Below are 245,864 nucleotides of genomic sequence, written 5' to 3' on the forward strand. Positions count from 1 at the left end.
CACTTAAATAAAAAAACTCCCATTCCCAATCCATGCATCCCTTTTTGACCCCTGAACTAGCTGCCTTAAATCCACAGTCATGTTCGTACAATTTTACATTGTTTTGTTTGTATAAAAACGGTTAATACTGATGCCAAAAATAGATAAATACAACATTTTCTGTATTATTCAATTTAGCCATCCATTTCACAGCTCTAGGAATAACCACAATGGTGGAATGAGATTTGTGGTAGGGGAGATACAAAAAAACGAAAACTAAAAAAATCTTTAAAATATTCCTTGTTGTAGACAAAGTTCTCCAAAGTCTCATACCCTGGCACAACTCCATTGTACAACAGGGAAATATTCCTTGATTATCTGTTCTTTTTCTTGCCCTCTCGCTATCTCTCTCTCTCTCCCTCTCTCAGAGCACAGATTACTCTGTGGTAGGTTCTGCCTGGACCTCTGGACTGGGTTCTACCTCTTGTACATTGGGAACAGATTCCTCTGCTGCAGGTGCTTGACTCTGAGAGGTAGCGGGCTCTGGCACAGCTGCTGACTCCACTGGTTTCTCCTCCTCTTTGGGCTCTTCAGGGGCAGGACTGGCAGCCTTGGGCTCCTCTACAGGTTTCTCCTCTGGTTTGGTTTCTACAGGTGGCTCCTCTGCTGGTTTGTCATTTTCTTCTGACACACCTCCTTCAACAGCTTCAGCTCCCTCAGTTTTGGCTTCCTCGCTACCTGCCGCCACTGCCTCCTCACCACCATCTCCGGTCTCCTTCTTTGTTTTCTTAAACGAAAAGCCACTTAACTTGAAGGACTTCTTAAAAGAGAAGCGCTTCTTTTTCTTCTTCGGCGTCTCGTTGCTTGTGGAGGGAGTTGCTCCATCCTCAGCTTTCACAGCCTCCTCTTCAGCGGGTGCACTCACTTCTGCATTTGCCTCTTCTCCACCCGCAGCTTCCTTTTCAGCAGGAGCTGTCCCAGCCTTATCTCCATCCTCAGCCGCTGCACTGCCGTTTGCCTGAACCTCTTCCTTCTCCTCAGCAGCCGCTGGAGAGGCACCTCCATTCGCCTTCACATGGCCATTTTCCTGAAATAAAATAGAGTATCATTACACAACCAGCCTTAAGCCTGGCACACTGTTAACAAGCACTAGCAGAGACTAAGACGCTGTTGGTAAGGTGCACAAACAAAATTAAATAAACATTGTTCTGAGCACCACTGAAAGTAATTTGCCTTGATTTCATCCACAAGATATGATCAAAATACTTTCATTTACACACAAAACCTATGGCAAGACATTTTAACTTTTATTAATTCCAAAGATATGAATTCTCGATATGAACAATTAAATTTGCATTACTTAATTTTTTAATTAAAATGCTAGGCTAAATCTTCATATTAAGATCAATTCTTGTCAAATTGATATATCAAGAATGATCATTTTAACTTGAGGCGCATTGACTAACACAACCGCCAGAGGGCGTCGCTCCATCAACGCTTCTAAAGAACTGACGCGCCAAAAAAAAAGCTAACAAACCTGTACAAAACACAGTCTGTTATGAATGGCCATCATGACATAATATAATGTATTTAATGATTACTGCAGTTTAAATTGATCTGATGCAATTTCCCCGATGGATGAATCCCATTGTGAGACTGAAACGCATATCGAGCATCTGTGAAAAAGGCGTGGCGAGCCATTGTTACCCTAACAATCAACCCCCACATTTCCCCCTCATTTTCAAGATGGTAGAAACAGACATACTAAAACAGTAAATTAAATTATTCTCCACACAATCCCTTCGTTTATCGCGGATAAACGCAGCAACACCTCTTTAAATTCCCCACACAGGACGCTATTCGATTCCAAACAAAGGCGAACGAATCGAATTTTAAAAATGTAAGCATTTAAGCAACATTAAACGACCATATATTCACTACATGGATCTACATTTATAGAATACATAAAGAACTGACAAACCTCTGGTTATAAACATCGTATAATTTGTGTGGCTGTTGGATGCGGGTCTCAAGCAGACCTCCTATAATGAACACAACATAATTAACGTTAAACCATTTATCTTGTTAAATGGTCGGGTTTTTACCTGCCCGTTGGCTTTGGAGGGTGAAGCTGCAGCCTCTCCGGGGTTTTCTGCAGCTGTTTCTCCTTTTCCAGCTGTCTTAGAGACTTGCGCTCCCATGCTTTCACTCCAACAAAGAGCTCAACAGATCCCAACACAGAACAAAGAGCAACAAGCCTTTTCCTTAGTATAAAACACCTGGCCAACGAGCGCGCTAAATTGGACGTAGCAAGTAAATCCAGTCTTAGCGAAGCAAACTGTAGAAAGCCCCTGACAAGTGCAAGTTTTTATTTAAATTCTAGATTTGTGCCCGTAACACTCTAGACTGCACAGAAAATGGAGAAATTTTCCTGATTATACTAATAAGATGCGGAGTCCAACGCCCAACTGCACCGAGGAATGGGCTTTTCGCGCGATGACGTCACTCAGGACCGTCGTTGTCGTCCAATCAGAATAGACTATCAGCGAGAGGGCGATAACGTAAATCTGAACCAGCCAATATTAACCGATCTTCCGAATGTGGGCGCGTCTTAAAAGTCTGAAGCGAACAATAGAAACGGACATTGTTGTGAATATAAAATCAACAATAATTGTCCATACTATTTATACTATAGGCTACATCTGTTGTTTCCACCAAACCGCTTGTCCTATGTGTGTTGGAGCCTATAGCATTTTAGAAATGGGTAATCACGAGGTTATCATCAAAACTTTTTGTTAATTTGTACGCCAATAAATTAAGTATAAGGAAACTTGATAAAAAAGGTAATTGCGGCCCCACCCCCATTATTATATAATATATAGCCTATTATATATATTATATAAATGAACATGGATCTATATAGCCTATGAGATCCATATTGTTTTAAATGAAGAAAGAGAGTTAGAGCATCAGCAGGTTCCTCCAGCCACAGCACAACATTCATGTAAAATGGGCCAGTAGCCTAGCCTATAAAAAGCAAACAACAGTTTTAAACAGTTTAGTTTTAAAAGTGAAGTGACACTGCAAGTTAGAATTTCAATTTGAATTATTTTGATTTTATTTTTATGATTCATTTACCTCCTAAAGCTGCAATCTCAGGTCTCCAAATTTATTTGGGGTGGAAAAAACAACTCTTCGGCGGATGAAATCTTCTGGTGGTCAATCTGGCACTGCCCGACTTCAAATTGTATTATTTTCTTTTCAGGTCAACTTCTGACAACTGACAAAACCTCATATAGAATTGAAGATCTGTTATTTGCTGGACTTAAATTTAAATAAGCACATACATAATTTTGACCATATATAGGCAACTCCCTGCAGGTTTGGTCAGCTGCAGAGACATATGGGTTGCAATATTAAACTTTGTGATCACTCCTCCATCTGGCATAATTATACTGCAGAACTCTGGTCCATAATTCAGCACAAGCTGGGCCTCAACGGGAGTTTATACTTTGCAAGTTTTGTATGGTGAAAATGGTTTAGAGGTCAAACCTTAAAGCAAATTACTCCCTTTCCAGATTTTCCTGGTTTCTGTACAAACAGTGTTTGAACTATACCGTGGCCTTACAGGATTTATCCTATAGCTTTATTGACAAAAAATTGATTGGGCAAACTGCTACACACAAATAGTCTATAAACAATGCATCTCGCTCTCTTTGAGCAACAGGGAAACAGGCTACAGAAGAATACCATAATTCCTCTGTTCAATTAGGCTTAAGACATCAATAGTCACATGAACTCAGCCACAACACATATTGATGCTCATGACAAGAATAGCATAGCTATATTGAAGTGAATTAGGTTTGTATCACATCATGCATAAATTAATATTTTTTGCAATTTTACAAATAATGATGATCAAATTACACAAAACTGAAATTGCATGTCAAAATAACACATTGTCAATATTTTTTGAGACCCTCCAAAATTTCACAAATCATGTTTTCAGGGGCACCCATTTCTTTTTAACGGCAACCGAGGTCCCCCTTGCTGCTCCCCTATAGTTCTCACCTGCCTGTTCACCTGCTGAATCTATGATTAACAACTGTACCACTGAAATTGTATTTATTTGTTTTATTTATTTATCTTGTTTTCCTTCAAGGCTTTGGCAATCGTAGTTGTATATATTGTTCCAATCACTTCCATGAGCAGGTGTATAAAAGAAACCAAGCACCAGGTATGCAGACTGCTTCTACAAACATTTGTGAAAGAATGGGTCACTTTTAGGAGCTCAGTGAGTTCAAGTGTGGTACCGTGATAGGTTGGCACCTTTGCAATTCATAGTTTTCATTCACGAGCCTTGGAGGGCATAGAACTCTACCGAACTGCAGCGCAAGCCTTTTCTATTTCAAAACAAAATATGTGAACAAGATGCACATTTTGGGCACTTATGATCAGGGTTCTAACTTTCTAAAGTTACTAGCCAATCGGAATTTCCAAAAGTCAAAAAAAATTTCCGGTGAAAAAAAGAGAAATTATGACTGCCACTAAATGCATTTGGTCATTTTATTAACATTGTTGGCATATGTAAAGTACACAGAGGTAAATTAGAGTACTCAAGTAAATTACAGGGCTCAACATTAAGCCTTTTCACGTGTTTGTCCTTCGAACAAATAAATCTGTCATTCACTTGTCCGAGAATAAAAAATTAGCTTGTCTGGATTAAAAAAAAAAAAAAAAAGTGTTGTAAATATAATTTATTCTGAAACAATTTTCTCAGCAGTGTTCAATCAAATCTTCATAAGGGCATTTTTTCCATAATCTTATTAAATATAGGCTATGTTTTTGCTTTCATTTTATTTATTTTACTAGAAATGAAATTAGCATAAGGCACTATAGGGCTGTTACCAATCAAATTAAATAATTTACACAAACAAACAAAAATTACAACTGCATTAATTAATGATATACGATTGTTTTAAATATGTTTAAACATACAAATAAGAAATTTCGGAAAGATGAAACTAAACCAACAGTAGGTGGCAGCAATAACCGTCTTAATGAATGAGTCAAAAGGACGATTCATTCAAGAATGAGGCAGTCGTTTACGAATAGGTAATTGAATATTTGATTCAACCGATTCATTCAAACGCTGAATTGTTCAGTGAGACGCACTGTTGCTGTGAGATACGTTATGGTTCTGCATTTAATTTTTTGGAACTATTTTTGCAGCTAAAATCTAACAAAAACTAAAATAAGTGACTTAGGCCGTGTGTCCACCAAAGCCAAAAGAAAGCCTGTGTCTTTTCACCCACCCGTCCAATCACAGTGGAGGAGGGGTGGGACTAGGGTGACCAGATGTCCCGAAAAATTTGGGACAGTCCCGAAATCTACACTTTTGTGTTGTCCCGAATCCCGAATCTGGACCTAACTGTCCCGAAAAACTATACTAAAGCAAAATCTCGAGTAGTTATTTTCTGATAAACATTAAAAACTGTGCGGAGGTTGAGGCGTCCTGCAACCAACCCCCACCGGCTGGTTATTGGCTGCAGCATTTCTAAGTTCTTAAAAAAATACTGTAGGCGGCATGTGCTGACGTTGTGCCTTCACAACCTAGGCAGGCTATAGCTGTATAAAAAACAAGTTTTTGGGGGGCTTGTATTTTGTCTTGTTCACTCTAGCTGCTACAGTTTTCCATAGCAAACCAAAATATCCCCTTTCCTTCACCTCAAGAAAACGTTGTTAAAGGTAAGCAGGTAATTAAAAACAACTTACAATTTGACTATATCACACGATTCACAACGCTTACCAATCTTCCTCTCACAATTAGCATGTGTATCTTTGTATGTGGGTGGGAGGGTGCATAGCGAGTTCAGACCAAACTAAAGTTGCCGATGCAGGAGCCGCGCACGCTGATGTGCTTTCATATTTGCCGCGTTTGCAGTGCGCAACTGATCCGCGGCTTTATACCACAAACACTGCATTTATTCATTATTTTTTTTATTTCAAATTAAAAAGTTGTTATAGGCTATTGAACATGGCTTGTCCTCATTGCAATTCTCTTGTATAGGCCATGCCTACACTCTTTCATAGATGACACGTTTAAAAACACTATTATAACTGTGCGCTCACACCGCCGGCGGCGAGAGCGGCAAGGTGCATAGACAGTAAAAGAAATGGACAGAGCGTTCCCATAGACTTCAATGGTGGAAAGTGAGGTCAATCAGAGGCACTCACTTCCTGATGGCTGAGCGTACTGCGCAGGTTCAGACTGAGCTTGACGACGTAGATGTGATGTAAGCAACCTGTCTGACAGCTGTAGGTCTTCTAGTAGTTGTGGAAAGTGAAATCTAAATCACGTTGTTTAAATATTTTCTCCCGTTGCTTTTGGCTCACTAAGGGCTTCTCCCCATTCTTCCCCCTTGACTTTATCAGACTTTATGTTTCCACGTCCCCCCGACTGCCTCATTGACAGTAAAAGATTGTTTCTGAGCATCTCCTCCTGTCTATACGGTAATTTCTCAACAGAGTCGCGTTGGTTATGATGCAATCGTTAGCCTATTTTTACAAAAACAGCTTCTACGGGGCGATAGTGTAAGATACAAGGTAATGGAGCCTTTTATACATTGTCGTGCTTCTTTATAAATAAACAATGGACAAATGGAGTCTTTAAACGCCTCAGATGTAAAGTTATTCACTGTCAAAGTGACTCAAAAATGAATGAGTCAATAGATGCTAACAGCAGGTGATGGCTTGGTTAGCAATGGCCAGCAGCCATATCACCCTGTTGCCCAAGACTGGTTTCCCACTGAAGCTAAGCAGGGCTGAGCCTGGTCAGTACCTGGATGGGAGACCAACTGGGAAAACCAGGTAGTTGCTGGTAGAGGTGTTAGTGAGGCCAGCAGGGGGCGCTCACCCTGTGGTCTGTGTGGGTCCTAACACCCCAGTATAGTGATGGGGACACTGTACTGTCAAAGAGCACCGTCTTTCGGATGAGACGTTAAACTGAGGTCCCGACTCTCTGTGGTCGTTAAAAATCCCAGGATGTCCTTCGATATAGGGGTGTAACCCCCTGGCCAAATTTGCCCATTGGCCCCTGTCCATCATGGCCTCCTAATAATCCCCATATCCTGATTGGCTTCATCACTCGGTCTCCTCTCCACCAGTCAGCTGGTGTGTGGTGAGCGTTCTGGCGCAATATGGCTGCCATCGCATCATCCAGGTGGATGCTGCACATTGGTGGTGGTTGAAGAGATTCCCCCCTTCCATTTGTAAAGCGCTTTGGGTGTCTAGAAAAAGCGCTATATAAATGTAATGAATTATTATTATTAATTGCCACCCCTATGGGTGGAACGCTTTCCGAGTGCTAGATTACCCCCTTGGCAAGGTGGCCGGAAGTCATTCATTTTCAATGGGAGCTACGGCAAGAGCGGCACGGCGCGTCTTGGACAATTTGGGCATCGAGGAGAGTTGAAATCAGCTCAACTTTATGGTAATGAGTTATGACGCGGTTCGGGGGCAACCAATTGGAATGTAGAGGTGATGCACTTGAGAGAAATCCAGAGAACGCAGGCCTGTAACTTTGGTTCCGACCACATTAGTTCCCAAGCAAAATGTAAGAGAAGTTGATCATTGCTGTGCAGGTTTCCATATCATTTATGATGAGATCATTCATAGTGATGTGTAATTTGTTAAGAAGTCGTGGAACACTATTTTATAGGTGCTAGAAAGCTTGTTTTTCAACGGGAATGCAATTTATTCTTACTTTCACATTTAAACGATTTCATTAAGGTTAACTTATACCCTACTTGTCGTCAGTCTATCAATCAACATGCTTGTTTGATTTGCTGCCTCTTTAAATACAGTTTAAAAAAAGAATAAACATTCGATCTACGTCAGAGCGGCAGCGCGTCCACGAAGCTTTCTACAGCGTCGTTTGCAGGGCGACAAGAGCGAATATGCAAGTGGCATAACATTTTATATGTTAGAGGCCTAGTCAATGTTTAAAATCACACATTACAATAGACAAAAAATCTTGTCTTTTATTTCATAAATCTCTTGTCTTTTAAAAAGAAATCCAGCAGGTCAGTAATAAAGAACTTAGTTTTTCCACCTCCAAAAAGAAAAGAAAGGAGGAAGGATGAGTGCTATCCATTATGTCTTCTTATTTAGCTAAATGCCAGGTATGATGTTGTTTTCCTTGCTTTTGGCAAAAAGCCTCATGACTTTGAAACACCTATCAAGAAACGTGCATTACTCTGCTTTCCTGTATGCAGTATGCAACATCAATAAGATGTATATTGAATTTGGTATTTTAATATCAATGTCTTATTTATAGACTGTAAAAAATATGGATGACTTCATGCTGAGTTGAAGCTTTCAGACGCCCCACACGGCGCTGACATCTTGGGACCGGAGTCTGCGCAGTAGTGATTTTGGGACCAGAGTTGTGCATTAGAGAGCAGGAAGTAGAGCAGGAAGTACAGCTGCCCGCCCACACTCTCACATATGCAGAACAATTAATTATGTTGGTGTGAAATAAACAGTTATGGAAATGTAGAAATTAAATTGAAAGCTCCCATCTGCTCCCAAAAATCCCCAAAAAGTCCATTAGTGCCTCAGTGACAACGTCACTCAGAGAAGACGTCGATCTCAGCTGTCAACCATGATGTCACACCCCCTGTTTTTATAGCATTAAATAACTAACTAAAACTAAACTTATTTAAAAAATGATCACTTGAAATGAAATCATCGTGATGATAACTGCCTACAATGACAAACTTTGGGGGAAAAAAATATTTGAAGTGTAATTTTATTGTTTAGTTATACTGGGACCGGCCATCTGGGACGTGGCGGCTTCAGTTTTTGAGAGGATTGCTGCAGGCTTGAGCACTATTCGCATGGGATTAATATTATCTAGGGACCTCTGTGATTTAGAAATTACTCCCCCACATCTGAGTTTGGCGTGGTGCATTCGCACGGGATAAGAAAAGCCTGTGATTTTACTCGAATTTACTGACTTCTCCTGGATATGATGTCAAGACTTCGTTATAGATATTGAGAATGAGGACATACGTCATGGCAGCTTGCAGTCACGTGACAAATTGGGTGGTGTTTGGGCCTGTCCACCATTTTGGGATCCGACGCTATCGGTTGCCAGGGGCAACACTGTAAGAGCAATACAGAGATCGGAGCAGGAAAGATGGCTCGAGGAATTATCATGCCGTTTAAACGGAGAAATTTTAAAATGGAAAATAAAAAGAAATGGAGGTTAACTACAAGGAGAAATTGCTACCAGCGCCAGGCAGAGGTATTTAGAGGAGCTGGATGATATCAAAAATGTCGGGGGGGGGGGGGGGGTACCTATAGGGTAGTATTGCATCCTTCATGTCTCCGAAAAGTCTTTCGTTTTATTATATTTATAAAAGAAATATGGGCTGTACCGAGACTTTCTGGAAAAAACCGAGCGCCTGGAGGCGTATCGTGTGGGCGGAGCTAAAGAATGACGAGTGCGCAAAGTGGTGACGTCCTCAAGCGTGGAGAAACCCATGGCTATCGATCTCAGCTAATAGATATATGATCCAGAATCATTCAGAGGCTGAAATAAATTGAACAGGAGAAACAGCAACAGCAGGATGTCCGTCTCTGTTGTATGTACTGTATATAGTGGCCGGTCAACATTTGTGTGTATTTACTCGCAGTTTATGAGGACATGATTCAGTTTATGGACTATTGTATGCGACTAAACCTTAAGCCTAGTTCAGACTGCACGATTTTCAAATTCGTCGGGTCTCTGCTCTATTCACACTGCATGACTATCTGGGGTATCATTCAGTCACTGTTGCGTTCACACTGCACAATGGTTTGACGACTGAAGAGTTCACACTGCATGACTGAACAAGAGGAAGAATCGCCGTCAACTCTCTCTCTCCCATGCGCAAACTACGTTTCCCAAACTACACGTGCGATGTGACAAGTAAACAACACGAGATCACACGTGCGGCAGACCGGAGTTCTCGCGCGAGACTTTGAACTGTTAATAAAATGATAAACTGCACAAAGTTTGCTTCAAACTGTCTGTGCACTGATTTGTGGAGAAAAAGAAAAAAAAGATTATGGCGGAAGAAATTGTTGGAGAGACAGAGGGAGCTAGGATTGTGTTCTGCAAAGACAGTTTGAGTTAAATAAACAATTTTGTAATGTGCTGCTGCTGTGGCTGGATGTGCAAATGTTTGGCCTTTGTTTCTGTTTTATAGAATTGTAAATATATCTATTAAAATACTGATATTCTGCTCTATAACTCCTCCCTGAATGTCCTGCTGCCCTGTATCTCACTCTTTCATTGGCTGTCGGTCATCGCCGATGTAATTTTCAGTCAGAACGCGGTTCGCACAGCAGGAGTTTCAATCGCCAACAGGTCCAGATATTTAGCATGCCAAATATCTCACAGGCGTCAGCGACTCGTCGGCGACTCGTCTGCGATTCTTTCTGACCGCGTCTTTGATCATTTACACTGCGTGATTGTCACTCGCATGCACGAGCACCGATTTGCCTGTGATCTCGGGCATTTGTCAGCGATTTCGCAAAACCTGTCGGCGACTCAAAATCGGGGCAAAAATCGGGCAGTGTGAACTAGGCTTTAGCAGTAGCAAGCAAAACGGTTTTGCACGTCAGACTAGTGTAACGTTATACATAGAACAACACTGGAGTCCGTTAGCGCATTTTAATGACGATGCACGCGATCGTGTCGTTTACTGATGTTTACTCACGCGACGGTAGCCAACAGCATAGACATTGTAGAAGAAATTCATTTTCATTAGGCCTTAGTAGGCCTCACCAGGCCTTAGTTGCAGTATAAGCTGGCCTCAGCTGGGCACCAAGAAACCATGGTCTGCCGCTTGTAAGAAACATCAAAGTGTGAGAAACAGGAGTTGTTACATTAGTTGCAAGGGAGAATGGGTGAGAAGCGCTGGGAAACTGTCATGTACTGGGAAGGCGGGGAAGGCCCACAGACAAATATGATACATTGTATTTATATAATTGTGGAAAAACCATGAGTTGACTGGAAAAAGAATGGTGCCCAATGGATGAGAAAGAGAAACTAGTGGCAGTCGGCCACCATTACAAAGAAGACTAGATAAGTTTATGAATAGAACAACTGTAGCAAAAGTGTAGGGAGTAAAGGCACCTCCCATGAAATCTTGAGCTAGAACTGTATAAAAGTGTGAGCTGAGGATGAGATGGTCAGATGTTCAGCTGGCATCTCACTTTGTTGTTCATACAATAAAGTTAATTTCTTCTGAGACCTGGAACTTCGACTCTGATAGATTTTTCTTTAAAGAGTTAGAGACAAGTTAGAACTTAGAATTTGCCACGACAACATTTGAAGCAGTTTTACTCTCCGGCTGCTTCCAAAGCAGGACCAAACCTTTATCGCTGGGACCGCTCCGTCAAAAACACACTTCTTTGGTATGATTTGGTGAAGTCCTGACAGCAGTGACTGTGGAAATCCACTTTGCGACGTGACTGAAGCGATGTTGTGAAGCTTCCCCTCATTTCTGCATTCAAATCGGTTCAAATGCAGCGGTGCCTTCCCGGAATGCTGTGCTGAAGCGTTGAAGTCGCTTGATGTCACCCATAGGAATAAAGTGGAGCGCAGCGCGGAATGTTTATGGGCGTGCATTTCCTCTCTCACTCTAGTCACACGTGCGCGCGCACCCTACCGGGAGAAGAGCCCGTACGGCCCATACAAGGACCTTCCGCTCTATTAACGTCAAGCCGACCCATACTCGAAAAAAACTGACCCCAAAACCGAAACTTGTGAGAAACCGGAAGCAGTATTTTTGATACAGAAATACTCCATCAAACGTCCAACATTAGTTTTTGAAACGTTGTCTATGTTTAGGATGGGAATCCAAGTCTTTAAGAGTGTAAAAAGCTCAGTATGCATAAAACAGCATTTCCCACCCCCTTTAACACTACCTTGCACGTTCCTGAAATGTTTCTATATATTTCTTGTGCACTCTGAATAATAAATAAATATATCTCCCCACTATCCTGTAACTGTCTAGTGCTCGTCCTCTCATTAACAGTGTTTTTCTAATACTGACCATATTTTAAACCTGATGACAAGTTTACATTTTTAAATTAATTTAACTAATAAAAAGGAACGCTTGTGTGCGCTGGTGCTTTTAGTCCAGTCTTAAGTAGACTAAATGCTCAGTTAGAGGAAAATGACAGTCAACTATTTATAGGCCTAAGTTACTTTGAATATTAATAATTTTGGCATTAAAATGTAAATTACATAAAATAAAATGATTGACAATGAAAAATGACAGAATAGTTTTCAAAATGTTAAATACAAATGAATAAAGGATCGTGTTCATCAGGTGTCAACACACTCCAGCATCGCGGTCATTAGTAAGACGATGACTGACACCCTGTGGTGAAATAATGGTGTATGTTTACCAGCAGCTGCTTTCTCAGATCGGCTGGGGTGGATTAAAACTTCAAGTTCCATTGAGTTTGGAAAATTATGGTAATCATCAGAATATCTCTTCTCCAGTCTCTGTCCGAATCCAATACCTGGCGGACCATCCTCCCAAAATGGCGGAAGGCGGCAGGGCGCAAGTGTCGTGACGACATCTCCTCATTCTCAATAGCTATATGAAATCATAAACAGCATCAATATCGTTTTGATTATTTTATATTAATAAATAAATATAATTCCGTTCAGTTAGATAACGCCATGAACTGAGAACAGACCAGCGGCAGGAGTCAGATTTCATTTATCACGAGTGAGAAGCTGACACACGGCGGAGGATTCAGTTTCAAGGCTAAATGTAAAAGCGCCCTGTGGCAAGGGGGGCGTGGTTCAGTGAGGTCTGCAGCGGGAGAGAGAGCTGCGGAACGAGCGGTAAGTGAGTGGGTTGGACGCAGATTGATAACACCTGTATCTTGTTCCAGTAATGGGCGTGGGGAGAGGATAAAACGCCTGTGGAAGCGGAAGCCAGGGAGAGAGAGACGGACTGCTGACGCGCACCCCCAACGAGACTGAGTTGACCCGGAAGCCGGAAGTGCTGTTACCCGGAAGTGTTTCTGTAAAAGAGTATTGAAGAGAAGTCACACACCTGAGTGTGCTTGCTGTGTTTTGAGTTAAAGAAATAAAATAGCGTCAGCAGTCCAGCCGACCCCTTGTCCTCTTGCTTCCCACACACGAACCGGTCCACGTGCCCCTGCATAAGATGGGGCCACAGGATGATCCCGAGGCCTTCATCAATCTCTTTCAGAAGGCAGCAGAGGCCTGCGGGTGGCTATCCAGGGAGAATTTGTTACAAGCCCAGGACCGCCAGAGCCGGTCGTATAACAGGGGTACTAAACTACGTAAATTCACACCGGGAGAGAAAGTGCTCGTATTACTCCCTACGTCGAGCTCAAAATTAATGTCAAAGTGGCAGGGGCCGTTTGAGGTCGCACGACAGGTCGGGGATCTCGATTATGAAGTGATACGGTCCAATAGGAACGGGGCGCGTCAAATCTATAACCTCAATCTCCTAAAAAAATGGAATGAGGTCGAATCAGTGTTGTTGGCAACGGTGATCGGGGGGGAGGATGATCTCGGGCCAGAGGCGAGCATCAAGGCACAATCAGTCGCGCTGGCCCCTGGTGGAGATCACCTCTCACCGTCCCAACTCACTGATTTGTCAAAGTTACAGGCGGAGTTTGCCGACGTGTTCTCGCCCCTACCGGGACGCACCGACTTAATTCAGCACCATATTGAGACCGAGCCGGGCGTGGTAGTTCGCAGCCGGCCGTATCGTTGACCTGAACACAAAAAAAGGTGGTTTCAGGAAGAATTAGGGGCGATGCTGGACATGGGAGTAATAGAGGAGTCCAACAGTGACTGGGCGAGCCCGATAGTTTTGGTTCCTAAAACCGACGGCTCGGTCCGGTTCTGTGTGGACTATCGCAAGGTGAACGCTGTGTCGAAATTCGACGCTTATCCAATGCCGCGGGTTGACGAGTTGCTTGATCGGCTGGGCACGGCTCGATTTTATTCAACAATGGACTTAACAAAGGGCTATTGGCAGATCCCCTGGTCTCCATTGTCCAAAGAAAAGACAGCTTTCACCACGCCGTTTGGATTGCACCAATTTGTCACGCTTCCATTCGGTTTGTTCGGGGCTCAAGCCGGCTCCCCGGCCTGAGTCGGGCGGTGGGGGTATGTGGCAAGGGGGGCGTGGTTCAGCGAGGTCTGGAGCGGGAGAGAGAGCCGCGGGACGAGCGGTAAGTGAGTGGGTTGGACCCAGATTGATAACACCTGTATCTTGTTCGAGTAATGGGTGTGGGGAGAGGATAAAACGCCTGTGGAAGCGGAAGCCAGGGAGAGAGAGACGGACTGCTGACGCGCACCCCCAACGAGACTGAGTTGACCCGGAAGCCGGAAGTGCTGTTACTCGGAAGTGTTTCTGTAAAAGAGTATTGAAGAGAAGTCACACACCTGAGTGTGCTTGCTGTGTTTTGAGTTAAAGAAATAAAATAGCGTCAGCAGTCCAGCCGACCCCTTGTCCTCTTGCTTCCCACACACGAACATTATCACACTGGTGCCGAAACCCGGGAGAGAAAGTAGGACAACGCCGCCGCCATGCAGACGTCTTCCGCCACGCCATTTGAAGACATCATTACATCCCTCGCGGTCCTCCACCACGAACAACACCAAGCCCTGCTGGACCTTCGGATGGACCAGGAGCGCCGGTTCGCGGCGATCGTCCAAGGCCAGCAGGAGGACCGCGAGAGGTTCCAGAGCTGGCTTGACCGGGAGGCTCGCACCGAGGCCGCCGGGCAGACCGGCGCACCGGTCCACGTGCCCCTGCATAAGATGGGGCCACAGGATGATCCCGAGGCCTTCATCAATCTCTTTCAGAAGGCAGCAGAGGCCTGCGGGTGGCTATCCAGGGAGAATTTGTTACAAGCCCAGGACCGCCAGAGCCGGTCGTATAACAGGGGTACTAAACTACGTAAATTCACACCGGGAGAGAAAGTGCTCGTATTACTCCCTACGTCGAGCTCAAAATTAATGTCAAAGTGGCAGGGGCCGTTTGAGGTCGCACGACAGGTCGGGGATCTCGATTATGAAGTGATACGGTCCAATAGGAACGGGGCGCATCAAATCTATCACCTCAATCTCCTAAAAAAATAGAATGAGGTCGAATCAGTGTTGTTGGCAACGGTGATCGGGGGGGAGGATGATCTCGGGCCAGAGGCGAGCATCAAGGCACAATCAGTCGCGCTGGCCCCTGGTGGAGATCACCTCTCACCGTCCCAACTCACTGATTTGTCAAAGTTACAGGCGGAGTTTGCTGACGTGTTCTCGCCCCTACCGGGACGCACCGACTTAATTCAGCACCATATCGAGACCGAGCCGGGCGTGGAAGTTTGCAGCCGGCCGTATCGTTTACCTTAACACAAAAAAAGGTGGTTTCAGGAAGAATTAGGGGCGATGCTGGACATGGGAGTAATAGAGGAGTCCAACAGTGACTGGGCGAGCCCGATAGTTTTGGTTCCTAAAACCGACGGCTCGGTCCGGTTCTGTGTGGACTATCGCAAGGTGAACGCTGTGTTGAAATTCGACGCTTATCCAATGCCGCGGGTTGACGAGTTGCTTGATCGGCTGGGCACGGCTCGATTTTATTCAACAATGGACTTAACAAAGGGCTATTGGCAGATCCCCTGGTCTCCATTGTCCAAAGAAAAGACAGCTTTCACCACGCCGTTTGGATTGCACCAATTTGTCACGCTTCCATTCGGTTTGTTCGGGGCTCAAGCCGGCTCCCCGGCCTGAGTCGGGCGGTGGGGGTATGTGGCAAGGGGGGCGTGGTTCAGCGAGGTCTGGAGCGGGAGAGAGAGCCGCGGGACGAGCGGTAAGTGAGTGGGTTGGACGCAGATTGATAACACCTGTATCTTGTTCGAGTAATGGGCGTGGGGAGAGGATAAAACGCCTGTGGAAGCGGAAGCCAGGGAGAGAGAGACGGACTGCTGACGCACACCCCCAAAGAGACTGAGTTGACCCGGAAGTGCTGTTACCCGCCCCTCTGTTCTGTGGGGCGTTTTGACACTAACACGTGGAGAGTTTCTTTGACAACAGTTGCGGTATATTTTGGAGGAAGAATGGCAACGGGAGTCTCTAAGGCCACATCGTACCATTTTGAACCCGGAACATTTTGACAGATTGATGTTACAGCTAATGGTCATGAAAAACTTGTTTTTGGTAAATGTAGGCTTGTCAGTGATGCGTAACGCTATCTATGCAGTGTTAGGTACAACTGTCGGCTGAAACACTGACATTAGATCACAGGAAAGTAAGCTTAGTGTAGTGTTACCACTTTAACTTTATCACCAGCGTACACAGTTTGTAATAACACAATGACCATAACGTGTTATTCATTATTAACGTGGGATTATGAATTATATTGAGAACGTCACACATAGTGTCACAGTCACGCACACACACACACACACACACACACAGAGATGTCCGGCCTCGTTTGTACAAGGTACTAACCTGCTCTGCTTACCTTAAGGACTCCCTCGAAGAGAATTACCTGTCACCAAGTCTGCTTCCTAGTCTGCTTCCTCCAGCAATCTCCTGTGTCCAGCGTGTGTGTGTGTGTGTTCCGTGTTCTCCATCGTTCCCTCCTGAGTCTACCCAAGTCCATCCGAAGTTCACCTGAGAAGTCCAGTCACTGTCACTTCATTCACTCTGTCACTGTTTCACTCTACTGGTGTCCAAAAATAAAACCCGCTAACCATCTCTTGTCTCCGTCAGTCTGTACCCATAACAGAAGACCGGACCAGTACAGCGGGCACCAGTATGAATCACCCGGATCCCTTCCAAGAACTGGTGGATGCCGTGTGCCGTGAACTCACCTCCGACTCACCATCACCGGCACCGGCAGGCACTTCCGCATCCACCAGCACCACTTCCACATTCCCTGTTTTCGCCAGTCCCATGGCCAAGCCGGCGCCCTTCTCTGGATCGGCGGAGGACTGCAATGGATTCCTCCTGCAGTGCTCACTGGTCCTGGAGATGCAACCGCACTTATATCCAAAGGATCGTGCCCGTGTGGCGTTTATAATCTCCCAACTGAGCGGTAAGGCCCTGTGCTGGGCGGAAACATTGTATTCTCAAGATAATGCCATCGTGCAATCATTGTCAAGTTTCCTCTCTCACTTCAAAGATGTATTCAAAAAACCTGCCTGGGACGCTTCTGTGGGTGAGAAACTATATCATTTGAAACAAAATGACATGTCTGTTAATGAGTATGCTTTACAGTTCGGACCTTGGGCGCCGCCAGCGGGTGGAACGAACAGGCGCTTCTCACCACCTATCGCCAAGGATTGGATCCACGCGCGCGGTTGTATCTCGCTGCATACGAGGATACCATCGGGCTTGAACGCTTCATCCAACTCTCCATCCGCTTCGCCACTCGTATGCAGGCGTGTCTAGAAGAATACCAGGACCAGTTCCCGAGCCTGCCGTCCCTCTGCCGACCAGCATCCGTCAGCCCTCCAGAACCAGTTCACGAACCCATGCAACTCGAAAATGTGAGGCTAACCCCAGCGGAACGGAGGAGACGGATCGGGCAGGGGCTATGTTTATATTGTGCATAATCTGATCACTTCATCGCCAAATGTCCCACGCGTCCTCCTCGTCCTTTGGAGAGTGTGATCTACCCTTCCTCTTACAAGAGTCAACCGTTAACCACAGTTGTGAACCTTATTACTGCCGATGTCTCCCTGCCAGTCTATGCCCTCCTCGACTCCGGTTCGCTGGGAACTTCTTCTCCGGTGTCCTCTGCCGTCAGCTCCACCTCCAGACGACTTGCACTCTGTCCACCTACCAGGTTGAATCCATAACCGGCAAACCACTCAGTTGACGTAAAGTCGATCTCCTCGCCGGGCCCCTACAGCTTCAAACCAGCATTCTCCATGTGGAAGAGATACATCTACTGGTTCTGGAGGATTCCACCGCTGACTTGATCTTAGGGCGCCCATGGCTGGAGCAGCATAACCCTGTCATCTCCTGGAAGTCCGGTGAGATCCTAAAGTGGGGCGATCAATACTTCTCCAGCTGTCTGTCTGCACTGCCTGTTCCTTCCATGTCTTCTCCCAGGAAGATTCCCGACTGTGCTACTTCCATCGAGAGCCCCATCGAGCAGCGATCAGTCAAGATTCCATCCTGCTACGCCCCCTTTAGTGACGTGTTCTGCCCTCACCGGGCTTCCAAACTGCCTCCCCATCGGCTATGGGACTGCGGCATCGATCTGCTTCCAGGTTAGCCGGTGCCCAAGGGGAAAATCTATCTCCTATTCCTGCCGGAGGAGAAGGCCATGGAAGACTACATCCGGGAGGCACTCGACCAGAGCTATATCTGACCATCGATGTCCCATGCTGCATCTAGCTTCTTCTTTGTGGCCAAGAAGGACGGAGGCTTGCGGCCCTGCATAGATTACCGGGCACTCAATAAAATCACAGTTAAATTCCGTTATCCCCTTCCTCTCGTCCCAACAGCGCTGGAACATCTCCGTGGTGCCACTGTGTTCATCAAGTTGGACCTCCGCAGCGCTTATAACCTCATCCGGATACGTGAGGACGAGTGGAAGACGGCTTTCGTGACCCCTACTGGCCACTACGAGTATCTCGTCATGCCCTACGGACTCGCCAACATTCCTCCGTATTCCAGGATTCCATCCATAAGGTTCTCCGGGAGTTTCTCCACAAGTCGGTCTGATCTACTCCCGGAGCCTGGCCGAACATCGCCACCACGTTGTGGAGGTCCTGCAACGCCTGAGGGAATTCCATCTCTTCCTGAAAGCCGAGAAGTGTTCCTTCCACCAGCCCTCAGTGCAGTTCCTTGGCTATAACATCGACCGCAGTGGCATCCGGATGGACGAGGGGAAGGTGGAAGCCATCAGAACCTGGCCACTCCCCTCCACAATCAAGGAACTCCAACGCTTCCTAGGCTTTGCAAATTTCTACCGTTGTTTCATTCAGAACTACAGCATCACCTCCAGTCCACTTACCCACCTCCTGCGCAGCAAGCCCAAGTCTTTGTCCTGGACCCCTGCGGCCACACAAGCATTTGAAGACCTCAAGAATGCCTTCTGTACCGCTCCCCTCCTGGTGCATCCTGATCCCACTCAGCCCTTCATCATGGAAGTCGACGCCTCCACCACAGGAGCGGGAGCAGTCCTCTCCCAACAGCAGGGGACACCCAGTCACCTCCATCCATGAGCGTTCTTCTCCCGGAAGTTCAACCTGGCGGAGGTTAACTATGATATTGGCAACTGAGAGCTCCTCACCATCAAGCTCGCCCTGGAAGAGTGGAGGCATTGGCTGGAGGGAGCCAAACACCCGTTCCTGGTTCTAACAGACCACAAAAACCTCGAGTACCTGAGAGAATCCAAGAGATTAAACCCGTGCCTCACGAGGTTCAACTTTCAAATTTCCTATCGCCACGGGTCCAAAAATGTGAAGGCTGATGCCCTCTCCCGCCTTCATGCCCCTGAAGAGTCCCTTGAGAAATCCGAGCCGGTCCTATCAGACAAGATCTTCGTAAACCCCATCTCCTGGTCTGAAGAGACCCTTCCCTCCTCCAATGCCTTCACCGCCGCTCCGCCGGGTTGCCCATCAAGTCATCAGTACATCCCACGGGCACAGCACACACCCCTTATCCACTCCGTTCACTCGTCACTGGGCACTGGCCACCCAGGGATCAATGAAACCCTCTCGCTGCTACGAGACCGCTTCTGGTGTCACAGACACGCCAGGCTCCCATGTCACAGGCACCCCACGATCACTCTCACCGGAATACTTATCACGCACACCTGGAACCCATCACCACCCCAATCACCCACAGTATATGAGTCACGCACACACAGTTGTCCAGTCTCGTTTGCACAAGATACTAACCTGCTCTGCTTACCTTAAGGACTCCCTCGAAGAGAATTACCTGTCTCCAAGTCTGCTTCCTAGTCTCCAGCAATCTCCTGTGTCCAGCGTGTGTGTGTTCCGTGTTCTCCATCGTTCCCTCCTGAGTCTACCCAAGTCCATCCGAAGTTCACCTGAGAAGTCCAGTCACCGTCACTTCATTCATTCTGTCACTGTTTCACTCTACTGGTGTCCAAAAATAAAACCCGCTAACCATCTCTTGTCTCTGTCAGTCTGTACCCGTAACACATAGAAAGCATACCGTAATTGAACTTACCCTGTAAAACCCTGTATTCACAGTGAAGCGTTCAAACGTTAAACTCACTTCTGTAACACTATAGAATAATGGTCCGTTATTAATAGATAACTATGCAGGAAGTAATGCAGGACTAATAAGTAGCACTACATTAACACTTCAGCTACTACTATTAACTAATATAGAAACAAGCTGAACTAATCAGTAAGTAACATTGAATTCAGGATTAAGATAGTTCCTTAATAGGTAATTAATAGTAACTGAATGAGACTGGCGTCACTAATAACTAATAGGTTACAAGTAAAAAATTATAAAGAATTACTAATTAATTACTAATCACAACATTAGCATGTCTGTGATGTGAGAAATTGTCTTTTTTTACTCTCAATGCAGTCATAAAATGTAACACTACTTAAGTGATACCTAGTCATTATCCAGGAACTTCTAGTGATCTGGACCATTATTTTAAAGTGGAAAACATTTTTAGATCACTAGTAGTTCTTAAATAAAATTATCCTTTGTTACTCTGAATAAAGTAATAAAATGCATCACTAATTACTCAAGTACCCAGTAACTCTTCAAGGACTACTGGTGATCTGGACCATTATTTTAAAGTGAAAACCCATATTTTCCACTTTAAAATAATTTTCCAAATCACTATAGCTCCTGCATAATGACTATGTAACACTTAAGTAATAAGTGATGCATTTTATGAATATGTAAAGAATATGATTAATTACACCTCAGACACACAATAATGTTATAATTGGTCAGTTAGTTAAGTTATTAATGAGGCTAATCTCAGTCAGTAATTATTGATTACTTAATAAGGAACTATCTCTTAAATTCAATGTTACTTACTGATTACTATATTACTTAATAGTAGTAGCTGAAGTGTTAATGTACTGCTACTTATTAGTCCTGCATTACTTCCTGCATAGTTATCTATTAATAATGGACCATTATTATAAAGTGTTACCCTCACTTCTTCTGGAGGTGCAGCAGGAACACGAATAGTTGGTACCGATCTTTTTTTCAGGAGCATCTTCTTAGCAAAACCTGTTTTATACTAACCATTGTTTTTAAAGCAGTCTGGTGAGAAATGATTTGCATGGCACAAACATTGACGTTGATCAGGGGAATATTCCCTTCGAAAACAAAACTCAGCCACTGCGTCTTCAGCGGTTCAGATTTAGGAACATCAAAATGACTGCTGTGTTCGTTATTACACCCAAGAACAGAACACTACAATCGCTTAGACAACATTCTGCTCCAGCATATCAACAATGCCGGACTATGATAACAGCTCGCTCAGGACGGGTCTGTGTTGAAAAGCTGCTGTCAATCAACAATTGTGGGAGGGGTGTCCGACCGTGTGATGTCACACGGTTGAATGGCTTGAATTGAGATGGGAAAAACATATAAGGAGATAAAAAAATAAAATAAAAAAAAAACACTGGATGGATTTTTATCATTATAAGATGTTGTGTACAGGCACTGCCAACTCACATTTTCATACAATCAACTTGTAAAAGAGCAGGTACCATATATGACCTCTTTAATAAAATTTCTTGTAAACAAGTAACATAATATTGAGATACATTTTGACATTGCATTAAACATTGAATATTAAAAAAAAATTGTATTAAGAACAAATTCCTGTTTTATTCTACTTAAGCATGAGATAACCCTTCTTTAGGTTAAACAAAATGTCAATGAAAGTAAAAATTGCACATTTAGACTACACCACCATGGGTTTGTGGCTAAACTTGCTCTCATCAATGTGAACAAGGTCATTAACTTCACCAACTTTCTGTCTTTTTCACCCCTGGTGCTTTTCCAGGATTTTTACACAAATTCTTCCTAGTTTCTTTGACATCATGGAAAGTGTTGCTGTGCTCTTTTCAATGTCATCTTGAAGCATACTTGCCGTAGATGTAAACCCTGAGCAAATCTACAAAGATTAACAAAAATTATCATTAAATAAGAACACTGCATTTTCACAACTAAGATAATGTGCACTTTCTCTTTATTTGTACCTATAGTAGCCATTATTTTAAACACCATTTTTTTCTACTATTGACACTAGGCATTAGCATATAATTATATTCTGTCAAACATACATAGCTGACAAACAGTACAATATACTGTAACATAAAAAAAATAAATAAAAAAAATCAAAGTGAAAACATCTATAATCACCACCATAATCTTCTATTAGATGTTTTATAAGACATCCTATACAGGGAGTGCAGAATTATTAGGCAAATGAGTATTTTGACCACATCATCCTCGTTATGCATGTTGTCTTACTCCAAGCTGTATAGGCTGGAAAGCCTACTACCAATTAAGCATATTAGGTGATGTGCATCTCTGTAATGAGAAGGGGTGTGGTCTAATGACATCAACACCCTATATCAGGTGTGCATAATTATTAGGCAACTTCCTTTCCTTTGGCAAAATGGGTCAACAGAAGGACTTGACAGACTCAGAAAAGTCAAAAATAGTGAGATATATTGCAGAGGGATGCAGCAGTCTTAAAATAGCCAAGCTTCTGAAGCGTGATCATCGAACAATCAAGTGTTTCATTCAAAATAGTCAACAGGGTCACAAGAAGCGTGTGGAAAAACCAAGGTGCAAAATAACTGCCCGTGAAATTAGAAAAGTCAAGCGTGCAGCTGCCAAGATGCCACTTGCCACCAGTTTGGCCATATTTCAGAGCTGCAACATCACTGGAGTGCCCAAAAGCACAAGGTGTGCAATACTCAGAGACATGGCCAAGCTAAGAAAGGCAGAAAGTCGACCACCACTGAACAAGACACACAAGCTGAAACGTCAAGACTGGGCCAAGAAATATCTCAAGACTGATTTTTCTAAGGTTTTATGGACTGATGAAATGAGAGTGAGTCTTGATGGGCCAGATGGATGGGCCCGTGGCTGGATTGGTAAAGGGCAGAGAGCTCCAGTCCGACTCAGACGCCAGCAAGGTGGAGGCGGAGTACTGGTTTGGGCTGGTATCATCAAAGATGAGCTTGTGGGGCCTTTTCGGGTTGAGGATGGAGTCAAGCTCAACTCCCAGTCCTACTGCCAGTTTCTGGAAGACACCTTCTTCAAGCAGTGGTACAGGAAGAAGTCTGCATCCTTCAAGAAAAACATGATTTTCATGCAGGACAATCCTCCATCACACGCGTCCAAGTACTGGGCTGAGAGGTACCGGCAAGAATGGGTATAAAAGAAGAAAATCTAATGATATGGCCTCCTTGTTCACCTGATCTGAACCCCATTGAGAACCTGTGGTCCATCATATTTTGTTTGGTTTTTGAATGTCAGAAATGTATATTTGTGAATGTTGAGATGTTATATTAGTTTCACTGGTAAAAATAAATAATTGAAATGGGTATAAATTTGTTTTTTGTTAAGTTGCCTAATAATTATGCACAGTAATAGTCACCTGCACACACAGATATCCCCCTAAAATAGCTAAAACTAAAAACTAAAAACTAAAACTTCCAAAAATATTCAGCTTTGATATTAATGAGTTTTTTGTGTTCATTGAGAACATGGTTGTTGTTCAATAATAAAATGAATCCTCAAAAATACAACTTGCCTAATAATTCTGCACTCCCTGTATACTAATTCAATGTACAGCCAAAATATACTTAACTTGATACAATTTTAAAAAGAGTTTGTTTTTGGTTACTGTAAGAAAAAGTTCTGGTAAAGTATGGTGGGATATATTACAGGAATGCTTCTGCAATAGGATATGCTATGCTATTAGTGTCACAAACTTGGCCTCTGTGGCTCCCTCCGATCGCCACCAGAGGGCTCCTTCACCCGAGTATTAGGCTTTCCTGCACTACATTTCCCATAACTCCGTACCTGGACTGATTACACTCACACCTGCCTGTCATCACCCAGACTATTTAAGCCTCACATTCTCACGCAATCATTGCAAAATCTTTTTTTTTTTTTTTTTTTTGCGCCATGGCTGACATTTCTGAGCCATGTGTTTGACCTTGGACTGTTTTGTACCCTCCAGTTTGTCTTGCTGCCTGCCCTGACCCTTTGCCTGCTCTCGTTTACGACTCTTCTTTGCCTTGGATACTATTGTTGCTGTTGTTGACCCCTGCCTGTACAACTACGTTTGTTTATAATAAAGCTGTTAATGGATTCGACCGAGTCTGCTGCCTCGTTGTAATTAGACTGACCATCATATTTTTTTTATGCCACCATAAATTATGAGAACATGCTGTAATGCAGTTGTGCTCTGTGGACTCAAAATACACCATACAAATAGTGTAATATGTCAAACAATGTAGTTATGTAATATATTTGCATTGTTTACCTACATACTTCATCCATGTGAACAGACTGCCCACGGTTCTTGCATTTAATTTTGCGTTTCAACAAACCAATCATTTGCAGCCATATTATTAAAGCCATATTATTAATTTTAAAGACATTGTTGTTTTGGTTTCTTCAACATAAACTTTGTTCAAAATTTTTCTCTCCAGTGAATCCATCAAGTCAGCGGATCGAGCTTTCAACCAATACAACCCCAAAATAAAAATTTGGCACTTGATTTCAATTGATTGGCTTACGATGTTTTCAGAATCAGATGCAACTACCAGGGCAACAAACTCTGTGCGGACCCTCTCCGCATCCGTGGAATCAGGTATGTGTAACACAGCACACTCACTCCTCACTGCAGGCAGCCTCCACAAGACATTTGTCCTAGTCCGGTGCCTGCATTCCACCTTGCTGCCCCACGGTGGGTACGCAAGTGGTCCCGCTGAGAGTCTGGTTAGAGATCACCAGTCTGTCTCACTGGCTCATTCAGACCATCAGGCTCGGCTATGCAATTCAGTTCGCCCGGCATCCCCCCCAGGTTCAAGGGTGTCTGCTTCACCTCATTGAAAGCTGCAGATGCCCTCATCCTACTTGCGATAAAATCACAATCCTACCGGCAAAAGACGTGATAGAGCCGGTCCCTCCAGCCAATATGAAGACAGGCTTCTAAAGCCCATATTTCATTGTACCCAGGAAAACCGGTGGGTTACAGCCAATCTTGGACCTGCGAGTACTGAATCGGAACCTTCATAGGTTACCGTTCAAGATGCTCATGCAGAAACGCATATTTGAGTGCATTCACCCCAAGATTTGTTTGCAGCGATCGACCTGAAGGATGTGTGTACTTTCATGTCTTGATTCTCCCCTAACACAGGCTATTGCTGCGCTTTGTGTTCGAGGGGCAAGCATATCAGTACAAAGTCCTACCCTTCGGGCTGGCCCTGTCCACATGTGTCTTTACGAAGTTCACGGAGGGGGCCCTACTGCCCATGAGAAAACAGGGCGTTCGCATTCTCAACTATCTCGATGACTGGCTCATACTAGCACAGTCCCGGGAGAAGTTGTGCGAACACAGGATCCTGGTGCTCGGACACCTCAGCCAGTTGGGTCTTTGGGTCAACTGGGAAAAGAGCAAACTTGCTCCACCGTGCAGAGGATCTCTTTCCTCTGTATGGAGTAGGATTTGGTTGAGCGAACAGCCCGCCTCACAGAGGACCATGTCCAGTCTATGCTGAACTGCCTGAACACGCCCACGGAGGCAGGATGGCGGTTCCACTGAAACAATTTCAGAGGCTCCAGGGTCATATGGCGTCCACGGCGGCAGAAACACCACTCGGCTTGCTTCATATGAGATCGCTCCAGCACTGGCTTCACGGGCGAGTTCCGAGATGGGAGTGGCAACATGGCACTCACTGGGTGTGCATCGCACCAGCCTGCCACCAAACCTTCAGCCCGTGGTCGGACCTCTCGTTTCTTCGGGCCAGTAGAAAAGGTGTCCAGGCATGCTGTGGTCTTCACTGATGCCTTAGCCATGGGCTGGGTGTACAACGGGCATGCAGTGTCATGGGTTTGAACGGGGCCTCAAGTGCATTGGCACATCAATTGCCTTGAGTTGCTGGCAGTACATCGTTCGCTGAGGCACTTCAAAGGCTGGTTACGGGGCAGATGTATTGGTCCGTACGGACAACACTGTGACTGTTGCATACATCAACTGCCAAGGTGGTCTACGCTCCCGTTGCATGTCACAACTAACCTGCCATCTCCTCATCTGGAGTCAGAAGTGCCTGAGGTCGCTTATTCATGTCCCTGGTGTGCGCAACCGTGTGGCTGATGAGCTGTCACAAACTGTGCTCCCGGGAGAGTGGGGCTCCAGCTGATCTGGGTTCTGTTCGGAGTGGCACAGGTCGACCTGTTTGCTTCCCCAGAAACGTCCTACTGCCAGTGGTTTCATTCGCTGACCGAGGGCAAACTCGACATGGATGCACAGCTGGTCCCAGGGCCTGCGCAAATATGCATTGCCCCCGGTGAGCCTGCTTGTACAGATACTGTGCAGGGTCAGGGAAGACGATGAGGTCTTGTTGGTTGCACCATACTTGCCAAACCAGACCTGGTTCCTAGAACTAGTTCTCCTTGAGACAGCCCCTCCTTTGTCCATTCCTCTGAGGAAGGACCTTCTGACCCAGAGACGGGGCACCCTGTGAGACCTGTATCCAAACCTCTGGAAACTCTCTTGTCCCTGGATGGGCCGCAGAGGTTCTAGGTGGCCTACCACAGGATGTGATAGACACCATCACTTCGGCTAGAGCTCTCTCTATGCTTTGAAGTTTAACCTGTTCATCGATTGGTGCTCTTCATAATGAAAAGACACCCGAAGATGTTTGATCAGTTCTGTGTTTTCCTTTCTGCTCGATGGGTTGGAGCAAAGGCTGTCTCCCTCCGCTCTCAAAGTGTATGTTGTCGCCATTTCTGCACATCACAATTCGCAAAACGAACCATGCCTGGAGTTTGGGCCGGCTAACTCTCATGTAATCCTGAGACCCCGGACTGGATATGTGCCCAATTTTCCCACCACTCCCTTCCTGGACCAGGTGGTGAACCTGCAAGCGGTGCCCTTGAAGGAAGCAGACCTAGCCCTGGCTTTTCTCTGTCCAGCCTGCGCCTTGCGGGCTTACGTGGACAAAAACGCAAAGCTTTAGAACTTCAGAACAGTTCTTCATCTATATTGAAGACCAGCAGAAAGGGAGGGCTGTCTCCAAGCAGAGGATGGCCTACTGGACAGTTTATTTTTATATTTATTTGACAGGGACAATGCATAAAAACATTGCTCCAATTTCATGCTCACTATGCTCCACATATCGACTAAGAGCCAAAGGTTAATTTGCAGCCTCCAAGCAGGGCTACAAATCATACACCCCATAGGGTTTTAAATCATGAGTGGATGCCATTGCCTTGGTGTATGAGACCCAAGGCGTGCCTTGCCTGCTCGGGTTGAGGGCCCACTCCACTCGGAGTGTTGCCTCTTCCTGGGTGTTGGCACATGGCACCTCGCTGACAGATATATGTAGAGCTGTGGGCTGGGTGACACCTAACAAGTTCTCCAGATTCTATAGCCTCTCTGTAGAACTGGTTTCTTCCCGTGTGCTTGACGGTCAGAGACGTCAAGATTTTAGCCTAGGTTCAGAGGAATCTTTTAGGATTTGCTAAATTTGTCTCAGACGGCCAAATCATGGCCAAAATCGCACAGTGTGCACCCGGCTTTATCTGTGTTTGTTGATCGTTGCAGTTGTTCCCTGTGTGTCCTTGTGTACAGTTGTCTTCACTGGTGTCCTCAGTGAAGGTTCCCGCTTCCTGGAGTTCCTGTTGCCTGGTCCTTGCCCATTGCGTCCCTGTCATGGCATACTGGTCATGGTCTCCTTGATCTCCTGCTTGCTTAGGACATTTTTCACGACTCATTTGAGATGATTCTGTTAGCTTTTATGCTCGAGTCTTTGTCTTTTTTCACTCACTATTGGATCCTCATTTATTTCCTGCATTGTCTGCGTGACATGTTCATAATCAAATCCTTAGTCAATATTTATCCTCCTTTATTATTATGATGATTTTTAATTATTCTTTCCAGTTATGATTTTACTTATTTAATAGTCTTTCATTTAATTTATTATAATTTATTAATTTTCTTATTTCTTATTTTATATATTTTATTATTTCCTTTTACTGAAACTCTAAAGAGTCAAGATGAATATTGCCTGTATGATGAATATGGTCTATCATCATTATGTCTCTTATCAGTATGTTTTGGGTAAGTTTCTGGTCAGAACTTGAGCTTAATCAGCTCCAACCTTGGAGAGACTGTTTATCTTTGTATGTGCACAATATTCTGTGTTACAGATCAGTGTCGAGAATGGACATCCTAAGAGATGGGTGGACTGGTTGTTCTGGACAAGCTGGCCCCTGATCCAGACCTGGAAGGTCACTAAGTGCCTAATTCTGGGGTGAAAGCGTCAACAAGTGACACGTGTAGGGACATGTCCAACTGATTTACTGAGCCAATAAGAATCATCCACCTTGCAGTAATAACGAGGATAGATGTTGAAAACAGTATAAATGTTGGGACAATTGTATGTACGATAGGCCTGCAAAACGGGTAGAGAGGGAGCTTGGCCTACAAACTCCTTGTGAGACTTGAAGCTGGCTTCTGCTGACAAAACTGCAAATTATTATTCAATAAATCTTTCTTTTAATTAATTGCACTACTGAGTCTTAGTCTTCATTTTTCACCCCTAAGGTGAACTGTCTGCCCTATTGTTCTCCTTTTTAATCCACTTAGAAAAGCCCACGTTATTTTATGTCATCATACTTGATCGTTCAACTATTCGTGTAACTGTATTTAAATAGGGAAAATGTGGAGGTATTTGGTCGCGCCACTGAGACGAGAGAGGTATGTATCAACACGTTTTAGTTAAGGGAATTACATAGTCTAATATGAAAAAGCGGTGAACTATCCCTTTAAATGCAATACTATTTGTCTTGCATTACTTCCTGTATAGTTATTTATTGTTGACAGACAATTATTCTGAATTGTTACCAAATTAAGTACATTGTAATGCCATATCATAGATAAACTTTGGTGCCTAAACATCACACACTGTTTTATAAGATAAGCCTCTAAGACCAATAGCGAATTCTAAAACACAATTTAATATATCTGTGTCAGTTCAACCATAGGGTTAGAGCACAGGGGTCACATAGGGGAATGTTGGTGTCAGTATTATAATTCAAGGGCTTTTACAGAGTTCCTCACTATATTAGCCCATTTTATGTAATACAGACAATGTGTGTGACAGCAGCTTCATCGTCTGACCTTTGACATTGAATACTATTTGCTCCTCCAGATGAATGGACTCATTGACAGTGATAAAAGGCATTCTTCTGTCAGTCTGAAATACTGTCTGTTCTTTATTCCACTACTGTGGTCACACACAAATAAATGACTTACTGCTGTGTGTTAAGGTCTATTCTCTCTTTTCCCTGATCCCTCACATCTGATATTAATTAGAGCAGACATTTTAAATTCCTTTTCCAGTTTCAAGAGAAAAACAATTCCACAAGCCACAAGAGTGAGCAAAACAAGTCATTACTTCAGGTCAACAAATCTGAAAAACTTGAGCCAAATTGTAAACAGGATCCTGCCACTTAACTATACATACTTTTTTCCAGATTTGTTTCTAAATTTACCTAAATGTATGAGATTTAGCTTTATTGATTGGATCTCCACACAGACATCATACATTGAATAATAAATAATCGTTCACTCAAGAATCTAATTTTAGATTAATATTAATGGCCTTACAAAGGAACCCTTTTGAAAAAGAAGTGTGTATTACTATATTGAATGTTAAAGGTCCCGTTCTTCGCTTGTTTTCAAAGCTTTGATTATGTTTACAGTGTGCAATATAACATGAGTTCATCTTTCGCGTGTAAAAAAACACAGTATTTTTCACACAATACTTATCTGTACACTGCTGTTTTCTCTGTCCTAAAAACGGCCTGATGATTTCCTTGTTCTATGAAGTCCCTCCTTCAGAAACACATAACGAGTTCTGATTGGGCCAGCGCTTCCCGTGTTGGGATTGGACAGCAGATTAGCGTACTTTGCCCGGAAAGGTCCCGCCTCTTGCCATAACGGGGAGATGCAAGCGCTGAATGCGGGCTCTTCTCCACGTGGGAGAGCAACAAGACCACGTCCCCTATTTAGCTTGTAGTTGTGGGCGGAGGGTTAGTCAACAAACGGTTCTAGTGACGTCATTCAAGCAAGGAAGTGCAGGGGTGTAGTCCAAACCGGCCGTTCGTCCGTGTAGGCTTTGAAAGGGAACATCTGTTAAATAAAATATCTCGCTTGGCATTGAACTTTGAGCTTTATAATTTTACAGGTATTATTTATGCTCCAACAGCAACATTTCACACTAGCTAAAGTTTGAAAGATGGAATCGCGAAGAACAGGACCTTTAAACATGTGTTCACATTCATTAAATGTGTAAGAAGTACATTTAAATTTACAATTAATATTTGTCAGTGCAATCAGTAGCACACTTTAATCACACTTAAAGGGGTACTTCAGCGCTGGGAAGATGAATCTGTATTTAAACTGGGCCATTAATGTAGTAGAAATGTGAAATTATTTTTGAATTTGGTGCTTTCTAGACTGAGAAAAGATAGAAAATGTATTTTTGTCTCATGGGGATGAAAGACTACAATTCCCAGAATGCTTCGCTGCCCTGTGAGGCCATTCCCAAAGCCACCTACTGGATTACAGTGACTGAGTTCAGAAAGTACAATTAAATACTGAACGTGTGTTCAATATAACGATCGAGTTGCTGCGTGAGTCTCACAGCAGACTCAGATTAGGCTTCAGATTACATTTAACGTCATAAATGAGTTGATGAGCTCTCGTGATGAGAGCTGAGGTAATAGCGACCACATTCGCGGCATACATTCACAACGCGTTTTCAGTTCATGCCTTTGGAAGCTTAACTTTCATAGAAATTAATTTGAGAAGTTAAAACACTTACATTGCTTAGCATCCGTTTAAATTAATGCCTGTAGCTGAGCTGTGCTGTAAGTGTGATCTCCATTCCCCATGCACGAGTTGAAAACATGCGGAAATGGCTCCCTCTGCTGGCTGTAGTCTTTAGCCTCTGGGCAAACATTCCTCTCGTGACGCAACTATCGTCAATTTGCGTCACGAGAGGAATTTTTCCAGAAATAAAATGCATAAATCTCTCGTCTCAGGGGGATATAAGAGGGGGGAGCACGATCATTTGAATATACTCCAGGGTTTCTACTGATACAAAGCCATATGTTAATCGCCGAAGTAACCCTTTAATGGTGAAGTATTTAAATTACATCCCTGAAAGTACTACGTAAGTAAAGCAATTTTACAACATAACTTTCGATAAATATAGAGTAACTATAAAGTATATGTTGTAGGTATAAGGGAACAATATGTAATATTTGGGGAATAAAGGAGTTACTATCAGGAAAATAATTTATATATTATACTGTAAGTATTTCTTAATTAAAGGGTAATTATCCGTACATAAATATGTACTAAAAAATAAGTAAAAAATAAATAAAACATAAATAAAAAAACGTATAAAGTATCTTCAACCCTGTTCCTGGAGACCCACTGTGCTGCAAACTTTATTTCTTTACTTTATTTGTAAACCTGCTTCAGCATACAGCCTGAGATTTTTTAAAAGTGATCCTGGAAGCTTAAAGGGTTAATTCAGCGATTAGCATATGGCTTTGTTCAGTAGAAACCCTTGATTATATTCGACTGATTGTGCTCCCCCCCCCCCTCATGTCTCTTACATTATCATTACAATTATCAGTATTATTATCAGTATTATTAATACTACTACTACAACTATTGTCCATAGGCTACTAGCTATACTAATTGAATAATGCATTTACGATGGTATCTCTGACAACAAATCCAGCCCGTTGAAAATCTTGTTGATTTTCTTCATGAGCCTCTTCTGCTTCTGCTTTTTTTCCGGTCTTTATTTGAGAAATTACTGTATAACACTTTTTTTTAAGTAGTATTAGAAAATTAACATTTTACTATATTAGTTTGCAATGTCCTCCCAGATGTCTTGTTTTTCCTTATTTGTATGGTGTTCTTTAAATCTGTTAAAAATAACATTTGTTTCTGTATTTTTAAAAGGACATTTATTTCATCTTTTTGAAAGGTCTCTTTTCTTTCTTTTTTGCCTTTTTTGTCTGCCCGTGGGTGCTTTAGACTTGTCTTAGCTAATCCACAACATATGATGATTATTAGGTTAAACCTTCAGAAAACGATTCCATATAAGGTTATACAGCACTTCAGCACTTCGCAAATAACTCTAGCATGTTCTCGCGCTTTATTGTTAAGTGGATTTTTGGGAAACGCTTGTGAAATTGGTGAGCGTTCGTTAACTTGAGCGCTCTTAAGAGCTAAGATACATTTTCATCGGGAAACCTGGCCCACCTTAGTATATCTGGACCAAAAATACAGTAGGTTCACAAACAACACTGACTTTTCAATAAAGCACTTAAACGAAATTAACTTTAAAGAAAGGATTTGTGATTTCTGTTTCTATTTATAATGTTAACTTCCAATAGGGGTGTGTCGCGATTTAGGTTTCATATTGTTACAGCCCTAATTAATATAGACATTAAGAGAATACATTGTAATGGAAGTATAGGCTACTTTTAATACAATTCAAGTAGGCCTACATTTAAAATCAGTTATACTTTTTACTTTAAAAGGGTTTTCATTGTGGTAGGCCTATTTCTACTTATACTAAAGTAAATATGTCTGGTTATATTTTATTTTTACTTAGATTCAGTAGCATAATTCCTCCAGTATGTAGGTTATTTTTAATCAGCTCTTCCAATTGTGTTGAATAGGCCTACACACATACCTTTTCTTCCTTCAGAAGTGAAAGTATGTCCTCTGAAATACCGCTGCCTCGTAGAAATTCTGTGACAGTGATGATGGACATAATTGTGCAGTCTGCTCCCCGGGCCTTTCAAATTGATATTAAGTTAGAAAATGCTTGGTCATGTAAACGTGACTCCCTTAAACCAACCCGATCACACATAAATGCGTATAAATAGTACGAGTGTGCAATGTTGTGGAATGTATATGCCAAAACTCATTTTGGCGTGCATATGATACGCTGTTTTTCGCGTGCATATGATACGCACTTTATGGCGTATATATGACACGCTCTTGGGTAGGTTTAGGGTGGTGGGGCGTATATATGACACACGCTTGGGTAGGTTTAGGGTGGTGGGGTGGGGGGTTCGTATGTATAATACGCCATAAAATGCGTATCATATGCACGCGGAAAACAGCGTGCCATAGACACGCCAAAATGAGTTTTGGCGTATACATTCCTCGACATTGCACACTCGTACTATTTATACGCATTTTTGTGAGAATACCCTGCTTAAACATATAAATAATAAATGGGAGCGTTAAAGCTACAACAATCATTATAATGTGTGTGTGGGCTATACGAAGAAAGCAATGTGGAACTGTAAAGGGTTCGTTCTTGGACCATTTAGAATATTGATACGGTAGGCCTATATATATACTATTGCCGCGCACATATAAAGTCCCCAATTAACAAGATACATGCATGAAGTCAAAATTCACTCACTCGCTCGCGTGTTGATGGCTGAAACGCATGCAGTATGCTCGTTGTTAGGATAAACGTGGCCTCAAATCGATTTCAAAATTGAACCCGTTCATTCTCAAAATTTAATGAGTTTCTCACGATTATTTCAACTTTTTTTCTCGAAATTTAACAAGTTTTTTCTCGAAACACAACAACTTTATTCTCGATATTTAATGAGTTTATTCTCAAGATTTTATTTCAACTTTTTTTCTCGAAATATAACGAGTTTTTTTCTCGAAACACAATGACTTTATTCTCGATATTTAATGAGTTTATTCTCAAGATTTTATTTAGACTTTTTTCTCGAAATATAACAAGTTTTTTCTCGAAACAGAACGACTTTATTCTCGATATGTAATGAGTTTATTCTCGAGATTGTATCTCGACTTTTGTTCTCGAAATTTAACGAATTTAATCTTGCATTATAATGACTTTAATCTTGGGTTGCTTTTTTTTTTTTTTTTTTTTTTTTTTTTTAGCTTGGCCCTAATCCTCTTCCGTACTTTTCTCAGTCTATAAAGCACTAAATGAAAAAAATAATTTCACATTTCAACTAAATTAATGACCCAGTTTAAATACAGATACATAAAAACTTCACCCAGCGCTGAAGTACTCCTTTAAATAGCTGGTTCAAGTGTCTTTGATTAGGCCTTGAGCTAAACTATAATACAGTGCATGGGTTCAGGAGCAGGGCTGAAGACATTTGTTCTAAATTTTAGCTCATTGTATTTCTTCAGATTTTACGCGAAACAAACAAACAAACAAAAAAACATTATATTTGTTACTTTTTCACAAGGGGTGTATTATAGTAGTCATAATTAAATAGATAAATATTTAGAACTTGATGAAATATGTCTAAAAAGCCCTCCCATGCAGCTGCAGATTTATTAATACATTTCCTGTTTTTTCAGGTGTGCAGAGAAGCAGAGGGAAATACTCAAATGATCTATATATGGGATGTTACTTATCTAATGAGAGACAGGAAGTTCTCTTTGTGTGAACAGAAGGATACTATTTGTGTGCCACCCATATTGGAGGATTAGTCTTTTAAGATAAGAATGAAAGACCCTGCTGACTACAGAGCCGGAAACAACAAGACTCGACCAAATGTAAGTTGTGAGATTTAGCAGTCACCCGTCATAACCTCACTTAGGGTTAGAGTTAGTGTCTAGATTAAAGATAAAATAGTGATAACTCACTAAACCACTCAATTAGTCTTAACCTCAGACAGCACCCAATAAACCACCCACAGCATGGTTTCGCGTGGCATCAGTGGTTCTCACTGCCATGCTAGGCACTGGCACCAGCCCCAGTGAAGTATGAGCATATGAAGAGCGGTGGGTTCCAAGACTGGAATTGAGAACTGATTTAAAGATCCCGTTCTTCACGATTCCATCTTTCAAACTTTAGTTGGTGTGTAATGTTGCTGTTAGAGCAAAAATAATACCTGTAAAATTATAAAGCTCAAAGTTCAATGCCAAGCGAGATATTTTATTTAACAGAAGTTCCCTTTCAAAGCCTACAGCCAACGGCCGGTTTGGACTACAGCAGGAAGTGCAGGGATGTAATGACGTCACTAGAACCGTTTGTTGACTAACCCTCCGCCCACAAGAACACGCAAAAAGGGGGCGTGACCGTGGTACTCTCCCACGCTTGCATCTCCCCGTTATGGTAAGAGGCGTGACCTGCGCTGGCCCAATCAGAACTCGTTACGTATTTCTGAAGGAGGGACTTCATAGAACAAGGAAATCATCAGGCGTTTTTAGGACAGAGAAAACAGCGGTGTACAGATAAGTAAATTGTGTGAAAAATACTGTGTTTTTTACACGCGAAACATGAACTCATGTTATATTGCACACTGTAAACATAATCAAAGCTTCGAAAACATGCGAAGAACGGGACCTTTAAAGATATAAATTTAGCTGGATTACACAATTTTAATCTTCCAAAATGGCAAAATAACACAAACTGTGAGGTGTCCGATGACTGGTCTGAGAAGTTTCATCCAACCAGCATGCAATTGACTTTCAATGCTGAAATGTGATTTAAAAATATTAGTTTTTGTTTCAACATTGAAACAACATTTATTGTTGCAAAAAGGTACTTTTCAAAAACTTTTCAAAAATCAAGATCTGTACAATGAATTAACATATAATGTCTTCAACATTTTTTTATTTTTTTATAAATATATGCCTTTAAATAATTATGATCATTATAATGATTTCTTTCATCAATTGCAGTGGTTCTATTCCGTTCCTGGCAACCCACCAATCTGTAAAGTTTACCAGTAAAGTTTATTTATCCACTGAGCAGTACGGTTCAGTACATTACACTACCATAAACCCTGATGGGGCTTGCGTTTCCACCGCCAACAGTACCCTTCTGATAGGCGTGGTGTAGCAATCAAAGTAATTCTCACACGAAGAAGAAAGCACCACAGTATACAACAATGGAGGACACACAGCAGATCTTGTTCTTGCTCTTTGGCATGTGACTGTTTGTCAAGAAGAAGACATATTTTGTTTGAGCCATGGCTACAAGGAAAAACACAAGCACACACAAGCAGGGCCAGCTCTAGCTCTTTGGTTTCCCTAGGCGAGATGGAGTTTTTTTCTCACTTTTATCGTCTCTAATTCAGCACGTCTGTTTACCTACCCCTAACCGAGAAGCACTTATTATTAAACACATGTTAGACACTTTATTTTCACTTTTATAATATTTTCTCAATTTTTTGGAAATAAATGCCTTTCCGATCTGATATGTGATGGGAAAAGGGAATAAATAGAACGAGTGTGGCAGAAGGCGGATTCGAACCTCTGATCGAATTACGGCAAAACTTAAAGGGGGGGGTGAAACACTCAGTTTCAGTCAATCTCATGTCAATCTTGAGTACCTATAGAGTAGTATTGAGTAGTATTTTGAAAAAGTAATCTGATTACTTATTACTGATTACTCCTTTAAAAAGTAACTTAGTTACTTTACAGATTACTTGATTTTAAAAGTAACTAAGTTAGATTACAAGTTACTTTATTAGTTACATTCAGCAGTTGCCGACAACACCCCTGCCGCCTCAACATAGAAATGACAACCGTTTTTGGCAACACACTTTATTGGAAGTGCATTTTTAACAGTTACGTCAACAATGTATCCTGACTAGAGCCCTGCATTTATGCCCGAGCCTGATGGACCCTTTTTTTAGGCTTCTCCTTCGTTTTATATTTATTTTAATACTTAAAAGGAATAATGAGATGTGCTGTGCTAGTGGAAACAACATGAGACCATTATAGCTTACGCCACTGTCAAGATATGGCTCGCGCAGGGTTAAAGAGTCCGTTTCTTCAGTGCAGCTGCTAGAGTTATGGCCTTTTTACAACTGGTTCCTTCATTCATTTTCTCTGACTAGGTATCTATCTGATTGCGAAATGACCAGGAGTAGGCCCAAATGCCTTCCGAGAGTCTTTTGAGACGTATTTAATTCCGATCACTCAAACAAACCAATTCAGAAGGTGCATGAAAGCATTTCAGACGAAACCGGACAAATGTAAATGTACCTGGTTGTTTAAACCACATGTGTAAATTTTCATTTTCCTTCAGTACTACGTCTGGGACTGCTGTGTATTCTTCGGTTTTCTCAGAACAAATTTTTACCGGTCCAATCAGCGAACAGAGGGAGTGGCTGAGAACGATGACATTGATGTCGAGCGCTAGTTTGAGATGTAGTTCAGTAATGGCGGCGGAGAAAGATGCAAACTAAACCATTCATTGCATTGTGGCACCGCTGCCGAATTTCCAGAAGTTAAAGCCCCGTGCAATAACAGTCTTTGCTGGGGTTTGTTGGTGACCCTCCAACAGGGTAAATTCGGGAAAAGTTTGATTTTCCAGATCGCTTCGTTAGTGATGAAGGAGGCCGAAGCTATTCGGACGGTAACTGTTTCTCGTGGGGTTGGAAGGTATTGCCATCATTTAAGTTAAAATATACGTAAAAATCCCTGGCCGAGTTACCTACTGCTTTTGGACAAACGTAAGGTCGTGTTGATGTAATCGCTGTCTGAATCCACATCAACAATATATCACTTCAAAATTTACTGTTTGTAATCATTTTTGACCACTGCAGAACACCATACGGTTGCTTTGCTGTTATTAGGATGCATTTCGAGACTTGTATTTCATTAAAATGCTGGCAAGTATTTAGAAGAGCAATATATTTCATCACCGCTCAAACAAATTAAAATAAAAGCACTTAAACATTTGAATTGGTCCGTTATTTATTGCAGCATTTATTATCATACCAAGCATATGACATTTTATTTACAGCATACAATGATATTACGGACCAAGTAAGGGCCGCGTTTCCGATCACAAAACTCTCCTCTCCACCGTGGCGTGAATAAATCACAATCCGAATGCACAAGTTTTAGGTTTTATCCTATAGTTTTATTACTGAGGTGGCATGCACATGTGCACTTTTATTTTGTCGGATTTCCATGAGTGAAACAGGCGAAGGGCGCATGACATACGTCATGACCAAACGTTATAATTGGTTATGGCAGATCCAGAGTGGCTCAGGGCAGATCCAATAGTTTTAAACCTCAACAGGGTGGCCGCCTTCGCGGAAATAAACCCTTGTTAATGGAGAGTGGCCAGACTCTATGTACAAATGAAATGTACGAGAGTCTGGTAAAGCCAGGCTATAAGTTAACCGCATGTTTAATCAATTTAGTCTCTCAAACCAACTCTTGAATTGTCTTGCCTATATAAACTTTAATTTAACAAACAAAAAATTGCTCTGAACATTTTTCTAAATTAGGTTAATAAAGAAACGAAACGAAATATAACTACTTTGACATTAAAAACAAAACTGAACTATTTTAATGGCTGCAACAATGTACAAAAAAACAACAAAAAAACACGGGCTCCAGCCGAGAATTCGGCTGAGAATTTTGATAAGCTGTCGGTTTTTACTAAGGAAAATGACTAAAATAGTAACTCACAGTGACTTGGATAAGTAACTTTAATCTGATTACTGGTTTGGAAATAGTAACGCGTTAGATTACTCGTTACTGAAAAAAAGTAGTCAGATTAGAGTAACTGGCATCACTGTTCATATCTCCGAAAAGTCTTTAGTTTTATTATATTTATAAAAGAAATATGGGCTGTACCGAGTCTTTCCTGAAAAAACCGAGTGTCTGGAGGCGTATCGTGTGGGCGGAGCTAAAGAATGACGAGAGCGCAAAGCGGTGACGTCCTCAAGCGTGGAGAAGCCCATGGCTATCGATCTCAGCTAATAGATATATGATCCAGAATCATTCGGAGGCTGAAATAAATTGAACAGGAGAAACAGCAACAGCAGGACCATCCGTCTCTGTGGTATGTACTGTGTATTTAGTGGCCTGTCAACATTTGTGTGTCTTTACTCGCAGTTTACGAGGACATGATTCAGTTTATGGACAATTGTATGCGACTAAACCTTAGCAGTAGCAAGCAAAACGGTTTTGCACGTCAGACTAGTGTAACGTTATACATAGAACAACAATGGAGTCCGTTAGCGCATTTGAATGATGAAGCACGCGATCGTGTCGTTTACTGATGTTTACTCAGGCGACGATAGCCAACAGCATAGACATTTGAGGCAGTTTTACTCACCGGCTGCTTCCAAAGCAGCACCGAACCTTTAATCGCTGGGACCGCTCCGTCAAAAACACACTTCTTTGGTATGATTTGGTGAAGTCCTGACAGCAGTGACTGTAGAGATCCACTTCGCGACGCGACTGAAGCGATGTTGTGAAGCTTCCAGTCATTTATGCGTTCAAATCGGTTCAAATGCAGCGCTGCCTTCCCAGAATGCTGTGCTGAAGCGTTGAAGTTGCTTGATGTCACCCATAGGAATAAAGTGGAGCGCGGAATGTTTATAGGCGTGCATTTCCTCTCTCGCTCTAGTCACACGCGCGTGCACCCTTCCGGGAGAAGAGCCCGTATGGCCCATACAAGGACCTTTTGCTCTATTAACGTCAAGCCGAGCCATACTCGAAAAAAACTCTCCGAAAATTGTGAGAAACCGGAAGGAGTATTTTTGACACAGAAATACTCCATCAAACATCCAACATTAGTTTTTGAAACTTTGTCTATGTTTAGGATGGGATTCCAAGTCTTTAACAGTGTAAAAAGCTCAGTATGCATGAAACAGCATTTCACCCCCCTTTAATGACATGCGTCTTACCCCTACACTACAGCCATAGTAGAGAATTTGGCAATTTCCGATATTTTGTCTGGCTCAATCAATCTTGAAGTAAACGACATTATTGTAATGACTCAGAACTCAACATTGGATCCATGAGCAGGCTTTATTGAATGAACTCTTGGTCGTACGGGCAGGGGTCGGTAACAGCAGATACAACAATGTAGAACAGGCTGAAGAGTGGTCGGTGAACAAGCAAACAGGTCGGGATAACAGGAAAAGAATCACAGTCCAGTGGGCAGGCAAAAGGGTCAGTAGACAGGCAGCAAAGGTTCGTAGACGATAAACAAAGCACAACAGCAACAGGGAATTAGACAGGAAAATAACTCTCAGAAATGATGGCCGTGGCAGAATCAAGACTTCGTGTCTGCCTAGAGAACACAGTCTGTTAAATACATGGTCCCGATAAGCTGCAGCTGGGTGGTGATCAAAGTCCAAGGACGGGGTTTTTGGGAAATGTAGTGCAAGTCAGTGTAGATGGGTGAATGGGTGTGTGTATGTTAGTATTCCGGAGATGGGGCCCTCTGCTGGCCAGCAGAGGGAATCACGGGGTTCGTCTCCCTGACAGAGCCCCTCCCCTGCGAGCGACTCCTGGCGCGAGGAGGTAAACGACATCGGGGTCTTCCTGGTGGTTGGGGGGCCGGTCTTTCAGGGTGAGTTCGATGGAACTCTTCAATGAGGTTGGGGTCTAGAAAGTCCTCTGAGTTGACCCAGGATTGTTCCTCTGGACCGTACCCCTCCCAGTCGACCAGATACTGGAGGATACGTCCCCGACGTCTGGAGTCGAGCAGCTCTCGTACCTGGTAAGCCTCCTCGCCCTCTACTGTGATGGGTTGAGGGGCCTGTTCACGGGACCTCCCCTCTCCCTCCTCTCTGGGACCAGCAGCGGGCTTGAGCAGGGACACATGAAAAGTGGGATAAATGCGATAAGTATTAGGTAAAGCCAAACGGAATGAAACAGGTGTGATTTGACAGACAATTTGAAATGGACCCACGTACCTTGGACTTAATTTCTTGCAGGGAAGTCTGAGGCGAAGGTCTCGGGTGGATAGCCATACCCACTGACCGGGCTGATACTCAGGGCTGGAGCAACGCCTGCGATTCGCCTGTTCCCTCTATCATCGTACAGCCTGTTGTAGATGAACATGGGCCTGATTCCATGTCTCCTCACTCCTATTCATCCAGTCGTTAACTGCCAGTACATCAGTCGGTTCTCCTGACCACGGAAACATGGGTGGTTGGAAGCCCAGGATACACTTGAAAGGGGTTAGCCCAGTCGACGGCTTGATTAGGGAATTTTGAGCATATTCAGCCCACAGAAGGTAACGGGGCCAGTCATCCTGGCTCTGGTTGCAATATGACCGAAGGAAACGGTTGAGCTCCTGATTAAGCCTTTCCACTTGTACATTGGCCTGTGGGTGATAGCCGGAGGTAAGGGTGACGTTAATATTGAGGGCTTGACAGAAAGCTGACCATAGTCGGGAGGTGAATTGGGGATCCCGGTCTGAGACGATGTCCTCAGGTAATCCGTATAGCCGGAAAACCCAGTTACACAGGTGGTCGGCTGTCTGCATCTCATTCTGGGTGTTGTGCTGCTGAATAAGTGACATGAGATCCCACTGAATAGGAGCTACCACAATTTGAAATGGGAGGATGGTTTCGGGTGCGGTGGTTCCTCCTCAAACTGACGGGACAGGGCGTCGGCCTTGGTGTTCTTCGACCCGGGCCGGTAGGTAACTGAGAAGTCGAATCGTGTGAAGAACAATGACCATCTGGCTTGGTGTGGGTTCAGGCGTTTGGCGGTGCGGAGATACTCGAGATTCTTGTGGTCTGTGAGTACAGTGAAAGGATGATTGGAGCCCTCAAGCCAGTGCCTCCATTCCTCTAACCCCGCTTTCATGGCGAGAAGCTCACGGTCACCCATGTCATAGTTACGTTCAGCAGGATTGAGCTTGCGGGAGTAGAATGCACATGGATGTAACTTCAGCGAAGGACCCTGGCGTTGGGACAGTATGGCTCCTATTCCAGTATTGGAGGCATCTACTTCAACCGTGAATGGTTGTAAAGGATCAGGATGCCGAAGGATGGGAGACGTGACAAACCGATGCTTGTGGTTAAGGAATGCCTGACGAGCGAGATCGGACCAGTTAAGGTGATGAGCTCCCTTCTTGATCATGGAGGTCAAGGGGGCCACGACAGTGCTGAAGTTGCGAATGCATTTTTTAGCGCTGCATTTGATATTATCGATCACAATATTCTTCTGAATAGAATCGAAAATTATGTTGGCGTTAGTGGAACTGCTTTGGCATGGTTTAAATCGTACTTATCTGACCGTTATCAGTTTGTAGCAGTAAATGAAGAGATGTCACACCGATCACAAGTTCAGTATGGGGTACCGCAAGGCTCAGTGTTAGGACCGTTGCTTTTCACCCTGTATATGCTACCACTGGGAGATATCATTAGGAAACATGGCGTTAGTTTTCATTGTTATGCTGACGATACTCAGCTCTATATTTCCTCACGCCCGGATGAAACCTACCAATTCACAAGATTAACAGAATGCATAGCTGATATAAAAAATTGGATGAATAGTAATTTTCTGCAACTTAATTCAGATAAAACTGAATTTTTAATTATTGGACAGAAAAGCTCCACAAGTAGTAACCGAGAATACTGTCTAACACTTGATGACTGCTCTGTCAAGCCCTCGTCGTCAGTGAGGAACCTGGGTGTGCTCTTTGATACCAATCTTTCATTTGAAAGCCACGTTTCTAGCATCTGTAAAACCGCATTCTATCATCTTAAAAATATATCTAAATTACGGCACATGCTTTCAATGCAAAATGCTGAACAGTTAGTACATGCGTTCATGAGCTCAAGGCTAGATTATTGTAATGCTCTACTGGGTGGTTGCCCTGCTCGCTTAATAAACAAACTCCAGCTAGTCCAAAATGCAGCAGCTAGAGTTCTTACTAGAACCAGGAAGTATGATCATATTAGTCCAGTTCTGTCAACACTGCACTGGCTCCCTATTAAACATCGCATACATTTTAAAATCTTGCTTATTACTTACAAAGCACTAAATAGTTTAGCTCCCCGGTACTTAAGCGAGCTCTTAACGCATTATACCCCATCACGTCGATTGCGGTCTCAAAACTCTGGCCAGTTGATAATACCTAGAATATCTAAATCAACTGCAGGCGGTCGATCATTTTCCTATTTAGCTCCTAAATTGTGGAATAGTCTTCCTAGCATTGTTCGGGAAGCAGACACACTCTGTCAGTTTAAATCTAGACTAAAAACACATCTCTTTACTATGGCATACACATAGAACATTTTTAACTTTCATTATTCAATTCAATTGACTGATTGTTAGGCTGCATTAACTAGGTCAGCCGGAACCGGGAACACTTCCCATAACACCTGATGTATTCGTTACATCATAAAAAGAGTGACATCTACGCTAATGTTAGTCTCTCTGTTTATCCCGAGGTTTATCCCGGATCTGGGCCCTGTCCGGATCGGATGGTGGACCTGCCTGGACATGACCAACGCATCCTGGAGTGTCTGCTGAGCCGTGTCAAATGGTGTCTCCTCCGAATTTGCCTCACTGGCACGACATGCTCAAAACCCGTCTTCGGCGCAATAATTCCGATCTTTCATGTATTCATACTCTTGTGTAATTGACGCCCCATCCTAAATAAATCTGTCTCTTCCGTGATACCCTGAAAATTTTGAATAATCCGATCTAATATGATTTCCGACCTGTAAGGTTGCCAGAATAATAATCTTACACGGTGTGTTAATAGGCCAGAGGAGAACTGGCACCCCGACTGAGTCTGGTTTCTCCCAAGGTTTATTTTTCTCCATCATGCCCCGATGGAGTTTTGGTTCCTTGCCACTGTCGCCTTTGGCTTGGCTTGCTCAGTTGGGGACACTAAAAATATGATTAAAGTTATTCAACTTACTATACAAATAAAATATATGAATTAGGTCTTATTTAATTCTATAAACTATAATACTGATCTGCCAACATTGTCGCTATATGATAAATTAAAATAAGCTGATAACATCACTGTTTTCTCCAGAACGACTGTACAGCCAAATCTAATTTTGTCGCAATATTACCCTGTTTGACACTGTGAAGCTGCTTTGACACAATCGTGATTGTAAAAGCGCTATATAAATAAAGTTGATTGATTGATTGATTGAATGAACCTCCTCTAGAAGTTTGCAAATCCTAGGAAACGTTGCAGTTCCTTTAATGTCCTGAGTTCGGGCCATTTAAGAACAGCAGTCACCTTCCCCTCATCCATGGTGACCCCGTCAGGGCTGATGACATACACCAGGAATGTAGTGGAGGTGGTGTGAAACTTGCACTTCTTGGCCTTGGCGTAGAGCTGATGATCAATCAGGCGTTGGAGAACAGCCCTGACCTGTTGCACATGATCCTCAAGGGTGTTAGAATAAATAAGAATATCGTCTATGTATACGATCACTGACCTGTTGAGCATGTCTCTGAACACGTCGTTAATGAATGACTGGAACACTGAAGGACTATTGACCAGTCCGAATGGCATGACCCGGAATTCGTAGTGACCGGTGGAGAAAGCCATCTTCCATTCGTCCCCCTCCCTGATACGAATCAGGTTGTAGGCACATCTCAAGTCCAGCTTGGTATAGTATTGGGCTGTGCGTAGCTGTTCTAGGGCAGAAGGGACGAGTGGCAGTGGATACCGGAACTTTACTGTGATCTCATTAGGGCGCCGATAGTCGATGCACGGCCGTAATCCTCCATCTTTCTTGCGCATGAAAAAGAAGCCAGAGGAGGCCGGTGAAGTAGAGGGGGGGATGAATCCCTTCTCAAGTTCCTCCGTGATGTACTTCTTCATGGCTTCGGATTCAGGTTGTGACAAGGGAAAGATGCGACCTCTAGGGGGCGTGTGTCCTTGAATGAGATCAATGGCGCAGTCATAATTACGGTGAGGTGGTAAAGTGTTGGCTTGTTGCTTACTGAATGCTTCGGCCAGGTCGGCGTATTAATTAGGCAGGTTGGATATGGTGGAAACGGTAGTACTGATGGAAACGGTGCAGACAGACATGGGTGTGACTTTAGACAGACAGGTGTGTTGACAATGGGTACTCCATTTGAGAATTTGACCCTCTCTCCAGGAAATCTGAGGATCGTGCAGACGTAACCATGGTAACCCTAGAATGACCGGAGTGTGAGACACAGGCAGAATGTAGAATTGGATGCTTTCTTTATGAAGGAGGGCAGCAGACATAGATAGTTCTGTAGATAGATGGGTTATCAGACCCGAGTCCAGGGGCCGCCCATCTATCGTCTCAACTGAGAGAGAAGTGGAACAAGGGATTACTTTAACACGATGGGTCTTAGCAAAATCCTCTGATATAAAATTACCCGCTGCACCAGAATCCAGCAGAGCATCAGTAGAAACACGATTACCATTAATCCATAATATGACAGGAATCGTTGAAACACATTGAATGGTGCTGATAGACGTCAAAGAGGCACTCACCGATCGTTGGGACTCAGAGGAAGGGCGTGCAGGACATGAGGTACACTGGTGACCTGGTAATCCACAATACAAACATAGACGATTAGAGAGACGGCGGTCTCTCTCCTCCGCGGACAGGTGGTAGGCGTTGACTTGCATGGGTTCGGTGAATTCGTGTGCGGGAGCAGACATAGGTGGTATGACGCGGCGTGAACTTGAGCGTTGAGCCCGTTGTAGGTTGTCGATATTAATGGCCAACTCAATAAGGCTGTTGAGGTCCCTGCCCTCGTCTCGACATGCCAGTTCCGTCTGTAGCTCGTGATTTAACCCTTTGCGGAACAGAACCTTTAAAGTATCGCTCACCCAGGTGGTCTGCGCTGCCAGGGTCCGAAAGCTCAAAGCGTACTAGGCTGCAGTCCGTCTCCCCTGTGATTCCTCGAGGAGGCGATCACCCGCTCCTTTGCCCTCCATGGGGTGATCAAAAACTTCCCAAAATTGCCTCAGAAAATCTTGAAACGAGGAAAACGCTGTCCCATCGGGACGCCATATAGCAGTAATCCACTCCAAAGCTTTACCAGTCAATAGTGAACAAACGAAGGCGATCTTACCAGTGTCGTTGGTGTAAAGGGTTAGTTGTTGATCAACGAAGAGCGAACATTGCAACAGAAAGCCCTTACATCTGGTAGAATCGCCGTCAAACTTCTCAGGAAGCGCCAGACGAGGGTTAATATGAGACGGCGTTTCCATAGTGCGTGGAATGGTGGCTCCCGCCAGAGCAGGTGTAGCAGCTGCCGTAGCTGCTGTGTCATGGAGACTGCGAACTGCCTTAACGAGCTCCTTAGTGACCGTCGTTAACCAATTCAGCTGGTGCTGGTTTGCTGCGATCTGACTAGCTTGGGCCTCCATGTTAGCACACAGATGTTCATAGGCCGCTGGACCCTGTGGTGGCGAAGTCTTCTTTAATGACTCAGAACTCAACATCGGATCCATGAGCAGGCTTTATTGAATCGTACTTGGTCGTACGGGCAGGGGTCGGTAACAGCAGATACAACTATGTAGAACAGGCTGAAGAGTGGTCAGTGAACAAGCAAACAGGTCGGGATAACAGGCAAAGAATCAGGCAAGTGGGCAGGCAAAAGGGTCAGTAGACAGGCAGCAAAGGTTCGTAGACGATAAACAAAGCGCAACAGGGAATCAGACAGGAAAATAACGCTCAGAAATGATGGCCGTGGCAGAATCAAGACTTCGCGTCTGCCTAGAGAACACAGTCTGTTAAATACATGGTCCTGATAAGCTGCAGCTGGGCGGTGATCAAAGTCCAAGGACGGGGTTTATGGGAAATGTAGTGCAAGTCAGTGTAGATGGGTGAATGGGTGCATGTATGTTAGTTTTCCGGAGATGGGACCCTCTGCTGGCCAGCAGAGGGAATCACAGGGTTCATCTCTGTGATAATTATATTTGTCTTTAATGTAAATAATATGGCATCTATTGTTACTCCAGTAAAAAAACAAACAACAAAAAACACTTTTTATTTGCTTCGGATACCCATGTAGAGAGCATTTGTACTTTTCATAACTAGCATGAATAGGTTATCCACATTTAAAATGTACTGGACTTTTGATATTTAAATGACATCCATGTAGGTTATTGTAGATTATTGTCAGTGAAGTTATGTTTGCAATACTTAGAAAACTAGCAAGTGATAGCTTAGTGAAACTATTAATAATATTAATAAAATTTATATTAGTTGATTATATTGATACTAAGGAAATTTATTTAGTTTGACAACTTATTGGCGGAGATAAGAAGACTAACCTCTATACTGGGCTTTCTTTTGATCTTCCTTTCTTCCTTTCTCTTTTTCCGTCCCTGTGCATCCGCGGGTTTAGAGGCCACATTTTTGATGAATGCGCAAGGGATGAGCACTTGCCTGACCTAACGCCTGAACCACAAATAAATAATCACCATCAATTCAATCTAATAATCAAGTTGATAAGTAATTAAACGTGTGGCTGAGGGGGTGCCCTATGATGATCATGTTTAATAAAAATTATGTTGTATTTTGCTTGTTCTGATTCTATGCTTAATGGGAAGTAATGGGCATTGGGCGGCACTAGAGCGCGCTCGTGCCCCCAACACAATTGTGGCCCTAGGCAACCATCTAGCTCGGCTATAGCAAACGCCGGCCCTGCACACAAGTGACGGTTATCTGTCAACTAATCAATGTTCTGCAGTGAGTCTAACTCCTACTCTGCTAGGTACCCCAACAGAAGCGTGCCAAAAAAGTGGTACGGTATGGTTTGATATTAGGGTACCACTCACAACTTCTAATGAATGGAAACCTGAAAAATTGCTTACCATACTGAACTGTACTGAACTGTACCGCTCATGCCAAACTATTTTAAATATCAGGGATTATAGTCTTAACTGTTTAAGATATTTATTTGACAAAATTATTTGCCCTAAAAAAGCAATACTACAGCTAAAGGCATAAATAGGAAAAGTTATCACAAACAAAACAATTGGTGCAATATGGAATGCAAAATACAAATACAGTACATGCAAAATAAATATTTAAGGGAAACACTTTACAATAAGGTTTTATTAGTGAGCTGCATTAGTTAACATTAACTAAGTTTTATTCATTAGTTTCAACATTTATCAACACATTAAAGGTGCCCTAGAATGAGTTGAAACAATATGTTCTCTGATATCTACATAGAGGGTATGTGGTTTATTTAAGGGCAAAAATTGTCCAGATACAGTTTTACAGGTCCATTTACAACTCTACAAGAAATTGTCCCTGGGATGAAATGCTCGGTTTTTGCCTTATTTGGAAGAGTCGTTAATATTAATGTTGAGCTCTGCTCTAATTGGCTTATTTCAGCAGCTCACAGCTCACAGCAGTTCAGTTGTTCAGCGAGGCAGCTCGTGAGTCCTGACCATTCTGACAGAACACAGACTGACTGAATGACACTTTAAGCAGAACATCTCAAATGTAGAAGGATAAAATGCAGCCTACTTGTTTATTGGTGTTTATAGATCATCTGGATCAGATCATATGGCTGCCAGATTGTACATGCTTAGGTAAAACACCGGATAGTATACGTGTTCTTTTCACAGAAAAGCTCTGTTTGGGGATTTAAATTATTGAAATCTGGCAACATCACGAATGCTATTCATTCCGTCAGACAAAACCAAAACCAGTGATTTTAGACTAATCTTTTTTCGCCAACGATATTGCATGTTTATATAACGTTAGTCACAATGTAGCCTACGCAGTGTCTGTGATATACTCTGAAATACAAGCATGCAAAAACATCATACTTAAGTTCTCAAAAATATATTTTTACAAAATGAATAGCCTTGTCAAATGACTATCGTTTTAACTTATATGGTGTAAAAGTTGATGTTTGCTTGAAGGATCGAGTAAAGGACCTGTAAGCAACGTATCTACGGTTGTATTTTGTCATATTTTGTATTTTGTAATTTAACCTTTGTCATTAGACACACTATTTAGTTTTGTATGGTACTTTGTGTTTCCTATTGTTACTGTACTAGCACATTGTGTTATCTAGACAATGCTGTCTCTCTAAGAAACTTTTAATTTAATCAGAAATTGTTTAAACAGTCAATAAGTGGATAAAATCGCTACTTACTGCTTGCAGGAATACAGTCCCAGAGGAAAAACTATTTGCTCATTGGTTGCTTTTTCTAAGCTCAGGAGACATAGTTGTGATTCTCCTATGTTTCTTGATTAATTGTCAGCTGTTTATCAGATGTTTCTCCTAAAATTCCTTAATTCCTTATGTCTAAGAGAGTCAAAACTGAGATTGAGATGAGAGAATCTTGGAAAATCTCTTTATTGTCCTAAACTAGGTGTCAGCTTTGTCTTCTCATGTTTCTCCTAAAATCCATTAGGAGAAATAAGAGTAGACACAACTGAGAAAATCAATCTTAGTTTTCCAATTGAAATTAAATTACCTTTTTATGTAACTGATTTAAATAAGTTACCAGGCTTGGGGAAAAAATAATTATTGACTACCTTTTAAGGTTAGTCTAAGAAGTTTTTCAACCAACCCCGGATGTCTTAAATTTTTATTTTAGGATAAACTTACATTTTAAATTTTTACTTATATTTTAAATACTAAAACTATCATTCAAAAAGTATTATGTGTTTCAGATTATCAAGGGTTATTCATTAAAATTGTCTTCATCTTCAGTGCCCAGAAATTAATATGCAGTGCTTATTCCAAACAATGATCACACAAGTGTATGGTGTTTAGTCTGGATCAATTATTTCTTTATAACAAATGTAATAGTGAAATAATAATGTACCAGTAATAGTGTACCAGTGCTTCATGGTTGCTGCTTAACTTTTTTTTTTTAAACTTCATTTAACATTACAAAGTTTATATTGTACAACCATTTTGAATGCATGTAAACATTTTTTTTTTGTTCTTTGCATGTATTGTGCTTGATTGAAATGGCATGGATGCATCACATATAAGCTACCCAGACGAGGGGAAAAAACCTTTAACAATTCAAATGTTTCTGCGAGACATAAATGAGGATACATTAAAGGACAACTCCGGTGAAAAATGAACCTAGGTGTAATTAACAGATGGTTACCGAGTAGATCGTTCTCCGGGATGCGTTTTCTTGAAAATCGAATGTAAAGAATTTTATCTCTAAAAACAGATTAGCTTATAGCGCTTGTCTATGGGGCACAGGGTAGTAAAATTAAATCGCTAGTTAATACCACTAACAAGGCTCAAAATAGCCTCACACTAATACAGTAGCATAATGAGGGTCCCTACATGCAAACCGAAGCATTGAGAACGAACAAACTGTTTAACTAGAAGATACTTTATAATCACAGTGCATTACATGTTCACGGACAGGCACCATATTGGAAAACAGTCTCGACGAATTGATCCACGAGCGCTGTTCTACAACCCCAAATCAGAAAAAGTTGGGACAGTTTGGAAAACGCAAATAAAAAAAAGAAAGTAGTGATTTCTAAATTTACTTTGACTTGTATTTCATTGCAGCCAATATGAACACAAAATATTTCATGTTTTGTCTGGTCAACTTCATGTCATTTGTAAATATGCATCCTTTGCTGTCATTCAGACCTGCAACACATTTCAAAAAAAGTTGGGACAGGAGCAATTTAGGGCTAGTAATGAGGTAAAAGGGTTAAATAATGATGTGATTTGAAACAGGTGATGTCAACAGGTGATTGAAATTATGATTTGGTACAAAAGCAGCTTTTCAAGAAAAGTCTAATCCTTTAGGAGCAAAGATGGGCCAAAGATCGCCAGTTTGCCAACAAATACGTGAGAAAATTATTGAAATGTTTAAAAACAATGTTCCTCAAAGAAAGATAGGAAGAGATTTGGATATTTCACATTCAACAGTGCATAACATAATTACAAGATTCAAGGAATCTGGAGGAATTTCAGTGCGTAAAGGACAAGGCCGCAAGCCTAAGCTGAACAACCGTGATCTCTGATCCCTCAGGCGGCACTGCATCAAGAATCGTCATTCATCTATAAGCGATATCACCACATGGGCTCAGGACTACTTTGGCAAACCTTTGTCAAGTACCACAATACGTAGTTACATCCACAAATGCCAGTTAAAACTGTACTGTGCCAAAAGAAAGCCTTATGTTAACAGTGTCCAGAAGCGCCGTCGACTTCTCTGGGCTCGGAGGCATCTGGGATGGACCATCACACAGTGGAAATGTGTACTGTGGTCAGATGAATCAGTATTTCAGGTATTTTTTTGGGAGGAATGGACGCCATGTGCTCCGGACCAAAGAAGAAAAGGATCATCCAGACTGTTACCAGCAACAAATCCAAAAGCCAGGGTCTGTCATGGTATGGGGTTGTGTCAGTGCCCTTGGCAAAGGTAACTTGCACTTCTGTGAAGGCACCATTAATGCTGAAAAGTAAATAGAGATTTTGGAGCATAATATGCTGCCTTCAAGAAGATATCTTTTCCAGGGACGTCCATGCATCTCAACAAGACAATGCAAAACCACATTCTGCACACATTACAAAGTCCTGGCTGCGGAGGAAGAGGGTACGGGTACTTGACTGGCATGCCTGCAGTCCCGACCTGTCTCCAATAGAGAATGTGTGGCGCATTTTGAAGCGCAAAATGCGACAACGAAGACCCCGTACTGTTGCCCACCTTAAGACTTGTTTGCAGGAAGAATGGGACAAAATTACACCTGAAACACCTCATCACTTGGTGTCTTCAGTCCCTAAACGTCTTTTAAGTTGTGAAAAGGAATGGCAACATTACAAAGTGGTAAATGCTTTACTGTCCCAACTTTTTTTGAAATGTGTTGCAGGTCTGAATGACAGGAAAGGATGCATATTTACAAATGACATGAAGTTGACCAGACAAAACATGAAATATTTTGTGTTCATATTGTCTGCAATGAAATACAAGTCAAAGTAATTTTAGAAATCACTTCTTTTTTTTTCTTTTTTTTGCACTTTCCATACTGTCCCAACTTTTTCTGATTTGGGGTTGTAAGTGAGCTGGTCGATAGGAATTAAGTTTGTGAAATGTAATAACATGGACATTTTTATTTTCGAAACTCTTCCGAAAACAATGGACCATATGATATTCCAAGTCACAGTTCATCACTTAGAACAGCGCTCGTGGCTCGACGAGTCGAGACTGTTTTCCAAGATGGCGCCTGTCCGTGAACGCGCACTGTGTTTATAAAGTATCTTCTTATTAAACTGTTTGTACATTTACAAAGTACTCAATGCTTCGGTTTGCATGTAGGGACCCTCATTATGCTGCCGTGTTAGTGTGAGGCTTTTAGCCTTGTTAGTGTTATTAACTTGCGATTTAATTTTACTACCCTGTGCCCCATAGACTAGTGTTATGAGCTAATCTGTTTTTAGAGATAAAACACTTTACTTTCCATGAAAACGCATCCCAGAGAACGATCTACTCGCTAACCATCTGTTAATTACCCCTAGGTTCATTTCTCACCGGAGTTGTCCTTTAACATTAAATGGAGACTTTTGCTTAAGTCTACTGTTTCTCACACTTGTCTCCTGAGACAAAAACTCTAACATTCTCATATTTGTCTCCTTAAAGATTTAGAAGAGATCCCAACAACATCCCACACTGTGCTCAGACTTTTCTCCTTAGTGAGAAGCACTGGAGCTCTCACACCTGTCTTCTCTGAAGATTCATAAAGGATCTCAACATCATAACATATTGTGCTCAGACTTTTCTCCTTTGGCGAGAAACACTGGAGCTCTCAGACATGTCTTCTCTGAAGATTCAGAAGAGATCTTAACATCATCACATACTGTGTTCAGAGTTCCCTTTATCGAGGGAACTTCCCACTGCGTCGGAACGACGAAATGGGGATGCTCCCTAAGCATCAGCGACTCTGAAGTCTGAATAGAAACTAGACCAATCCGATTGGCGTGCGTGATGACGTCATTGTGACGGCATACCCGGAAGTATAAAAGGGGAGCCGGCGCATAATGGCGGCAGTCTTTGCTCTTCAGCAGGCGCTCTGTGTTACATTGTCTGTCTATTTACTGTTGTTCTGTCCAGTTGCGATTGAGTGTGTGATTGAGTAGTTTAAAAAGAGTGAAAGTATGGAAAGAGAGTTTAAGCAGTGTGTGCATCCTTGCCCTCGTTACATCTCGGGCTCGGATACACACATGCTTTGTGTGCAGTGTCTGGGTGTTCAGCACGCTCGGGCGGCTCTCGAGGGAGCCGCCTGTGAACATTGCGAGTGGCTGACACTCAGACTGCTCCGCTCTCGGCTAGCCGTGTTGGATGAGACCGGTCAGCCTCGTGAGCCCTGTGGTTCTGGACCCGCGGTCGCTGAGGCGGCTTGGCGTCGCAGATCATGGGGCTCACAGCGGGACTTGTCAGAGGGTTTTGGGACTGCTGCGGCACTTTCCCAATCCTCCGCTGACAGTTCTGATGATCTTCCTCCCCACGTGGAAGCCCGCTCTGCGGCATCTTCCCCCGGGGTGGAGGGTCAGATGCTCGTTCTCTCCGGTTCTGAGGAGCCGGAGGGCGCGGGCATCGAGGCGGGGGATGAAGCAGGAAATTGTACGTTTCATCCGCCCGCCCATGAGGAGCTGGTTGAGGTGTTGACTCGGGCGGTGGCCAAATTAAAGATCGAGTGGCCACAAGAAACGCAGGAAGTCCAGCTACCCAGCAGGCTGGACGACCAGTTTCTTTCGCACCGGGTCCAAACACCGCGCCGGGGCTTACCTTTCTTCCCGGATCTGCACACTGAGGTGTGCAGATCGTGGAAGAAGCCCTACTCCTCGCATGTTTCCAATCCCCCAGTGTTGGATTATTTCGGTGTCCTGGGGGCACGCAAGGCGGGCTATGGGGTGATGCCGCGGGTGGAAGATGCTCTCGCGAGCTATCTTTCGCCCGAATCGGCATCGTCCCTGAAAGCTCCGGTGCTGCCCACCAAGCCATGTCGTGACACCTCAGCTTTGGTGGGCAAGGCTTATATGGCGGCTGGGCGGGCTGGTAGTTCCCTGCACACCCTTTCCATTCTGCAGGCCTACCAGGCCGACCTCCTGAAAGAGTTGGACGAGGGGGAAGGTCCCTCTCCGGAGGACATTTTAGAGCTGCGGAAGGCCGCAGATTTGTCTCTCCGCCTTACCACGGAGACGGCCCGTGCCATCGGCTCCTTAGCTGGTATGGTAGCTGTGGAGAGGCATCTCTGGGTGAATTTGTCGGGGATAAAGGAGAAAGATAGATCTTTTCTCCTTGACTCCCCGATCTCGCCTTCTGGTTTGTTTGGGGATGCGGTTAACGCCGTGGTCTCCAGACACCAGGAGGCGAAGAAACAGTCAGCGGCCTTCCAGCAATTCCTCCCTCGCTGCTCTAAACCAGGGAAGGCTGGCCCTAGCGGGCAGCCTCAGCCGTCTGCCAGCTCCTCGCATCGGCAGATGCAAAAGGAGAGCGTCGCCTCTAGAGCCCCTCCTCCGGGAGCCTGGCAACAGAGGCGGCTCTCTCACCAGCAGCCATCCGCTCCTAAAGGCGATCTACGGAACGTCATTGAGGCGCGGAAGGCTGCCGGGAAGAAGTCCTAGCCACGGCAGGGCTTATAAGGGCGGTCCCTCCCACGAAGAGACAACCGAGGTTGTTTTCTTCGTGGCGCCCTGGGGAAATCAATGTGGTAATCCCGGCGTCTATGACGCTTCGGGCCACATCGATTCCCTCGAACGCATGCTGCCCCAACCGCCTCTGGAAAGACCTGCGGTGGGACAGCTCGCGCGTCCGCACACAGAGACTCATTCCCAGCTTCTCCGTGCCGGTCAGCCGCTTCAGGGGGTTGGGGACGAGCCTCGTGTAACACCCAACGCCAGCCTCGAGAGGCTGGTTCCCTTAGTAGATTATCTCGGCGCATGGAAATGCCTTCCGAGTATTTTTACTTGGGTCCTGCGTACTGTAGAGACAGGTTACAGACTGCAGTTCAGTCACCCTCCTCCGAAATTCAGGGGGTTGAACTGGACTGCAGTGGTACCAGAGCAGGCTCGGGTAATGGAGCTAGAAGTAAATCATTACTGGCGAAGGAAGCCATAGAACAGGTTTCTCCGCTGGAAAGGGAGTCCGGGTTCTACAGCCGGTACTTTATAGTTCCCAAAAAGGATGGGGGGTTACGTCCAATTCTAGATCTGCAGCATTTGAATCGGTCTCTAAGGAGGTTCAGATTCAAAATGCTCACGATCCCCACCATCGTGAGTCAGATCCAGTCCGAGGACTGGTTCGTCACGATAGATCTGAAGGACGCATATTTTCATATCCCCATCTTTCCGTGTCACAGGAAGTACCTGAGGTTCGCTTTCGGGGGCGAAGCATACCAATATCGACTACTTCCCTTCGGCCTAGCCCTCTCCCCACACACATTCACGAAATGCATGGATGCAGCTCTAGCTCAAATGAGGCTTCTGGGCATCCGTGTATTGAATTACATCGACGACTGGCTCATATTGGCCCAGTCGTACGATATGGCAGTTCGGCATCGAGATGTCGTTCTGGCCCATATAAAGTGCTTGGGGCTGAGACTCAACACGAAGAAGAGCGTGTTGACGCCATCCCAGAGGATTACGTTCCTAGGGATAGTATGGGATTCGACTACGATGCGGGCACAATTGTCTCCCGTGCGAGTCAAGACCGTACGGGCGATGGTCTTGGGAATAAGGCTAGGCCACAGCATCACTGTGAAGCACTTTCAGAGAGTGCTGGGGCACATGGCGGCAGCGTCCAACGTGATACCGTTCGGCCTGCTGCACATGAGACCCCTCCAGTGGTGGCTGAAAACCAAGGGGTTTTCCCCCAGAGGGAATCCGTTCCGTATGATCAGGGTAACGCGCAGATGCCTTCGTTGCGTAGTCATATGGAAGAAACCTTGGTTTCTGTCCCAGGGGCCAGTGTTGGGAGCGTCCTGTTGCCGGAGATCCGTTTCAACAGATGCCTCCCTCACTGGTTGGGGCGCGGTCATGGACGGCCGCTTTGCGAGGGGCCCGTGGGAGGGCCGTCATTCCTCCTGGCACATCAACTGCCTGGAGATGATGACGGTCTACAAAGCTCTCAGGAGCTTTTTCCCGGACCACCGCGGCCAACATGTCCTGGTACGGACATACAATACGGCTGTCGTAGCGTACCTCAATCAACAGGGAGGGTTGAGATTGCGCCCTCTATGCAGATTGGCGCATCTGATTCTCCTGTGGTCCCAAGGGAAACTGTTGTCCATCAGGGCAATGTATGTCCCAGGGGTTCAAAATCAGGGAGCAGACATCCTGTCAAGGCAGGGGCAGAGGCCTGGGGAGTGGCGGCTCCACCCACAGGTGGTGGAGGCCATATGCGAGAGGTTCGGCCCAGTGGAAGTGGACCTGTTTGCGTCTCGAGAGACGTCCCACTGTCCACTGTGGTTTTCCCTCACGCATCCAGCCCCGCTGGGGTTGGATGCCATGGTGCAGACGTGGCCGAGGCCACGCATTTCCCCCGCATTTGTACGCATTTCCCCCGATCGCTCTGCTCCCGGGAGTCCTGGAGAGGGTTCGTCAACAGGGGGTCAGCCTACTTCTGGTGGCGCCCCGTTGGCCGACCCGAGTTTGGTTCTCAGACATCATAGGTCTGCTGGCAGGTCACCCGTGGCAGATTCCTCTGAGGAGGGATCTCCTGTCTCAGGCGGCGGGCACAATATTTCACCCCCGACCAGAGATTTGGAACCCTTGGGTCTGGCCCCTGAAGGGGTACCTAGAGGTACCTAATGTCTTTTCCACTTGGTGCGGAGAACGTGAGGTGGACCCAGTTAACTGCCCGGTGGCTTCAGTGCTGGAGTTCCTCCAAGATCGTTTCTCTGCGGGTCTGACCCCGTCCACACTCAAGGTGTACGTGGCTGCCATTGCGGCTTTCCACACACCTCTGGGTGATGGGCCTTTGGGTAGGTACCAGCTGGTTGTACAGTTCCTCCGTGGGGCTCGGAGGATGAGGCCTGTGGCTCAGTCCAGAGTTCCTACATGGGACTTGGCAGTGGTTCTCGGAGGGTTGGCTGAGGCCCCCTTCGAGCCACTGGAGCTGGCAGAACCAAAACACCTGACTTTTAAAGTAGCTTTTCTCCTTGCTATTACCTCTCTTAGGAGAGTGGGAGATCTCCAGTCCTTGGCGGTAACGCCAACTTGCCTGGAGTTTGCCCCGGGTGGAGTAAAGGCTATTTTAAATCCTAGGCCGGGTTACGTGCCTAAGGTCCCATCAAGGGTGGTCAGGTCACTGGTTCTGCAGGCATTTCATCCTCCGCCTCACGTGACGGCGGAAGAAGGGAGACTTCACCTACTCTGCCCGGTTAGGGCACTTAGAGTCTATTTGGAGAAGTCTGCACAATGGAGGAGATCTCAGCAGCTGTTAGTGTGTTTTGGTTCACCTAAGAAAGGGTTGCCTGCTTCTACTCAGACAATCAGTAATTGGATTGTCCAGGCAATAACCATGGCCTATCGGGTGCGCAGTTTGCCTTCACCCTTGGCCGTGAGGGCTCATTCCACCAGAGGCATGGCCTCTTCAGTGGCCCTCCTTTCTGGGGTTCCCCTGCAGGATATCTGTGAGGCGGATGGGTGGGCCACCCTGCACACCTTTATCAGATTTTACAGCCTGGATCTCCCTGCGAAGCCTGGCACTAGGGTGCTCCAGTCCTAGTTGTGCCCGGTCTCCGGCTTCACACTAGGGCAGGCGCTACCCTCGGTGTGGCCTAGTGGGTACTCATCCCCATTTCGTCGTTCCGACGCAGTGGGAAGTTCCCTCGATAAAGGGAACGGCTCGGGTTATGTATATTACCCTCGTTCCCTGAGAGGGAACGAGCACTGCGTCGCGCCGCCACACCTCGGCACGCCTGGTGCTTCAGAGCAAAAAACTGCCGCCATTATGCGCCGGCTCCCCTTTTATACTTCCGGGTACGCCGTCACAATGACGTCATCACGCACGCCAATCGGATTGGTCTAGTTTCTATTCAGACTTCAGAGTCGCTGATGCTTAGGGAGCATCCCCATTTCGTCGTTCCGACGCAGTGCTCGTTCCCTCTCAGTGAACAAGGGTTATATACATAACCCGAGCCGTTTTCTCCTTAGCGAGAAACACTGGAGCTCTCACACCTGTCTTCTCTGAAGATTCATAAAAGATCTCAACATCATCACATACTGTGCTTAGATGTTTTTCCCCTCAGTAAGACTCTGAAACTCTCACATTTGTCTCCTCTAAAGTTTAGAAGAGCTCTCAACAACACACTGTGCTCTGACTTTTCTCCTAAACTCTAAACCTCTCACATTTATCTCCTCTATAGTTTTAGAAGAGACCTCAGTAAATGAGGGTAATTGTTGATACAATAAGAAAGCTGTACAGTTAAGTGCATAGGGCACATCATTTGTTTGACAAATGTGAGAGTGCCAGAGTCTTTAACTAAGCAGAATATTCTGAGCACAATGTGTGATGTTATTGAGATCTTTTATGAAACTTTAGAGGTGACAAAAGTGCGAGTTCCAGAGTAGCTAGCTGAGGAGAAAAGTCTGAGCATGATCTCTTCTGAAACTTTAAAGGAGACAGATATGAGCAATCCAGTCTCTCTAGCCAAGGAGACAAATCTGAGCACAGTGTGTGATGTTGTCGAGATCTCTTATGAAACTTTAGAGGAGACAAATATGAGCCATCCAGTCTCTCTAGCCAAGGAGACAAATCTGAGCACAATGTGTGATGTTTTTGAGATATCTTCTGAAACTTTAGAGGAGACAAATATGAGCCATCCAGTCTTTATAGCCAAGGAGACAAATCCAAGCACAGTGTGTGATGTGGTTGAGATCTCTTCTGAAACTTTAGAGGATACAAATATGAGCCATTCAGTCTCTCTAGCCAAGGAGAACAATCTGAGCACAGTGAGTGATGATACTGAGATCTCTTATGAAGCTTTAGAGCAGATAAATGTGAGAGTGTAAGCGTCTTTGGTTAAGGAGAATAATCTGAACGCAGTGAGTGATGTTACTGAGCTCTCTTATGAAGCTTTAGAGCAGATAAATGTGAGAGTGTAAGCGTCTTTGGTTAAGGAGAATAATCTGAGCGCAGTGAGTGATGTTACTGAGCTCTCTTATGAAGTTTTAGAGGAGATAAATGTGAGAGTGTAAGCGTCTTTGGTTAAGGAGAATAATCTGAGCGCAGTGAGTGATGTTAATCTCTTTTGAAGCTTTAGAGGAGATAAATGTGAGAGTGTGAGTGTCTCTGGCTAAGGAGAATAATCTGAGCACAGTGCGAAATGTTACCGAGGAGACAAACATGAGAGAATGTCATTTTTGTAAGAAGAAACATGTAAGAAGCAGGAGACTTGGCCTTATGTCTCAATTTGATGTTCACTTGATCTCATTTCTGTCTAGGAGAAATATATGAGTTGAAAAGGAGATCTAATGTTTGATTTTCCTTTCCTCTAGGAGGCTTCTTTGATTTTATTTTCCTCTAAACCATTACCTAAGCACTTTCCAAAACATCCACTTTTCAAAATGCACGTGGAAATTTCTCTGATCTTTGACGCGATTACAGGCAGTAGTGCAAAGTTGATTCTGCGCTTATCTGATCTAATATTTTATGTTTTTAAAAATGTTGTAGATTTAAGTAGCAAATACAAATTGCAACAATTTTTGAAGATGTTTTAAAATAAAGCACTTTTTAGTGTTTGTCAGTTTTAAACTGCACTGGCTGCCCGTGTCATCACATATCACTTACAAAATTCTTCTGCTTACTTTTAAGTCACTCAATGGTCTTGCTCCTGCCTATCTCTCTGACTTACTTTCTCCTTATACTCCCCCTCGAGATCTCTGATCTTCTGGCTGTGACTTCCTCTGTGAGCGGAGATTTCGTTTATCTTCTATGGGTGGCAGGTCTTTCTTTGTTACAGCCCCTAAGCTATGGAACTCTCTACCCCTGCCTCTCAGGACAACAACCATGTTACATGAGTTTAAAAGTAAACTCAAAACACATTTGTTTAGTCAGTATTATCAGTCATAAAATTGTTAACTTGACATAACACAATCAATATGTTAACTCACTATCTATAATCTGTTTCAGCTCTACTCTAATTGCCCACCATGCCGTCTGTAATTAATTGTTACTTATGTCTTTCATGTTGTATTATAAATGTAGTGCGATTTGCAACTGCAATCATTCAATTACTTGGACTGGGCAAATGTCCACTTGTTCGTTTATGTTTAAACTGCTGTTATTTGCTGTTATTGTAAAACGTCCTTGAGCTTAGGAAAGGCGCTATACAATTTAAACCTAAACAAGTAGCACACTCACACCTCACTGCGGGCCACCTCCACGAGACATCGTGCTTTGAGCCACCTCAAAGGCTGGTTACAGGGCAAAGATGTATTTGTCCATATGGACAACACTGCAACAGTTGCATACATCAACCGTCAGGGTGGTCTACGCTCGTGTCACATGTTGCAACTCGCCCCCATCTCCTCCTCTGGAGTCAGAAGTGTTTGAGGTTGCTTCGGGCCATTCATGTCCCTCTGGAAACTTCATGTCTGGTCCCTGGATGGGACATGGAGGTTCTAGGTAACTTACCCCAAGAGGTAGTTAACATCATCACTTCAGCTAGAGCACCGTCTATAAGACAGAACTATGGTTGGGAGTGGACCCTTTTCGTCGATTAGTGTTCTCCTCGCTGAGAAGACCCCCGAAGATATTTTGAGCCTTTGCAGTCAGCAGAGCTTAAGATTCTGTCCCTGAACATTTTTGCTGTTGGCTGCATTGGTCTCCCTCAAGAGGGTAGGGGACCTGCAGGCATTTTTCGTTGAGAAATAGTGCTTGGAGTTTAATCCCTGGCTACGTGCCCAAAGTTATAGATGGTTAACCTTCAAGCGCTGCCCCTGGAGGAGGCAGACCCAGCCCTAGCTTCGCTCTATCCAGTCCACGCTCTGTGGGATCTACATGGATAGAACTCTAAGCTTCAGGACCTCAGATCAGCTCTTTGTCTGTCATGGAGGCCAGCAGAAGGGAAAGGCTGTCTCCAACCAGAGGATGGCCCACTGGATAGTGGATCAACTTGGCTTACCAAGCCCAAGGTGTGCCCTGTCGACTAGAAGTAGACTGGCTCTTTGACGTGGCGTCTCCGTTCCCTCTTTCACGAAAATCACTATATTTATAATGAAATCATCATATTTAAAAATTTGATAGTATATCATATAATAAAATATAAGTTATTGTAACTACTGTACATTTATATTAAATTATTATGGGATCTTCTTCAATGCTTTCAGAATGTTTACTTTTTTTAATAATTTTGTTTCTATATTTTTCATATATATTTCTATATTAACATATTTTAATGACAGCATATTTATTGATCAAAAAATATTATTTTATTTATTAAAGTAAACAGAAAATTGTTAAAACTTTGCTAAAGTGATTGTTTTTAACAAGTATTAACTTAGACATTATTAAAAACATAATTTTTTGCAAAAGTATTTGTATCAATACTGTGTGCCTTTTGCCCCTTGCTGCTGAGCCTTTTACCCCATGTGTGGGTTAAAAAGCCCTCTCGTCACCTCATACATTTTGAAGATTTTTAAATAAAATAAACCACTTTTATGATTTATTTTCACACAAAATATTTTGCTCCATAGATCTTCAATACAAACATATATATTTTTATGTATATCACATTATAGGAGTAGTGAAAAGCAATTTTTTCTTAAGGTGTGGAGATCATTTTTTTGTGATACATAAATGTATGTAAAAAGAAAAAAGAAAGAGTTTTCCCCCTAAAGCCCTATTCGGAAGTGATTAGTTTAACATGGGGAGATAAGGGTAAAGTAATTATTACCAGAGGTTCTCTGTGATTTTGGTCTTGTCCGAATGTGCCATCTCTGTAAATATTTCGGATAATGTCACACTGTAAAAAAAATTAGGTGTACAATCGAACATTTTCAAGTAACTAATCACATCTAAAGAGTAAGATAGTTGGCCGAATTGAATTAGTGAACTAGTGAATTAGTATTGAATCTAGTGACTGATCACATCGAAATCTTTCAGTTGAAATTCTGTGAATTGATGCAATTTAATTCACAGAATTTCAACTGAAAAATTTCGATGTGATCAGCCACTAGAAATTTTCAATTGGAGACTGTAACAACGTTCTTAGCTGGGAAGGAAGGAGGCGGGAACCAGCGAACGTTTAACCAACTTTAATTCAAAATAAATAAACAAAACTAAAGTAAACCGCGGGCAGCCCCCCACAGACAACTGCCTGCACACACATTACAAAACAAACCTCAACGTAAAATCCAGGCCTGGTCCTCTCTTGTCTTTCGCTGTCTTTGCTCCTCCTTTTATGCTCCCGCCACTCGGCCGCGAAACGAGACCGGTGTGTCGCGCAGCTGGCACTCATTACCACTTGTCACCGGCCCGCTCTCGCGGTCCCTCACCCCGCTGCTTGCCACTGCTTGCCACATCGGGACGTCTCCCGATTCGTCAAGGGATGTTCAATCTGAGCCATTGCCAACACCCCTAGGAGACTCCCCGAGGGCAAGCTGGTCCCTCTTCCGATCCCCGAGCGACCCTGGAGCCATCTGGGGGTCGACTTCATGACCGACCTACTACCATCCCAAAGTTTCACCTGTATCCTATTCGTTGTCGACCGATTTTCAAAATCAAATTCACTCCAGCAGTCCACCATAGGGCTCACCCCGTTCCAATGTGTCCTCGGCTACCAACCACCGCTCTTCCCCTGGACGGGTGAGCCCCCGGAGGTCCCAGCGGTGGATTACTGGTTCCGCCAGAGTGAGAGGGTCTCGGACTCAGCGTACGTGCAACTCCAGCAGGCAGTACGGAGACATAAGCACCACGCTGACACCAAACGCAGACCCACGCCGCGGTACCAGCCAGGCCAGAAGGTCTGGCTATCGACGAGGGCCGTCCGTCTCCAGCTGCCTTGCCGTAAGCTGAGTCCTTGATACATCGGACCATTTACGGTAGATAGGCAGCTGAACAGAGTCACCTACCGCCTTCCCCTTCCACCCACCTACAAAAAAAAAATCACCATCCTTTCATGTATCCCTACTTAAGCCCTTCACTGAACCTGTCCCTTCTTCACCCACAGATCCTGGTGATGGTGCCGTACCTCCTTCTCCTACCATCGACGAGGACCCATCAGTCTACCGGGTGAGAGCCATCCTCGACTCGGCCCATTCTCCTCTGACCTCTAGCATCAATAAGGCATTTTCGCCCACAGGACTGCCGCATACTGGATGTTTTTCCCTCTTCACACCATTCTTTGTAAACCCTAGAAATGGTTGTGCGTGAAAATCCCAGTAACTGAGCAGATTGTGAAATATTTAGACCGGCCCGTCTGGCACCAACAACCATGCCACGCTCAAAATTGCTTAAATCCCCTTTCTTTCCCATTCTGACATTCAGTTTGGAGTTCAGGAGATTGTCTTGACCAGGACCACACCCCTAAATGCATTGAAGCAACTGCCATGTGATTGGTTGATTAGATAATTGCATTAATGAGAAATTGAACAGGTTTTCCTAATAATCCTTTAGGTGAGTGTATAGTTTCATCATGACAATAACCATGCCATTTTTCACCCAGTGGATATTGTTTTGCATATTCTTCTTAAAGCTCTTTTACACACATAGTGATTATGTTTGTCAAGCACCAAAAAAGTACCACAATAGACTGCTGCTGTGCAATTAAAATGTGAAATAATTTGTTCAATATTTCTTTTCTTTTTTTTCTTTATTTTTTAAAAAATTGGAGTATTTCTTAAAGGGTTTATTCATTTAAAAATGAAAATTCTATCACCATTCACCCTCATGTCTTTACAAACCAGTAAGACTTTCGCTCATCTTTGAAACACATATGAAGATATATATTTTTTGCAATCTGAGAGATTTCTGTACTTCAATGACAGTCCATGATACTACCAATTAGATCAAATCAAAAATTGTATTAAAAAGATCATAAAACTAATCTATATAAATTGAGAGGTTTAGTCCAAATTTTCAGAAGAGACACAGTTGATTTATGATGACAGATTTAATGTAGGCTTTTATTCACATATAAACATGTAACGCACACATCAGATATGGTAAGCAGGTAAGTATGCTCAACAGGGGCGGAGCGGGGGGTGGGGGGGGGGTGGGTGGGGTGGGTATGTCTAATTGGGCTTAAGCCCCGAATGTTTTGTCAAAAGCCCCGAATCTTTTAGTAAAAAAAAAAAAAAAAAAAAAAAAAATTACATTTTGTTTAATTTCCTCTCAGTCTTTCAGACTGGAGCGGCAACAAATGAAACAAAAGCTCTATTAACGTGTGTGTGGCGGTCGGCAATGCATCGCACATCACTCAGCTTGTTTGCCAATGCCAACTGCCAATAAAAACTAACAAAGAAGAATATACATCTTCTTCTTCTTCGTTGTCATCAGGGATTGGCGGGCTTTTGTATTTAACCGGCGTCGTAGTTAACTATAGTTAACATGGACACTACATATTTTTTAAAAGGAACTAAACCTCACCGGCCAGAGAGAGATTCTGCGTCAGACGAAAGTGTAACAGGTTTGTGAATCCGCTGTTGTAACACTTGAGTTACATGACTGCATTGGTGGACAGCAAGTTAACGTTAGGTGTTACTTATTAAGGCGAGACACGACGGGTGAAAACATAGTCAATTTTGAGATTTTGGGCCGGTTTACTCCCTTAACATGTAAGCTTTCATGTCACAAAAAAAAAGAAAAAAAGGCAACGTTACACATTTAAGGTGGTTATTTCATTATATTTTGTCACCGTGCGCCTTTAGATTTCTACCTGAAATCATCCAAAGTTACTCTAACGCGAGCTCCCGTGCCGTCTCCATTCACAGAAACATGTCATGCCTGGTATCATTATAAAGGTCTCACACACAGCACTGTCTAATCCAAATATGGGCATTTCCTTTGTAGAACTAACCAACCGTGAAAGTTTGCAGCCAAAAACAACATCTGATTGGTCATGGATTCTGATATAGCAAGTTTGTCAGCTAAGCACAAAGTAAACCAAATAGAACGGATGTTTACACCAAATTCCAATTTTACCTATGCAGGCTAACTTAAAAATAGTCAAAGGATTGCCTTTTTTATTTGCCAGGGGTGAAAATGAGTCATCCTTAACATTTTTGGTGTTTTGGATTCACAGCTGGAGAACAGTTAGATACAACACTCTACTAATGTAGGCTCTACTGGGTGAATTTAAAAAAAAAAAAAAAAAAAAAAAAAATTCCCAGATAGTATATAGATTTTTAGGCATTCTATTATCTCAAACAGCCTGAAAAGTGCATTTAGCTGATGTAAATGGGAAAAAAATCTCCCCGGGGGGAGTATGCCCCCGGACATAGGCTTGGGCTAGGTTTGGGCTAAGCCCCGAATGTTTACATCGTCTGGCTCCACTCCTGCTCAAGTATGCTTGCTTGATTTTTGGGAACTAATGAGGTTCATGCTTGTGTGTTTACACAGCACATTTGAGAAAGAATCAACGTGGATTTTTCTTGTGCATTAAAGTAGGCACAGTTAAGATTCTGTTTATGTTCGCTGATCAATGTTTATATGTGAATAAAAGTTTACATTCAATCTGTTCATCATATTAAGCGATCAAGTCTCCAGAAAATGTGGAAAAACTGCTTGATCCATGCAGATTAGTTTTACATTCTTTTTGTGAACATTTTTAAGCAATGCGAGTGGTAGCTGGTAGAAACTACAAACTATAAATCACAGATTTTACACTTTTCATAAGTGACTAGTGTTTCTCAATTCCATTCTTGGTGCCCCACTGCTCTGCATCTTTTGTATGCCTCTCTTATCTAACAGACCTAATTCAGATCATCAGGTTATTAGGGGAGTGTCAGATAGGAGAAACATTTAAAATGTGAAGAGTAGCGAATCACCAGGAACTGAGAGGAATCCATACCCTAAGAATCACTGGACAAACAACCAAAACACACAAGAGCAGAAAACTGCCTCTGTTTTGTGTACCTAATATGTTGTCATGCATTTCATCTGAATGTGTGTGTTGTAGGAGAGGGTATTTCCAATGGGTTAGAGAGGTTAAGAGACATCCACGGGGAGGGGGAGGGCCACAGCCAAGGTCAAAGGGTAGTGTAAGCTAACAATTACTTTCTCTTTGCCAATCTGGCAACATTATATTCACATTTAGGGTAACAACAGCAGAAGTTAAAGTGCAATATATAAAGATGACCCCCCCCCACTCCTCCCTTCAGTTTGGATTCTTTAAACAAAATTTTCTCTCAGCTGCATGTGATTTCCATTTAAGATCTTGAGAGGGAAATGTGTGTGTGAGGAAGAGGGGGGCCAGGGGTGTACAGGGGAGGAAGTCCAGCTTGGCAGGGCAGGGCGTAAGCGAGAGAAGAAGAGAACAGCAGTGCAACCTACATAAACTTGAGTTAGGACAAAAATTTGCCTCGGAAGAAGTAGATGTGAGAAGGACTCTACAGCAGGGAACATAACCACACATACTGCCTGGGCTTTTGGAGTTGTTGCAGGGGGAATCATGGCCTCTCTGCTGTTGGGATCTATCTGTGTTCTCTACATTTTGTCAGCACTCCCGCATACAGATTCCTCACAACAGTTTAACACAGTCTATAGGGTAAGTTCTCTCTTTATGGCTGAGGAAAAAAAAAGAAATGTCTGATTTAATGTTTAAATTTTAGTTGTACCGGTATGTTTATTTTGAAACCTTCGGCATGTTTCTTTATTACATTATACTTGTTTGCAGATGCTCGAACCAGAGCAATTTCCTTATTAGTGTTGCATTCTTTTTAGCTCCGTCTGTGCTCAGAATGATCCGATACTAAATATAGTAATCAAAACATTTCAATATTCTCTAATAGTTTTTATCTTTTCTGAAAAAAATTATGAAAAATATCAGAGCTGCTTTGAACTAATGTTTATAATGAAAAGCACTGGGCTATATCAGTAAATTGAATTTTTCTATGGACTGATCTTACTAGAGAAATTGAAAGCCGTCAAAAGTTGTTTATCTGTAGAAAATGTTTTACTTGGCTGTTTGGGCTTGTGTTAAATTTAATGCTACATAAAACATCAGGTTTTTGGTTAAATAGGCTATAAAAACAAACAGTTTAAAATGGTCTATATGGAGTAAAGGGTTTATATGTCTTATGCTCTGTAAATTTGCTCCCACCCCCACCTAAACCCCAACCAGCAGCTGTTGAGAGTCTAGGTCTAATAGTCACTCCCAACCGGAAATGCAACAGAGAGCGAATGGAGGCCATCTGTTGGGGTGGGGGGACATAATGCTCTAGTGGGTACCCAAGAGAGTGGGAAAACTTCCTTACTGATACATTCCCTGTGGATCAGAACAAATTCAAGTTGTGCTCCAAAGCCTAGTAAGCTAGACCATTGTATGGAATTATAGACATGTTTCCAAAACAAAGGTCGTCTCTCAAAGTAGGCAGCAAAATGATGCCTTCTAAGTAACCTTGATCAGACACCATTCTAAGAAAGCTGTTTGTTGTATTTCATAGAATACCTAATGTTTAATTACAACTGAATACAGTAATCAACTTTATCCAATATCAGCGGGCTATGTATGTTATACTTTTTAGGCTGTTAGCTTAGCAGCATAACATTGTAAAAAAAAAAAAGGCACATACTGTTATAAATGGGCTATTACAGGCCAAAATGCCAATGTATTAACTGGTTTAGAGAGTGGCATTGTTACCAACATACACATTGTTTTGTGAAGCTAGACAATATAATGGAGATGTGATACTATGTAAACTATGAGGGCTTTCACAAAGGCAGTTTAGTTTGAAATGTTTGCATTAAAAATTGGTAATATGACTGCTGTTGTGGAGACCGTGAAGCGCACTGCAAACCCAAGGCTAATTGTAGGATGCTGTCTGAGTTTGGTCGGCATTGGGCTGCAGCAGGGATGAAATAAGGCTGGATTTAGTCACATCAATAATTTGATTTATTAACAAACTCAAAATGTTGTGAACACTCAGAAATCTCAAAAACATGAACGAAACATTGTAAGATGAGAACGGGCAAAGACTGAATCAAAACTAAGGCAGACGGGCAGGCAGGTAAAACTAAACCTAGAAAAACACATCTGAGTTATATAAAAAGTATTCTGGCACTTCTTAGCTTTATAATGGTAGTGAATGGCGGACCTGAATTTGAAGTCCAAAAAAGTGAATCCATCCACCATAAAAGTAATACATATGGCTCCAGGGTGTTAATAAAGGCCTTAAAATGAAGCGTCGTTAACACATAACACATCGTTAAGGTAAAAAAAAAAATCCATATTAATAAAACTTTATAAATTAAAAGAACTAGCTTCCGACAGATTGCATTGATTTATGGCAAAAGAGTAAACCCTGACCTGATGCATGAAGTAATGATGGAAGCACAGAGGTTAGAGCAAAACAAAATATTGGTCACAAATTAGATGTAAAAAAACCCTTATTTTAAGGACAAATGTCAGAGGAGCCCCATTTGTTTGAACTGTGAGAGGCGTCAAAGCTTTCGCTACTCCTACATCCAACATGCGACATCATACATCGCATCAGGGGTTACTCTTTTGGCGTAAATCATCCGTCAATGCATCAACGTTCTGACAGAAGCTAGTAAGTTTTAAATATGCCTATGTTTCCCACAAAAATCCATTGCTTTGCTTAGAAGGCCTTTACTATGGCTTAGGATAGATGCACTTTTTGGACTTAAAAATCAGGTCCACCATTCACTCCCATTAAATGTTTGGAAGAGCCTGGATATTTTTTTAATATAATATAGATTCTGTTTATCTGAAAGAAGATGGTCATAGATACCCAGGATGGCTTGAGGGTGAGTAAATCATGGGATCATTTAATTGCGGGTGAACTATCTCTTTAAGAGTGATTTAAAGGGTGGTAAAACACATTCTTTCGAAGGCTTGATTGTTTGTGGGGTGCACTGTAACGTGTTCATGCTTCGTTTTTAAAAAAATGCATTATTTTTCATACATTTTACCTTTATTGTACACTGCTCTGTCCCTCCTTCTAAAAACGGTCTGATGGTTTCCTGGTATGAAGCCAGTCCCTCAAACATACGCAGTGGGCTCAGATTGTTTAGCTGGCCCAGCTGTGTTGTGATTCGTTAACCGCCTAGCACACTCCAGCCTACTCTTCTCCACAGCAATAAAAAAATGGCCTCGCCCCCCTTATTTAATATTCTTGGAGGAGGGGTTTATGTAAATATATATATATATATATATCCCCCAATGCTGCGGCAAAAAATAGTGGAGCAATATCTAAAGGAGTTTCTCAGAATTGCAAAGAGTTTGAAGTTATCATCATCATCATCTACAGTGCATAATATCAACCAAAGATTCAGAGAATCTGGAACAATCTCTGTGCGTAAGGATCAAGGCCAGAAAACCATACTGGATGCCCGTGATCTTTGGCCCTTTAGACGTCACTGCATCGTATACAGCAATGCTACTTGTCAGTGAACACAATCCACCGTGCCATTCACAGTTGCCAGCTAAAAGATAAGCCATAGATGCAAAGGATGCAGCAGCAAACATTAATAGTGAAAGAAAAAGTATAACATTAACATTACTATTCTGAAACAAATGCAGTTATAGCCTACATTATCTACCATATTTTCTGTTTAACTTTTATTGGACTCCAGGTCGAAAGAAAAGTGCATTTTTAAACTGAGCACATTCTCTGCAGTCCAAGCGATGTGCAAATACACTGCAAGTTCACTTGCACTCATATCCGAGGTAAATCATTAACACCATCATCACTTACAGTATGTGGTTTACTGAGCTAAATACATAATAATAATAATAATAATAATAATAATAATAATAATAATAATAATAATAATAATATATTTTATTTATAGCGCACTTCATTCCAAAGAATCTCAAAGTGCAATAATGAAAAAGGGGAAGAAAAAACAAAAATTTACAAGTAAAAATATAGAAAAATACAAACAATACAAACAATACATAACATTTAAAAGCTTTTCTGAACAGAAAAAAGAGCTGATGGCGGAAGTCTCTGTAAGCTTCACAGTACATTGTGGTCCACTCCATGTTTTACATTTCTCCCACCACTAGAGGCTCTGTTGCTACATATTCCCAATTCGGCAGTGTCCTGATGACGTCGTCGAGGCATGACAGCTGAAGACCAGATGGAGGGGAATGCCGCAGCACAACGCAGAAGGCAAACCAAGTTCTCCGGGCACCTCTCTGGACACACCGGGGTTGGCGCAGAAGTCCAAGCCGTTCCACGGCTGCAACGCAAGACGGAACAGCCACGCAGCCGAGACGCGGAACATCCCAACATCATGCCAGACGCCGATGACGCCTAGCCAGTGCAAACGCCGCCAATCAATTGGCAACCTCAGCCAACGCACAGTACAAGCCTGAGGGAGACCACCAGCGAGCAGCCGCAGCGAGCAACACGAAACGTCTTTCAAACCAGAAGCAACCGCAACAATCCAAACAAAAACAGCAGAGAAGTGGTGGAAAAGGAGAACGACGAACAACGTCCTCTCAGCGGCTGCCAGCAATGACTATTTGACTAGTCACAGCCACAAGAAAACAAAACAAAATCCAAATCTAACTGTACAGTTAACATGATTTGTGGGTGGAGAACATAGACAGTAAAAGAAATGGACACACTGACCCCATAGAATTCAATGGCGAAAACTGAAGTCAGTTAGAGGCACTCACTTCCTGATGGCTGAGCATACTGCGCAGGCTCAGACTGAGCTTGACAACGTAGATGTGACGTAAGCAACTGTCTGACAGTTGGAAGTCTTCTAGTAGTTGTGGAAAGTGAAATCTGAAATCACGTTGTTTAAATGTTTTGTCCCGTTGCTTTTGGCTCACTATGGGCTTCTTCCTTGACTTTATGTCTACACGGCCCCCCGACTGCCTCATAGACAGTAAAAGATTGCCTGCGAGCGTCTCCTCCTGTCTATATGGTAATTTTCTACTGTGCGACAGAGTCGCGTTGGTTATGACACAATCGTTAGCCTATTTTTACAAAATCAGCTTCTACGGGCCGATAGTGTAAGAGAAAAGGTAATGGAGCCTTTTATACATTGTCGTGTTTCTTTAGAATTAAACAATGGACAAATGGAGTCTTTAAAACGCCTCAGATGGAAAGTTTTTTACTGTCAAAGTGACGCAAAAATGAATGGGAGTCAATGGGATGCTAACAGCAGGTGATGGCTTGATTAGCAATGGCCGCCCTATGGGTGGTACACTTTCCGAGTGCTATAGATTACCCCCTTGGTGGAGAAGTGGTGAACAGACAACGCCGATGTCCTCTCCCCCACATTGCTAGGCAACGTAATCATAGCAACAGTTGGAATAGCTGAGTCATTCTATATTTAGGGGTACATTTCAGGTCAGCCAAAAAGTCAGGAAATCAGTATTCTTTTTTTTGAAAAATAAACGAGGTGGTTAAATAATATATGCCCTTAATGTGCTAAATTAATTATTTGGCAAACTTAAGCTTCATTGACTTAAAAAAAAAAAAAATGTTAATGAAAATCAACATTTGATTAATTATTTTGTCAACTATGTTACGGACAAATGCTGTGTCATAAATCCACAGTATGCTGAATTTAGTATTATTTACCATCCTTGCCAATATTTCTATCTCAAGAGGTATCCCTATCTATTTTTCTGATGGTTTAGTTCATATTTGCGTTACTCAGCCAGTGTTCGTGGGTCTGGTGGACCCGCTGCATTTTTGGGTTTTTAATTCAACTCAATCTAAAATGTTATGTTAAAATACTCAACAGATGTTTACTTCATCCCAATTACAAGCAATATAAATGGCATATATGGTTAATATTTTCTCTTTACCTTTGTTAGATCACATATAAGAATTGCAACCTTGTGTGGGAAAAGCAGGGGTAGAAACAAAACTCACGCTTGTAGCTCCTCTCTCACTCACTCGCACACACACACTCCTGCGCACACATATGCACACACACACACACCAATAACACACTCACACACCAATAAATAACACACACACACACACACACACACACACACACACACACACACACACACACACACACACACACACACACACACACACACACACACACACACACACACACACACACACACACACACACACACACACACACACACACACACACACACTTGGATATGCGGTGTATGGTTCCTCTCCGTAGGCATAATGTTTTTTCTAATGTACAAACTGTATAATCTATCCCCCAACACTAAACCTACCCCTAAACCTACCCATCACAGAAAACTTTTGGCATTTTTTGAATTTCAAAAAACACCATTTAGTATGTTTTATTACGAGGACACAGATATCGTCATAAACCATGTTTACGTTGTAATACCCATGTCATTATACACATTTGTGTCCTCATAAACCATGTACATGAACACACACAGACACTAACAGCAGGCCCTGACAGGAGGAGGACAGAGTGAAGGTACACAGGACCTACAATTTCCACACTTTTATTAGCCAGTGGACCCGAACATCCTGTGTGTGATATAAATGTGTAAGGGGGGGGGGGGGGGGGGGGGTACAGTGTGTGGTCATTGAAAATGTGTTCTGATATATATTCCTCATAGAAAATGAGCCAAGGCCAATGAGTCTCAGTTTGAAAAAATAATGAATCGTATCATTTTTCTTTCGATAAAAAATGAACCCAAGTTGGGATGAAAATGGACAAACCCAGTTTTAACTTTTTAATGTTTTAACCCAGCAACTGGGTTGTTTTAAGTGAACATTTAACCCAACTGCTTTGGTTCGTTGCCACTGTCACCTTTGGCTTGGCTTGCTCAGTTGGGGACACAAACATTTCAATCTAAGTTTTCAACTAAATAGTCAAATAAAATTAAAATTAACTACATCAACTATATCACTGATTTGCCCACATTGTCGCTATATGATAATTTAAATGAGCTGATGACATCACCGTTTTCAAAAGCGCTATATAAATAAAGTTGACTTGGCTTGTTGTGGACCTAGCTGATTCTAGCATGATGAGTTGTGTGGTGTGATCTATAATAATGTTACATGCTTGGGCAATAGGGGGCAGTAGAAAGCCTTTCTAACAAGATAGCGGGGCAGTTCGTTAATGAATAAATGAGTGTTAAGCCATGTAAACATACGCTGCTGCGTCTTTATTAAAAATAATAAGAACCCAACACGACATGGTGTCGGTAGTGGCGCTGCATAGAGTAAATAGATAACATACATTATATGAGAAGAGAGAGAAAGTAACAAAAAAATAAATAAGTGGAGAAGCTCCAAAAAATGCAAGCATGTCACAAGCACACCGAGAACAGCAAGCTGAACAGAACGACCCTCCACAGCTTCCTGCTTAAGCATCTGCAATGTTCTCAATAATCTGCCGGACGCCCTCTGTCAAGCATTAACACTGATGCACCGTGTGAATGCAGTGTTAGAGACACTGTGCTTTCACAGAAAATGCAGATGGAGAGCAGGCTGGATCTGGCAAAGGACATTAATATGGTCACACAAGCTGAGAACATTAAACGGCAACAAGCTGATCTGAGAGGAGATGCTGCACATGATAAAACGACAGTAAATGCAGTACACACTAAGAAAGCAAAACCGCTAACTTGGAAAAATAAAAGACAGCCAGTGAAACAGCACAAAGACCAACACGAATCACAATCAGGAGCAGAGCATAAATCATGCTCTAAATGTGGTAAGTCACATGCTAAATTCCAGTGTCCAGCAAAGAATGCAGATGGACTGTAGATTTACAAGTGAGGCGTGCTAATGTGAGATTCAAGATTGATACAGGGGCAGATGTTTCTGTCATACCAGAGCAGATGTATAGACAGATATGCAGTAGCACCGCATAAAATCTTACTCCTGGCAAAAAAACAACAATGTTTGGGCCAGGCTGTGTCTCTCTCTTTGTAGCGAATGTAGCCAGAGAAATTCTGAAATGTGGTGATAAATGCATCACAGAGGACATTTTTGTTGTGAAACACTTGAACACAGCTCTGCTGAGGAGACCCGCCTCAATTAGCCTCAGACTTGTCGCCAGAGTAGATAGCATTAGATTCTGTAAAACAACAATATCCAAAGTGCTGCGGGTTAGGTTTAGTACAGCATCAATACACATTCAAGCTCAGACCAGATGCCAAGCCTGTGTCCTTGAAAGTGCCTTGCTGTGTCCCACTGCCCTTAATGGGAAAAGTAAAGCAGGAACTCCAGTGCATGGAGCAGCTGGGAGTCGTCAGCCGGATTGGCATGGTGGTCGCACAAAAGAAATACAAGGTTGAAATCCAGATCTGTGTAGATATCTCTCCCCTCAATGAAGCGGTGTGCACGGAAAAGTTTATCCTCCCATCTGTGGACCAGACGTTAGGCATTCTGTCTGCCGCAAAGTTATTCACAAACTGGATGCCAATATGGGGTTTTTGCAAAACCCATTATCAAAAGACTGTGCCCCTTACACCACTTTTATCACCCCATTTGGGCGCTACTTCTTCAATCGTCTATCATTTGGACAAATAGACCTCATACACAGGGCACAGGCGGCTGGCATCACTGGGATAGATACCCTCAAAGCAACGGAGAGGCCAAGCATGCCGTCCAAACCATCAAAAACGTGCTGAAGAAAGCAAATAACCCTTACCATGCACTGCTTGCTTACAGGAACATCTCCTCCAATAGCAGTGAATAAGTGTAATACTGTAGTAGATGCCTGCATGTTTATTTATTTATTTTTTCCTAATATTATCAATCTTACTAGTAAAGAAGTTGATAAAGTCATTACTGCTGTGCTGTTTACAAAGGGGCCGTATTCACAAAACATTTTATCTTAGCACTAAGATTTCTCCTTACTTACAGTAAAAAGTTCTTAGCTAAGAGTTTCTCTTAAAACCTAATCACAAAGGTATTGAGAGCAACTTTTATTAAGGAACAGAAAAAAGTCTTAAGCTAAGAGTAAGGGCGAGGTTGACCTTGCTATGGGTGATGTCATCACGCTTACTAACCAAGTGGCAACCTCCCTCAGTTTCTCTTGAAGCCAATACAGAAGTATATACTGCAATACTGCTGGCCATACATCGACTGGCCACTAGAGACTCTCATTAAGCCTCATATTAAAATGCCCAACTTTACAGCTGAAAAAAGCATATTTATAGCCTGGTACAAATTGTGTTTATATATACAGGTCCTTCTCAAAAATGTGATTCATTCATTCAAAAGTTCATTATTTTCCATAATGTAATGATAAAAATTAAACTATATATATATTTTAGAATCATTGCACACCAACTGAAATATTTGAGGTCTTTTATTGTTTTAATACTAATGATTTTGGCATACAGCTCATGAAAACCCAAAATTCCTATCTCAAAAATTTAGCATATCATGAAAAGGTTCTCTAAATGAGCTATTAACCTAGTCATCTAATTAATGATTCATCAACGATCGAATCAACTAATTAACTCTAAACACCTGCAAAAGATTCCTGAGGCTTTTAAAAACTCCCAGCCTGGTTCATTACTCAAAACCGCAATCATGGGTAACACTGCCGACCCAAACCTGTCCAGAAGGCCATCATTGACACCCTCAAGCGAGAGGGTAAGACACAGAAAGAAATTTCTGAACGAATAGGCTGTTCCCAGAGAGCTGTATTAAGGCATCTCAGTGGGAAGTCTGTGGGAAGGAAAAAGTGTGGCAAAAAACGCTGCACAACCAGAAGAGGTGACCGGACCCTGAGGAAGATTGTGGAGAAGGACCGATTCCAGACCTTGGGGGACCTGCGGAAGTAGTGGACTGAATCTGGAGTAGAAACATCCAGAGCCACCGTGCACAGGCGTGTGCAGGAAATGGGCTACAGGTGCCGCAGATGAAGATTTTGTTTTTCAGCACAACCTGGCACCTGCTCACTGTGCCAAAACCACTGGTAAATGGTTTACTGAGCATGGTATTACTGCCCTCAATTGGCCTGCCAACTCTCCTGACCTGAACCCCATAGAGAATCTGTGGGATATTGTGAAGAGAAAGTTGAGAGACGCAAGACCCAACACTCTGGATGAGCTTAAGGCCGCTATCGAAGCATTCTGGGCCTCCATAACACCTCACCAGTGCCATAGGCTGATGGCCTCCATGCCACGCCGTATTGAAGCAGTCATTTCTGCAAAAGGATTCCAGACCAAGTATTGAGTGCATAACTGAACATAATTATTTAAAGGTTTACTTTTTTTGTATTAAAAACACTTTTCTTTTATTGGTCGGATGAAATATGATAATTTTTTGAGATTTTGGGTTTTCATGAGCTGTATGCCAAAATCATCAGTATTAAAACAATAAAAGACCTGAAATATTTCAGTTGGTGTGCAATGAATCGAAAATATATAAAAGTTTAAGTTTTATCATTACATTATGGAAAATAATGAACTTTTATCACATATGCTAATTTATTTGAGAAGGACCTGTATATCTCAGGCTTGTGCACAATTCAGAATTGAATTGAATAACTCCTAAATTGAATTGATGTCAAAAACAGAATATAGAATTACAATTCGAATTTGAATTAAAGAAAGTAGAATTTAAATTCAAGAAAAATTCAAAGAAATTCATATACACTCACTTAAAGGATTATTAGGAACACCTGTTCAATTTCTCAATAATGCAATTATATAATCAACCAATCACATGGCAGTTGCTTCAATGCATTTAGGGGTTTGGTCCTGGTCAAGACAATCTCCTGAACTCCAAACTAAATGTCAGAATGGGAAAGAAAGGTGATTTAAGCAATTTTGAGTGTGGCATGGTTTTTGGTGCCAGACGGGCCAGTCTGAGTATTTCACAATCTGCTCAGTTACTGGGATTTTCATGCACAACCATTTCTACGGTTTACAAAGAACAGTGTGAAAAGGGAAAAAATTCCAGTATGCGGCAGTCCTGTGAGCGAAAATGCCTTTTTGATGCTAGAGGTCGGAGGAGAATGGGCCGACTGATTCAAGCTGATAGAAGAGCAACTTTGACTCGTTACAACCGAGGTATGCAGCAAAGCATTTGTGAAGCCACAACACACACAACCTTGAGGCGGATGGGCTACAACAGCTGAAGACCCCACCGGGTACCACTCATCTCCACTACAAATAGGAAAAAGAGGCTACAATTTGCACAAGCTCACAAAAATTGGACAGTTGAAGATGAGCCTGATGAGTCTCGATTTCTGTTGAAACATTCAGATGGTAGAGTCAGAATTTGGTGTTAACAGAATGAGAACATGGATCCATCCTGCCTTGATACCACTGTGCAGGCTGCTTCTGGTGGTGTAATGGTGTGGGGGATGTTTTCTTGGCACACTTTAGGCCCCTTAGTGCCAATTGGGCATCGTTTAAATGTCACGGCCTACCTGAGCATTGTTTCTGACCATGTCCATCCCTTTATGACCACCATGTACCCATCCTCTGATGGCTAATTCCAGCAGGATAATGCACCATGTCACAAAGCTCAAATCATTTCATATTGGTTTCTTGAACATGACAATGAGTTCACTGTACTAAAATGGCCCCCACAGTCACCAGATCTCAACCCAATAGAGCTTCTTTGTGATGTGGTGGAACGGGAGCTTCATGCTCTGGATGTGCATCCCACAAATCTCCATCAACTGCAAGATGGATGCCATCCTATCAATATCGGCCAACATTTCTAAAGAATGCTTTCAACACCTTGTTGAATCAATGCCACGTAAAATTAAGGCAGTTCTGAAGGCAAAAGGGGGTTAAACACAGTATTAGTATGGTGTTCCTAATAATCCTTTCGGTGAGTGTGTGTGTGTATATATATATATATATGTGTGTGTGTGTGTGTGTGTATATATATATATATATATATATATATATATATATATATATAAAACCCTAACAACATAAACATCACAAACACACACAAAGAAGAGGTCTGGTTTCTTCCACTGTTCCTCTTAAGTAGAAATAATGACTCAAACAGGAAGCTTCAGTTTCCCACGATCCTTTGCCCTGAGAGTCCCATGTGTGCAACCACTGTACACTGTAATTCATGTAAATCCAGCACACTTTTTTCAGTGATATGTCTTTATAATAAATAAATCCTTTTCATTTGTATGAAAATATTTTTGATACATTGATTTTAGAAAAGAAAAAAAAATCTCACTGTTACAGATTAGAATTGGTTCAAAGCAATTTTTATCCACTTAACATCTGGTACCATTTTTAGGATTTCCGTCTGGATTTGGCCAACCCAAATTGAAAAGCTTCCCATACACACATACAGTGGTCTAAGTTCAAAATGTTGGTGTCATTTTACAGGATATCCCAGTGTCATTAAATTTATTTAATATGCTGGAAACAGCCAACACTGTCTGAAGGGTGCTAAAGCTAAAGCAGAGCCTGCTTTACACACTTTCAAAAAGGAATTTATAACCAAAAAAAAAAATCATAGATTTGAAAGCATTTCAAAATGCTCTCCATCCACACTAGCGTTTTCCAAAAAGTTTCTCATCCACACTTAAGTCAGAAGCCTAGACACCAAATGCAACTTACTGTGCATGTGTAAAATTGCATAAAAACTCACTGATGACATAATAAAGTTATCACACAATTGGCAGGATAATTTCATTAAGCAAAGTATCTCATTCTACCATTCACTGATGCGTCCAGGTCTCATTCGGTCAACCATTATGTTTGGTCTAAAATGCAACTCCACTCGAGTTTTGCTGCAGGACAGCAAATGCAAGCAAATTTTATGTCATCATTGCAGGACTGTGATATTAAGTGTGCAAAGTAGTTATTTAGGAACTGTGTGAAAGTGACTAGCACATAACTCTGGCACAAGCACATAACCACATGGTACAATATGTGTCACATGACCAAACATGCACCATTGTTTTCAAATACTTCTTCGCAGTCCACTACGGCGTGAAGACACGTTTTAAAATGTATCCACTTTGGGGAGTGTTTTCTTAAAACTACATTTTCATTGAGGAAAAAGGTGCTTTTTTAAACAAAAACTTAGTTTTCTTTCTTAGTGTGGACATGCAGTGTGCTTTCAGAAGTTAATTGAAGTTTGACCAGGTTGATTTGAAGGTATACAGCAGGAATCAAACAGCTCTGCCCTATAGATAATCTATGTAGAGAATGGTGTGATTGCAAGCAGGTTGAGTTAAGTACCTATTTGCCATCGCCATCTAGAGTTTCATGACAGAACTTTTTATATATTTTATTTATAAACTAATGTTGATGCTAATTTCATGTTAATTTTCATGCCAATCTTAGCCTGATTGAGGTACTCTCAAATGACCTTTACTCCCCCAAACTCAGCCATGAGGTTGTTATAGAACTCAGTGGCCTAAAGGGAGGCAAGCGAAAGAGAGTAGCTCCAGAATGACTCTCGAATTTAGGGTGCTATAAATTTGTGATGATTTACCAATCATAATTAAAAAAAAAAAATATCTCAAAGAAATCTAGCACACTAATGTAAAAAAGTGAGAACCCTGAGGTGCGGTGGTTTAAAAACACTTAATCTATTCTGTGTCTTTAATTTGTACAAATTAAATAAAACATTATCCTAAAAATCTTAACTGAAATAAGTTAAATAAACATTTAAGACATAATTATTTTCATATTTTTTGTTATATGGCTGTAAGCGAATAGCCAAACCAACTGAAAAACAAAACAAAAAAAAAACTAAATCATTCATATAATCAAAGGTAATGTTTTATCACACATTTCGTCTGTATGTCCGTTTAATTTTTTTTCAGTAAATTATCTCATCCACTGTATAATCTAGTTAGAAAGAGACATCTGACTGAAATGAAAAGCAAGCTGTACGTTTTTAAAGAACCGATACCAAGAAACAGTCTTGATCCGTACAGCCATTTATTTATGTTCAAACACTTGCGCCCCACAGCCCTTGTTCACCGGACACTCTCTTTCCTATGTCATATACCCGGGGGCTGGCACTTAAAGGGGAATACCACCTAACTCTTCATCCCCCCCTGTAGTGGAAGACAAAATAAATCGCAAAACCAAAATAAACCAATAACCTACCATATATATATAAAAAAACAATAAATAAAAAAAACTGGTTAAATAACTGGAGAACAAATGACAGCACGAAATAACACATAAAGAACTATAAAGGTACAAAGCGTCTTTCAATCAAATCATAACAGTCTTTGCAACATTGGTTAGGGTGGCTGACTCTTCCAGAACGAGTCACCACTAAATGTTTATCATCTGTGTCAGTATAACAATCCAACTTAGGGGACTGTGTTTGCTGCATGGGCCCCTCAGTATCGGATGGTGTTGCAAGTGTCCCAGCATTAGTCACTGTTGGGAGATCATCCTCAACGTCTGCCGGAAGGGATTCTGCAACGTGGAGGAGATGCCATCTGTTCCTGCTGTACGTGGCACCTTGAGAGGTTACAACGTAACTATTTGGTTGCTGGGCAGGGAATTTCACATCTGCTAGTCTGTTAAAACCACGTGCTGTCTGCCCCAGCTTCAGTGCTAGTAGCTGATGAGCATTTCTATCATAATAGTATTTTCCCCTCAGTCTTTGTTTTGTGATAGTGTCCTTTACAGTTGTTTGAAGAACAAGCGGAAGCATTGCCTTGATCACTGGAAGGAAGGTCCTTGTTTGCCTGGAAAGAAGGTGTTGCACACAGAATGGCAAGCCATCTCATGGAAGATTACGGAGATGGAGAAGTGCAGCACGGATGTCAGTATGGTCACGGTAGCATTTTTCAAGAAGATGCTTAGCAGATCTGACCGCACGCTCGCTCAGCCAGTCCATTGGATTGAGGATAGTCAGGGCTGCTGCGAATATGCTTAAAGTCCCATGTGCGTGCAAAATCTGCAAACTCCTTGCACACAAACTGAGTAGCATTAACAGTCATTAAAGTATGCTGGATACATTGTGCCGCGGGATGTCTTTTCAGCTTTGCGATAACTGTGATGCCTCTCATGTCAGGAAGGTAGTCCAGCTCAAACCAGCTAGAGAACGAATCCACAACGACTAAATGTGTTTTTCCATGCCAATCAAACAGGTCAGCTGCCGTGAAAGACCAAGGAAGATCCGGGATCTCATGCCGCTGCAGTAGTTCTTTCGTCTGATGAGGTTTGAGTGCGGTGCAGGGTGCGCAGCGAGAGATTTTAGTGTCAATATCACTGTACATAGATGGCCAGTACATAATTTTTCTTAGCCCTGTGCTTTGTTGCCGCAATACGAGGATGGCCCTGATATAACTGGCCAACATAACATTTCTGCAGTGCGGGTGGGATAATACATCTCTCTCCATGAAACAGCAAGTCATCCTGAATGGTCAGCTCATCTCTCATTGAAAGGAAGGGACGCAAGAAATGCGGAAGTTCTTTTATGGTGGATGACAAACCATCTCTAATCATATCAGAAAGCTGTTGGCATGTGACATCCTTTTGTACAGCAGCCCTAAGTTTATCTGTTCGACGGGAAGATAGTACCTGGACGGTCATGACCTCAAGCAGGTCATCAGTGAGTTGTGGGTCAGACATGGGGAGGTGGGCTCGGGACAGAGCATAAGCCACAAATAGCTCCTTGCCACGTTTGAAGATCACATCAAGGTGATAACAGTGCAGTTTCATCATCATATACCCTGTAAGCGGGATGAGGTCATGTGGAGTGGCTTTTTAATATGGTTATCAAGGGCTGATGACCTATTTCTACTGTGTCATTGATAAAATCATGGAATTTTTTTGTTGCAAACACGAGTGCTTGCATTTCTTTTTCAATTTCAGCGTACCTGTCAAAAATACTGCAAAACTGGGGGATTTGTCAGGGTTTGTTTTTAGTCTCGCAAAGGCCTCATCATGCGTCTGATGCAAGCACCACTCTAAATCCTGATGAAGCAATTGTCTTATAATTGTCTTAGTCATTGTCTTGGACCAGTGATGTCACTGTACTGGGGAATGAATTTGGATAAGTAGTTTGTCATACCTAAGAACTGCTGCAGAGCTTGTTTTTCCTCAGGTGTTGGCATGTCACATACCACTTTGGTTTTTTCAGGGTCAGGTTTGACAACCTCAGCAGTTAGCAGGTGACCCACATACTGGACCGAATTGACTCTGAACTTGCCCCAGATGAGAATATCGTCAACTACTATTTCACAAGGCTGTCCAGCAAACAATAGCTCCATTCATCTCTGAAAGACCTCACTGCCTGTTGAGATTCCATATGGCATACTCAAGAACCTGTAACGACTAAATGGGGACATAAATGTGATTAATTTGGATAAAGCTTCATCAAGGGGAATTTGCCAGAACCCACATTTAGCATCCAGAATGCTAAAACACTTTAGCACCAGGCATATCTGCAATGATCTGTTCAGTTGTTTTTAGGGGATGCCGTGGTCTGAGAAGAGCTTTGTTAAGATGAACTGGATCTATGCAAATCCTCACTGATCCATCTTTTTTTATTGCTGCAACCATGGCTGATACCCACTCTGTTAACTCAGTCACAGGTGTTATCACACCCAGCTCAGTCATGCGATTCAGTTCAACTTTGACTTTTTCTTTCATGGCTATTGGTATTTTACGTGGTGCACAACCGGGGTCACTGTGCTGTCCAGTCTCATATGATATACAACTGGCAAGTTGCCAGTAACGGCACAATCAAACAGATCTCTGTATTCACGTACATTACATACATTTATGTACATCAAGTCCTAGTTGGATGAGTCCCATAACGATGCTGTCCTGGAGACCGAGAAGTGGTTTCACATCACGGTCCACCACATGGAGTTTGAATTCCCCGCGGACGCACTGCAACACTTTTGCTCACTCAGTGTCAATTGTCTCTCCTCCATAAGCCACTAGATTGAATTTTTCAGCTGTGTTGATGGGGATGGTATGATCCAGATTAGTCAGCATTCGTTTTGATAATACATTGCATTTGGCACCCCTATCAAACTTTACGTTCAGTTGGCCCTTTCCGTTTTTCAATTTTAGAGTTGTGAAGATCTCACCCTTCTGACTGGTGAGCTCAACAGGGTCACAGAAGAAAGTGTCTTGCATGTTATCATCAAGTTGTGCATCCAGCTCATGTAGTCTATCCCTCTGCTGGGTCCTGGGCTTGTAAAATGTTTTAGCACCACCTAACATCACTTGCTGTGTTGGTGAGACCTGCAGCGTCTCACAAAGTGGTTCAGTTTACAACAGTTGTTGCAGCGTTTGTTGTATACATAGCACTTGCTCTTTTCTGAAGAATGTTGCCCATTACAGTTTGAGCAAAGATGTTTGCCAGGTGAAAGATGTTCAAATGCAAGTTAAAAATGACTTAAACTAACAGGGCTTGCAGATTTATGGTAAATGGTAAATGGACTGCATTTATATAGCGCTTTTATCCAAAGCGCTTTACATTTTGCCTCACATTCACCCATTCATACACCGACAGCGATGTCAGCCATGTAAGGCGCCATCCAGCTCGTCGGGAGCAGCTGGGGTTAGGTGTCTTGCTCATGGACACTTCGACACTTGGTCAGGTGGAACCGGGGATCGAACCACCAACCTTCTGGTTTGTAGACAACCTACATGAACCACTGAGCCACTGCCGCCCCCAACTTTACTGCAAATTTAAAATTTACTGCAATTTACTGCAAACCGAACAATCCACTCTAAACACAGTGCTGTGCTCCACCATGAAACACCCTGCACATGCTGTATACCATGAAATTCTATAATCGCACTAAGCCCAGTCACAATTTCAATTAATAATGAGGCCAAAGACTTCACAAACAAAATGGGATTTTTCATCTTATTTTGAGCCAAATTCTGACTCGTGCAACTCTTTTTTTGAGTCTGGCTGAATTTCAGCTTTGTCAATAGTCATTTTTCTGCAGGCTACAGGGGGAAATGAACGAGATAACGAGAGATAAATCTACTTCAACATATGCTGAAAGGTTATTTTACATTTAAATAATATTTTGCAATATTACTGTTTTTGTGGTTGTTGTATTTTTTAAAAATAAAATGAAATTGCAGCCTTGGTGAGCATAAGACTCTTGTAAAAACATAAAAAAATCTTACCGATCAAAATGTTTGAACAACAGTGTAACTTATATTTATTGTCTTAAAGACCCCCTTTAAGTTTTTAAAAATAGGTTTAATTAAAATAAGTTTTTAAAGAGATAGTTCACCCAAAAATTAGAATGCGATGTTTATCTGCTTTTCCCCAGGGCATCCTGTCACGTCAACACACAAGAAAATAGTGCGAGGACTCAAGTGCAGAGAAACGATAATTCATTATAAAATAAAACATAAACACAAAACAAAAACCCATGAGGGGGAAAAACACATAATTAGAACTGTAACATAACTCCAAAACATACCAAACAGATTTCACGGGAAACCTAGGAGACGTAGACAATACAATGATCCGACAGAGACTGACAAACACAAAGAGCTTATAAAAGGGAACAAATGAGGCAGGGACCGAAGGAACATAGGTGGGGCAAATTAAACCAATAATGAGATAACAAGGGGGAGGGATCAAACAAAGACAGAAGCACATGGCCACACTAACAAAACCCACCTGTGCACACAAGACAGGACAGGCATGTGACACATCCAAGATGTAGGTGTGTAAACATTATTTTAACACTTCAGTAGGGATTATTTTTACACATTAAAATGGCAAAATAAATGTTTTGGTGTGTTTAAAAACAATTGATATCTAAAGTAAATCATAAATCCCCCCCCCCCCCCAAAAAAAAAAATGTATATATATTTTTTTATATCAGTATTTACAAAAATGGACAAATGAACGTGAAATGAACTTGAATAGGCTTGATTTCTATTTTTTTAAATAGAAATTTAAAAAGAAATGTTTAGGTAAGGACATTTTGAAAGAAGAGGAGGAGAAAACTATAAAAATAAGTATGTTTCTGATTAAAACCTCAATGACTATATTCAATTTTGTGTGCATTTTTTTTATATGTATAACAGATTGTGATTGTTAAAATAAAGAAAAAATCATAGCGGTTGATTTATTTTTTAAAAATTTAATAAAAATTGGGAGAGTCAAAAATGCCTGTACACTGTAAAGAATTATTTAGAAAAAAAGTTACCTGGTTGCCTTAAAATTTTAATTTCAATGAACTCAAAATTTTGAGTTAATACAATGAACATTTTTGGAGATTCGACAACCTTTATTAAAATATTATTAAAACATTTTGTAAGCATATTGGGTAATTGTGTGTGTTTTATTTCTGATGACGCAGTGAAACATGCCAAATAGTGCTATTTTAATGATTTATCACATTTTTTATGAGGTTCAGATACCAAAATATTTTGAGTTTCTATTTATTGAACAAATTTCCTTCATTGTATCAACTCAAATTTTTAAGTTCAACAAACACAAAATTTTAAGGCAACCAGGTTACTTACTTTTTTAAGTTAAACCAACAAGAATCAACAAAAAATGTTTACAGTGTAGTTGCAGAAACACCCATATAGTGTGAGCAGTAATAGTATAGCTAGTACAGTATTGCTATTTAAGAAAAACCTTCTCGCATGTGCTGCTGTTTAAATGTAATCATCAAAATATCATACCGATATTTGTTTCATAGCATGTGTGACATTTACTGTATGTTGCACTGTACAGCCTGACGTGGTAAAAAAGTTTACAGGACAGTTGATAGTTTATGTTCATGTTTGGCCATGACTTCATTGCAGGTATGTGCTCGAGGATTGTTTCTAAGTGAACAGGAAACCTGTCTCCCCTGTAACTGTAAAGGCCATGCTGATAGCTGTGAGGATATCACTGGGATATGCATAGTAAGTATTAGTTTTAGAACTCTTTAAATTATGAACATTTTAAATGATTTAATATAAGTGCTTTAACAAAAACACAAGTTAAACAGAAACTGAAATGTGGTAGGAGTGTAATAGCATTTGTATTTAAACTTTTTTTTTTTTTTTTGCTGAAATGTACCTCACTTCTTTTTTGCATCCTGTGTTTCAGGAATGTCAGGATCACACTGTTGGAGATTTCTGTGAGTACTGTGAAGATGGATTTTTACCTGTGCCTCTTCCTGATGGCACCTTCATGTGTAGACCATGTGCCTGTCCGCTCTCACTGGAGTCTAACAAGTAAGTCCAGACTTCAGCTCAGACATTTATACCAAAATCATGCCGACACAAACCATAACAGCAACATGAAAAAACAACAACTCATTATTCATTATTTAAACTGTTCTTATTTCAAGATAACGAGTCCCTTTAATCCAGTTTTGTGCTGTTATTATGGATTTTTGAAAATTACCTTTCGTGTAGTGTGTAACATAGTTCTAAGTAAATGAAAACATCATTTCAAAGTCAACATTTTATTTTATGCCTTTAAATATTATCCACTGTTGTCCACAAGTTAAAGCAAAATTAGCGCCTGTCTTTGAGTATAAACACAGTGCTCACATTTATTTGTGCATTAAAAAAATCATGCTTTAGATTACAGAAATACGATTTTGCATGTCCGTCGTAGTTTCTTTTGCGCGCCACATGTTTGCGTGATATTCAAGAGTGCACGCGCTGTGAGCACAGTAGGCCTATAACAGCTGACACTGAGGACAGGACATTTAGTTTTTCTAGGTTTTACTGACATATAGACTGATAACATCTCATCTGACTGCAGATACTGAATTAGGACAACACGCTTCTCTCGGAATCTAACAAGTGTCACCACACACGTCTCTCAAAACAAAGATGGCATCGAAAAAACTGAGAATTATGTTTATTATTGTTTCTTTGACCACACAATGTATGTGACTCACTAAAAACAGTCTTGCAACCCACCAGTTGAGAAGTCTATAGTATTCACTGTTTATCTAACAAGTATAATGTTTTTTTTGTGGTATTAAAGAGATGGTTCTGCGTTTAAATAAATAAAAATTCCTGTCATTTATATATATATATATATATATATATATATATATATATATATATATATATACACAGCAGTTGCGGGGTGGTCAAAGGGGTGGCCAAGCTTAGGCCACTCCTGGCCACCCCCTAGCTCCGCCACTGACTTGAGTACTGTACTTCAGTACACTGTGGTGTGACAGGCAGCGGGGCGAGGGACCGCGAGAGCGGGCCGGTGATTAGTGTTGACGAGTGCCAGCTGCATGTCTCGCCTTCCGCAGCTCTTGCTCCTCCTTTTATGCTCCCGTCACATGGCCGCGAGACGAGACCGGTCTGCCATGCAGCTGGCACTCGTCAACACTAATCACCGGCCCGCTCTCGCGGTCCCTCGCCCCGCTGCCTGTCACACCACATACACGTTTGAGTATTTGTACTTAACTTGAATATTATTTTTTCTAGAAACTTATGACTTTAACTTCACTACATTTGAAAGACAAATATCTTTTTACTCCACTACATTTCTATAAAAGTCCTCAAAGTCGAAAGTGGAGCATCACTGACTGGCTTAAACCATGATGGCATAATGTGCATTTATATAACAATTATAAAATAATGCTTTGACATAAAAAAGGAAATTGACTTTTGATACTTAAGTACTTTTGAAAACAAATATTTATGTACTTAAGTAAAAATCAGTTTTTACAACTTTAATTTATAACTGAGTAATATTTGACCAATAGTACTTTTACTTTTACTTAAGTAATGAAGTTGTGTACTTTGTTCACCTTTGTGCACCATATATTAAGTTATGGTCTCTCAACTCTGAGCCAATTAAAGAAATCGTTTTTCAAACTAATCAACTTCAAGACAAAACATTAACATATTGCCCATCCACTTTGACGACCCTAACCCTAACCCATCCACGACACCAGGGGACACTTGAACCACCTCAAACACTGCAGCGCATACTGGATAGCATCATGTCGAGAAGATGCTGTGCTCTGTGTTTATTGTGTTTCATGTTTTGTAGCTATACTTAAAACAGTGTCTATTTATGCAGATTGTCTGTTATTCTTTGAGTAAAGATTTGTTTTGCAAACTTTAATGTTACATCAGTCATTCATGTATGTCCCCATCACTATTCTGGGGTTTTAGGACCAGTAGCAACTTAATTTTCCCAGTTAGTGTAACAAACTGCTCTGAGACAGAAGGTAGGATCCAAACATAGTATTTATTCAGTGAAAGGGTAATCCACAAACGTAGTCCAATAACATGCAAGAGGTCATAACAGGTAAACAGTCCAATAAAGCAACCAAAACAGAAGGGACAGGCAAAAGGGTAATCCACCGAGAAGGCAAGAAATCTAAGACCAAGAAACATGCACTCTAAAAAATGCTGGGTTGTTTTAACCAAATGTTGGGTCACATATGGACTAACCCAGCAATTGGGTTGTTTTAATCCTGCGGTTGGGTTAAATATTTGCTTAAGACAACCCAATCGCTGAGTTAAAACAACCCAACTGCTGGGTTAGTCCATATTTGACCCAACATTGGGTTGTTTTTTACTCAGAATTTCTTAGAGTGTGAAACCAGGAAAACGCTCAGAAATGCAATATTGACACTAAACAAGACTTTGCAAGGAATGACAGAGATAAACAGGCTTATATAGGGTGAGGAAAACAGGATAATGAGACACAGGCGTAAACAGAGAGTGTAAATGAGTCCGGACAAAGGATTATGGGTAATCCTTATAATAATAATTATGATAGAGTGACAGTCCGGGGTGGAGTGCCATCCCATGGTAATCATGGGCACTCACACATATGACCAATCAGAGCAGAGTAGGCTCATGGAAAGGAGGGATTTAGAGAGACTGATCCATCCACCAAGTCGTTTGAGAATCACTGAACATTATGGTGATGTGCAATGAAAAGATCAATGAAAAGAATGATCTTTGATGCATGTAAACCTGTTGTTGGAGACCTCCAAAACTAAATTAGGAAACTTTAAAATAGTATTATTGGGGCACTTTAATATTACATGCAGCAACAAAGTTGTCTTCATTACTAGTATTGCTATTTGTATGTTATTATATTTTCAGCATGAGCACATATCCATGGCCTGGATTTCATAATGTAAAAAGGTTATTTTTACCTTTAGCCTTATCTCTCATTAGGGCTGGACTGAGACTAAAAATTGTCTCTGTAAAAAAAAAGTTCATTTTGCACGTTCCCTATAGTAAACATCTTAAGAGCCATTACATTGAAAAATAAATAAAATAATGGACAGAAATCAATAATAGATATTGGTGAAATTGCAAATGCAGTTTACAATATTAATGTTGCATTATTGGTCACAAAAAATTGCACAATTAACAGTAAACAATTAATTGTGAGTTAGGATGCAGTTGTCACATATTCTGTGCTTGTTTCCCACATTCCTAATTTGAAGCTTCATTTGGTTTCTATTGTTTCGGTTTTCACTTCAGCTCTGTTGTAATTCTCAGATATTGTCGTAATGTATTTGTGTTAAGCTGTTTTACTTAACACTTTACTTTACTAGTCTATATATCACACAATAGTTGCTTCAACCCGCGGACATCGAAAACAACCCACGGAAAAAACGCGGACTTGGCAACACAGTGCAGTTGAGCTCTGTTGACGTCGGTTCGTTGCTCTGATTGGTTGTAGGTCTATCCAATTGAGGTCTTTCCTGGTTCGGTTGAAACACGGCCCATAATTACAGCCCAATGGAGCAGATTCAGACTCGTATTCTGACTAGAATTGAGTATGACCACGTCAGGCTACTACTTGTTAGTATTGCCTTATATAATTTTTGTGAATCATTTTTGTCCTGGAACTCATGGAACTCATGGAAATACAAAAAAAAAAAAAAAAAAAAAAAAAAGACACCAAAAAAACCATGGAATTTTCAAGAATTTACTGATATTGCTCTTTTGTGTGAGTGCTGAGATGTTCAAAAGTTGTGGAAATCCTGTAATGGTGTCCTGAAGGATGTCGAATGTTTTTTTTCCCCCTCAGCTTTGCAACTCACTGTGATAAGAGGGGTACTTTTCTGAGATGTATGTGCCAGGAGGGATATGCTGGACACTACTGTGAGAGGTTGGTTCATCATCGATAAATAACATGATATATAAAGTTTTAAGTTGGATTTTTTTATTTTTACTACTTAATTACATTTTTCTTCTCTTACCAACAAGATGTGCTCCAGGTTATTATGGCAATCCCATGGAGGTGGGCAATTCCTGCATAAAGTGTGATTGTAATGGCAACTCAGACCCGAACTTTATCTTCAACGAGTGCAATAATGTGACGGGCCAGTGCCTGAACTGCTGGGCTCACACCTCTGGTGACAACTGTGAAAGATGTGCTCCAGGTTTCTATGGTGATGCCATCAGTGCTAAGGATTGTCGGGGTAGGTGCTAACAATAGTAAAATATGTTGCTGACAATGTTAAAAGTTATCTGGATTATCTAGACAATAGCACAAATACATACCTCAATATGACTCGATATAACACTAAACTGCCAAAAGTATTGAGACACCCCTCAACGGTGGCAAGAAACTAGACCAAAACTCCTTCAGGGGCAAGAATGGAGAAAACAAAACTTGGGAGAAACCAGGCTCAGTCGGGGTGCCAGTTGTCCTCTGGCCAATGAACAAACAATGTATAATTATGATTCTGGCAACATTACAGGAAAGAAGTCATATTAGATTGAAAGATATATAAAAGATTATTCGAAAGATCGGAGTCATAAAGCCGGAAACGGGTTTAATGAGAATGTTGTGTCGATGCCGTATTTATAGGGGGGAGTTTAATTGACACAGTCTCTGCAGACATTCCAGAGATGCGTTGGTCATGTCTGGGCGTAGTTCCACCATCCGATCCGGACACGGCCTGAATCCAGCCGACTGCAGTAAACATTAGGATAAAGAGAGAGACTAACATTAGTGTAGATGCCACTCATTTTATGATCTAACGAGTACATCAAGTGTTATGGGGAATGTTCCCGGTTCCAGCTGACCTATGCAGCCTAACAATCAGTTAATTGATTTGAATAATCAAATTTGAATAATCATTTAAGTTAAAAATGTGTATGCCATAGTATGCTATGTATGCTATGTGTATGCCATAGTAAAGAGATGCGTTTTTAGTCTAGATTTAAACTGACAAAGTGTGTCTGCTTCCCGAACAATGCTAGGAATGTTCCAGAGTTTATTCCAGAATGTTCCAGAGTTTAGGTGCTAAATAGGAAAAGGATTGACCGCCTGCAGTTGATTTAGGTATTCTAGGTATTATCAACAGAATTTTGAGACCGCAATAGACGTGATGGAGTATAATGTGTAAAGAGTTGCTTAAGTACCGGGGAGCTAAACCATTTAGTGCTTTGTAAGTAATAAGTCAGATTTTTAAATGTAAGCAATGTTTAATAGGGAGCCAGTGCAGTGTTGACAGAACTGGGCTAGTATGATCATACTGCTGCGTTTTGAACCAGTTGGAGTTTGTTTATTAAGCGAGCAGGTTAACCACTCAGTAGAGCATTACAATAATCTAGCCTTGAGCTCATGAAAAATATTTGCATAAAAGCTTGCATAAAAGCATGTGCCGTAATTTAGATATATTTTTAAGATGGTAGAATGCAGTTTTACAGATGCTAGAAATGGCTTTCAAATGAAAGATTGGTATCAAAGAGCACACCCAGGTTCCTCCAAGTTCCTGTCCAAGTGTTAGACAGTATTCTAGGTTACTACTTGTGGAGCTTTTCTGTCCAATAATTAAAAAAATGAGTTGAAATGAGTTGCAGGAAATTACTATTCATCCAATTTTTTATATCAGCTTTGCATTGCGTTAATCTTGTGAACTGGTAAGTTTAGTCAGGGCGTGAAGAAATATAGACCTGAGTATCTTCAGCATAACAATAAACTAATGCCATGCTTCCTAATGATATCTTCCAGTGGTAGCATATACAGGGTGAAAAGCAACGGTCCTAACACTGAGCCTTGCGGTACTCCATACTGAACTTGTGATCAGTGTGACATCTCTTAATTTACTGCTACAAACTGATAACGGTCAGATAAGTACGATTTATCCATGACAATGCAATTCCACTAATGCCAACATAATTTTCGAATCAAAGAATGTTGTGATCGATAGTATCGAATGCATCGCTAAGATCGAGTAACACTAATAAATACAACCATCATATGAGAGTAAGTCATTTGTAACTCTGCAAGAGCAGTCTTAGTACTATGATATGGTCTAAATCTTGACTGAAAATCCTCACATATACCATTTCTTTCTAAAAAGGAACATTGCCTTGACATTGGAAAATTGACACTGCCTTTTCTAGTCTTTTTGATAGAAACAGTAGATTTGAAATTGCCCTGTAATTGACTATTTAGGAATTATTTGGGATCAAGTTGCATAGCCTTAGGGTTCAGAGGGTCAAGAAGAGAGAAGATCTATAACCTCTGGAAGCATCTCTTTTAGTAGCTTAGTCAGTATAGGGTCAAGCATACATGTTGTTGATTATGATGATTTAACAAGTTTAGTCAATTCTCATATAGCAGTGAATGAGTGGAAGCTTTCCTCAGTGACACTGCAATTCACAGTTTGAAGTGATACTGAAGTAGTTGTATAATTATATTTCTTCCCCAATATTACCAATCTTGCATGTAAAGAAGTTCATAAAGGTTCATAAAATATAATAATTGGTTATTCAAATATATATAATATCTGTGTTAATTAATTGATTTTATATATATATATATATATATATATATATATATATATATATATATATATATATATATATATATATATATATATATATATATATATATATATATATATATATATATATATATATATATATAGTTACATATCTACCCTTCTTGATAGTTACAATTAAAAGGTAAACATTAAATTACTTTTTCTTTTTTTTTTACTGTTGGATTTTTTATTTTATTTTTGAGATTTTATTAAGTTAATGAAGTTAATTATTACTGTGATATTTACTATGCCACTGATTTTTTTTCCAGTGGTATAGTGTAGATAAGACATGTCCAAAGTAATGTCAATGGTTTATTCAATATTGTCATTTAAATTGTTACAATTATGTTTCCTATATTTCATGTATGTTTTTGGCTCAAGTGCATTACAGCATTTCTTGTTTAAAGGGTTGTTATGATGTAACTCTCTCTTTTCATTTCAGAGTGTCAGTGCAATAAGTGTGGTACTGCATCATGTGATGACAGGACAGGTGTGTGTCACTGTAAGCCTGGGGTCACAGGTCACCTCTGTGACAGGTGTGAGGTATGGACAGTTACATTTTTCCTAATCAACCTAATATTATTAATTCATCAAGTGCCCTAAAGTGCTAGTTTTTCCCCCTCAAAATTGAGTGTAAAATGGTGTGAAACATAGAGACAGTAAAGATTGTGTTTTATGTCCCTCTGTAAGGATTATTTCAAGGTATACAGTTGTTATACACAACATGTGTGATTTATAGAAACTATAATAGTAAAACAATAGAGCTTGGTTTATTCTTTTTGAGTCTTTTCTAATGATATATGATACATATCAAATAAGTATTTGTCGTACTCGTAATATATATAATTTAAGAATTGTAAAGTCTATGCTTAAAAATGACACAATGTATCAAGTGTCTGTTTTTTAAAATTATTAACACTGCCAGTTGAAAGGTTTAAAACACAAAAGTAAAATGTGTTTTTCTTTTCTTTTTTTTATCGGCCTAAAAAAGTGGTTGCTTATTTTTTTATTGGTCCACAAATTCCTGATTCAATCTTAAAATGCATAAACTCAAATACACGCATATGCACATTGAGCACATTTAATCTGCAATATTCCTTGAGAATCTTCACATTTTTTATGTGCAGGAGGGTTATTCTGGATTTGGCAGTTGTATAGGTTGCCGTCGGTGTGAATGTGCCTCTGCTGCTCTGCGTGCCACCTGTCACCCTCTTACACACAGCTGCCAGTGCCACTCGGGGGCTGGAGGTCGGTACTGCGAGCGCTGCCTGCCAGGATTCTGGGATTATAGCCCATCTGGCTGCAAGAGTGAGTCTTTTTCACTGCATATGCCTTGATTTACGGGCTGGATGGGGTTCAGCTCATTTCATAATAATTAGTCAATTCGAGTCACCTTTATTTATATAGCACTTTTTACAAGTCCAATTGTTTCAAAGCAGCTTCACTGTGTTAACAGGAAAATAAGGCAACAGAATTTGATTCGGCTGTACAGACGCTCTGGGGAAAACGGTGATGTAATTCAGCTTTAAGTGTCAATGGGGGCAGATCGATAATATAGTTGAAATTTAAGTGTCCCCAACTGAGCAAGCCAAAAGACAAAGGAAGGAAGGGGGCAAGGAACCAAAACTCCTTCAGGGTCAGAATGGAGAAAAAACCTTGGGAGAAACCTACGTATTGTCTTTTGCAAAAAAAAAATCCATATAGGCCAGTGCATACTGAAAGAAGTGTGTGAAATATTTTGTTTCATTACTAACATACATCACATTATCAATACAATATTAACAAGATTCTGTAGTTATTCTATGTAAATTACATATATTAGGCTGTGACACTGGGGTTCATAATTATTTTAACAGCCATATTTCAAGTTTAAAAAAACAAATCGTTCATCAAACCAAACTCCATACCAAAACCTGTAGAATGAAAGAAGCCAACAGCCAAGAACCATCAATAAAATCTTCACTTAGCAACAGTTTTAAGTAATTTAAACAGCACTGTCATGACTGTTTTCTGTAGATTGCAACACCCCTTCCATCTGGCCTGCGAATCTGGTGGGAGAATGCAAATGGTCAGTGTTCATGGACCTAGTCCTGAACAGAACAGCTGTTCTCACAACCCGTCAGTAATTAAGGGATCTGCACACCCACACAGCCACTTGGCCACCTGCACATAAGAACAGGGATTTATATTATTTCCTATGACATCATCACCTCCGTCTTAACATACCAGCACCTCATTTTGGCGTGTCTATGGCACGCTGTTTTTCGCGTGCATATGACACGCATTTTATGGTGTATTATACATACGAACCCCCCACCCCACCACCCTAAACCTACCCAAGCGTGTGTCATATATATGCCCCACAACCCTAAACCTACCCAAGAGCGTGTCATATATACGCCATAAAGTGCGTATCATATGCACGCGAAAAACAGCGTATCCTATGCACGCCAAAATGAGTTTTGCCGTATACGTTCCACGACATTGCACACTCCTACTATTTATACACATTTATGTGTTATCGGGTGGCAGATGGAAGTTTTGAGTTTGTGTCAGTGTGTCTAAACAGTGTGTCAAATAGGAAACGAGAGAGAAATTAAACCATCTGAAGTAAATTTAGTCAATTTGTTCTGATTGACTTCAGAAATAATTTAGTTTAACCCCAGTTGCCAGTGTATTTGTGACTACTGTTTTAGATTGTGTCTCTTTCTTTGAATTAAGACTGTAAATCAATTGGTAACATGCTTACCCAGATGTGTAATATACTTTAGAGCTTAAGAAACGATTCTTCACAATTTGGAAGATCTGTCGCTACTTCAGTTTTGTCACAACTTTAACAGTTTCAAGTATGAAAAGCCCTTTTGTTTGTGATCAGGGTTGTGTAGTTTTTTTAGGATGTGTGTTCTATTGTGTGTTTTAATATATAGCCTAATAGACTAAATGTGTACTGTGTGTGTGTTTTTCAACCACAGAATGTGATTGTCCAGAGGAGAATTGTGACATGCACACAGGAGAGTGTCTTCCTGAGGCCTCGCAAATCAGCGAGTGTAATATCGGTGAGTTCAATGACATGAAAATTCAAATAATTCAAACAATATGCAGTGGGATCCAAAACGCCAAGACCACATTTAAAGCCTGGGATTATATTTCCATTGAAAGAGGGACATTTTAATTTGTTAGTTTGTTCACTTATAATGTTAGTAAAGTTTTTTATATTAGAAAAAAAACTACAGTATTTGAAAAACAAGATTATTTTCCAGAGGGACCAAAACTTAGGAAGACTTAGGAATGATCTCTTTTGACTTGGCTAGTGAGCCCAGTGTGGGGCCCTAACATTTTCACAAACAAGCACCATTTATCTATTTTTTTAAAGCAAGTAAAAATCTAGATAAAACAAATAATTGACAATTGCTCAGAAAATCTTATAAACATAAAAAATACAATAACCATTACCATTATAATTACCATTATAATAATTATAACCATTACCACCTCCTAGATTGTGATGCGTGCATTTGGAATCTGATCGGAGATATTCGTCAGTCCAACAAAACTCTGGACCAAGTGAGGAACAGTGTGCTGAACATTTCTACAGGAGCTGCTGCCAATGACCGATTAAAGTACTACAACTACACTGCACACAAACTACAGGTAACACTCAAACTGTATATTACTTATGATGCATTCACATGGGGCGTCAGCGTTAATGCTTCTCATTTACTTTGAATGGATGTTATGAATTGCCGAAACTCAATTGTGGGTTCCATTGCGTCGCGTCACTGGTGTTGGTTGCAGCAGAAGTTGAAAACTTTTCAACTTTTCAAGCATCAACACAGGTGTCAGCCAATCAGATTAATCATGCAAATGCCCTAGTGCAGCTGCTAGCCAATTGCGTTCATGCAACACAGGAAAAGTAATGTGATTGGCTGTTGTCACAATGACGGTCGCATCAGTACCATGCTTCAGACACGCCCTCCGTCAAGCGTCAACTCAGATGCTGGGTTAGAGAAACATATTCCCAGAGGATGTGGTGTTTCAACAAGGGTGTATGTTGTTGTCGCTTTGTTTTAACAGGCCCAGTTTGTAGGTTGGAGAAATAAGTATGCAGTGATGAGAGCAGATACGGGGCACCTGGAAAAAGAAACACAAAAACTGCTTACTGACATGGAACTGCTCGCTGGAGAGGTGATGCTCATTCTAGTCTTTATTGATTGCATGTATTTAAATATCGCTTAAAGGTGTGAATTGTGTAATTTTTTGTGCCACTTGCCTCACCATACTAAATTGCAAAAAGAATTGTTTCCTAAACATGCCCATATCAAACTGATATCAATGGTGGAATCAGGATTGCTATGTCAATGTTGAGTCCTGTACCATTAAGCAAGCTGAACAGACTCAGTGATACTGGACATTAGATTTGGTTTGATAAAAAAAACAAAAACTTCCAACTTAGTTTAAGTGGTATCACAACCATACCTGTCAACACTCTTGCTTTTGCCGGGAGTCTCCCATATTTCACACTCATCTCCCACCCCCCTCCTGTTTTGTATTTTCTCTCGGAAATCTCCCGTAATTTGTATGGCCCAAACCTTGTTCTTTGAACAATCACAAATATGTTATTAAAGGTTGTTCAGTTGCCAGATCTTGTATGAAACGCCGACCAATCAACACATAATACAAATTTCAAACCATTTGTGGACCCGTCCGGGCAACCTAGTTGCGCTGTTGATATCTGCGCAGGGCGTGGGAAGTTGTATCAAGCATCATTAGTAGAAACTGGACTCAGCTGGTAAATATTTATTTTCTGCAATCCACTGACTAGTGTTATAGTATATGATCACGAGTTTATTCATGCAAATGCTTTTAAACCATTTAAGAGTGACAAGACAAAGAGAACGTGCTGCATGAAAAACTCCAACAACGCCAAATTCAAGTTCTCTTTCGCGCTTAAATGAACAATAACACACAATTATGCCAAGATGCCAGTTTGGTTAAGTTTCTTCATAAGAGCAGCCTTAAAAAAGTTAAATAACGTCTTAAATGAGTTTAAAGTGTGAGAAAACGAGACGTGTCTGAGATATGTCATGATATGTGTCGTGTGCAACAGACATCGGAAGAAAAAAAAAATTGTGTACTGTGCTAATTAACTGAGACTTCTTACAGCTCTTACAGGTTGTTGGCCTTGTTTGTTTCATTGCTTCTATTGCTCTCCCCTTTTTTGTAAGTCGCTTTGGATAAAAGCGTCTGCTAAATGATTAAATGGAAAATGGAAAATGGAAGATCTTTTAAAGTGACAGTAACCACTTATAATGACAATGAAAAGAACAAAAGTAATTGCTCACTAAATATGCTCTGCTCTTGACTAAATAACTTTAGTACCTTTAATAAGGATTAATCTATATATAATTAATAACTTATGCAGTGCAAACAGATAACAATTTATATTTCCTAATTGTTAAAAAAATAAAAATAAAGTGTTTTTAATGGCAATTAATTAAAGGTGCCCTAGAATGAAAATTGAATTAATCTTGCCATAGTTAAATAATATGAGTTCAGTACATGGATATCACATACTGTGAGTCTCAAACACCATTTCCCCCTCCTTCATATGTATATCTCGTGAATCAAAAACACCACGGAAAAATAAGAGCTTCTCAACATAAACCCAACCGTGACGCAAGCGTTGGGGATCATTTATATGCACGCCCCCAACATTTGCATCTGTCCAAACATGTTCATAGTCAGGTGGAACTGACGGTAACTGGGACTGCAGGTAAACAAGACACTGGAGGATAGCAAAAACGTCTCTCATGACACACGTCATGTTCAGGCTGTGCAAGGGATGTCTGGACTTTTCATATGTCAACAGTCATAGTTGAGGTTTATTATAATTGGATACCACAACAATTTATTTCAAAATCATTCGTTTGTTCGGCCCATTTCAAGCAAGCTTCGCTCAGCGTCTTAAACTGAAGAAAGGGGCAACTGTATTCCTGCAAGCAGTAAGTAGTGATTTATCCACTTATTGACTAGCTGTTTTAACAGCTAGCATAATTAAATTGAAAGTTTCTTAGAGAGACTGCATTGTCTAGATGGCGCAAGATGCTAGTACAGTAACAATAGGAAACTCCAAGTACCATACAAAACTAAATAGTGTGTCTAATGACAAAGGTTAATATTATTTTGTATTACAAAATACAACCGTAGATACGTTGCATCGTTCACGCGATCCTTCTAGCAAACGTCACCTTTTACCATATAAGTTAAAATGACAGTCATTTGACAGACCCTAGACCTTTGGGGGCCCTAAGCCAAATTTGGTTGGAGGACCCTTTTGACCTTTTTAAGTAAGGCCTAAAGAAAAGCAATGACTACCTTATAACTATACTGTACATTATATATATATTATATATCTACTATGATACTTTTACATTTTGTAGTCTATTAAATTATGTTTTAATTATTCTATGTATAGCCTACTGTATGATAATTATCTTTTTTACGCTGCTGGTCCTGAGTACGTATTTCATTCTTATGTGGTAACATGTACAGAACGACAATAAAGGACCTTGAGTTCTTGAGTTGAGTTCCATGTTTGATGTCTTACAGGAAAATTATTATACACTGAGCTGATGAACAAAGAAAACACACAGATGAACTTGCTAAATAAAAAGACTGATAAAGTGATTTTCGCTGACCATCAAAGAAACATTTTTAATTGACACCAGATTTTAAAAGGCAAAAACAGCACACAATAACAAATTTTGCTGGACAAGAAATTGGCCAAGAAATTATTGCGATAATATGCGATAAATTATAATATTTTTCGTTCTAAAACCATTTTCATCTAAAATAATGATAATGGCATAATAATAGAGGTTCACCTTTTTTAAAGATCAATAAACTTTTATTTCTAAAGACTATTTAACACTGAAAACGGAAAACATTTTAAAAATCCACAATAAATGAACAAAACAACCAAAAAACAATAAAAGCAATGGACTCTCAGTCTGTTAACAAAAAATGCACTTGAATAAATACCAAAAACAATAAATAAAATGGATGAAAACTGCTTTAGGTACACATTAGGGGTGGCACAGTTCACAAAAGCCACGGTTAGGTTCGTATCACGGCTTTAGGGTCACGGTTTTCGGATCTGTACGGTTGTTGTTGTTGTTTTTTCTTTTACTCGTTAACACTCCAGAAATTTACTTCAGCATATGATATATAGCTTACTTATCCACAATTCAGGATCCAGTATTAACACAATTGTTATATCATGTAATCATGCACAAACAACTTGACTTGCCATCTCTGATTTTGATATTTTGATACATTTATTTGGCAAAAAAAGGAGAATGTGTATTGCTATCTCTACAGGAACTTGCAACCGAAGAAGCTCGAGGCGAATCTGGTCAGCAAAACTCCGACACATCTTCCCTTTTTAAGAATGACTTCAGTGCAGTTTTTTGTTCTTTTCTCAGAGAAAAGCTTAACTCCAAGTCTTCCAGAGTCGCGGTCAAAGCTGATTCGAAAGACCGCCGTTCGCCAGTTTCTGTGTTTACTAGAAGCACGCAAACGCATCTCGGCCATCGTCATTATGGCGCCGCCCACCGACTCTATACACTATGTGATTGGCCCGGCAAGAGTTAGGGGAATACAGCTCAGAAGGATATTGAGAGTTGCTAGACGACACTCGCGGGCAGATTAAATTTGCTGCTGCTAGGGTGCGTCTAGATTTCTGGCCGAGCATGACGTCTAATCATGCCTGCACCCAGTCTGCGCGTTTAGTATAAACACCTCCCCAAACAGACGTGGCGAGGCGCGTGCCTAGGGGGCCCTCTGCTGGCCACGGGGCTCTTTGCAATTGAAAGGGTAGCTTAGTTGCTTGGCCGGCTCTGGACAAGGCTATTCATTTTGTAAAAATATAAGTTATATATTTATATTTTTGAGAACTGAAGTAGGGCTATGATGTTTTTGCATGGTTGTATTTCAGATTAGGCTACATAACAGTCACTGCGTAGCCTACATTGTGACTAATGTTATATAAACATGCAATATCGTTGATGAAAAAAGATAAGTCTAAAATGTAGACTGAATGACACTTTAAGCAGAAAATCTCAAATGGAGATTGCTAAAATGCAGCTTACTTGTTTATTGGTGTTTTCAAATCATCCATGCGAGAGAGAGAGAGAGAGAGCTCTCGTGCATATGGTTGCCAGATTGGACGTGTTTAGGTAAAACACCGGATAGTACGTGTTCTTTTCACTTAAAGGGGTACTTCAGCGCTGGGAAGATGAATGTGTATTTAAACTGGGTCATCAATGTAGTAGAAATGTGAAATTATTTTTGAATTTGGTGCCTTCTAGACTGAGAAAAGACAGAAAATGTTTTTTTGTCTAATGGGGATGAAAGAATACAATTCCCAGAATGCTTCACTGCCTTGTGAGGCCATTCCCAAAGCCACCAACTGGATTACTGTGACTGAGTTGGAGAAGACACTACAATTAAAAACTGAACGTGTCTGTTAAATATAATGACTGAGTCACCGCGCGAGTATCACAGCACTGAACACTAACTGCAGGAGTCTGATAAACGAGCTGATGAGCTCTCGTGATGAGAGCTGAGGTAATCGCGACTACACTCGCGGCATACATTCACAACGCAAGTTCAGTCTGGCGCGTTTCAGTTCATGCCTTTGCAAGCTTAACTTTCATAGAAATTAATTTGAAAAGTTAAAAGACTTACATTGCTCACCAAAGCTCCATTTAAATGAGTGCCTGTAGCTGCGAGCTGAGCTCTGAGTGTGATCTCCTATCCACCATGCACGGGTTCAAAACATGCGGAAATGGCTCCCTCTGCTGGCTGTAGTCTTTAGCCTTTGGCCAAACATTCCTCTTATGATGCAAATATCGTCAATTTGCATCATAGGAGGGATTTTTCCAGAAATAAAATGCATAAATCTCTTGTCTCAGGGGGATATGAGGGGGGAAAGCACATTTATTTGAATATACTCCAGGGTTTCTACTGATACAAAGCCATATGCTAATCGCTGAAGTAACCCTTTAAAGCTCTGTTTGGGGGATTTTAAATTACTGATATCTGGCAATCGGAAGCACGCAAGCTCTTTCTCACGCAGATGATCTGAAAACACCAATAAACAAGAAGGCTGCATTTTATCAATCTCCATTTGAGATGTTCTGCTTAAAGTGTCATTCAGTTGGTCTATGTTCTATCAGGACAGTCAGGACTCATGAGCCGCTTCACTGAACAACTGAACTGCTGTGAGCTGCTGAAATAAGCCAATCAGAGCAGAGCTCAACATTAATATTCAAAATTAAAAAATATGTATTCATTTTAGATTTAGGATGGAACCAAAACTCCACCAGGGCCTATTAACAAACAGTGTATGATTATTATTCTGGCAACCTTACAGGTCACAAATCGAATTTGATCAGAATATTCAAAATTTCTGGGTATCACGCAAGAGACAAGTTTATTTAGGATGGCGCATCGAAGAGTATGAATAATTGAAAGATCGGAGTTGTTGCGCCGGAGACGTAGCCTGACAAGCCAGACCCACATCAAGATGTTTGGTCTGGAAACTCACCATTGACTGGGCTCAATTCAAGGGTCGGGATAAACGGTTGTCTTTCAAACTCCCTCTGCACGCGATAGGATAGCGCTACCACCAACCAGAGCAACGAATGTGAAACAGAGCTTGTTGATAGATTAAACATTCGCCGTATCCGGCCAGCAAAACTCCGACACATCTTCCCTTTTTAAGAATGACTTCAGTGCCGTTCTTTGTTCTTTTCTCAGAGAAAAGCTTAACTCCAAGTCTTCCAGAGTCGCGGTCAAAGCTGATTCGAAAGACCGCCGTTCGCCAGTTTCTGTGTTTACTAGATGCACGCAAACGCATCTCGGCCGTCGTCATTATGGCGCCGCCCACCGACTCTATACACTATGTGATTGGCCCGGCAAGAGTTAGGGGAATACAGCTCAGAAGGGTATTGAGAGTTGCTAGACGACACTCGTGGGCAGATTAAATTTGCTGCTGCTAGGGTGCGTCTAGATTTCTAGGCTTAAAGTGCATAAAGTTGAAAAAGAGTCACAGGAATATCATTTTTCTGAGCAGAAAAGTGCCCGACATCATCGCGTTTATTTTCTTTTGTCCAATCGAATGAATGGAGAGGCGGGCCTTCCGTGGTGTTGACCGTTACATTGATTTGACTGACAGAACAGGTGATTCGGGGGTTGCCTAGAAACATAAAGAAAAAAAAAAACGCCTCGCGTTTTCAAACCTTAAAAACACGTTCTGTGTGATCAGGCCCTTAGTCTAGATTTAAACTGACAGAGTGTTTCTGCTTCCCGAACAATGCTAGGAAGACTGTTACAGAGTTTAGGTGCTAAATAGGAAAAGGATCGACTGCCTGCAGTTGATATAGATATTCTAGGTTTTTCAACTGGCCAGAGTTTTGAGACCGCAATAGACGTCATGAATTATAATATGTTAAGAGCTTGCTCAAGTACTGGGGAACTCAACCATTAAGTGCTTTGTAAGTAATAAGTCAGATTTTAAAATGTATGCGATGTTTAACAGGGAGCCAGTGCAGTGTTGACAGAATTAGACTAATATGATCGTACTTTCTGGTTCAAGTAATAACTCGAGCTGCTTTGTTTTGGACTATTTGGAGTTTATTTATTAAGCGAGCAGGGCAACCACCCAGTAGAGCATTACAATAATCTAGCCTTGAGCTCATGAACGCATGTACTAACTGTTCAGCATTTTGCATTGAAAGCATGTGCCGTATTTTAGATATATTTTAAAGACAGTAGAATGCAGTTTTACAGATGCTAGAAATGTGGCTTTCAAATGAAAGATTGGAGCACGACCAGGATCCTCAATGATGACGAGGGCTTGACAGAGCATTCATCAAGTGTTAGACAGTATTCTAGGTTACTACTTTAGGAGCTTTTCTGTCCAATAATAAAAAATTCAGTTTTATTCGAATTAAGTTGCAGAAAATGACTATTCATCCATTTTTTTATATCAGCTTTGCATTCCATTAATCTTGTGAATTGGTAAGTTTTGTCAGGGCGTGAAGAAATATAGAGCTGAGTATCGTCAGCATAACAATGAAAACTAACGCCATAATTCCTAATGATATCTCCCAGTGGTAGCATATAAAGGGTGAAAAGCAATGGTCCTAACACTGAGAAGTGCGGAACTCCATACTGAACTTGTGATCGGTGTGACATCTCTTCATTTACTTCTACAAACTGATAACGGTCAGATATCAGATTTAAACCATGCAAATGTAATTCCACTAATGCCAACATAATTTCCGAGTCTATTCAAAGAATGTTGTGATCGATAGTATCGAATGCTGCGCTAAAATCGAGTAACACTAATAGAGAGATACAACCATCAGATGATAAGAGTAAGTCATTTATAACTCTGTAAGAGCAGTCTCAGGACTATGATACGGTCTAAATCCTGACTGGAAATCCTCTCATATACCATTTCTTTCTAAAAAGGAACATCATTGACTAATTATGGGAGCAGGACACATGAGCAAAACTATAAACTAAAGGCCTTATCCAGATTTACTAACAGCTGAAATGACGTAAATGCATATGCATTTTTTGGATTTTCCCTTTCAGACACAAAACTTATGGAAGGAGAGCATTAAATAAATGCAAGGTGATTTACCGTGGTTTGCGGCATTATTTACAGCCCCCAAAAGCATGTCTTAAACCAGGCGTTTATTTGCGCTACTCTTGGTAGATTGTATTGGTCATTAGGGGATTATCCTGCTGGCTCTGTGTTCTTCAATCGTCAGTAGATCACTCAGGGAACTTTCCAGTCCCATCGGCGCTTTTATGGATTTGCGCTCTCACGCTTATTTGCCCTGTTTAGTACATCTGGCCCTAAAAGTCCACATACAAGACAAAGGCACAAGGACAGGCATTACATTACTGATTGTCCCCAAATCTGTTCATGATCTACATATCTAGAATACAAGTAAACCATGCAGTGGTTATAATCTAGTGATTTATTGTCTGATGGAAATTTGTTTGTGGGACCGAAAATCCAGGTTTGGCTAAAATCTAAATCAAACCTACATTTTGTGGTACAGGCCTCTAGTGGACAGTGGGGTAAAATTGCTTAATGACACCCTTCATCTGTATCTTTATATTCAATGTCATCTTGTAACTGACAAAATTTCTTATAAATGTAATATTTCTCTTGGTGTTTTTTTAATGGAATGCATTTTAGCAACCTTGCACGCTCTTTGTCTTTTCCCTCATTTTTTTTTCTGTCTTCACATCATGCTGTAATTACTGTAATTACAAGATGACAAGCTGAGCTGTTCAAGTAATTATTTGTTTCTATGGCAATGCCCTTTAAAAGAGGAGGAAAGGCAACACAAAATCTAAATACATTTCTTTAATTTCTTAAAATCTGACAAGATAACATCCTTTTTGTCATTCTATCTATCTATCCCTCTCTCCTTCATGCTCTACTGTTTACAACAGGGTACACACTGTTTATAATAGGTACCTTCTCTTCCTAGTGAAACTGAGGTGGTGTTTGTTTTATTTTGTCAGGAGAAAGCAGTGCAGTCATTGGGAGAGCGGGTGGATCAAGAGACACTTGACAGCTCCACGCTGGGAAATACACTTATTGCTAACCTCTCATCACTCAATGTTCTCATAGAAGGTAAAATGAGACCTTTTGAGACCCAATCTGTATTTTTATGATTATACTGTGCTTGTCAATATAAAGCAATTATATAACACCTGGAGAAAGCGGGCTGTTATCCTTCACAATCTCAGTGGTATTTACTTGGCTGGAGCAGATTCCCCTCAGGAAATTGCCAAATTTTCTGTTTTCGAAAGGGCTTCATTTGACTCAAATCACTTGTATGCAGTATATGTCTGATCATCAAAGTAGAATCTGTATGCACATGCAATGTACTGCTAAATTTACTAGTTAACCACTGCATCTACAGTATTGTCTACCATATTATACACCATTCAACCACTAATGCATATTATCACAAAATGATGTTTCTTAAAAAACTAAGTTCGGGAGAAGCACGTTCAAATGATCTACCTAATCATGATGTCATTCCAACCAGCTGTCAACAATCAGTAATCAACATGTCTACCAATCAGCTCAAGTGGAGGATCACATAAATACCCAGTCAACTCACCAACGTTCCTTGACAAAGTTTGCAGCATTCTGGCAGGTCACTTTTTCTACCCACGCTGTCAACATGACTCCACACGCTGCTCAAAGCTATGCTACAATGCTAAAAAAACTTTCCTTACAAATTCCTAAGCTACCTAAAGCCCCTTTTGGCCGCTTTTCATCAGCATTATTTCAAACCAATGGCTCCTCAACATCACGGTAAAAGAATTCCTGTTTTTTTTTTTTTTTTTCCAAAGTGTAATGTGGTCTTTGCCACAATTCAATCAATGAGGAGTCAATTGTTTGAGCAGCGCTCAGACACTGTAAAGAGTGCACACTGCACAGACTTGCAGCAGGACAGCTACAACAGCTCCTGTCCCAAGAAATATAAATGTATCTTAAATAACATAGTTCCGGCACGCATCAAGCTTTGTTGTGATCTTGCTGCCTCTGTGTACAACAGACAGAAACTTGTCACACACAAAGTGCATTTGCCGTGGTGAAGAACAATAAATTTACTCGCTCGCAAAGCGAATGAATGTATCGTGAGGCTAAGTAACTTAAATGTTGACAATACAGCATAATGATTATTTAAGCCATCTTATATTTTGGAGTCAGAAACATACATCACATCTTCCTAATTGTGATTAAACTTTTGAATGTGGCACCGTGTTGCGTTCAGAATATTACAGTTTCAGAGCATTTACAATCAATGTATGGCGCCAAGTTCTTATGAACCAGGACTGTTTTCTTTATTGTGATTATATTGTAATGTTGTATGCTAAATTTAATAAGAGTTGGACCCAAATGGGTCTCTTTCAAAATAAGAGTCCCATTATGGTTTTACAAACATGCTTTTCCATTTTGTTCCATCTAACTTTTTCTCCACCACAGAAGCAGTGATGTTCCATCTTCTCCCACAGGAGCTCAGTTTCTCTGGCTAATTTCTCCTCTGCCATAACAGTGCTATTCTCTCTTCTCCCACAGGAGCTCAGTTTTCTGGCTAATTTTCTTTCTCCTCTGCGCCACAGCAGCGCTGTTATCTCTGCTCCCGCAGGAGCTCAGTTTCTCCGGCTATTTTTCTCCTGTGCCACAGCAGTGCTGTTCTTTCTGCTCCCACAGGAGCTCAGTTTCTCTAGCTAATTCCTCCAGTGTCCATAACAGTGTGTTTCCTTTTGCTCCCACAGGAGCTCAGTTTCTCTGGCTAATTCCTCCAGTGTCCATAACAGTGTGTTTCCTTTTGCTCCCACAGGAGCTCAGTTTTTCGGGCTAATCTCTTCTCCACTGCTGTAGCAGTGCTGTTCCCTCTGCTCCCGCAGGAGCTCAGTTTCTCTGGCAAATTTCTCCACCGCCAAAGCAGTTGTTGTTCCCTCTGCTCCCACAGGAGCTCGGTTTCTCTGGCTAACCGTTTCTCCACTGCTACAGCAGTGCTGTTCCCTCTGCTCCCACAGGAGCTCAGTTTCTCTGGCTAACCGTTTTTCCACTGCTCCCACAGGAGCTCAGTTTTTCTGGCTAACCGTTTCTCCACTGCTGCAGCAGTGCTGTTCCCTCTGCTCCCACAGGAGCTCAGTTTCTCTGGCTTACCGTTTCTCTACTGCCAAAGCAGTGTTGTTCTTTATGCTTCCGCAGGAGCTGAAGAAAATCAGCATTTGGTCCTACCCATTGCAATGTTTGAGAATGAAATTTATCCATCTGACGAAGATCCTCTACAGCATCCCACAGCTGCAAGGAGCACCACAACCCAACAAGACACCGTGACTGAATCTCCAGCAACACAGCGTGGCCATCGGCCCAGCCGAGCCACATCCCGTACACCGAGACGCAGAGGCTTGCCATCGCCTCCACCTTCAAGACATCCACCATCTCCAGCTTCCTCCTACTCCTCAGTACAACCTACGATTCCAGCAATAGAGAAATGGACCGTACTAGGGTTAAGACAAGTGCTAATCAGTGTCGATGATAATTTTTCCAGAAGAATTAATAAAGCCAAATTATACAACCTGTACGTGTCACTTCAAGCAGCTTCTCCATCTCCAAAATCCACTCCACCTTCCAAAACTACAAACAGGTCAAGGAAACATAAGGATCCGAACTCACGCTCTCAAAAGACCCCTTCTCCCACAGAACTGGTTCTTCCTCGAGCACCAGGCCACTGCAGCAGGCCCTCAGCTAGCCCGGGCCGCGCCCCAGTTCCAGCCACCGCTGCCATCGTCGCCACCACCCAGCCCAACTCATCTCTCTGCTCCGCCGAGCCAGAGACCGTGGGTGTTTCCAGCATTGCACCTCCGGTTACAATACCAGTTTCCTCTGCCCCAGGCAATCCTTTAAGCGTAAGTACGCTTCCGCCAGCAGCTCAAGCTTTGTATCACAGCCTTTTCCTGTCACTTTTTCTAACCCCTTCCCTTGGCCTGCAGCCCCACCATCAAACTCTAGCGCGAGGCTGCCTCCGCTAGCGGTGCAGGCCCAGCTGCTTTTTGTCCTCCTTAGCTTTCCTCTTTCCCCTTTTTTCCCATTCCTCCTTTGTTGGGGACCGACCGAAACGAGAGGTTGCCTCCGCAAGCGGTTTTCGGCCCCTGGTTTCTATCCGCCTAACACTTTTTCCCAAACTAGTGCTCCATTCACTCTGTTTTCTGCAACACAGATGCCTTTCCCGCCGAATGCTACAGCCTTGGAACTGCCCCCTGTCGCCAGCAACATTAGAGCACAGATCCTCACAGAAATTCAGGCTGTTGGCTCCAGAGGCGGACCCATTCCCATTCCCAACCCCAGTACCAAAGTATTGAGAGCTAATATTCCCATAAACCACCCATTGAGACCCCTCATTGACGCTTTTCTCAATTCCATCCTTCAAGCTGTTTCCCCCAGAACCCTCCAACCTAACTGCATGGAAGTGTTTCAAGTCTTTTCACTCCATATACAAGCTGAATTTTCCAGATTATTCTTTGCTTACCATCACTTCATTCATATCTTATTTCAACAGCATCAAGAACCTCCAAGTCAGCTCCATCAAGGGTCATCTAAGCTGAATTCAACAAACTTGTGTTTGGTCTGCCCTCTCCAGAAATAACCAATTCACAAACATCCATGCTCATCAAAGGCATCCAAAAAACTCAACCCACCCACGCAGACAACCAATAACTCTAGACATACTTACCAAATGTATCTCCACCCTCCGCCAAGGCTACCACTCCACCAATACTGCCCGCACTCTGGATGCAATGTTTATATTGGCTTGCTCCGGTTTTCTCAGAAGCTCAGAAATTACCATCACGTCCACCTTCAACCCAAAGCTTCATCCTATAATTTCAGACCTAGCAGTGCTAGATGACGAAACAATCTCTTACTTCATCAAACAAAGCAAGACGGATCAAATGAAAAAAGGGCAATCCATTTACATTTTCAACCTTCCATCACCAATCCAGCCGTATCAATCCATTTTAGCCAACCTACATTTCAGAAGTTTGCAGACTAAACTTTTATCTGAACCACTCTTCACAGACGATGCTAACCGCCCTGTCACACGTTTCTGGTTCCAAAAACACCTCAAGTCTATACTGATTCTATCCGGCATCTCGGCAGACAACTTTTCTAGCCATTCATTCCGCATAGGTGCAGCAACCACAACTGCTCAAAAAGGTCTCTCCCAGCACCAGATCCAAAAACTTGGTCGCTGGTCGTCAGAGGCTTTCAAGAGCTACATCCGCTCCAATCGCTCCCACATCAAAGAAGCCCAACAGACCCTCATCAGCTAAAATTGTTTCAGCTTCAGCTTGTTTCCATACACTCAATCCTACAGGATCACCACATCCACTCCAATTCAACATCACCAAATTCACTAAATGAATCAATAATATTCACTGCCGTAGCAGCATCTCTCCAGTCACTCCCACAGGAACCCACCTCAAATTTTTCACTGCAGCAGTGTTATCTCCTCCGCTCTAATAGAAGCTCAGGATTCTCCATCCAGCTGGCTCTCACTGCCGCAGCAGTGTTATCTCCTCCGCTCTAACAGAAGCTCAAGATTCTCCATCCAGCTGGCTCTCACTGCCACAGCAGTGTTATCTCCTCCGCTCTAACAGAAGCTCAGGATTCTCCATCCAGCTGGCTCTCACTGCCGCAGCAGTGTTATCTCCTCCGCTCTAACAGAAGCTCAGGATTCTCCATCCAGCTGGCTCTCACTGCCGCAGCAGTGTTATCTCCTCCGCTCTAACAGAAGCTCAAGATCCTCCATCCAGCTGGCTGTCACTGCCGCAGCAGTATCTCCCCCGCTCTAACAGAAGCTCAGGATTCTCCATCCAGCTGGGTCTCACTGCCGCAGCAGTGTTATCTCCTCCGCTCTAACAAAAGTTCAGGATTCTCCATCCAGCTGGCTGTCACTGCCGCAGCAGTTATCTCCTCCGCTCTAACAGAAGCTCAGGATTCTCCATCCAGCTGGCTCTCACTGCCGCAGCAGTGTTATCTCCTCCGCTCTAACAAAAGCTCAGGATTCTCCATCCAGCTGGCTCTCACTGCCGCAGCAGTTATCTCCTCTGTTCTAACAGAAGCTCAGTATTCCCCATCCAGCTGGCTTTCACTGCCGCAGCAGTGTTATCTCCTCCGCTCTAACAAAAGTTCAGGATTCTCCATCCAGCCGGCTCTCACTGCCGCAGCAGTGTTATCTCCTCCGCTCTAACAAAAGTTCAGGATTCTCCATCCAGCCGGCTCTCACTGCCGCAGCAGTGTTATCTCCTCCGCTCTAACAAAAGTTCAGAATTCTCCATCCAGCTGGCTCTCACTGCCGCAGCAGTGTTATCTCCTCCGCTCTAACAAAAGCTCTGGATTCTCCATCCAGCTGGCTCTCACTGCCGCAGCAGTATCTCCTCTGCTCTAACAGAAGTTCAGGATTCTCCATCCAGCTGGCTCTCACTGCCGCAGCAGTGTTATCTCCTCCGCTCTAACAAAAGCTCTGGATTCTCCATCCAGCTGGCTCTCACTGCCGCAGCAGTGTTATCTCCTCCGCTCCAATAGAAGCTCATTATTCCCCATCCAGCTGGCTCTCACTGCCGCAGCAGTGTTATCTCCTTCGCTCCAATAGAAGCTCAGTATTCCCCATCCAGCTGGATCTCACTGCCGCAGCAGTGTTATCTCCTTCGCTCCAATAGAAGCTCAGCATTCCCCATCCAGCTGGCTCTCACTGCCGCAGCAGTATCTCCTCCGTTCTTACAGAAGCTAAGCTTTTCCATCCAGCTGGTTTTCACTGCCGCAGCAGTGTTATCTCCTCCACTCCAATAGAAGCTCAGCATTCCCCATCCAGCTGGCTCTCACTGCCGCAGCAGTATCTCCTCCGTTCTAACAGAAGCTAAGCTTTTCCATCCAGCTAGTTCTCACTGCCGCAGCAGTGTTATCTCATTCGCTCCAGCAGAAGCCCAGTTTCTCCAACCGACTTTACTGCAAAACAGTGTCATCTCCTCCGCTCCAACAGAAGCCAGTTCCTCCACCCAAAGGCCTCCACTGCCACAGCAGTGATACCGCCTCAGCTCTCGCAAGAGTTCCGTTTTTTCCATTCAACTTGCTTGTACTGCCGCAGCAGTGATTTCTCCATATTTCCGCAGGAGTGTCAGTTCTACGTCCAACCCGGCTCACTGGTTTCGAAAAACAAGTTAAAATGGCTCGTCTCCACGGCTGCAGCAGTATCGACAACTCTGCTCTCGCAAAGCCCGATACTCCATTGAAACTCGTTTCAATACCACAGCAATGTCGTCATCTCCATTCCCACAGGAGCCCAATCATCCGTGCAAATTGTTCGTTTGGATAGTTGGAAAGCAAGTTGAAACGTCTCGTATCCTCTGCCGCAGCAGTTATAGTCAATTTCGCTCCCGCAGGAGCTCTGATACGTCTTTTCAAAACCTGTTTCACTGTCTCAGCAGTCTCACCTTCTCCACCCCACAGGAGCCCAATTCTCTGTACAACTGGGTCTTCGGATAGTTTGGAAAGCAGATTTAAAAGGGCTCATCTCCACTGCCACAGCAGTATCACCAACCTCACTCCCGCAGGAGTTCTGTTCCTCCATCCAAACTTGTCCCACCCCCACAGCAGTGTCATCTTCTCAACTCCTACAGGAGCCTAATTCTTTGTACAGCCAGCTCATTGGATACGTTTGAAAGTATGCTGAAACAGCTCGTCTCCACTGCCACAGCACTTCTATCTCCTCTCGCCTACACGCAACCACCCCAGCTGACTACCAACGAGGTTCACCTTTCTGATATCACGACCATACAAACCTCAGACAATAATGAACAAGATCTCCCAATCCAGTGACTATCCCCCCCTTCGATTGGCACAGCACCAGTTCATGCTCTGCAACTTTTGGGGGGCATCAACATCATTTACTGGCTGCTGTCCTATGCTAGTAGCAATTTTTTGGGGGAGTACTCTGGGTTCGGGCCAAATACCGAGCTCGGAGCCCTCTCCTCGGACAGCACGCCAAATACGCATACCATTTATTCTATCTGAATTATTTGTAAGTGTGAACTCGTGAAATGATGTTTCTTAAAAAACTAAGTTCGGGAGAAGCACGTTCAAATGATCTACCTAATCATGATGTCATTCCAACCAGCTGTCAACAATCAGTAATCAACATGTCTACCAATCAGCTCAAGTGGAGGATCACATAAATACCCAGTCAACTCACCAACGTTCCTTGACAAAGTTTGCAGCATCCCTCCACCACCCCTTCTACCTCACACGCACCTGGTTAACTTTCCTAACCAGAAATACGGGGGGAGTACTCTGGGTTCGGGCCAAATACCGAGCTCGGAGCCCTCTCCTCGGACAGCACGCCAAATACGCATACCATTTATTCTATCTGAATTATTTGTAAGTGTGAACTCGTGAAATAATAATTTTATGCATGCACACTGGCTCAGGTAAAAATGTTTGAATAACATACTTTTACAGTGAAATAAACATGAGTAGCGCAAGTGGATATAACAAGCAATAGAAAGAATAATCTGTCATTGCATTATTTCACTGAGATGCACAAAAGGGCAATGCTTACAAAAGTACAATTCTTTGTGAATTGCTTACTAATAAAATGGCTGAAATAGAACAATTGAAAGAAAGTATGAGATCCAAAGTGTTCTGAGTATACTCTCTTATCTTGCTTTGATTATACAAACAGTGAACATAATACGTTTGTATGTGCATGTGTTTCAGATATGATTAGAGATTGGGAATTATATGGTGTCCATCAGGAGTTAGATCCTCAGGTAAAGTTGCAGAAAATAGCAGAAGCCGAACGGATCTTAGGCTGGATGAGAAATCTGGACCTTTCTCCCAAAGAGCCGCTTGCTACTGATGAATCCTCTGAGGCCCATGAATGTGAGAATATTTGTATTAGTTTCTAACTGAATTCTGCATGTGTTTGTGCTCTCGTTCAAACTCTACCTTCATGTCTGATTGTAGTGCTCCGGCGTGTGCGCCATTTTGAGAAAACTCTGATGACTACGCAGGGGCGTCTGTTGCCTATGCGGGAAGTGCTGGGTCGATTCACTGCCAGACTCTTTCAAGCTCAGGATCTCCTCAACAAAGCTGAAGATACACTGCAGCAGACATTTGAAAAATATAAGACCAACCAGCACAAACTACAGAGGAGAGAGGTGCCTTCTTACACATTTCCTGTTATGAGAATATACATTTTACAGCTCAAAGTATGCATCAGTTTTGTCGTGGGTGCTTCTGTTTTTCAGGAGTTAAGACCAAGTGTTTAAACTTCCCTGCAAATTATATATATATATATATATATATAAATTAGGGATGCAACAATACAATTAGTCCATGGTTCAATACATACCTCGGTTTTTAACCACAGTTTTTGAGCAAATGGCTGACTTTATTGAATTGGGCTGTGTTTCTTTCCAAATTTGTATGCCCTTCACTCGCTAACTTCCTCTATCTTGTTTACTCGGATATACGTCATTGCTTATGTTGCATGAGTGCTGACTACTGGCGGAACTTGTACACACAAGGTTCAAATTAATTGTGTAATAAAATTACACAAAATAAAAAAAGTTATAAACTTTGTGAACAAAAGGTAGCTACAAGTATTATGCAATTAAACCCGTCAGCTTCCCTGTCAGTACAACTGAGTTATTTTATTTTTCTAAAGCGTGTGGGGAAACAGCAACCTGAATAAATCGGCCACAGGGCTCGCAAAATATCTTTATCAAACAAACACAATGATTTCTCTCTTATCCAACTGATTGGAATATAATTTTTTGTGACTTGGCCCACCTGATCGGTGGATATAACAGCAAACCACACACACACACACACACACACACACACACACACACACACACACACACACACACACACACATTTAACTGTTTATTTAAACTGTTCCAATACATGATTACAAATCACATTTGCAATAATGCTGCTATTTGGAAAACATGACACTCTTTCTGTGATATTGTGAAATATTATAAATAATAGGCAAAAACCCATCTGGGCAAAAAATCCAGTGAATCTTAAACCCTGCAAAAACAGAAACCACAAGTCTTTGTATTAGGTTATGATGTTGAAACATTAAATTTAAAACAGTATTAAAAAATGGCTAGGGGACATTTGTTTCAATAACATGATGTCAAAAAGGGAACAGTGAAATCAGTGAGGGCCTCCCCAGCTGTTGAGAGGGGGGAATGTGTGGCTTAGGGCAAGCTCGCAATATAGGAATACATAGACTACTGCACAAACTACAAGACATGTGGTCAAGAGGTAGTTCAAGATACATCTGAAAGAGAAGTTTTGGCAGTCTGACAGGATTAGTCTGAATCTGTGTTGCCATATACAAACTAGCATGAGTCTTGAGTGCTTAAACAGCTCTTGAAAGGCATTGCAAATACGACATTGCAAATTACTTTTCTTACCCAGAAATGCCTTACGTAATGCCAAACATGCTGTCCAATGAGAATAATGTCCTTGATTTCTAAATATTGCTAAACTAATGTACAGTAAAAGCACAGTTCATAACAAATAGTAAAACTTAAGGGAGATGTCTAAAATTGTGAAATATTTTTGTCATGTAATATTTATTTTGTGATTTAATGTTATAAATATTTTGTTTACTTTAACTCAGGCACAGCAGCAGCGTCTAAAAGACATCTATGACATTGTTAATCAAACTACTGTTACGGCTGGTGTAATCGTCTCTGAGGCAAACCTGACTGTCCTTGAGGTGGAAGATATGATCACGGTAAATTTTCTTTTTATAAACTTAATTTCAGCATATTCTGTAGGCTACTGTAGTCTTGCAACGAAGATATTATTCAAGAGGCCATATCATATTTAACTTTACACTTATATTTTATACTTATAAAGTCTATTGACAATTTTACATGAAATGGGAAAAAAATACTCCCGATTATATATATATATATATATATATATATATATATATATATATATATATATATATATATATATATATATATATATATATATATATATATATATATATATATATATATATATATTAGGAGTATTTTATTTTAAAAGAGTTACCACTTAACATTGATTTTTCACTCATATATATATGTGTGTGAGTGAAAAATCAATGTTAAGTGGTCTCTTTTTTTCCCAGATATATAAATTGTTATTTTATTGCATTTGTGTTTATAGAATGTGAGAGAACAGCATGCAGAAATCGACGGGGCTCGTGTGTCACTGGAGAGAAAGACAGAGAAAATGTCTCAGTCAGACAGAGAACTAGTTCTGAGAGCCGAAGAACATGCTGACGATCTGCAGAGACATGCTGAAGAACTTCAGTAGTGAGTTTCAAACCAGTAATAGCAGATGTTATTTCTATATCAGTATAATATTTGAAATGTACTCTTATTCATGACTGTCACAAAATGGCAAAAGGAACATCATATGACAATCGCTGCTCTTATCTCTCCTTTAGTAATCTGAAAGGAAGTGATGCAAATGGACATGTGCAGAAAGCCCTGAATGCCTTGAATGTATATGACAATATTGTCAAAAATATAGATGATGCTAACATCACTGGCCTCACTGCTCTTAACATCTCCAGCAGGACTCATGGCGTAAGTCAATTAACCTTTATTTTTGATAGCGCTTTATACAATAGAAATAGTTTCAAAGCTACTTCACAATAATAAACAAGAATGCAGCGGAAGCCTATGATGTCTCCACTGGTGCAACCATGAGTATAAAAGGGTATCTGTGAAATATGTCATCCACTTCTTGGCTGAAGAAGACCCAGAATACCGCAGGAATTCTGGAAACATGGCAAAGGGACACATGGTATCATTCCCTATTCTCAGGGCACCATGGATACATGCTTAACCTGAGACGTTCCCTTTCGAAAGAAAACTCATGCAGTGTCCCCTAGGGGTCACTATGACGAATGGAATACACACATTGCCATGCTAAATGGATGAGTGCCCGATTGTGCTGAGCTAAATATAAAAACTTTAGAGAGGTCATAATTTTAAAGGGGCACCAGCAACTGTCATAGACTGGAGTTTCTCAAGAACTGAAGCCTTAAAGGGTTAGTTTAATTCGGATCGCCAATGTCACGTGATTTCAGCAGTTCGGTTTGCATCAAACTGCCAAACTGCCAAACTGCCAAACTGCTGAAATCACGTGACATTGGCGATCCGTATCATTGATCGATTCACTGATTCAATAATCGTTTGATTCTTTTTGGAGGCACATGGAAGAGAAGACAATGCTGAATAAAATTGTAGTTTTTGATATTTTTGGACCAAGATGTATTTTCGATGCTTCAAGAGACTCTAATCAACCAACTGATGTTACATATGGACTACTTTGATTATATTTTGATATTTTTATTAGCTTTCTGGACATGGACAGTAAAGTGGCCATTGACTGCATTATGCTCTGGGACTAAAATATAAAAAATCTTAAACTGTGTTCTGATGATGAACGAAGGTCTTACGGGTGTGGAACGACATAACCCTTTAAAGGCTATGAGCTAACCCTTTAAAGGGTTAGTTTACCCAAAAATGAAATTGATGTCATTAATGACTTACCCTAATGTCGTTCCATACCCGTAAGACCTCCGTTCATCTTCGGAACACAGTTTAAGATATTTTATATTTAGTTTGACAGCGTATCTAAGTGTAGGCACACTGTACTGTCCATGTCCAGAAAGGGAATAAAAACATCATTAATGTAGTCCATGTGACATCAGTTAGAATCTCTTGAAGCATCGAAAATACATTTTGGTCCAAAAATAGCAAAAACTACAACTTTATTCAGCATAGTCTTCTCTTCCGCATTTGTTTTCAAGCCTCAAATAAAGATTCAAATGGTTGTGAATCAGCGTGTTGATTCATGATTTGGATCGCCAATGTCACATGACTTCAGCAGTTTGCCATTTTGACACGCGACCCAAATCATGAATCAATAAGCTGATTCATGACCGTTTGAATCTTTATTTGAGGTCTGAAAACAAACGCCACTTGTTTGAACAAAACAAACTTGTTTGACTCGTCCCTGCTTTGCCTACAACAGCCACGCTCAATCCTGCCTCACCGTAAATGGACTGCATTTATATAGCGCTTTTATCCAAAGCGCTTTACATTTTTGCCTCACATTCACCCATTCATACACCGACGGCGATATTAGCCATGTAATGTGCCATCCAGCTCATCGGGAGCAGCTGGGGTTAGGTGTCTTGCTCATGGACACTTCGACACTTGGTCAGGTGGAACCAGGGATTGAACCACCAACCTTCTGGTTTGTAGACAACCTACATGAACCACTGAGCCACTGCCACCCCGGTCCCATAATGGTGGCTGTGAGGCGGGATTGAGTGATTGAGGTGGGATTGACAAAACGCAGAGTGCAAATGCTCAATTCTTATCCCTCAGGAGATAGTCAATCCTAGGTGGAGCAATTACTGCAACCACATCACAAAAAAGCACACATTTAACTCCCTCGAGAGCCAAGCACACTAATTCAAGCTTCAGATTCTATCACTCAAAATAATCATTAAAAAAAAACAAAAAAAAACACGCTTGTGGAACCACTAACTACTATTCCTCAGGAGATAGCAGAAAGGAATAAAAGCTCCTTACCTGTCTCTTGTAGAAAAAGAAAAAAAATGTTGGTATTGTCAGGATGTTCAGATACTGAATGATTACCATATTATATTTGCATGGTACTTTAAAGCATCGTTCAAAATATCATGGTAGTGTTGTTTTATGTATGTCTATCATTCAAAAGTCTGGTATACATGAAGAAGAGCCAATTTCTTTCAAAAACAACAAAAACGTTGTATTGATTCTAATCCTTTGAATGGTAATGTATGTGGTTACTTTATGTGTCCCCTGATGTTTCTCACAGGATATTGATGGATTAAACTCTCAGCTGAATCTCATGAGCTCTCAGAGTAACAATGTGTTTACAGAGGCCTCAGCTCTGTTATCTCAGCAGACAGGTAAAGTAGAGGGAGTGTTTTTTCATTCTTTTCCTAATTTTGTGTCCTAATTAAGTCCAATGTATTTTATTTTTGCAGAAATTGAATCCACAGTCCTTGACAATAAGAAATACATCGAAGAGACCAGTGAGATGATGGATAGCTCCTCTAAAAAAATAGCTAAGATCATCAGTGACATCAATGCAATTCATAAAGGCAAGAATAAATTGCACATTGACATTTTTTAAGGTTGTACTACTATTTTTGCCTGTTCTGGTTTTGTATGTTGTGTTTCGAGCTCTGCCAAGTATGATTTAGATTTCTTTCATTTATAATTTTCTCTTTATTTCTGTTTATTATGTATTCTGTATACTTCAGATGGCATCTCTTAGAAGTAAATAAGTTAGAGTCAAAAGGTTGCCACCTTGGTATAACAGTAATTCTCACAGCCATTTAGAGATCTGCTAAGCAAAAGGAGATGGGAAAAATCTAAACTGGAAGGGTTTTATATTCCTTGGAATGACTGTTTCCTCTTTAGGCATGACCTAAAACTTAGCCCCAGGGTATTTGTAACTTGCTTTTGCAAAATCTTGTATTTTGCTTGTTCACTCTAGGTAGACTAAAGTTTTCCATAGCAAACCAAAATATCCCCTTTTCTTTACCTCACGAAAACATAGCCCAAGGTAAGCAGGTAATTAAAAACAACTTACATTTTGACTGTATCATGATTCACAACACTTACCAATTTTCCTTTTACTTGTGTATCGGCGTATGTGGGCGGGAGGATGCATAGCGAGCTCAAACTAAACTAAAGTTGCCGATGCGCGTTTTTCCACCTCCAAAAAGAAAGGAGGAAGGACGAGTGCTATTCATTATTCGTCTTCTTATTTAGCTAAATGCCAGGTATGATGTTGCCAGGATTTTTCCTTGCTTTACCCGAGGCAAAACGCCTTATAATGACTTTGAAACAGAATAGAATTATAAACTATTTTCCCATTATATGTGTCTGTGGAAAAATTAGTAGGTTTTTGTGTCAGTACATGTTTATTTTAATGCAAACAATGCACAATTTCACTCAGACTCGGTCGAGAAACGTTCACCTCACTGCTCTTATACGCACCACTCCTGGAGCGGTTCGCTGGACCACGTCCGCATGCAGTGTGAAAGCTGTAATCCGTTAACATGGATACGTAAAGAAGAAGAAAAACGCAACGCATACGCACGGCAAATGGAGTAGGCTATGTGTGAAATGGGCGTCACTTGCAGCAGCGCTCCGGTCTGTAATTAATGTTCTAAAAGCTGCCACAGTTGCAAAGATACCTCTGTACAACTTCCGATTTTTTAGCTATTTTTGGTAGCTCTATCTATCTATCTATCTATCTATCTATCTATCTATCTATCTATCTATCTATCTATCTATCTATCTATCTATCTATCTATCTATCTATCTATCTATCTATCTATCTATCTATCTATCTATCTATCTATCTATCTATCTATCTATCTATCTATCTATCTATCTATCTATCTATCTATCTATCTATCTATCTATCTATCTATCTATCTATCTATCTATCTATCTATCTATCTATCTATCTATCTATCTATCTATCTATCTATCTATCTATCTATCTATCTATCTATCTATCTATCTATCTATCTATCTATCTATCTATCTATCTATCTATCTATCTATCTATCTATCTATCTATCTATCTATCTATCTATCTATCTATCTATCTATCTATCTATCTATCTATCTATCTATCTATCTATCTATCTATCTATCTATCTATCTATCTATCTATCTATCTATCTATCTATCTATCTATCTATCTATCTATCTATCTATCTATCTATCTATCTATCTATCTATCTATCTATCTATCTATCTATCTATCTATCTATCTATCTATCTATCTATCTATCTATCTATCTATCTATCTATCTATCTATCTATCTATCTATCTATCTATCTATCTATCTATCTATCTATCTATCTATCTATCTATCTATCTATCTATCTATCTATCTATCTATCTATCTATCTATCTATCTATCTATCTATCTATCTATCTATCTATCTATCTATCTATCTATCTATCTATCTATCTATCTATCTATCTATCTATCTATCTATCTATCTATCTATCTATCTATCTATCTATCTATCTATCTATCTATCTATCTATCTATCTATCTATCTATCTATCTATCTATCTATCTATCTATCTATCTATCTATCTATCTATCTATCTATCTATCTATCTATCTATCTATCTATCTATCTATCTATCTATCTATCTATCTATCTATCTATCTATCTATCTATCTATCTATCTATCTATCTATCTATCTATCTGCCACTGTTGCCACATTTAAAGTTGAAGTTTCCAAGCGAGCATGCTGTTCCTTCCCATAGGGGACCAGCTGTTACTTTTGGGACTATAGCTGAGGATATGATTTTGATTGCTGCATCGGGGGCCGAGTTAATGTCCTGGCTGCGTTGCCCCCTTCGGATCTGGTAGTGTTGCCCAAGTCTGATCCAGAGCTCACAACTATGCTTTCCCGGGCTGCTGCAAGTGTCTGGCTTGAGTAGAATGCTTCCACTTGGGGCGGCCTGTGCTGGTTCTCAGCACCCTGCTCCGGAGCCTTTCTTCCTGGAAGTGCATCAGGAGATCAAAAATCATGGACAGCGCCATACAACACTAGATGGTGCCTCAATGGCAGCATGGCTAAGGGGTACATGGAGATCCCCCCGGGAGAGTGATCTGTGGCAATACAGCTGTGTCCCAAGACTGCTACCACTTGGTGGGGTAATCCCTTGGTGGGGTAATCCCTCGGACGTGTAAGTTCTTGTCCAATCTCACTCCTGTGGAGAAGCTGCATTGACTCTGCATGACACTCCTGCAGGTCTACCAGGCCAAAGCGCTAAAGGAATTGCACATGGGTAGTTCTGACTCAGGAGTTATGCAGGACCTGCATATGACAACGGAACCCGCTCTCTGGGTGGCGAAAAAATTACTGCACGCTCCCTGGGTCAGGATATGTCCACACTAGTGGTCCAGGAATGGCACCTGTGGCTGAACCTGGCAGACATGCTCGAGCCCCACAAAGTTTGGTTCCTCAACGCTCCTGTCTGTCAGGCCGGCCTCTTCGGTGATGCCATCAAGAGGCCCAGAAGCAGACTAAGGCGATTAAAAACATCCTGCCCCGACGACCAGCAGCTGCCTCCACCCAGTTGTCGGCCGCAGTGCCTCTGCCTGCTTGATGTCCTTGGAACCAAACTTTAAGTGTGGCGCACAACCCGCTCAGGATCCCGCAAAGTCTGCCGCCAAGCATAAGGGCAAACATGTGTGGCTTAAGGACACCACCAGGCCTTCTCACCCACACTCTGCTCCACCCTGGAAAACTCAGGTAACACTCTGGGCAGCCTCTGGGCCTCCCGAGTCGGGTCTGTGTATTCCACCTCAATGGGGTCTGGGACCCAGGGTCTGTGGTCTTGTTGGTCCTGCTTGTCCGGTCTCTGGGGGATTGGCAAACACTCCCCAGGCTGTCTCACTGGCTCATCCATACCATCAGACTCGGCTACGTAATTCAGTTCTCCCACCAGCTTCCCAGGTACAAGGGCATCCACTTTGAAGCAGCGCTGCTCATGTCTTGCGGTCAGAGATTGATGTCCTACTGGTGAAGGACGAGGTCCTCCAGCCAATATGAGGTCAGGATTCTACAGCCCCTACATCATTGTGCCTAAGAAAGGTTGGATTACGGCCAATCTTGGACCTGTGTGTCCTGAATCAGGCCCTGCACAAGTTCCTGTTGAAGATGCTAACGCAGAAATGCATTTTCGAATGCATCCATCTTCTAAATTGTATCGCAGCAATCAACCTGAAGGACACGTACATTCATGTCTCAATTCTCCATCAACATAGACCGTTCCTACACTTTATGTTCGAGGGGAGGGCATATCAGTACAAAGTCCTGCCCTTTGGGCTTTCCCTGTTGCCTTTGATCTTCATGAAAGTCACAGAGGCAGCCATTGTTCCGCTCACAGAACACAGCGTTTGCATTCTCAACTATCTCGATGACTGGCTTATACTGGCTCAGTCTTGGGATCAGTTGTGAGAACACAGGGACATGGTGCTTAGTCACCTCAGCCTTTTGGGCCTTTGAGTTAAGTGAGAGAAGAGCAAACTCTGTCCCATACAAAGGAGCTTTTATCTCAGTATGGAGCTGGATTCAGTCAGCCTGACTGCACACCTCACAGAAGAGAGAGTCTGGTCATTGTTGAACTGCTTGAATACCTTCAATGGCAGGACGTTCAATAGAAATTGCGTACATCAACCGACAGGGTGGTCTGCGCTCCCACGACATGTTGCAACTCGCCTGCTATCTCTTCCTTTGGAGTTAGAAGCATCTGAGGTTGCTTCAGGCCATTCACTTCCCTGGTCAATCAATCAATCAATCAACTTTATTTATATAGCACTTTTACAATCACAAATGTGTCAAAGCAGCTTCACAGTGTCAAACAGGATAATATTGCAACAAAATTAGATTTGGCTGTACAGTCGTACTGGAGAAAACAGTGATGTTATCAGCTTATTTTAATTTATCATATAGCGACAATGTTGGCATATTAGTATTATAGTTTATAGAATTAAATAAAACCTAATTCATAAATTTTATTTGTATAATTAGTTGAGTAACTTTAATCATAATTTTAGTGTCCCCAACTGAGCAAGCCAAGCCAAAGGCGACAGTGGCAAGGAACCAAAACTCCATCAGGGCATGATGGAGAAAAATAAACCTTGGGAGAAACCAGACTCAGTCGGGGTGCCAGTTCTCCTCTGGCCTATTAACACACCGTGTATGATTATTATTCTGGCAACCTTTCAGGTCAGAAATCATATTAGATGGAATATTCAAAATGGAATATTCAAAATTTCAGGGTATCCCGGAAGAGACGGGTTTATTTAGGATAGGGTGTCGATTACACAAGAGTAAGAATACATGAAAGATCGGAATTATTGTGCCTGAGACAGGTTTTTTGAGCATGACAGTGCGCTCAATCGGACAGCCGACAAGCTCTCACGACAGTCAACACCTCTGGGAGAGTGGCGACTCCTTCCCCAAGTGGTCCAGCTCCTTCCCCAGGTGGTCCAGCGACTCCTTCCCCATGGGACATCTTCTGAGCCACACATGTAGACCTGTTGTACTATTCGCTGACCGGGGGAACCCTTGTCATGGCTGGACCTGGACCTGTGGTTCACAGGCTGTGGCAGACACCATAACTTCTGCTAGAGCTTCCTCTATGAGGCGCTTCAATGCATTGAAGTGGAAACTGTTTGTTGAATGGTGTTCTTCCCACAGGGAAGACCCCTGAAGGTGTTCCTTATTTAAACTCGTACCCTCTTGAGACAAAGCTCTGGTGCTTGGGGGACTTCAGAGTCCTCCCTTTGAGCCTTTGCAGTCCATAGAGCTAAAAATCCTGACCATGAAGACAGGGCTCCTGACTGCATTGACCTATATCAAGAGGGTAGGATGACACTTTCGGTCAGCAAATCGTGCCTAGAATTCAGGCCAGCTAATTCTCACGTCATCCTGAGACCCTGGCCTGGATATGTGCCTACGGTTCCCACCACTCCCTTCAGGGACCAGGTGGTGTACATATATTCTGTAGGACCTCAGAGAAGCTCTTTGTCTGTTATGGAGGCTAGCAGAAGGAAAAGGCTGTCTCCAAGCAGAGGTTAGCCCACAGGACAGTGGATGCTATTGTCTTGGTGTACCAGTTCCAAGACGTACCTTGCCATTCGGGTTACGAGCACACTCAACTAAGTTTAGCTTCCTCCTGGGTGTTGGCTCAAGGGACCTCATTGACAAATATATGTAGAGCTGCCGGCTGGACGTTCCTCGGAAATTTTTAACCCTGTTGAGTATCACCAGAAACCTCCATCACCCCGCACTATTATTAGGTTGAAACCACCCCAAAGACTGCCATATGTTGTACTACCCTGCTAGGTTAGTCCTTATGTGCAACTCCCACCTCTCCTTCCATTCAAGGGGGTGGCTCCACAGCATCTCCCGAGACATCTCCCATGACTTCCTGCCCCAACAAGGGGGCAGTTCAGCAAGCTTAAGCAGTGAAGGGCTAGCATCCCTGGCGTGTTAGTAGGATACCAAATTCGTTGGTCAGTTCCGACGTGCGTCAAATGTGACCAACTGAAAGGGAAAGTCTTGATTATGTAAACCTCGTTCCCTGAAGGAGGGAATGGAGATAAACATCCTGTTGTGGTGCTTTCACTGAAGGACCAAGTTCAGCTCCTCTACAGTAAAGCAAAGATGCAGTATTCCACTTCCTTATTTATACCTGTGCTGCGAGGTGGAACGTGGAATGCGTGAACCGCATACCAATGTTTATTGGCTTGTTTTAAGGGGGGAGGGGGAGGGGGTGAAATGCTGTTTCATGCATACTGAGCTTTTTACACTGTTAAAGACTTGGATTCCCATCCTAAACATAGACAAAGTTTCAAAAACTAATGTTGGACGTTTGATGGAGTATTTCTTTGTCAAAAATACTCCTTCCGGTTAATCACAAGTTTCAGAGAGTTTTTTTCGAGTATGGTTTGGTTTGACGTTAATAGAATGGAAGGTCCTTGTATGGGCCGTACGGGCTCTTCTCCTGGTAGGGTGCGCACGCGTGTGACTAGAGCGAGAGAGGAAATGTACGCCCATAAACACTGCTCAGCTGCAGATCCAGTCGTCCGTGAACACTTATGTCGGTTATAGTCCGCGCCGCGCTCCACTTCATTCCTCCACTTTGACATCAAGCGACTTCAACGCTTCAGCACAGCTGAAGGCAGCACTGCATTTGAACCGATTTGAACGCAGAAATGACGGAAAGCTTCAGTACATTATCGCTTCAGTCGCATCGCAAAGTGGATCTCCACAGAAGTGTGTTTTTGACGGAGCTGTCCCAGCGATAACGGTTTGGTCCTGCTTTGGAAGCAGCCGGTGAGTAAAACTGCTTCAAATGTCTATGCTGTTGCTTATCGTCGCGTGAGTAAACATCAGTAAACGACACGATCGCGTGCTTTGTCATTCAAATGCGCTAACGGACTCTATTGTTGTTCTATATATAACGTTACACTAGTCTGACATGCAAAACCGTTTTGCTTGCTACTGCTAAGGTTTAGTCGCATACAATAGTCCATAAACCGAATCATGTCCTCATAAACTGCGAGTAAAGACATACAAATGTTGACAGGCCACTAAATACAGTACATACCACAGAGACGGACGTCCTGATGTTGCTGTTTCTCCTGTTCAATTTATTTCAGCCTCCGATTCTGGATCATATATCTATTAGCTCAGAGCGATAGCATGGGTTTCTCCACGCTTGAGGACGTCATCGCTTTGCGCGCTCGTCATTCTTTAGCTCCGCCCACACGATACGCCTCTAGGTGCTCGTTTTTTTCCAGAAAGACTCGGTACAGCCCATATTTCTTTTATAAATATAATAAAACTAAAGACTTTTCGGAGATATGAAGGATGCAATACTACTCTATAGGTACTCAAGATTGACATGAGATTGACTGAAACTGAGTGTTTCACCCCCCCCCCCCCATTAAACACCCAAAATAGATTGGTCTCTGAAAATGATCCCCAATTCATTGTTGGTATTTATACTGTATTGCATGTAGAGTATGTGCATGTTTGAAGGTTATTTTATAATACATGCTTGCCAATAAGTTTATTTTTTGTGTGTTTCTATGCCAGATCGGACTCCGAAACGTCTGCAGTTCACTCAGGAAGTGGCTGAGGGCACTCTGAACCGCTCTGCTGAAGTGCTGCAGATAGTGACACCCATTTTAAAAAGGGTGGAGGAGTGGGATGGCAACATGAAAAATGAGGCATATTCTGCCACAGCATTTGACCGCACTGTTCTGTCTGCCGGCGAGGCAGGTATGTTAGCACTGGCCACTTCTATCAATAGAGAAAAATTATATTTATAAAATGTCTATATATAGAAGTTATACATCCATTTACAGTGTCAGGGCTTGGACTATATTTTTTATATACTCAACTTGTCTAGAAAAGTAATAGATTGCTTTATGCAAATGCTTTGTTGGTTATGACATGCAGCTTTGGTGGTTAAGTCCAATGTTGCCGTATTTAATGACAGCATGTGAGCATAGACTTTGTGAGGTTTTTATTAAACGAAAGCATGTCCATTGCTGGATTCATGCTGTATGCATTGTCATAAAATGATGCAAAAACACCCAATAATGGCTAGTCTCTTCTTCTACGGCCAGCTACCCCAAACAGTCATAGCTTAGCTAAATTTTTTTGCATGTGGATTTGAAGGTAGCATGCAAATAATCAAATTAGAGAAACAGCTACTTTAGATTATGTAAGTCAAATAACTGCATCTACAATACAATTATTGCTAGGCATAACATTGAATCGTAATAAATTGTACTTTTTTTTCCCTGAAGTTTTTTTTGTCATGAAATCTACAATGTTGAAATCTACAATGATATTGATAACATCACTACAGCTCTTTTCTGACTCATCAAACTGACCATGTTACAACACTTGCTGGTCTCCATCCCCTAATATAAAGAATCTATGGTCTGATGAGTCTTGATTTCTGTTGAGACATTCAGATGGTAGAGTCAGAATTTGGCGTAAACAGAATGAGAACATGGATCCACCATGCCTTTTTACCACTGCACAGGCTGGTGGTGGTGTAATGGTGTGGGGGATGTTTTCTTGGCACACTTTAGGCCCCTTAGTGCCAATTGGGCATCGTTTAAATGCCACGACCTACATGAGCCTTGTTTCTGACCATGTCCATCCCTTTATGACCACCATGCACCATCCTCTGATGGCTACTTCCAAGAGGATAATGCACCATGTCACAAAGCTTGAATCATTTCAAATTTCATGATCTTTGGGATGTGGTGGAACGGGAGCTTTGTGCCCTGGATGTGCATCCCACAAATCTCCATCAACTGCAAGATGCTATCCTATCAATATGAGCCAACATTTCTAAAGAATGCTTTCAGCACCTTGTTGAATCAATGTCACGTTGAATTAAGGCAGTTCTAAGGGTGCAAGGGGGTCAAACACAGCATTAGTATGGTGTTCCTAATAATCCTTTAGGTGTGTGTGTGTGTGTGTGTGTGTGTGTTTGTGTGTGTGTGTGTGTGTGTACATATATATATATATATATATATATATATATATATATATATATATATATATATATATATATATATATATATATATATATATATATATATATATATATATATATATATATATTTATTTGTCAGGTTTCCCCCATGCCATCAATGTCAAAATTGTGGCCAGTGAAAATGCTGAGGGGCTAGTAACCTTGGAAATCACAAGCCACAATGGCTGTTGAGCAAAAACGTAAATACCAAACATAACCAGCAGCCCATATCACCCTGTAGCCCAAGACTGGTTTCCCACTAAAGGCTAAGCAGGGCTGAGCCTGGTCAGTACCTGGATGGGAGACCAACTAGGAAAACTAGGTTGCTGCTGGTAGAGGTGTTAGTGAGGCCAGCAGGGTCACCCTGTGATCTATGTGGGTTCTAACACCCCAGTATAGCGATACTGTACTGTCAAAGAGCACCGTCTTTCGGATGAGACGTTAAACCGAGGTCCTGACTCTCTGTGGTCGTTAAAAATCCCAGAATGTCCTTCAATAAAGAGTAGAGTATTGTCCTCCGATAAAGAGTAGAGCATTCCATGACCAGAAAGGTTATGCCTTAGAAAGCAACTGTCTACATAGCAGAGGACAACACGGCAGTTCTTTGGAACCCAGATATTATGTTTTTTTTTGGGGGGGAATATTTTTTTTTTTTAATTTGTGCAGGATTATGATGATTGTTGATGATGTATTTGTATCTCTCTCTCTCTCTCTCTCTCTCTCTCTCTCTCTCTCTCTCTCTCTCTCTCTCTCTCTCTCTCTCTCTCTCTCTCTCTCTCTCTCTCTCTCTCTCTCTCTCTCTCTCTCTCTCTCTCTCTCTCTCTCTCTCTCTCTCTCTCTCTCTCTCTCTCTCTCTCTCTCTCTCTCTCTCTCTCTCTCTCTCTCTCTCTCTCTCTCTCTCTCTCTCTCTCTCATTCTGTGAACTTGTATGTGTTTAGTTGAGAACCTGTCAGAGATCATGCCAGAGTTACTCAATAAACTGCGTGTGGTTGAAGAGAAAAAACCTGTAAATAATGTCTCCACAAACATCATGAAAATCAGAGAACTCATCGCACAGGCCCGCAGCGTCGCAAAGAAGGTACAGCAGGCAATACAAATTAACATCATTTTGACTGACCCACTTGTAGAGCACAATATATAGTCCCATTCAAAATCTCAATTCAAAATGAAGAACAACCCATAATGCAGAGATGAGATTAAGGACCAATTAAAATAAAGCTCTGACTATAGAAACAGGAACTGAGGCATGAAGGGTTATCATGTTCAAAGACAAAAAGGCCACATGCACAGCTAATTTCAGTTGTAATTTCACTTTTCAGTGCTTTAAATATGAGCCACTATATGAAGAAGAAAAAAAAAAACATTACAGCATTAACAAAACAAAGCAACGGTGGTTTAAATATATCTTTGGTTGGTTCCTTTGATCAAAAGTATTCAATACCAAATGTTGAATGCTGAAAACTAATTGAAAACTAATTGAAAACTAATTTTTAATTTAAATGCTAACACATTTTTGGTCTTTTTTGGTATTATGAATGTTAGGAAACATGAATGTTAGGTTTGAGGAACCTAAGGAACCTATGTTCCCACTTTATATTCGGTGGCTTTAACTACTATGTACTTGCATCAAAAAATAAGTACAATGTACTTATTGTGTTGATATTGTATTCCAAAACACTTGATATTGAGGTGGGATACAGTTAAAGTTGGTGTTGGTAAGTTTAAGGGTAGGGCTCGTGTAAGGGAAGTGTCAACAGTGTAATTATAAATGTAATTACAGAAATTAATGACAGATGTAATTACATGCAGGTCATTTTTAAAATGTAAGTAGTCATATCAAGTCACCTTTATTTATATAGTGCTTTTTACAGTGCCAATTGTTTCAAGCAGCTTCTCAGTGTTAACTGGAAAATAATGCGACAGAATTTGATTCGGCTGTACAGCCGCTCTGGAGAGAACAGTGATGCACAATGTACAAACATGCATGTACACAATTACATTGTAACAAATAAATAAATAAATAAATAATTCATTTAAATGTTAGTACATTGTAGATAAGGCCACCTAATATAAAGTTGGATGCTCCTGAAATATGAATTTTCATTAACAACTCAACATTCTAGGATTACATAATACAATAATTAATCTAACCTCATTGTTAATTAATGTATTGTTTGTGTATTTGGTTATGAGGAATATGGAAGACCAAATGTAAAAAAAAAAGTTTGAGAAAAAGAAGTGCACTTAATTGTAGTGTACTTCAAGTAAATAAAAATAAAAATAATTACTTGCAGAGAGTACACACTTTTAAAAAAAAATGCCCTTTGTAATAATGCCACTTTGAAGTACACTTTAAATCATGTTTTAATACATTTTTGTAATGCTTTAAAAAAGTACAGTTATTTTGATGTTTTGACTGACAATCTAAAGCACAAACTAAAGCTGTAGTGTTGTTATATATTAATTAATATTTTAAATGTACTAAATGACACCGCCATTACAAAAAGTGCATGGCATACAAGTTCAAATGGAAATTACAATAAATTAGTATTATACTGCAACAAATTAAATGTTAGTCTATTCTCAACAGCAGCCTGCAAATTACACCTTCATTGTTTATTAGATGTTAATGCATTATTTGGACCAGTATTGTTGTGCTTGTTGTTTCCTTTGACTAAAGATATTGTTGTGTCAAATCAAGCTTAAAGTACCGCCATGTTTACTTTTTTCTATAATTGCAGGTGCAAGTGTCCATGAAGTTTAACGGCCAGTCTGCAGTAGAGGTTCAACCCCACTCCAACCTAGACGAGCTAAAGGCTGTCACGTCCATCAGTTTTTACATCAGAGTGGACCCAGACAAAGACCCAATAGAAGATCGCTTCCTACTGTACCTCGGAGACAAGCAAGTGAGCACTAGCAACAAAAGTGGGGGGAAAGGAATATATAAATCATTCAAACACTGGTTATTAAACACAATAACTGTGTTATTTTTGTTGGCAACATTTGATCCTATCTTACTATTGGAAGAGTAAAAAAAGAGAAACAAGTAACTTGCAATACTTTCTCTAAAATGTAAGTTACTTAATTTCTTGCTTAATTTTAGTTGTTGTATAAAAGTTACAGGGCACCCAGAAACTGATTGCAAAATGGAACATTTTATTTTCCTTTAGTGACGATGCTAAAACAAGGGACATGCGATTTTCAAAACAATACTTGCAGCCAGTGGCAAAGAATGCACACTTCATACCTGGACTCTCCATCACACTTCATAGCAACTTTAAAATGACAATATCCTGGCCAGACTACTGTTGTCAGTGATATAAGTATTTTAAATTAACATGATTTCTCAATGTCTAGTGACCTATCCTGGTCATTTTATGATTAATTGAAATACATGTCTTACATAAAGTTCCTTTAACAATGCTGTCCGTCTTCTAGGTAGCAGGGAACTGTGTGCTGGCTGTACTCGATTTAGCGTTTATAGTTCAAGCGTCCACGCAGAATGAAATGCATTGAGCAGAAAACTTGTTTTCCTTTTACAAAAATAAGGTGCAGTAAAGCATGCACATTGCTTTATAAAAAAAACAAGAAGAAAAAAAAAAACAAGTTTAAAGCCACATTGGAATTCAAAAACAAAATGCAATAATGCTCTGACCAGTAGGTGCCGCTCAGTCTGCGAATGAACAAACCGATCATTGATTCAAAGAGCTGATGTGGTAATAATAAAACTGGTCCCCGAAATTGAGAACTTACATTTTATTACTTTGCCAAGTTTACAGAGGTTCAGAGTTTTAATTAAAACCTTGCTAATTAAAACCTTGCAGCAGGCATACATGACTTTTAGTGAACTCTTTTTGAATCAGGCTGTTTTCACACTTTTTTTGGTTGTTGGCTTAAGCCCAAATTCCTTCCCATCTCCCTCCCTTTTCTTTGTAATGCTTGGTTACAAACCACAGGACAACATCTGCATTATAAATGTAATGACTGCAATGGAATGTAATGTCTTGTTAAATGTCGATTCTACTTTTGTGTGTGTGCAGGGACGTAAGGACTACATGGGACTGGCCATAAAGAATGATAATCTGGTTTATGTGTACAATCTGGGAGGAGATGACATAGAGATTCCACTCAGTTCAAAGCCGGTCAGCTCCTGGCCTCCAGTCTTCAATCTTGTTAAAGTGGAGAGGTAGAACAACTGCTTTCATAATTTGATCTTGCATATTGTTTTTTTAGGAAACCTAAGAGAAGAAAAAAATCAAGGAAACATTTGTTCACAAACACACACACAGCAGCCAAAATATGTGTCAGTCTAAATAAAGTTACGCACAAATGTTCAATGACATGCACCTAGATTGAAATTTGTTGACCTTTTTTGTTAAGTTTCAACCCGTTCTCACTCCCAAGGCGTCAAAATCCGAAGCATAGTCAAGTGCCTTCCGCGTCACAATTAAGACGCTAAAGGTGCCCCTGGGCGTCATTTTGCGACGCGCTGGGTGCTCCATTCATTACAATGATAAACCTTTGGCGTCATAAACAGACGCATTTAATTATTTATATTATAGCAGACATGATTTTATTAATATTTAAAGGCTACTTTTATATTTTGGAGCAACTAACTCCACTCCTACCATAAACCTACCCATATCTAAACAATATAAAACACATAACAGGCAAATAAATGTACAGACACAGGTATTGCAAAAACTGACCAAAGCAGTATAAAAGTATTAACTCATGTTGCATTCCAAGTCTTCTGAAGTCATACGATATCTTCATGTGAAGAACAGAGTCGATCTTGATGTTTTAATCGCTGAAATGATGATCCCGCTGCCCCGTGAACGAACTCATTCATTTCTCATTCAAATAATTCAAAAGACTCCTGAGCACGACGCAATCGGTCACAAGACACACGAGAGCCAATGACATTTTACAATCAATGCTGACGTAATGACGCAATTGGTCACAAGACATACGAGAGCCAATGCAATTTCACTATGAAATCTCACGTAAGCGGCGCCAATATTTGAAATTTGATTGTGTTTGTTGATGATCTTCTGCGGATGGAGATGCTGATCGCTTTTGGGGATTTTCTTCATACAAATCAATCGTTTGGCCTCGGAAAACTTGGATTATTTAACTTTTTTGAATAACTTGTGTATGCAGTCGTATATGTCAGGCTATATCCTGTGTTTTATATCATGTTCAGACAAATGGGTAGGTTTAGGGATGGGATGGGGTTGGGTTACATGTTAAGCATGTCTAAATAGCGTAAATAAAATAAATGTAAATAAAATTATGCTTGCTGATTAATTGAAAAACACACTCCAACATGTCATAATGGCAAAATTATAAACTAATACAATTTCACCATGACGATAACATTACTAATACCCAGCAGCGTGCTTTGGTCAGTTTTTGCAATAAATATCTGTGACTGTACATTTATTTGCCTGTTATGTGTTTTATATTGTTTAGATATGGGTAGGTTTAGGGTAGGAGTGGAGTTAGTTGCTCCAAAATATAAAAGTAGCCTTTAAATATTAATAAAATCATGTCTGCTTTTATAAACGTAAATAATTAAATGCGTCTGTTTATGACGCCAAAGGTTTCTCACTGAAATGAATGGAACACCCAGCGCGTCGAAACATGACGCCTTGGGGCACCTTTAGCGTCTTTATTGTGACGCGGAAGGCACTTGACCATGCTTCGGTTTTTGACGCCTTGGGAGTGAGAATAGGTTGTAAGTTTTTAATTGAAGTAATAAAATAAGAGGTCTGAAGCTTTTTCCAGTTTCTGCTGGAGCTGCATTACTCTAATTATACCAACATATTCTAAAATTAAAAACGTTGAAAAAGAAAACCTGTCCCGAGTTATGACTGTAACCCATGTTCCCTGAGAAAGGGAACGAGACACTGCGTCTACGACACTTCGGGGAATGCCCCCAGCGTACCTTGTCTGAAGCATGAATGAAATTTGTCCAATCCTGATTGGTGCTGCGTCATAAAGGAATATGTGACGGCATACACGGAAGGTACAAAGAGACGCCGGAACATAGCATAGATAGCTCTTCGCGATGTCTAAGCACACTTAGGAGGCCAGCACTCTGGAGCCGAGATTCGCAGGGAGATGGAGACTGAAATGTCTCATGAAGGTGTGCGGGGTGGCCCACCCTGCCAGCTCACATATATCGTGAAGTCGAACTCCAGAAAGGAGGGCTACAGAGGACGGCATGCCTCTGGTGGAATGCGCCCTCACAGCTATGGGTGAAGGCAAATTGCACACCCGATAAGCCGGGGCTATGGCCTGGACAATCCAGTTGCTGATAGTCTGCTTGGAAGCAAGCAGCCCTTTCTTGAGTGGGCCAAAGCACACCAACAATTGGTCCGACTTTCTCCACTGCGAAGACATCTATGCAAATTCTTAGTGCTCTGACAGGGCAGAGCAGGTGAAGTCTCCCTTCTTCCGTCGCGTGAGGTGGAGGATGAAATGCCTGAAGAACCACTGATCGCACCACACTGGATGCTTTCCTGTAGCTCGACCAGTAAAGCGTAGCGGTAGCAACGCCAAGGTCATGGGTTCGATTCCCAGGGAAAGCAAGAATTGACAAGAATTGACAAAAATGTAAAATGCGTACCTTAAAAATGCAATGTAAGTTGCTTTGGATAAAAGCGTCTGCCAAATGCATAAGTGTAAATGGATGACACATTGGGCCCGCTGAGGATGTAGGATGGCCTTAACTCTGTCTGGGGCAAACTCCAGGCAAATTGGCGTCACCGCCAAGGCCTGGCGATCCCCCACTCTCCTCGGAGAAATGATAGCAAGGAGAAAGGCCACCTTAAGGGTCAGTTTCTTTGCCTCAGACAAGTCGAGTGGGTCAAAGGGAGCCGCAGACAACCCTTTGAGCACCACAGCCAGTTCCCAGTTCATACACGGAGCGCCTCGCTGAAGAGCAAAAAAGCTATCTGTGCTATGTGCCAGCATCCCTTTGAACCTTAAGTGTATGCCGTCACATAAATCTGTGTGAACGTATAGCCCAAGGAAAGTAAATTTGTGTTGCATTACTTGTTAGGATCAAATGCATCTTAGATGTTCTGCCAAGAGAATACCATGCTGAAATGTGTAAATAGATTGTTAATATGATCTATAATCAGTGAATTTACCCTTCTTTCTGGTAGGTTGGGCCGCCATGGTAAAGTGTTCCTGACGGTTCCGAGTCAAGACACCGCAGCAGAGCAGAAGTTTATACAGAAAGGAGAGGGGGATGGGTCAGACTCCCTGTTTGACCTTGACCCTAAAGACAATATTTTCATTGTGGGAGGAGTTCCTCCTGATGTGAAGGTAAAACTAACTTTTCTGTTAGGATAATGTCTCAGTTAGGTCATGAAAATAATAATAATAATAATAATAATAATAATAATAATAATAATAATAATAATAATAATAATAATAATAATAATAATTCTTATGCAGAAATGTCCTTCATGTTCTTCCAGATTCCTCCAGCCTTGAGCTTGGCTCCTTTTGTTGGTTGCATTGAGTTAGATACTTTGAACAGTGATGTCATCAGTCTGTACAACTTTAAGCAACTTCACAAAATGGATGTTGCTGCATCAATGCCTTGTCCAAGGTAAATAACAAAACAAAAACAAACTTCTTTACATCCATTTTTGCCTTAAACCTTATGGTGAAGTCTGCCTAAAAGGGCAGAACAGTTTCATACCACCTTTCAAGTTTAAATAGTTTATCCAGCTTGATTAATATTCACATTCACCTTATGCATTTTGGTTTGCCATTTAATATTATCCAGCCACCCCATTTCTCTTGATGATTCTATTCAAACATGAATTAAATGTATGTAGTTGTCACTTTATTTTACCAGCCCGTATGAAATCAACATTTACAAATATAACATGTGAAATGTTTGCTATAGTTTATTAACATATTTTAATATTTTTTTATTTAAATACACCAAAGCAACATTTTCATTTTGATGGTCTTTCAATATACCTATTTAATTTGTAAGCAGAGAACTAGATTTATACAATTTCAGGTATTTAGCCCTAATAAATATGCAAAGCAGTATGTAGGTATGATGAGATCATCTGTGCTTGAATTAGGTCAAAGTTGGCACTTTACTATATGGTCTGTTTATAATACTGCAATCTCTTTGTGTTTCAGGCATAAGTTGGCTTTCTCTCAGAGTCGTGTGACAAGTTATTTGTTTGATGGCAGCGGCTTTGCTTTAGTCAACAACATTGAGAGAAGAGGCAAAATTGGCATTGTTACTCGGTTTGATATCGAAGTTCGCACTGTTGCCAACAATGGCATTCTGTTTCTCATGGTTAATGAGGTAAATATGGTTTCATTATAAATGTTGTTATTAAATTATTTTGCGCTGATTCTTGGATTCTAGGACAAAATTAGAAAACTAAAAAAGTTAAATATATGTATGAAGAAGTTCACAGCATAACTATAATGATAACGACATAGAGAAACAATATCTTTGGATTCACTTTCAGAATAATATTTTTTTCCAGCTGATGAATGATAAAAACATTGACAGCCAACCAGAATACATCCTACTTTATAGAGCTTAAACATTTAAAGTGGCAGATGACAAAACTGCAGCTAATTTAACCTTTATAATTATTCATTAATGGTTTCTCAATCTTAATACAGAAAGTGCACAAATAATATATATTCAAAATACAACAATAAACGTTTATACAAATATTAAAGTCCTCATGAAATCAAAATAGACCCTATTTACTTTGTTAGAACATATTGCAGGTCTGAGGGTGAACAATTGATCTGTGCAAGTTAATACACAAAAACTAGTCAGGCATGTAATTTTAAATGGCTGATTAGCTAATTTACAGTATGCAATCTGATAGCAATTACATTGTTTATTAGAGCCAGAGTCTGGAATGATGTGAATAATATTAAAGCATTTTAGCAAATAATAAGATTGCATAATAAGATTAATTTTTTGAGATAGGAATTTTTGGGTTTTCATGAGCTGTATGCCAAAATCATAAGTATTAAAACAATAAAAGATCTGAAATATTTCAGTTGGTGTGCAATGAATCTTAAATATATGAAAGTTTAATTTTTATCATTACATTATGGAAAATAATGAACTTTATCACAATATGCTAATTTTTTGAGAAGGACGTGTACACCGATAAGGCATAACCTTATCCCTTATCGGTGAATAACCTGAAGAATCTGCAAGCTTAAAAATGCTTCATATTTTTCTCGTGTGCACCTTTGGCTCACATGCTCCGGTGTTTTGCTCCCTTTCTAGATGTGTGATGATCATAAATTTGTGCATTATTTTGTAGAATTTTGAGGCATTTCAGCTTACTTACTGACACCTTACCACCCTAAAGCTATGCAAAAATGAATAATGTGTTCTGTGCATATATTATTGAATGTCTGCTGGGTTTCCACAGTCCAATTTTTTCGTGCTGGAGCTGAAAAATGGGTTCCTCCGTCTGATGTACAACTTTGGTTTCACTACTGGTCCTGTCATCATGGAGAGTAACTTGTCCAAACTCCATATCAATGATGCTCGGTATCATGAGGTAATGCTTTCTTGAGACCACTTCCAGGGCATTCATCAAGTCATATCTTTAAACACAATGCATATCTTTTAACACCCTATTCTAAATTTTGTCCCAGGTATCTGTGATCTATCATCACTCTAAGAAGATCATTCTGCTAGTGGACAGAAGCCATGTCAAGTCCATGGAAAATGAAAGGAGACCCTTACCATTCTCTGATATCTATATTGGAGGAGCTCCTTCTAACATTCTGCTCTCGAGGTGAGAACCTTTGCTACATATTAATGTACAGATCAGGTAGAGAGGCTGATCCAATGACTTAGCAGTACTCATTTCTAACATTGATTGAATCCAGCCATTTGAATGTTTCACAGGCCAGAACTGTCCTCCCTGGTGGGATTGAAGGGTTGTGTAAAGGGCTTCCAGTTCCAGAAAAAGGACTTCAATCTCTTAGAGGAGCAAGGAACCATTGGTATCAGCAGTGGCTGTCCTGAGGAATCATTTGTATGTAACACATCTTACTAAATTTGTAGCATTTGATTAAGTTAATCAGTTTCTTGTGGATTATAAGCGCATTGGTCTTGTGAATAAATTGGTAATTGGGGTTATATCAAAGGTTCAGTAGGACTGCATTGTTTGTGGAATGTGCTTTACTGAGTGGAAAAAAGAGTGCAAACATCTCTATTAGCTGCACATTTTAATTGGCACAGGAAATCAAAAAAAAAAAAATATTGCCTTCTTGTTGTTTTCTTGAATTTTTTTCTAACATAATGTAAATGCTGTAACAAGTGTGATGCGGATATCCAAAATGCATGATGCGGAACAAAATCTAATAAAAAGTCTTTAATCAAACAATTAAATTTAAGGAGTTCTCAGAAGAAAGAAACATTCAAACACTACACAAACTAAAGATGACACTGAACCCTGAACATACAGGAATAATTAAACATACAGGGATGATTAACAGAACAAGAACCAAGTGCACAACTTAATTAGAAACCATGAGAACAAACTAGAAACAAGAACTCAGGAAACACCAGAAAACCATTAAAACAAAACTAAACAGAACATAACTGTGACATAAGAATTTTCCATTCAATTTAATCACATGAATCTAACATAAACATTTAGATTTATTTAAGCTTTACCGTCATGTTCAGTTGACATTATTTAATTAAATAAAGGTTAGGCAGCGGCTATTTAAACCAAGTGTAAATAGCAACTAGATTTACACTCAGTGAAAATAGCATGTTTTCTTCTTAGCGATATGATATTTACACTAAGTGAAAATGCTTGTAGATGCTATTTACTAAGTGAAAATAGTGATATATTCTATTTACACCACATACAGCACGTAGCAGTTCTTTGCAATATGTGTAATACTTGTTAAGTGTATTATTTAAATAATCAGTTACAAATATTTGTAGACAGATATGTTTTAACGAGAAATTCTATAAACTCTTCATTTGCAGATAACGTTCAATTAAGTGTGTTTGAGCAACATTTTGGGAAAGTGTAAAGCAAAGTAGGAAAGATTGCGAGATGACAAAGCTCATACAAACTCTTAAGCTCTTAAAATACTCAAACACTCGTAATATGTCTAAATGCAAACATGTCAGCCGACAGCATATCTTAAAATGTTTATAATGTCTTTTTTAGCTGAGAAGGCCGAAAAATATATTAAGTTAATTTACCCTGGTGAAAAAAGTGAATTCATGCCACAACTAAGAAATAAAGATTGATTGGATCACAAAAATAGTTGAATGTTGAAGATGAAATCGTTTGCAAACATTATAACCTTTCTTTTATATACATCAGTTAATTTGAATCTTTGTTTTTACTGAGTAAGTATTATTAATTTAAGTTATTTAAATATATTTAATTAATTAATATATACATATTAATATATTGAATTAAATATATTTAATAATAAATCAATTTAAATATAAGTTATACTGTATATGTTATTTGATTAGGTTGGTTTTGGATCCATTACATTCATGTTGGTTAAGAGTAATCTGCAATTATATAATAATTGAACAATAATAATTATTTTACTTTTTTTATTATATTTTTATTGTTTGCATAATTTCAATTAGTGACAACAAAATTTTTTTTGGCCTGTATATAAAAAAAGAAAGAAAATAGTTTAAGATGTTTTGAAAAAAGCTTGCTGAAAACTTGGTCTTCTACTTGCAGATGTCCCGTAAGGCCTATTTCACAGGAGATGGCTATCTAGGCTCTACAGCTAAAATCTCACCATTCCAGTCGTTTGAAGGAGGACTAAACTTCAGAACACTACAGCCCAATGGACTCCTATTCTACCACAGAGATGGGGTATAGTCTTTTTAGTTACCGTGTTTTACCTAGTCAAGTATTGTTTTGTCTCTTTATTCAGGGCTTTATTAAGACTGTTCTTGCTATGGGAAGAAGGAGATTGGGTGAATAGGTGTTTGATACAGATGTTATAGATAAAGCTAGTCTTTCTCTCTGTTCTAGCTGGACGAGTTTTCTCTGTCATTGGAGAATGGTGCAGTGATACTCCAGTCCAAAGGAACCAGACTCAGATCACATAAGAAGAATTACAATGATGGGCGGCCTCATTTCTTAGTTGCCTCAGTGACCGATCAGAAGTACGTTTTTTCAATAATATTAGAAATTAAAATGTTACATGGTAAAATATTTTTACCATGTAATATTCATTTATTTTACTCAATGTTTAGTCCATTTTACTTACATGCTATTTCATTTTAGTTGGAACAACACTAATACGGCAGACCATTCAGTGCCTTTAGATTTTTTCAACCCCCTTATTTTTTTTAAACTTTTTGTTATGTTGCAACTTTATACTAAAATACTTTAAATAGGTTTTTCCACATTACTTTACACTACTCCATAATGATGAGGCAAAAACACAACTTGCTGACAGCTTTGTAAGTGTGTATATGTATATATTTAAAAAAACAAAAAACAACAGACAGAAGTAATGAAATTTTTTGTTATGACACTTGAAACATATATTTCTGTTTATCATTGACATGATCATTTGCCATTATGGGTTATGGTAAATTATAATTTAAATAATTTTAGAATTTAACTAAAACTGTGTATATCTCTGAATACATTTGCGAGACACTTTGAACACATTTTTCTAATGTGTCACATTATTTATTGCATTATAAACATATTCCTAATGTGAAAAACTGAGCTTCTGCAATAATAGCATATATTGAGTATTTAAATTACAAAGAAGAAGAGGAAGAATAAGAAGAACAATACCCCTTGGGTAATAAGGTCTCTCTAATCTCTCATTTTCCATTTTTCGTTAAAAAAATAAAATAATTAGTGCGTCTTTAATATATTGTACATTTTATTTCTCAACAGTAATTGTAACAGTAGTTTTAGTTAAAATTATTTATTTTCATGATGCATCTTTTGTCTCATCTTAATTAGGGGTTCAAGCACGAAGTGCTGAAACCCTATTGTAATTGTATTGATTTTTATTATTATTATTATTATTATTAGGGGTTCAAGCACGAAGTGCTGAAACCCTATTGTAATTGTACTGATTTTTATTAGGGGTTCAAGCACGAAGTGCTGAAACCCTATTGTAATTGTACTGATTTTTATTATTAGGGGTTCAAGCACGAAGTGCTGAAACCCTATTGTAATTGTACTGATTTTTATTATTAGGGGTTCAAGCACGAAGTGCTGAACACCTATTGTATTTGTGCTGATTTTTAGGGGTTCAAGCACGAAGTGCTGAACACCTATTGTATTTGTGCTGATTTTTATTATTATTATTATTAGGGGTTCAAGCATGAAATGCTGAAACCCTATTGTAATTGTACTGATTTTTAGGGGTTCAAGCATGAAATGCTGAAACCCTATTGTAATTGTACCGATTTTTATTATTATTATTATTATTCTGCCGTAAAACTCATCGTGCAGACCAAACCGTAAGGCCTAGAGACTTGAAACTTTGTCAATAGGTAGTCCAAAAATCGAGGAGAGGTTATCAAATTATGAGCCAGATTGGCCAATAGGTGGCGCTATAGAGCCAAAAACAAAAAAAAGTCACTATTTTGCTTATATCTCAAAAACCCATTGTCGCACAATCAAGTGTCTTACATCATTGGAATCCTTGGCTCAAGCCGAACAAAAAACATAGGAGGTATTTTATTTCCGGTATGCAAATTTTTCCGCCATTTTGAATTTTGTCAAAAACCTACTTTTGCGAACTAGTCCCTGGTTTTTTGACATATCAGAACCAAACCAGTGCCAAAATGTTCTGTCTGGTCTGAATATCAATAATTATCAAAAATATGGTGAAATTTTGACTCATGAACGAAAAGGGGCGTGGAAATGTACATTTAAGGCGGAGCCTATTTTACTAAAGAGGCTATAACTCAAGAAGGAAATGAGATATCTTCACCAAACTTGGTACACATGTGTATGGACTCATTCTGAGGTCACGATAAAAAAAACGTGAAGATTGACCACTTGGTGGCGCTATAATGTGGAAAAAACATGATAATAGCTATAACCACGCGACCGCTAGTCCGATTGACCTGAAAATTGGTATGCAGTGTCTTGGCCCAAGCTTCCATGTATGTGTATGAGGACATTGGTGTATCTCAAAAAACATGGCCGTCATAGACCAATGAATTTTGAGCACCTATTAGACAAGGTTAATGGAGGCTGATCGGAACGAAACTCAGTAGGCATGTTTGACTCATGGTCCTAGAGGTTTGTAAGAATTTTGAAAGAAATCGGCCACTAGTTGGCGCTAACAAGTTTTATGGCTCTGAAATCACGTGGTGTTGCACATATCCATGAAATATGCATATCATATGATAGATCTCCTCATGATGAACAACTTTGCCTCTAGAACCATTGCTGTCAATCAAATCATTAATTAAATTTTCGTAATTATGTTAAAAACCTACTTTTGCGAACTAGTCCCTGGTTTTTTACCCAATTGGAACCAAACCAGTCTAGGACAATTCTATAGACACTCTAGGTCAATAATTATTGAAAAAAAAGTTAAATTTTTGCATTTGGATGGCTATAACAGGGCCATTTAGAAAAGAGGCGTGGCAAAATACACTCAAAAGCCTATAAATCCTAAGGGAAAACTCAAAACTTCACGGAAATTATTGGGTATATGTGGCATAACATGTTGAAGACACATGCAAAGTTTTATGGAGATCGGAGTATAGGGGGCGCTATAAGTGTTAAAAAGCTTTGAAAACCATGTATTCCTAAGGTGAATTGCCTGTATTGGCTGTAAATGGTTTTCCATCTCGTTAATCAGGTGGGGTTAAAACAGCCACATAATATGCATATATTATGATAGATCTTCTCATACTGAACAACTTTGCCTCTATAACCAATACTGTCAATCAAATCTTTATTTAAATATTCACAATTATGTTAAAAACCTCGTTTTGCAAACTAGTCTGCCTGATCGGAACCAAACCACAGCAGTATGATTCTCTGGACTCTCCTGATCAATAGTTATCAAAAACATGTTGACCTTTACACTTTGGGGAGCTATAACAGGATCATTTAGAGAATAGGTGTGGTAAAACATGCTCAAAAGCCTATATTAATCCTGAACGAAAACTCAAAACTTCACAAAAATAGGTGGTGTGTGTGTGTGTGTGTGTGTGTGTGTGTGTGTGTGTGTGTGTGTGTGTGTGTGTGTGTGTGTGTGTGTGTGTGTGTGTGTGTGTGTGTGTGTGTGTGTGTGTCTCTCTGTCTGTCTGTCTGTCTGTCTGTCTGTCTGTCATGCTAGCAAACAGCACTTCCAACATGCTACACATGCTAGCAGTGATTAGCTAAGTGTTAAATCAGGCAAAGAACATAGTAAGAACTCTATAAACATTATAGTAACCATCTGTGACAGCTAACAACTGCCTAGCAACACCATAACAACCATCAAGAACAACCTAGCAACCACCTAGCAACATGTTTAACATGTTAGCAAAGTAAAATAGTAATTTTGTCGTACTATTGATTAATATTGTTATATAATACATATTTAGACTTTATAAAGTCACTACTATAATATTTAAAATCACATTTTGTCAGTTTTTCACTTCATTTCACCTGATATCTCTCAAATTCATTCAGTGCTTAAAAACCTTTCATGCAAAAGGCGTCAAATGCTTAAAGACCTTAAATTGCTTGAACCCCGCTAAATGCTGCTCGCAGCTTTAATTATTATTATTATTATTCTGCCGTAAAACTCATCGTGCAGACCAAACCGTAAGGGCTAGAGACTTGAAACTTGGCCAATAGGTAGTACAAAAATCGAGGAGAGGTTATCAAATTATGAGCCAGATTGGCCAATAGGTGGCGCTACAGCAACCAAAAACGCGAAATGGCTCATAACTCTCAAATCGTTCGTCCTAAGGGTCAAGTGTCTTATATCATTGGAAAGCTGAGACCTTGGCGAACAAAACGTATATCTCCGATTTCATTTCCGGTATGCAAATTTTTCCGCCATTTTGAATTTTGTCAAAAACCTACTTTTGCGAACTAGTCCCTGGTTTTTTGACATATCGGAACCAAACCAGTGCGAAAATGTTCTCTCTAGTCTGAATATCAATAATTATCAAAAAAAAGTTGAAATTTTGACTCATGGACGAAAAGGGGCGTGGAAATGTACATTTAAGGCGGAGCCTATTTTACTAAAGAGGCTATAACTCAAAAAGGAAATGAGATATCTTCACCAAACTTGGTATGCATGTGTATGGGCTCATTCTGAGGTCAGGTAAAAAAAAGTGTAAAGATTGACCACTTGGTGGCGCTATAATGTGGAAAAAACATGAAATTAGCTATAACCACGCGACCGCTAGTCCGATTGACCTGAAAATTGGTATGCCGTGTCTTGGCCCAATCTACCATGTATGTGTATGAGGACATTGGTGTATCTCAAAAAACATGGCCGTCATAGACCAATGAATTCTGAGCACCTATTAGACAAGGTTAATGGAGGTTGATCAGAACGAAACTCAGTGGGCATGTTTGACTCATGGTCCTAGAGGTTTGTAAGAATTTTGAAAGAAATCGGCCACTAGTTGGCGCTAACGAGTTTTATGGCTCTGAAATCACGTGGTGTTGCACATATCCATGAAATATGCATATCATATGATAGATCTCCTCATGTTGAACAACTTTGCCTCTGGAACCATTGCTGTCAATCAAATCATTAATTAAATTTTCGTAATTATGTTAAAAACCTACTTTTGCGAACTAGTCCCTGGTTTTTTACCCAATTGGAACCAAACCAGTCTAGGACAATTCTATAGACTCTCTAGGTCAATAATTATTGAAAAAAAGTTGAACTTTTGCATTTGGATGGCTATAACAGGGCCATTTAGAAAAGAGGCATGGCAAAATACACTCAAAAGCCTATAAATCCTAAGGGAAAACTCAAAACTTCACGGAAATTATTGTGTATATGTGGCATAACATGTTGAAGACACATGCAAAGTTGTATGGAAATCGGAGTATAGGGGGCGCTATAAGTGTTAAAAAGCTTTGAAAACCATGTATTCCTATGGTGAATTGCCTGTATTGGCTGTAAATGGTATTTTCCATCTCTGTAATCAGGTGGGGTTAAAACAGCCACATAATATACATATATTATGATAGATCTTCTCATAGTGAACAACTTTGCCTCTATAACCAATACTGTCAATCAAATCTTTATTTAAATATTCACAATTATGTTAAAAACCTCGTTTTGCAAACTAGTCCTTGGTTTTTCTTGCCTGATCGGAACCAAACCACAGCAGTATGATTCTCTGGACTCTCCTGATCAATAGTTATCAAAAACATGTTGACTTTTACACTTTGGGGAGCTATAACAGGATCATTTAGAGAATAGGTGTGGTAAAACATGCTCAAAAGCCTATTAATCCTGAACGAAAACTCAAAACTTCACAAAAATAGGTGGTGTGTGTGTGTGTCTGTCTGTCTGTTTGTCATGCTAGCAAACAGCACTTCCAACATGCTACACATGCTAGCAGTGATTAGCTAAGTGTTAAATCAGGCAAATAACATAGTAAGAACTCTATAAACATTATAGTAACCATCTGTGACAGCTAACAACTGCCTAGCAACACCATAACAACCATCAAGAACAACCTAGCAACCACCTAATAACATGTTTATCATGTTAGCAAAGTAAAATAGTAATTTTGTCATACATTTGATTAATATTGTTCTATAATTCATATTTAGACTTTATAAAGTCACTACTATAATATTTATAATCATATTTTGTCAGTTAATCATTTCATTTCACCTGATATCTCTCAAATTCATTCAGTGCTTAAAAACCTTTCATGCAAAAGGTGTCAAATGCTTAAAGACCTTAAATGGCTTGAACCCCGCTAAATGCTGCTCGCAGCTTTAATTATTATTATTATTATTATTATTATTCTGCCGTAAAACTCATCGTGCAGACCAAACCGTAAATCCTAGAGACTTCAAACTTTGTCAATAGGTAGTCCAAAAATCGAGGAGAGGTTATCAAATTATGAGCCAGATTGGCCAATAGGTGGCGCTACAGCAACCAAAAACGCGAAATGGCTCATAACTCCTAAACCGTTCATTCTAAGGGTCAAGTGTCTTATATCATTGGAAAGCTGAGACCTTGGCGAACAAAACGTATATCTCCGATTTCATTTCCGGTATGCAAATTTTTCCGCCATTTTGAATTTTGTCAAAATTCTACTTTTGCGAACTAGTCCCTGGTTTTTTGACATATCAGAACCAAACCAGTGCCAAAATGTTCTCTCTAGACTGAGTATCAATAATTATCAAAAAAAAGTTGAAATTTTGACTCATGAACGAAAAGGGGCGTGGAAATGTACATTTAAGGCGGAGCCTATTTTACTTAAGAGGCTATAACTCCAGCAAGAAATTAGATATCTTCACCAAACTTGGTACACATGTTTATGGGCTCAGTTTTTGGTCACGATAAAAAAATCGCGACGATTGGCCACTTGGTGGCGCTATAACATGGAAAAAACACAAAAAGGGCTATAACCACGCGACCGCTAGTCCGATTGACTGGAAAATTGGTATGCAATGTCTTGGCCCAAGGTACCATGTCTGTCTATGAGAACATTGGCGTATCTCAAAAAACATGGCCGCCATCGGCCAATGAAATTTGAGCACCTATTAGACAGGGTTAACGGAGGTCGATCGGAACAAAACTCAGTGGGCATGTTTAACTCATGGTCCTAGAGGTCTGTAAGAATTTTGAAAGAAATCGGCCACTAGCTGGCGCTAACGAGTTTTATGGCTCTGCAATCACGTGGCGTTGCACACATCGGCAAAATATGCATATCATATGATAGATCTCCTCATGTTGAACAACTTTGCCTCCAGAACCATTGCTGTCAATCAAATCATTAAATAAATATTTGCAATTATGTTAAAAACCTACTTTTGCGAACTAGTCCCTGGTTTTTTGCCCAATCAGAACCAAACCAGTCTAGGACAATTCTCTGGACTCTCTAGATCAATAATTATCAAAAAAAAGTAGATTTTTTGCATTTGGATGGCTATAACAGGGCCATTTAGAAAAGAGGCGTGGCAAAATACACTCAAAAGCCTATAAATCCTAAGGGGAAACTCAAAACTTCACGGAAATTGTTGGGTATATGTGGCATAACATGTTGAAGACACATGCAAAGTTTTATGGAGATCGGAGTATAGGGGGCGCTATAAGTGTTAAAAAGCTTTGAAAACCATGTATTCCCTATGGTGAATCTCTGTAATCAGGTGGGGTTAAAACAGCCACATAATATGCATATATTATGATAGATCTTCTCATACTGAACAACTTTGCCTCTATAACCAATACTGTCAATCAAATCTTTATTTAAATATTCACAATTATGTTAAAAACCTCGTTTTGCAAACTAGTCCTAGGTTTTTTGCCTGATCGGAACCAAACCACAGCAGTATGATTCTCTGCACTCTCCTGATCAATTCATATTTAGACTTTATTAAGTCATTATTATAATATTTAAAATCACATTTTGTCAGTTTATCACTTCATTTCACCTGATATCTCTCAAATTCATTCAGTGCTTAAAAGCCTTTCATGCAAAAGGTGTCAAATGCTTAAAAACCTTAAATGGCTTGAACCCCGCTAAATGCTGCTCGCAGCTTTAATTATTATTATTATTATTATTATTCTGCCGTAAAACTCATCGTGCAGACCAAACCGTAAATGCTAGAGACTTCAAACTTTGTCAATAGGTAGTCCAAAAATCGAGGAGAGGTTATCAAATTATGAGCCAGATTGGCCAATAGGTGGCGCTACAGCAACCAATAACGCGAAATGGCTCATAACTCCTAAACCGTTCATCCTAAGGGTCAAGTGTCTTATATCATTGGAAAGCTGAGACCATGACGAACAAAACGTATATCTCCGATTTCATTTCCGGTATGCAAATTTTTCCGCCATTTTGAATTTTGTCAAAAACCTACTTTTGCGAACTAGTCCCTGGTTTTTTGACATATCAGAACCAAACCAGTGCCAAAATGTTCTCTCTAGTCTGAATATCAATAATTATTAAAAAAAAGTTGAAATTTTGACTCATGAACGAAAAGGGGCGTGGAAATGTACATTTAAGGCGGAGCCTATTTTACTAAAGAGGCTATAACTCCAGCAAGAAATGAGATATCTTCACCAAACTTGGTACACATGTTTATGGGCTCAGTTTTCGGTCACGATAAAAAAATCGCGACGATTGGCCACTTGGTGGCGCTATAACATGGAAAAAACACAAAAAGGGCTATAACCACGCGACCGCTAGTCTGATTGACTTGAAAATTGGTAAGCAGTGTCTTGGCCCAAGGTAACATGTCTGTCTATGAGAACATTGGCGTATCTAAAAAAACATGGCCGTCATCGGCCAATGAAATTTGAGCACCTATTAGACAGGGTTAACGGAGGTCGACCAGAACGAAACTCAGTGGGCATGTTTGACTCATGGTCCTAGAGGTCTGTAAGAATTTTGAAAGAAATCGGCCACTAGTTGGCGCTAACGAGTTTTATGGCTCTGCAATCACGTGGTGTTGCACACATCGGCAAAATATGCATATCATATGATAGATCTCCTCATGTTGAACAACTTTGCCTCTAGAACCATTTCGGTCAATCAAATTGTTAAATAAATATTTGCAATAATGTTAAAAACCTACTTTTGCGAACTAGTCCCTGGTTTTTTGCGCAATCAGAACCAAACCAGTCTAGGACAATTCTCTGGACTCTCTAGATCAATAATTATCAAAAAAAAGTTGATTTCTTGCATTTGGATGGCTATAACAGAGCCATTTAGAAAAGAGGCGTGGCAAAATACACTCAAAAGCCTATAAATCCTAAGAGGAAACTCAAAACTTCACGAAAATTGTTGGGTATATGTGGCATAACATGTTGAAGACACATGCAATGTTTTATGGAGATCGGAGTATAGGGGGCGCTATAAGTGTTAAAAAGCTTTGAAAACCATGTATTCCCTATGGTGATATGCCTGTAAATGGTATTTTCCATCTCTGTAATCAAGTGGGGTTAAAACAGCCACATAATATGCATATATTATGATAGATCTTCTCATACTGAACAACTTTGCCTCTAAACTAGTCCTAGGTTTTTTGCCTGATCGGAACCAAACCACAGCAGTATGATTCTCTGCACTCTCCTGATCAATTCATATTTAGACTTTATAAAGTCATTATTATAATATTTAAAATCACATTTTGTCAGTTTATCACTTCATTTCACCTGATATCTCTCAAATTCATTCAGTGCTTAAAAGCCTTTCATGCAAAAGGTGTCAAATGCTTAAAAACCTTAAATGGCTTGAACCCCGCTAAATGCTGCTCGCAGCTTTAATTAGGGGTTCAAGCACGAAGTGCTGAAACCCTATTGTAATTGTACTGATTTTTATTATTATTATTATTATTATTATTCTCCGCTAAAACGCATCGTGCAGACCAAACCGTAAGAGCTGGAAATTTGAAACTTTGTCAGATGGTAGTACTCATGTTGGGGAGACCCTGAGAAGCTATGACCCCAATTGGCCCATAGGTGGCGCTATAGCAATCAATTGCGAGAAAAGGCTCATAACTCCTAAACCGTTTGGTCCACACTCAAGTGTCATATATCATTGGAAAGCTGAGTCCTTGGCGAACAAAATGTATATCTCAGATTTTATTTCCAGTATGCAAATTTTTCCGCCATTTTGAATTTTATTGAAAACCTACTTTTGCAAACTAGTCCCTGGTTTTTTGACCGATCGGAACCAAACCAGTGTCAAAATGTTCTCTGGTCTCTGTTTATCAATAGTTATCAAAAAAAAGTTGAAATTTCGATTCATTTATGCTAATTGGCTTCAAAATGGACGTTCAGGGCGGAGCCTATTTTACTAAAAAGGCTATAACTCAAGAAGGAAATGAGATATCGTCACCAAACTTGGTACACATGTATATCGGCTCAATTTGAGGTCACGATAAAAAAATCGCGATGATTGGCCACTTGGTGGCGCTATAATGTGAAAAAAACATGAAAAGGGCTCTAACCACGCGACCGCTAGTCCGATTGACCTGAAAATTGGTATGCAGTGTCTTGGTCCAAGGCCCCATGTACGTCTATGAGGACATTGGCGTATCTCAAAAAACATGGCCGCCATCGGCCAATGAAATTTGAGCACCTATTAGATGGGGTTAACAGAGGCCTATCGGAACGAAACTTGATGGGCATGTTTGACTCATGGTCCTAGAGGTCTGTAAGAATTTTGAAAGAAATCGGCCACTAGTTGGCGCTAACGAGTTTTATGGCTCTGAAATCACGTGTTTTTTCACGCATCCACAAAATATGCATATCATATGATAGATCTCCTCATGCTGAACAAATTTGCCTCTGGAATCATTGCTGTCAATCAAATCATTAATTAAATATTCACAATTATGTTAAAAACCTACTTTTGCAAACTAGTCCCTGGTTTTTTGACCGATCGGAACCAAACCAGTGTCAAAATGTTCTCTGGTCTCTGTTTATCAATAGTTATCGAAAAAAAGTTGAAATTTCAATTCAGTTTTGCTAATTGGCTTCAAAATGGACGTTCAGGGCGGAGCCTATTTTACTAAAAAGGCTATAACTCAAGAAAGAAATGAGATATCGTCACCAAACTTGGTACACATGTATATCGGCTCAATTTGAGGTCACGATAAAAATATTGCGACGATTGGCCACTTGGTGGCGCTATAATGTGAAAAAAACATGAAAAGGGCTATAACCACGCGATCGCTAGTTTAATTAACCTGAAAATTGGTAAGCAGACATTGGCGTATCTCAAAAAACATGGCCGCCATCGGCCAATGAAATTTGAGCACCTGTTAGACAAGGTTAACAGAGGCCGATCGGAACGAAACTTGGTGGGCATGTTTGACTCATGGTCCTAGAGGTCTGTAAGATTTTTGAAAGAAATCGGCCACTAGTTGGCGCTAACTCAAAAGGGAAGCTCAAAAAATCACGAAAATTGTTGGGTATATGTAGCATGACATGCTGATGAAGCATGAAAAGTTTTAAAGAGATCGGACTATAGGTGGCGCTATAACTGTTAAAAAGCTATAAAAACCATGCATTTTTTATGGTAAATTGCCTATATTGGCTGTAAATGGACTTTTCCATCTATTATTTCAGTGTTTAAAATCTTGCTAAATAAAACTTAATGTCTTTAATGCCTATGTGCTTAAAAGGCCTTAAATGCTTGAACCCCGCTAAATGCTGCTTGCAGCTTTAATTATTATTATTATTATTATTATTCTCCGCTAAAACGCATCGTGCAGACCAAACCGTAAGAGCTGGAAATTTGAAACTTTGTCAGATGGTAGTACTCATGTTGGGGAGACCCTGAGAAGCTATGACCCCAATTGGCCCATAGGTGGCGCTATAGCAATCAATTGCGAGAAAAGGCTCATAACTCCTAAACCGTTTGGTCCACACTCAAGTGTCATATATCATTGGAAAGCTGAGTCCTTGGCGAACAAAATGTATATCTCAGATTTTATTTCCAGTATGCAAATTTTTCCGCCATTTTGAATTTTATTGAAAACCTACTTTTGCAAACTAGTCCCTGGTTTTTTGACCGATCGGAACCAAACCAGTGTCAAAATGTTCTCTGGTATCTGTTTATCAATAGTTATCAAAAAAAAGTTGAAATTTCGATTCATTTATGCTAATTGGCTTCAAAATGGACGTTCAGGGCGGAGCCTATTTTACTAAAAAGGCTATAACTCAAGAAGGAAATGAGATATCGTCACCAAACTTGGTACACATGTATATCGGCTCAATTTGAGGTCACGATAAAAAAATCGCGATGATTGGCCACTTGGTGGCGCTATAATGCGAAAAAAACATGAAAAGGGCTGTAACCACGCGACCGCTAGTCCGATTGACCTGAAAATTGGTATGCAGTGTCTTGGTCCAAGGCCCCATGTACGTCTATGAGGACATTGGCGTATCTCAAAAAACATGGCCGCCATCGGCCAATGAAATTTGAGCACCTATTAGATGGGGTTAACAGAGGCCGATCGGAACGAAACTTGATGGGCATGTTTGACTCATGGTCCTAGAGGTCTGTAAGAATTTTGAAAGAAATCGGCCACTAGTTGGCGCTAACGAGTTTTATGGCTCTGAAATCACGTGTTTTTTCACGCATCCACAAAATATGCATATCATATGATAGATCTCCTCATGCTGAACAAATTTGCCTCTAGAACTATTGCTGTCAATTAAATCATTAATTAAATATTCACAATTATGTTAAAAACCTACTTTTGCAAACTAGTCCCTGGTTTTTTGACCGATCGGAACCAAACCAGTGTCAAAATGTTCTCTGGTCTCTGTTTATCAATAGTTATCGAAAAAAAGTTGAAATTTCAATTCATTTTTGCTAATTGCCTTCAAAATGGACGTTCAGGGCGGAGCCTATTTTACTAATAAGGCTATAACTCAAGAAGGAAATGAGATATCGTCACCAAACTTGGTACACATGTATATCGGCTCAATTTGAGGTCACGATAAAAATATTGCGACGATTGGCCACTTGGTGGCGCTATAATGTGAAAAAAAACATGAAAAGGGCTATAACCAAGCGATCGCTAGTCCAATTAACCTGAAAATTGGTATGCAGACATTGGCGTATCTCAAAAAACATGGCCGCCATCGGCCAATGAAATTTGAGCACCTATTAGACAAGGTTAACAGAGGCCGATCGGAACGAAACTTGGTGGGCATGTTTGACTCATGGTCCTAGAGGTCTGTAAGATTTTTGAAAGAAATCGGCCACTAGTTGGCGCTAACTCAAAAGGGAAGCTCAAAAATTCACGAAATTTGTTGGGTATATGTAGCATGACATGGTGATGAAGCATGAAAAGTTTTAAAGAGATCGGACTATAGGTGTCGCTATAACTTTTAAAAAGCTATAAAAACCATGCATTTCCTATGGTAAATTGCCTATATTGGCTGTAAATGGACTTTTCCATCTATTATTTCAGTGTTTAAAATCTTGCTAAATAAAACTTAATGTCTTTAATGCCTATGTGCTTAAAAGCCCTTAAATGCTTGAACCCCGCTAAATGCTGCTTGTTATTAGGGGTTCAAGCACGAAGTGCTGAAACCCTATTGTAATTGTACTGATTTTTATTATTATTATTATTATTATTATTCTCCGCTAAAACGCATCGTGCAGACCAAACCGTAAGAGCTGGAAATTTGAAACTTTGTCAGATGGTAGTACTCATGTTGGGGAGACCCTGAGAAGCTATGACCCCAATTGGCCCATAGGTGGCGCTATAGCAATCAATTGCGAGAAAAGGCTCATAACTCCTAAACCGTTTGGTCCACACTCAAGTGTCATATATCATTGGAAAGCTGAGTCCTTGGCGAACAAAATGTATATCTCAGATTTTATTTCCAGTATGCAAATTTTTCCGCCATTTTGAATTTTATTGAAAACCTACTTTTGCAAACTAGTCCCTGGTTTTTTGACCGATCGGAACCAAACCAGTGTCAAAATGTTCTCTGGTCTCTGTTTATCAATAGTTATCAAAAAAAAGTTGAAATTTCGATTCATTTATGCTAATTGGCTTCAAAATGGACGTTCAGGGCGGAGCCTATTTTACTAAAAAGGCTATAACTCAAGAAGGAAATGAGATATCGTCACCAAACTTGGTACACATGTATATCGGCTCAATTTGAGGTCACGATAAAAAAATCGCGATGATTGGCCACTTGGTGGCGCTATAATGTGAAAAAAACATGAAAAGGGCTCTAACCACGCGACCGCTAGTCCGATTGACCTGAAAATTGGTATGCAGTGTCTTGGTCCAAGGCCCCATGTACGTCTATGAGGACATTGGCGTATCTCAAAAAACATGGCCGCCATCGGCCAATGAAATTTGAGCACCTATTAGATGGGGTTAACAGAGGCCTATCGGAACGAAACTTGATGGGCATGTTTGACTCATGGTCCTAGAGGTCTGTAAGAATTTTGAAAGAAATCGGCCACTAGTTGGCGCTAACGAGTTTTATGGCTCTGAAATCACGTGTTTTCTCACGCATCCACAAAATATGCATATCATATGATAGATCTCCTCATGCTGAACAAATTTGCCTCTGGAATCATTGCTGTCAATCAAATCATTAATTAAATATTCACAATTATGTTAAAAACCTACTTTTGCAAACTAGTCCCTGGTTTTTTGACCGATCGGAACCAAACCAGTGTCAAAATGTTCTCTGGTCTCTGTTTATCAATAGTTATCGAAAAAAAGTTGAAATTTCAATTCAGTTTTGCTAATTGGCTTCAAAATGGACGTTCAGGGCGGAGCCTATTTTACTAAAAAGGCTATAACTCAAGAAAGAAATGAGATATCGTCACCAAACTTGGTACACATGTATATCGGCTCAATTTGAGGTCACGATAAAAATATTGCGACGATTGGCCACTTGGTGGCGCTATAATGTGAAAAAAACATGAAAAGGGCTATAACCACGCGATCGCTAGTTTAATTAACCTGAAAATTGGTAAGCAGACATTGGCGTATCTCAAAAAACATGGCCGCCATCGGCCAATGAAATTTGAGCACCTGTTAGACAAGGTTAACAGAGGCCGATCGGAACGAAACTTGGTGGGCATGTTTGACTCATGGTCCTAGAGGTCTGTAAGATTTTTGAAAGAAATCGGCCACTAGTTGGCGCTAACTCAAAAGGGAAGCTCAAAAAATCACGAAAATTGTTGGGTATATGTAGCATGACATGCTGATGAAGCATGAAAAGTTTTAAAGAGATCGGACTATAGGTGGCGCTATAACTGTTAAAAAGCTATAAAAACCATGCATTTTTTATGGTAAATTGCCTATATTGGCTGTAAATGGACTTTTCCATCTATTATTTCAGTGTTTAAAATCTTGCTAAATAAAACTTAATGTCTTTAATTATTATTAGGGGTTCAAGCACGAAGTGCTGAACACCTATTGTATTTGTGCTGATTTTTAGGGGTTCAAGCACGAAGTGCTGAAACCCTATTGTAATTGTACTGATTTTTATTATTATTATTATTATTATTATTCTCCGCTAAAACGCATCGTGCAGACCAAACCGTAAGAGCTGGAAATTTGAAACTTTGTCAGATGGTAGTACTCATGTTGGGGAGACCCTGAGAAGCTATGACCCCAATTGGCCCATAGGTGGCGCTATAGCAATCAATTGCGAGAAAAGGCTCATAACTCCTAAACCGTTTGGTCCACACTCAAGTGTCATATATCATTGGAAAGCTGAGTCCTTGGCGAACAAAATGTATATCTCAGATTTTATTTCCAGTATGCAAATTTTTCCGCCATTTTGAATTTTATTGAAAACCTACTTTTGCAAACTAGTCCCTGGTTTTTTGACCGATCGGAACCAAACCAGTGTCAAAATGTTCTCTGGTCTCTGTTTATCAATAGTTATCAAAAAAAAGTTGAAATTTCGATTCATTTATGCTAATTGGCTTCAAAATGGACGTTCAGGGCGGAGCCTATTTTACTAAAAAGGCTATAACTCAAGAAGGAAATGAGATATCGTCACCAAACTTGGTACACATGTATATCGGCTCAATTTGAGGTCACGATAAAAAAATCGCGATGATTGGCCACTTGGTGGCGCTATAATGTGAAAAAAACATGAAAAGGGCTCTAACCACGCGACCGCTAGTCCGATTGACCTGAAAATTGGTATGCAGTGTCTTGGTCCAAGGCCCCATGTACGTCTATGAGGACATTGGCGTATCTCAAAAAACATGGCCGCCATCGGCCAATGAAATTTGAGCACCTATTAGATGGGGTTAACAGAGGCCTATCGGAACGAAACTTGATGGGCATGTTTGACTCATGGTCCTAGAGGTCTGTAAGAATTTTGAAAGAAATCGGCCACTAGTTGGCGCTAACGAGTTTTATGGCTCTGAAATCACGTGTTTTTTCACGCATCCACAAAATATGCATATCATATGATAGATCTCCTCATGCTGAACAAATTTGCCTCTGGAATCATTGCTGTCAATCAAATCATTAATTAAATATTCACAATTATGTTAAAAACCTACTTTTGCAAACTAGTCCCTGGTTTTTTGACCGATCGGAACCAAACCAGTGTCAAAATGTTCTCTGGTCTCTGTTTATCAATAGTTATCGAAAAAAAGTTGAAATTTCAATTCAGTTTTGCTAATTGGCTTCAAAATGGACGTTCAGGGCGGAGCCTATTTTACTAAAAAGGCTATAACTCAAGAAAGAAATGAGATATCGTCACCAAACTTGGTACACATGTATATCGGCTCAATTTGAGGTCACGATAAAAATATTGCGACGATTGGCCACTTGGTGGCGCTATAATGTGAAAAAAACATGAAAAGGGCTATAACCACGCGATCGCTAGTTTAATTAACCTGAAAATTGGTAAGCAGACATTGGCGTATCTCAAAAAACATGGCCGCCATCGGCCAATGAAATTTGAGCACCTGTTAGACAAGGTTAACAGAGGCCGATCGGAACGAAACTTGGTGGGCATGTTTGACTCATGGTCCTAGAGGTCTGTAAGATTTTTGAAAGAAATCGGCCACTAGTTGGCGCTAACTCAAAAGGGAAGCTCAAAAAATCACGAAAATTGTTGGGTATATGTAGCATGACATGCTGATGAAGCATGAAAAGTTTTAAAGAGATCGGACTATAGGTGGCGCTATAACTGTTAAAAAGCTATAAAAACCATGCATTTTTTATGGTAAATTGCCTATATTGGCTGTAAATGGACTTTTCCATCTATTATTTCAGTGTTTAAAATCTTGCTAAATAAAACTTAATGTCTTTAATGCCTATGTGCTTAAAAGGCCTTAAATGCTTGAACCCCGCTAAATGCTGCTTGCAGCTTTAATTAGGGGTTCAAGCACGAAGTGCTGAACACCTATTGTATTTGTGCTGATTTTTAGGGGTTCAAGCATGAAATGCTGAAACCCTATTGTAATTGTACCGATTTTTATTATTATTATTATTATTCTGCCGTAAAACTCATCGTGCAGACCAAACCGTAAGGCCTAGAGACTTGAAACTTTGTCAATAGGTAGTCCAAAAATCGAGGAGAGGTTCTCAAATTATGAGCCAGATTGGCCAATAGGTGGCGCTATAGCGCAAAAAACAAAAAAAAGTCACTATTTTGCTTATATCTCAAAAACCCATTGTCGCACAATCAAGTGTCTTACATCATTGGAATCCTTGGCTCAAGCCGAACAAAAAACATAGGAGGTATTTTATTTCCGGTATGCAAATTTTTCCGCCATTTTGAATTTTGTCAAAAACCTACTTTTGCGAACTAGTCCCTGGTTTTTTGACATATCAGAACCAAACCAGTGCCAAAATGTTCTGTCTGGTCTGAATATCAATAATTATCAAAAATATGGTGAAATTTTGACTCATGAACGAAAAGGGGCGTGGAAATGTACATTTAAGGCGGAGCCTATTTTACTAAAGAGGCTATAACTCAAGAAGGAAATGAGATAACTTCACCAAACTTGGTACACATGTGTATGGACTCATTCTGAGGTCACGATAAAAAAAACGTGAAGATTGACCACTTGGTGGCGCTATAATGTGGAAAAAACATGATAATAGCTATAACCACGCGATCGCTAGTCCGATTGACCTGAAAATTGGTATGCCGTGTCTTGGCCCAAGCTACCATGTATGTATATGAGGACATTGGTGTATCTCAAAAAACATGGCCGTCATAGACCAATGAATTTTGAGCACCTATTAGACAAGGTTAATGGAGGTTGATCAGAACGAAACTCAGTTGGCATGTTTGACTCATGGTCCTAGAGGTTTGTAAGAAATTTGAAAGAAATCGGCCACTAGTTGGCGCTAACGAGTTTTATGGCTTTGAAATCACGTGGTGTTCCACATATCCATGAAATATGCATATCATATGATAGATCTCCTCATGATGAACAACTTTGCCTCTAGAACCATTGCTGTCAATAAAATCATTAATTAAATTTTCGTAATTATGTTAAAAACCTACTTTTGCGAACTAGTCCCTGGTTTTTTACCCAATTGGAACCAAACCAGTCTAGGACAATTCTATAGACACTCCAGGTCAATAATTATTGAAAAAAAGTTGAACTTTTGCATTTGGATGGCTATAACAGGGCCATTTAGAAAAGAGGCGTGGCAAAATACACTCAAAAGCCTATAAATCCTAAGGGAAAACTCAAAACTTCACGGAAATTATTGGGTATATGTGGCATAACATGTTAAAGACACATGCAAAGTTTTATGGAGATCGGAGTATAGGGGGTGCTATAAGTGTGTTAAAAAGCTTTGAAAACCATGTATTCCCTATGTTGAATTGCCTGTATTGGCTGTAAATGGTATTTTCCATCTCGTTAATCAGGTGGGGTTAAAACAGCCACATAATATGCATATATTATGATAGATCTTCTCATACTGAACAACTTTGCCTCTATAACCAATATTGTCAATCAAATATTTATTTAAATATTCACAATTATGTTAAAAACCTCGTTTTGCAAACTAGTCCTTGGTTTTTTTGCCTGATCGGAACCAAACCACAGCAGTATGATTCTCTGGACTCTGCTGATCAATAGTTATCAAAAACATGTTGAACTTTACACTTTGGGGAGCTATAACAGGATCATTTGGAGAATAGGTGTGGTAAAACATGCTCAAAAGCCTATTAATCCTAAACGAAAACTCAAAACTTCACAAAAATAGGTGGTGTGTGTGTGTGTGTGTGTGTGTGTGTGTGTGTGTGTGTGTGTGTTTGTCTGTCTGTCTGTCTGTCTGTATGTCATGCTAGCAAACAGCACTTCCAACATGCTACACATGCTAGCAGTGATTAGCTAAGTGTTAAATCAGGCAAAGAACATAGTAAGAACTCTATAAACATTATAGTGACCATCTGTGACAACTAACAACTGCCTAGCAACACCATAACAACCATCAAGAACAACCTAGCAACCACCTAGCAACATGTTTGTCATGTTAGCAAAGTAAAATAGTAATTTTGTCATACTATTGATTAATATTGTTATATAATTCATATTTAGACTTTATAAAGTCACTACTATAATATTTAAAATCACATTTTGTCAGTTTATCACTTCATTTCACCTGATATCTCTCAAATTCATTCAGTGCTTAAAAACCTTTCATGCAAAAGGTGTCAAATGCTTAAAGACCTTAAATAGCTTGAACCCCGCTAAATGCTGCTCGCAGCTTTAATTATTATTATTATTATTATTATTATTATTATTCTGCCGTAAAACTCATTGTGCAGACCAAACCGTAAATGCTAGAGACTTCAAACTTTGTCAATAGGTAGTCCAAAAATCGAGGAGAGGTTATCAAATTATGAGCCAGATTGGCCAATAGGTGGCGCTACAGCAACCAAAAACGCGAAATGGCTCATAACTCCTAAACCGTTCATCCTAAGGGTCAAGTGTCTTATATCATTGGAAAGCTGAGACCTTGGCGAACAAAACGTATATCTCCGATTTCATTTCCGGTATGCAAATTTTTCCGCCATTTTGAATTTTGTCAAAAACCTACTTTTGCGAACTAGTCCCTGGTTTTTTGACATATCAGAACCAAACCAGTGCCAAAATGTTCTCTGTAGTCTGAATATCAATAATTATCAAAAAAAAGTTGAAATTTTGACTCATGAACGTAAAGGGGCGGGGAAATGTACATTTAAGGCGGAGCCTATTTTAATAAAGAGGCTATAACTCCAGCAAGAAATGAGATATCTTCATCAAACTTGGTACACATGTTAATGGGCTCAGTCTTTGGTCACGATAAAAAAATCGCGACGATTGGCCACTTGGTGGCGCTATAACATGGAAAAAACACAAAAAAGGCTATAACCACGCGACCGCTAGTCCGATTGTTTGGAAAATTGGTATGCAGTGTCTTGGCCCAAGGTCCCATGTCTGTCTATGAGAACATTGGCGTATCTCAAAAAACATGGCCGCCATCGGCCAATGAAATTTGAGCACCTATTAGACAGGGTTAACGGAGGTAGATCGAAACGAAACTCAGTGGGCCTGTTTGACTCATGGTCCTAGAGTTCTGTAAGAATTTTGAAAGAAATTGGCCACTAGTTGGCGCTAACGAGTTTTATGGCTCTGCAATCACGTGGTGTTGCACACATTGGCAAAATATGCACATCATATGATAGATCTCCTCATGTTGAACAACTTTGCCTCTAGAACCATTGCTGTCAATCAAATCGTTAAATAAATATTTGCAATTATGTTAAAAACCTACTTTCGCGAACTAGTCCCTGGTTTTTTGCCCAATCAGAACCAAACTAGTCTAGGACAATTCTCTGGAGTCTCTAGATCAATAATTATCAAAAAAAAGTAGATTTTTTGCATTTGGATGGCTATAACAGGGCCATTTAGAAAAGAGGCGTGGCAAAATACACTCAAAAGCCTATAAATCCTAAGGGGAAACTCAAAACTTCACGAAAATTGTTGGGTATGTGGCATAACATGTTGAAGACACGTGCAAAGTTTTATGGAGATCGGAGTATAGGGGGCGCTATAAGTGTTAAAAAGCTTTGAAAACCATGTATTCCCTATGGTGAATCTCTGTAATCAGGTGGGGTTAAAACAGCCACATAATATGCATATATTATGATAGATCTTCTCATACTGAACAACTTTGCCTCTATAACCAATACTGTCAATCAAATCTTTATTTAAATATTCACAATTATGTTAAAAACCTCGTTTTGCAAACTAGTCCTAGGTTTTTTGCCTGATCGGAACCAAACCACAGCAGTATGATTCTCTGCACTCTCCTGATCAATTCATATTTAGACTTTATAAAGTCACTATTATAAAATTTAAAATCACATTTTGTCAGTTTATCACTTCATTTCACCTGATATCTCTAAAATTCATTCAGTGCTTAAAATCCTTTCATGCAAAAGATGTCAAATGCTTAAAGACCTTAAATGGCTTGAACCCCGCTAAATGCTGCTCGCAGCTTTAATTATTATTATTATTCTGCCGTAAAACTCATCGTGCAGACCAAACCGTAAGGCCTAGAGACTTGAAACTTTGTCAATAGATAGTCCAAAAATCGAGGAGAGGTTATCAAAGTATGAGCCAGATTGGCCAATAGGTGGCGCTATAGCGCAAAAAACAAAAAAAAGTCACTATTTTGCTTATATATCAAAAACCCATTGTCGCACAATCAAGTGTCTTACATCATTGGAATCCTTGGCTCAAGTCGAACAAAAAACATAGGAGGTATTTTATTTCCGGTATGCAAATTTTTCCGCCATTTTGAATTTTGTCAAAAACCTACTTTTGCGAACTAGTCCCTGGTTTTTTGACATATCAGAACCAAACCAGTGCCAAAATGTTCTGTCTGGTCTGAATATCAATAATTATCAAAAATATGTTGAAATTTTGACTCATGAACGAAAAGGGGCGTGGAAATGTACATTTAAGGCGGAGCCTATTTTACTAAAGAGGCTATAACTCAAGAAGGAAATGAGATATCTTCACCAAACTTGGTACACATGTGTATGGACTCATTCTGAGGTCAGGATAAAAAAAACGTGAAGATTGACCACTTGGTGGCGCTATAATGTGGAAAAAACATGATAATAGCTATAACCACGCGACCGCTAGTCCGATTGACCTCATGATGAACAACTTTGCCTCTAGAACCATTGCTGTCAATAAAATCATTAATTAAATTTTCGTAATTATGTTAAAAACCTACTTTTGCGAACTAGTCCCTGGTTTTTTACCCAATTGGAACCAAACCAGTCTAGGACAATACTATAGACACTCTAGGTCAATAATTATTGAAAAAAAGTTGAACTTTTGCATTTGGATGGCTATAACAGGGCCATTTAGAAAAGAGGCGTGGCAAAATACACTCAAAAGCCTATAAATCCTAAGGGAAAACTCAAAACTTCACGGAAATTGTTGGGTATATGTGGCATAACATATTGAAGACACATGCAAAGTTTTATGGAGATCGGAGTATAGGGGGCGCTATAAGTGTTAAAAAGCTTTGAAAACCATGTATTCCTATGGTGAATTGCCTGTATTGGCTGTAAATGGTATTTTCCATCTTGTTAATCAGGTGGGGTTAAAACAGCCACATAATATGCATATATTATGATAGATCTTCTCATACTGAACAACTTTGCCTCTATAACCAATACTGTCAATCAAATCTTTATTTAAATATTCACAATTATGTTAAAAACCTCGTTTTGCAAACTAGTCCTTGGTTTTTCTTGCCTGATCGGAACCAAACCACAGCAGTATGATTCTCTGGACTCTCCTGATCAATAGTTATCAAAAACATGTTGACCTTTACACTTTGCGTAGCTATAACAGGATCATTTAGAGAATAGGTGTGGTAAAACATGCTCAAAAGCCTATTAATCCTGAACGAAAACTCAAAACTTCACAAAAATAGGTGGTGTGTGTGTGTGTGTGTGTGTGTGTGTGTGTGTGTGTGTGTGTGTGTGTGTGTGTGTGTCTGTCTGTTTGTCATTCGAGCAAACAGCACTTCCAACATGCTACACATGCTAGCAGTGATTAGCTAAGTGTTAAATCAGGCAAAGAACATAGTAAGAACTCTATAAACATTATAGTAACCATCTGTGACAGCTAACAACTGCCTAGCAACACCATAACAACCATCAAGAACAACCTAGCAACCACCTAGCAACATGTTTATCATGTTAGCAAAGTAAAATAGTAATTTTGTCATACAATTGATTAATATTGTTCTATAATTCATATTTAGACTTTATAAAGTCACTACTATAATATTTATAATCATATTTTGTCAGTTAATCATTTCATTTCACCTGATATCTCTCAAATTCATTCAGTGCTTAAAAACCTTCCATGCAAAAGGCGTCAAATGCTTAAAGACCTTAAATGGCTTGAACCCCGCTAAATGCTGCTCGCAGCTTTAATTATTAGGGGTTCAAGCACGAAGTGCTGAAACCCTATTGTAATTGTACTGATTTTTATTATTATTATTATTATTATTATTATTATTATTATTATTATTATTCTCCGCTAAAACGCATCGTGCAGACCAAACCGTAAGAGCTGGAAATTTGAAACTTTGTCAGATGGTAGTACTCATGTTGGGGAGACCCTGAGAAGCTATGACCCCAATTGGCCCATAGGTGGCGCTATAGCAATCAATTGCGAGAAAAGGCTCATAACTCCTAAACCGTTTGGTCCACACTCAAGTGTCATATATCATTGGAAAGCTGAGTTCTTGGCGAACAAAATGTATATCTCAGATATTATTTCCAGTATGCAAATTTTTCCGCCATTTTGAATTTTATTGAAAACCTACTTTTGCAAACTAGTCCCTGGTTTTTTGACGGATCGGAACCAAACCAGTGTCAAAATGTTCTCTGGTCTCTGTTTATCAATAGTTATCAAAAAAAAGTTGAAATTTCGATTCATTTATGCTAATTGGCTTCAAAATGGACGTTCAGGGCGGAGCCTATTTTACTAAAAAGGCTATAACTCAAGAAGGAAATGAGATATCGTCACCAAACTTGGTACACATGTATATCGGCTCAATTTGAGGTCACGATAAAAAAATCGCGATGATTGGCCACTTGGTGGCGCTATAATGCGAAAAAAACATGAAAAGGGCTGTAACCACGCGACCGCTAGTCCGATTGACCTGAAAATTGGTATGCAGTGTCTTGGTCCAAGGCCCCATGTACGTCTATGAGGAAATTGGCGTATCTCAAAAAACATGGCCGCCATCGGCCAATGAAATTTGAGCACCTATTAGATGGGGTTAACAGAGGCCGATCGGAACGAAACGATGGGCATGTTTGACTCATGGTCCTAGAGGTCTGTAAGAATTTTGAAAGAAATCGGCCACTAGTTGGCGCTAACGAGTTTTATGGCTCTGAAATCACGTGTTTTTTCACGCATCCACAAAATATGCATATCATATGATAGATCTCCTCATGCTGAACAAATTTGCCTCTAAAACCATTGCTGTCAATCAAATCATTAATTAAATATTCACAATTATGTTAAAAACCTACTTTTGCAAACTAGTCCCTGGTTTTTTGACCGATCGGAACCAAACCAGTGTCAAAATGTTCTCTGGTCTCTGTTTATCAATAGTTATCGAAAAAAAGTTGAAATTTCAATTCATTTTTGCTAATTGGCTTCAAAATGGACATTCAGGGCGGAGCCTATTTTACTAAAAAGGCTATAACTCAAGAAGGAAATGAGATATCGTCACCAAACTTGGTACACATGTATATCGACTCAATTTGAGGTCACGATAAAAATATTGCGACGATTGGCCACTTGGTGGCGCTATAATGTGAAAAAAAACATGAAAAGGGCTATAACCACGCGATGGCTAGTCCAATTAACCTGAAAATTGGTATGCAGACATTGGCGTATCTCAAAAAACATGGCCGCCATCGGCCAATGAAATTTGAGCACCTATTAGACAAGGTTAACAGAGGCCGATCGGAACGAAACTTGGTGGGCATGTTTGACTCATGGTCCTAGAGGTCTGTAAGATTTTTGAAAGAAATCGGCCACTAGTTGGCGCTAACTCAAAAGGGAAGCTCAAAAATTCACGAAAATTGTTGGGTATATGTAGCATGACATGCTGATGAAGCATGAAAAGTTTTAAAGAGATCGGACTATAGGTGGCGCTATAACTGTAAAAAAGCTATAAAAACCATGCATTTTTTATGGTAAATTGCCTATATTGGCTGTAAATGGACTTTTCCATCTATTATTTCAGTGTTTAAAATCTTGCTAAATAAAACTTAATGTCTTTAATGCCTATGTGCTTAAAAGGCCTTAAATGCTTGAACCCCGCTAAATGCTGCTTGCAGCTTTAATTAGGGGTTCAAGCACGAAGTGCTGAAACCCTATTGTAATTGTACTGATTAGGGGTTCAAGCACGAAGTGCTGAAACCCTATTGTAATTGTACTGATTTTTAGGGGTTCAAGCACGAAGTGCTGAACACCTATTGTAATTGTACTGATTTTTATTATTAGGGGTTCAAGCACGAAGTGCTGAACACCTATTGTATTTGTACTGATTTTTATTATTAGGGGTTCAAGCACGAAGTGCTGAAACCCTATTGTAATTGTACTGATTATTATTATTATTATTATTATTATTATTATTATTATTATTCTCCGCTAAAACGCATCGTGCAGACCAAACCGTAAGAGCTGGAAATTTGAAACTTTGTCAGATGGTAGTACTCATGTTGGGGAGACCCTGAGAAGCTATGACCCCAATTGGCCCATAGGTGGCGCTATAGCAATCAATTGCGAGAAAAGGCTCATAACTCCTAAACCGTTTGGTCCACACTCAAGTGTCATATATCATTGGAAAGCTGAGTCCTTGGCGAACAAAATGTATATCTCAGATTTTATTTCCAGTATGCAAATTTTTCCGCCATTTTGAATTTTATTGAAAACCTACTTTTGCAAACTAGTCCCTGGTTTTTTGACCGATCGGAACCAAACCAGTGTCAAAATGTTCTCTGGTCTCTGTTTATCAATAGTTATCAAAAAAAAGTTGAAATTTCGATTCATTTATGCTAATTGGCTTCAAAATGGACGTTCAGGGCGGAGCCTATTTTACTAAAAAGGCTATAACTCAAGAAGGAAATGAGATATCGTCACCAAACTTGGTACACATGTATATCGGCTCAATTTGAGGTCACGATAAAAAAATCGCGATGATTGGCCACTTGGTGGCGCTATAATGTGAAAAAAACATGAAAAGGGCTCTAACCACGCGACCGCTAGTCCGATTGACCTGAAAATTGGTATGCAGTGTCTTGGTCCAAGGCCCCATGTACGTCTATGAGGACATTGGCGTATCTCAAAAAACATGGCCGCCATCGGCCAATGAAATTTGAGCACCTATTAGATGGGGTTAACAGAGGCCGATCGGAACGAAACTTGATGGGCATGTTTGACTCATGGTCCTAGAGGTCTGTAAGAATTTTGAAAGAAATCGGCCACTAGTTGGCGCTAACGAGTTTTATGGCTCTGAAATCACGTGTTTTTTCACGCACTTACAAAATATGCATATCATATGATAGATCTCCTCATGCTGAACAAATTTGCCTCTGGAATCATTGCTGTCAATCAAATCATTAATTAAATATTCACAATTATGTTAAAAACCTACTTTTGCAAACTAGTCCCTGGTTTTTTGACCGATCGGAACCAAACCAGTGTCAAAATGTTCTCTGGTCTCTGTTTATCAATAGTTATCGAAAAAAAGTTGAAATTTCAATTCATTTTTGCTAATTGGCTTCAAAATGGACGTTCAGGGCGGAGCCTATTTTACTAAAAAGGCTATAACTCAAGAAGGAAATGAGATATCGTCACCAAACTTGGTACACATGTATATCGGCTCAATTTGAGGTCACGATAAAAATATTGCGATGATTGGCCACTTGGTGGCGCTATAATGTGAAAGAAAAAACATGAAAAGGGCTATAACCACGCGATCGCTAGTCCAATTAACCTGAAAATTGGTATGCAGACATTGGCGTATCTCAAAAAACATGGCCGCCATCGGCCAATGAAATTTGAGCACCTATTAGACAAGGTTAACAGAGGCCGATTGGAACGAAACTTGGTGGGCATGTTTGACTCATGGTCCTAGAGGTCTGTAAGATTTTTGAAGGAAATCGGCCACTAGTTGGCGCTAACTCAAAAGGGAAGCTCAAAAATTCACGAAAATTGTTGGGTATATGTAGCATGACATGCTGATGAAGCATGAAAAGTTTTAAAGAGATCGGACTATAGGTGGCGCTATAACTGTTAAAAAGCTATAAAAACCATGCATTTTTTATGGTAAATTGCCTATATTGGCTGTAAATGGACTTTTCCATCTATTATTTCAGTGTTTAAAATCTTGCTAAATAAAACTTAATGTCTTTAATGCCTATGTGCTTTAAAGGCCTTAAAGGCTTGAACCCCGCTAAATGCTGCTTGCAGCTTTAATTATTATTATTATTATTATTATTCAGCCGAAAAACGCATCGTGCAGACCAAACTGTAAGGGCTAGAGACTTGAAACTTGGCCAATAGGTAGTACAAAAATCGAGGAGAGGTTATCAAATTATGACCCCGATTGGCCCATAGGTGGCGCTATAGCAACCAAAAGCGCGAAAGAGCTCATAACTCCTAAACCGTTGCTCCTAAGGGTCAAGTGTCTTATATCATTGGAAAGCTGAGACCATGACGAACAAAACGTATATCTCCGATTTCATTTCCGTCATTAAAAATTTTCCGCCATTTTGAATTTTGTCAAAAACCTACTTTTGCGAACTAGTCCCTGGTTTTTTGACCGATCGGAACCAAACCAGTGCCAAAATGTTGTCTGTAGTCTCAATATTAATATTCATTGAGAAAAAGTTGAAATTTCGATTCACGAAAGATAAGTGGATTCAAAATGGACGCTCAGGGCGGAGCCTATTTTACTAAAAAAACTATAACTCAAAAATGAAATGAGATATCTTCACCAAACTTGGATCACATGTGTATGGGATAATTTTTTGGTCTCGATAAAAAAATCGCGACGATTGACCACTTGGTGGCGCTATAATGTGAAAAAAACATGAAAATAGCTATAACCACACGACCGCTAGTCCGATTGACCTGAAAATTGGTATGCAGTGTCTTGGCCCAAGGTACCATGTATGTCTATGAGGACATTGGCGTATCTCAAAAAATATGGCCGCTATCGGCCAATAAAATTTGAGCACCTATAAGACAAGGGTAACGAAGGCTGATCGGAACAAAACTTGATTGGCATGTTTGACTCATGGCCTTAGAGGTCTGTAAGAATTTTGAAAGAAATCGGCCACTAGTTGGCGCTAACGAGTTTTATGGCTCTGTAATCACGTGGTGTGGCACCCATCCACAAAATATGCATATCACCTGATAGATCTCCTCATGTTGAACAACTTTGCCTCTAGAACTATTGCTGTCAATCATATCATTAATTAAATATTTGCAACTATGTTAAAAACATACTTTTGCAAACTAGTCCCTGGTTTTTTCCCCGATCGGAACCAAACCAATCTAGGGCAATTCTCTAGACGCTCTAGATAAATATTCATTGAAAAAAAGTTGAACTTTTGAATTTGGATGACTATAACAGGGTCATTTAAAAAGAGGGGGCCTGGCAAAGCATGCTCAAAAACCTATTAATCCTGAATGAAAACTACAAACTTCACAAAAATAGGTGGGCACGTGCAGAATATTACTCTAAATAAGCATGAAAAATTTCATGGAGATCGGGCAATATATGCCTCTATAAAAGTGAGAAATGTGATGAGGTACCATTGCTTTAAATGGTGTGTTCCCAAAAATTGCTATAATAAACGGCCACCAGAGGGCAGCAGAAGACCACTCATTGGTTCATTCTGGTCAGTAAGCCAGTTTAGAAAATCATTATAACTACATTGCAAATGACATTTTGACAATGTTGACCAATTAATTTGTTCATACTAGAACGTGGTAAATCACAATAGAATCATAGTAAATCATACTACAATGTGGTAAATTGTGGTAAATCATGGTAAACTGTGGTAAATCACTATAGAATCATAGTAAATCATACTAGAACGTGGTAAATCATGGTAAACCATGCCAGAACATGGTAAATCATGTTAAACTATGGTAAACCATGCTAGAATCATGGTAAATCATACTAGAACGTGGTAAATCATAGTAATGTATGCTAGAATCATGGTAAATCATTCTAGAACGTGGTAAATCATGGTAAACTATGGTAAATCACAATAGAATCATGGTAAATCATAATAAAACATGGTAAATCATGGTAATATATGCTAGAATCATGGTAAATCATAATACAACGTGGTAAATCATGGTAAACTATGGTAAATCACGGTAAACCATGCTAGAACATGGTAAATCATGGTAAAATGCTAGAATCATGGTAAATCATAATACACCATGGTAAACTATGGTAAATCACAATAAAATCATGGTAAATCATGGTAAACTATGGTAAATCACAATAGAATCATGGTATATCATTCTAGAACGTGGTAAATCATGGTAAACCATGCTAGAACGTGGTAAATCATGGTAATATATGCTAGAATCATGGTAAATCATAATACAACGTGGTAAATCATGGTAAACTATGGTAAATCACAATAGAATCATGGTACATCATTCTAGAACGTGGTAAATCATGGTAAACTATGGTAAATCACAATAGAATCATAGTAAATCATACTAAAACATGGTAAATCATGGTAAACCATGCTAGAACATGGTAAAATATGCTAGAATCATGGTAAATCATAATACAACATGGTAAACTATGGTAAATCACAATAAAATCATGGTAAATCATACTAGATTGTGGTAAACTATAGTAAATCACAAAATAATCATGGTTAATCATACTAGAATGTGGTAAATTGTGGTAAACTATGGTAAATCATAATAGAATCATGGTAAATGAAACTGAGCCAATGAAAGATTCTCTGCTGCCACCCTACTGGTTAAATTAGTCATTTTGTTCTATAATTCATATTTAGACTTTGTAAAGTCACTATTATAACATTTAAAAATCACATTTTGTCAGTTTATCACTTCATTTCACCTGATATCTCTCAAATTCATTCAGTGCTTAAAAACCTTTCATGCAAAAGGCGTCAAATGCTTTAAATACCTACTTTTGCGAACTAGTCCCTGGTTTTTTGCCCAATCGGAACCAAACCAGTGCCAAAATGTTCTCTGTAGTCTGAATATCAATATTCATTGAGAAAAGTAGAAATTTCGATTTACGGTTGCTAAGGGGTGGAAAAAGAATGTTGTGGGCGGAGCCTATTTTACTAAAAAGGCTATAACTCAAGAAGGAAATGAGATATCTTCACCAAACTTGGTACACATGTGTATGGGCTCATTTTTTGGTCTCGATAAAAAAATTGCGACGTTTGACCAGTTGGTGGCGCTATATTGTGAAAAAAACAACGACCGCTAGTCCGATTGACCTGAAAATTGGTATGCAGTGTCTTGGCCCAAGGTACTTTATAAGTCTATGAGGACATTGGTGTATCTCAAAAAACATGGCCGCCATCAGCCAATGAATTTTGAGCACCTATTAGATGGGGTTAACGGAGGTTGATCGGAACGAAACTCGGTGGGCATGTTTGACTCATGGTCCTAGAGGTCTGTAAGAATTTTGAAAGAAATCGGCCACTAGTTGGCGCTAACCAAAAAGGGAAGCTCAAAAATTCACGAAAATTGTTGGGTATATGTGGCATGACATGCTGATGAAGCATGCAAAGTTTTAAAGAGATCGGACTATAGGTGGCGCTATAACTTTTAAAAAGCTTTAAAAACCATGCATTTCCTATGGTAAATTGCCTATATTGGCTGTGAATGGACTTTTCCTTCTATTATTTCAGTGTTTAAAATCTTGCTAAATAAAACTTAATGTCTTTAATGCCTATGTGCTTTAAAGGCCTTAAAGGCTTGAACCCCGCTAAATGCTGCTTGCAGCTTTAATTATTATTAGGGGTTCAAGCACGAAGTGCTGAAACCCTATTGTAATTGTACTGATTTTTATTATTATTATTATTATTATTATTCTCCGCTAAAACGCATCGTGCAGACCAAACCGTAAGAGCTGGAAATTTGAAACTTTGTCAGATGGTAGTACTCATGTTGGGGAGACCCTGAGAAGCTATGACCCCAATTGGCCCATAGGTGGCGCTATAGCAATCAATTGCGAGAAAAGGCTTATAACTCCTAAACCGTTTGGTCCACACTCAAGTGTCATATATCATTGGAAAGCTGAGTCCTTGGCGAACAAAATGTATATCTCAGATTTTATTTCCAGTATGCAAATTTTTCCGCCATTTTGAATTTTATTGAAAACCTACTTTTGCAAACTAGTCCCTGGTTTTTTGACCGATCGGAACCAAACCAGTGTCAAAATGTTCTCTGGTGTCTGTTTATCAATAGTTATCAAAAAAAAGTTGAAATTTCGATTAATTTATGCTAATTGGCTTCAAAATGGACGTTCAGGGCGGAGCCTATTTTACTAAAAAGGCTATAACTCAAGAAGGAAATGAGATATCGTCACCAAACTTGGTACACATGTATATCGGCTCAATTTGAGGTCACGATAAAAAAATCGCGATGATTGGCCACTTGGTGGCGCTATAATGCGAAAAAAACATGAAAAGGGCTGTAACCACGCGACCGCTAGTCCGATTGACCTGAAAATTGGTATGCAGTGTCTTGGTCCAAGGCCCCATGTACTTCTATGAGGACATTGGCGTATCTCAAAAAACATGGCCGCCATCGGCCAATGAAATTTGAGCACCTATTAGATGGGGTTAACAGAGGCCGATCGGAACGAAACTTGATGGGCATGTTTAACTCATGGTCCTAGAGGTCTGTAAGAATTTTGAAAGAAATCGGCCACTAGTTGGCGCTAACGAGTTTTATGGCTCTGAAATCACGTGTTTTTTCACGCATCCACAAAATATGCATATCATATGATAGATCTCCTCATGCTGAACAACTTTGCCTCTAGAACTATTGCTGTCAATCATATCATTAATTAAATATTTGCAACTATGTTAAAAACATACTTTTGCAAACTAGTCCCTGGTTTTTTCCCCGATCGGAACCAAACCAATCTAGGACAATTCTCTAGACTCTCTCGATAAATATTCATTGAAAAAAAAGTTGAACTTTTGAATTTGGATGACTATAACAGGGTCATTTAAAAAGAGGGGGCCTGGCAAAGCATGCTCAAAAACCTATTAATCCTGAATGAAAACTACAAACTTCACAAAAATAGGTGGGCACGTGCAGAATATTACTCTAAAGAAGCATGAAAAATTTCATGGAGATCGGGCAATATATGCCTCTATAAAAGTGAGAAATGTGATGAGGTACCATTGCTTTAAATGGTGTGTTCCCAAAAATTGCTATAATAAACGGCCACCAGAGGGCAGCAGAAGACCACTCATTGGTTCATTCTGGTCAGTAAGCCAGTTTAGAAAATCATTATAACTACATTGCAAATGACATTTTGACCAATTAATTTGTTCATACTAGAACGTGGTAAATCACAATAGAATCATGGTAAATCATACTAGAATGTGGTAAATTGTGGTAAATCATGGTAAACTATGGTAAATCACTATAGAATCATAGTAAATCATACTAGAACGTGGTAAATCATGGTAAACCATGCCAGAACATGGTAAATCATGTTAAACTATGGTAAACCATGCTAGAATCATGGTAAATCATACTAGAACATGGTAAATCATAGTAATATATGCTAGAATCATGGTAAATCATTCTAGAACGTGGTAAATCATGGTAAACTATGGTAAATCATGGTAATATATGCTAGAATCATGGTAAATCATAATACAACGTGGTAAATCATGGTAAACTATGGTAAATCACGGTAAACCATGCTAGAACATGGTAAATCATGGTAAAATATGCTAGAATCATGGTAAATCATAATACACCATGGTAAACTATGGTAAATCACAAGAAAATCATGGTAAATCATGGTAAACTATGGTAAATCACAATAAAATCATGGTAAATCATGGTAAACTATGGTAAATCACAATAGAATCATAGTACATCATTCTAGAACGTGGTAAATCATGGTAAACCATGCTAGAATGTGGTAAATCATGGTAATATATGCTAGAATCATGGTAAATCATAATACAACGTGGTAAATCATGGTAAACTATGGTAAATCACAATAGAATCATGGTACATCATTCTAGAACGTGGTAAATCATGGTAAACTATGGTAAATCACAATAGAATCATAGTAAATCATACTAAAACGTGGTAAATCATGGTAAACCATGCTAGAACATGGTAAATCATGGTAAAATATGCTAGAATCATGGTAAATCATAATACAACTTGGTAAACTATGGTAAATCACAATAAAATCATGGTAAATCATACTAGATTGTGGTAAACTATAGTAAATCACAAAATAATCATGGTTAATCATACTAGAATGTGGTAAATTGTGGTAAACTATGGTAAATCATAATAGAATCATGGTAAATGAAACTGAGCCAATGAATGTTTCTCTGCTGCCACCCTACTGGTTAAATTAGTCATTTTGTTCTATAATTCATATTTAGACTTTGTAAAGTCACTATTATAACATTTAAAAATCACATTTTGTCAGTTTATCACTTCATTTCACCTGATATCTCTCAAATTCATTCAGTGCTTAAAAACCTTTCATGCAAAAGGCGTCAAATGCTTTAAATACCTACTTTTGCGAACTAGTCCCTGGTTTTTTGCCCAATCGGAACCAAACCAGTGCCAAAATGTTCTCTGTAGTCTGAATATCAATATTCATTGAGAAAAGTAGAAATTTCGATTTACGGTTGCTAATGTTGTGGGCGGAGCCTATTTTACTAAAAAGGCTATAACTTAAGAAGGAAATGAGATATCTTCACCAAACTTGGTACACATGTGTATGGGCTAATTTTTTGGTCTCGATAAAAAAATTGCGACGTTTGACCAGTTGGTGGCGCTATAATGTGAAAAAAACAACGACCGCTAGTCCGATTGACCTGAAAATTGGTATGCAGTGTCTTGGCCCAAGTTACTATATAAGTCTATGAGGACATTGGTGTATCTCAAAAAACATGGCCGCCATCGGCCAATGAAATTTGAGCACCTATTAGACGGGGTTAACGGAGGTCGATCGGAACGAAACTCGGTGGGCATGTTTGACTCATGGTCCTAGAGGTCTGTAAGAATTTTGAAAGAAATCGGCCACTAGTTGGCGGTAACCAAAAAGGGAAGCTCAAAAATTAACGAAAATTGTTGGGTATATGTGGCATGACATGCTGATGAAGCATGCAAAGTTTTAAAGAGATCGGACTATAGGTGGCGCTATAACTGTTAAAAAGCTTTAAAAACCATGCATTTCCTATGGTAAATTGCCTATATTGGCTGTGAATTGACTTTTCCATCTATTATTTCAGTGTTTAAAATCTTGCTAAATAAAACTTAATGTCTTTAATGCCTAGGTGCTTTAAATGCCTTAAAGGCTTGAACCCCGCTAAATGCTGCTTGCAGCTTTAATTATTATTATTATTCTCCGCTAAAACGCATCGTGCAGACCAAACCGTAAGAGCTGGAAATTTGAAACTTTGTCAGATGGTAGTACTCATGTTGGGGAGACCCTGAGAAGCTATGACCCCAATTGGCCCATAGGTGGCGCTATAGCAATCAATTGCGAGAAAAGGCTCATAACTCCTAAACCGTTTGGTCCACACTCAAGTGTCATATATCATTGGAAAGCTGAGTCCTTGGCGAACAAAATGTATATCTCAGATTTTATTTCCAGTATGCAAATTTTTCCGCCATTTTGAATTTTATTGAAAACCTACTTTTGCAAACTAGTCCCTGGTTTTTTGACCGATCGGAACCAAACCAGTGTCAAAATGTTCTCTGGTATCTGTTTATCAATAGTTATCAAAAAAAAGTTGAAATTTCGATTCATTTATGCTAATTGGCTTCAAAATGGACGTTCAGGGCGGAGCCTATTTTACTAAAAAGGCTATAACTCAAGAAGGAAATGAGATATCGTCACCAAACTTGGTACACATGTATATCGGCTCAATTTGAGGTCACCATAAAAAAATCGCGATGATTGGCCACTTGGTGGCGCTATAATGCGAAAAAAACATGAAAAGGGCTGTAACCACGCGACCGCTAGTCCGATTGACCTGAAAATTGGTATGCAGTGTCTTGGTCCAAGGCCCCATGTACTTCTATGAGGACATTGGCGTATCTCAAAAAACATGGCCGCCATCGGCCAATGAAATTTGAGCACCTATTAGATGGGGTTAACAGAGGCCGATCGGAACGAAACTTGATGGGCATGTTTGACTCATGGTCCTAGAGGTCTGTAAGAATTTTGAAAGAAATCGGCCACCAGTTGGCGCTAACGAGTTTTATGGCTCTGAAATCACGTGTTTTTTCACGCATCCACAAAATATGCATATCATATGATAGATCTCCTCATGCTGAACTAATTTGCCTCTAGAACCATTGCTGTCAATCAAATCATTAATTAAATATTCACAATTATGTTAAAAACCTACTTTTGCAAACTAGTCCCTGGTTTTTTGACCGATCGGAACCAAACCAGTGTCAAAATGTTCTCTGGTCTCTGTTTATCAATAGTTATCGAAAAAAAGTTGAAATTTCAATTCATTTTTGCTGATTGCCTTCAAAATGGACGTTCAGGGCGGAGCCTATTTTACTAAAAAGGCTATAACTCAAGAAGGAAATGAGATATCGTCACCAAACTTGGTACACATGTATATCGGCTCAATTTGAGGTCACGATAAAAATATTGCGACGATTGGCCACTTGGTGGCGCTATAATGTGAAAAAAAACATGAAAAGGGCTATAACCACGCGATCGCTAGTCCAATTAACCTGAAAATTGGTATGCAGACATTGGCGTATCTCAAAAAACATGGCCGCCATCGGCCAATGAAATTTGAGCACCTATTAGACAAGGTTAACAGAGGCCGATCGGAACGAAACTTGGTGGGCATGTTTGACTCATGGTCCTAGAGGTCTGTACAATTTTTGAAAGAAATCGGCCACTAGTTAGCGCTAACTCAAAAGGGAAGCTCAAAAATTCACGAAAATTGTTGGGTATATGTAGCATGACATGTTGATGAAGCATGAAAAGTTTTAAAGAGATCGGACTATAGGTGGCGCTATAACTGTTAAAAAGCTATAAAAACCATGTATTTTTTATGGTAAATTGCCTATATTGGCTGTAAATGGACTTTTCCATCTATTATTTCAGTGTTTATAATCTTGCTAAATAAAACTTAATGTCTTTAATTAGGGGTTCAAGCACGAAGTGCTGAAACCCTATTGTAATTGTACTGATTAGGGGTTCAAGCACGAAGTGCTGAAACCCTATTGTAATTGTACTGATTTTTAGGGGTTCAAGCACGAAGTGCTTGAAAACCTATTGTAATTGTAAGGATTTTTATTAGGGGTTCAAGCACGAAGTGCTTGAAAACCTATTGTTATTGTAAGGATTTTTAGGGGTTCAAGCACGAAGTGCTGAAACCCTATTGTAATTGTACTGATTTTTATTATTATTATTATTATTATTATTATTATTATTATTATTCTCCGCTAAAACGCATCGTGCAGACCAAACCGTAAGAGCTGGAAATTTGAAACTTTGTCAGATGGTAGTACTCATGTTGGGGAGACCCTGAGAAGCTATGACCCCAATTGGCCCATAGGTGGCGCTATAGCAATCAATTGCGAGAAAAGGCTCATAACTCCTAAACCGTTTGGTCCACACTCAAGTGTCATATATCATTGGAAAGCTGAGTCCTTGGCGAACAAAATGTATATCTCAGATTTTATTTCCAGTATGCAAATTTTTCCGCCATTTTGAATTTTATTGAAAACCTACTTTTGCAAACTAGTCCCTGGTTTTTTGACCGATCGGAACCAAACCAGTGTCAAAATGTTCTCTGGTCTCTGTTTATCAATAGTTATCAAAAAAAAGTTGAAATTTCGATTCATTTATGCTAATTGGCTTCAAAATGGACGTTCAGGGCGGAGCCTATTTTACTAAAAAGGCTATAACTCAAGAAGGAAATGAGATATCGTCACCAAACTTGGTACACATGTATATCGGCTCAATTTGAGGTCACGATAAAAAAATCGCGATGATTGGCCACTTGGTGGCGCTATAATGCGAAAAAAACATGAAAAGGGCTGTAACCACGCGACCGCTAGTCCGATTGACCTGAAAATTGGTATGCAGTGTCTTGGTCCAAGGCCCCATGTACGTCTATGAGGACATTGGCGTATCTCAAAAAACATGGCCGCCATCGGCCAATGAAATTTGAGCACCTATTAGATGGGGTTAACAGAGGCCGATCGGAACGAAACTTGATGGGCATGTTTGACTCATGGTCCTAGAGGTCTGTAAGAATTTTTAAAGAAATCGGCCACTAGTTGGCGCTAACGAGTTTTATGGCTCTGAATTCACGTGTTTTTTCACGCATCCACAAAATATGCATATCATATGATAGATCTCCTCATGCTGAACAAATTTGCCTCTAGAACCATTGCTGTCAATCAAATCATTAATTAAATATTCACAATTATGTTAAAAACCTACTTTTGCAAACTAGTCCCTGGTTTTTTGACCGATCGGAACCAAACCAGTGTCAAAATGTTCTCTGTTCTCTGTTTATCAATAGTTATCGAAAAAAAGTTGAAATTTCAATTCATTTTTGCTAATTGGCTTCAAAATGGACGTTCAGGGCGGTGCCTATTTTACTAAAAAGGCTATAACTCAAGAAGGAAATGAGATACCGTCACCAAACTTGGTACACATGTATATCGGCTCAATTTGAGGTCACGATAAAAATATTGCGACGATTGGCCACTTGGTGGCGCTATAATGTGAAAAAAAAACATGAAAAGGGCTATAACCACGCGATCGCTAGTCCAATTAACCTGAAAATTGGTATGCAGACATTGGCGTATCTCAAAAAACATGGCCGCCATCGGCCAATGAAATTTGAGCACCTATTAGACAAGGTTAACAGAGGCCGATCGGAACGAAACTTGGTGGGCATGTTTGACTCATGGTCCTAGAGGTCTGTAAGATTTTTGAAAGAAATCGGCCACTAGTTGGCGCTAACTCAAAAGGGAAGCTCAAAAATTCACGAAAATTGTTGGGTATATGTAGCATGACATGCTGATGAAGCATGAAAAGTTTTAAAGAGATCGGACTATAGGTGGCGCTATAACTGTTAAAAAGCTATAAAAACCATGCATTTTTTATGGTAAATTGCCTATATTGGCTGTAAATGGACTATTCCATCTATTATTTCAGTGTTTAAAATCTTGCTAAATAAAACTTAATGTCTTTAATGCCTATGTGGTTAAAAGGCCTTAAATGCTTGAACCCCGCTAAATGCTGCTTGCAGCTTTAATTATTATTATTATTTTTCTTCTCCCCTAAAACGCATCGTGCAGCCCAAACCGTAAGTGCTAGAGACTTGAAACTTTGCCAAAAGGTAGTCCAAAAATCGAGGAGAGGATATCAAAGTATGAGCCCGATTGGCCAATAGGTGGCGCTATAGCGCAAAAAACAAAACAAAAATACTATTTTGCTTATATCTCGAAAACCCTTTGTCGTACATTCAAGTGTCTTACATCATTGGAATTCTTGGCTCAAGCCAAACAAAACGTATATCTCCGATTTTATTTCCGTCATGAAAATTTTTCCGCCATTTTGAATTTTGTCGAAAACCTACTTTTGCGAACTAGTCCCTGGTTTTTTGACCGATCGGAACCAAACCAGTGCCAAAATGTTCACTGTAGTCTTAATATCAATAATTATCGAAAAAAAGTTGAAATTTTGATTCACAGACGATAAGGGGCGTGAAAATGTACATTGAAGGCGGAGCCTATTTTACTAAAGAGGCTATAACTCAAGAACGAAATGAGATATCTTCACCAAACTTGGTACACATATGTAGGGACTCAATTTGAGGTCACGATAAAAAAATCGCGACGATTGGCCACTGGGTGGCGCTATAATGTGAAAAAAACATGAAAATAGCTATAACCACACGACCGCTAGTCCGATTGACCTGAAAATTGGTATGCAGTGTCTTGGCCCAAGGTAATATATAGGTCTATGAGGACATTGGTGTATCTCAAAAAACATGGCCGCCATCGGCCAATGAATTCGAGCACCTATTAGACAGGGTTAACAGAGGCCAATCCGAATGAAACTCAGTGGACATGTTTGACTCATGGTCCTAGAGGTCTGTAAGAATTTTGAAAGAAATCGGCCACTAGTTGGCGCTAACGAGTTTTATGGCTCTGTTATCACGTGGTGTGGCACCCATCCACAAAATATTCATTTCATATGATAGATCTCCTCATACTGAACAACTTTGCCTCTAGAACTATTGCTGTCAATCAAATCATTAATTAAATTTTCGTAATTATGTTAAAAACCTACTTTTGCAAACTAGTCCCTGGTTTTTTGCCCGATCGGAACCAAACCAGTCAAAGATAATTCTCTGGACTCTCTAGATCAATAATCATTGAAAAAAATTTGAACTTTTACATTTGGATGGCTATACTAGGGCCATTTAAAAAAGAGGCGTGGCAAAATACACTCAAAAGCCTATAAATCCTAAGGGAAAACTCAAAACTTCACGAAAATTGTTGGGTATATGTGGCATACCATGCTGATAAAGCATGCAAAGTTTTACAAAGATCGGACTATAGGTGGCGCTATAACTGTTAAAAAGCTTTAAAAACCATGCATTTCCTATAGTAAATTGCCTATATTGGCTGTAAATGGACTTTTCCATCTATTATTTCAGTGTTTAAAATCTTGCTAAATAAAACTTAATGTCTTTAATGCCTATGTGCTTAAAAGGCCTTAAAGGCTTGAACCCCGCTTAAATGCTGCTTGCAGCTTTAATTAGGGGTTCAAGCACGAAGTGCTGAAACCCTATTGTAATTGTACTGATTTTTATTATTATTATTATTATTCTCCGATAAAACGCGTTGTGCAGCCCAAACCGTAAGGGCTAGAGACTTGAAAATTTACCCGAAGGTAGTCCAAAAATCGAGGAGAGGTTATCAAAATATGAGCCCAATCGGCCAATAGGTGGCGCTATAGCGCAAAAAACCAAAAAATTTTACATTTGTGAGCTTTTCTCATAAACCGGTGGTCGTAGACTCAAATGATTTATACTTTTGAAATCCTTGGGCCAAGACGAAAAAACTGTAAGCGGGAATTTTTTTGTTTCGTCTTAAAATGTCCGCCATTTTGGAGTATGTCTGAAACCTATTTTTGAGAACTAGTCCCTGGTTTTTAGACCGATCGGAACCAAACCAGTGTCAAAATGTTCTCTGGTGGCTAATTATCAATAGTTATCGAAAAAAAGTTGAAATTTCGATTCATTTTTGCTAATTGGCTTCAAAATGGACGTTCAGAGCGGAGCCTATTTTGCTAAAAAGGCTATAACTCAAGAAGGAAATGAGATATCGTCACCAAACTTGGTACACATGTGTATCGGCTCAATTTGAGGTCACGATAAAAAAATTGCGACGATTGGCCACTTGGTGGCGCTATAATGTGAGAAAAACATGAAAAGGGCTATAACCACGCGACCGCTAGTCCGATTGACTTGAAAATTGGTATGCAGTGTATTGGTCCAAGGCCCCATGTATGTCTATGAGGACATTGGTGTATCTCAAAAAACATGGCCGCCATCAGCCAATGAATTTTGAGCACCTATTAGATGGGGTTAACAGAGGTCGATCGGAACGAAACTCATTGGACATGTTTGACTCATGGTCCTAGAGGTCTGTAAGAATTTTGAAAGAAATCGGCCACTAGTTGGCGCTAACTCAAAAGGGAAGCTCAAAAATTCATGAAAATTGTTGGGTATATGTGGCATAACATGCTGATGAAGCATGCAAAGTTTTAAAGAGATTGGACTATAGGTGGCGCTATAACTGTTAAAAAGCTATAAAAACCATGCATTTCCTATGTTAAATTGCCTATATTGACTGTAAATGGACTTTTCCATCTATCATTTTAGTGTTTAAAATCTTGCTAAATAAAACTTAATGACTTTAATGCCTATGTGCTTAAAAGGCCTTAAAGGCTTGAACCCCGCTAAATGCTGCTTGCAGCTTTAATTATTATTATTATTCTCCGCTAAAACGCATCGTGCAGCCCAAACCGTAAAGCGTGGAACTTTGAAACTTTGTCAGATGGTAGTCCTCAATTTGGGGAGAACCTCAGAAAGTATGACCCCGATTGGCCAATAGGTGGCGCTACAGCAACCAAATGCGCAAAAAGGGGCATAACTCCTAAACCCTTTGGTCCACAATCAAGTGTCTTATATCATTAAAAAGCTGAGTCCTTGGCGAACAAAACGTATATCTCCGATTTCATTTCCGTCATGAAATTTTTTCCGCCATTTTGAATTTTGTCGAAAAACTACTTTTGCGAACTAGTCCCTGGATTTTTGACCGATCGAAACCAAACCAGTGGCAAAATGTTCTCTGTAGTCTGAATATCAATATTCATTGAGAAAAAGTTGAAATTTCGATTCACGGTTGCTAAGGGGTGGAAAAAGAATGTTGTGGGCGGAGCCTATTTTACTAAAAAGGCTATAACTCAACAAGGAAATGAGATATCTTCACCAAACTTGGTAGACATGTGTATGGGCTCATTCTTTGGTCTCGATAAAAAAATCGCGACGATTGACCACTTGGTGGCGCTATAATGTTAAAAAAACATGAAAAGGGCTATAACCACGTGACCACTAGTCCGATTGACTTGAAAATTGGTAGGCAGTGTCTTGGTCCAAGGCACCATGTATGTCTATGAGGACATTGGTGTATCTAAAAAAACATGGCCGCCATCGGCCAATGAAGTTTGAGCACCTATTAGATGGGGTTAACAGAGGTCGATCGGAACGAAACTTGGTGGGCATGTTTGACTCATGGTCCTAGAGGTCTGTAAGAATTTTGAAAGAAATCGGCCACTAGTTGGCGCTAACTCAAAAGGGAAGCTCAAAAATTCACGAAAATTGTTGGGCATATGTGGCATAACATGCTGATGAAGCATGCAAAGTTTTAAAGAGATTGGACTATAGGTGGCGCTATAACTGTTAAAACGCTATAAGAACCATGCATTTCCTATGTTAAATTGCCTATATTGACTGTAAATGGACTTTTCCATCTATTATTTTAGTGTTCAAAATCTTGCTAAATAAAACTTAATGTCTTGAATGCCTATGTACTTTAAAGGCCTTAAAGGCTTGAACCCCGCTAAATGCTGCTTGCAGCTTTAATTAGGGGTTCAAGCACGAAGTGCTGAAACCCTATTGTAATTGTACTGATTTTTATTAGGGGTTCAAGCACGAAGTGCTGAAACCCTATTGTAATTGTACTGATTTTTATTATTATTATTATTATTCTCCGCTAAAACGCATCGTGCAGCCCAAACCGTAAAGCGTGGAACTTTGAAACTTTGTCAGATGGTAGTCCTCAATTTGGGGAGAACCTCAGAAAGTATGACCCCGATTGGCCAATAGGTGGCGCTACAGCAACCAAATGCGCAAAAAGGGTCATAACTCCTAAACCCTTTGGTCCACAATCAAGTGTCTTATATCATTGGAAAGCTGAGTCCTTGGCGAACAAAACGTATATCTCCGATTTCATTTCCGTCATGAAAATTTTTCCGCCATTTTGAATTTTGTCGAAAAACTACTTTTGCGAACTAGTCCCTGGATTTTTGACCGATCGAAACCAAACCAGTGGCAAAATGTTCTCTGTAGTCTGAATATCAATATTCATTGAGAAAAAGTTGAAATTTCGATTCACGGTTGCTAAGGGGTGGAAAAAGAATGTTGTGGGCGGAGCCTATTTTACTAAAAAGGCTATAACTCAAGAAGGAAATGAGATATCTTCACCAAACTTGGTAGACATGTGTATGGGCTCATTCTTTGGTCTCGATAAAAAAATCGGGACGATTGACCACTTGGTGGCGCTATAATGTTAAAAAAACATGAAAAGGGCTATAACCACGTGACCACTAGTCCGATTGACTTGAAAATTGGTAGGCAGTGTCTTGGTCCAAGGCACCATGTATGTCTATGAGGACATTGGTGTTTCTAAAAAAACATGGCCGCCATCGGCCAATGAAGTTTGAGCACCTATTAGATGGGGTTAACAGAGGTCGATCGGAACGAAACTCGGTGGGCATGTTTGACTCATGGTCCTAGAGGTCTGTAAGAATTTTGAAAGAAATCGGCCACTAGTTGGCGCTAACTCAAAAGGGAAGCTCAAAAATTCACGAAAATTGTTGGGCATATGTGGCATAACATGCTGATGAAGCATGCAAAGTTTTAAAGAGATTGGACTATAGGTGGCGCTATAACTGTTAAAACGCTATAAGAACCATGCATTTCCTATGTTAAATTGCCTATATTGACTGTAAATGGACTTTTCCATCTATTATTTTAGTGTTCAAAATCTTGCTAAATAAAACTTAATGTCTTTAATGCCTATGTACTTTAAAGGCCTTAAAGGCTTGAACCCCGCTAAATGCTGCTTGCAGCTTTAATTAGGGGTTCAAGCACGAAGTGCTGAAACCCTATTGTAATTGTACTGATTTTTATTATTAGGGGTTCAAGCACGAAGTGCTGAAACCCTATTGTAATTGTAAAGATTTTTATTATTATTATTATTATTATTTTTCTTCTCCCCTAAAACTGAACGTGCAGACAAAACCGTAAGTGCTAGAGACTTCAAACTTGGCCAATAGGTAGTCCTCAATTTGGGGAGAACCTGAGAAGCTATGACCCCGATTGGCCTATAGGTGGCGCTACAGCGACCAAAAGCGCAAAAGGGCTCATAACTCCTAAACCGTGTACTCCACACTCAAGTGTCTTATATCATTGGAAAGCTGAGACCATGACGAACAAAACGTATATCTCCGATTTCATTTCCGTCATGAAAAATTTTCCGCCATTTTGAATTTTGTTGAAAACCTACTTTTGCGAACTAGTCCCTGGTTTTTTGACCGATCGGAACCAAACCAGTGCCAAAATGTTCTCTGTAGGCTGAATATCAATAATTATTGAAAAAATGTTGATATTTCGATTCACGGTTGCTAAGGGGATTCAAAATGGACGTTCAGGGCGGAGCCTATTTTACTAAAAAGGCTATAACTCCAGAAAGAAATGAGCTATCTTCACCAAACTTGGTACACATGTTTATGGGCTCATTCTTTGGTCACGATAAAAAAATCGCGACGATTGGCCACTTGGTGGCGCTATAACATGAAAAAAACACTAAAACGGCTATAACCACGCGACCGCTAGTCCGATTGACTTGAAAATTGGTATGCGGTGTCTTGGTCCAAGGCCCCATGTATGTCTATGAGGACATTGGCGTATCTCAAAAAACATGGCCGCCATCGGCCAATGAAGTTTGAGCACCTATTAGACGGGGTTAACGGAGGCCGATCGGAACGAAACTTGGTGGGCCTGTTTGACTCATGGTCCTAGAGGACTGTAAGAATTTTGAAAGAAATCGGCCACTAGTTGGCGCTAACGAGCTTTATGGCTCTGCAATCACGTGGTGTTGCAAACATCCCCAAAATATGCATATCATATGATAGATCTCCTCATGCTGAACAACTTTGCCTCTGGAACCATTGCTGTCAATCAAATCGTTAGTTAAATATTTGCAATTATGTTAAAAACCTACTTTTGCGAACTAGTCCCTGATTTTTTGCACGACCGAAACCAAACCAGTCTAGGACAATTCTCTAGACTCTCTAGATCAATAATTATCAAAAAAAAGTTGAACTTTTGCATTTGGATGGCTATAACAGGGCCAATTAGAAAAGAGGCATGGCAAAATACACTCAAAAGCCTATAAATCCTAAGGGAAAACTCAAAACTTCACGAAAATTGTTGGGTATATGTGGCATAACATGGTGAAGAAGGATGCAACATTTCATGGAGATCGGAGTATAGGTGGCGCTATAAGTGTTAAAAAGCTTTGAAAACCATGTATTCCCTATGGTGAATTGCCTGGATTGGCTGTAAATGGACTTTTCCATCGATTATTTCAGCATGCTAATTGTGTTACCAGTATGTTAAAAACATGCTAATCGTGTTAGCATTTTGCTAAAAACATGTCAGCAGTGTAGGGTAGCAACAGGGCCACAAGTTTTGCCATTGCAAGCACAACTCAAATTCAGTCTTTATAAAGTCACTATTTTAACATTTGCAATCACATTTTGTCAATGTATCACTTCATTTCACCTGAGCTCCCAGATTTAATTATTTTACTGCTTTAGAGCCTTAAATGCAATAAGCCTTAAATGCTTAAATGCCTTAAGTCGCTTGAACCCCGCTAATTGCTGCTCGCAGCTATATTTATTATTATTATTATTATTATTCTCCGCTAAAACGCATCGTGCAGACCAAACCGTAAGAGCTGGAAATTTGAAACTTTGTCAGATGGTAGTACTCATGTTGGGGAGACCCTGAGAAGCTATGACCCCAATTGGCCCATAGGTGGCGCTATAGCAATCAATTGCGAGAAAAGGCTCATAACTCCTAAACCGTTTGGTCCACACTCAAGTGTCATATAGCATTGGAAAGCTGAGACCTTGGCGAACAAAATGTATATCTCAGATTTTATTTCCAGTATGCAAATTTTTCCGCCATTTTGAATTTTATTGAAAACCTACTTTTGCAAACTAGTCCCTGGTTTTTTGACCGATCGGAACCAAACCAGTGTCAAAATGTTCTCTGGTCTCTGTTTATCAATAGTTATCAAAAAAAAGTTGAAATTTCGATTCATTTATGCTAATTGGCTTCAAAATGGACGTTCAGGGCGGAGCCTATTTTACTAAAAAGGCTATAACTCAAGAAGGAAATGAGATATCGTCACCAAACTTGGTACACATGTATATCGGCTCAATTTGAGGTCACGATAAAAAAATCGCGATGATTGGCCACTTGGTGGCGCTATAATGCGAAAAAAACATGAAAAGGGCTGTAACCACGCGACCGCTAGTCCGATTGACCTGAAAATTGGTATGCAGTGTCTTGGTCCAAGGCCCCATGTACGTCTATGAGGACATTGGCGTATCTCAAAAAACATGGCCGCCATCGGCCAATGAAATTTGAGCACCTATTAGATGGGGTTAACAGAGGCCGATCGGAACGAAACTTGATGGGCATGTTTGACTCATGGTCCTAGAGGTCTGTAAGAATTTTGAAAGAAATCGGCCACTAGTTGGCGCTAACGAGTTTTATGGCTCTGAAATCACGTGTTTTTTCACGCATCCACAAAATATGCATATCATATGATAGATCTCCTCATGCTGAACAAATTTGCCTCTAAAACCATTGCTGTCAATCAAATCATTAATTAAATATTCACAATTATGTTAAAAACCTACTTTTGCAAACTAGTCCCTGGTTTTTTGACCGATCGGAACCAAACCAGTGTCAAAATGTTCTCTGGTCTCTGTTTATCAATAGTTATCGAAAAAAAGTTGAAATTTCAATTCATTTTTGCTAATTGGCTTCAAAATTGACATTCAGGGCGGAGCCTATTTTACTAAAAAGGCTATAACTCAAGAAGGAAATGAGATATCGTCACCAAACTTGGTACACATGTATATCGGCTCAATTTGAGGTCACGATAAAAATATTGCGACGATTGGCCACTTGGTGGCGCTATAATGTGAAAAAAAACATGAAAAGGGCTATAACCACGCGATCGCTAGTCCAATTAACCTGAAAATTGGTATGCAGACATTGGCGTATCTCAAAAAACATGGCCGCCATCGGCCAATGAAATTTGAGCACCTATTAGATAAGGTTAACAGAGGCCGATCGGAACGAAACTTGGTGGGCATGTTTGACTCATGGTCCTAGAGGTCTGTAAGATTTTTGAAAGAAATCGGCCACTAGTTGGCGCTAACTCAAAAGGGAAGCTCAAAAATTCACGAAAATTGTTGGGTATATGTAGCATGACATGCTGATGAAGCATGAAAAGTTTTAAAGAGATCGGACTATAGGTGGCGCTATAACTGTTAAAAAGCTATAAAAACCATGCATTTTTTATGGTAAATTGCCTATATTGGCTGTAAATGGACTTTTCCATCTATTATTTCAGTGTTTAAAATCTTGCTAAATAAAACTTAATGTCTTTAATGCCTATGTGGTTAAAAGGCCTTAAATGCTTGAACCCCGCTAAATGCTGCTTGCAGCTTTAATTAGGGGTTCAAGCACGAAGTGCTGAAACCCTATTGTAATTGTACTGATTTTTAGGGGTTCAAGCATGAAATGCTGAAACCCTATTGTAATTGTACTGATTTTTATTATTATTATTATTCTGCCGTAAAACTCATTGTGCAGACCAAACCGTAAATGCTAGAGACTTCAAACTTTGTCAATAGGTAGTCCAAAAATCGAGGAGAGGTTATCAAATTATGAGCCAGATTGGCCAATAGGTGGCGCTACAGCAACCAAAAACGCGAAATGGCTCATAACTCCTAAACCGTTGGTCCTAAGGGTCAAGTGTCTTATATCATTGGAAAGCTGAGACCATGACGAACAAAACGTATATCTCCGATTTCATTTCCGGTATGCAAATTTTTCCGCCATTTTGAATTTTGTCAAAAACCTACTTTTGCGAACTAGTCCCTGGTTTTTTGACATATCAGAACCAAACCAGTGCCAAAATGTTCTCTCTAGTCTCAATATCAATAATTATCAAAAAAAAGTTGAAATTTTGACTCATGAACGAAAAGGGGCGTGGAAATGTACATTTAAGGCGGAGCCTATTTTGCTAAAGAGGCTATAACTCCAGCAAGAAATGAGATATCTTCACCAAACTTAGTACACATGTTTATGGGCTCAGTCTTTGGTCACGATAAAAAAATCGCGACGATTGGCCACTTGGTGGCGCTATAACATGGGAAAAACACAAAAAGGGCTATAACCACGCGACCGCTAGTCCAATTGACTTGAAAATTGGTATGCAGTGTCTTGGCCCAAGGTACCATGTCTGTCTATGAGAACATTGGCGTATCTCAAAAAACATGGCCGCCATCGGCCAATGAAATTTGAGCACCTATTAGACAGGGTTAACGGAGGTTGATTGGAACGAAACTCAGTGGGCATGTTTGACTCATGGTCCTAGAGGTCTGTAAGAATTTTGAAAGAAATCGGCCACTAGTTGGCGCTAACGAGTTTTATGGCTCTGCAATCACGTGGTCTTGCACACATCGGCAAAATATGCATATCATATGATAGATCTCCTCATGTTGAACAACTTTGCCTCTAGAACCATTGCTGTCAATCAAATCATTAATTAAATTTTCGTAATTATGTTAAAAACCTACTTTTGCGAACTAGTCCCTGGTTTTTTACCCAATTGGAACCAAACCAGTCTAGGACAATTCTATAGACACTCCAGGTCAATAATTATTGAAAAAAAGTTGAACTTTTGCATTTGGATGGCTATAACAGGGCCATTTAAAAAAGAGGCGTGGCAAAATACACTCAAAAGCCTATAAATCCTAAGAGAAAACTCAAAACTTCACGGAAATTATTGGGTATATGTGGCATAACATGTTGAAGACACATGCAAAGTTTTATGGAGATCGGAGTATAGGGGGCGCTATAAGTGTTAAAAAGCTTTGAAAACCATGTATTCCTATGGTGAATTGCCTGTATTGGCTGTAAATGGTATTTTCCATCTCGTTAATCAGGTGGGGTTAAAACAGCCACATAATATGCATATATTATGATAGATCTTCTCATACTGAACAACTTTGCCTCTATAATCAATACTGTCAATCAAATCTTTATTTAAATATTCACAATTATGTTAAAAACCTCGTTTTGCAAACTAGTCTTTGGTTTTTCTTGCCTGATCGGAATCAAACCACAGCAGTATGATTCTCTGGACTCTCCTGATCAATAGTTATCAAAAACATGTTGACCTTTACACTTTGGTTAGCTATAACAGGATCATTTAGAGAATAGGTGTGGTAAAACATGCTCAAAAGCCTATTCATCCTGAACGAAAACTCAAAACTACACAAAAATAGGTGGTGTGTGTGTGTGTGTGTGTGTGTGTCTCTGTCTGTCTGTTTGTCATTCGAGCAAACAGCACTTCCAACATGCTACACATGCTAGCAGTGATTAGCTAAGTGTTAAATCAGGCAAAGAACATTATAGTAACCATCTGTGACAGCTAACAACTGCCTAGCAACACCATAACAACCATCAAGAACAACCTAGCAACCACCTAGCAACATGTTTATCATGTTAGCAAAGTAAAATAGTAATTTTGTCATACAATTGATTAATATTGTTCTATAATTCATATTTAGACTTTATAAAGTCACTACTATAATATTTAAAATCACATTTTGTCAGTTTATCACTTCATTTCACCTGATATCTCTCAAATTCATTCAGTGCTTAAAAACCTTCCATGCAAAAGGCGTCAAATGCTTAAAGACCTTAAATGGCTTGAACCCCGCTAAATGCTGCTCGCAGCTTTAATTATTATTATTATTATTATTATTCTCCGCTAAAACGCATTGTGCAGACCAAACCGTAAGAGCTGGAAATTTGAAACTTTGTCAGATGGTAGTACTCATGTTGGGGAGACCCTGAGAAGCTATGACCCCAATTGGCCCATAGGTGGCGCTATAGCAATCAATTGCGAGAAAAGGCTCATAACTCCTAAACCGTTTGGTCCACACTCAAGTGTCATATATCATTGGAAAGCTGAGTCCTTGGCGAACAAAATGTATATCTCAGATTTTATTTCCAGTATGCAAATTTTTCCGCCATTTTGAATTTTATTGAAAACCTACTTTTGCAAACTAGTCCCTGGTTTTTTGACCGATCGGAACCGAACCAGTGTCAAAATGTTCTCTGGTCTCTGTTTATCAATAGTTATCAAAAAAAAGTTGAAATTTCGATTCATTTATGCTAATTGGCTTCAAAATGGACGTTCAGGGCGGAGCCTATTTTACTAAAAAGGCTATAACTCAAGAAGGAAATGAGATATCGTCACCAAACTTGGTACACATGTATATCGGCTCACTTTGAGGTCACGATAAAAAAATCGCGATGATTGGCCACTTGGTGGCGCTATAATGCGAAAAAAACATGAAAAGGGCTGTAACCACGCGACCGCTAGTCCGATTGACCTGAAAATTGGTATGCAGTGTCTTGGTCCAAGGCCCCATGTACGTCTATGAGGACATTGGCGTATCTCAAAAAACATGGCCGCCATCGGCCAATGAAATTTGAGCACCTATTAGATGGGGTTAACAGAGGCCGATCGGAACGAAACTTGATGGGCATGTTTGACTCATGGTCCTAGAGGTCTGTAAGAATTTTGAAAGAAATCGGCCACTAGTTGGCGCTAACGAGTTTTATGGCTCTGAAATCACGTGTTTTTTCACGCATCCACAAAATATGCATATCATATGATAGATCTCCTCATGCTGAACAAATTTGCCTCTAGAACCATTGCTGTCAATCAAATCATTAATTAAATATTCACAATTATGTTAAAAACCTACTTTTGCAAACTAGTCCCTGGTTTTTTGACCGATCGGAACCAAACCAGTGTCAAAATGTTCTCTGTTCTCTGTTTATCAATAGTTATCGAAAAAAAGTTGAAATTTCAATTCATTTTTGCTAATTGGCTTCAAAATGGACGTTCAGGGCGGAGCCTATTTTACTAAAAAGGCTATAACTCAAGAAGGAAATGAGATATCGTCACCAAACTTGGTACACATGTATATCGGCTCAATTTGAGGTCACGATAAAAATATTGCGACGATTGGCCACTTGGTGGCGCTATAATGTGAAAAAAAACATGAAAAGGGCTATAACCACGCGATCGCTAGTCCAATTAACCTGAAAATTGGTATGCAGACATTGGCGTATCTCAAAAAACATGGCCGCCATCGGCCAATGAAATTTGAGCACCTATTAGACAAGGTTAACAGAGGCCGATCGGAACGAAACTTGGTGGGCATGTTTGACTCATGGTCCTAGAGGTCTGTAAGATTTTTTAAAAGAAATCGGCCACTAGTTGGCGCTAACTCAAAAGGGAAGCTCAAAAATTCACGAAAATTGTTGGGTATATGTAGCATGACATGCTGATGAAGCATGAAAAGTTTTAAAGAGATCGGACTATAGGTGGCGCTATAACTGTTAAAAAGCTATAAAAACCATGCATTTTTTATGGTAAATTGCCTATATTGGCTGTAAATGGACTTTTCCATCTATTATTTCAGTGTTTAAAATCTTGCTAAATAAAACTTAATGTCTTTAATGCCTATGTGCTTAAAAGGCCTTAAACGCTTGAACCCCGCTAAATGCTGCTTGCAGCTTTAATTATTATTATTATTATTATTTTTCTTCTCCCCTAAAACTGAACGTGCAGACAAAACCGTAAGTGCTAGAGACTTCAAACTTGGCCAATAGGTAGTCCTCAATTTGGGGAGAACCTGAGAAGCTATGACCCCGATTGGCCTATAGGTGGCGCTACAGCGACCAAAAGCGCAAAAGGGCTCATAACTCCTAAACCGTGTACTCCACACTCAAGTGTCTTATATCATTGGAAAGCTGAGACCATGACGAACAAAACGTATATCTCCGATTTCATTTCCGTCATGAAAAATTTTCCGCCATTTTGAATTTTGTCGAAAACCTACTTTTGCGAACTAGTCCCTGGTTTTTTGACCGATCGGAACCAAACCAGTGCCAAAATGTTCTCTGTAGGCTGAATATCAATAATTATTGAAAAAATGTTGATATTTCGATTCACGGTTGCTAAGGGGATTCAAAATGGACGTTCAGGGCGGAGCCTATTTTACTAAAAAGGCTATAACTCCAGAAAGAAATGAGCTATCTTCACCAAACTTGGTACACATGTTTATGGGCTCATTCTTTGGTCACGATAAAAAAATCGCGACGATTGGCCACTTGGTGGCGCTATAACATGAAAAAAACACTAAAACGGCTATAACCACGCGACCGCTAGTCCGATTGACTTGAAAATTGGTATGCGGTGTCTTGGTCCAAGGCCCCATGTATGTCTATGAGGACATTGGCGTATCTCAAAAAACATGGCCGCCATCGGCCAATGAAGTTTGAGCACCTATTAGACGGGGTTAACGGAGGCCGATCGGAACGAAACTTGGTGGGCCTGTTTGACTCATGGTCCTAGAGGACTGTAAGAATTTTGAAAGAAATCGGCCACTAGTTGGCGCTAACGAGCTTTATGGCTCTGCAATCACGTGGTGTTGCAAACATCCCCAAAATATGCATATCATATGATAGATCTCCTCATGCTGAACAACTTTGCCTCTGGAACCATTGCTGTCAATCAAATCGTTAGTTAAATATTTGCAATTATGTTAAAAACCTACTTTTGCGAACTAGTCCCTGATTTTTTGCACGACCGAAACCAAACCAGTCTAGGACAATTCTCTAGACTCTCTAGATCAATAATTATCAAAAAAAAGTTGAACTTTTGCATTTGGATGGCTATAACAGGGCCAATTAGAAAAGAGGCATGGCAAAATACACTCAAAAGCCTATAAATCCTAAGGGAAAACTCAAAACTTCACGAAAATTGTTGGGTATATGTGGCATAACATGGTGAAGAAGGATGCAACATTTCATGGAGATCGGAGTATAGGTGGCGCTATAAGTGTTAAAAAGCTTTGAAAACCATGTATTCCCTATGGTGAATTGCCTGGATTGGCTGTAAATGGACTTTTCCATCGATTATTTCAGCATGCTAATTGTGTTACCAGTATGTTAAAAACATGCTAATCGTGTTAGCATTTTGCTAAAAACATGTCAGCAGTGTAGGGTAGCAACAGGGCCACAAGTTTTGCCATTGCAAGCACAACTCAAATTCAGTCTTTATAAAGTCACTATTTTAACATTTGCAATCACATTTTGTCAATGTATCACTTCATTTCACCTGAGCTCCCAGATTTAATTATTTTACTGCTTTAGAGCCTTAAATGCAATAAGCCTTAAATGCTTAAATGCCTTAAGTCGCTTGAACCCCGCTAATTGCTGCTCGCAGCTATTTAGGGGTTCAAGCACGAAGTGCTGAAACCCTATTGTAATTGTACTGATTTTTATTATTAGGGGTTCAAGCACGAAGTGCTGAACACCTATTGTATTTGTGCTGATTTTTATTATTATTATTATTATTATTATTATTATTATTATTCTGCCGTAAAACTCATCGTGCAGACCAAACCGTAAATGCTAGAGACTTCAAACTTTGTCAATAGGTAGTCCAAAAATCGAGGAGAGGTTATCAAATTATGAGCCAGATTGGCCAATAGGTGGCGCTACAGCAACCAAAAACGCGAAATGGCTCATAACTCCTAAACCGTTCATCCTAAGGGTCAAGTGTCTTATATCATTGGAAAGCTGAGACCATGACGAACAAAACGTATATCTCCGATTTCATTTCCGGTATGCAAATTTTTCCGCCATTTTGAATTTTGTCAAAAACCTACTTTTGCGAACTAGTCCCTGGTTTTTTGACATATCAGAACCAAACCAGTGCCAAAATGTTCTCTCTAGTCTGAATATCAATAATTATCAAAAAAAAGTTGAAATTTTGACTCATGAACGAAAAGGGGCGTGGAAATGTACATTTAAGGCGGAGCCTATTTTACTAAAGAGGCTATAACTACAGCAAGAAATGAGATATCTTCACCAAACTTGGTACACATGTGTATGGGCTCAGTCTTTGGTCACGATAAAAAAATCGCGACGATTGGCCACTTGGTGGCGCTATAACATGGAAAAAACACAAAAAGGGCTATAACCACGCGACCGCTAGTCCGATTGACTGGAAAATTGGTATGCAATGTCTTGGCCCAAGGTACCATGTCTGTCTATGAGAACATTGGCGTATCTCAAAAAAAATGGCCGCCATCGGCCAATGAAATTTGAGCACCTATTAGACAGGGTTAACGGAGGTCGATCGGAACAAAACTCAGTGGGCATGTTTAACTCATGGTCCTAGAGGTCTGTAAGAATTTTGAAAGAAATCGGCCACTAGCTGGCGCTAACGAGTTTTATGGCTCTGCAATCACGTGGCGTTGCACACATCGGCAAAATATGCATATCATATGATAGATCTCCTCATGTTGAACAACTTTGCCTCCAGAACCATTGCTGTCAATCAAATCATTAAATAAATATTTGCAATTATGTTAAAAACCTACTTTTGCGAACTAGTCCCTGGTTTTTTGCCCAATCAGAACCAAACCAGTCTAGGACAATTCTCTGGACTCTCTAGATCAATAATTATCAAAAAAAAGTAGATTTTTTGCATTTGGATGGCTATAACAGGGCCATTTAGAAAAGAGGCGTGGCAAAATACACTCAAAAGCCTATAAATCCTAAGGGAAAACTCAAAACTTCACGGAAATTGTTGGGTATATGTGGCATAACATGTTGAAGACACATGCAAAGTTTTATGGAGATCGGAGTATAGGGGGCGCTATAAGTGTTAAAAAGCTTTGAAAACCATGTATTCCCTATGGTGAATCTCTGTAATCAGGTGGGGTTAAAACAGCCACATAATATGCATATATTATGATAGATCTTCTCATACTGAACAACTTTGCCTCTATAACCAATACTGTCAATCAAATCTTTATTTAAATATTCACAATTATGTTAAAAACCTCGTTTTGCAAACTAGTCCTAGGTTTTTTGCCTGATCGGAACCAAACCACAGCAGTATGATTCTCTGCACTCTCCTGATCAATTCATATTTAGACTTTATAAAGTCATTATTTATAATATTTAAAATCACATTTTGTCCGTTTATCACTTCATTTCACCTGATATCTCTCAAATTCATTCAGTGCTTAAAAGCCTTTCATGCAAAAGGTGTCAAATGCTTAAAAACCTTAAATGGCTTGAACCCCGCTAAATGCTGCTCGCAGCTTTAATTATTATTATTATTATTATTATTCTGCCGTAAAACTCATCGTGCAGACCAAACCGTAAATGCTAGAGACTTCAAACTTTGTCAATAGGTAGTCCAAAAATCGAGGAGAGGTTATCAAATTATGAGCCAGATTGGCCAATAGGTGGCGCTACAGCAACCAAAAACGCGAAATGGCTCATAACTCCTAAACCGTTCATCCTAAGGGTCAAGTGTCTTATATCATTGGAAAGCTGAGACCTTGGCGAACAAAACGTATATCTCCGATTTCATTTCCGGTATGCAAATTTTTCCGCCATTTTGAATTTTGTCAAAAACCTACTTTTGCGAACTAGTCCCTGGTTTTTTGACATATCAGAACCAAACCAGTGCCAAAATGTTCTCTCTAGACTGAGTATCAATAATTATCAAAAAAAAGTTGAAATTTTGACTCATGAACGAAAAGGGGCGTGGAAATGTACATTTAAGGCGGAGCCTATTTTACTAAAGAGGCTATAACTCCAGCAAGAAATGAGATATCTTCACCAAACTTGGTACACATGTTAATGGGCTCAGTTTTTGGTCACGATAAAAAAATCGCGACGATTGGCCACTTGGTGGCGCTATAACATGGAAAAAACACAAAAAGGGCTATAACCACGCGACCGCTAGTCCGATTGACTTGAAAATTGGTAAGCAGTGTCTTGGCCCAAGGTACCATGTTTGTCTATGAGAACATTGGCGTATCTAAAAAAACATGGCCGCCATCGGCCAATGAAATTTGAGCACCTATTAGACAGGGTTAACGGAGGTCGACCAGAACGAAACTCAGTAGGCATGTTTGACTCATGGTCCTAGAGGTCTGTAAGAATTTTGAAAGAAATCGGCCACTAGTTGGCGCTAACGAGTTTTATGGCTCTGCAATCACGTGGTGTTGCACACATCGGCAAAATATGCATATCATATGATAGATCTCCTCATGTTGAACAACTTTGCCTCTAGAACCATTTCGGTCAATCAAATTGTTAAATAAATATTTGCAATAATGTTAAAAACCTACTTTTGCAAACTAGTCCCTGGTTTTTTGCGCAATCAGAACCAAACCAGTCTAGGACAATTCTCTGGACTCTTTAGATCAATAATTATCAAAAAAAAGTTGATTTTTTGCATTTGGATGGCTATAACAGAGCCATTTAGAAAAGAGGCGTGGCAAAATACACTCAAAAGCCTATAAATCCTAAGGGAAAACTCAAAACTTCACGGAAATTGTTGGGTATATGTGGCATAACATGTTGAAGACACATGCAATGTTTTATGGAGATCGGAGTATAGGGGGCGCTATAAGTGTTAAAAAGCTTTGAAAACCATGTATTCCCTATGGTGAATTGCCTGTAAATGGTATTTTCCATCTCTGTAATCAGGTGGGGTTAAAACAGCCACATAATATGCATATATTATGATAGATCTTCTCATACTGAACAACTTTGCCTCTAAACTAGTCCTAGGTTTTTTGCCTGATCGGAACCAAACCACAGCAGTATGATTCTCTGCACTCTCCTGATCAATTCATATTTAGACTTTATAAAGTCACTATTATAATATTTAAAATCACATTTTGTCATTTTATCACTTCATTTTACCTGATATCTCTCAAATTCATTCAGTGCTTAAAAGCCTTTCATGCAAAAGGTGTCAAATGCTTAAAGACCTTAAATGGCTTGAACCCCGCTAAATGCTGCTCGCAGCTTTAATTATTATTATTATTCTCCGCTAAAACGCATCGTGCAGCCCAAACCGTAAAGCGTGGAACTTTGAAACTTTGTCAGATGGTAGTCCTCAATTTGGGGAGAACCTCAGAAAGTATGACCCCGATTGGCCAATAGGTGGCGCTACAGCAACCAAATGCGCAAAAAGGGTCATAACTCCTAAACCCTTTGGTCCACAATCAAGTGTCTTATATCATTGGAAAGCTGAGTCCTTGGCGAACAAAACGTATATCTCCGATTTCATTTCCGTCATGAAATTTTTTCCGCCATTTTGAATTTTGTCGAAAAACTACTTTTGCAAACTAGTCCCTGGATTTTTGACCGATCGAAACCAAACCAGTGGCAAAATGTTCTCTGTAGTCTGAATATCAATATTCATTGAGAAAAAGTTGAAATTTCGATTCACGGTTGCTAAGGGGTGGAAAAAGAATGTTGTGGGCGGAGCCTATTTTACTAAAAAGGCTATAACTCAAGAAGGAAATGAGATATCTTCACCAAACTTGGTAGACATGTGTAAGGGCTCATTCTTTGGTCTCGATAAAAAAATCGCGACGATTGACCACTTGGTGGCGCTATAATGTTAAAAAAACATGAAAAGGGCTATAACCACGTGACCACTAGTCCGATTGACTTGAAAATTGGTAGGCAGTGTCTTGGTCCAAGGCACCATGTATGTCTATGAGGACATTGGTGTATCTAAAAAAACATGGCCGCCATCGGCCAATGAAGTTTGAGCACCTATTAGATGGGGTTAACAGAGGTCGATCGGAACGAAACTCGGTGGGCATGTTTTACTCATGGTCCTAGAGGTCTGTAAGAATTTTGAAAGAAATCGGCCACTAGTTGGCGCTAACTCAAAAGGGAAGCTCAAAAATTCACGAAAATTGTTGGGCATATGTGGCATAACATGCTGATGAAGCATGCAAAGTTTTAAAGAGATTGGACTATAGGTGGCGCTATAACTGTTAAAACGCTATAAGAACCATGCATTTCCTATGTTAAATTGCCTATATTGACTGTAAATGGACTTTTCCATCTATTATTTTAGTGTTTAAAATCTTGCTAAATAAAACTTAATGTCTTTAATGCCTATGTACTTTAAAGGCCTTAAAGGCTTGAACCCCGCTAAATGCTGCTTGCAGCTTTAATTATTATTATTATTCTCCGCTAAAACGCATCGTGCAGCCCAAACCGTAAAGCGTGGAACTTTGAAACTTTGTCAGATGGTAGTCCTCAATTTGGGGAGAACCTCAGAAAGTATGACCCCGATTGGCCAATAGGTGGCGCTACAGCAACCAAATGCGCAAAAAGGGGCATAACTCCTAAACCCTTTGGTCCACAATGAAGTGTCTTATATCATTAAAAAGCTGAGTCCTTGGCGAACAAAACGTATATCTCCGATTTCATTTCCGTCATGAAATTTTTTCCGCCATTTTGAATTTTGTCGAAAAACTACTTTTGCGAACTAGTCCCTGGATTTTTGACCGATCGAAACCAAACCAGTGGCAAAATGTTCTCTGTAGTCTGAATATCAATATTCATTGAGAAAAAGTTGAAATTTCGATTCACGGTTGCTAAGGGGTGGAAAAAGAAGGTTGTGGGCGGAGCCTATTTTACTAAAAAGGCTATAACTCAAGAAGGAAATGAGCTATCTTCACCAAACTTGGTAAACATGTGTATGGGCTCATTCTTTGGTCACGATAAAAATATTGCGACGATTGGCCACTTGGTGGCGCTATAATGTGAAAAAAACATGTAAATAGCTATAACCACACGACCGCTAGTCCGATTGACCTGAAAATTGGTATGCAGTGTCTTGGTCCAAGGCACCAAGTATTTCTATGAGGACATTGCCGTATCTAAAAAAACATGGCCGCCATCGGCCAATGAAGTTTGAGCACCTATTAGATGGGGTTAACAGAGGTCGATCGGAACGAAACTCGGTGGGCATGTTTGACTCATGGTCCTAGAGGTCTGTAAGAATTTTGAAAGAAATCGGCCACTAGTTGGCGCTAACTCAAAAGGGAAGCTCAAAAATTCATGAAAATTGTTGGGTATATGTGGCATAACATGCTGATGAAGCATGCAAAGTTTTAAAGAGATTGGACTATAGGTGGCGCTATAACTTTTAAAAAGCTATAAAAACCATGCATTTCCTATGTTAAATTGCCTATATTGACTGTAAATGGACTTTTCCATCTATCATTTTAGTGTTTAAAATCTTGCTAAATAAAACTTAATGACTTTAATGCCTATGTGCTTAAAAGGCCTTAAAGGCTTGAACCCCGCTAAATGCTGCTTGCAGCTTTAATTAGGGGTTCAAGCACGAAGTGCTGAAACCCTATTGTAATTGTATTGATTTTTATTATTATTATTATTATTATTATTAGGGGTTCAAGCACGAAGTGCTGAACACCTATTGTATTTGTACTGATTTTTATTATTAGGGGTTCAAGCACGAAGTGCTGAAACCCTATTGTAATTGTACTGATTTTTATTATTATTATTATTATTATTATTATTAGGGGTTCAAGCACGAAGTGCTGAAACCCTATTGTAATTGTACTGATTTTTATTATTAGGGGTTCAAGCACGAAGTGCTGAAACCCTATTGTAATTGTACTGATTTTTATTATTATTATTATTATTATTATTATTATTATTATTATTCTCCGCTAAAACGCATCGTGCAGACCAAACCGTAAGAGCTGGAAATTTGAAACTTTGTCAGATGGTAGTACTCATGTTGGGGAGACCCTGAGAAGCTATGACCCCAATTGGCCCATAGGTGGCGCTATAGCAATCAATTGCGAGAAAAGGCTCATAACTCCTAAACCGTTTGGTCCACACTCAAGTGTCATATATCATTGGAAAGCTGAGTCCTTGGCGAACAAAATGTATATCTCAGATTTTATTTCCAGTATGCAAATTTTTCCGCCATTTTGAATTTTATTGAAAACCTACTTTTGCAAACTAGTCCCTGGTTTTTTGACCGATGGGAACCAAACCAGTGTCAAAATGTTCTCTGGTCTCTGATTATCAATAGTTATCAAAAAAAAGTTGAAATTTCGATTCATTTATGCTAATTGGCTTCAAAATGGACGTTCAGGGCGGAGCCTATTTTACTAAAAAGGCTATAACTCAAGAAGGAAATGAGATATCGTCACCAAACTTGGTACACATGTATATCGGCTCAATTTGAGGTCACGATAAAAAAATCGCGATGATTGGCCACTTGGTGGCGCTATAATGCGAAAAAAACATGAAAGGGGCTGTAACCACGCGACCGCTAGTCCAATTGACCTGAAAATTGGTATGCAGTGTCTTGGTCCAAGGCCCCATGTAGGTCTATGAGGACATTGGCGTATCTCAAAAAACATGGCCGCCATCGGCCAATGAAATTTGAGCACCTATTAGATGGGGTTAACAGAGGCCGATCGGAACGAAACTTGATGGACATGTTTGACTCATGGTCCTAGAGGTCTGTAAGAATTTTGAAAGAAATCGGCCACTAGTTGGCGCTAACGAGTTTTATGGCTCTGAAATCACTTGTTTTTTCACACATCCACAAAATATGCATATCATATGATAGATCTCCTCATGCTGAACAAATTTGCCTCTAGAACCATTGCTGTCAATCAAATCATTAATTAAATATTCACAATTATGTTAAAAAACCTACTTTTGCAAACTAGTCCCTGGTTTTTTGACCGATCAGAACCAAACCAGTGTCAAAATGTTCTCTGGTCTCTGTTTATCAATAGTTATCGAAAAAAAGTTGAAATGTCAATTCATTTTTGCTAATTGGCTTCAAAATGGACGTTCAGGGCGGAGCCTATTTTACTAAAAAGGCTATAACTCAAGAAGGAAATGAGATATCGTCACCAAACTTGGTACACATGTATATCGGCTCAATTTGAGGTCACGATAAAAATATTGCGACGATTGGCCACTTGGTGGCGCTATAATGTGAAAAAAAACATGAAAAGGGCTATAACCACGCGATCGCTAGTCCAATTAACCTGAAAATTGGTATGCAGACATTGGCGTATCTCAAAAAACATGGCCGCCATCGGCCAATGAAATTTGAGCACCTATTAGACAAGGTTAACAGAGGCCGATCGGAACGAAACTTGGTGGGCATGTTTGACTCATGGTCCTAGAGGTCTGTAAGATTTTTGAAAGAAATCGGCCACTAGTTGGCGCTAACTCAAAAGGGAAGCTCAAAAATTCACGAAAATTGTTGGGTATATGTAGCATGACATGCTGATGAAGCATGAAAAGTTTTAAAGAGATCGGACTATAGGTGGCGCTATAACTGTTAAAAAGCTATAAAAACCATGCATTTTTTATGGTAAATTGCCTATATTGGCTGTAAATGGACTTTCCCATCTATTATTTCAGTGTTTAAAATCTTGCTAAATAAAACTTAATGTCTTTAATGCCTATGTGCTTAAAAGGCCTTAAACGCTTGAACCCCGCTAAATGCTGCTTGCAGCTTTAATTATTATTATTATTATTATTCTCCGCTAAAACGCATTGTGCAGACCAAACCGTAAGAGCTGGAAATTTGAAACTTTGTCAGATGGTAGTACTCATGTTGGGGAGACCCTGAGAAGCTATGACCCCAATTGGCCCATAGGTGGCGCTATAGCAATCAATTGCGAGAAAAGGCTCATAACTCCTAAACCGTTTGGTCCACACTCAAGTGTCATATATCATTGGAAAGCTGAGTCCTTGGCGAACAAAATGTATATCTCAGATTTTATTTCCAGTATGCAAATTTTTCCGCCATTTTGAATTTTATTGAAAACCTACTTTTGCAAACTAGTCCCTGGTTTTTTGACCGATCGGAACCAAACCAGTGTCAAAATGTTCTCTGGTCTCTGTTTATCAATAGTTATCAAAAAAAAGTTGAAATTTCGATTCATTTATGCTAATTGGCTTCAAAATGGACGTTCAGGGCGGAGCCTATTTTACTAAAAAGGCTATAACTCAAGAAGGAAATGAGATATCGTCACCAAACTTGGTACACATGTATATCGGCTCACTTTGAGGTCACGATAAAAAAATCGCGATGATTGGCCACTTGGTGGCGCTATAATGCGAAAAAAACATGAAAAGGGCTGTAACCACGCGACCGCTAGTCCGATTGACCTGAAAATTGGTATGCAGTGTCTTGGTCCAAGGCCCCATGTACGTCTATGAGGACATTGGCGTATCTCAAAAAACATGGCCGCCATCGGCCAATGAAATTTGAGCACCTATTAGATGGGGTTAACAGAGGCCGATCGGAACGAAACTTGATGGGCATGTTTGACTCATGGTCCTAGAGGTCTGTAAGAATTTTGAAAGAAATCGGCCACTAGTTGGCGCTAACGAGTTTTATGGCTCTGAAATCACGTGTTTTTTCACGCATCCACAAAATATGCATATCATATGATAGATCTCCTCATGCTGAACAAATTTGCCTCTAGAACCATTGCTGTCAATCAAATCATTAATTAAATATTCACAATTATGTTAAAAACCTACTTTTGCAAACTAGTCCCTGGTTTTTTGACCGATCGGAACCAAACCAGTGTCAAAATGTTCTCTGTTCTCTGTTTATCAATAGTTATCGAAAAAAAGTTGAAATTTCAATTCATTTTTGCTAATTGGCTTCAAAATGGACGTTCAGGGCGGAGCCTATTTTACTAAAAAGGCTATAACTCAAGAAGGAAATGAGATATCGTCACCAAACTTGGTACACATGTATATCGGCTCAATTTGAGGTCACGATAAAAATATTGCGACGATTGGCCACTTGGTGGCGCTATAATGTGAAAAAAAACATGAAAAGGGCTATAACCACGCGATCGCTAGTCCAATTAACCTGAAAATTGGTATGCAGACATTGGCGTATCTCAAAAAACATGGCCGCCATCGGCCAATGAAATTTGAGCACCTATTAGACAAGGTTAACAGAGGCCGATCGGAACGAAACTTGGTGGGCATGTTTGACTCATGGTCCTAGAGGTCTGTAAGATTTTTTAAAAGAAATCGGCCACTAGTTGGCGCTAACTCAAAAGGGAAGCTCAAAAATTCACGAAAATTGTTGGGTATATGTAGCATGACATGCTGATGAAGCATGAAAAGTTTTAAAGAGATCGGACTATAGGTGGCGCTATAACTGTTAAAAAGCTATAAAAACCATGCATTTTTTATGGTAAATTGCCTATATTGGCTGTAAATGGACTTTTCCATCTATTATTTCAGTGTTTAAAATCTTGCTAAATAAAACTTAATGTCTTTAATTATTATTATTATTCTGCCGTAAAACTCATCGTGCAGACCAAACCGTAAGGGCTAGAGACTTGAAACTTTGTCAATAGGTAGTCCAAAAATCGAGGAAAGGTTATCAAATTATGAGCCAGATTGGCCAATAGGTGGCGCTATAGCAATCAATTGCGCAAAAGGGCTCATAACTCCTAAACCGTTTGGTCCACACTCAAGTGTCTTATATCATTGGAAAGCTGAGACCTTGGCGAACAAAACGTATATCTCCGATTTCATTTCCGTCATGAAAATTTTTCCGCCATTTTGAATTTTGTCAAAAACATACTTTTGCAAACTAGTCCCTGGTTTTTTGACATATCGAAACCAAACCAGTGCCAAAATGTTCTGTCTAGTCTGAATATCAATAATTATCAAAAAAAATGTGAAATTTTGAATCATGAACAAAGAGGGGCGTGGAAATGTACATTTAAGGCGGAGCCTATTTTACTAAAGAGGCTATAACTCCAGCAAGAAATGAGATATATTCACCAAACTTGGTACACATGTTTATGGGCTCAGTCTTTGGTCACGATAAAAAAATCGCGACGATTGGCCACTTGGTGGCGCTATAACATGGAAAAAACACAAAAAGGGCTATAACCACGCGACCGCTAGTCCGATTGACTTGAAAATTGGTAAGCAGTGTCTTGGCCCAAGGTACCATGTCTGTCTATGAGAACATTGGCGTATCTCAAAAAACATGGCCGCCATCGGCCAATGAAATTTGAGCACCTATTAGACAGGGTTAACGGAGGTCGATCGGAACAAAACTCAGTGGGCATGTTTGACTCATGGTCCTAGAGGTCTGTAAGAATTTTGAAAGAAATCGGCCACTAGTTGGCGCTAACGAGTTTTATGGCTCTGCAATCACGTGGTGTTGCACACATCGGCAAAATATGCATATCATATGATAGATCTCCTCATGTTGAACAACTTTGCCTCTAGATCCATTGCTGTCAATCAAATCATTAAATAAATATTTGCAATTATGTTAAAAACCTACTTTTGCGAACTAGTCCCTGGTTTTTTGCCCAATCAGAACCAAACCAGTCTAGGACAATTCTCTGGACTCTCTAGATCAATAATTATCAAAAAAAAGTTGATTTTTTGCATTTAGATGGCTATAAAAGGGCCATTTAGAAAAGAGGCGTGGCAAAATACACTCAAAAGCCTATAAATCCTAAGGGGAAACTCAAAACTTCACGAAAATTGTTGGGTATATGTGGCAGTTTATCACTTCATTTCACCTGATATCTCTCAAATTCATTCAGTGCTTAAAAGCCTTTCATGCAAAAGGTGTCAAATGCTTAAAAACCTTAAATGGCTTGAACCCCGCTAAATGCTGCTCGCAGCTTTAATTATTATTATTATTATTCTCCGCTAAAACGCATCGTGCAGACCAAACCGTAAGAGCTGGAAATTTGAAACTTTGTCAGATGGTAGTACTCATGTTGGGGAGACCCTGAAAAGCTATGACCCCAATTGGCCCATAGGTGGCGCTATAGCAATCAATTGCGAGAAAAGGCTCATAACTCCTAAACCGTTTGGTCCACACTCAAGTGTCGTATATCATTGGAAAGCTGAGTCCTTGGCGAACAAAATGTATATCTCAGATTTTATTTCCAGTATGCAAATTTTTCCGCCATTTTGAATTTTATTGAAAACCTACTTTTGCAAACTAGTCCCTGGTTTTTTGACCGATCGGAACCAAACCAGTGTCAAAATGTTCTCTGGTCTCTGTTTATCAATAGTTATCAAAAAAAAGTTGAAATTTCGATTCATTTATGCTAATTGGCTTCAAAATGGACGTTCAGGGCGGAGCCTATTTTACTAAAAAGGCTATAACTCAAGAAGGAAATGAGATATTGTCACCAAACTTGGTACACATGTATATCGGTTCAATTTGAGGTCACGATAAAAAAATCGCGATGATTGGCCACTTGGTGGCGCTATAATGCGAAAAAAACATGAAAAGCGCTGTAACCACGCGACCGCTAGTCCGATTGACCTGAAAATTGGTATGCAGTGTCTTGGTCCAAGGCCCCATGTACGTCTATGAGGACATTGGCGTATCTCAAAAAACATGGCCGCCATCGGCCAATGAAATTTGAGCACCTATTAGATGGGGTTAACAGAGGCCGATCGGAACGAAACTTGATGGGCATGTTTGACTCATGGTCCTAGAGGTCTGTAAGAATTTTGAAAGAAATTGGCCACTAGTTGGCGCTAACGAGTTTTATGGCTCTGAAATCACGTGTTTTTTCACGCATCCACAAAATATGCATATCATATGATAGATCTCCTCATGCTGAACAAATTTGCCTCTAAAACCATTGCTGTCAATCAAATCATTAATTAAATATTCACAATTATGTTAAAAACCTACTTTTGCAAACTAGTCCCTGGTTTTTTGACCGATCGGAACCAAACCAGTGTCAAAATGTTCTCTGGTCTCTGTTTATCAATAGTTATCGAAAAAAAGTTGAAATTTCAATTCATTTTTGCTAATTGGCTTCAAAATGGACATTCAGGGCGGAGCCTATTTTACTAAAAAGGCTATAACTCAAGAAGGAAATGAGATATCGTCACCAAACTTGGTACACATGTATATCGACTCAATTTGAGGTCTATATAAAAATATTGCGACGATTGGCCACTTGGTGGCGCTATAATGTGAAAAAAAACATGAAAAGGGCTATAACCACGCGATGGCTAGTCCAATTAACCTGAAAATTGGTATGCAGACATTGGCGTATCTCAAAAAACATGGCCGCCATCGGCCAATGAAATTTGAGCACCTATTAGACAAGGTTAACAGAGGCCGATCGGAACGAAACTTGGTGGGCATGTTTGACTCATGGTCCTAGAGGTCTGTAAGATTTTTGAAAGAAATCGGCCACTAGTTGGCGCTAACTCAAAAGGGAAGCTCAAAAATTCACGAAAATTGTTGGGTATATGTAGCATGACATGCTGATGAAGCATGAAAAGTTTTAAAGAGATCGGACTATAGGTGGCGCTATAACTGTAAAAAAGCTATAAAAACCATGCATTTTTTATGGTAAATTGCCTATATTGGCTGTAAATGGACTTTTCCATCTATTATTTCAGTGTTTAAAATCTTGCTAAATAAAACTTAATGTCTTTAATGCCTATGTGCTTAAAAGGCCTTAAATGCTTGAACCCCGCTAAATGCTGCTTGCAGCTTTAATTATTATTATTATTATTATTATTATTATTCAGCCGAAAAACGCATCGTGCAGACCAAACTGTAAGGGCTAGAGACTTGAAACTTGGCCAATAGGTAGTACAAAAATCGAGGAGAGGTTATCAAATTATGACCCCGATTGGCCCATAGGTGGCGCTATAGCAACCAAAAGCGCGAAAGAGCTCATAACTCCTAAACCGTTGCTCCTAAGGGTCAAGTGTCTTATATCATTGGAAAGCTGAGACCATGACGAACAAAACGTATATCTCCGATTTCATTTCCGTCATTAAAAATTTTCCGCCATTTTGAATTTTGTCAAAAACCTACTTTTGCGAACTAGTCCCTGGTTTTTTGACCGATCGGAACCAAACCAGTGCCAAAATGTTGTCTGTAGTCTCAATATTAATATTCATTGAGAAAAAGTTGAAATTTCGATTCACGAAAGATAAGTGGATTCAAAATGGACGCTCAGGGCGGAGCCTATTTTACTAAAAAAACTATAACTCAAAAATGAAATGAGATATCTTCACCAAACTTGGATCACATGTGTATGGGATAATTTTTTGGTCTCGATAAAAAAATCGCGACGATTGACCACTTGGTGGCGCTATAATGTGAAAAAAACATGAAAATAGCTATAACCACACAACCGCTAGTCCGATTGACCTGAAAATTGGTATGCAGTGTCTTGGCCCAAGGTACCATGTATGTCTATGAGGACATTGGCGTATCTCAAAAAATATGGCCGCTATCGGCCAATGAAATTTGAGCACCTATAAGACAAGGGTAACGAAGGCTGATCGGAACAAAACTTGATTGGCATGTTTGACTCATGGCCTTAGAGGTCTGTAAGAATTTTGAAAGAAATCGGCCACTAGTTGGCGCTAACGAGTTTTATGGCTCTGTAATCACGTGGTGTGGCACCCATCCACAAAATATGCATATCACCTGATAGATCTCCTCATGTTGAACAACTTTGCCTCTAGAACTATTGCTGTCAATCATATCATTAATTAAATATTTGCAACTATGTTAAAAACATACTTTTGCAAACTAGTCCCTGGTTTTTTCCCCGATCGGAACCAAACCAATCTAGGGCAATTCTCTAGACGCTCTAGATAAATATTCATTGAAAAAAAGTTGAACTTTTGAATTTGGATGACTATAACAGGGTCATTTAAAAAGAGGGGGCCTGGCAAAGCATGCTCAAAAACCTATTAATCCTGAATGAAAACTACAAACTTCACAAAAATAGGTGGGCACGTGCAGAATATTACTCTAAATAAGCATGAAAAATTTCATGGAGATCGGGCAATATATGCCTCTATAAAAGTGAGAAATGTGATGAGGTACCATTGCTTTAAATGGTGTGTTCCCAAAAATTGCTATAATAAACGGCCACCAGAGGGCAGCAGAAGACCACTCATTGGTTCATTCTGGTCAGTAAGCCAGTTTAGAAAATCATTATAACTACATTGCAAATGACATTTTGACAATGTTGACCAATTAATTTGTTCATACTAGAACGTGGTAAATCACAATAGAATCATAGTAAATCATACTACAATGTGGTAAATCATGGTAAACTATGGTAAATCACTATAGAATCATAGTAAATCATACTAGAACGTGGTAAATCATGGTAAACCATGCCAGAACATGGTAAATCATGTTAAACTATGGTAAACCATGCTAGAATCATGGTAAATCATACTAGAACGTGGTAAATCATAGTAATGTATGCTAGAATCATGGTAAATCATTCTAGAACGTGGTAAATCATGGTAAACTATGGTAAATCACAATAGAATCATGGTAAATCATAATAAAACATGGTAAATCATGGTAATATATGCTAGAATCATGGTAAATCATAATACAACGTGGTAAATCATGGTAAACTATGGTAAATCACAATAGAATCATGGTAAATCATAATAAAACATGGTAAATCATGGTAATATATGCTAGAATCATGGTAAATCATAATACAACGTGGTAAATCATGGTAAACTATGGTAAATCACGGTAAACCATGCTAGAACATGGTAAATCATGGTAAAATGCTAGAACATGGTAAATCATGGTAAAATGCTAGAATCATGGTAAATCATAATACACCATGGTAAACTATGGTAAATCACAATAAAATCATGGTAAATCATGGTAAACTATGGTAAATCACAATAGAATCATGGTATATCATTCTAGAACGTGGTAAATCATGGTAAACCATGCTAGAACGTGGTAAATCATGGTAATATATGCTAGAATCATGGTAAATCATAATACAACGTGGTAAATCATGGTAAACTATGGTAAATCACAATAGAATCATGGTACATCATTCTAGAACGTGGTAAATCATGGTAAACTATGGTAAATCACAATAGAATCATAGTAAATCATACTAAAACATGGTAAATCATGGTAAACCATGCTAGAACATGGTAAAATATGCTAGAATCATGGTAAATCATAATACAACATGGTAAACTATGGTAAATCACAATAAAATCATGGTAAATCATACTAGATTGTGGTAAACTATAGTAAATCACAAAATAATCATGATTAATCATACTAGAATGTGGTAAATTGTGGTAAACTATGGTAAATCATAATAGAATCATGGTAAATGAAACTGAGCCAATGAATGTTTCTCTGCTGCCACCCTACTGGTTAAATTACTCATTTTGTTCTATAATTCATATTTAGACTTTGTAAAGTCACTATTATAACATTTAAAAATCACATTTTGTCAGTTTATCACTTCATTTCACCTGATATCTCTCAAATTCATTCAGTGCTTAAAAACCTTTCATGCAAAAGGCGTCAAATGCTTTAAATACCTACTTTTGCGAACTAGTCCCTGGTTTTTTGCCCAATCGGAACCAAACCAGTGCCAAAATGTTCTCTGTAGTCTGAATATCAATATTCATTGAGAAAAGTAGAAATTTCGATTTACGGTTGCTAAGGGGTGGAAAAAGAATGTTGTGGGCGGAGCCTATTTTACTAAAAAGGCTATAACTCAAGAAGGAAATGAGATATCTTCACCAAACTTGGTACACATGTGTATGGGCTCATTTTTTGGTCTCGATAAAAAAATTGCGACGTTTGACCAGTTGGTGGCGCTATATTGTGAAAAAAACAACGACCGCTAGTCCGATTGACCTGAAAATTGGTATGCAGTGTCTTGGCCCAAGGTACTTTATAAGTCTATGAGGACATTGGTGTATCTCAAAAAACATGGCCGCCATCAGCCAATGAATTTTGAGCACCTATTAGATGGGGTTAACGGAGGTCGATCGGAACGAAACTCGGTGGGCATGTTTGACTCATGGTCCTAGAGGTCTGTAAAAATTTTGAAAGAAATCGGCCACTAGTTGGCGCTAACCAAAAAGGGAAGCTCAAAAATTCACGAAAATTGTTGGGTATATGTGGCATGACATGCTGATGAAGCATGCAAAGTTTTAAAGAGATCGGACTATAGGTGGCGCTATAACTTTTAAAAAGCTTTAAAAACCATGCATTTCCTATGGTAAATTGCCTATATTGGCTGTGAATGGACTTTTCCTTCTATTATTTCAGTGTTTAAAATCTTGCTAAATAAAACTTAATGTCTTTAATGCCTATGTGCTTTAAAGGCCTTAAAGGCTTGAACCCCGCTAAATGCTGCTTGCAGCTTTAATTAGGGGTTCAAGCACGAAGTGCTGAACACCTATTGTATTTGTACTGATTTTTATTATTATTATTATTATTATTATTATTCAGCCGAAAAACGCATCGTGCAGACCAAACTGTAAGGGCTAGAGACTTGAAACTTGGCCAATAGGTAGTACAAAAATCGAGGAGAGGTTATCAAATTATGAGCCAGATTGGCCCATAGGTGGCGCTATAGCAACCAAAAGCGCGAAAGAGCTCATAACTCCTAAACCGTTGCTCCTAAGGGTCAAGTGTCTTATATCATTGGAAAGCTGAGACCATGACGAACAAAACGTATATCTCCGATTTCATTTCCGTCATTAAAAATTTTCCGCCATTTTGAATTTTGTCAAAAACCTATTTTTGCGAACTAGTCCCTGGTTTTTTGACCAATTGGAACCAAACCTGTGCAGAAATGTTGTCTGTAGTCTGAATATCAATATTCATTGACAAAAAGTTGAAATTTGGATTCACGGAAGATAATGGGATCAAAATGGACGCTCAGGGCGGAGCCTATTTTACTAAAAAGACTATAACTCAAAAATGAAATGAGATATCTTCACCAAACTTGGTACACATGTGCATGGGCTCAATTTGAGGTCACGATAAAAAAATCGTGATTATTGGCCACTTGGTGGCGCTATAATGTGAAAAAAACATGAAAATAGCTATAACCACGCGACTGCTAGTCGGATTCACCTGAAAATGGGCAAGCATTGTCTTGGTCCAAGGCCCCATGTATGTCTATGAGAACATCGGTGTATCTCAAAAAACATGGCCGCTATCGGCCAATGAAATTTGAGCACCTATAAGACAAGGTTAATGGAGGCTGATCGGAACAAAACTTGATGGGCATGTTTGTCTCATGGCCCTAGAGGTCTGTAAGAATTTTGAAAGAAATCGGCCACTAGTTGGCGCTAACGACTTTTATGGTTCTGTAATCACGTGGTGTTGCACCCATCCACAAAATATGCATATCATTTAATAGATCTCCTCATGCTGAACAACTTTGCCTCTAGAGCCATTGCTGTCAGTCAAATCATTAATTCAATATTTGCAATTATGTTAAAAACCTACTTTTGCGAACTAGTCCCTGGTTTTTTCCCCAATCAGAACCAAACCAGTGCCAAAATGTTTTCTGTAGTCTGAATATGAATATTCATTGAGAAAAAGTTGAAATTTCGATTTACAGTTGCTAAGGGGTGGAAAAAGATTGTTGTGGGTGGAGCCTATTTTACTAAAAAGCCTATAACTCAAGAAGGAAATGAGATATCTTCAACAAACTTGGAACACATGTGTATGGGCTCATTCTTTGGTCTCGATAAAAAAATCGCGACATTTAACCAGTTGGTGGCGCTATAATGTGAAAAAAAACATGAAAATAGCTATAACCACACGACCGCTAGTCCGATTGACCTGAAAATTGGTATGCAGTGTCTTGGCCCAACGTACTTTATAAGTCTATGAGGACATTGGTGTATCTCAAAAAACATGGCCGCCATCAGCCAATGAATTTTGAGCACCTATTAGATGGGGTTAACGGAGGTCGATCGGAACGAAACTCAGTGGACATGTTTGACTCATTGTCCTAGAGGTCTGTAAGAATTTTGAAATAAATCAGCCACTAGTTGGCGCTAACCCAAAAGGGAAGCTCAAAAATTCACGAAAATTGTTGGGTATATGTGGCATAACATGCTGATGAAGCATGCAAGGTTTTAAAGAGATCGGACTATAGGTGGCGCTATAACTGTTAAAAAAGCTTTAAAAACCACGCATTTCCTAGGGTAAATTGCCTATATTGGCTGTGAATGGACTTTTCCATCTATTGTTTCAGTGTTTAAAATCTTGCTAAAAAAAAACTTAATGTCTTTAATGCCTATGTGCTTTAAAGGCCTTAAAGGCTTGAACCCCGCTAAATGCTGCTTGCAGCTTTAATTATTATTATTATTCTTCTGCCGTAAAAGCGATCGTGCAGACCAAACCGTAAATGCTAGAGACTTCAAACTTTGTCAACAGGTAGTCCAAAAATCGAGGAGAGGTTATCAAATTATGAGCCAGATTGGCCCATAGGTGGCGCTATAACAACCAAAAGCGCGAAAGGGCTCATAACTCCTAAACCGTTTGGTCCACACTCAAGTGTCTTATATCATTGGAAAGCTGAGACCATGACGAACAAAACGTATATCTCCGATTTCATTTCCGTCATGAAAATTTTTCCGCCATTTTGAATTTTGTCGAAAATCTACTTTTGCGAACTAGTCCCTGGTTTTTTGACCAATCGGAACCAAACCAGTGCAGAAATGTTCTCTGGAGACTGAATATAAATATTCATTGAAAAAAAGTTGAAATTTCGATTCATGTTTGCTAAAGGGCGTCAAAATGGACGTTCAGGGCGGAGCCTATTTTACTAATAAGGCTATAACTCAAGAAGGAAATGAGATATCTTTACCAAACTTGGTACACATATTTATGAGCTCAGTCCTTGGTCACGTTAAAAAGATCGCGACGATTGGCCACATGGTGGCGCTATAACATGAAAAAAACATAAAAAGGGGTATAACCACCTGACCGTTAGTCTTATTGACTTGAAAATGGGAAAGCAGTGTCTTGGTCCAAGGCACCATGTATGTCTATGAGAACATTGGCGTATCTCAAAAAACATGGCCGCTATCGGCCAATGAAGTTTGAGCACCTATAAGACAAGGTTAACGGAGGCTGATCGGAACAAAACTTGATGGGCATGTTTGACTCATGGCCCTAGAGGTCTGTAAGAATTTTTAAAGAAATCGGCCACTAGTTGGCGCTAAAGATTTGTATGGCTCTGTAATCACGTGGTGTGGCACCCATCCACAAAATATGCATATCATGTGATAGATCTCCTCATACTGAACAACTTTGCCTCTAGAACCATTGCTGTCAGTCAAATCATTAATTCAATATTTGCAATTATGTTAAATACCTACTTTTGCGAACTAGTCCCTGGTTTTTTGCCCAATCGGAACCAAACCAGTGCCAAAATGTTCTCTGTAGTCTGAATATCAATATTCATTGAGAAAAAGTTGAAATTTCGATTTACGGTTGCTAAGGGGTGGAAAAAGAATGTTGTGGGCGGAGCCTATTTTACTAAAAAGACTATAACTCAAGAAGGAAATGAGATATCTTCACCAAACTTGGTACACATGTGTATGGGCTCATTCTTTGGTCTCGATAAAAAAATCGTGACGTTTGACCAGTTGGTGGCACTATAATGTGAAAAAAACAACGACCGCTAGTCCGATTGACCTGAAAAATGGTATGCAGTGTCTTGGCCCAAGTTACTATATAAGTCTATGAGGACATTGGTGTATCTCAAAAAACATGGCCGCCATCAGTCAATGAATTTTGAGCACCTATTAGATGGGGTTAACGGAGGTCGATCGGAACGAAACTCAGTGGACATGTTTGACTCATGGTCCTAGAGGTCTGTAAGAATTTTGAAAGAAATCAGCCACTAGTTGGCGCTAACCCAAAAGGGAAGCTCAAAAATTCACGAAAATTGTTGGGCATATGTGGCATGACATGCTGATGAAGCATGCAAAGTTTTAAAGAGATCGGACTATAGGTGGCGCTATAACTGTTAAAAAGCTTTAAAAACCATGCATTTCCTATGGTAAATTGCCTATATTGGCTGTAAATTGAATTTTTCATCTATTATTTCAGTGTTTAATATCTTGCTAAATAAAACTTAATGTCTTTAATGCCTCAGTGCTTAAACGCCCTTAAATGCTTGAACCCCGCTCAAATGCTGCTTGCAGCTTTAATTATTAGGGGTTCAAGCACGAAGTGCTGAAACCCTATTGTAATTGTACTGATTTTTATTAGGGGTTCAAGCACGAAGTGCTGAAACCCTATTGTAATTGTACTGATTTTTAGGGGTTCAAGCACGAAGTGCTGAAACCCTATTGTAATTGTACTGATTTTTATTATTATTATTATTATTATTATTATTAGGGGTTCAAGCACGAAGTGCTGAAACCCTATTGTAATTGTAAAGATTTTTATTATTATTATTATTATTATTATTTTTCTTCTCCCCTAAAACTGAACGTGCAGACAAAACCGTAAGTGCTAGAGACTTCAAACTTGGCCAATAGGTAGTCCTCAATTTGGGGAGAAACTGAGAAGCTATGACCCCGATTGGCCTATAGGTGGCGCTACAGCGACCAAAAGCGCAAAAGGGCTCATAACTCCTAAACCGTGTACTCCACACTCAAGTGTCTTATATCATTGGAAAGCTGAGACCATGACGAACAAAACGTATATCTCCGATTTCATTTCCGTCATGAAAATTTTTCCGCCATTTTGAATTTTGTCGAAAACCTACTTTTGCGAACTAGTCCCTGGTTTTTTGACCGATCGGAACCAAACCAGTGCCAAAATGTTCTCTGTAGGCTGAATATCAATAATTATCGAAAAAATGTTGATATTTCGATTCACGGTTGCTAAGGGGATTCAAAATGGACGTTCAGGGCGGAGCCTATTTTACTAAAAAGGCTATAACTCCAGAAAGAAATGAGCTATCTTCACCAAACTTGGTACACTTGTTTATGGGCTCATTCTTTGGTCACGATAAAAAAATCGCGACGATTGGCCACTTGGTGGCGCTATAACATGAAAAAAACACTAAAACGGCTATAACCACGCGACCGCTAGTCCGATTGACTTGAAAATTGGTATGCGGTGTCTTGGCCCAAGGCCCCATGTATGTCTATGAGGACATTGGCGTATCTCAAAAAACATGGCCGCCATCAGCCAATGAAATTTGAGCACCTATTAGACGGGGTTAACGGAGGCCGATCGGAACGAAACTTGGTGGGCCTGTTTGACTCATGGTCCTAGAGGAGTGTAAGAATTTTGAAAGAAATCGGCCACTAGTTGGCGCTAACGAGCTTTATGGCTCTGCAATCACGTGGTGTTGCAAACATCCCCAAAATATGCATATCATATGATAGATCTCCTCCTGCTGAACAACTTTGCCTCTGGAACCATTGCTGTCAATCAAATCGTTAGTTAAATATTCGCAATTATGTTAAAAACCTACTTTTGCGAACTAGTCCCTGATTTTTTGCACGACCGAAACCAAACCAGTCTAGGACAATTCTCTGGACTCTCTAGATCAATAATTATTAAAAAAAAGTTGAACTTTTGCATTTGGATGGCTATAACAGGGCCAATTAGAAAAGAGGCGTGGCAAAATACACTCAAAAGCCTATAAATCCTAAGCGAAAACTCAAAACTTCACGAAAATTGATGGGTATATGTGGCATAACAATGTGAAGAAGGATGCAACATTTCATGGAGATCGGAGTATAGGTGGCGCTATAAGTGTTAAAAAGCTTTGAAAACCATGTATTCCTATGGTGAATTGCCTGTATTGGCTGTAAATGGTATTTTCCATCGATTATTTCAGCATGCTAATTGTGTTACCAGTATGTTAAAAACATGCTAATCGTGTTAGCATTTTGCTAAAAACATGTCAGCAGTGTAGGGTAGCAACAGGGCCACAAGTTTTGCCATTGCAAGCACAACTCAAATTCAGTCTTTATAAAGTCACTATTTTAACATTTGCAATCGAATTTTGTCAATGTATCACTTCATTTCACCTGAGCTCCCAGATTTAATTATTTTACTGCTTTAGAGCCTTAAATGCAATATGCCTTAAATGCTTAAATGCCTTAAGTCGCTTGAACCCCGCTAATTGCTGCTCGCAGCTATATTTATTATTATTATTATTCTCCGCTAAAACGCATCGTGCAGACCAAACCGTAAGAGCTGGAAATTTGAAACTTTGTCAGATGGTAGTACTCATGTTGGGGAGACCCTGAGAAGCTATGACCCCAATTGGCCCATAGGTGGCGCTATAGCAATCAATTGCGAGAAAAGGCTCATAACTCCTAAACCGTTTGGTCCACACTCAAGTGTCATATATCATTGGAAAGCTGAGTCCTTGGCGAACAAAATGTATATCTCAGATTTTATTTCCAGTATGCAAATTTTTCCGCCATTTTGAATTTTATTGAAAACCTACTTTTGCAAACTAGTCCCTGGTTTTTTGACCGATCGGAACCAAACCAGTGTCAAAATGTTCTCTGGTCTCTGTTTATCAATAGTTATCAAAAAAAAGTTGAAATTTCGATTCATTTATGCTAATTGGCTTCAAAATGGACGTTCAGGGCGGAGCCTATTTTACTAAAAAGGCTATAACTCAAGAAGGAAATGAGATATCGTCACCAAACTTGGTACACATGTATATCGGCTCAATTTGAGGTCACGATAAAAAAATCGCGATGATTGGCCACTTGGTGGCGCTATAATGCGAAAAAAACATGAAAAGGGCTGTAACCACGCGACCGCTAGTCCGATTGACCTGAAAATTGGTATGCAGTGTCTTGGTCCAAGGCCCCATGTACGTCTATGAGGACATTGGCGTATCTAAAAAAACATGGCCGCCATCGGCCAATGAAATTTGAGCACCTATTAGATGGGGTTAACAGAGGCCGATCAGAACGAAACTTGATGGGCATGTTTGACTCATGGTCCTAGAGGTCTGTAAGAATTTTGAAAGAAATCGGCCACTAGTTGGCGCTAACGAGTTTTATGGCTCTGAAATCACGTGTTTTTTCACGCATCCACAAAATATGCATATCATATGATAGATCTCCTCATGCTGAACAAATTTGCCTCTAAAACCATTGCTGTCAATCAAATCATTAATTAAATATTCACAATTATGTTAAAAACCTACTTTTGCAAACTAGTCCCTGGTTTTTTGACCGATCGGAACCAAACCAGTGTCAAAATGTTCTCTGGTCTCTGTTTATCAATAGTTATCGAAAAAAAGTTAAAATTTCAATTCATTTTTGCTAATTGGCTTCAAAATGGACATTCAGGGCGGAGCCTATTTTACTAAAAAGGCTATAACTCAAGAAGGGAATGAGATATCGTCACCAAACTTGGTACACATGTATATCGGCTCAATGTGAGGTCACGATAAAAATATTGCGACGATTGGCCACTTGGTGGCGCTATAATGTGAAAAAAAACATGAAAAGGGCTATAACCACGCGATCGCTAGTCCAATTAACCTGAAAATTGGTATGCAGACATTGGCGTATCTCAAAAAACATGGCCGCCATCGGCCAATGAAATTTGAGCACCTATTAGACAAGGTTAACAGAGGCCGATCGGAACGAAACTTGGTGGGCATGTTTGACTCATGGTCCTAGAGGTCTGTAAGATTTTTGAAAGAAATCGGCCACTAGTTGGCGCTAACTCAAAAGGGAAGCTCAAAAATTCACGAAAATTGTTGGGTATATGTAGCATGACATGCTGATGAAGCATGAAACGTTTTAAAGAGATCGGACTATAGGTGGCGCTATAACTGTTAAAAAGCTATAAAAACCATGCATTTTTTATGGTAAATTGCCTATATTGGCTGTAAATGGACTTTTCCATCTATTATTTCAGTGTTTAAAATCTTGCTAAATAAAACTTAATGTCTTTAATGCCTATGTGGTTAAAAGGCCTTAAATGCTTGAACCCCGCTAAATGCTGCTTGCAGCTTTAATTATTATTATTATTATTATTATTATTCTCCGCTAAAACGCATCGTGCAGACCAAACCGTAAGAGCTGGAAATTTGAAACTTTGTCAGATGGTAGTACTCATGTTGGGGAGACCCTGAAAAGCTATGACCCCAATTGGCCCATAGGTGGCGCTATAGCAATCAATTGCGAGAAAAGGCTCATAACTCCTAAACCGTTTAGTCCACACTCAAGTGTCATATATCATTGGAAAGCTGAGTCCTTGCCGAACAAAATGTATATCTCAGATTTTATTTCCAGTATGCAAATTTTTCCGCCATTTTGAATTTTATTGAAAACCTACTTTTGCAAACTAGTCCCTGGTTTTTTGACCGATCGGAACCAAACCAGTGTCAAAATGTTCTCTGGTCTCTGTTTATCAATAGTTATCAAAAAAAAGTTGAAATTTCGATTCATTTATGCTAATTGGCTTCAAAATGGACGTTCAGGGCGGAGCCTATTTTACTAAAAAGGCTATAACTCAAGAAGGAAATGAGATATCGTCACCAAACTTGGTACACATGTATATCGGCTCAATTTGAGGTCACGATAAAAAAATCGCGATGATTGTCCACTTGGTGGCGCTATAATGCGAAAAAAACATGAAAAGGGCTGTAACCACGCGACCGCTAGTCCGATTGACCTGAAAATTGGTATGCAGTGTCTTGGTCCAAGGCCCCATGTACGTCTATGAGGACATTGGCGTATCTCAAAAAACATGGCCGCCATCGGCCAATGAAATTTGAGCACCTATTAGATGGGGTTAACAGAGGCCGATCGGAATGAAACTTGATGGGCATGTTTGACTCATGGTCCTAGAGGTCTGTAAGAATTTTGAAAGAAATCGGCCACTAGTTGGCGCTAACGAGTTTTATGGCTCTGAAATCACATGTTTTTTCACGCATCCACAAAATATGCATATCATATGATAGATCTCCTCATGCTGAACAAATTTGCCTCTAAAACCATTGCTGTCAATCAAATCATTAATTAAATATTCACAATTATGTTAAAAACCTACTTTTGCAAACTAGTCCCTGGTTTTTTGACCGATCGGAACCAAACCAGTGTCAAAATGTTCTCTGGTCTCTGTTTATCAATAGTTATCGAAAAAAAGTTGAAATTTCAATTGATTTTTGCTAATTGGCTTCAAAATGGACATTCAGGGCGGAGCCTATTTTACTAAAAAGGCTATAACTCAAGAAGGAAATGAGATACCGTCACCAAACTTGGTACACATGTATATCGGCTCAATTTGAGAACACGATAAAAATGTTGCGACGATTGGCCACTTGGTGGCGCTATAATGTGAAAAAAAACATGAAAAGGGCTATAACCACGCGATCGCTAGTCCAATTAACCTGAAAATTGGTATGCAGACATTGGCGCATCTCAAAAAACATGGCCACCATCGGCCAATGAAATTTGAGCACCTATTAGACAAGGTTAACAGAGGCCGATCGGAACGAAACTTGGTGGGCATGTTTGACTCATGGTCCTAGAGGTCTGTAAGATTTTTGAAAGAAATCGGCCACTAGTTGGCGCTAACTCAAAAGGGAAGCTCAAAAATTCACGAAAATTGTTGGGTATATGTAGCATGACATGCTGATGAAGCATGAAAAGTTTTAAAGAGATCGGACTATAGGTGGCGCTATAACTGTTAAAAAGCTATAAAAACCATGCATTTTTTATGGTAAATTGCCTATATTGGCTGTAAATGGACTTTTCCATCTATTATTTCAGTGTTTAAAATCTTGCTAAATAAAACTTAATGTCTTTAATGCCTATGTGGTTAAAAGGCCTTAAATGCTTGAACCCCGCTAAATGCTGCTTGCAGCTTTAATTATTATTATTATTATTATTATTCTCCGCTAAAACGCATCGTGCAGACCAAACCGTAAGAGCTGGAAATTTGAAACTTTGTCAGATGGTAGTACTCATGTTGGGGAGACCCTGAGAAGCTATGACCCCAATTGGCCCATAGGTGGCGCTATAGCAATCAATTGCGAGAAAAGGCTCATAACTCCTAAACCGTTTGGTCCACACTCAAGTGTCATATATCATTGGAAAGCTGAGTCCTTGGCGAACAAAATGTATATCTCAGATTTTATTTCCAGTATGCAAATTTTTCCGCCATTTTGAATTTTATTGAAAACCTACTTTTGCAAACTAGTCCCTGGTTTTTTGACCGATCGGAACCAAACCAGTGTCAAAATGTTCTCTGGTCTCTGTTTATCAATAGTTATCAAAAAAAAGTTGAAATTTCGATTCATTTATGCTAATTGGCTTCAAAATGGACGTTCAGGGCGGAGCCTATTTTACTAAAAAGGCTATAACTCAAGAAGGAAATGAGATATCGTCACCAAACTTGGTACACATGTATATCGGCTCAATTTGAGGTCACGATAAAAAAATCGCGATGATTGGCCACTTGGTGGCGCTATAATGCGAAAAAAACATGAAAAGGGCTGTAACCACGCGACCACTAGTCCGATTGACCTGAAAATTGGTATGCAGTGTTTTGGTCCAAGGCCCCATGTACGTCTATGAGGACATTGGCGTATCTCAAAAAACATGGCCGCCATCGGCCAATGAAATTTGAGCACCTATTAGATGGGGTTAACAGAGGCCGATCGGAACGAAACTTGATGGGCATGTTTGACTCATGGTCCTAGAGGTCTGTAAGAATTTTGAAAGAAATCGGCCACTAGTTGGCGCTAACGAGTTTTATGGCTCTGAATTCACGTGTTTTTTCACGCATCCACAAAATATGCATATCATATGATAGATCTCCTCATTCTGAACAAATTTGCCTCTAGAACCATTGCTGTCAATCAAATCATTAATTAAATATTCACAATTATGTTAAAAACCTACTTTTGCAAACTAGTCCCTGGTTTTTTGACCGATCGGAACCAAACCAGTGTCAAAATGTTCTCTGGTCTCTGTTTATCAATAGTTATCGAAAAAAAGTTGAAATTTCAATTCATTTTTGCTAATTGCCTTCAAAATGGACGTTCAGGGCGGAGCCTATTTTACTAAAAAGGCTATAACTCAAGAAGGAAATGAGATATCGTCACCAAACTTGGTACACATGTATATCGGCTCAATTTGAGGTCACGATAAAAATATTGCGACGATTGGCCACTTGGTGGCGCTATAATGTGAAAAAAAACATGAAAAGGGCTATAACCACGCGATCGCTAGTCCAATTAACCTGAAAATTGGTATGCAGACATTGGCGTATTTCAAAAAACATGGCCGCCATCGGCCAATGAAATTTGAGCACCTATTAGACAAGGTTAACAGAGGCCGATCGGAACGAAACTTGGTGGGCATGTTTGACTCATGGTCCTAGAGGTCTGTAAGATTTTTGAAAGAAATCGGCCACTAGTTGGCGCTAACTCAAAAGGGAAGCTCAAAAATTCACGAAAATTGTTGGGTATATGTAGCATGACATGCTGATGAAGCATGAAAAGTTTTAAAGAGATTGGACTATAGGTGGCGCTATAACTGTTAAAAAGCTATAAAAACCATGCATTTTTTTATGGTAAATTGCCTATATTGGCTGTAAATGGACTTTTCCATCTATTATTTCAGTGTTTAAAATCTTGCTAAATAAAACTTAATGTCTTTAATGCCTATGTGCTTAAAAGGCCTTAAACGCTTGAACCCCGCTAAATGCTGCTTGCAGCTTTAATTATTATTATTATTATTCTTCTGCCGTAAAAGCGATCGTACAGACCAAACCGTAAATGCTAGAGACTTCAAACTTTGTCAACAGGTAGTCCAAAAATCGAGGAGAGGTTATCAAATTATGAGCCAGATTGGCCCATAGGTGGCGCTATAGCAACCAAAAGCGCGAAAGGGCTCATAACTCCTAAACCGTTTGGTCCACACTCAAGTGTCTTATATCATTGGAAAGCTGAGACCATGACGAACAAAACGTATATCTCCGATTTCATTTCCGTCATGAAAATTTTTCCGCCATTTTGAATTTTGTCGAAAATCTACTTTTGCGAACTAGTCCCTGGTTTTTTGACCAATCAGAACCAAACCAGTGCAGAAATGTTCTCTGGAGACGGAATATAAATATTCATTGAAAAAAAGTTAAAATTTCGATTCATGTTTGCTAAAGGGCGTCAAAATGGACGTTCAGGGCGGAGCCTATTTTACTAATAAGGCTATAACTCAAGAAGGAAATGAGATATCTTTACCAAACTTGGTACACATATTTATGAGCTCATTCCTTGGTCACGTTAAAAAGATCGCGACGATTGGCCACATGGTGGCGCTATAACATGAAAAAAACATAAAAAGGGGTATAACCACCTGACCGTTAGTCTTATTGACTTGAAAATGGGAAAGCAGTGTCTTGGTCCAAGGCCCCATGTATGTCTATGAGAACATTGGCGTATCTCAAAAAACATGGCCGCTATCGGCCAATGAAGTTTGAGCACCTATAAGACAAGGTTAACGGAGGCTGATCGGAACAAAACTTGATGGGCATGTTTGACTCATGGCCCTAGAGGTCTGTAAGAATTTTGAAAGAAATCGGCCACTAGTTGGCGCTAAAGATTTGTATGGCTCTGTAATCACGTGGTGTGGCACCCATCCACAAAATATGCATATCATGTGATAGATCTCCTCATACTGAACAACTTTGCCTCTAGAACCATTGCTGTCAGTCAAATCATTAATTCAATATTTGCAATTATGTTAAATACCTACTTTTGCGAACTAGTCCCTGGTTTTTTGCCCAATCGGAACCAAACAAGTGCCAAAATGTTCTCTGTAGTCTGAGTATCAATATTCATTGAGAAAAACTTGAAATTTCGATTTACGGTTGCTAAGGGGTGGAAAAAGAATGTTGTGGGCGGAGCCTATTTTACTAAAAAGGCTATAACTCAAGAAGGAAATGAGATATCTTCACCAAACTTGGTACACATGTGTATGGGCTCATTTTTTTGTCTCGATAAAAAAATCGCGACGTTTGACCAGTTGGTGGCGCTATAATGTGAAAAAAACAACGACGGCTAGTCCGATTGACCTGAAAATTGGTATGCAGTGTCTTGGCCCAAGTTACTATATAAGTCTATGAGGACATTGGTGTATCTCAAAAAACATGGCCGCCATCAGCCAATGAATTTTGAGCACCTATTAGATGGGGTTAACGGAGGTCGATCGGAACGAAACTCAGTGGACATGTTTGACTCATGGTCCTAGAGGTCTGTAAGAATTTTGAAAGAAATCAGCCACTAGTTGGCGCTAACCCAAAAGGGAAGCTCAAAAATTCACGAAAATTGTTGGGCATATGTGGCATGACATGCTGATGAAGCATGCAAAGTTTTAAAGAGATCGGACTATAGGTGGCGCTATAACTGTTAAAAAGCTTTAAAAACCATGCATTTCCTATGGTAAATTGCCTATATTGGCTGTAAATTGACTTTTTCATCTATTATTTCAGTGTTTAATATCTTGCTAAATAAAACGTAATGTCTTTAATGCCTCAGTGCTTAAACGCCCTTAAATGCTTGAACCCCGCTCAAATGCTGCTTGCAGCTTTAATTATTATTGATTCTGCATTTCATCTCAAATTAAGTTCTGAAGCTAATAAGGTGTCCTTATTTGTATACATCAACTATTTGTCCATGATCTCTTGGTAGGTGTGAACTTGTAATTGATGACAAAGACAAGCAAGAGAAGAAGAAGCCATCTTCCACGTCTCAGTCAGATAATGTTCCAAAGGCATTCTACTATGGAGGCTCTCCTGTGAGTTCCACACAGAATTTCTCTGGGTGCATCAGTTATGCATACATTAGCAGGTAACATATACAGCCTTTTTTTTAAAACATGTTTTTTCCTCACACACTACTGAGCTAATTACCTGTGTTTTAAATGTACTGTGTAAATTGTGTGTAAACCTCTTTCTCTGACACACTCACTAATGCTCTACTACTTATCTACTAATGCACTAATGACCTAAATGACATTTTTTTCTTATTCTCCATTATGGATTTAAGACTTTTTCTTTTTTTCTCGAGTTTGTTGTTCAAGTATTGCTGCTTCATTTGGAAAACAACAAAAACAAACGCCAGCATCCAAAGAAAAAAGGAAGCTGTGCCACAGACTCAAAAACTCTTGTATCAATGAGAGTCTGCTTTGATAGATATGATCCTCACCTTAATTAATCCCACTCTTAATTAATACATGTTAAAATTATTTTAATTATGAAAAATATCTGAATAGTTTTTAGCAAGTTAATGTACACTGCCCGTCCCCCAAAAAAGTTGTTTGCATTTAAACAGGCAAATGTTTAAAGGGCTAATTCACCCCAAAATTAAAATTCTATCATTAATTACTCACCCTCATGTCGTTTCAAACCCGTAAAACCTCCGAAATTCATCTTCGGAACACAAATGAAGATATTTTTGATGAAATCCAAGAGCTCTCAATTCTTTCAAGGTCCAGAAAGGTATTAAAAACATTCTTAAAATAATCCATGTGACTCCAGTCGTTCAACCTTAATTTTTTGAACTGACAAGAACACTTTTTGTGTGCAAAACTAAACAGAAATAAAGACTTTATTTAATAATTTTGTTCTAGCCTGTGCCAGTCTCCTACACACAATGTAAATAGTGCAGCGATTTTGAGATCTACGGCAGCCGATTAAATTAAGTTTTTACTGCTTACATTTTTTTTAAAACATCCTTTACGTTGGGAGCATATCTCTGATGCCTAGTAGGTAGCTCACGGAGGTTCTACACACATTATACAGTTCTCAACACACATTATACACTAGGGGTGTTTGATTCCAGGTTTTTTGGAGTCGATTTTTGGAGCCCACTGAGGGAGTCTATGGAATCGACTCCTCGACTCCTCAACTCCATTTACTTTACATCAAAACAGGGTTAGAAATCAGACTATATTGCTATTGTTAAACACTTAAATTATTTTCCCCCGACACAAAGTCCTAAAATCCTCTTATTAAAACGCACACTTTTAGTCTGGCCGTTTAAATTAGTCAAATTTAGTGATGACTTTCGTGGCTATCAATGTGTATGTAGGCCTATCTATTGCCAAGACATCATTTTCCATAGGAAAAGTCACAAAAAAAATGTTGTTGAGTAATGGCGCTAAACGCACATGATCATTGTCTTAAAAGATGAGTTAAAGATACTATACATAAAATAAAGCACACTATTGATGCGTTTCTTCTTGATATTTTTATGATTTATGGTTAGTTTATACATGGTTGACCATGGGAAACCAAATCTATATTTATACTTATAGTTGACCCCGACCCTGGGGCTATTCAGATTCGAGGAATCGACTCTTTTGGAGTCGACTCCCCATCACTATTATACACCACTCAATGTCTACATGAATGACCCTTGATTTTCTCATGTTTGATTTAATAATATTATATTCAATAGGACTCGACTTAAGAATGTGGTTATTTATGGAAGTGTGATGTGTCCTGCAGGCAGGATAGAGATATAGAGCCAGAAGATTTCCAACGTTACAGTGAGAATGTGCAGGTGTCGCTACAGGACTGCCCCATGGAAAGACCCCCTGCTGCTCTTCTCAATAAAGACAGCAGAGATTCCTCTAGACGAAGTCCAGGACACTCCCGCAAGGTGCAACATACCAGCGCACACAGATGCATGAATACCCTGTGCAGTTACAATTATGCACCTAAACTTAGTGTTGTCTCACAGGTGGGCAGGGATGAGTCACATGGCTTGAAGAACAATCCTTTGGATGTTCCAGAGACAGAGGCTGCTTCCTGTTACTTGTCCTCCCATCCACGAGTGACCCGACACGCCTACCACTATGGCGGTTCAGCCCACAGCCGTCATGAGTACACAGGCGTTGCCAGTGTTATCCGAAATGAGTGAGTAGTGATAGCACAAAGTAAAATTACCTCTACATATGGGATAAAGTCACCAATTGTGTCACTTTGTGTGTGGTATTTCCAACCCAAGCTTCTTGGAAAAATGTGCCTGTGGTGACATTGCATGTATCAAGACACTTTGAAATTTAAATGTGACTGTGAGTGGTGCTAAAATGTTGATTGTGTATGTATGAATATGACTAATACTGATGAATAAATAGGGCTACAAGGTAAAGCTACTAAATAGCAGTTTTTGTTAATATAATAAAAGTAGCTACCACAATAATTTTTAAATATACAAAATAACAGTGGCATTTTGGGGTTACAGAAACAACTGTTAAACATGGCAAATACACAATACATCATGAACTGAAGGAGGGAACGGAGACATATGTTGGACGTACCGATGAATTGGGATCACTTTTGAGAGGCCCTATCAGCTTAGAGTGTATACAGAATGGGCCAATAGCCAATAGATTTGCATCTCACGCTCCGCCCTGCAATGTGGGTATAAAAAAGGAAGCAGATCCAGCGCACATTGATTTTGCATGCAGTGACGGTACAGCAACCGTGACGACGGGACGTATGTCTCCATTCCCTCCTCCAGGGAATGAAGGTTACATACGTAAACAAGACTGTCACATTCTGTCGCATTCAACATACGTCACCAAATAATTGGGATCCTATAGGATCCATATATGGAAAACGCCATAACTGTTGCCACTTCCAGCGCCCTGCATAAGCCCCTCAAGGCGATGGCATCCACTATCCAGTGGGCCATCCTTTGCTTGGAGACAGCCTTTCCCATCTGCTGGCCTCCGCAACAGATGAAGAGCTGTTCTGAGGTCCTGTGTCCAATGTGGTTGTCTAATTCTAGAGCCCCATCGCAGTATTCAGTATACTCACAACATTTCTAAAAGACAAATAAGAATGGAATTACCATAACAGCTGAAGAAAGAGAAGGAATTCAAACCTCTTGCTTGTTGCAATCTCAATATTTAGCTGAAAAGACATTCGCAACCTGGTCCATCCATTAGCCTAAAAAACGAAATCTCACTTTATTTATTGATGTCTAATTTTAATCTGACTCCATAAATAATTTGATCTGACTCCAATTTTCTGTGACTTTGTTCAATTTGTAACATTTGTAACATAACAGCTGAGGATTTGTTGTGATTTTAAAGGTCCCGTTCTTCGCGATTCCATCTTTCAAACTTTAGTTAGTGTGTAATGTTGCTGTTAGAGCATAAATAATACCTGTAAAATTATAAAGCTCAAAAAGTTCCCTTTCAAAGCCTACAGCGAACGGCCGGTTTGGACTACACCCCTACACTTCCTTGCTTGAATGACGTCACTAGAACCGTTTGTTGACTAACCCTCCGCCCACAAGTACATGCAAAATAGGGGGCGTGGTCTTGTTGCTCTCCCACGTGGAGAAGAGCCCGCATTCAGTGCTTGCATCTCCCCGTTATGGTAAGAGGCGGGACCTTTCCAGGCAAAGTACGCTAAGCTGCTGTCCAATCACAACACAGGAAGCGCTGGCCCAATCAGAACTCGTTACGTGTTTCTGAAGGAGGGACTTCATAGAATAAGGAAATCATCAGGCCGTTTTTAGGACAGAGAAAACAGCGGTGTACAGATAAGTAAATTGTGTGAAAAATACTTTGTTTTTTTACATGCGAAACATGAACTCATGTTATATTACACACTGTAAACATATTCAAAGCTTCGAAAACACGTGAAGAACGGGACCTTTAATTTGGATCGTAGATTTTCTTAGTATCTCTTATTTTAAAATATTACTTCATCAAGGGACCCGTTATTGCTCAGAGACGTAATGCTCACAGCATGGGCGTAGATTACGCAGGGGACGGGGGGGACATGTCCCCCTCACTTTTAATAAAATGTATTTTCATCCCCCGCACTTTTACTGGGTCTCAAGATGTAAATTCAGAGACAAAAAATAATCTATGCATGACCTGTCATTTCATTCGCATCTAAATATGAGGAGGGCACGCTCTCACAGAAAGTCCAAAAGCGGATTCGTAGAAGTAATACTGTCACGCTGGAGCTGCAGCTGAGGGAAAACAATCGTTATGAGTTATGAAACGTGACGATGACAATCAGACGATTGCGACAATATATGATTTATGTGTGTTTTTCAAGCCATCTCAATGTAGCCTATTTATTGACAATAAAGTATCATATGAATAATGCAGCTTTTTTAATGTTTAGTATTCTGCTCACCACGGCTGCATTTATTTAATCAAAAATAGTTAAACGGTAGCCTAATATTGTGAAATATTATTACAAATTAAAACTGCTTTTTTCCTATGTGAATATATAGTAATTTATTCCTGTGATCAAAGCTGAATTTATCATCATTACTCCAGTCTTCAGTGTCACAAGATCCTTCACTAATCATTCTCATATGAGGATTTTGTAATCAAGAAACATGATTATTATCTGTGTTGAAAACAGTTGTGCTGCTTAAAAATTTTGTGGAAACCATGATACATTTTATTTTTCAGGATTCTTTGATGAATAGAAAGTTCAAGACAGCTTTTATTTGCATTTATTAAATAAATTATTGTCTTTTATAATATAAAAAATATCACTTGTGATCAATTGAATGCATGTCTGATCAATAAAAGTATTAATTTCTCTCTTTTTTAATTGTACCACAAATGTTGTTTAGATGGTTTTCACAAAAATTAAGCTTCCCCATGAGCAGTACAACTGATAACAATCATAAATGTGTGTTGATCATCAGATCCTCATATGAGAATGATTAGTGAAGGATCATGTGACACTGAAGACTGGATTAATGATGATAAATTCAGCTTTGATCACAGGAATAAATCACACTTTACTGTATATTCACATATAGAACAGCGGGTTACATCAGAATATAATTTTTTTTTTTTTACTTTGCATAAAATCTATGGACACTTAATGCACAAGTGTTTGTAGTAGGCCTAAACCAATCATAAAATTGGCATAAAATATAGGAGAAAAATATTATAGATATTAGAGGTTATTGTTCAGCAGTGTATTTGATATCTTACCAAATTAAAAGCAAGAGATGCGATAAATTATTTCGGTCCCAAAAAAAAATTGGTATTACGACATTTATGTCCCCCTCACTCCTGAAAAGATGGCTATGCCCCTGGCTCACAGAATTACATCGGACATAAACTAGCCAATGTGGTTGCACTTGATTTGTCAAAAAAGACTCACCATTCAGAACATAGCTACTAAGTTTGCATACTAAAATTTTTCAGTGAAATGTGGGTGACAATAGCATGGTTACTAGCAGCAGCCATTGCAAATGTTTAGTTAAAGGGATCATTCACCCAAAAATTTAAATTACACCCCATGATTTACTCACCTTTAAGTGTATATGACATTTATCTTTTAGACATTAGACATATATATATATATTATTTGTTAAGTGACGCTTAAATGATGAAGAAAATCCACAAATGCAATGAAGTCAATTTTCAGCATTCAGAACAGTAAGAGAGCAGTGGTTGAGCAATACTATGCAAGCATGCACATGATCCAATCATTCTAAGCTAATTCTCCTGTTTTTCTTTGGAGAATGTAGCAATACATAACAGTGCTTTCTGTTCTTCCATCTCTTTTTTTAGATCTCACTTTTCTCTATCTCTGAAAACTCATTCAGCGTTCGGTCTCATCTTCTACCTGGCTGATGAGTCTGAGGAGAACTTTATGGCTCTGTTCCTCACTCATGGAAGGCTGGTATTCACATTCAGTTCAGGCCAAAACCAAGTCAGAATCCTATCCAAAGAGAAGTACAGTGATGGAAAATGGCATGATGTAAGGATGACTAAAGTTTACAAATAAATGTAGTTGTCATGCGATTTCTGTCACATTAGGTAATTGCACAAATAATGATCACATTTGAATGCTGAGATGTTCCGTTCAGTTGTTTTGATTTGACAGTGCTGAAAGTAAAATAAGTTGTAATTATTTAATAGTTTGGCTATTACAAAAGTGTCTCTTACACATATTTTATGTAACACTTTCTATCTATCTCTTTCTCTCTCTCTGTAGATTATCTTTATAAGAGGGGGAAATATGGGCAGACTGATAATTGACGGTCTTACGGTATTAGAGGATAAAGCGCCTGGCGGAAATATCTCTCTGCTTGTCCAAGATCCTCTCTATGTTGGTGGGGTGCCCCTTGAGCAGGCGAAGAAAAACATTCAGGTATTTTGATTCCACATTAACTACAATTATATCCTCAGGATCAGCAAATCTTTCAAATTTGGAATCATTTGGAAAATGGATGGAATCATCATCAGGAAATTAACTGTTATTTAAGGGGTAATATACAGTACAAAGATGACCTAGTGAACTCTGCAGTCGTGCACTAAATATCCTGATGTCTCACATGTCTGTCACTGTAAATGGAAATATCTAGGGTCAGATTTACTAAACAGGGCAAATTAGCATGAGAGCAACATTAAAAAAAAGCGCAGATGTGAGTGGAAAGTTCTACACGTAATCTATTGACAACGTGCAAATTAAAGAACAAAGACCCAGCCGGATCATTTCCATAATGACCAACGCAATCTACTAAGAGCAGCGCAAATTAATATCTGGTTTAAGACATTCTTTTTTGAGGGTTGGTAAATAATGGCACAAATACAGGTAAATTAATGAGCCTAAACATTAGTTAATCACCTTGAATGATTCATTTAAATACTCTACTATCATAAGTTTTGCGTCTGAAAGGAAAAATCCTACAAATGTGCATGCTATAAGGTCAGCGGCAAAAATAACCCTGTCCACGCCTTTTCGGCGACAGTTTTTCAATGCATGTCTTTAGTAAATCCTGACAGTGTTTTAATGCCAAAAGAGGGTTTGCACTGATGCAGGCTGTTAGTTAATCTGGCCCCTAGTGTACAGTTTAAAATAGTATTCACATTAGTTTAGTGCAGTTTTGTATGAAAGCTCTCACATTAACAGTCATATAGTCTCTTCTCTGCTGATATTTTATCAGCTGCTGCACCAAATTAGTGTAAAGCACACACTTTACCACAACATTTTGTCTGTTCATAGTAATAGAGTATTGTATATATTATGTATTTCATAATTTCTTCTATTGTGATTTGTCTCTGAAATATGGTTAAAGTGCTAAAAATATTATATACAGGGGTGCACATAACAGGTGTGCAGGTGTGCATGCATGGTAAAAATAAACTATGCGTAGCAGAAAACGTGGAGGAAAGTGCTTTTGATTACCAACATTTTTGGTCCCCCCCCCCCCATCTCTGTTAAGATAGCAATCATGATGATAAATGTGTTCATTTTCTAGGGCCCTACCATTTCTGAGATGCAAAACAACATGGACAGAATCGCATAATAACAATTTGTTAAATTTTTGATGAATAAATGTGATCCATGATGGCAAAATGAGTTGGAATATGAGATAATTTCGAGCTACAGGCAAAACAAAATGCTGATTTAATATTCACAAAAATGTATTAAGCCCTCGTTTAGCGACCCCAATGCTCGAAATAGCAATTAAACATTTAAACAGGAGTACCATTCCCCTGTCCATGAAAAACTCACTCAAGATCTCACTTAAGCTGACTGACAGATCTGTAGCGATATTTGAATATGCATTTTTTCCCTCAGGGGATGTCAATGGTCAAACAAAGCATTGTTTTAGTGCCTCCTGAACATACTCTTGCTTGGCCTTCTATTCCGGGATGGACAATGGGTAAACCCTACCTTTGGGCCCCAGTCAGCAGGTCAATTGCACAGTCCCATGGCCGATGAGATGGTAGTTGTTGTGCCAACCGCTTGCTGAACACATTCTGGAACGCCTTGTACTCTGGAGGAATTTTTAACCACGTTTAGGCTGGTTTTAGGACTCTCAATGTAGGTAGAGCAGAGAGGAAGGACTTTGAAATCGGAAGAAGGTTGGAGATTTGAAAATGTTTTTTCTGATCGGAGACAAATAGTTCTGGAAACATTCATCGCTCCATTTGAGGATCTCAGCCGTGTTCCACTGGATGTCCGGCTGTACACGATGAAGTTGTGTACCGAAACACAGACATGGGAGTTAAGGAGATTTATGATAGTTTTTGTGAGTGGTGCAATACGAGTAGGCATTTGGGTTGTACTCATCGATTGGCGTGGTCGAATGGGACAGGCAGCGATGGTATTGTCAAGAAGAGGATCATATCAGCACCTATGGGGCTTGACAGAACCTGATCCAAAATACTATCCGAGTGGCCCAATGCTATTCAGCATGTACACTCCATGCGCCCACTGTTATTCCTCTGCCCACCACACCATTGGTCGCCCTTCCAGCACCTCAAGCCATGCAGGTTGATTCTTCTCTAAAGCTATGCATGAGTCAGGCGATAGAAAGCTCACATTTGTTTTCAAATTATTCCTTTATTTTTGTTTTTCTAAACATTGCCTGTCATCTATTTTATGTGGTGGTGAGCCAAAGACAAATTTCCACCTTGGTGGACAATGAAGAAATAAAATACACAAAATACAATACAAATACATGCTTGGTTTTAATATTATTTTAAAGTGGGGTGGAATAAATGGATGGCAAAACTAAACATTTTGTTTGCGCCATCTCTGTCACCTCACATACTCCCAGGGGATGGGAGCATACTGCATACCCCAGTTTGAGAACCACGGATCTACTGTAATAATGGAGCAACAGTTTGAAGAGAAACTTAGAGGGAGTGATCTTAGAAGAGAGATCTTAGAGCGATAGTTGACAAGAAGTGCTTTTGGGAGGTTGACACATTCTGTGGTCTGACATGCTTTACTAAATCTTAAACAGCATTTTGCTCATTGTTCCATATGCATCTTTTTTCATGGCTTTCTAAAATACCTGATTCAAATGATCAATTGCAACATTCGGCAGTTTCATTTCAAATCAACAATCCAAAATCAATACTTTGACTGCTGTGAAAAGTCTCCTGCACTGTTGTCATTGCATGGCTTCCATAGAACACATACTTTTCTTCTCACATATAAAATAGTAACATTATATGTTGGGTTCTGATTAGGCTCTTCGGGTTTATTTTGCAGTAATGAAGTTACACCTGCCTGATAAAAAACCTTTTATAAAAGTATAAGGTTTTGAAGTTCTCATTCTTATATTACTTCTTTAGAAGACGTCTGTGTCTAGCTTTTCTGGCTGCGTGCGGAGTCTCCAGCTGAATGGCCGCTGGCTCACCTCTGCCTCCAGCAGTTTTGGGGTCACACCCTGCTACGTGGGCCCCTCTGAACCAGGGACATACTTCGCTGAGGAGGGAGGATATGTGCTGCTGGGTAACATACTATCCGTCTTTATTACTCTTCCTCAATAATCCCTCAACCAAACACATAAGGTGTCCAGCATATGAATCCTTCAGCAGTGTTTTAAAGCATCACAGGATGTACCTAATGAAGCGGTTTGAGATCATAGCCAGAATGTGCAGAGCTGTCTGGGATAATGGCTGATGTTTTAAGCTCAAGTATAAATTAAGTATATACAGATATGGTCACAAGTTTACCTCTAAAAGTTCAAAAGTTCATTTTAAAGGATCATGAATAATTTAACTATGGTCTTTAAACTAAATAAGAAAAAATTACACATCTTCATAATTCCCAAGTTTCCCACATTGTGTTGCTAACTTGAACATCAGCAAATCTTTGCAGTTTTTGTAATAGATGTGCTTGAGAACCTCAATTGTCCTTACTGCGCAGTTTAACTTCAGGACAAACAAGAAACTCATGAACAATGATCACAAAATAAAATGTTACTTCACAGTTTTGATGATATATAAATAAATAAATATACAATTATATATATATATATATATATATATATATATATATATATATATATATATATAATTGTAAAATGTGGAAAATAGTATTCATTAACAAAAGGTTATAAAGGTGTGTGCAAAATTGGATATTGCTGAAAAGATCAGCGTTACCAGCTACAATAGCCTTAATCTGGTCAACAAGCTTCATCAGAATAAAGCATGTTTTGCTGGTGAGAGATATTATCGTGAGAACCAAACACACACTATTCAGTACAACCAGTTTAAACCAGCTTGGAAATTCATGCTGGTCTTGCACAATAATGCCACAAAAAATAACCATCAAGCAGCCCAACACATAAGTGAGAGCCACAGACAGACAGAGGCTCCTGTGAGAGAAGTGGAATGTGATATGCCCCCTATTGCCACGCTGCAGCAATCTGATTGGTTGGTGCAGAGGTTGGGGAAGATTTAAGGAGACCTCAAGGTCTTGGGAAGCACAGTTGCAGCTGTTGAATGTGCATAGAGAAATTTCACACCCTGATGTGGTGTTCAGGGGGTTACACACGCACATAACTCTGCTAGGCTCAAGAGGACACAATTCCAGCATGCAGAGCTAAACAGCTGAATAGAATCAGATGTCTCCTTGTCTGAATGTATTAGCCATCTTGCGGTTAGAATCTAATCCAAGGATAATATGCTCACATAAAGTATGTTCTTCTTCTCCTGACATGCAGATGACTCCTTCAATTTTGGCTCAAGATTTAAGCTGGTGATGGAGGTGCGCCCTCGTGTGGCATTAGGAGTGCTACTGCATGTCTTCACTGGAGAGAAGGAATATCTCACCTTGTACATCTATCAAAGACAGGTCTGAAGATCCAATCAGAGATTAATTACAAACATCTCATGCAGTATCATCAAATTTCTGTCCATGAAAATATCACTAACTAAGCCAAGCCTAATGATTACTGGCTACTATAGGAGAATAGAAAATTTGTAAGCCTTTGTGAAAAATAAGTACTTTAGCATACATTTAACGTGTGAACTGAATGTAATATTTTTGGACACTTAATTGCATGTTATTTACAATTACATGAAAGTGTATTGTAGCTTTAATTTAATATTAAATGCAATTAGTTGATCTTCAGGGTACTTGCTTGACCCACTTAAAGGGTTAGATCACAAAATTTTTCCAAACCCGTAAGAGTTTCTTTTCTCTGTTAAACACAAAAGAAGAAATTTTAAAGAAAGTTTGTAACCAGACAGTTGACAGCATCCATTGATTTCCAAAGCATTTTTTTCCTACTATGGAAGTCAATGGGCGCCGTCAACTGTTTCGCTGCCAACATTTTTTAAAAAAATATCTTCTTTAGTGTTAAACAGAAGAAAGAAATTCATGCAGGATTGCAATATCTTGAGGGTGAGAAACTCATGACAAATTTAATTCCTAAATTACTTAAATCCTACTTAAACTATCCCTTTAAGTAGGATTTAAAGCTACATTGTGTGATATTTTCCCCCATCTAGCGTTGAAAAGTTATATGACCATCCAGTGAACATGAGGAACTGTTCCTCTCAATTCTGATTTTGTTTCAACTCCTACGGTGGCCGATTTAGTCCAAGATTAACATGGCAATCCCCCTCTTCACATTCGACACTGTGCCATCGAGTGTTAAAACGCGAAAAGGCAAAGCTTGAATTTACGGGTATGTCCCCCTTTGTCTAATGTACTTTCAAGATAGAGGGGCAACATGGTGACACCCCGTATGTATTTTCAATGGCATATTATGAACTTACGAAAATACTTTATTACTTGAAAGAAGTAAATATACATTAATGAGCACATATATATTTTTGAAAGAACTAAGTGTTTTTAGCTAAGAATAAACTAAAAAAGTTACACAGTAGCTTTAAGTATATATTTATATGCAATTTCATAATTAATTCTATTGTCTTTGAAATATGGTAATGTACCAGCATTTATTTTAATTAAAAACATACTTTAATGTAATTCATATTGAAACTTGTGTCATTTTGTTAAGAACCATAGTGATGAAAAGTGTGGCATTTCATTTTTATTAATATTACATTATATCCAATTATAACGTTATATTATAATGTTTTATTTAACTTAAATAAAAATTAATATGTATTTAAGATTTAAAGTACACTATAAACACGTTTATTTTTCAAAAAGGAGTCTACAGCCTGTTTGGATAGCTTTAAAAGAATTTTTAAAAAATTATCCAAAAAAATGTTGCAAGCTCTTGGGAGGGTACACACAGATGCTCCAAAACCTTTTACAACTGCGAAAGGCGAAGCTTGAATTTATTGGTGTCCCTTTGGCTAATCTACTTTCAAGATGGAGGGGCAACATGGCAACCAGCATTCGAACATGATCAGAAAGAACATCTACATTTGCACTAAAGTTAATTAAATGTTACTAACTAAATAAAAACATTATTTTAGTATTGATGTACAGAACTAAAGTGTTTGTACTGCAGTACATATTGATGCTCACTCACACAATCATTATCAATTATAATTGTGTTCAAATGTGGCTTTTCACTTTTCGCTTGCCTGTTATACGAGTTTTGAATTCTAATTCAGTCTCCACAATCTTTCATGTTACTGCTCAACAGAAGATTTCCATTTAATTAATTTGAATGAAAATCGCACTGTTCACAAAAATGTCAAATTGATTTCAATAATGTTGTAATACTGTTTGAGAGAAGAACAGAGACAGAGATTAGAGAATGGTTATGCAATACAATTGCAATGCAAAAAGTTTATACTGTGGCCCTGTGCATGCGTTTTCCTTCATACAAGAAATATTGAATAGGAAGTGTCAAGTCATGTTATTGATTTGATGGGGTTTTATAGATGGTGGTTGTGGTGAATAATGGAATCCGAGAGTCCTCCACCTATGTGTCTCCTAGAAAAGAAATATGTGATGGAAACTGGCACAAGATCACAGGTAGAGAGTTACAATCCATAAACTTTATTATGGTTAAAATGTATAATTTGTGCTTTTCTTAAATCATCAACACTTCTAACTAAATTATTTGATAAATATTACATTTTGAACTATGTTGTATTTTTTTCTTTCCAAGCTTAAAACATTCTATAGAAAAATAACCACTCATTGAAGATTTGCTTAGTTGTGTATAAAGCTCACTTGAATTTGTTGTAGGTAATTGTGTGCCATCATTAAGCATGTTTGCTCTTTCCAGTGATCAGAGATGGTACCATGGTGCAGCTGGATGTGGACTCAGAGGTGAATCGCGTCGAGGGGTCTGTCAGTGAACCAGGACAGAGCTCCAGTACTGCAGTGTTTATTGGAGGAGCCCCAGGTCAGTCACCACTAATGTTCAGAAACAATGGCCCCTCACATGTATACATTTCATTGGGTTAGCTTACAAAATATCAGTACAGTCCCTAAAAAAGTCTTGTCGCTTATCTATTTTCTAGAAATAACTGATATTAACCTGACTTTGAATTAATTCATTGGTGTTAGAAATAGCTATGAAAAGCTAAAACCCTCCCAAATGATGTTTAATGCACTGAAATAAATAATTTTCACAGAAAAAATATTTATCATTTAATCAAGACAGAAAGGTCAAATTTTGGCAAGACAAAAGTTTTGTTGCCTATACAGAAATTGAACAAATTTACTGCAAATACAAAAATATGTCAGCAAATTAAGTTGTGGTGCTGTGAGATTCAAATTTAATATCTTGTATGACTTCCATGAGCTTGAAGGACTGCATCCATGCGGTTTGGCAAGGATTCATACAATTTATTGATGAAGTCAACAGGAATAGCTAAGAAAGCAGTCTTGCATGCCTCCCAGAGTTCATCAATATTCTTTGGTTTCGTCTTCCATGCGTCCTCTTTCATCCTACCCCAAATATGCTCAATGATGTTCATGTCTGGTGACTGGGCTGGCCAATCCTGGAGCATCTTGATCTTCTTCGCCTTGAGGAACTTTGATGTGGAGATGGAAGTATGCGATGGAGCACCGTCCTGCTGCAGAATTTGGCCTCTTTTATGGTTGGGAATATAAGAGTTAGCTAAGATTTCTTGGTATTTTTAGACTATTGATGTTGCCTTCCACCCTGCAGATCTCTCGCACACCCCCATACTGGATGTAACCCCAGACCATGATTTTTCAGCCCAAATTCACTGTTTTCTGGGTGAATCTCGGATCCATTCGGGCACCAGTAGGTCTCCTGCAATTTTTGCATCGACTGTGGTGAAATTCAACAGAAGATTCATCTGAAAAATCCACCTTCTGCCACTTTTCCTGCATCCATCCTTTTAGCAGGCTGTGGGCCTTGGCAAATGCTACACGGTTTTTCAATTGTCTTTTGTTTAGTGTTGGCTTCTGGGCACTGATTCGACCATGGAGGCCATTTCGAGACAGAATCCGACAAACTGTTCTGGTTGACACAGGGACTTCAGGTGACCAGGTCTCGTGGAGCTCTGCTGCAGTGGAAAATGGGCTGGCCTTGGATTTTCGAGCCAACAAGCGGTCCTCTCGAGCAGTTGTCTTGCGGGGTCTGCCTGACCTGGGCTTGTCAAAAACGTCTCCAGTCTCTTCAAATCTTTTTTTTATCCTCTGTACTTTACGCTGAGACACATTGAAGTTTTCTGCCACATCAGCAGTGGATCTGGTCTTCAGCCTCTTGATAATCAAAACTTTAGTCTCTGGGTGAATCTTAGGCATGTTTGCAGAGGTCTAGTTGCAGTTGATGTGAAGGTCTAGCGTACTGGGTTTTTTTTTTACACACTTGAGACCTAATTGATCCATTATTAGTCACAGGTTAAGCTCATATGACAAGGTGACAACACTTATGTCTTTGCAAAAATTGACTCAATGGGCTTTACCAAGCTGTGAATATTAGAATACTTTTTGAAAGTTTAGTTTTTCACTGAAACATTATCACAAAAGCTGGTGGGATTAAAATGAGCCATTTCTTGTAAAAAAATCTTGATTAGAAATATATTTCAGCGGCACTTTAGGTCAATTTGTACACAAGCGACAAGACTTTTGTCAGGTTGTGTTTTTTAGTGGATATATTTAATCATTTTACAGAAATGTCCCATTACTGTTCCTATTACAATATACTTTTTTATTTAAAACAAACAAAAACATGCATTTTGTGGAAGAACACTGGAGACATTACCCATTAATGGACATTGTGCTTCCTTAAAAACAGTGCTACGACAACAATAATATAATGATTCTTCACAAGAGATAATGCTTTACAATGGTTAATCTGTTCAGCAAAATACTTTACTCACCTGTCGATTAATAAAAACGCCATCTCTTGTAATAATCAACAATTAATAATTGTTGATTATTAATTTCAGAGTTTATTTAAAACGTCTTGACCTTTTTCTCTTCTCTAGACTCCACACTGTCTCACAACCTGCTCAGCAGAAGGGGTTACACAGGTTGCATGAAGAACGTGTCGGTGAACGAGTCTCATGTGAGCTTCAGTACGGCGCCACTGGTCAGCGGTGCAGTTGGTGTGGCAACCTGTCCTGCCACTTGAGCAATGGCCACCACAACAGAATGTCATTGTCTCTAACATGACTCTTCAGCATCATTTATATCTATTCTATCACTAGAAAATATTTAATTAATGACTAACGACCTGTAAAACTGCAACTGCAACATTACGTTAACTTGATACCAAATGTTCTTAAATTGAGGTATATGCAATATCTTTGAAACCTTATACTTTAAACAAATTTGCACAAAATATTAACCAAGCCATACAGTAAGAAAGTGAAAGACTATATAGTCATGATACTAGAGCTAAATAAAGTCCTTCACTCATTGCTTTATCTGAATTCTTGTTTTTAATAAAGTTGGTGTTATCTAATATTTTTTTGTATCTGTATCTGGGGTTAATATACAATGTGTAATGATGAAGATGATGTTGAATTCCTGTGAAATGTCAATGGCACATGCTATTAGCAAAGTTAGAACACATGAACAAAACCATTTTTAAATGTGGTCAATGAACATAAACATTAATTAATATTCATTCCATATCAATATAAAAATGACTTTCATGTTAATATTAAATTAATATATTAAAAACTATAGAATTTAAACCTTTTATAGATCACTTAAAGCTGCAGTCCGTACCTTTTTGCAATCTAGTGGTTAATAAACAGAACTGCATGTATCTTGCGGAAGAACATTGTAGCCGGAGCTACTTCTCTCTGTTTATGTCTATGGCGGATCACACAGGGACTGTGCTCCTCTGCAGCGGTACCTACCAGTCTGGCCTGAAATAATCCCAATATAAACACTTATTATAAGTGTACCATAATGATTCAGGGTAAGACAAAAACACGGTTTTTGTCTTACTATCATTTTTGTAAATCTTGAACACAAAAAACGGACTTCTTACGGACAGCAGCTTTAAAAGTGGTTGGGGAAATAAATAGTTAATTGTAAATAACTGACTGACTTTCTTTTAGAATAGGAAAGCAATATTTACAGTAGACCGAGTATAGTTGGTACACTTTTTGCTTTTTCAGTTACCACACCAAATCTGAGGTCTGAAAATAAGCGTTTTCTTCAAATGACATTTCCTTTACTTGTCTACTAAAATATCAATAATTATTAACAACCATAAGTAGGTCTGGAACAGTTGAGACACCCATCCGTAATGCTGTAAAACTGCCCAATCAATTCATTGAATTTGTAAAAAACCTTTAAAAATGAGAATTCATTTTTTTTTATTACCATTCAGTATTTTATTTGATTATTTATCAATAATAAATTGCCATTGGCAGATTATTTTGCCTTTTTTAAGCAAACACTATAGGAAAAAAATGTAAATCCCAAAACAAGATTTTTATTAGTCTAGTAAATACTTCTTTTTTATTTTATTTTTATTTAATGTTTTTGATGTTTGGATTTGAAATAAGACAAAAATACTATAAGAAAAGCATTTCATTGTGTAACTAAATTGCATGTGGTGGCGCAATAGGATTCTAGTGCGGGGTACAATTGATACACTGCGTCTCAACTGTACCCCGCTGACCACCTTATACATTTCTCCATACTCCATTCTCCACACACAGTCATGTAATATGCCAGATTTCAGAGCACAGATTAAGGTTTATGAAAATGTAAGTTAACCTTAACGGTCATGTAAGGATGCGAAGCAATTCAATGTGGGAGAGCTGTGGTGAAATGAAAAATTGACCTTGGAAAAAAAACTTTCACCGATATCTTTGGACTGGAGAAGCGCACAGACTTCAAATTTTCCATGACTCTAATAGTACTAGCCTAGATTTTAGAGTCCTAATTTTCCAGGACTCTAATAGTACTAGCCTAGAAATCTAGACGCACCATAGCGGCAGCAAATCTAATTTGCCGTGAGTGTCGTCTAGCAATTACCTTCTGAGCTGTAAACGCCAAACTCTTGTCGGGCCAATCACATCGTGTATAGAGTCGATGCCGGGGCTTAATATAATGACGGCCGAGTTGCGCGTGCTTCTAGTAAACACAGAAACTGGCAAATGGCGGTCTTTCGAATCTCGAGTTAAGCTTTTCAAAAAAAATAACAAAGAACGGCACTGAAGTCATTCTTAAGAAGGGAAGATGTGTTCTGAGTTTTGCCGACCGGATACGTCGAAAGTTTAATCTGTCAACGAGCTCCGCTTCGCCTTCGTTACTCTGGTTGGTTGTAGCGATATCCAATTGCGTGCACGGCGTGCATAGGGAGTTTGAAAGACAACCGTTTATCCCGCCCCTCGGATTGAGTCCTGTCAATGGTGAGTTTCCAGACCAAACATCTTGATGTGGGTCTGGCTTGTCAGGCTACACTAATACGCATGTGCGAAGCAAATATCCCAGATCAGACTTGTTGTGTAAGTTATTTGAGGTGTCTCAATTGTACCCATGTACCAACTGTACTCGGCGTCTACCCTACAGTTCAGACTCCCAAGACATAAAACGTTCCCGGTTAGTAGTAGTAGTAGTAGTAGTAGTAGTACTTTATTGTTCAGCCTAAGCTGAAAATTGATCTTTGGTCTCGCCACACAATCACAGAACAATTTACGGTACACAACATACAATAAATACATCTAACAATACAATACATCTACAATGACAAAATTAAAATATTCACATTTCTTACCTCTTATTCAAAAGACTTATTGCGTTTGGTACGAACGTTTGTTTATATATTGCTCTAATTGCTTTTGGCACTCTATAGCGACGACGTGATGGTAGTAATTCAAAAACATGATTCAAGGGGTGTGTTGTGTCTCTTGTTATAATCAAAGCTTTTCTCTGAACAGCAGTTTGGTATAACTGAGCAACAGATTTTTGCTTTAATCCTATAATTTTTCCAGCTACTCTTGTAACTCTGTCTAATTTAACTTTATTTACCAGAGTAACTCGTCCGAACCACACTGTAATGTTATACCCTAAAACACTCTCAATTAGACCTGTATAAACTCTTTGCAGCACAGCTGTACTCACACAAAAATCTTTCAATTTCCTTAGCAAGAATAACCTTTGATTTGCTTTCTTACAAATAAGAGCCACATTATCAGAGAAGTTCATTTTACAATCAATCATGATTCCTAAATATTTAAAAGTCTTCACAATTTCAACAGTTTGATCACATAGCAGTATTTCTGTTAAAGGCTCCGGATGATTTAAAATCAGCTCTTTTGTTTTATGTACATTTATCAATAAGGAACTTTCTTCACACCATTTTTCTAATTTCAAAACATGTTCCTCGTACTCAAAATGTACACAGTCTTTCCATAAAAGTGCCACAAGTGCCATATCATCTGCGTATTTATATAATTTATAATTCTCATGCTGCACTCTTATACCATTTGTATAGACCGAAAATAAAAGAGGTGACAGGACGCATCCTTGGGGTGCCCCCGTATTTAAAAATATAATATCTGATTCGAACCCTCGAGCACAAACTCGCTGTGGTCGATTTGTTAAAAAATTCTTTATCCAATGAACTATTCCTCCATTTACACCTAGGATCAAGAGACGTTCCAATAGCAGATGTATCTGCATGGTATTAAAGGCAGACGTGTAATCAATAAAAAGAACACGCACGTAAGCCTTTGCTTTTTGTAAATGGCTTGTAATTGTATCGACCATAGTGAGCGTTGCATCCTCTGTTCCTCTTTGTGCTTTATATGCAAATTGCAGTACGTCTAATTGTTCTGATATGTCTTGTTTAATATAATCACTAACTACTCTTTCCATGCATTTAGCAAGTATTGATGTTAACGCCACTGGACGAAAGTCATCTAGATTCTTTGCTTTTACTTTTTTCGGAAGAGGTCTTATCAATGATAACTTCCATAGATTCGGTACTATCTGTAAGTTTAATAAAAACTGAAATAATTTTGTTAGGGGGTCAGTTAGTTCATTTGCACATATCTTTAAAACTCTGCCCTTAAGGCCATCTGGACCCGGTGCTTTATTGGGTTTAATACATTTAAGTGACCTTCTGATTTGGTCCCCTGTCAACCAAATTGGTGGCGCCACTGGGATATTATTACTTATTTGTTCAATCTTATTCCAGTTATCGGCTACATCATATCTTCCATAAAACAAATTCAAATCGTTAACCCATTTAAAACCATCCGTCCCTATAATGATATCATTATTTACATTTCTTGAGTCACGCCCCATCATCTTATTCAAGCCTTGCCAAGCACTCCTTGCGTCTTGATTCGCTAACTGATCCTCTATCTTATGTTTAAAATCAATCTTTGCTTTCTGTATCATAGCTCTCAGTTCCTTCCTTTTAATTTTAAATCCATCATGATTATTTTCCCGAAATGCCCAATTCTTTTCATTGAGGAGTTTTTTTAAATCTTTAGAGAGCCATGGCTTATTATTTGAGAAGATTTTAACCATCTTAGTATCAATAACTGTTTCTTCACAAAATTGAATATAAGAGGTAATACAGTCAGTTAGTTCGTGAGGGTCTCTGCATGAATCAAAGAAAACATCCCAGTTTGTAGTGCAAAAACAGTCCTTTAGCATGTCTTCTTTGTCCTTACTCCAGACCTGAATTCTCTTTTCCACTGGTTTATCCCTTCTGACAAGTTGTCTATATTTTGGCAGTAGATGGATAACATTATGATCCGATCTACCAATCGGTGCTCGACATACTGCCTTGTATGCGTCGTCAATGTTGCCATAACATAAATCCAGTGTGCGTGAGAAACGGGTTGGACAATCAATATATTGTTGCAAGTGTGGAAGAGTTTCTGTTAGTGAAAGTGTATTAAAATCCCCCAGTATGAAGACTGGTTGGTCTGCCGACTTTGTTATGATCCTAGTAAAGCACTCTGCAATATGTTCCGCTGCCTCGTTATTATTAGGACCCGGTACATATACTAGGAGTATAGTTATTCGACCAAATTCCCTCGGCAGATAAAATGGTCTAAATGATACAACCAAAGTCTCATAGTCCGGGGTACAAGTCTGTTCAGTGATAGTAAACTGTGATGACCAATTTTTATCAACATACACGCAGAGTCCCCCTCCAACAGATTTCCGTGATTTTACCTTGTCTCTGTCGGCTCGTATAGTTGTAAATCCCTCGATGTCCACACAGTGATCTTCATTTAACCATGTTTCCGTAAAACAGATGAGATTACTGCTCCTAAACTCCTCCTCTTGTCTAACTCGAAGCGCAACCTCATCCATCTTGTTATTAAGAGATCTCACATTAGACAGCGTGATCACTGGAAGTGGATGACGGCTTCCTCGCCTCCGCAATCTATTGCGAATTCCTCCTCTTGATCCTCGCTTCTTAATTCTTGATCTCCTTCTTTTGCGCACACATATACTTGTTGGGATCTTTACATCGATCGCGTGATTATCATCATATCGCAACGATAGCAAGAAGTCTCTTGAATAAGTCCTCAACACCGTAGAAGCCAGTTGATCTTCAAAAACCTTGCCCGCCAACACCACTCCAACCAGCGCCAAGGTCATGCTGATCATAAACACATTCATACTGCTCCCGATTTAAAAGAACAGAATTAAAAACGAATGAAATAACACTTAAATCCACCAACAAACGCCACAAGACAGCGAGACACAGGGTCAGCAGCAGGCCGCGCCCCCGGAAGTAGTTACGTATGTAACGCTGTGGCAGCTGACGCTACGGGGGAACGCCTCCAGCGTGACAGGTGTCTGAAGTCGCTATCAAATCACAATCCTACTGACCGTCGGCAGCTGGTGACGTCATCACCATGCGACCAGGAAGTATAAAAGGGCACCGTGCCAACATGACGCTATCCGCTTCGTCTGAAGGGACTGTGGGCAGGCACACCTAGAAGCATGGCCATCTGACGCAATGTCTCGTTCCCTGTTCTCAGGGAACCAAGGTTACATACGTAACCGGGGATGTTCCCTTTCGAAAGGGAACTCGAGCTGCGTCAGCTGACGCTACGGGCAACGATATACCCACTCTGCCATGCTGAGGGGAGTGCACGCCCCTTACTAGCAGTGGAAACTGCCTGGACGAGAGTTCGAAGAAAGTCTGAACCACTCCCCCTCTAGCCACACAGGCTGCCAGTGACAACATTCCCTACGGTCATAGCCCAAGCTATATGCCTAAGAGAGAACCTTATTAAGCTTTATCTGAGGTTTCCTACCCTCGGCTTGCTCGAAGGCCTGGGACCTACTACTTCGACAGAAGGAGTCCCTTAAGGGAATGTGGCTAGGGGACCCGAAGGCGCCCCAGCCAGTCACTATTCGGGAAAACCTTCACCGAATGCCACCAGGGAGGCCTCACCTGGCATCACTTCTGTGGGACACCCCAGCTTGGCCAACCCTGTCTGTAAAAACAGAGCCTCCGGACATCGCTCTTACTCATGAGCATCCAGACTGAGGGACTGCAAACGGGCAATGTCCTCCTCAGACCAGAACTCGGAGACGGGAATCCTGGAGAGCAGTACTCAGCTTAGTGCTTCTTACCCTTGCCAGCAAGGGGAGTCTCTTCTGCCCACCGACAGGCAACCGCTAGCTGTCAGCACAAAGCCAGTTATGCGTTCCCGCTTAAGGGAACCGTTCCCCCCCAGGGAGGCCAAGAGGCACCTCTACCTGGCACCGTTGATGCTAGCTGTTAAAGGCCACAGGAAGGTGGCTTTACTGGTTCCTCAGGGGGGCCCATGAGGCCATAAACACCAGAAGCCACCCATGCTAATGGCTAGCATGTCACCGAGACCTGGTCCGGGAATCCCTTCCCAAGGAGGCCCAGAAAGGCCTGACAGCATAATACACTGGCCTACCGTGCGTCCCGGCTCGGGGGTTCACCCTCAGGCGGCCTGGAGAGGCCTGCTACCTGCCAGCCAACGTGCAAACTGTAGGAAGTTGCTGTGTTCCCGGGGCTCGCCTCCAGGGAGGCCTGTTTGATGCCCACGTATAGTCTGGTCTTCTAGGGCGGCTCGGAGAGGCCTATTGCCGAATGGCAGTTCCCTGTTAGATTGGTGACAGACGGTGCTTATCCGATGGCAAATCCCACCGGAAACCCCGCAGGGCCGGGGAACGACCTCAGGAAGGCCAGAAGAGGCCTGTCCCTGATAGCAGACCATGCTAGCCGCCTAGCTAGCAACCACGCACACTGTTACAGGACCTGGGAACCGGGGCTCACCCTACAGGAGGCCTAAAGCGGCCTGGATCCTGTCACCCAGTGGTCGGAACCCTAGGCCACTCAGTATAAAACGCCTTGAACACTCTAAAGCAAGGGGAGTACAACTTACGCCACCTGCCTCCAGGGCGGCCGTCTGGTCGTCCAGCGGTCCGCCGTCCGTGCAAGGGCGTCAGCCGTGGCAGTGTTTCGGCT

At 40.0% G+C, this 245,864-nt stretch overlaps 2 protein-coding genes across 2 annotated transcripts in view; one reads left to right on the top strand and one right to left on the bottom strand.

Moving 5' to 3' along the window:
• Window positions 1-2,456, bottom strand: part of marcksa (myristoylated alanine-rich protein kinase C substrate a) — a 3,139-nt gene extending 683 nt beyond the window's left edge. Inside the window, exons 1-2 of the mRNA XM_067418572.1 lie at window positions 2,085-2,456; window positions 1-1,066 (exon numbers count right to left, since the gene is read on the bottom strand). The exon at window positions 1-1,066 is cut by the window's left edge and continues 683 nt beyond it. Coding sequence (XP_067274673.1) covers window positions 416-1,066; window positions 2,085-2,180 — 747 coding nt within the window. The 5' untranslated portion in view covers window positions 2,181-2,456 and the 3' untranslated portion in view covers window positions 1-415. The remainder of the gene's footprint in view (window positions 1,067-2,084) is intronic.
• A 64,057-nt stretch (window positions 2,457-66,513) lies between these two features.
• On the top strand, window positions 66,514-238,894 carry lama4 (laminin, alpha 4). The gene is made up of 40 exons (XM_067417412.1): window positions 66,514-66,760; window positions 85,892-85,993; window positions 86,181-86,308; window positions 90,114-90,194; window positions 90,293-90,507; window positions 93,308-93,408; window positions 93,993-94,173; window positions 95,838-95,921; window positions 96,365-96,516; window positions 96,940-97,050; window positions 105,481-105,592; window positions 113,261-113,425; window positions 113,510-113,703; window positions 115,185-115,301; window positions 115,727-115,875; window positions 116,010-116,151; window positions 118,442-118,535; window positions 118,614-118,730; window positions 126,291-126,476; window positions 128,691-128,830; window positions 130,494-130,658; window positions 131,793-131,938; window positions 134,928-135,090; window positions 135,246-135,379; window positions 135,931-136,102; window positions 137,208-137,339; window positions 137,437-137,579; window positions 137,693-137,822; window positions 139,518-139,655; window positions 139,818-139,951; window positions 222,939-223,097; window positions 224,759-224,912; window positions 224,994-225,169; window positions 228,823-229,012; window positions 229,250-229,405; window positions 232,348-232,507; window positions 233,724-233,854; window positions 235,870-235,963; window positions 236,220-236,339; window positions 238,402-238,894. The coding sequence occupies exons 1-40, from the start codon at window positions 66,665-66,667 to the stop codon at window positions 238,545-238,547; spliced, it is 5,610 nt and encodes a 1,869-aa protein (XP_067273513.1). The 5' UTR covers window positions 66,514-66,664; the 3' UTR covers window positions 238,548-238,894.
• Window positions 238,895-245,864: the final 6,970 nt, after the last annotated feature.

This window comes from Pseudorasbora parva, chromosome 15 (genome assembly GCF_024679245.1).
Source record: "Pseudorasbora parva isolate DD20220531a chromosome 15, ASM2467924v1, whole genome shotgun sequence".
NCBI classification, from domain to species: domain Eukaryota; kingdom Metazoa; phylum Chordata; class Actinopteri; order Cypriniformes; family Gobionidae; genus Pseudorasbora; species Pseudorasbora parva.

Bases quoted from the DNA above. Each gene is read 5' to 3' on its own strand.
- lama4 (XM_067417412.1), top strand. From the start codon at position 66,665: ATGGCCTCTCTGCTGTTGGGATCTATCTGTGTTCTCTACATTTTGTCA. The intron at 86,309-90,113 runs GTAAGTCCAGAC...TTTCCCCCTCAG, and splicing joins CTCTCACTGGAGTCTAACAA to CTTTGCAACTCACTGTGATA. The intron at 136,103-137,207 runs GTAAATATGGTT...GGGTTTCCACAG, and splicing joins TGTTTCTCATGGTTAATGAG to TCCAATTTTTTCGTGCTGGA.